The 278,960-nt window shown below is 56.9% G+C and overlaps 4 protein-coding genes and 1 long non-coding RNA gene across 17 annotated transcripts; 3 read left to right on the forward strand and 2 right to left on the reverse strand.

The window, feature by feature from the left end:
• Positions 1-350: 350 nt before the first annotated feature.
• LOC137227284 (uncharacterized) lies at positions 351-41,795 on the reverse strand. Of its 9 annotated transcripts, none has more exons than XR_010944770.1 (4): positions 20,255-30,477; positions 19,481-19,615; positions 5,181-18,665; positions 351-3,398 (listed from the first exon to the last, which is right to left on the reverse strand). It is a non-coding gene; the product is annotated as an uncharacterized lncRNA (long non-coding RNA). The 9 variants fall into 9 exon arrangements; XR_010944773.1 differs by lacking the exon at positions 351-3,398 and adding an exon at positions 40,432-41,795 and having other exon boundaries at positions 3,556-18,665; positions 20,255-23,094; XR_010944772.1 differs by lacking the exon at positions 351-3,398 and having other exon boundaries at positions 3,556-18,665; positions 20,255-23,094; positions 24,016-30,477.
• A 38,665-nt stretch (positions 41,796-80,460) lies between these two features.
• COL5A1 (collagen type V alpha 1 chain) lies at positions 80,461-235,532 on the forward strand. Of its 3 annotated transcripts, none has more exons than XM_067742804.1 (66): positions 80,461-80,972; positions 120,302-120,469; positions 126,466-126,679; positions 127,629-127,791; positions 147,486-147,617; positions 148,809-148,946; positions 149,619-149,870; positions 150,866-151,033; positions 151,166-151,219; positions 156,048-156,089; positions 156,282-156,344; positions 160,903-160,977; positions 161,826-161,918; positions 163,421-163,477; positions 164,326-164,379; positions 164,716-164,769; positions 167,160-167,213; positions 168,607-168,660; positions 169,865-169,918; positions 171,591-171,635; positions 173,009-173,062; positions 173,629-173,673; positions 174,262-174,315; positions 174,548-174,592; positions 175,438-175,491; positions 179,614-179,658; positions 179,996-180,049; positions 183,300-183,344; positions 184,044-184,097; positions 186,267-186,374; positions 187,045-187,098; positions 189,205-189,258; positions 193,509-193,553; positions 193,688-193,741; positions 195,038-195,082; positions 195,600-195,653; positions 196,685-196,738; positions 199,343-199,396; positions 200,165-200,272; positions 201,557-201,646; positions 201,743-201,796; positions 203,068-203,175; positions 205,339-205,446; positions 206,637-206,690; positions 207,750-207,803; positions 207,885-207,992; positions 208,830-208,883; positions 208,984-209,091; positions 210,307-210,360; positions 211,330-211,437; positions 212,044-212,097; positions 212,340-212,393; positions 213,259-213,312; positions 213,857-213,910; positions 214,685-214,792; positions 214,910-214,963; positions 215,055-215,108; positions 215,240-215,347; positions 216,498-216,551; positions 217,367-217,402; positions 217,777-217,830; positions 218,229-218,484; positions 219,393-219,505; positions 222,538-222,606; positions 226,028-226,261; positions 233,178-235,532. In XM_067742804.1, the coding sequence occupies exons 1-66, from the start codon at positions 80,855-80,857 to the stop codon at positions 233,322-233,324; spliced, it is 5,535 nt and encodes a 1,844-aa protein (XP_067598905.1). In that variant the 5' UTR covers positions 80,461-80,854; the 3' UTR covers positions 233,325-235,532. The 3 variants fall into 3 exon arrangements, with proteins under 3 accessions (XP_067598905.1, XP_067598906.1, XP_067598904.1); XM_067742805.1 differs by lacking the exon at positions 222,538-222,606 and adding an exon at positions 222,408-222,476 and having other exon boundaries at positions 148,809-148,937; XM_067742803.1 differs by lacking the exon at positions 222,538-222,606 and adding an exon at positions 222,408-222,476 and having other exon boundaries at positions 80,462-80,972.
• Positions 226,288-231,482, forward strand: LOC137227289 (uncharacterized). The gene is made up of 2 exons (XM_067742809.1): positions 226,288-227,774; positions 227,911-231,482. The coding sequence occupies exon 1, from the start codon at positions 226,563-226,565 to the stop codon at positions 227,508-227,510; it is 948 nt and encodes a 315-aa protein (XP_067598910.1). The 5' UTR covers positions 226,288-226,562; the 3' UTR covers positions 227,511-227,774; positions 227,911-231,482.
• An 11,442-nt stretch (positions 235,533-246,974) lies between the features above and the next one.
• Positions 246,975-257,625, forward strand: LOC137227288 (ficolin-1-like). Of its 2 annotated transcripts, none has more exons than XM_067742808.1 (9): positions 246,975-249,266; positions 249,750-249,863; positions 251,341-251,394; positions 251,871-251,906; positions 252,673-252,705; positions 253,138-253,265; positions 253,748-253,877; positions 254,744-254,878; positions 255,439-257,625. In XM_067742808.1, exons 1-9 carry the CDS (start codon positions 249,173-249,175, stop codon positions 255,684-255,686), a joined length of 972 nt encoding a protein of 323 aa, XP_067598909.1. In that variant the 5' UTR covers positions 246,975-249,172; the 3' UTR covers positions 255,687-257,625. The 2 variants fall into 2 exon arrangements, with proteins under 2 accessions (XP_067598909.1, XP_067598907.1); XM_067742806.1 differs by having other exon boundaries at positions 248,528-249,266; positions 251,341-251,403.
• Positions 257,626-269,748: 12,123 nt separating this feature from the next.
• On the reverse strand, positions 269,749-277,896 carry LOC137227285 (ficolin-1). 2 transcript variants are annotated; one of them, XM_067742800.1, is made up of 9 exons: positions 277,782-277,896; positions 276,326-276,439; positions 274,802-274,855; positions 274,291-274,326; positions 273,492-273,524; positions 272,932-273,059; positions 272,297-272,426; positions 271,286-271,420; positions 269,749-270,191 (listed from the first exon to the last, which is right to left on the reverse strand). In XM_067742800.1, exons 1-9 carry the CDS (start codon positions 277,882-277,884, stop codon positions 269,944-269,946), a joined length of 981 nt encoding a protein of 326 aa, XP_067598901.1. In that variant the 5' UTR covers positions 277,885-277,896; the 3' UTR covers positions 269,749-269,943. The 2 variants fall into 2 exon arrangements, with proteins under 2 accessions (XP_067598901.1, XP_067598900.1); XM_067742799.1 differs by having other exon boundaries at positions 274,793-274,855.
• Between the last annotated feature and the right edge of the window lie 1,064 nt (positions 277,897-278,960).

Genomic DNA, 278,960 nt, shown 5'->3' on the forward strand with positions numbered 1-278,960 from the left:
GTGGCAGCTCCTGGGACATGGTCCATCCTCTGTGCTGGGGACATGAGCTTTTCAACCAGAGGGAGGACAGGACTGGGTGAGTGTTGGGGGGCAGAGGGGTGGAATGTGTCTCATGTTTTTTTTTTTTTTTTTTTGCGGTACGCGGGCCTCTCACCGTTGTGGCCTCTCCCGTTGTGGAGCACAGGCTCCGGACGCGCAGGCCCAGTGGCCACGGCTCATGGGCCCAGCCGCTCCGCGGCATGTGGGATCTTCCTGGACCGGGACACGAACCCGCGTCCCCCGCATCGGCAGGCGGACTCTCAACCACTGCGCCACCAGGGAAGCCCTGATGTTTTTTTTTTTTTAAAAAAAACAGCTTTATTGGGATGTAACTCACATACCAAAAAGTTCACCCATTTTAATGTACGATTTTGTGGTATTAATTACATTGACAATGTTGTACAACCATCCCCACTATTTATTTTCAAAACACTTTCATCACCCCAACAGAAACTCTGTCACTGCTAAGTAACAGCCTCCCATCTCCCCCAGCCCCTGGTAACCTCCGATCTACTTTCTGTCTCTGTGAATTTGCCTCTTCTCAATATTTCATGGACAGTATTTGTCCTTTTGTGTCTGGTTTCTTTCGTCAGCGTCATGCTTTCAAGGTTCGTCCGTGTGGTAGCACGAATCAGTGCCATTCCTTTTTAGGGCTAAATACTATTCCACTGTAGGGAGGGCCATGCATTGTTTATCCTGCGTCTGCTGGTGGGTGCACGTGTCTGCGCCTTTAGCTATCGTGGGAGGTGCTGCTGTGAGCCTATGTGTACCTGGACTTGGGTTCCCGTTTCCAGTTCCTTTGGGTCTGTACCCAGGAGTGGACTCACTGGGTCATCTGGAAACGCCACGTTTGGCTTTCTGTTTTCCAAGGTGGCTGCACCATTTTACATTTGTTGGTGTTTTGCTTGCCCCTCCGTACCCATGGTCCGCCTTTCTCCCCTCTGCTCTCTGTCCTGAGGGTGGTCCTGGGTAGACCATATCAAAGGCACCTTGCTCCTCTGGCTTCCAGGTGGACTCAGCCACTGGGTGGGGGTGGGAAGAAAGGAGGGAGGGGAGTAGGCAGGCTGTGTGACCCGCCCCCCCAGGTCATCTCTGCTGGCCGTGTATCTCCTCCCAGGCTGATTTCTCCACCTGGGGTCTGGAAACTACCTCCCCTCCTCCCTGGGGGCTGGGATGACAGCCCCCAGTCACCATGCTGTCCCTAGGGCACCCGTTCTCCTGCACCACTGCAATCGTCCCTTTGGGAATAAACCCTCCTTGAATGATCTTGTCCTGAGAGAGCACTTGCCTCCTGTTGGGGCCCTGACTCAGGCGAGTTGGAAATCAGACCCTCTGCAGGTTCCGATTGGCGTGGCCCTCTCTGTCTCATCCACGGATCCAGCCCCACGCCAAGCCCAGCGCCCAGCACACAGCAAAGCTCAGTAGATTTTTTTTTTTTTTTTTTGATAAATAAAGGAATGATTTCAGGATTCAGATCAGGTCCCTGTATTCTAAGCACAACAGAGACTCAGAGCCCCTGGCCTGGGTCCTGAGTACAGAAAGACTGGCTTTCCCTTTAGGGACCTCCCATCTACAGGACGAACCAAACAGGGCATTCCCAGAAGAGGTGGAATTTCCTCCGGCAGAAGACCTCGAAAGCCCTGCAGTCGATGTTCTGCCCACTTGGGCTTACCTGGGCAGGGGACCAATCCTCTCGAAGTTCAGCGTCTTCATCCGTGAGGTGGGGAAATTGCTAGCCTCACTGTGATGACTGCAGAGAAGGCTTGCAGAGGGGGGCTCGCCTTGCCTGGCGCATACAGGGAGGCCTGGGGCAGCCTCTGTGATGACCTCATACCTCACACCTGATGACACGTCCTTAGGGCACTGAGTGCTCCTCCTGAAATGCTCGTGGTCTGACGGTGTTGACGTGTCTTCTCAGCATGGCCCGCCACATGTCTTGTAACCAGGGCGGAGGCACAGATGCCGAGACCAGCGGGCTCCAAACCGCCAGTCACTTCTCACCCTGCCTGCCCCAGGGCACACAGAAGGAGGCTTAGCTTCCACTGAGAGAGGCGGGCAGGAAGGGTTTCTTGGGGGGTTGTGGGGTTGCTGGGGGGGATGGAGATGAGGGTACTTCCTTCTCACAGGGTGCCTGGGGAAGGGGCGCCAGGGAGCCCCCGGCAGCCTGACTTGTGTTCTGTGGCTTGTGGCTGGTGGACCAGCTGTGTTTGGAGCCCAGCCCTGCCCGGCTGTGTTCTTAGTAAGTAGCATCGAGTACAGATGCTCGGGAAGCATTTGCTGAATAAATAAACACCGGACATACGAGTCCAGAGAAACCTACAAAACAGGAAAGAGCGCAAAGAAGTTTATAAGCGCCCGTTAAGATGCCCACGCCGGGGTCTTCCCTGGTGGCGCAGCGGTTGAGAGTCCGCCTGCTGATGCAGGGGACCCGGGTTCGTGCCCCGGTCCGGGAGGATCCCATGTGCCGCGGAGCGGCTGGGCCCGTGAGCCATGGCTGCTGAGCCTGCGTGTCCGGAGCCTGTGCTCCGCAACGGGAGAGGCCACAGCAGTGAGAGGCCCGCGTACCAGAAAAAAAAGACAAAACAGAACGCCAACGCATGGAAACAGCTCCAAACCCATAGACAGGGATTGGGACGAATGAATTGTGGTGGATCCGCGTGGCAGAATGTTACTCAGCAGTACAAGGATGGGTAACGGTTCCGTGAATCAGCAGGGATGAATATAGAACAGAAGTGAGGGAGCAAGGCAAGTGGGAGACAGGTGATAATCGATGCTCGTGCCGTAAATGCCACACCTGCCGCTGCCGCAAGATGACCACAGACTTGACAGCTTAACGCAGTGCACACGTGCGATCTTACAGTCTCGGGGGTCAGAAGTGCAAAAGCCGCCTCACTGGACTGCAGTCTGGGTGTCAGCAGGGCGGGGTCCTTCCGGAGGCTCCGGGGGGGCATCGGCCGCCCAGCCTGTCCCAGCTCTGGAGGCGCCTGCGTTCCTTGGCCCTTCCTGGGCTCCCGGAAGCGTCTTCCCTCCTAGACCTCAGCCTCCGTCCTCGCATCTTCTCTCCGCTCTGACCTCCTGCCTCCCTCCCGTAGGCACCCTCGTGACACCACAGGACCCAGCCGCATCACGCAAGGTAACCTCCACCTCCAGATCCTTCCCTTAATCATCTGCAGAGTCCTCTCCGATAACCGAGTCACGGGTTCAGGGAATTAGAGCACCTTTGGGGGCACCGTTCTCCCCGTCACACGGGGATTCAAGAGAAAGGTGGTCTCAGGGACTCCTTGGCGGTCCAGTGGTTAGGACTCCACGCTTTCACTGCCGAGGGCCTGGGTTCAGTCCCTGCTCGAGGAACTAAGATCCTGCAAGGTGCACAGCGTGGCCAAAAAAAAAAGAAGAGAGAGATGATCTCTGGGGGCGGGTGGGATGGGATGCAGGTGGTGCACAGAGGGGCTGTTTCATTATTATTATTATAAAGAACGGGAGAAGCAGCATCTGGGCCCCCCCATGTTCCCCCAACCCTCTCCCTCAGCGTCCTCCAGACAGCTCAGTCCCCAGGGCTGCACCTCTGTGCCCAGGGATGCTTGGCCATCATGACGGGCGGGGGGTGGTGGTGGTGTATAAATACCCCAGCTCCCTACCCTTGGGGATGTTACTTCTGGAACCTTTTCCCAGCATGCCCCTGCAGCACCGCACCCCCAGTCCCCTGCTGTGAGAACTGACTTCACACATTCTTGTGTGTTTTTTTGCGGAGAGGTTAACAGTCCAGTGGACTTTGGTACGTTCAAATGTTGTCCGACGGTTACCTCTATCTACTTGGAATACATTTCCCTCAGCTGAATAGCAACCTGTACCCGTCACTCCCGCTCATCCCCTGCATGTCTCGCTTCTCCCCTCAGCACCATGTCTTCGGGGTTCAAGTACAGCTTGTGTCAGCGCTTCACCTCTTTGCACGGCTGAATGACACTCCGTTCTGTGGGTGCCCACGCGTGATTCATCCATCCAGCACGGTACCACTGCCGTAACAGCGCTGTGTGCCCGGGCCAGTCCTCATGTGTCTACCTGGAGGGGATGCTCTTAACTGGTGCCTCCCCTTTCCTGTGGCCCACTCCCCGCCCCCAGCGTTCTCTCCATCCTCCAAATGAACAGCCTGCCCTCCAATCCCTGTCTCTGTTTCTGGAGAAACTAAAATGGCACAGAAACTTCATGAACGTTGACGTTCATGGTGTCTGAGCCATCTCCTCTAAGCCCGTGCTGTCCCGCGTGGCAGCCCAGTCACGGCCGTGAATTGAGATCGAATCAGATTCCACCTGAAGGTTTCCAGGCAGGCAGGTCACGTTTCCAGTGCCCCAGGCCCCACGTGTCCGTCCAGCGCTGCTGAATCGCACGGGCAGAGGTAGGACACCCCCCATCACAGAAAGGACTACTGGGCAGTGCTGCTATGCACTTTCCGATGTGTTTGAAATATTTTACACTTAAAAGTGTACATTTTTGACACTTAAAAGTCCCCAAACAAACAACGAAAGCAAGCTGAGTTTGGGGCCCGAGGGGAGCAGGTGAGGAGGGGGGCAGAGCCGGCTGGAAGGTGCTGGTGGCAGTGGCCTGGGTGAGCTGCCTCGGGGAAGCGGGGACTCAGCCTCTCAGCCTGGAACAGGGTCCCCGGCGAGCTGGCCGGGTCTGGGGACATGGATGGGGCGCCCTGGGATTGGGGGCGCTGCGTTAGCACCCTGATCATTGGAGCACGGACCCCATCTGAGGGCCAAAGACAGGAGCTGCAGGCCAGGACCTTACTGGGCTGTTGGTGAAACTCCACAGATGTCTGTGCAGTGATGTGACCCCGCAGGGCTACCCGGGGCAGGCAGAGTGGGCACTTCCACGCTGGGAGGGGTCCCATGCCCCCACCCTCCACCCTGGAGGTCACTGCTGCTGGGGGGCAGGGCCGCCTTACTGCTGCTTCCTGGAATGTCTGGTTCAAGGCCACTCCTGCCCACCAGCTGGGCCCCCGGCTCTCTGACTCCTCGGTTCCGTGTCTGGGAGGTGAGGCCCCCTGGCCTCCCACTGTGCTGGGGCACCCACCTCCTCCTATATCTGGCCTCCTTTCTTATGCATCTTCTTAATTTAACCAGCACTTCTGGAGAACTCACCGTGTGCCCTGACGGCTTTTAAACATTCGGCAAATTTTAGCTCCTTGAGGATGTCGTGCTCCCGTGAGACAGGTACCCTTACGAATTTCACTTTCCAGACGAGGAACCTGAGGCGGGCAGGATGCACGAACTGTCCCCCGTCACACAGTCAGGGTGGCCGCGCCTGGCGCAGCGTCCCCGCGCGAGGGCAGCAGGAGCTGTCCTCCTATAACACATTAAGCTGCTGGGGAGTGAGAGGCAGGGCCCTTGCTCAGCCTTCCCTGGCCCCCCTGTGCTTTGGCTGGATGGAAGCAACATCTCGAAGCAGAGCAAGGAGCTGGCAGCCCTCAACCTGTCGGCAGGGAGGCCGCAGGGACCGGCAGCCCTGCCTGGGGCGATGCCCGGCCGCGCTCTCCGCTCACGCTCACACTGAAGACTTGGAACTGGGCAGCCCGTGTGTCCGTGTGTCCATCCCGACGCGGCGTTTCTGCTGCAAGTTTTGTCCTCCTTCCCGGGCTTCCTGGACCACAGTGGTCCCCTCCCTGGAATGGACGTTCTGGGACTGCTCAAAGAACATTCTAGAGGAGTGACGTGATGTCCACCCATTGGAGGGGCCTCGCTGTCCTTTGTGGGGTCTCAACACCGCCCCCCTTTGAGCTGCTGCAAGTTCAAGTTTCTTGGGGGGATCCTCCCCCCAGGAAAGTACATGGGGCGCTTTCTCATGGACTTGGCCCCTTCCCTTCGGAGCCAGAACACTGGGCACGGGCTGGAGACAATTAAACAAATAATGTGGGAATAAATATAAACAAGGGTGCCAGGGACCACGGAGGCCAGCTCTGCACTGGGTCCTCCTTCCCCAGGTCTCCCAAGACCCATCATGTGGAAATTAAAACTCCATCTTCCAGGAAATTAATGAAAACCGCATTTACGAGCAGCTGTTCTCGGGTGTGAACTCTGTTGAGAGGCCAGTGGGTCCAGGGGTGAACTGCAGAGGCCCCGTCCATCCTCCGTCTGTAAAGGGCCCCTGGGAACGCAGTGCTGGGGGCAGACCGGTGAGGCTCCACGCTCAGGGCAGCCGCAGTCAGGAGGTGACTGGATTTGCCCTCAGGGGGAGAGAGACGCCCAACGGGTTGATCTTCCTTAAATACATCCTTTGAACCCTGTGCTGGTACAAGCACAGGGTTTGCTCTGGGCCTCAGCACGCGTCCCTGACGTGCCAGCAGCCCCTGGCGTACCCAGCAGCTGTTACTTTAATTAGCAATCCAAGCATGTTTTTGTAAGCTGAAGGGGTGCACTAAATGTCTAAGATTCCATATTTCTGGCCACTTCTATTGCAAGAGCTTGAACAGTGGGCTAAACACTATAAGCATCACTTAATGCCACGCTTGCAGCAAACTCTGAAGAAGGTTCCGTTCTCACCTCCAGTTTACAGAGGGGAACGCAAGGATCAAAGAGGGGGAGTAACTTTCCCCAGGTCACTCAGCTAGGAAGCGGCTCCCCAAGTCTACGCTGGGAACCCCTGTGCTCCACCCAGTGGAGGGGTCTTGGAGGGCTGTGTGCCAACACTGGGCCAGGCGGGGTTGAAACAACAACTCAGAAGTGGACTCTCTGCTCCCTTACCCTGGAGATGTCATCTGCCAGGGGCCCGGGGGGTAATTCCCTTGCTTTATCGTGGTCCAGAGGAAGGCGGAGTGTTTTGCTAAAAGCTTGCCCACTGGCATCACAAAGAACTCACCTTCTGGACTACAGACTCCTGTGCTGGATTGAGTAGCAAAAGGTATTTTCCACATGAAAGTCATCTGCATGGGAGCCTCACAGATGGAAATAAAATATTTACCATTTGGAACGAAATTGCAACTGGAGCAAGAAGCGAAGGAGGTGGGGGCAGTGGGGGAGGCCTCAAATACAGACAGCTGCTGCCTAGCTGTGGCTGTAAGTGGGGGCAGTGGAGGAGGCCTCAGACACGGACAGCTGCTGCCTAGCTGTGGCTGTGGGAGAAGGGACTGGGCCTTGAGGCTGGGCCCGGGGCTGCTCTGTCCCCCTCCGGCCGTATTGGGCTTTCCAGGCCTTCGTCTAGGGGCACGTCTGCCTGCTGCCCAGGCCCAGGTCCCCTCCCCAGCGCCGCGAGCCTTGGGCCGGCTGAGGCTCTGTCCTCACGGTGGGCCCACGGTGGTCCCTCCCCCACCCCTGCCCATGTGCTCCCCTTTAACCTGCCTCCTCTCTGTCCCCCCGCCCATGGCCTCACTGTGACCAGCTGTGCTCTCTCCCCCGCGGACCCCGCCACCCCATGGAGATGTCCAGAGAGGCCCTGGGGACCCAGAAGGTCCAGGTGAAAGGATCTCTGCAGCCGTCATCCAGGCCACCCTTCATTCCGGGAAGCTGAGGGCCGAGTGGGAAGGGAGCTTGCCCAGACGGCTCCTGGACTGAATGGCTACGTCCAGGCCCCTCCAGCTCTCACTGTCCGTGACTCTGGTTTTCCTGAAGGAACGTCAGTTGTAACACACAAGGTGATCGCGGCTGAACCGGAGACAATGATGGAGAATTATTTCCTTATCAGCGGAGTGGAGATTCCACTGCTCGTCCTTCCCAGCTGGGCAGTCCAGTCCCCCTTCCCCGCTGGCCCCTCTCCCGGGACGGGCGAGTCACGCGCGGTGTGAAGGGTGACCAGGTGTCTGGAGAACGAGCCCTGTGCTGCCCGCTATTGGGCCACGCCACTCCCTCTAGGGCCCCGAAAGCAGCCCCTAGGGGCCTCCCCTTACAGCTGGTGAGGACCCTGGGATGGTCTCACCATGGGAGACATTTGTTAATACCTTGTTCTTAGTTTCCCGGGGACTGAGGCCCGCTGCCACCCCCCCCCCCCCCCACCGTCCCTAGGCCCTGCCCTCAGAGTGACCTCCACACTGGCCTGCAGTGCCCCAGGGAGCCACGCCTCATCTGCAGGACAAGCCCCCCCTGTAGATTCTCTGGTTCAACTAGAGGGAAGAATCCCCCTGGACCTCTGCCAAGGGTGTGGGGAGCGCGTCTGGAGCGGCTCCAGAGCCGGAACCCAGAGGAGGGGGATCCTCCCAGCCTTTACGACTGGCTTCAGATGACTTCCTGGAAGTGGCCGAGCGTGGCTCGCAGCCCCGGGGCCTCGTCGGGGAGCAATGCTCCGTGCAGGGGAGAAGCACTGCCTGGCCAGCCTGGTTGGGCTCCAGCAGGCAGGAGGGGCTGCAGCTTCGCTTGTCCAGCATCTGTGGAGCCCGCGGGTGCTCTGGACTCCTTTCCAGCACCCTGGCACCTTCCTGTGGCCTCCAGGATGGTGATGGTCTGCTCAGGACACAGCGGAGTCACCAAATCTTCCTGTTTTCCAGGACTGCTCACCCAGTCAGGTCCGCCCTACAATTTGCTGTTAGAGCGCTTAGGTGGAGAGAATCAGCCTCACATGTTTTGCAAGGATGATACAAACCACTTCAAGAAATAACCCGTTAGCCCGAGCCCCTCACGCCCACCATGATAAGAATAGCACTGGCTGCCGGGGAGCGGCTTCCGCCATGTGCCAGGTTCCGTGCCAGGCCTCACCTGCTGTGTGACCTTGGGCAGGGACCCAACCTCTCTGTGCCTCGGTTTCCTTGTCGGCATCACGAGGAGGATGAGGGTGTCTACGTCACAGGGAAGCGTCCAGAGCAGCTCCCGCGGCTAGTGCCTCGGTGCTGGGGCAACACCTCCGTTGTTTGCAGTGTTCTTGCCTTGACAAGCAATGGGGCTGTAAACACTCTCTTGTGTGTATCTTGGCGTACTTCCTTAAGAGTAAGTGAAGTCGTGGAGCGGAATTCCCAACTGAGAGGCTGAAGGTGCATGTTAAGTGTCGACTGGGGTGAGCAGAGTGTCCTGCCAACGAGAACACGATTGGCCTCGCGCCGTGGCCTCGGGCCGGCCTCTTCTGCCGGACCCTCGCCAAACCGGGTACTGAAAACGTTCACATTTCTGCCAATATAATAGCTCAGAAATCACTTGAGTTGGGTTTCACATCTTTTCATCTAATTGGAGGCTTTTTGATTTGTATAAGCTCTTAGTTTATGAAGGAATGGAGCCTCGGTCTATCCTGTAGCAGGATTTTGGTTTTGTTTTTTGGCTGCTAGATTATCTTTGAATTTGGATATGTATGTGAGATACTTACATATATATGTGTATGTGTAATATACACATGCATAGGTAATGGCATCTATAGCATCTGTATGTTATAAGGACGTACATATGCACACATATGTGTACATGTGTACGCTTTGCAGAACCTTCAAATTTTCTGTATTCAAATCAGTCAATATCCTCTGATATGACTTCTTTTGGGTACAGTCTAGAATGTTTTTTCCCACTCCAAGACTGTATTATAAATCCATGTGTGACTTTGCCCCTACTTTTTATGGTCTTATTTTTCATGTTTAAAACTCCATCCTTCTGGAATTTGTTTTGGTGCAAGGAGAGAGTAGGACTTCAGTTCTTCCTTAAGCTTTTTGCCTCCAAATGACTAGTCATTTGCGGGACCATAATTTACAGGACATTCCATCTTCTCCCTCCAATTTATCATCTTCTAAGAGCCCACATGTCTTTCTGGGGTTATTTCTGGATTTGCTCCGTTCCGCCGATGGGCTGACATCTCCAGTACCAAGCTGTTTTAAATGTGGTGGCTTTAATGTCAGAGAGGGCTGCTTTGGTGACTTCGGTACTGAAGCAGAAATTCCTAGTCTGTCCTCATGAGTTCATTATTTTATTTGAACTGAAAAATTATCTCTTAAATTCCCTGCAACACCACCGCGGAGAATACTACTGATATTTTACTGAGGATTCAGTTCCATGAATAGATAATTCTAGGAAGAAATGGCAGTCTTATATTTAATATGCCTCCTATCCACGAAGAGTTTCCTCTTCCATTTTTGTCTGATTTCTAGAACTTAGGTTCAATGCTTTCCTCGTATAGATATCTTTGTCAAACAGGCTTAGTCATTTTGGAATGCTTTAGTGTTTTGTAAATAGGTTCTGTTCTTCCTTTACGTGCTCTTGCTGGCTTTGTTTCTTTATAGGAAAGCGGTCGATATTGTCCACTGATTTTGTGACCAGGCCCTGGGCAGGGTGGATGCCAAGCCCGTGTATCTCTTGGGTACCATCTCTGCAGAGGACGGGGCTTGGGTGGGGCGTCTAGGCTCCAGATGCAGGGAGGTTGTTTGAAGTTGGGAGAACAGCTTATCTTTTGCATCCTAGACCAGCTCTCTGCCTCCTCTCATTAAAAAATGTAGAAACTGGGGACAGGGAAAGGAAAGGATTACCCCGCACTGGACCGTCTGCGGGAGGCGCTTGTAATCAGCACAGCCTTTAATAACTGAGATTGCTTCTCCAGCTCACTGGAGGCAGCCTGAAGACACCAGCGGTGAGTCACACGTGGGTGCCGTTGATGGACGGTGGCCCGGGAGAGCCAAACTTCCTCCCACCCGGAGCTCCCGCCGGGGTAGGTTTCCCCTTCAAATAACAAACTAATTTTCTTTTCTTTTTAAGAAAGGCCTCGATGCGGTTACACAGCAATGGGAAAAAAGAGCGTACCTGGCGACACAGATGAATCTCACTTAAGGCGTCATTCGAGGCAGTGGGGGCCACTCTGGGCGCAGGTGAAGGGACAGAGGCGGGAGGGGCTCACGGGCTCTCAGCGGCCGCCACCTGGCTGTCGACACCTGGGCGCGTACTCCGTGATCGTTCACTGAGCCACACTTGGTTGATTTCTGCGCTTTCCCGTCACGCGCATCCCATGAAAAAATAGTTTCAAAAAAGTTCCAGGGTGCATTTTAGTAAAGTTCATTGTTCTGAGCGGTAAAGTCTAAGCCGGGGAACATCTGGATTTCCAGGTCGCAGGAAATTACAGGCCTCGTTTGGAATACCAACGACACGGCCCCCACATCCATCAAAGGCGGGATGGGGAGTGAAAGCATTTCTCCCGAGGCGGGCCCAGCAGCGGGGCGGATTGCCCTCCTCGAAAAGAACCCATGGATTATTTTTAGCGCCTGAGACTCATCTTGCCCTCCTAAGTTTGAACTTCATGTCGCAAGGAAGAGAGCGTGTGTGCCTCTTCCCCAGAGAACGGAGGCTCAGCTGAAGTTACAGAGCAGCGTTTGTGGCCTCAGTCAGCGAGAAGCCAAACTCCCTTGTGCTTCAACGGGGCTGAATTTTCATTCTGACCAACCAGTGCCGTGGTGGTTTGGCCCGATTACAGACTCCAGACCCGCGGCTGGCACAGTCCACGGCCCCTTATGTCTTCAGGAGGTTTTCAGGTGGGAGGCATCCGTGGTCTGACACATGGGGACCCTCCTCTGGACAGTGGATCCGAGGCCGGGCAGCCTACATCTTCTCGGGTTGCAGGGAGAGCGGTGGAACCCCATCCATCATATTCCCCAAGGACCAGGAAGAGGTTTGGTTGACTGGGAAAAGTGCAACGTGAGCTCCTTCTGGTGGGTTCTGCATTCTTTCCTAGTGAAGTATTGTGCATGGAAAACCAGAATATATGGTCAGCATTCTTCCTATAAACAGAGCAATTGTACATTGTGGAGGAATTACTTAGCGATGGCTGGGGGGAGGTTGCCATGGTTACCCTTCCCCCACCACGTGGTCCCAGCTGCTGCCTACGTGGAACTGGGCAGTTCAGTGCCCAACTGGCATGTGGCTGCAGAGGCACCGCTGTCTTGCTTCTCCGTTTCCGACAGGACCTTGCGAGAGCGGGGCTGTCATTACCAGCGTGTTTTTAAGTTTCCCCGGCGTCTGTCACAGGAAGTCCCTGTGGAAGTCCAGGAGGTGAAATGGACTGAGGTGGGATGCTCTCGGCATCGTCTGGGGGAGCAGTACCCCCAGCCCCGCGGGCAGCCTCTGAGGCCCAGTGGACCCCTTGGGGCTCCAGAAAACACTGTTTGAAAACTACCAGACTCTTCAACATCTGCCCAGAGGATCTGTTTCTCACCCGCTAAATGCCGCACCTTAGAAAGTTCATCTCCAGTCTGTATAGATCCAGGCAGGCCTGAGCTCTTTCTAGCAGGAGGCTGCCTACTGTGTGCGTGGAGCTCTCTTCTCACTGGTTTTCAGTAGAATCTCAGATGTTCCCTAGAGGAATCTACGCCTGGCTCCCGCCCATTTGCCTCCAGAGTTGTGCGGGTGGTTTATGGGAGAAAGCCAGACTTCCCAGCCCCACGCTGGGCTGAAATCACATGCAATTCATAGTACACACACTTAGCAAGACAGAGACACTGAGACATTCTTAAAATATTTCGTAAAAAGCATTAAGGCTGTCATTTGGGAGAAAATAAATGTTTTTTTTTTTTTTTGCGTTACGTGGGCCTCTCACTGTTGTGGCCTCTCCCGTTGGGGAGCACAGGCTCCGGACATGCAGGCTCAGCGGCCATGGATCACGGGCCCAGCCGCTCCGCGGCATGTGGGATCTTCCCGGACCGGGGCACGAACCTGTGTCCCCCGCATCAGCAGGCGGACTCTCAACCACTGCGCCACCAGGGAAGCCCAATAAATGTTTTATTAGGCTTCTTTTCCCTTATTCCAGTGTACACGATTTGTTTTTTGTTTAGCCCTGCATCCTGGGGGGCGGAGGTAGGTGGGCGCTGCCCTTGGCGGCGTGTGGGCCTCTGAAGGCCTTCCCTGGCCGGGGGTGCTCTGCCGTCAGAGCTGGGGGGCTTGCTCCGACGCTCCGCAGGGACCTTGCGGGGGCCTCCCTGAGCCGACCTCGAGACAGGAGGTTCTCGGGCCTCCGGCTGCCTCTACTCCTCTGCCTCTTGCTGCCTGTGGGACGTTTGGAATATCCATTCCAAGTGCTTGGGCCAAGTTCATGCTCTTTTCCCGCCATCAGAAAAGGAGCTTTTCTGTCTGATGGCAATAACTTTCACTGTAAGCCGCTGACCCCCATCTCTGGTTTGTCACGGGCACCTGCTCTGGGGCAAAAGGGGGGCCTGGTGGCTCGAGACGGTGACCTCACTGCTTCTCAGCTTCTGAGCCCCGTCCCCTTCCCGCATCTGGTCAGCCCTCAGGACTGCGTCCTCGGCATCATGCATTCAGCAAGCCTTGCTGAGCTGCACAAGGTCAGCCTGGCGCAGGCACGGGGCCCACCGGGAGGGCTCAGCTATGGCCCCTGCTCAGCATTGGGGAACCAGGGTAGACATGTGAGCAGACCTGAAGGAAACACAGGCTGTAGCTGCTGCCTGTGGGAGACCCTCACCCCCAGGCCCCTGGGGAGCCATCTGTGTCCCTCCCCCAGACCTGGGACCCACGGCCCACTTGCTGCAGTTCCCATGTAATTGAAGGGGGACAAGGGGACACGCCCCATGACCAGCACTCACAGGTCCGTGAGTGGCAGTGCCAGCCCCTGGCCTGGATCTCACCAGCCCTCGGACCCCCAGGCCCAGCCCTCTCTGCACTCACCCAGCCCTCCTCCCAGGACTGGGTGCATCTATGGGCTGTGCCCAGACAGCATGAGTGGTGAGGGGGAAAGGGCAGGGACAGGGCAACCCCCTGGGGATGGGCTAGGATCCCCAGCAGGGAGCATCCTTGATCTCCGTGGTGGTCACGCTACCCAGCTGGGTCCTGCTCACTCAGGTGCTGCCAACCCTGCTGCTTCTTCCACCCCCAGAGCCCTGCCTTCCCTGTCCTCTCCTCCCCGATGTTCTGGACAACTGTAGCTTGGTGTCCCCTCTACTGCCAGCTCTGAGAGCTCAGGCAGGCCCCTGCTCGCCTTTGGGCTTCCCTTTCTTCTCTACGTAGAGAGATGTTTTTCACTGACAGTTCTGATCAGTTACAAGTGGTGGCCCACGGCGGTGTTGAGAGGGATTCTGAGGCAGACTCGAATCTGTAGGAAGGAGAGCGGTGGTTGATTAGCAATGTCTGTCTTGGGAACGAGAAGGAAGAGGGGCCAGGTCAGATGGGTGCCTGTCCTTGGCTGTCCTGCAGTAGACACCTCCACCCCTTTTACACCCTCTGTGAGGGAGACACGGTGCCCACCCTCGTTTTGGAGCTGAGGGAGCGAGGCCTGGAGAAGCTACACAGCCGGGGGCAGAGCCCGCTGTCAGGCTGGGTGCGAGGTGGGCTTGAGGCGCCGTCGTCCCAGAAAATGGAAAGGTTGGGTCACCAAGGTCTCGTGTCCTGGCTCCCCGTCCCCCAACCCAAGCAGAAACCCCAGAGGTGCCGGGAGCCGCCCTGCAGGAGCCCCCGAGGTGAGAGGACATCCTGCTCGAGCCAGGGAGTGAGGCTTCTGCGGGGATGGGGCGGGGAGGGCTGGAGCTCCCGGCGGCCTGGCTCTGTTGCATCAGCCTCCCCGGCCCCGCCTGCCGCTGCCGAGCGGTGATCGCAGCTGTTCTGAAGCTCAGGCAGTCCGGTCTGACGGCCCCTCTCCCCTCCGGCCCCTGCTCTGTAGGCGCAGAGGGACACGTCCATTCACCCTTGCTTAGATCTGGAAAGCTCTTTTTCACACGTGTTGACTGTTCTGCATAAGAGGTTTGTCTTATTCATCCCTCAATCCCCAAAGCCTTGGCACAGGCTGGGGACAGAGAAAAGCCGTTTCTGTGACTGATTCGTGCTCCCTTGTCATGAGGCATTAGAGTCACAGTGACACCAGCGGGTGTCAGAGCCGATGGAGGCCCCATTGAGCCCTAGGTGATAGGACCGTTCATCTCGGGAGCCTCCTCACGGAGATGGGACAGGAGGTCGGTACGCCCTTCTCTGACCCGCTCCGCTGCCAGCCAGTGGTTGGTCTGGGGCCCGCTGCCCTCTCCCTCCACCCAAGCCTCTTTCAAACCCCCTCCCTGACGGTGCAGCCCCAGTGGAGAAGAGCTATAAATCAGCCTTCTCTCTGGGATGATTAAAAAAAATCTCTCTATTAACAGCTGACTCACAGTCTAAAAATGTGCTCATGGCATAGCTGTGGCCGCTGCCCCTGGTTTGGTGGGACCAGCCCGAGCTCACTCAGCCAGCCGTTCTGCAGAGGACGGCCCTTTCCAAGCAGGCGCCGCCGCCAGCGACTTCCTGTCCGCCAGCCACCCTCCGCTGTTCCTTCCCCGCCTTCAGCCCTGGGGTTTGGCCCGAGACCCTGGTAGAGGGGGATGGGGGGAAGAAGCCATCTGGAGGGGAATCAGTGTGCAGATGAGAAAGGAAATTGCCCTGAGATGATTGAAATGACAAACAGAAGGGAAGCTAGGATGGCCAAGTCGAATAGAAGGGGGCGAGGGGAGGGGCTGGGGTCCGTGCCCAGCAGGACTCTGGGTCCCCTGCCTGGCCAAGCAGTGCTCTGCTCTGCTGACCTGGGGGCTGGCGGACAGGGCCCGGGTGGGCATCCCTGGGAGCGGTGGGCTGGGCAGGCACGGCCGGGACCCCTGGAGATGGAGAGGGTCTTTCAAGAGCTGAGGGGGGAGGTTCTCCCGGGGAACCTGCTGTCGGTGACCTAAGACGATCCACGTGGTCGCAGAGGGACCACCAGCTGCAGGCTGGGCCCTGGTGCTGTTTGTCCCTTTAGCAGTGAGAAAACGGAGGGTTTGCTCCCGCCGGTGCCTGCATCCCGGCAGCCACCCTTCCTGGACCATGCTTTCCTCGCGGGCAGGGCCGTGCGCGGCCTTTCGCCGGGGGCTGGCCTCAGGCGCTTGGTAAACATCCCGAAGGATAAACTCTGAGCTTAAGCGGCTCCACGGTTTAGGTTCTGGTTTTGCCGAGGCCCCTCACAAAACACATCCTCCCTCGGCCGAGCCAGCCTGCCGTGCTTTCTCTCCAAGCAACTGGAAGTGACTGGTTAGGGGCTGGGAGTGACGGAACGCCGCCACCAAGCCGGACGGGTCCAGCCGGCGGGGACAGTGGCCACACTGACTGCCGTCGGTGAGCAGGCCTTCGGGGGCTTCCCGACCCCGCAGCTTCCTCGGGCCTCAGAGGCATCTGGAGGCTGGATGGCGATGGGCTAGGGGCGCGGCTTCCCACGCCGCTCCTCTTGGGTCCTGGGTGGCTCTGCTGCCGTTCAGAAGCCCAGGCAGCTGCCAGCCATCTGGGGCAGAAGGAACAGAGGGCACTGCCCCGAGGACGCCCCCAGTGGCCTGTGAACGTTGCCACAGCCATGGCTCTTGTCACTGGACCTGCACACAGCAGACGCTTCTAGAATGCCCACTGCGTGCCAGCCACAGTGCCGGTCCGGCGGACCCAGCCCGTATGAGCCCGGCCTCCGTGTTGGGTCGGGAGAGCGGAGGCGGGGGCTGTGGTCTCCTTCGGCACTTTCCGCCCCATTCTCCTGGACTCCCGGCTTCCCCGGGGGCCGGGGCAGGGGACAGAGGCAGCCACCCCCCTACCCCCGCACTGTGCCTTGTGTCCAGACCTTCAGTGAGTCCCCCTGGGAGCCGGCTGTGATGACACAGGTGGCCACTTCCAGCCCCCAGGACTCGACAGACACACACAGGGTTCACATCTGTGTGAGCTTCTCCACTCATACTCTGGGACCCTTCAACTCCCCCGTAGTCCCTAGAATCCCAGCTCCCCCAGGTGCACTGCCAGAGCCTTCAGGGAACTTCCCAGGCGACTCTGGAAGGTTCTAGGTCCCTCCATCTTCACAGAAAAACGTGCAGATGCACCTGGTGATGACGGTGATGTTTTGCTGTTTCCGACACCTCTGATGAGATCCCAGGCTGAGAACATCTCTATCTATCTCCTTACATTTTCTTGCTGAGAGCCATTCCAGGCAGAGGAGACGGAGGAAGGTCGGGGAGGGGGCGTTTAATTTTCCCATGAATATACGGAGTGCTCTGGCCACAGAGCGACACCCACCCACTCGGGGCTCGGACAGTGCTGGGTCTTGAGGGAGCCGTAGAGCGAGCTGGGTCCTGCAGGCCTGGGGGAGAGAGCCAGGTGCGGGGAGGTGGGGCGGGCGCTCCAGGCGACACAGGTGAGCTGATGCGGGAATGCAGGGAAGTAGGCGGCTCAGATAAGCACATATAGAGAGATGGGCAAGGGTGAGGACTAGAGGGGGTGGCCCAGCCCCAGCCCAGAGGAGGCAGGTGGAGTGGAGGCTGGCGCAGGCTGGGGGCTTAGCCGGGTTCCCTCCTCCTTGGTCTGAGAGCGACTGGGGTTGGAGCCTGCCTTGACTGTTACCTGGCCCCTGGGATTCGGTTCTCATCTGAGACGCGGGCTGACTCCTGCTGTGCCTCTGGGAGGACTGGGTGACGACACTTCAGCTGTTACAGTGTCCTGTCCATGTAGGCCCCAGGGGTCCACCCTGGCGAGCCGTCTGCGAGTCTGCAAGTGAGGAGTGCCACCCAGGCCGAGCCCTGGACTGAGCACAAATTAGTAACCAGCAGTAAACTCTGGAGGCGGGCTTAGGTGGTCACCTGGTAAGTTACAGATGAGCCCCTTGTCCGTTCGCAGCAGGACAGACATCACCAATCCATCCCGCCTCATTCCTGCCCGGTCGGAGGCTGACCTCGCCCTGCTGTCCTGTCAGCCCCGGGGAGACACCTCAGTGGCACACAAGGTGACATCCAGTGGCCGTCCTGGCCAGGGGTCCACCACGGTCCCAGGGAGGAGTTGGGCTGAGAGCAAGCACACATGATGTGTGACCTTTGTCTTTTGAGGACAAACCGTGGAATGTGTGCTTGGGGCAGGGATCAGAGGAGGTCTGGGACTGGGGCATCTGGAGAGCAGACACGAAGGCTGAGCTCATTCTCATGCTGGGCCAGCAGCTCCCATGAGTCCACACGAGCTGGCTAGGGCTGGGGGTGGGGATCAGGGTGGGGATCCAATTATCCAGGGAAGCCCAGAAGGTAAGCGGTCCCCAGGTGATGAGCCCTCATGGGGGGAATGTCCAGTGGCTGCAGGGCTCTCGGATGCTCTGGGTACAAGAAAACTGGGGCTTTGGGAGGGCGCCTGAGGTGTGTCGGGTGGAGAGGAGGACTCGGGCCTGGTGTCCATCCCACTCACCATGACTGTGCTGTGTGGCCTGGGGCAGGTCGCTTGCCCTCTCTGGGCCACTGTTTCCCTATGATGAATCTGCCACGTCCCTTGGTGGCCATCACCACGTGGATGCTGCTTTCTAGGCCAACAGTTGTTGAAGCGGCACAGATGAAGGGACAGCTGGGGGCGTGTGGGACCCTGGTGTGGAAACGCCTTGGAACATATTAAAGAGGCTGAAGGTCATGGGAATTCTCTCTCTCAACCACAGAGCTTGTCAGGGTGGGGAGGACACTTTGAAGCCTTTGATACATTACTTACCACGTTTTGGAAGCAAGGCACTGAGGGCCAGCTTGGACGGCAGATGAAACAGACCCCTTTGTTTTCAGACAGCAAAGTGAGGCCCAGAGCAGGCGGGGCCTTCTCCGGGGTCCCCGGAGGCAGCCTAATCCGGAGGCTCTGATTCTAAAGCAGTAGAGAGTGGAGGTCTCCCCCAGCCCCGCTGCCGTCTTGTTGGGTGTTTCCGGGACGTGCTCCTTCCTCAGAGGGCTTCCGGTCTCACGAGGCAAAACCTGAGGTCTGTGTGAGCAGAACGGGGTCAATGGGAGCGTTTCGTGAGCACCTGCTGTGTGCCAGCCTGCGTCAGGAGAGTCCACGCTCTCTGGGGGGCCTGTCCGTCCACCTGAAGACGTCGCACTGCGGGTGCCAGGGGCAGGGTCCAGGGAACCAGCAAACGTGGCGAGCGGCAGTGGTCGCTGCGTCCTCCCAGCACGTTGGGCAGTTTTGAGCGCCCCACTTTACAGATGGGGAAACAGAGACCCGCGGGGTCAGCCGCTTCCTCCGGGGCTGCATGAGAGTCAGGGCAGAGCAGCTTTGCGTCCAGCTTTGCCTGAGGCTACAGCCCCCGCACTTCACCGCTGGGCTCCGTGCCCACGGCAGAGGCGGATTCCTGCCAAACTTTCCTGGCTGCCTTGGGGCGGGAACTGGGGAGCCGTCTCTCACTGATGGTGGCTGGACCGTGCATTAGAGAGAAAGCACCAGCATGGTCGGGGGTGGGGCCACTTGGACCACGTCAGCCCTGCGCCTGCAGAGCCTCTGGCCCAGATGGCCGGGCTCTTCCTATACATTATGTGTCTGCCTGAGATGTGAAGTCTGCAAGGAAACAGATTGACGCCAGAACACTGGGGGCTCAGGAATCCCCCGGGGGGGAAATGTTCTAATCGGCAGGAAGTGAGCTGGAGCCGGGCTGTGCGCCTCACGCACCGTGATTCAGAGTCCCCGGCCCAGCCAATCAGCTTCCTGGAGCAGCCACTTGGCCTGCAGATGTACGCGGAGGACAGACAGGGGCCCACATGAGGGAACGAGGAGTCTGTCAGAGGGCAGAGTCTCCTTACCTTTCGAGTCTCCCCGCAGTCACAGGGCGAGTCTCCACCTGCCATATGCAATCGGGTCCCCTCACGTTTCTGTCTGTGCTACTCTCCTGGGTCAGGATGATGGTTTCAAGGCTTGTGGCCGATGAGAAGAACACGCTGGAAAAGATGAAAGGTTAGAAAGTTTTGCAACGCTCCCGGTAAAATGTGGTTCCTAGGCTCCCCAACCAAGGCCCTCTCCCGAAGAGCTGGCCCCTACGTGTTGGAGAGAATAAAGCCCGGGTTGGGAGGCAGCCCAGCCCAGTGGGTAAGGACCCAGCGATGGCATCAGACCCCCTGGGTGCAAATCCTCACTCACCACTCAGAGCTTTGCGACCCTGGGCAGCCACGGGGCCTTTGAACTTTGACTCCCTGGTCAAGAGGTGGGGTAATGCTGCCTGCAGGGGGAGTCCCTGTTCACGGGATGTGTCCCTCCTCTGCCCGGACCCTGACGTGGCCTCAGTAGGACCCAGGCACTGGGCTGCAGCTTTGGGTCAAGTACTACAGGGGCCCTCACGGCGGAGGCAGATCACTGAGATCCAGGGATGGACCCACCCGGAACCACGGAAGGACCCTTGGCGATCCTAGGGTGGGACCTTCTGCAGGGAGGGGAGGGGCTGTGGGATGCAGGAGCAGCAAAGGTCGATGAGGTTGTTGTGACCTCGACAACATAGCAAAGGATACACAGCTTCTGTGTGTAGCAGACGTTGTTCTAACGCATTTTGTGTGTTAGCTCATGGACTCCTCGGGACAACATACCAGGCAGCTGTATTATTCTCCTTATTTTCCCATTGGAGAAACTGGGACACAGAGGTGCTGAAGCCACTCACCCCAGTCTCACGGCTGGGAAATGGAGGAGCTGGGACTCAAACCCTGGCCGCTTCTCCTGTGGGTTCACCCAATGCCCTGGGCCCGCTGGGTCCTTGGCAGTGGAGGCCAAGGGGAGAGCTGGTTTATGTGGAATTTCAGATCCCCTTCACTTCGTTTTGTTTGCTGAGAGGTACGTGTTGAAGTTATTAATTATTTTCGCATATGGATGACCAATGGTTACAGCCTCGATTGTTCAAAAGATTATTCTTTCTCCGTCGCATCGTCTTCACATCATTGTCAAAAATCAGTTGAACAGCGCCAAAGAGCAATGAATTACTTAAGCGTAAACTTAATAAAATATGTGTAGGATCTATAGATGGAAAAGCACAAAACACTGGTGAAAAAAATCAAACTCTTAACTGTGTGGAGGGAAAAGACAAACCAGAGATGGGGATAAAGATTTGCAAATCTTGTATCAGTAAAGGACATGTATTTAGAACATATTAAGAACACCCCAAGCTCCATGATAAGAAAACAACCCAATTAAAAACGAGTAAAGATCTGAACAAACTCTTCACCCAAAACGGTGCATGGCAAATAGGCACGTGAAAGCACGTGGAGCAACAGGAAAGCTCGTTCGGGGCTGGTGGGGGCAAAATGGCGCAGCCTCTCTGGAAGCCAGTTTAGCAGTTTCTTCTAAAGTTAAATGTAGACCTACCGTGGGATCCAGAATCACACTCCTGTGTATTGTTACCTATGTGAGCTGAAAACTCACGCTCACAGAAGAGCTCACGTGGGAACTTTTAAGCAGCACGATTCATAATCACCCTAAGCTGGAAGCAACCGTGATGCCCTTCCACAGGCGGACAAACCAACGGTGGTGCTTCTGGACACTGGCACAGAATCGATCAAGAAAAAGAAAAGCGCTGCTCGTTCATGCAGCACCATGGATGAGGCTTAAACGCATTCTGCTAAGTGAAAGAAGCCAGACCAGAAAGGCTACATATGGTAGGATTCCATGGATATGACGTTTTGGAAAAGGCAGACTATAAGGATAGGGAAAAGATGAGTGGTTGCCAGGGGCTGGGTGTGGGAGAAGTGGTGGAGAGGCACAGAGGGATTTTTAAGCGGTGGGATCACTCCGCGTGGCACTGACTGGTGGATACGTGACACCATGCGTTTGTCAAAACCCATACAGCTTGTCAGCACATGGAGTGAACTTTGATATATAAAATGTAAAAAATCAACCAGAATGTGAGGGGATCCCGAGATGGAAGGCAGATGGTGACAAAGACTAACTGTATTAGATACGTGTAATATAACATCTCTGAAGGGAATGGGGGAAAAGAAGCTGACCTAAGTGACTATGGAAAAGGGTATTTTGATTAGAAACTGTAGGAGTAAAGATGAAAGGCATTGTGCATAAATGCTGTGCTGGTTGGGAATGTTCTTTCTCGTGGGGGTCCGGGTTAACAGTTCTGAAGGTGCTGTGCAGGCACACTGGCAGGGAACAAATAAGTGAATATAAGGTGAGTAGTGGAGTCTAGGTTTCTCAGTGTTGAAGGTGGAGGTTACACACAAGCAAAGGGGAAAGTTAGAAAGGACCATACGGTACTGGATTAAAGTTGGATTCATAAGAATGGACTCAGGGCTTCCCTGGTGGCGCGGTGGTTGAGAGTCCGCCTGCCGATGCAGGGGACGCGGGTTCGTGCCCCGGTCCGGGAGGATCCCACATGTCACGGAGCAGCTGGGCCCGTGAGCCGTGGCCTCTGAGCCTGCGCGTCAGGAGCCTGTGCTCCGCAACGGGAGAGGCCACAGCAGTGAGAGGCCCACGAACCACAAAAAAGAAAAAAAAAAAAAGTGTGGACTCATATTAGCTTAATGTGGATAGAGATGGACAGATACAGAAATAATTACAGATATGTTTGTATACGCAGATTACTGTACACACATGTATTTCCCAGCTCTGTCAGCTGAGAAGAGTGAGAAGCAATGATGTCCCAGCAGCAATGAGCACACCCAGTGCCCAGATCTTGGTTTCTAACACCATCCTCCAATGAAAGGAAGCAGGGCTCCTTATAGAAACAGCTGATTCTAGGGCTGGGGTGGGAGATACACACGATGAGCCTGGAGCATCCTGTAGGCACAGAAGGTAAGGGTGGGTTCAGAAAACAAACGGGGCACAGGAGCCAACCTGAAAGAGTTACCAGCGGCCAAAGCTGCAATAGTTGGGGCAGCAAAACCAAAATGTAGAATTGGGAGTGTAACCCAAATTATAAAATAAATACCCACAATTCCATACTGATATAAATAAATGATTGAATAAATAATAAACAGGGAGAAGAGACAAATTTCCCACACAGAATTCCAAATAATTCACGTAGACCCTCCTGTCTACCCCCACCAGCCCTGAGAGTGGGCTACACTCAGTGACTTCCTTGCAAAGAGGAGAGTGTGGAAGGGAAAAGAGAACCTTCACGGGGCAGAAGGCTGGCAAACACGACCTCAGCCAGGGCTCAAGGTCAAGTTCAACAGTGATAAGTCAGGTGGACGTCCTGTACCTCTGGGAGGGTGGCACCTCGCCTCTGTGGTCTCCACTCCTCGAACTCAGCACCGTCATGAGAAAAACCCGAGACACATCTCAGCGGAGGAGCATTTTCCCCCAAACACCTGCGCAGTCCTCCAAACTGCCAAGTTCACCCAAAACAAGGAAAGTCTGAGGAACTGTCACAGCTCAGAGGAAGTTAAGGAGACATGACTAAATGTAGTACGGTGTCCTGGATGGGATCCTGGAACAAAAAAAGGACATTAGGGAAAAACTGATGAGCTCAGAATGAAGTGGAGTTTTGTTATAGTTTCCAAACCAGTGCAGTTACAAACGTTCCGATGCTGTTTCTTACTTTTGACAACTATACCGTAGTAATGTAGTAACGTAAGATGCTAACAATGGGGGAACTGGGTGCTGGGTGTGCAGGTGTACTGGAACCCTGTACTATCTTTGCAACTTTTCTGTAAACTCAGAGCTATTCTAAAATTTAAAGTGCGTTTGCACAAAACGGTTGGGGATGTTCGTGGCTCTTTCTGGGCTCTCTATCTTACTCCATTGATCCCCGTGTCTATCCTTTTTCTATCACGTGGTCTGTGGCTCTGTAGTGTGTCTTGAAATTGGGCAACACGAGCCCTTTAGGAGGAGGGGGACAGGCGTCCTTTCCAGGTGCCCTGAGCCCAGGACGCTTCTATGTGTGGGCCTTGGAGACAGAGTGCCTGGGTTTGAGCCCCAGTTCAGTTCCACCATTTGCTTGCTGTGTGACCTAGGGTAATTCACTTAACCTCTCTGTGCTGGTGTTTTTGTCTGTCCAAAGGGAAGGTTACTGTACCTCCTTCACGGTGTTGCCTAAGGGTTGAGTGAGCTGACACGGCATGAATGCTGAGGACAGTGGCTTTGTAAGGCAGGTGCCTGACCCACTTCAAAGACATCCCTCCTCAATAAACACCTTCCCACTGCACAACTAGATAAAGAGCTCGGCCGCCCCTCTCGTGACGTTCTTTTAGGAAATCCTGGGGGACCAAGATAACTGGCCTTCAAATGGCCCCGCCTTTCCCTTCCTGAACCTTAATTCTCTCTCTCGGGTTTCAGATTTGCCAATAAAGAGTGACTCCACCCTGGATCCCTCAGAAAAGGCAGAACTTCCAGTCGATGCTCTCTCTACCTGTGACGTCGCTATGTGGGGTCAGACCTATGTGAGGCGTAGACCCTCCAGGACCCATGAGTGGCAAGCTTTGCTTTTCCATCGTTCCCTGAAGGGTGTTGCTGAGATGCGACTTGCAGTCAGGAGAACCACAAGGGTGGGTGCAACCCCACATTGGCTCCGGGGGAGAAATGTCTGCAGGAGCTGCCACAAGAAGCAGGCGACCACGTGAGTGTTCTCTGGCCAGTATCCCCTTCCCAGCCCATAGCATCGCTATGGATAGACTGAGACCGGCACGAAACAGCCTGGTGCACAGTGGTGTCCGCCATTCTTATCTGGGAGTTGGCACGTGATGAAGGTGGATTGAAGGGACGAATGAATGTAGGGTAGCCACTCACCAAAGGCCCTGGTCGTCGACTAGAGACCTCAGGGTGAGGGGCTTGCTAGCCAGGCGCACAGGACGCAGGACGTGGCTCTTGTCCTTGTCCGTAATTGTGGATGGCGTGGCGAGCTCACCCTGCTTAGCTCTCGGAACTGTGGAAGGCCCTGAGCAGGGGGCCAAACCTCAGGGCTGTGACTGGACACCTGTGGGGGGGACTCACAACCATCCCCTGGCTTTGCAACCTCATCACCAAAGAAAGACAGGTGCTGCGATCACTGAAATAAAAATCATAGGAATAAAACCAGAACAAGCTGGGGAAGGAGCCCTGGAGCCCCACTGTGCTTCTAGATGCGAGAGGGCGTCATTCTTCAGCACTGTTTACTCATCGATCGTGCCGTGGAAATGGGCTTTAAAATGCTGTGGAACATAAAATCACAGCGAGGTATCATAATGTCTAGCCAGATGGAGGAAAATGAAAATATCTGTCAATATCACGTGTTGGCAAGAATGTAAAGCTTTGGGATGCCTAACCTCTGCCAGTCGGAGTGGACGTGGGGAAATGGGTGGGTACGACCTGGCAGAGCTGGAAGTGTGCCTGCCCTTGAGCTAGCGGTCCCACCCCTGGAAAAGCATCCTGATGGAGCCTGGGCTCGTGCGTGCAAGTGCCCGTCGAGAGAGAAATGGTAAAGCGTGGTGTATTCATGCAAAGAAGGTGCACACGGCACGAGGAGCCAGTGACAACAAAAACCGGGACCCACAAACCCCACACACGTCCACACGCGCGTAAACTGAGCTCCACAAAACAACACGGATAAACCTAAAAACATAATTTTGAGGGGGAGAAAAAGCCCAGACATGAAAGAACGCTTACGGTATGATTCCATTTATATAACGTTAAAACACAGACAAAACTAAACTGTATTGTTAGGGCTGCATAATTAGATAGTAAAGCTAAAAAGAAAAAAGAAGGGAGCAGTTACCATAGAAGTCAGGGTGGTAGTTACCTCTGGAGGGCTGAGGGGGCCGTGTTCGGGAAGGTCAGGGCGGAGGCATCTGGCTGTTGACAGCTGTCTGTCTCGACCTTGGTGGTGGATCCGTGGCTGTTTGCTTTATAATAATGTATATATTCTTATATATCTTCAAAATTAGAATAATTTAAAACATTAAACTATATGGGAGAGCTGAAGCAATTTGAGTGTCCTTGGAAAGATATCCTAGAAAACAATTAAAGGAGGCCCCTGGTGGCTCTTGTCACAAAGCCTCCTGATGTAGTAGAAAGAGTAAGATCTTGAGAACAAGACGGAAGAGGGTTTGAACACTGGTGCTGCTACTTGTTAGATATAAGGCCCCCAGGAACCTCAGTTCACCAATCCATGAAATGGGAACAAAAGGATGTACCGAGGGTAGGTACCCAATGCCGGGCCCAGAACCGACCCTGGCAGATGACCTCCGTTATGGGTGATGCTGACATTATGACCAGGGCCCAGGTGGCCACCATCACTTTCTTGGGCACATTGTTGCCACTTCCCTGTTGAGAGGCGGAGTTCGTTTTCCCTCCCCTACATCGGGGCTGGCCTTGTGTGCACACTGACTGAGGAAACATGGCGGAGACTGTGCCCGAGAGCTTCTGCATCTGGCTGAAGGTCAGGCTCAGGGGCAGCTTCCTGGGAGGGCAGGTTAGCCCTGCGGTCGCAAAGCCAGCTCCCAGGAGACGTGGCTCCCTGGGTCATGGGGCGCCAGGTGTCTTCAGGTGCCTCTGGGAGTCTGGAGAAGGTACACATAGGACCCGATCAGGGTGTGTCTTGTTAACAGGAACAGGGACGTTTCTGCCAAGTGTGCAGCCTGAGACTCCGGTCACAGCTGGGACAGTCCTTAATCTAATTAGTTTCCAAGTATATCCTGAGGACGGGCTCTGTGCCTGGGTGCTGCCACAGCCCTGGGGATGCAGTGTGAAGGACTGGCTTCCACTCCTTCCCTTGCAGAGGTTACACCCATAGAAGAGCTCAAATGAGCTCCACAGACCATGGCTGGGCTGGGACCTCATTCCAGGTCTGGGGGAGAAGCTGAAGGAGGAGACACACCTCCAGCCACTTTCCCCCGAGCCTGGTCAGTGAGACCAGCAGAGGGACCACAGTGGTGGGGTGGGTATGGGGGGTGGTCACGTCTTGCTGCGATTATGCACTCACGGCAGGACACCTCCACCTTTGCCAGCCTGTGAGTGGGATCAGAACGAAGCGAATCCCACTGCCTTGAGCCCACTGCTCACCCGTGAGGTCTGGCCCCTCGCCACGTAAACTGGTATAATCTTTCCAGAAGGAAACGTGGCACACCTTCCCGCACTCTGAGCATTCATGCTCTACGGCCCAGCGAGCCCACGTCTAGGGATGCATCCTAACGCCACCCTCTCACACGGATTCCAAAACCCATGCAAGGAGACATTCACTGCGACAGTGTTTACAGTAGAAAACCCTCAACCCTAGCTGAGCGCTCACCAGGGAAGAATTGCTTACATAACTTTTGGTGCAGCCCCAGATGAAATCCTGGGAAAACAGCTGGGAAAAAAGAATGAGGCAGTGGCCCCAGGCTCATGGGTGGGATCCTCAGCGTCCTACAGATGTCATCCGTCCTCACTTCATGCTTTCATCCGTTGGAATGCCAGGGCAATCTCAAGGAGGCCTGTGTTTGTTTTAACGACACTTGAAAAACTGATTCTACCATAAGCATTGCTGAGCAAGGACCAGGGCAAGTTTTAAGAAGGAGGTGGTGTTATCTGCATTTTCAACTATTAAGTCTTATAAAGTGATGGCAGAAAAAAGGGAGATTGGTGTAGCGGGGAGAGAAAAGGGGCCCAGTGGGTCAGAGCCGGGAGCCCGGGGACAGGTCCGCTCCCACAGGGAAACTCACCAAGTGGCAGAGGAACAAGTGATCCTCAGGGGAGCCCAGACAACAAACGATGTGGAGATCATTGTTATCAGGGTGGAAAAGAGAGAAAATCAGGTTGTGACATCACATCACTCACAAATTATATATTCCAGATGGTTTAAGGACCTGGTGTGATGAGCATGTCAGCATTACTAAAAGAGAAAGAAGGAAGCTATCTTGAATCATCTCAAGGTGGGGAAAGATTTCTTAAAGGAGGCAGCAAAGAGGATGCACAGACCCCAAAATGGTTTATAAGTTCATCTGTTTTAAGATGAAAAACCTCTTATCGTGAAACAACACCATGGGCAGAGTGAAAAGGCAAGCCTCAGAGCAGTAGAAGATATTTTCATCATACGTGCAATAATGGCTTAATATCCTGAATGCATAAATAATATCCCTGTATCCATATATCAAAAGGAAAAAGACCCCTTTCCTTAAAAAAGCAGGGAAATCGGCAAAATATATGAATACGAAACTCACAGCAGAGGAAATCAATGTGGACGAAGTAAATAAAGAAATAAATGATTCATTCATTCCTTAAAGGAAGCTCGATCATACTACGAGGTTGAGCCCTGTGAAATAATATTCTCAGTAGGTCAGCACGACAGAATATTGGTGCTTTCCCATGGTTCTGTCCTGGTAATCAGGGAAGTCTAAGCTCCAACTTGGTGAGTGACCACTGCATACCCACGTGGTCATCAGACGTTCACGTCTGGTGATGCCACTTCCTGGTGAGAATGTGACACTTTCATACTCTGCCCTGTCAGCGGGGCTCAACTTGGGTTGCCACAGGGACCTTGGGAACAATTTGGTGGTATCTTGTGGAGTTAAAGATGCGTATATACAATTCACCTGTACTTCTGAGAGGAGGTGAAATGGGGCAGCTGCTGTGGGAAACAGTCTGGCAGCTCCTCAAACGATTAAATGCAGAGCTACCATGTGACCCAGTGATTCCAATTCCTGAAATGAAGACACACGAGTGTTCTGAATTATCTGTAACAGACAGACTGGAGGAACAACCCAAATACCCATCAATTGATGAATGTGTGAATAAAATGTGCTGTTGCCATACGATGGAATATTATGTGGCCATAAAAAGGAATGAAGAAACTGACACACACTATGACCTGGATGATCCTGGAAGACATGCTGAGGGAAAGCAGCTGACCACAAAAGTCATATATTATATGATTCCATTTATGAGAACGTCCAGAAAGGGGAAATCCATAGAGACAGAAAGTAGGTTAGTAGTTGCTTAGGGCAGGGGGGCTGTGGTACTGCGGATGATAGCTAAAGGGTAGAGGGCTTCTTTTTGAGGTGATGAAAACAGTATGATATGGACTGTGGTGATGGTTGCAGACATCTATTACTACACTAAAAACCATTGAACTGAACATTTTAAATGAGTGATTTGTATGGTATGTGAATTATACCTCAATGAAGATTTTTATCTTTTATTATTATTATATTTTGGCCATGCAGTGAGGCATGTAGGGTCTTAGTTCCCTGACCAGGGATAGAACCCAAGCCCCCTGCAGTGGAAGGTTGAAGTCTCAACCACTGGACCGCAAGAGAAGTCCCAGGTGTTTGTTCTTTTTTTAAAGAAAACAGGCTGCAGGCACATCACCAGGAAAGTGGATAAATAAACAAATGTGGAATCCACTCAATGGGGAAGTCTTAGGTGGTGAAACTCAGTGAGTAAAAAGTTTCAAGCATTGAAGAAAAAGCTTTTGAAAAAATTTAACATGGATTCATGGTAAAAGCTTTCAACAGAGTGGGTAATGAGGGAATATATCTGAACATAATAAAAGCCACATAGGGTAAGACCACACTAACATTATAGTCAATGATGAAAAGATGAAAGCATTTCTCTATGATCAGGAATAAGACTAGGATGTCCACTTTCACCAATTTTATTCAAATTAGCATTGATGTCATAGCCACAGCAATCAGACAAGAAAAGAAAATGAAAGGCCTCCAAACTGGAAAGGAAGAATTAAAACTGTAGCTGTTTGCAGACATCATGATACTATATACAGAGTCCTAAAGATGCCTTGGAACTAGATTGTAACTAACAACTGAATTCAGTAGAGTTGCAGGATACAAACTGTTGCATTTCTATACGCTAATACACTAATAATGATTTGGGATGCAGTTCAGCTCATAACTCTCAGACCTCTGAACCCCAAGTTGTTTCTTTTTCACATGCAAAATGGATTGGCCCAAGAACCAAACTAAAACTCTTCCTTAAATTCCATTTCTCTAGAATCACTCTTTGGTAACAGTAGACTGATTAAATTAATTGATATTCATGAAGTGAAATCCAGTACAGCAATGCCAATGAACGATATACAAATTTATGCAACTTTAAATTCACAAACAACGTGAGAAATGAAAAAAATCTAATACAAAAAAGTAAACACACTATTGTTTTCTTTACTTTCACTACTTTTGTGTTTTATATCATCTAAGTTTATATCATCACAGCAGTGGTTATCCTAGGTGTAGTAACAGGGAAGGAACCAATGGGGGTGTCTCTGGGGTCTGACAATATCTCTTTGTTGACACAGGTGCCGCAAACAGAACTGTGTTCAGTTTGAGTAATTTCATCGATCCGTGCACTTAGGACTTGTGAGTGTATTTAAAACATTTTAAAATACATATCATTAAAAAAAAAAGTTTAAGGTAATACCCAGGTTTGCACACAGAGTTTAAAAGTCATGGGCAATGGCTGTAGATCCTGGTCTGAGGGGTACCCCTCCCCATCCACATAGACCTCCTAACCTCCATGGAGCAGGTCCCATGCCCTGGGCTTCCTCAGAACACAGCCACATCAGGGTGGTCGGATGTCTCACCTGGGAGCTCAGGGCTCCAGTAGTCAGTGCCTCAGCAGAAGAGCAGAAGGTGCAGGGCCCTGTGACCCAGCCTTCTGTGTCACTTGCCTCACTCACCATACTCTGTTGCTCAAAGCAGTGACAAGTCCATGGGGAAGGAATGTAGACCACATCTCTTGATAGACAGTAGTAAGGTTGTAAAAGAGTGTGTGGGAAAGAAGGTGTGGCTGTCTCCACCTTTGGAAAAGATAATCTGTCACTTCCAGCTAGATGCACGTGGCCTCCTGGTTATTGGCCAGTGAGATGGAGATGGAGTAATAGTCTTTATTTATCTCCCCTCCCTCCCTCCCTCCCTCCCTCCCTCCCTTCCTTCCTTCCTTCCTTCCTTCCTTCCTTCCTTCCTTCCTTCCCTCTTTCCTCCCTCTCCCCATCCCCTCTACCAAAAGATTTAAAACAACAGATTTTCAGGAACCTCCTGTTGGGTTCTACTAAAAAACATCAAAGGAAACACTAGCACAACTTACAAGGTCAAGTATTTTGTAGTCATCACGAATGAAGCTGTCTGACCTGTAGCATCTTTGTGAGTCTCAACCCATGGCAGATCTGGACTGACCTGGGTTGGGTCCCAGCTGGGGGAGTTGGTAAGTTCAGGTGCCCCTCACACTTCCTTTTTGTCTCCATTAGCAAGTTTTGCACTGACTTCCCTCCTTCCACACCTGTCCTCCTTACCACCAATACGTCCCTGTGGGTCTTCTTGCCTGGAATGTGGCTTCAGAAGTGGTTTCCACCTCCTGTCCAGGCAGGGCAGCTCTGAGTGCCCCCGCCCCAGTTGGGTCAGGCCCTTAACTGATTACACTGCGTCCCACACACCCTAAGCAGCCCCTTGAGTCAAACATCTATGGTGCGGAGGAAACAGCTCTGGGCAGGGGTCAGAGCTGTGGCCCAGGCAGTGTGACCTCAACATCACCATGTAACCTCAACCAGAGCCCTCTTCTGGGCCTTGGTGTCCTGAGGCTCATGAAGGATCTGGACGGAGGATTGAGGGGTCAGCCCTGACAGCTCCCACAGGCCATAGCTGTGGTCTTGGGAGCTACGTGGTGCCTGAGCTAGCTTTCCTGGCCCTCAGAGATACCCTTCTTCTCTGTTTACCTCCAGATATCTGGGGGGCTGGGTTGCAGAACACTTGTGTTGGGATTGATGTGGGGTAGGCACTAATCCACCTCTACTTCATGTCAAGGAATTGAGTGAGGATGGGACAAGTACCAAGGTCTTGGTGGCCCTGGACAGACTGTTTCCAGAATCAGGTATTTCCTTAAATTTTGTGACATTATTCGCTCCCTAGAGCACGGGGTCAGCCCAGCCAACCCTAAGCCCAAGGAGTGGGTTTAGTCTGCTTGTTTGATATTTAAATAAATAAATGTGAACACACACACACACACACACACACACACACACACTCCAAAAGTCTTGTTTGTAGCTACTGAGTCCAAATATTCAATCTATGGCTATTTTCTTTGGTGGAACCCTAACTAAAGGTCACATTTAGAAACCAAAGCTGACTCTGATCAGTGGAGGTTGATATTTTAAACAGCTGCCCTAAAATAACAGAGTCAATCGTCACCACGCTAATGTGCTGTAATACGTCTGTTGATTCCGTGCCGGATTCTGACACAGACACGGAGGTTGTCGGTTGCTTGAAGGCTTAAGAAAGGATTGCACGCTTTTCAAGAAAGAAGCTTACTTTTGAAATGTTAGGATGTAGGAAATTCATAAAGCATTTTGGCAAAAGACAAAACAAAGTGAACCAACAACAGTCTGGAGGACATTATTCATTCAAAGAAAATACAGGAGGAGGAAAGGCAAAGATGATTGAGGGACAGAGGCATCACTCGGGTGACTGTCACAGTGTCACTGTCTAGGTGCACATCAAGGTGACCGAGATACCCGTGTTTTTAGAAGGAAAGGTGAGTGACAAACAGGGAAGACGCTCACCGAAAGTGAAATGGGAGTCTGTAAATAAAGACCTCCCTGAAAGTGACAAATCACATTTTTCAAAAGACGAAAAGAAAAATAGAAGCAGACAATTAATGAAAGAGGCAAGAGGGATGAAGGAGCTCTTCAGTCAGGACGACGGCCGGTGCCGGCGGCACTCGGCATCCTGCCCAGAGCCTGTGCATGTGCGTGTTTAGGCAACAAATCGCCTTTAGCAGTGAGAAGGGATGTTCAGAATGACAGGATACCATAGCGTGGTCCTCCAAGAGCTTCTGCAGGTCGAGAAGATGGACAAGGACACCTGTCGGTGAAATCAGCCTGACCTGGATTTCCGGCAACTTAAGAGTGTCAGGAGCTGTCAGGAGCTTAGAGCCTCCCAGCCCGTGTGTCCCAAATGTGGGTGACATCTCCACAGGTCCATGGTGAGGAAACTAAACAAGGAGAGCTTTTTTGCATAAAACTCTGTTCACTCCACGTACAGCAATGTCCTTTATTCTACTGTCATGAGATAGAGGTGACATTAAATCGTGCTTAAAAGTTGGCTACTGCTAGGTTCTGATTTTTAAAAAAACTTTACCTGTTGATAACATTCCCAAACCTGGCAGTCGCTAAGCTGAACGTGAGCGCCATGAGGCTGCGGAAGGGGCAGGGATGCTCCAGGGACAAGAGGACGCAGAGCAGGGAGCTAGGGCGCCGGGTGTGTCCCGGGGCGACCCTGGGTCCTCCCTGACACCTCATTCTGACCTGGTGAGCGGGGCCCAGGAGCCCTGGAAGGTATTAGTGTTCAGGCTGTGGTGCCTATCCCTTCGGGGCAGTCACCACACTTAGCAGGTGGGGGCCACCCCTGGGCCATGCCTGCCTCATGGACCGGTTTCCTCCTGGCCGCTTTCTGTGCAGTGGACGAGCTCTGTGGCCTCGGCCTCCACAACACTTAGGATGGAGGCCAGCACTGAGAGGCTGGCTGGGGGGGTGGAGGCCGGTGGGTACCGGTGGTTGGATGAGCACCACTCCCCTGAATTAATTAGATGGGCCAGTCTGGCTTTGGGAGGCGTCTGCATAAATGGGCTAGTGTAAATGCACTCTCCTGGCTTGGAGCGCACGTTGCGGGCTTTGGAAAGGTATGTGTCGGTTATTGGAAATCGTCTCCTGGAAATCCTTAAAGGACCAGGTGGCAGAACAGCAAAGGACTGTTTGCTTCTGTGCAAAGAGTCAAGAGAGGCTGTGAGAGAGCGTCCAGGTTTTCTCAGACTTTCCAAAGGCTGGTTGGCGGTGGTGCCGAGGACATGAATCGCCCATGAGGAAATGGTTTGTTAAGAAAAGGCCCAAGGTTTGCAAAAGCAGCATTAGTGTCGCCCAAATTAGTGTTTGTGGTTTTGTTTTACTTAAAAGCATAGAGGCTCTGGGGCAGTAGAACGACCGTAAGGCATCAGAGTTAAAGGCAATGGTTTTGGAATGGGAAATACATCCTCAGGAAGGAAGGCTTGGGAGTTTGGGATCAACAGATGAAAAAGCTAGTATATATAGGATGGATAAACGACAAGGTCCTACTGCAGAGCACAGGGAACTATATTCAATATCCTGTGATAAACCATCATGGAAAAGAATATGAAAAAGTATATATATATACGTATAACTGAGTCACTTTGTGGTACAGCAGAAATTAACACAACATTGTAAATCAGTTATACTCTAATAAAATTAAAAAAAAAAGAAATACATCCTCTAAGCGACGTTGGGGCTCACCTGTGAGACGGGGCAGCAAGGCCTGTGAGAGGGGTTGCCAGGAGCCCACACGCTGCTCGTAACTGGACCCGGTGCCCAGGGAGCGGGAGGTGTTGTTTCGGGTGCTGCTGGTGGGATTATCCTTTTCTGCACGAGCGGGTGGCAGTTCATGAGGTGCTGGGGTTCTTGAGCCTCTGTTCACCTAGATTCCAAGCCCTGTGATGTGGCTGGCAGGGGGATGATTTTAGACCTCATGCTACTTGGGATCACGGTCAAGGAATCCCCGAGAGTCTAGGCGAGAGCGTCGTTTCTGCTATCTGCCCCAGCGTCTAGCTGGGCTCTCTCGCATGTGGTCTGGGGAGCCCATTAAGATGCCCCTCCTACATCCGGGTGTCTAAACCCGGACGCTCTCCTGAGCATCTTCCCCACAGCCCCTGAACTCCAGTCCCGTCTCATTTCCCCCCCGCGGCTGCTGTAACAGATGACAACCCGAGGAGCTTAAAATAACACACGTTGACCTGCTCACGGCCCTGGGGGCCGGAGGTAGAAAATCAGTGTCACTGAGCTACGATCAAGATGCTCCAGAGGGCTGGTTCCTTCTGGAGGCTCCGGGGACAAATGTTCCCTTGCCTTTTCCGCCTCGTTTGGCTCACGGCCCCTCCTACATCTTTAAACACAGCCCTCCCACCTCTGCTTCTGGCCTGCGTCTTCTCCTCTGGCCTCCTGCCTCCCTCTCACAATGACTCTTGTGATGACACTGGGACCAGCCGGACAATCTGAGTACTCTCCCATCTCAACATCCTTAATCAGATCTGCAGCATTCCTTCGGCAGTATCAGGTGACTTTCACAGGTTCTAGCCGCTAGGACGTGGGATATTTGGGGCCATTATCAGCCGACCGCATCCACCCACGCACTTCCCGTCCTCCCGGAGGTTCCCAGGATGGGTGGTGTGGACGCAGCATCTCCCTCTGCCCTTCCACACCCCTGCGTGAGCTGCTGGCCAAAGGCAAGGCCCTGGGGGCCCCAAGTCCTTCCCTGTGTGCTGGCTCTCTCTTTCACAGGTGCGTCCACTGGGATGCTCCCAGCTAATGCTGGGGGGTGGGGGGAGAGGGGGACGGCCCAGAACACCCTGAGCCTGGCTGTGTGCCCCCCTCTCCATGCTTCAGCAGCATCTCATCCCAGTGCAGCTCACCAGCAGGTCGTGAGCCATTTGTGCAGACTTGGGGTTGACTTTCATCCTTGACACAGAGCAGGTGCGGATAAAAGATTTGTTCGATGGCATTGAATTGCTGGGGTCCCCTGGGCTCTCCCCCTGGCAGTGGGCTTGGGGTTTGGGGGTGTCTGTGGTCAGGCAGCTGCAGGAAGTCAAGGAGATGAGCTCTAGAGAAGCGTCTCTGGGACGCCCCTCCAGACGACCAGGGGGGCAGGGAAGCCGGGGTTAAGCCTCTTCTCTGAGACTCTCCATAGAATCCGGGGCAGGGGTGTGGTCATGACTGATCTGACAGCCCATAGCCAGCTCTGAGCCTGAACACCACAATCATGGACTTGAAGCAGAAAGAATGGGTGAGGAACAGGTGAATGAATTAAATGCAAACCTCAAAGCGCAAGAAGATATTTACAGCACGGAAAATTGATACAGGACTTGAATTCAGAATATAGAAAAGCAAATCTGTAAGAAAAAGACCCAAATCCCAACTGAAAAGTGGGCAAGAGACTTCAACAGGAACTTCAGAAAAGAGGTTCTTCAGAGAGCTGATAAACCTCTGAAAAGGTGCTTCACCTCACGAGTAATCAGGAAGATGCCGGTTAAAATCACAGTGAAAATCATTGTGGTCCATCCATCCGATGCAATATTATTCAGCCATAAGAAAGGAATGAAGTACCAATACAGGCGACCACAGGGGTGAATCTGAAAAACATTATGCTAATTGAAAGGAGCCAGACACCACAGGTCACACGTTGTGCGATTCTGTTTCTACGAACTCTCTAGAATAGATCATATCTAGGGACAGAATGCAGATGGGTGGGTGCCAGTGGGGAGGGAGGATGGGAAGAAATGGCTTAAGCGTTGAGGGGTTTTACTTTGGAGTGATGGAGATGTTTGGGAACTAGACAGAGGTGGTGGTAGCACGACCTTGTAGATGTACTACGTGCCATGGAACCGTTCACTGTAAAGTGGTTAATTTTATGGTGTGTGCATTTCACTCAATAAATTATTTTTTTAAAAACCACAATCACATACCTGCCTAAACGGCTCCAGTTAAAGACAACCGACAAACCACGTGTCAGTGAGAACGTGGAGCAACTGGAGCGCGCACGCGTGAACACATGCAACCCGGGCGACTTAGCAATTCTGCTCCTTGGTCCATGCCCACCGGAAATGTGTACGCAGGCGCAAGCAAACACGTGTGCCAGGATGTCCAGCCTAGCTGTCTTGTAATACCTCCAAGCTAGAAAAACCCACGTCCATCAAAATAGGATAGGTCAGTGGATGGCCATGTTCCATAAGAGAATACTGTGCAGCGACGTGGGTGAACAACTATTGCCACGTGGACCCATTCGGTCGAAACTCTGAAGTAGAACGCAGAGGGAAAGAACTTTAGGCAGAAATAAAAACAAACACTTGTTGTGCGATTCCGTTTACCCGTAGTTCAAAACGAGCACATTTTATCCCACTGCCTTTGAAGGTAGGGCAGCGGTCACCCTTGGTGGGGGCCGGGGAACAGTGTTGGGGGATGGGGGAGGACTGCTGAGACCCACATGACGTCTTATGTAGTAGGACCAGCGGGAGCCAGGAAACCATTACGGGACAGCCGTTAGGGAGAGGAGAAGTGAGACAGAAATTGAGTGCTCGGCGCAGAACTGGTTCCCTTCCATTTGACTCATTCGTTTGTTCAGTGAATACCGTCAGAGTGACTAGGACGCACTCAGACCTCATCAGGCACTGGGGAAATACATATGAAACTGTGCGACCCTATTCTCTGAAGCTGAATGTCTGGTGGGGGGACAGCTGGGCAAACAATGACAACAGGTGTGATAACTGTTTTCAAGCAGACAGTACAAGGGAGCACAGAAGCTGTAGAAAGCTCTAGATCTCTTCCAAACACCAACTAAAGGCTCCCACTTGTTGGAAGATTCCACAGGCCTTGTCTTTTAACCCCACAATTACCCTCTGAGGTGATGTCCTCAGCTTCCCATGACCAGGAGAGGACAGGGCACTGGGAGAGGGCATGCTGCTGGGACCAGAGCTCTGGAGCGGTGGGGCGGGGCCTGCCTGGCCGGTGGGTCTCAGTGGTATCCTCCCCACTTCGAGCCCGAGACCACCCTGAGTCTCCTGCCTGTGGACCCCTGTTGCCACTTGGGGCCTCTCCTGTTGCTGGGGGCGCACGGCTGGCCTTGTCCCGGGCAGCAAAGGCAGACAGGTTCCACATGCAGCAGGAACCCTGGCCGGTGCTGCCCTGAGGACTCCAAAACCTGTTTCTGGACCATGGCCACGCTTGGCCCTAGAGGTGCCATCCACCTCCGACCTGTCTTCCTGGCCTCTGGGAAGAGGGTGATGGGGCTGGAGCGGATAGACAGTGAGCCGAGCGGGGCCTGGGGGCAGGGGCGTGCCACCTGGCCTGGCCCTGGGTGAACGCGACCATCCAAGCACCAGGTCACCGCTAGGGAGAAGCGGCTGTGAGGGGCCTGCCGTGGAGGGACTGACCTGGGCTAGAGCTAGATGTGGGAGCCTCACTTCACTGAGAACCCGAGAGGCTGCATGGGGTGACGTCTGAGCGGCCGTGGCCCTGCTTCCCATGTGGGCCCCCTGGAATGTGCAGCTCCTCTGGGAACTGAGGGGCCAGGGGGTCAGGACGCCAGGCCACACGCCACCTGTTGGGCCCTGAAGCTGATGCGTTGGCCAGGAGCGGCACGTGGGGTCACAGGGTGCAGGGTGGGCTTCAAGCGGGCCTGAGAGCCGCGTGGTGTGGGCACATGGATGCCCATGGCATTTCTCTGGGGGTTGGTCCCAAACGCTTACCATCAGGTCAGGACCCCCGGTTTTGGTGCCCCCCCTCTTTTACGGGTACACTGAGCTGCAGGTCCTCCCCACCAAGCTAATGCAATCGAGAATGGGGTCCCTGGAGCCAGTGAGGCGGGCGGGAGGTGGGGTTCACTTGGATGGCGTAGCCCAGGGGATGGGGAGCCACGAAGACCCTGCCCCCCACCTCGCTGGCCTATTCTCCCCCAAACAAGACTCTAGTGTTTTCCATTCCCTGCTTAAAAACCACCCAGGGGTCCCACCAGGCTCCGGCCTCTGTCCCTCTTTCTGCACACCCCTCACCTGTGCATGCTGGGCCTGGGGCAGAGCCCACCTCCTTCTGGCCCCTCGGCTGGGACCCCCTGTCCTGCTCCCACTTCCTGGTGAAAGCCCCCTCTCCCGAGACGGCCCCGGGCTGCTCCCCGGGCTGAGCTGAGACGGCCCCGCCCTTGGCTCTTCTCTGCTGTTGCCGCCTTGAAATCGTTCCCACTTGTGGAACACGGGCCCCCATTTTGCGCTTGCGCTGAGCCCTGCAGATTCCGCAGCTGGCCCTGTAGGGTGGGCACGTTTCCTCCCAACCTCGGATGCCCTTTGGCATCGCAAAGCAGAGAACGCCTCTTGACGGCGTCACCCCACACAGAGACCCGGGACAGTGCCCGCGCCCAGGGTGGGCGGGCCCAGGCATCAGCCCCCAAGAGGGTGCTGTGTCCCTCCTGGCCTACTATTGCCACCCAGAGCCAGGCCTGATGGCCACCCGTCCCCGAGCGGTCCTGCACTGTGCAGACATTCAGGGGCACTGTCCCCAGGACTCCAGTGGTGCTGTGGGACCCCTGAGCCCACTTCCTCATCCCTGCCCCGAGGCTGTACTCTGCTTCGGTGGGAGCAAACGAGTACGCATAGCGGGTGCCCGAGAAACTTCCCTCTTCTTGGTCACCACCCTTTCCTGAGAAGGAAACCCCGGCGAGGGTACTGGCTGTGACCCTGCCCCGACCTCTGACCCTATACCCGGCCTGCAGGCTGCTCTGGCCACACTGGCCTTGCTGCTATGCCTGGGGCCTCGCTGGGCCCAGCAGTGAGTCGAGAAAACACCACAGCAGGACGCTTAGGGCTGAGTCCCAGGCCTGGTCCCTCCGCCCATTAACCAGCTCTTCCCAAACGGCCTCCTCTTTTTGGACCTCGGTTTTCCGCTCTGTAAAATGGGGGCTCAGACAATCTGCTCTCTCTGAGTGCTGTGGTTCCAAGGGGGAGGGAGAGAGCTGAGCTGCCAGGGTGGGCCTTCCTGGGGAAGACATACCAACCCGGGACAGGCCCCAAGGGCCTTGGAGTTGCCCCTGTCTTGTCTACCAGCTGGTTTTTGCCCACTTTGGGGGTACCAGGCACTCCCTAAGTTTCTGGGTGTTAGGGGTGGGAGACGGATTAGCAGACACAATGAACAGCACAGTGAGGAGCCTGGACTTTGGCCTGGGTGACGAAGACAGAGTGTCCGTTCACGGAGGTAGAGCCCGCAGGAGAACACAACGTGGGAGAAAAGATTTGGGGCCTGGCCAAGGTCAGTGAAAGGTGGGGCAGGTGGATCTGCAGGTGCGGAGCTCAGGAGAGGGGCTCGAAGCAGGTGGAGATGGGGACCCAGCACCTGTGCGTGCCCCCTGGAGGTCACGGGGTGGTGGTAAAGGCAGAAGACCACCCAAGACCGGGCCCTGAGGGTGTCCAAGGAGACTCCAGGAGCAGAAGGAGTCCTGGAGCTCCAGGGGAGGCCGTCCCGAGGCCCGGGAGTGGCCAGCTGCGTTGAGTGCTCTGGAAAAGAGTGCAAAGCCCAGGACGGAGGAGCGTCCATCTGCTTGTATCAGTCACGTTTAAACATTTCTGGATCTTATGATGCTTTGACGTTTTGGGGGCTTTTCGGTGAGACTGTCCCTCACCAGAGGGGAGCAAATTCCTGGAGACAGCAAGCCATTCCCTGCAAACAGGTCTTTCACATGCAGACCAACAGTCCAGAGCCCACCGCGACCACCTGCCTCTCTAACTCCTACACAAGCCAGGATCCCCAGCCTTGAATCTCCAGCCAGGTAGTTGAGAGCCAGAGGTGCCCAATGGCCCAGGGCCCACTGGAGTGACTCAAGCCCACCAGTGCTGAGCCTGCCTCGCCAGGCCCTAACCTCAGAAACCACAGTGGAGCTTCTGGGCCAAGCTCCCCCTCCCTCCTAGGCTACGGCCCACCCTGGTGCTTCCCCGTGTGGCCCTGCGTGGCCCGGCATGGCTCCTCCCCTTGAAAACTCTAAGTGGTAAACTCTTCTTCGATGCCATTGTTCACCCGTGTCCTCCCTTGGTTACCTCTATAAATTAAGTCCCGGGTACCGTGGTGAAACGCCGCCCACTGTACCCCTCCCGGGTGGTTAAGCTGTGCCTCTTCCCGCCTTGGTTCTCACAGATGCACAGCCCAGAGCCTCTAGGCGAGTGAGCGCTTTCATAAAGGGCACAGATTACATCCTCGGCGAGAACATGCTGTCTTTCCAACCTCCCTCTGCCCCCTTCCTCCACCCCTGCCGGGGGCCCAGACACTTACTGAGTCTTTCCTGGTTTTTTCCTTAGTCTTTTGGCCAAAAGATGCCCCAGGATAATGAAGAAATGTATTTACAGTAGCGATATTCGGTCTGGTGGTTTCTGGAATGAGTTAGCCACAGGAGAATTTCTGAGAGGGTTTTTTTCCAATGTGGAGGCAAGCGGCGGGCGGGTCACTGGTGAGGTTCCTGATGCTCTAGATTCTTCATCCTGAGCCTCAGCAGAGCCCGCTCCGTGGCACGTGTGCCCACGGGATAACGCGCCCTGGGCTTGCAGCCACCGCAGAGCCGCTGGGGACCCTGAGCGGCAGGGAGCTGACCCAAAGGGGGCTGCGTTCGGGTCCCTGTAATTGTGTCCCTTCACCCCCTGAATGATCCAGGATCTGAAAGCGAGGTATTTATATCTGTTCCTCAATCAGGCCCCGTAAGACGCCGGGCTGGCGGTGTTCCCCGGCCGCTAATCTGGGGCCGACTGTTCCAACACACTTGGGTTCTTAGAAAAAAACAAAACTTCCTTCGTTTCAGATGTTCACTAATTTAAACTGGCCCTTGGCCACGGGCTGTGCGTCCCCGCCTTTGTCTGTGGCCGCCTCCCTGCCCCCATCCAGGGCCCCTCCAGCGGGAGGTAGCAGAGGCGTCGGCCGTCGTGAGGCCTCGACTCCAGCCTCCGTGGACCCGTGTGCAATGAGAGCCCCAAATCTTCTCTGACTCACTGTGCAAACATCCTCTGCCCTCTGGCCTTGCCGTCCCCCTCCCGCCCGACCACCAGGCCCCTTGGGTTCCCAGGCCCGGGCCTCAGGGTTCTCTGATGGGGGACACTGCCCCCCCCCCAGGTGGACAGTGCTGGGTGAGGCACCGGGCCAGCGGGCCGCCTGGCTCTGGAAGCCTCTCCCGACAGTCTGAAGTTCACCTGGGGCCACCTCTGCCGGGGGCTGGCCTTCTCAGGAAAGAAACGGGTCACTTTCTGTCTGCTCTCAGGGCCGGGAAAGGCCTGGCTGTGGGTGAACGTCCATGTCGAAGTCAAGCCGCCTTGTCTTCATGCTCCGAACAGCCCCCTGGACCTGTGCCCCCTCCCCCCTTCACCTGGCGGCCCCTTCTCACTGGGCATCACCCTCCGAGACCCTCACCCTGCAGTCCTGCTCTTCCTCTGTGCTAATCCGCGTCAGCATTGGATCACTGCTTGCCTTCTGCCCGTCCACTGCCAAGCTCAGGCCCCACACTCCAGGCGCGCCGGGAGCACAGCTGGCCGCGGGTCACTGTTGGATGAATAACTCGGGCAGACCCCACTGTGATAGCCTGCAGGCATCTCCCACACCCTCTTGTCCTCCAGTCTCAACTCTCGGGTGAGCGGGCATCTTGGGCAGGGACTCTCCCTCCTCCCTCCCTCCCTCCCTCCTCCTCCCTCCTCCCTCCTCCCTCCTCCCTCCCTCCTCCCTCCCTCCTCCCTCCTCCCTCCCTCCCTGCCTCTTTCCTTCCTTCCTTCCTTCCGTCCTTCCTTCCTTCCTTCCTTCCTTCCTTCGTTCCTTCCTTCCTCTGTCCATCCATCTCTCTCTTTTTAGGCTGGTTTCCCTAGGGCTCAGCATAATTTAACACATAAAATGTGCTCCATCAACACGTGTAGAACGACTGGCTCAGTGAAGAGGCCTGGCAGGAGCCCCTGTGAGGACTCAGTCTTGCCTTCAGCAAATATATAAGAAGCGTCTCCGGAGCGCCAGGCTCACGTGTGCTGTGCTCGGGGTCCAGCCGGCTGGGCCCCTCTCCAGTCCCTCAGGGCGCCCCCAGGTCTCCCCCTGGAGGGCGGGTAAGGGTGGGGAGCCCACATGGGCCCACGCAGCAGGGTCTGCCGTGCGTCCTGCTCTCTGGGGCCATCCTCCAGGCCAAATGCCCATGTTGGGATAATTCCGTGGTCGGGGCAGGTGTTAGGTGTGAGGACCCTTGATCCAGGGCATCCTCTGCTGCTGGAGCCTGGGTAGGTGCCTACACGTGTGTGGGACTGTGCTGTGAGGCTGTACCATGCCCCATCCCTGGGCAGCACTTAAAAAGGACACTCCCCATGCAGGACTGGACACAGAGCAACATTTCCTCCTCCACAGGAGGCTTGAAGGTGTCACCCGCCTAGTCCAGCCAGGTGGTGGCCACAGAGACCTCATCTGCTAGATCACGGGGGTCCCCTGCAAGGTCTGGAGGGATGGCAGGGCATGGAGGAAGCCGGAGGAGCTCCAGACCTGGTTTTCATCCTCCGGTAGCCCAGCATGGCCCCAGGGAGTCACGAGGAGCGCCTGCCGTGGACATGGCGTGGGCAGTCAGGGGGAACACGGGCAAGGCCCATCTCAGCGGGTGCTCCGTGCAGGACCCCAGGAGCCATCACCCCCCTGTCTCCCTGCAAGGGTTCCCCCCTCCCCCCAGCCAACGCGCCCAGGAAGGACGGGTCCGATGGATCGATTCATCGATGCTCTGCCCTCGGCCACTGAATGCTGCCCAGGACTCATGTCTGAAGACCCACTGTCCCCCAGTCTAGTAACATACACTCATACATGGGAGGCCGTGCTCCTGCCGGAACACTGCAGGCTCCGTGGTGAGAGCAGGCACTGGTAGCCTGTCTCACTGTTTCTTGTCATCCTGAAATCAGCTTAAATGTCACTTTCTGAGAAGCCTTTCCTCAGCGCCGCCAGTCGGGTCCCTGTTGTCATGCATCCCGGGGCACCTCACCTCCTGCCAGTGAATGAATGATCTGTCCAGAGCCCGCCGGGTGCCCAGCACAGAGCTTCCTGAGGACTGGCATGTATCTGTCTCAGCTGCCTCTGTGCGGAGGACCTGGTGAGCGGTCTGTCCCCCCTGGAGGGCACAGTGTGGGGACTCCTGGGGACCTGGACCTCAGTGAGGCCTCCCGAGAGCTGCAGGGGAGGTGGCGCCCAGCCTCCCATTCCCCTGTGGCCACGGGCTGGCCACGTGACCTTGGCCGGGCTGCACGTCCTCTCTGGGTCTCCGTGCCACCATCCGTCAACTGCAGGTAACATCGGGACCACGATTCCTGAGTCCCCTTGAGGAGGCGCTGGAGCCCAGTGAGTCAGTCACACGGCAGCCTAGGTGTTTGGTGGGTGTGTTGACTTGGATGAGGGCGACCCTCCTCAATAATCCAGGAAGGGAGGGCAGGACTCAACCGGAGCAGAGTGGAGGCTTCCCTGAGGGGCCAGGACCCTGTCCCAGAGCATCCAGCCCGCCCCCCAGCAGCCTGCCCTGTGGGTCTCCCACTTGCCCTGCCAGCGCCCCAGGCCCACGAGCCGACACGTGGTCAATCCGTCCGCATCTCCTGCTTGTCTGGTTCTCTGCCTGAGGCTGGCCGATACGAGGCTTAACGAGCTGATGGGCATAAAATGTCCAGCTCTGTCCCCGCCCATGGAAGACACGAGCTGAGAGCCAGCCCCTGTGACTTACCAGGTTTGCGTCGCATGAGGCAGATGGTATGGCGCTCAGGGGCCTCACGGGGTGACATTGGCGCATGTGTGGTCACCCGACGGCCCATCGCTTGACTGTGAAGTGCTTTTGCTTCCTGGGCCCCTCTCAGCTGCCAAAGGCTGCAGGACCCAGGGCCGCTTTCTGGCTTTGGAGCCAGCTACGGCTGGAGTTTGGGATTCAAGGGTCTAACCACGGTCTGGCCTCACAGCCCCAGTGCTACCCACCTGTAACTTGAGGACAGCAATGCCTACCTGATGGCCTTGAGGAGAGGACAAAATCGGATAATGGACCCAAGGCGGGGTGAAGTCGTCCCAGGCCCATGTTCCTGGGACAGGTTTGTCTTCTCCAGGGCTCCTGGGCTCCTGCACCTGGGTTGTAGCCTCTTCACTGCTTTAACATTCTAATGCATCACCTGTTTGTTAAGGAGGCCCCACTAGCAGGGAGAGGACCCCAAATGCAGGCTAGCTCAAAGTGACTGGTGGATGCCAGGCTCAGGTTCACTGTGGATGGGTGTACAAGTTGTGCACTGCACAACCTCGGGGATCTGTCCACAGACCAGGATGTGACCTGTGCCCCCTAGAGTTGTGCAGTGGCCATATCTATCCAGGTGCACCAGGCTTATGGACTGAATGTTTGTGTCCCTCCAATTTCACAGGTTGAAGCCCTAACCCCCAAGGTGATAGTATTTGGGGGTGGGGTCTTTGGAAGGTGATGAGATTTAGCTGAGGTCATGGGAGTGGGGCCCCCAGACTGAGATTGGCTTCCTTATAGGAAGAGGAAGAGAGACCAGAGTTCACCCTCTCTGCCATTTGAGTGAGAAGTGACACGGGGAGAAGGTGGCCATCCACAAGCCAGGAGGAGAGTCCTCACAGGAGACAAAGCTTCAGGCATCTTGATGCCAGACGTCCAGCCTCCTGACTCAGGAGAAACAAATGTCTGTTTTTGAAGCCACCCAGGCCATGGTTTTTGTTACAGCAGCCGAGCTGACTAATAAGATGGTTATGAATGACCATCGTGCTGCCCACTCCTTGCCTCAACCTCAGTGGCTGAAAGAAACTGCACACTTGTTCCACAGCCTTTTTCCTTTCCCCAGATGGCTGAGATTTAAAGGGAAAGTTGTAGACAAAGAATGAGGAAATGGGACAGAACCAGAGCCAGGTACCAGTCACTCCCCATGAGTGCCTCGGTTTCCCCATCTGTAAAGGAAGCCTAGATTCTCATCCATGGCCTCTACTGGTGCTAAACTCCATCTGTAATCTTGGAGGAGTTGGGAGACAGCCTCTAACTTGCACACAGCACAGCATGGGTCCTGATGTTCTGCATCTTCCAGGACATCCCTGCCCCTCAGCCACGCACGCTGGTCTCTCTCGGGGGTAGGGGTGGGGGCAGCCCCAGAACACGCTCCTTCCTGCCCACGCCCTGCGAGGACCCAGGCTGTCTTCGGAGCACTGAGTCTTCTCCTTTCTCCCCCTTTCCTTATCTCGCCTGCAATTTATTTGTGCCTCTGTAAAGGTAAATATCTGGAACGATTTTCCCTCTTTTCTCCCCTCCATCTTCAGACTTTTCTGCATTGAAAACCTATTCAAACAAAACTGAGATCAAACAGTATAGATGCTTTTCTAGCCTTTAATCCCATTTGATCTCAGCCTCCATGTGCCCTCCCTTTCTTAACGAGGGAACACGCCACACACACCCAAGTGCTGGTGGTTCCTGACAGCCCCAGTGGGGCTCTGACGCATCGCTGGTTAGAAAAAGTCGCATTCAGGGCCAGAAACTTGCATTCACACTGCATAAGGACACGTAGGCTTTTCTTTTCTCCTGTGCCAAAGGCGCTCCTGGTGGACAGGGATGGCCACTGCGTGCTCACGGGTCCAGGCACCACCGCTCGGAGTCATGGCCCATGCGGGGGGTGAGTGGCCCGCGTGTCCCCACCAGGCCCACCTGGAGTGCAGTGCTCGAATATGATGACCTGGAAGGGGGAGGTTGTTCTGTCCGTCTGCGCCAGGCTGGCCGCTCTGGCCGAGTCTGCGATTGTCATTAAGGTGCTGTTGCCAGCGGCCATGACCTGCTTGTTAGCAGGGCTGTTGGACGGAAAGAGACTTGTTTTCCAGGAGCAAGGAGGTCTCTGGGCTCCAGGGGGTGCAGATCCTGGGGCACCTGGCTGGTCGTGTCAGGGTCTGGGTGCTCTGTTCCAGGGGGAGGGGGAGCCCCCAGATGTGTTCCCATGAGAAAGAGGGTGTAATTCTGAAACACCTAAAACACGTGGATTCTTCAGATACAACTAGCTGGCTGCCTGGGATCCAAGTTACATCATCTGTTGTTGTCTGGCTTGAGAGGGGGTGGGGAGGCAGAGGGAGAGATGCAGAGTGAGAGACGGGGGAGGGAAGGAGACACAGAGACAGAGAGGGAGACCCAGAGATACAGAGAGAGACACAGAGATACAGAGAGGGAGACAGATGCAGAGAGACACACAGAGACAGAGATAGATACAGAGACAGACTGAGAGACGCAGAGACAGAGAGATACACAGTCAGAGACAGAGACACAGAATGAGAGACAGAGACAGAGAGACAAGCAGAGAGAGACAGAGAGAGGGAACAGGAGCCTGAAGGGTCGGCAGCCTCAGCCATGTTGGCTGAGATGCACATTCCATTCTGGAGTTTTCACTGGAAACCAAAGTCTCCAACCTGAGTTCTGTCACATCCTGAGCTTCAGATTAAAAAAAGCTGATTTTTAAAGATCAAGAGGAACGAGGGATTTAGAAAATTAGATGATCGCGTTTTTGCCAGGTTGGCACATTCTTCCTTTGTAGAGCTGTGCCTGCTTGTGACCCCTGCGCAGAGCAGGGTCCCTGACCACGTGGGCTGAAGGGAGACGTGTGGATGGAGTTCACTCCGGCAGTCAGGTAGTCACCAGAAGACCCGCTGCTGGGCTGGTCCAGCCTCGCTGCCTGCGTTCTGCCCTCCCAAGGTGTACCTCTGGAAATGCGCCTGCTCCTGGATGCCCTCAGGCACCACCACCCGTCCTCTGGGCTTTTCCAGCTTCCCACCAACCTCTACCAGGGAATCATGGCTGCCATCTGGTAACCTGGGTGCCGAGGGCCTGCTTGCACACCATGTCTGGACAGGTGTGGCAGTCATTCCCACTACTCACCAGTGTCCAGCCCCCTCCATGCCTGGGCAGAGAGAAGGCTGGTCATTTCTCCTGCCATGGAACAGGTGATGGGCCAGTGTCTGGTCACTGTGTGCAAGTGTCAGGAGGTACATGTAGCCTGAGGGAGAAACACTCCCTTGTTGTTTTAAACTATGAAGAAATTGGGGGATGTTTGTTACTCAGAATAACCTAGCCTGTGCTAACAGATACAGGAAGGAAATATTCCCTCCTTACTAAAAAGGAGTGAAGTGTCCTTAGAAAGGTAACATGACTTCTCAAGTTCATGGACCCAACTAGCGGCAGAACAAAGTCAAGGCTATCTGATTCAAGGCTGGCCTTTGACCCAAAGCAGGACCCTGGGAGACTGGGGTGGGGGGGAATCTGGGCTGATTTGCTCCTTTTTTCTCCTGGGAATGACCTGAGGCCCCTTCTTATGATTCCATCCTTGCAGGTTGGGGAAAAATGTTTCTGTACAAAGGAGCAGAAGCCAAGTTGGTTTCAAGATTTCTCTGCAGCACAAAACGCCGACTGGACCAACATCCTAGTGAACTTGAAAGATGAAGGTCCTGACCCTAAATTCCATGCCCGTCCATGCCCGTTAACCTTGCGAGGTGGCAACAGGAAGTCATCCTCCTATAGGCAACATGTCCTTCTCCAAAGATATTCCTGAAGGGTGCACTCCAGCTCTTCAAGAGAGCCAGATGGGGACACTCGCTGGGGAGGTCACGAGGTGGGGGGTGGCAGTGACACATTCGCTCCATGTGAATCCTTGTGCATTTTGGTTATAAAGTTGGAAAATGCATACATGTGTTTGGAAGGTCTTTAGGGAGTAAATGGAAGAGTGAACATTTCTGGACTAGATGCATGTGAGTGGTTTGTGTTGTATGATACTCTGAGACCTGGGTGTGGGGGGGTTCCTAGCCCCTGTTTGGGCCTCAGTTTTTCTGTTTCTAAAAGGAAAACGTGACCTTTCACCTTGCAAGGGCTACTTCACTCCTTAGCTAGATTACTGGGACACCGTTGACTGTTGGGAAGGGAGACTCTCCCATCCCCCATCCTGGTCTCTCACCAACATTCCAGAAGTTTTCAGTGACAATTCACTACGGGGTTTCTGTGTGCTTGCTTAAGGAATGGTTTTATTCATGGAATTCCGGGACGCCCCAAGAAATCATTTGAGGCTCCTCAGAGAATTGTAGAACCAGGACTCAACGGCCATGTTTGTGGTTTGAGGGAGTTAACGGGATGAATCCAGTTTTGGGAAAAGCTGACCTGTGACTAAATGCTGTCTATAGCTTGACAGCCCCCACCGCCACCCCCAGATGGAACAGATAGGGACTCAGCCCAACCAGGCTCCAGAACCGCCCCCGCCCACCCCCATGGCCTGCCACCGCGGTGGGGTGGCCCTGAACCTCCGTCGGCTTTGGTTCTGCAACTTTTTCCAAACCTGAAGCATGATTCACGTCCCAGATCGACTTGTGGAATTTCTGAAAGCTGAGGAGTCTGTGCTTCCCAGAGGCTGCCCTACTCCCACCTTTGGTGGCAGCCCGAGAAGGAAGCTGGGAAAACACGCACCGCATTCTTCCTGCATGAAGCACCGTCCGCATCGGGGAGGAGGACATGGCTAAGAGCCTGGATGACTCCCGGCGTCTCAGACGGCTCTTGGTAAATCCGTTTAGACTGATTTTATTTGACAAGCCCAGTAGTTATCTGACCCCGCAGGACAGCTGACGGTCCATAATATTGCCGTTTGCTGACAAAGACCGTGGATTAGCTCTTCTTCCCATTGCTGTCGCTTTTCTTCTTAGAGAAAGAAAATACTGGCCAGAGTGGAGGTGGGTGGTCCATCCCTTGTTCTAGCCGAGGACACATTGCCATCCCCCAGCGAGGCGGTCCCCCGGGAGGACTCCACGTGCTAGCAGTGCTGGTAAAGAGATGAATAACCCCTGTCTGGTTAATTGCTGTTTGATTTCCTCATGCCAGTGAAAACCGGCCGTTTTCTACTGAGCTTTTATCTGGAGTGGGTATCACCCCTGCTCCACAGCAGAGTGATGGGAGATAAAGGCCACAGAGAAGCGGCGGTCTCTGTGGGTCTCTGAGCCATCGGGGGAGCAAAAATGCAGCCACTGTGCGGCCCACAAAGGATCACAGGAGAGGGACCCACCAGAGGAGGTGACGGGGAGCAGCTTCCCCGTGGGAACTCTTGCAAAACTGGGACCTACTGTGTGGTATGTGCTAAGGGGCGTCATGGGCAGTTTCCCTGCGGCTAGATAGACCCTGATTCTTCCCCTTTATTTTTAAATTTTTTTAGTTAATAAGCTTTATTTTTCAAAGCAGTTTTAGGTGCACTGCAAAACTGAGTAGGAAGTACAGAGATCAGCCGTATCCCTCCTCCCCCCCAACTCTACTTACAACCCTCCTCCACTCTCACCAGCTCCCACCAGAGTGGTAATTGGTTACAACGGATGGACCTATGTTGACATGTCATTATCACCGAAAGCCCATAGTTTACACTGAGGTCACTCTTGGTGGTGGCCATTCATGGATTTGGGCAGATATACGACGACACCTGTCCATCATTATTGTTTCGTATGGAGTAATTTCACTGTCCTGAAACTCCTGCATCTATTCATCCCCCTCCACCCCCTGGCAACCACTGATGTTTTTACTGTCTCCATAGTTTTGTCTTTTCCAGAATGTCATATAGCTGGAGCCTTTTCAGATCGACTTCTTTCACTTACTAACGTGCATTTAAGCCTCCTGCATGTCTTTTTATGACTTGATAGCTAGTTTCTTTTTAGTGCTGAATATTATTCCATGGTCTGGGTGGACCACCGTTGATTTATCCATTCACCTTCTGAAGGACATCTTGGTTGCTTCCAAGTTTTGGCAATTATGAATAAATGTGCTATAAACATCTGCGTGCCAGTTTCTGTGTGGATATGTTTCCAGTTCATTTGGATAACTATCAAGGAGCGTGATTGCTGGATGATACGGTCAGAGTGTGTTTAGTTCTGAAAGAAAACTCCAAATCGTCTTCCAAAGCGGCTGTATCGTTTTGCCTTGCACCCATCAGCCGTGGGTGAGAGTTCCTGCCGCTCCACAGCCTCCCCAGCATTTGGTGTTGTCAGTGTTTTTGATTTTGGCCATTCTCACAGGTACGTGGAGGTATCTCATCGCATAATTGTTTTGATTTGCGTTTCCCTCGTGACGTATGGGGCGGGGCATCTTCTACGCTTATCTGTCATCCGTTTACCTTCTTTGGTGAGGTTTCTGTTCATGTCTTTTCCCCATTTTCAATCAGGTTGTTCCTTTTCTGATTGCTGAGTTTTAAGAGTCCTTTGTATATTTTGGGTAACAGTCCTTTATCAGATGTGTCTTTGCAAATATTTTCTCCCTGTCTGTGACCTGTCTTCTCGTTCTCGTCACTTTCTTTTTTGCAGAGCAGGTTTTTAATTTTAATAAAGTCCAGCTCATCAATTCTTTCTCGCATGGATTATGATTTGGTGTTTTATATAAAAGGTCATCACTGTACCCCAGGTCATCTAGATTTTCTCCTGTGTTATCTTCTAGGGGTTTTATAATTTTACATTTAAGTCTGTAATGCATTTTGACATAGTTTCCATGAAGGTCTGTGTTTAAATTCTTTTTTTTTTTTTTCTTTTTTGCACGTGGCTGTTCAGTTGTTCCAGCACCATTTGTTGAAAGACTATCTTTGTCCATTGTGTTGCCTTTATCCAAAGCCTTATTTATTTATTTATTTAGTGGTACGCGGGCCTCTCACTGCTGCGGCCTCTCCAGCTGCAGAGGACAGGCTCTGGACGCACAGGCTCAGTGGCCATGGCTCACAGGCCCAGCGGCTCCACGGCACGTGGGATCCTCCCGGACCGGGGCACGAACCCGTGTCCCCTGCATCGTCAGGCGGACTCCCAACCACTGCGCCACCAGGGAAGCCCAAAGCCTTATTTTTCATACCTGGCTCATCACGTGTCATATCCTTTGGACAGACCATAATATATGTATCCAGTTTCTATTTTGGGTATTGATTGTCTGTTTTGTATCATTTTGCTAGTAACTGTCGTACTGTCATGGATTTACCTAGGGGCTTGCTGAGTCAAAAGTGTTGGAATCCTTTTGGAGCCCTGGACACGTTGTCCTCAGAAATGGCAATGCAGTTTGCCGTCAGGATAGGCAACGTTCATCCACCCGAAAGCTCACCAATGCTGAGGACTATCAGTGACAAAATCTTGATGAGTCTGGAAGCTATGCTCTTTCCATGTACCCTCCTTTGATTACTAGTGAACTTGAACGTTTATTTCAAAAGTTTCTTGAGCACTTTCGGTGTTAATTTTCTGTTCATGTCATTTGACACCTTTGCTTTATGAATTGGTAATAGTTCCGTAAAGGCCAGGAACATGAACATTTCTCTCGTGTCGTTTCCAGAGGTTTCTCCAGCTTGCCTTGGCCTTTCACTGTGATTCATCATGTTCTTTTTTTGTTGTTGTTACTGATGGAGGTTTAAATATATTTTTAATGCTTTTTCCCTTTGCTTTTTATGCTTACAAATGTCTTTCCTACCTGGAGCTTGTGTAACTATTGTCCTCTACTTTTAATGTTGTTTCATGTCTTCACTTTTTACATTCCGCTCTGATTCATCTGGACTCTGTTTTGGCGTAAGATGGAACTCTAGTTGGCCGTTTTCCTAAATGACTAACTGGTTATCCAGCTCTTGGCTCTTTGGTGAAGAATCTTTTCTAGCTCCACTTATTTGAAAACCTCCTCTTACACAGTCTGTTCCTAGACCTTTTGTGCATTCTTACCGATTCTTACTAGCTGTGACATGAGCTGGTGTCATACATTTAAAATTACCGAGGATATATGTGTGTGTATACACACGACTTTATCACACACACAACTTTATTATAGTAATTGGTTCACACTATATAGAGGTTGAGAAGTTCCAGGATCTGCCTTCAAGCTGGAGAACCAGGAAAGCTGATGGTGTAATTCAGTCTGAGTTCAAAGGCCTGAGAACTGGGGTAGGGGAGGGGAGAATGGTGTAAAACCCAGTCTGAGTCTCAAGGCCCAAGACCCAGGAATGCTAATGTCTGAGGACAGGAGAAGATGGATGTCCCAAGTCAAGCAGAGGGCAAATTCTCCCTTCCTCCACCTTTTTGTTCCTTTCAGGCCCCTGTGATGGATTGGATGATGTCTCCATGCATTGGGGAGGGCCATCTTCTTTACTCAGTCTACAAATGTAAATGTTAATGTCTTCCAGAAACACCAGACACTCCCATAAATAATATTTTAATAACTATCTGGGCATCCCTTAGACACATACAATTATCAAGTTGACACATACAATTAACTATCAAAATGCGGGACAGTGTGTATCATGACTCGCTATGATTTTTCCCCAAAGGCCTTGGCTACTATTCTCACTCATTTATTTGAGGTTACTTTTAGAATCACTTTGTCAAAATGCCCTCCTGGCAGGAATGAAGGGATTCTCTGTGGCAAAATAACTCAGTACAAGTGGGCACCTATGCACCAAAATGGGCCTTCACCATGATGACCTTAGGTGAACACCAGCTTCTGGGTTCATGGCCTTCCAAGAGGCAGTGGACACTGAAAGGTCACAGCCTGTCTATTGAGGCGATTCTAATGGAGTCTATTGCTAAAACTCCAAGGGACTCACATCTGCATTATTAAACATACCCCCAAGGTCCCCCCGGTGAAGCCAGGAAAACTGTCTATAACGAATTTGGCATTGAGTGGAGAAAAAATTCTCCCTGAGAATTTATAACCATAAGCCAGTCCACACATGGTTTTCAGCCCAAGTGCACACTATCTGGATGATCCAAAGAGTCTCAACCTGAAAATTTAGTTTAGAGTGGTCATGGGATGAGTGGTCGTGGGTGGGCAGCACTGTGATGTACTTGAAGGAAGGGAATATAAACGCTGTCTGGGGAAACTCACCTTTAAATCAGGCCTCAAAAAAATCCCCCAAATAAACCCACTACAAGGGGCTTGAGTTCACAATCAGAATCACATTACACACAAGGAAACAGGGCCCCATGAATAAGACCCAAATGAAAAACAAAAAGCAAAATGCAGCAACTGTAAGAATCAGACACACTGGACCTCACATATTGGAAGTATTGAAAAGAATATAAGTATGCTTAACATGTTTAAAGAAATAAAGAGGAGACTGAAATATGGGTAAGGAGCAGGAGAGTATTTAAAGAAATGACCAAGCAAATTTGGAAAAGAAGCCAAATATAATCACTGTAAATGGAAATAATTTCAACTGAAATTAAAAACTCAATGGATGGGTTTAACTACAGATTAGACACAGTTAAAGAGAGAATCAATAAACTGGGAGATAGAGTTGTAGAAATTACCCTGAAAGTAGCACTGAGAGAAAAGGAGCAGAAGCTATAAATGAGAGATAAGAATTATGGGAATAGAGTGAGAAGGTTTAACTCAATTCTAATCATACAGAGTAGACGCAATATTTGGTGAAATAATGGCCAAGAATTCCAAGAACTGATAAAAAGATACCAATCTTCATGTTCATCAAGCCCATCAAATCCAAACAGGACATATAAAAACCTCTCAATATTCAAAGACATGGGAGTGAAAGTGCAGAGCCCTAAAGTATAAGAGAATATATTAAAAGGACCAAAGAGGGGCTTCCCTGGTGGCACCATGGTTGAGAATCCATCTGCCACTGCAGGGGACAAGGGTTCGATCCCTGGTCCAGGAAGATCCACATGCCGCAGAGCAACTAAGCCCGTGTGCCACAACTACTGAGCCTGTGCTCTAGAGCCTGCGAGCCACAACTACTGAGCCCATGTGCCACAACCACTGAAGCCTGTGCGCCTAGAAGCCCATGCACCACAATGAAGAGTAGCCCCTGCTCGTCGCAACTAGAGAAAGCCCGCGAGCAGCAATGAAGACCTAATGCAGCCAAAAATAAATTAATTAATTAATTAAAAAAATAAAAGTATCAAAGAGAAAAGACAAATATTCCACCAAGGAATGGCAATTGGACTGACATCTACTTCATCAATATCAACAGTGGTCACCAGAAGAAAATGGAATCATTATTCCATGGCAAAAATGTGATTATTTACCTTGAAGATGTATACCCAAAGGAAATATCTTTCAAGAATGCAGGAAAAATAAAAGTGTCTCTATTAATAAATCTCCCTTCGAAGAAATTCTAGAGGATGCATGTCAGGCAAAATGAAATCAATCTCAGGTGGGAGATTAGATGCAAGGAGAATTGGTGACCAAAGTACATATGCAGCAAAGGTAATTAGACATTGACTGTGAAGAGCAATAAAAATACTTTATTGGGTTAAAAAAATTGCCATAATAGAATAGAAAAGTCAGGAAGGAACAGTCTGAGTCAAAGAGTTTTAAACCTTTACTGTTTGGGAGTAGGGTAAATATATGGATTGACCTTGAATTTTGATAAGTTCAACATATATGTTAAAAGGTCTAAGGTAGCCAATTATAATATAAAGAGTGTGTATAACTATAAAGGGAAAATTAGAATTAAATATTCAATCAAATAGAAGAGAGAAGAAAAAGAAACAAAAAAGGCAAGATAAAAAATACAAAATAAATGATGAAAATAAAACCATATATCACTAATTAAAATGAATGTAAATAGTCTAAAATCTCCATTAAAGATAAAAATGGTCAAAGTGTATTTTTTAAAAAATCCAATTATAAGCTGTTTAAAAGAAACATACCTGTAACATGAGGATACAGAGAGGTTGAAAGAGTGAAAGTTAGGAGACCAAGTACCCAGTAACAGAAAAGAAAGAGTTATATTAATATCTGATAAATTGACTTTAAGGCAAAAAAACTTCACTAGGATAACTCCCTTCCTCACTGCAAATGCAAGAGCTTTCCATCAGTTTAACTCCACTTACACCTCCATGCCTTTTGTGCTACTGTTGCCATATATTTTGCTTTTCCCAGCATTATAATACCAAGAAGACATTACTATTAGTCTTGTCTTAAATAAATATTTGCTGCTAATTATCCACATGTTACCTTTTGGGGCTGTCTTCATTCCTTCCTGTAGTTCTGTGATTCCACCTGGAACTATAGTCCATCTGGAATACTAGCTTTCTTTTTCATTGTATGGAAACATCTTTATCTCATCTCAAATTGTGAAAGATATTTTCACTGGCTATAGAATTCTTTATTGGCACTTTTTTCTTTAAGTGCTTAAAAGACGTCATTCCATTGTCTTTTGGTTTCCATAGTTTTGTGGAAAAGTCAGCCATCATGCTTGCTGTTGCTCCTTGGAAGATAAAATGCCTCCTACCTTTTCCCCACCACCACCCACAGGCTATTTTTAAGATTTTGTTTTGATTTTTTAGCATTTAGACTGTGATATGTTTCAATGGCTATAATAAATCAAGAATACACATTGTAGTTTCTAAAGTAAACATTTAACTGAAAAGCTCATACAGGATGAGCATGGGCTAACAAAAAGGTTTCATCTTTTTTAAACATGTAAGTGGAAATGAAAAGGGCCTAGAATAAATGACCAAAATAATTGTTGAGAAGAAGAAAATTTTGAAGAATTTACACTCTCAAATTTCAAGACTCTTTATAAAGTTAACAGTCCTCAGGACACTGTGATTTTGGCACAAGAATATAACATAGAGACTCTTGGGCTTCCCTGGTGGTGCAGTGGTTAAGAATCTGCCTGTCAATGCAGGGAACACGGGTTTGAGCCCTGGTCCGGGAAGATCCCACATGCCGCAGAGAAACTAAGCCCGTGCACCACAACTACTGAGTCTGCACTCTAGAGCCCGTGAGCCACAACTACTGAGCTCGTGTGCCTAGAGCCCATGCTCCGCAACAAGAGAAGCCACTGCAATGAGAAGCCCGTGCACTGCAACAGAGAGTAGCCCCCGCTCGCCACAACTAGAGAAAGCCCACACGCAGCAAAAAAGACCCAACACAGCCATAAATAAATAAATGTATATTAAAAAAAAAAGAATAGGGCTTCCCTGGTGGCGCAGTGGTTGAGAGTCCGCCTGCCGATGCAGGGGACACGGGTTCGTGCCCCGGTCCGGGAAGATCCCACATGCCGTGGAGCGGCTGGGTCCGTGAGCCATGGCCACTGAGCCTGCGCGTCTGAAGCCTGTGCTCCGCAATGGGAGAGGCCACAGCAGTGAGAGGCCTGCGTAATGCAAAAAAAAAAAAAAAAAAAAAAAAAAAAAAGAATAGAACATAGAGACTCTAGAAATAGACTCACAGAGACACCAAATGAATTGAGTTGGGACCATGAGATTTTTCTCAGTAAATGGTGCTGAGGTAAATGGCTACAGATACAATAAAAAACAACCTTGACTCTTAGGGCACCACGTGAACAAAATTATTTTGAGGTGAATCACAAAGCTAATGTGAAAGCTAGAACTATAAAGTCTCTGAAAGGTAACATCAGGGAACATCTTTACGACCTGGGTGTAAGTAAAGATCCCTTAAACAAGATACGAAAGTCATTAAGCATCAAACTAATAATTGATCTATCGGATTTAATCAAAAATTTAAACCTCCCATGTTCAAAAAATACTGCTAAGAAATTAAAAAGGCAGTGGACAGATAGAGAGAAAATGTCTGTGTTATACACATCTGCAAAGAGTTTGGACCAGGATATATAAAGAACAGTACAGCACATTAATAAACAGGTAAGTATCCCAAGTTTAAACATTGACAAAATAATTAACAAAACTTCCTAATAAAAGTTATTGCATAGCTAATAACATGAAAAGATATTCACCATCATCAGTCACCAGAGAAGTGCACGTATAAAGCCATAATGAGATGCAAACACACACACACCATTCTGATCTAAACTGAAGAGAACCCAGCCATCACTCGTAGAGAACTACTTCAAACAAGATAATAATAACATGGCACAAAAATTTTATAGGAGCTGTTTCCCTAGTAGCCCCAAACTGGAAACAACTCAAATACCCACCAAAGGGGAGGGATGAACACACTGGGGTATGTGGACAAGTGGAATACTTTTCAGGAGTAAAAAGAGAAAAACCAAACTACTGATACACACAGCAACAAGGATGGGTTTCAAAATTATCCCGAGACACAAAAGGACAAATACTGCATAATCTCATTTATTTGAAATTCACGAAGAGGCAAGGCTAATCTTCAGTGACCAAACTGATAATAGTAGTTACGTCTGGGGGTGGGTGTTGACTGAAAAGTCAGGACAGAACCTTCCGCAGTGATGGAAAAGTCACATATTTGATCTCGGTAGTGGTCATGTGGGTGCAAACATGTACAATTTATTGAGATGTACACTAAAGATTTTTGTATTTTACCCTATTTAACTATACTTTAATAAAATACTGGTAAAATGTACCATTAATAATAACACTTAAGATAGAAAATACTTGGAAATGAATCTAATAAACTGTGTGCAATACTTTTATTGTGGAGAAAATTACAAACTGTAGTAAGAGACTTGGAAGAAAATCTAAATAAATGGAGAGCTGTTATGTTTGGGAATGATAGAGTATCACATCAATTCTTCCCAAATTCATCTATTGATAATGCAATTCTAATAAAACTCTTAACGTATGCATGTGTGTGTGTGTCTGTACATGAGTATGTGAGTGCAACTTAAAAAATTTCATATTTGAATATTTATACAGAAGATTAAGGAAACATAGGTAATAGAGATGTTCCTGAAAGAAAACATTGTGGGAGAATTTAGCCTTCTAGATCTCAAGGATTATTACAAAACTAAAGTAATTAGGCCTTAAAACACTGCAGGAACAAACAAAAAGACCAATGGCACAGAACAGAGATCTCATAAACAGACTTATCTGGAACCTGGATTTGTGGAGAAGACAGCACTGCAGATCAAGAGAGGAAAAAATGGACTTTTAAATGAATTGTTAAAGGGTGGTTTGCTGTCCATAGACAAATAAATAAATAAAATAAACTGGACTCCGGCCATCTCACAGTATGTTGAAAAGTTAATTAAAGATCCTAATTAAAAGGCAAAATTGGGGGCTTCCCTGGTGGCGCAGTGGTTGACAGTCTGCCTGCCGATGCAGGGGACACGGGTTCGTGCCCTGGTCCGGGAAGATCCCACATGCCGCAGAGCGGCTGGGCCCGTGAGCCATGGCCGCTGAGCCTGCGCGTCCGGAGCCTACGCGTCCGGAACCTGTGCTCCGCAACGGGAGAGGCCACAACAGTGAGAGGCCCGCGTACCACAAAAAAACCCAAAAAACAAAAACGAACAGAAACAAACAAAACAAAACAAAAAAAGGAAAATTGTACAACTCTTAGAAAATGATATAGGGTGATATATTTACGACTTCAGGATAGGAAAGGGTTTCACAAACCCTACCAAAGCAGCGAATACCAAAAGGGTAAAGCTGGATTTCACTGCCTGTATTTAAATTCAGAACTTTTGTTCATTAAACAGAACACAACGTGAAGAACTATATTTGTAACCCACCTACCCAAAAACAGTATTAGTGTTCGACATTTACAAAGGCTTTTTATATATCAATAGAAGACCCTAAAATGTAGAAACATGGTCAAAAGACTTGAAATAAGTACTTTCAAAACAGGATGCTTGAAAGGTCAATAAACATAGAAAAAGATACTCAACATTATCAGTAATGGGGAAATGCAAATTAAACCCAAAATGTTATAAGCTTTCCCATATACCATATTGGTAAACATCAAAAATTATAAAAATAACATGTTTGGCAAGGATGTGAAACAGCAAGCATTCTTACCATTGTTCCTTGTAATATAAACTGCTCGTACAATTGCTTCGGAACAAAATTCAGCGTTATCAGGTCAAGTTGAATAGATGCTACGATATGGCCCAGCCGTCCGTGCCAGGTGTGCGCCCAAGGGTGGGCTGGCGGGGTTGTTTCAGGCTGTATCCTCGTGTGTATTCACGGAATGGTGTTGACCATGGCAAATTACGAAAAATCCCCCACATCTCCATCGACAGTGGGATGGGTGCAGAAATGGTATCACATTTATACAGTGGAGGGTACAAGAGCAAAGACGGATGAACCAAGTCTGCCTTCAACAAAAGAGGTGAATCTCAGAGAAAAAATGTTGGCAAAAAAACACAGGAGAGTGAGATTGCATTCATGTAAATTTCAAAGCCTGCGTACTGAGGCACATAGGGGTTGAAGAATGAAAGGTAAAACTCTACGGAAGCCATAGGAAGAGACACAGAACACTCAGGAGCGAGGTCCCCTCGGATGGGAGGCCTCAGGTGGGAGACAGCAGGTACCCAGGCTGGGTGTGAAGAGTGACAAGGCCACGCTGGCCTGGCTCAAGGCCCACAGAGAGCTGGCCCCTCGGGGGTGACTGGGCCAGCAGACAGGGGAGGACAAAAGGGGCTTCAGGGGGTGCTAGCGCCTTGTTCCATGCCGTGGCCCGATCCCCGGCCCCAGCGAGGGGACGCGTCTCTATGCTCAGCTAATCACAGTGATTCTCTGCTGTTCTTCCTTGAAACAGAGGTGGGAAGGGCCAGGAGGGGAATTCTGCCAGAGTGAGGGTGGAGGGGTAATCCTGAGAGAAGTTCTTAGCTCTTAGAACAGTTCTCAGAGAGACTGGTGTGTGAAGATGCCCGGGGTTGCCTGAGGCCGAGCGTGGCTGCACGGACAGATGGAAAGGGCCCAGGCCTTGGAGGTGCCCCTGAGCTGCCGACTTAACCAGCCCTCGGCGGCATCACCTTGGCACGTCTTTCTCTCCCGAGACCTCATCTCCCCTGGCTCCCGGGCCTCTTAGCTCGCATTCTGGGGCTGCAGACGAAGCCTCCATCTTACTAAGGCCTGTGCTGCTTCACACCGAGCTCTGGGCAGACTCAGCATCCCCTCCTACCCCTTCCTTCTGCCAGCTTCACTGCCTTCTGAATTCCAGGTCCCTGTCAACGGCCTGCACGTCCAGGCTCCTTTGCCCCAGAGAGCTCATCTCTAGTTCACGGAGCTGGATCTCGGGAGACAAAGAAGAGAACAGACCCCATTCCCTGCCCCTGCGGTCACTGGCGTCCCCAGACCGGGTGCGCTGGGAAAGGCCGTGCTGTAAGGCTGCCCGCAAAGCCCTCTCTCCAGCGCCCCCGCATCCCTCAGGCTGTTTCCTGCTCCTCTCTCCGACTCAGAACAGTGACTTTTTTATGAGCTTCCTGCAGGTCCGCACACGTGGGTTTTCTCCACCTGGAATGCCAAGCGCTGGACCCCCGTCCTGATGCTCAGACCAGCTGCTCCGCAGCCTGACGGCCGGGCCGGAACCCTCCCTGTCTCCCTTCAGCACTTCTCTTGCTTCTCCTGCCAGAGAGCAGATTTGATGTTTTCCATTTCCTCCAGTTCATCAGCATTTGTTTGTCCCAAGGCTCCTTCATTTCCCCTCCTGGGACTCACAGATGTGCCCAGCCTTCCTGGCCGCCCCCACCTCCCAACCCGGGGACCAGAGTGGACGTGGAGGCCACGTGATTCCCACGCAGGGACCAAGCCCCTTGCCCACCTTGCCCGGCATGGCAGCTTGGGCCCATCGGGCAGCTCGAGGTACCTGAGGGGCCCTGGTTCCTTTGCAGAGGGAAGAGGGGGTCCGTCATGCTGTGTGGGGGAGGGTTCTGGGTCCAGGAAGGACGGACCATCTTCCCAGAGAAGGGCCTGGGGAAGGAAAACACGCAAAAGCTGTGCTGCGGAGGAGACCCTTGGGGTGGGGAGGCCGCCGGGGTCCGCTCTGCCATCCTGCCACTGCCAGCGTCCCCACTGCGTGCTGGCCTTTCCCTGGCCCAGGGTGCGAGCATGCTCCCCGGCCAGTCTGCTATTCTCGGGTCCGACCCTGTGGAGTCGCTGCTGTCTCTACCACATTCTGAGGATGTAGAGATGGGACTTGGCCATCAGACTGCAGTCTACGGCAGAGCCGGGGTTCACCCAGGTCTCTGGGGCGCCCCGCTGGCCCCTCCCGCCTTCCCCAAGGTGTACTCTAATGATCTGTCCCCGTGTCTCTCCTCAGCCAGACAGGGCTCCTTGCGGGTGGGGCTGTACTCTGTCCCCTGGGAAGCTCCGGGGGGTGAATGGCAATGTCTGGAAATCCCAGGAGCTCAGTAACTGCCTTGGAGACCAAGCTGGGTCAGGATGGCAGAGGACGGGAGCGCCAGGCTGGGGAGCGAGGGTTTTGTCCTGCAGGGCGGGTCTGGGGTGGGGGGACACCCAGGAATGCAGAGGTGACAGTGTTTGTGGTGACTTTTCTGTTCCTCGCTGAGGCAATCGGCTTGGACAGGACACGGCAGCATCCATGTGGGGTCTGAGGACGTTCTCCTCCACGTCGCCCGGATGCGGGTCCGCTCCGGTGGGACCAGCAGCCTCCTGGCTGCGCCTCTGGTGGGTGTGGCTGGAGGGAACACGCCATATGGAAAGATACGCTATCAGCTGTGGGCTGTCCCCAGATCTTGTCAAGAATCACCCTTGACACTTGCGGGGTTAGGAAAAGCGCTGCTTCATGAAGACCAGACCCAGGGCTGAGCCTGCCTGGAGGAGGACACAGGAGCCCGGTGCCAGCTCAGCGGGTGGCTCTGGGCACTGGGGAGACCCTCATGCACAGGCTCACCAGGAGGCAGGACCTGGACCTGCGGCAATATCGTAACTGAACCACAGACACATCTAGTCCAGTCGCCCCTTTTAGAGTTGAAAGAAAGAGGGCCCAGGGCAGCTCCCCCACGTGCCCGAGGTTCCCAGCCAGCTGGCAGCTGGCACAGGACCAGGCCTGACTTCCGTTCAGGCTGAGCTGATGCCTGGTGCCCTTCTGCGCTTGGCGCCCCCCTCACGTGGGTTCCCGGGCCCCCAGGCTTCTCCGTGAGGCAAGCATCCGGTGAGTTGCAGGTGTCTTTACGACGCGTCCAGCCCTTCATCCTTATGCAGAGCCTTGGCAAGAGGCCTGGTGAGTGTCCTGTCCGTGGAGCGTCCAGGGTGGGCACCTGGACACCGTGAGCCGTAAGCAGGGCCCCGGTGGACCCTGCGGGCTGGGGTCGCTCTGGATATCTCTGTGTCCTGCTGGGGACACAGCCTGCACCTCGCCCAGCACGGCACACACAGCGGGGCTCGGTCAGGGCATCCTGGGCCCCTGCGATCCCCCCGGGGTTTGGCCGGCAGAGCTCACTCACGGCTGCCTGGGAGGCCTCTCTGAGGATGGTCGCCCACACGCCCTCCCGGGCTCCGCGCTCGCCCACAGCCGACGTGTCCTGCCCTCGGATGAAGCCTGGCCGCTGCCCACCAGGGGTCCTCCCTATCCCCAGATGGGGAGGCTGGCAGTTGTGGTTCTCGGTCCTCCCTCTGCTGACCTTCAAGTACCAGTTTGGAAGGGGAGATTTATGGATGGGCGTGAAATTGCCGTCTTGAGAAGGTCCAGGAGGGCTATAAATAGGGCAGCCTGTCCTTGGCAGGCAGACTCCTTCTGGGTGAGGGTGTTTCAGACCAGCGCTGTGCTTTACAGCAGCACAGCACAGTCGTTGAGACAGGCCCTGGTGGACGCTCTTGTCCCCGGGATGGAACTATCATTCCTCGAGCCAGACCCGCAGAGCAGCTCTGGGCTCTGGTAAGCCAAGTGCCCACGGGCTTTCCTGAGACTGCAGGTGACTTTTCTCACGGGTTAATTTCCTGTTAATGTCAATCCCTTTCCACCCACCACCAGATGCTCCCTTTCTTTCCAGGAAGAGAACGGTTTCTCCAGCTTCAAGTGTGTCCCCGGAGAGAGGCCGACTGGGCTGAGCCCCCTCCTGGGATCGGGCCTATGAGCCAAGTGCAGGCCGTGGTCATAAGATCAGGGATGCTGCTCTGGCTTCAGAACTGGACACCTGTGCTTGTACTGCCCACGGGTTAATGACAGTTTTTCCACATTTCAATGGTTGGTATAAAAAAGAAGGAAAAAGACTGTTTTCTATCATGTAAAAATTATATAAAATTCGAACTTCAGGGTCCATAAATAAAGTTTCATTGGGACACAGCTGCACCCGTCATTAATTATAATTATCTGTGGTTGCTTTCACCCTACAAGCATGAGCTGTGTAGCTGTGACATACACCCTCCAGCCTGCAAAGCCAAAAATATTCATTGTCTAACCCTTTGCAGGAAAAGTTCCTGGTGCTCTGCACAACCAAAGGCTGGGGGCCCTACGAGCATATGCTGAGAGTAATGGCTACTCTCCCCACAAGAGCAGCTGGGTGCGTGAGATAACCTGTGCATGCAGCTTGAGGGGGGTTGTGGCTTGTCCGATAGGCCAGCCAACGACCCCCAAATCCATGGATGTCAGTGGTTCTCAACCAGGGCCATTTTGCCCCCAGGGGACATACGACAAGGCCTGGAGATGCTGTTTTCACTGCAGATGGGGGGATGCTACCGGCATTTGCGAGTTGAGGCCAGGCATCATGCTAAACCTCCTACAGCGCATAGGATGGCTACAGCAGAGAATTGTCTGGCCCCAAATGTTGACAGGGCTGAAGCTGTGAACTCTGCCGTAAAGAAGCCTGATTCCAGCCGCTGCGTGCGTCATCGGGCCAGGCCTGCATCAGTGGGGAGGGGTCAGATGGGACTGGAAGAGGCAGAAACTGAGAAAACCCAGCAGAGCAGGAGTCTGACCCCGCTCGCTGAGTCAGGAGCGCTCAGGGTGGGATGTGATGGGCTGCACCCGCCGGGCCCTCTGCTGTGGTCGGGCAGCCCTGAGCCTTCCACGGTGGCTCTCCGCACCCGTGTGCCAGCCCCGTGCTCCGCCCTGAGGAATGGGGTGCAAAAGAAAGCGGGCTTGTGCTTTTGGTTCATCTCACTGAAGGTGGGGGACAGAAACCACATCACTGATGGCAGACAAGGCCCTTTGTGGTTCACAGCCCCGCACCCTCTCCATCCTCGCCTCACGGGAGTCCCTGGAAGGCCCTCTGCGTTTCGCCTGCAACTGGAACCTTCTGGAAGCCGCCCTCCCTCCGTCTTCCTTCCCACCCAGAATCACACACACTCCGCGCTTACACACCACTTTGTACAAGCTTCTAACATGGAGCTCTTGGGGTGCGCCGTAGGGAGGTGCTGACGGAGCCCCTACAGGCAGGGCCTGTGCTCGGTCTGTCCCACTTTGTAGTCAGGGCTTCAAGCCAAACCCGCCCCAGGCCGCCGAGCCTCAGCTCTCTGATGACGGAATGAGGGCCCGGAGCCATCTGACATCACATGGAATCAGCCAGCAGTCACATGAGAGAGGCTGGCTTTGGCCGAGAGGCCTCCGGGGGCTCCAGGTAACGGAGGACAGTTCCTTGGTGACGGCTGGCAGAAGGTGGAGGGGAGGAAGGGCAGGGCTGCCCCGGCTGCAGGGGCAGCAATGGACATTCAGAACCCTCCTCTGGGTCACGCTGATGAATTTCCCAGAACGCGAATGAATCCAGAACAGACTTTACAAACCCTGAAGAGACAGAAATCGGCGTCGGTTGTGGGGAGACCAAGGGCCGGGCTCAGGCCAGCACCGTATGAATCATTTTCAAGAAACTAGTTCTCGGCTTGCTGGCCTGTTCTCTCTCCTTTGGAAAGCTGTTTCCATTAAAACGTTCTGGAGGGTGGAGGATACTTTTTCAGTGGATTGGGTTCACACACGAGCTCTACGACAATTATAGGGTTTTTGAGCCACTGGTTTTAACAATGAGATGAGTAGCTCTATCACTGTGTGCCCGGAGCGCGGCAGACCGCAATCTGGAGAGGCCAGGGGAGCCGAGGGTGTGAGTCCCTTTCACCTGCAGACATGGAGGCCTTGGAGATGCAGATGGAGGATGGACTGAGGCTTTGGGGCCAACCGGACCACTCAGCTGATGAGGGACACACATGAGAGAGCCCCTGGAGCAAAAGTCCCAAGGTTGGGTAGCCCTTTCGCTAGCTATGGGGTTTTGTCAAGATGCTGAGCCTCAGCGGCCTCGTGGGTACGAAGGGATGCTACTGGTTTAGTAGGGTGCCTAGCAGAATCACCCGACAGCTTCTTATACGTGCAAATCCTGGGCTCCTCTGAGCAGCTTCTCCAGGCGTGGAGTAGATCAGAGTTTTTAACCCATGTCCTGGCTGATGGTGGGCCTGTTGAGGTTCTGGACCAGCGCTGTCCGAAGTCCAAAAGGATTCGGTGCCCTGACGGGAACGTTCTATATCTGCAATTTGGGATCGCGAGTTACCTGTGGCCGTCGGACGCTTGCGATGTGTCTAGTGCCACTGAGGAGCTGACTCTTCCATTTTATTCGATGTTAATGGATTTTAAGTTGATATTTAAATGGTCCTGTGTGGCTAGCGGCTAGGACGATGTACAGCACGGTTCTGGAACCGTCGAGCTGGTTAGGCCCACAGCCATGCAGCACCAGACAAAGGTCAGGTATGAATTGTACAGCCGAGACCTGCAGAGAGCATGCTCTGTGCTCGGTAGCAGCAGAGGAGCTTATCGTGTACATTATCCCTTTTCATCACCAGAACCCAGGAGGCAGAAGCTTAGTTCAGAGGGGCCCATAAATCGCTCAGCGGTGTGAGACTGGCCAGGATTTCCAGGCAGGAGTTTGTCAGTCTGTCTCTCAAACCGTTCGAAGATTTTCACTGTGACGTAGGAATAAAAGAGTCAGCTCTTTTACGTTTGGGCCTTCCAATTCTCTCAGAGAGAGCCTTCAGAACTTTGGGGAAAAAAAAGAACAAAAGAAAAAAGAAAAGGAAAGGAATCTCTAAACCCCATGGGAAAGAATGAAACCGAAGCATCATCGGGACATCTGGTCTACCTCGTGCAGCATCTATGCACAAAGGAACTGTGAACTTCCCAGAAGCCTCCATGGTATTCCAGAAGCCCTATTGCAACCACTACATGGGCTCAGAAAGGCCAATGCCAGGCTTGCTTTCTGGCCTTCTGCTCAACTTGACTCTGTATCCTGTATCCTACAGCACCCTGAACCAGGCTCTCCCAGCTCAGGGTCCACCTACCTTACGATCTGCATGACCCCGAGCTCGTTAGTCACCAGCTGGCCTGCCCGTGGGGCTGGGGCGTGAGACGTGTCTGTGGACGTCCCCATACTCTGCAGAGGATGGGTGCCGTCTCGGTGCCTCCAATACCACCTCCCCACCCACACATCCTCTCCCACCCCAGCACAACTGCTCATCACTGAGGGTGACTGACGCCTTCCTGCCAATGGACTCACTCGGCCTGCGTGCTGCGGTGGGTGGTTCAGTCTTTCTGGAGCCGTGAGGCTCATTCCGGAGAAGAGGATGAAGAGCAGGCCAGCTCTTTAGATCAGGCAGTGGGTCAACCCCACACACCCTCCTGCCTTTAAAGCCAACACTTTCTCAGACAGACCCAGCAGCCTCTCACACACTGCCGTGGGCATTGGCACAGAAGCCTACATCTTCCTTCTGATCAAACAGCACGGTTTCCCCTGGCCCCGGCTCAGGCCAACAAGTCATCTCAGCAGAGGAGGGAACTAGTGGGGTCCTAAGCGATGAGGGCATTGGGGTGTGAGGACGGAGCCTCGAAGCACAGCTGTGGCGCTGGAGAGACTCGGCCCAAATTCCAGCCCGGATGTTCCTTTCCCTTCTCTAAGCCTCAGGTTTCATCTACGAAGCAAAGGTACAGCATCCGTGTTCTGGGATTTGCTGCAAGGATAAAATATGGTTTTGTGTCTCAAGTACCCCCAGAGTGCCTGTCAGGCACCAGGCACTCAGTTCTTGGGACCTATTCTTTGGACAACGCTGTCATTTTTGTATCTTGGATGTAGCCATTCCACATGGGAACAAAGGCTGAACCGGTGGCCAGGGGCCCAGAGCTCTCACCTGGGCTTTGCCACACACAGTGCTATGATTTGAGGCAAGACTTGGCTTCCACAGTTTCCTTATACTTCTCGTGAGCTTCTCGTGAGCTTCTCGTGGGGGACAAAAGAAAGGATGTGTTTGAAAGCATGGCCTAAAGTGTAAACGACAAGCAAATGGAAGGAAATACTTATCATTCATTGGATAATACCCATCCTTTTCCCGTGACACTAACTTAAGATTGATGTGAGGAAAATGCAATCACTCCCTTCCCGGCCCCCCAAAGACCATTAGTCAACCCAATTTTAAATCTACTGTGGGGACTTCCCTGGTGGTCCCACGGTTAAGACTCCGCACTTCCACTGCGGGGGGCACAGGTTCGATCTCTGGTCGGGGAACGAAGATCCTGCATATGCCGCATGGCATGGCCAAAAAAAAAAAAAAAAAAGAAGGAATAAATATAAAAAAAAAACATAAAAATCTATTGTGATCAATTATATTTGTTTAAAAAGGAAACAAAACAAGACAGCATACTTTGTATCTGGGGTGTCCAGCTGATGGTCTGAAAGAAAGCCAGCCATTCAGCTGCTGGGAGATGCAGCCCCAGCCCCCACCAGGGCGGGGGACCGGGAACTCATTGTTCCAGGGCACCTGCTTCAGGGTCTATGATGGAGACATTGTCCTCCTCGGGTGTTTGCGGAGTGACAGTGTTGGCACTTAGCCCACCTCCGAGAGCCCACCCAGCTTTGACGTTCCGTGATTTGATGCAAATAAGGGGCCTCTTGGTCACCATGCAGTGAATTCTTGCTACAGGCCAGGCCTGTGCAAAGAGCTGTGTGTGTGTCACCATTTCCTGGGAAGACATCCAGGTCATACCAACGGGAGGAGTTAGGTACACCTACTAAGTGGGCATGGGAGGGATTCATTTACAATGAAAGCATCTCCTCGCTCTGGAAATGAGCTGAGTTTCGAGGGGCCCTCAGACAAGATAAACCCTGGGAAGGCTCCCTGTGACTCTAAGGTACATCTGGAGCGAAAGGAAAACCATTCTCCCAAGTATCTGCTCTGTGGTGTTTCTGCTGTCCTCAGGGCCCATATGGAATGACTCCTTTTCCACATGACAGCCCTTCAAATATCTGAGGACAGCTGTTTAGAAAAGACAGCTTCTTAGGAAAGCAGGTGGCTACCCCACAGGAAATCTGAGTTTTACAAATGGAATAGGGGAAGATCCGCCTTCCCATTCTCCCCTGAAGCCCTGAGACACCACCGAAAGGGTTCAGGGGAAGATGCTGGCCCCCACCTGGGACTCCAGGAAATAGATCAGGGTCAGAGGGCCACTTAGGGTGAAACCAGTGGAGTGCTGGTAAACGTTTAATGACCGAGTCTTTAAGGAAAAGGCCTAGCTTTGTAGCGTTTGCCTATTTCTGCGGTGTAAATACTCCCACCATGGCTGATTTTAAGAAGTACACGACTGGCTGTTGTGAGCTGGTACCAGCCAGCTCCAGGCCCACCTCTGGACCTCTGCTAACATCTGACAAGTGGACAGGCCTCAGGGGAAACAGTCAGGGTGAAGATGAGATCTTCCAGGGTCTGCAGAGGTAAAGGAGAGGGGCAGTCTGTGCGGCCTGGTCCCCGGGACGGTGGGGCAGAGGCTCCTACCATCCCGGGAATTATTCTAATGTCTACACCTTGGAGTGTCTGAAGTTTGCACGCTGGCCAGTTTAGAAACATGTGTACCACCAAGGTCTCGCCAGTTTGACTCTCCCCAATCCAGACCAAAGTCTGATTGACATTAGTAGACGTGGACCAAGCACTTCTGCCGCCTGGCCAGGAGGGCGTGTTTCATCCCGCTGAATCCTCATGAAAGCCTGTGAGGTTCCCATTGTACAGATGAGGAAACTGAAGCACAGAGAGGCTGGGTATCTTGACCAAGACGTGCGGTCCGCTCGCTCGGAGCACGTCTGTTCCTGGTGCCTCCCTGTCACGAGCCGGGGACAAAAGTCAGCATCTGTCCCTGTGGTCAGTGCAGTGAGGGGGCAGCAGCCTGGGGGTGGCATTGGGAGCCCGCCGCAGGGAGCGAGGGACAGAGTGGAGCTGAGGTCCCTTCTCTCCAGGATGCCGTCCTCCCCCTCCCCCTCTGCCCACAGAATTCGCAGCTGTCCTGCCTGGGGTGGGAAGCCAGGCCACTGCTGTTCAGACCTGCAGGAGTGGAAAATCTGCAGCTTCGGTGCTCCTGGATCCCATTAAAACAAATCTCCTTGTTGACAAAAATAAAAAGAACTCAGTCGACGCCAGTATTTGCCGTTGGCGTGCCGCGTTTGCTCTCCCACAAGAAGCTGGATCCCGAGTTCCCAACTGGCACAGGCCCACGGGCTTCAAAGGGGAAATTCCAAAGCGGGCAGGGGCCTTGGCGGGGTGCGCTGGAGAATGGAAGTGCCCCACGGGGGGGCGCGGCCCGGAGATGTCCAAGCCCAGGGTCTCATTAGTGCCTAACACATTCTGTCTCATTTTCCTTGGCACCATGTCTGCATTTTCCTGGGCTGCGAGGTGGGACGTGAGTGCGGAGCGGATGCTGCTGGCAAGCTCAGCTGCAGAGCCAGTGTTTTCCGAGCTCGGGCAGCTTGGTGAGACTGAGGTACCACCGATGGGCCGCGCACCCGGGCGGGGGGGGGGGGCCACGGCCCCCGGGTCGGGTGGGAACCAGCTGGTCTCCCACATCTTTGAGCGTTGGGTCTCTGACGAGGACATATGGGGAGCCTGGCTTGCCCAGTTTATTCGCTTCTTGCAGCTGCTGTAACAAGGCACCAGAGGCGGGGGACGTGGAGGGGAGCTTCGAAATACAGAGCTTTATCATCTCCCGGTTCTGGAGGTCAGAAGTCTGAAACCAAGGTGTGGCAGGGGCAGGAGTCTCTAGGGGAGGGGGCTTCCTGCCTCTTCCAGCTGCTGGTGGCTCCAGGCGGCCCCGGGCTGGTGGCCACATCGCCCTTGTCTCTGCGTCTGTGGTCACGTGGCCTCTCCTCTTCTCCTCGTATCTCCCCTCCTTGCATCTCTTATAAGGACGCTTGTCACTGGAGTTAGGCCCACCCCCGCCTCTTGGAACCCAGCCCGGAGCGGCAGCCCCCTCAGCCCATCTAGGGCTGCCCCAGGCCCAACGCCTTTTCCCAGACCCACCCCATTGGCCCAGCGAGGGGACAGGTGCCACTGGGCCATGTCAGCTAAGGGGCCTGGGCTCAAGACGGACCTGTCTCCTGATATGTCCCACCTCCCTCCGGGTCCCCCTCCAGGTGCCCCACCCTCTGGAGGTCTCAGAAGAACAGCGTATTAGTGTTCGGTGGCTCTTATAGCAAACGACCACAAGCCAGGCGGCTAACACAGAGAGCTTCACCCTCTCCCTGTTCTGGAGCCCAGAAGTCCAGGACCAAGGGGTCTGCAGGGCCACTCCTTCTGGAGGTTCCAGGGCAGGGACCTCCCTTGTCTCTTCCAGCTCTGGTGGGTCACTCCAGACCCAGCCTCGTCTTCCCATCTCTCCTCTTCTGTGCGTCTGTTTTTAACCTCCCTCTGTCTTCCTCTTCTAAGGACAATTTCGATGGGCTTTAGGGGTAAACCAAGATGATCTCCTTATCTCAAGGTCCTTAACTTAAGCACATCTGCACAGATTCTTTTCCCAAATAAGGTCACAGTTGCAGGTTCTGGTGATCAGAGTATGGGCGTGTCTTTGGGAGCCGTTGTCAGTATCCCACAGCCAGACCTGTCCGGGGTCCCCAGTGTCAGCTCTGCACACCCTCCTTCTCGGTGCCCTGGTCCCCGCATCGGGCCCTGAGAGTCAGTGTGGGTCTGCTTGGCACTGTTTCTGCTGGAGGGCAGCAGGGAAAGGGCGTGTGCCCTGGGGTGGATGGGTGGGATCCTGGCTTCTCCACCTGGAGACTTGACAGCGCTGGCCCCCATTTCTAAATGCTCTGAGTCTGAATCCTTACCTGCGAATCACAGATGCTCTTTGTGTCACGGCAGGAGTGAGGGTTAAAAGTCACGCAGCTGCCATGTCCCTTCCAGCCAACATTGCCACCCTCGTCCTCCTCCCCCTCTGCAGGAACCCGGAGTCACTTGCAGCTCCACAGCTGCTCAGCTCAGGGACTGAGCTCAAAGATTCGGAGGAATGAATGAACTCGGGGTCTGGGTTGAACTCCACTTTGGGACACTCATTTTAAATTCTATATTCTCTTCTATTTCCTCTTATGGAAGAAAATCTAATCTGGGAGCTATTTCCATTCAAAATATTGGTTTCATACTAAAAATGAAAACAAATAAAACTAACCCCTACTGGAAAAAACAACAACCCCAGGCGGTGTTTGGCACCCCTGGGCACCGTGCCACCGCAGGCACGGCTCCACTGAGATGCATGTCCTCTCACCAGCTGCCTTGTCCCTGGCCTTGTCCCCTGCCGTTGGGGACCTTACCCTCGGGACGCAGGGAATGTAGTGGGTTCTCTGCTCTTGCACCACTGGCCCGGCATTCCAACCCATGCTGGCTGCAGTGTCTTCTCAGTCTCCGAGCTGGGGAGTACCTGAAACTCCAGGCACGGAGGCCTCTTTTATTGTGTTCGGGACGGCGGAGGGTGGAATGGTGGCCCCTGTGAATGTGACCTTACTTGCAAAAAAAGTCTTTGCAGATGTAATGAAGTTAAGAATCTTGAGAGCAGGAGAGCATTCTGGATTACCCAGGTGGGACCTAAACGCCATCACGAGGATCCTTATAAGAGAGGGAGGCTGAGGGAGATTAAAGAACAGACACACAGGAGGAGCCACGTGAAGATGACGGCCAAAACTGGAGTGATGTGGCCACAAGCCAAGGAATGCTAGAAGCCCCGAGATGCTGGAAGAGGCCAGCAGGAGACCCTTCCCTGGAGCCTCCAGAGGGAGGGCAGCTCTGGCACCTGGCTTTCAGAGAATACACTTCTGTTGTTTTAATCACCCGGTTTGTGGTCATTTGTTACAGCAGCCCTGGGACACTAACATGAGGACCAGGGTGAAGATGATGACCACAGGACAGGAGCTTCTTAAAAATTAAGCACGGTTGGGCTTCCCTGGTGGCGCAGTGGTTGAGAGTCCGCCTGCCGATGCAGGGGACACGGGTTCATGCTCCGGTCAGGGAAAACCCCACATGCCGTGGAGCGGCTGGGCCCATGAGCCATGGCCGCTGAGCCTGCGCGTCCGGAGCCTGTGCTCCGCAATGGGAGAGGCCACAACAGTGAGAGGCCCACGTACCGCAAAAAATAAATGAATAAAAATTAAGCATGGCTGTCTCAAGGAACAGGGCCCTGCTTGGATGCTGTCCCACCCAGACCCACGCCACTGCTCTGAGAGGTGAAGAAAACAGATCTGAAGGTTTCTGCCCTAAAATAACATCTGGTTTACTTTTCAGGAATACTAATAAGCATAAAAATAGGCATCCCGCCACGAAGCCTGTGCGAATTTAGGGCCCACCTTCTCCTTCCACTGCTGTTAAGTTCTTCTCATTTATTTATTTTTTAGTCTTATTTTTTAAGAGGTTAATTCATGTATTTATTCACAAGGCTAAGACACATTCCCTATAATTAGTGACAGATTTTTGTTTTCACTTCGTGAATTCTTCTGTGACTTCCTTCTTATAAATTGAGGTATAGTTGATTTATCTTCTTGTTTATTTGTTAAGCGGCAGATTTTTGTGGTCCTCCACGTGCAGCTGTCCTCGGGGCCAGGCGGAGAGGGGTTTAGGACCACCCAGGTTCCAGTCCCCACGCACCACATCCTCCTGGTGTCGCCCTCAGTTTCTGTATGTGGCGTGGGTGAGAGGATGGGGCCCTGTGGACGTGTCCCGTGGCCAGGACTTTTGAAAGAGCAGGAGCCCTGCTTCTCGGGGGCAGAGTGTGTTCGCATCTGATCCCTTAGTGGTGGTGGGTGCCGTGCGGGGAGGACCAGTCGGGAGAGACTCTGTAGGGAGATGCAGGGGTCTGCGCCCCCCTCTCAGGGCCTTGGTGCTCTCACCTGTGAAACGGGGGCACTGGCCTTTGACTCCTCACAGGACACAGCTGATGAAATGCCAAGGGCCAGGCAAATGGGGACCGGGAGGTGGCTGTGTAGGAGGATGTGAGAAGGGGGTGCTTGTGTGGAGAACAGAATATAGACCCACCCTGGGTGGGTCGAGGATCCCCGCGGTGGGGAACCTCGCTCTCCCATCTGTGGACAGGAGGGGAGACAGCACTTCCCCCCCTGGCTGCTGGGGGCCCCGCGAGGTGCCGGGCCCCAGACTCACATCGTGCAGTGGACAGCGTCCATGACGAGGGTGCATAACGGGCGGGTCGGCTTCCTGGCTGGGCCCTGGGCTCCTGGCAAGTCCAGGCTGACCCCAGCCCCTGCCTCCCCATTCCCACCTCCATCCCCATTCTGGTCTCTTCGTTCCCCACACCTGCTCTTGCTCTCTGAGCAATTCTTCACCCTGCAGTCAGAGAACTTTCCAGAACACAACTCTGATGTAGCCTTTTCCTCTTAAAACCCTCTACGCGGCCCCGTTCTCCTTGGCAAGAGTCCACACTCCCTGCCTGGGCCAGCAGAGGCCCCCAGGCTCCCGGCCTCCTCCACTCTCTGCTCCATCACGGCCCGAGGTGCAGCCCCAAGAGTCTTCCGCTGGGCCTGGGTGCGTGTGTTCCCTCTGCTGGTGGGGACCATCCAGGGAGGACATCCCTGAGAGGTGGCACCAGGCCCTGAGCGACTCCTCTGCGACTTTGGGGTCTGAGTTTCAGGGTCACCTCCTTGGGGAGCCCCCAGCCCCCCAGAGGTCGGAGCCCTCGGATGCTAGCACACAGCCGTCTCTGCTTTCCCCACCAGGGCACCTGCCCTGCCCTGAGCCCCCAGCCCCAGGCTCTGAGCTCCTGCTGCCAGCGGGGAGAACTGCCTCGGAGATGGTGTCTGACCAGGCTCCTGGCTCTGAGCCCGGGGCCCACACACAGGGCCTTACAGGGAGGGCGAGGGCGGCAGGCCCAGGCAGGGGTCCACGCAGCTATGGCAAAGGCCCTTCTGAGCTGCTTTGAATCCACGCAAGGCAAAAGGGCCGGGAGCCCACCCACCAACCAGGTGCAGGAGTGAGCTTACCCCGCAGGGAGGGGCTCGGGGGACTCAGCTAGGGCCTCGGCAGGCGTCACTCCCTGCAGGGCCACAGGAGGGCGGATCTCTGAGGGCACTTCGGCCCCTGCGGCAGCTGAAAGCGGGAACCTCTCACGGTGTGCAAAGCACCTCTGCCTGAGCCCACAGACCCGAGAGGCAAACAGAGCACTGCGGCCAGGGAGTGGCCAGAGCTCGGACGTGGGGCTGGGCCCCCCTTGCCTCCACTCACCGGTCAGTGCCTTAACCCCTCTGAGGTTCTGTTCCCTGATCGTGAGCACGTGCTCTGTGCCTGGAACAGTCCCTGCCTCATCCCCCCAAAGCAATCACACAGCCTGCAAAGGGGTCTCTCCTGGCCCATTTTCCAGACCAGGAAGCTGGGGTCCGAGTCAGCTCCGTGCACACAGAGGGCCATTTGCTCCAGGCTCTGCGGACACCTGTGCCTTCCCCTCCCAAGATGGGGTCCCGTGTGGGCCGGCGGGGAAGATGGGATGAGATCCCCATGTTCAGCAGACGCTGTCCTGGGCAGTCTAGAAACGCCCTTTACGTCTGGGGAACGGAGCCCTTTACCTCTGGGCAGCTCTCACTTACACAGACTGCTCTTACCGAGAGTCCACAGGGATTTTTCCAACTGACGTTTTTCTGGGCTGCAAACTCAACATTTGTCTAGGAAACATCTCCAGGAGGGTAACCTGCCCAGTGAGTCTGAGGCCGGGAGAGGTAGGTCCACATCCTGTTGTCTGAACAATCGTAAACTCGCTCTATGCGTCCAAAGTCCGACTGGTGCCCATCACGGGCCGTTTTGTCTGGAAATGCCATTATTTTGTGAAGTTTACTTGGCCCCCGATAGAAACATCGAGGGCATGACATGGAAAGAGCCGTGCCGCATGGAGCAGGGAGAGGGCCGTGCAGTGAGGGGCTGACAGGCCTGATTCACCCATCACGTCTCAGCCGGTCCTGGGCGCACCTGTTGCGGGCGGCTCCAGCAGTTATGCTGTCCTGCCCCTGCCCTCGATGGGGGGCGGCTCCCTGGCCATTGAGAACCATGCTGCCTGGCCTTGGGCCGGCGCTGTGCAGCCACGAAGAACTCCAGCCTCAGGTGGACCTGAGTGTCGGGTCTGCGTGATGCCAGCTGAGCGTTGAGTGGTTTGCTTGTACAGGGCTGCTGGTCCTGGACGTGAGCTCTGGGAGGGAAATAGCTCCTTTGCTGGACTCTGGGTTGGCTGGGTGAAGAGGCCTTCACTTCTTGGAGCTGTGTGGAAATTTTGACACAGTGGAGGGGGGCTTCATGGGTAAACCATTAGAGAAAACCCATAGAATTTTAGGTGCAATCACGGGGCCTTGGAGTGCAGTGTGACAGCCAGGACCAGAGCACAGGCTCCTGATTCCCTGTGCCAACTCTTTCCAGCTCAGCCCCACTCACTCTCTGGTTCACCCAGCAAATGCAGCACAGGCTGGGGGCCGGCCCGGGATGCTGACCGAGATCAGGTCCCTGGAGGGAGGGACCACGTGGCATGACCACGTGGCCTTCTGAGGCCCGGCTCCACCCACGGTACTGGGCTGCATCTGCCCACACTTGTCACGGGGACTGTGGTGCATTTCCCTGCAGCCCTGGGTCTCTCCCCGGGAAGGGCAAGGTGCTGTGGTTAGGGATGGACAGAGGAGACCCCGGCACGGAGCCTCTGCAGGAGGTGGCTCTGTCTTAGCCGCATTCTGCCTCCTCACGCCGCCCGCCGCCGCACTCCCTTGCCCGGTGTGGACAGCATCACAGATAAGACACTTAGCTCCACGTGCAGAAGGGGCGAGATTGTCGGCAGGTCAGGGTGAGCCGCCATCCAGGTCCCTCCCGCTGGGCAAGGTCCTGCCCCCACCCTCACGGGCATCAGAATGTCCCTGTTGTTCTGGAGAACAGAGAGCCCCATCCCTGGGGGTCTCCAAAAGGCCCACAGACTAGGATTGCCAAGGTGTCGTGGGCTGAATTATGTGCCCCCCTTCCAGATTCACCTATTGAACCCCGACCCCCAGCACCTCAGGATGCGACTGTCTTTGGTGAAAGGGCCTTTAAAGAAGAGACAGAGGTAATATGAAGCCACCTTCATTTTAAGGTGAGCTCGTCCAATGTGACTGGTTGTCCTTATAGAAGAGATGAGGACAAGTCTGCAGAGGGAAGGTGCGGGGAGAAGAGGGTCGTCTTCAAGCCCAGGGGCTGCCTCAGGAGAACCAGCCCTGTCCACACCCTGAGCTCCACCTCCAGCCTCCGGGATGACACGGTACATTTCTGTTGTTCAAGCCACAACACAATAGTGGCCCTAGGAAACTGATCCCCTGAGAAGCCTGGCATCTTGGGAGCTGCCCTTGGCCGTTGGCCGGCCTGGCTAGGCTCTCTCCCCGGCTCCTCCACTGTGTCAAAGTGGAGGCCTTAAAGCGGTGGATTTCCCCTAGTAGCTGTGGAGAGTCCCCTGGGATTAACAGCCACCCCACCCCAGCATGGAGGGAGAGCCCTGCTGACTGGGTGGGCGGGGCAGCAGCCCCTGGTGTGCTGAAGCCCCAGCACTGCAGGGCGCAGTGGGCAGGGCCCAGGGCTGGTAGGTGAGTCAGGGGCAGCGCAGGCAGAGGAGGGGGACCCTGGAGCCAGCCCGGCGGCCCTCTGACCGACAGCCCCCCTCGTCCTGGAGAGCAGGCTCACACAGGGTTGGGGGCCCCGGCAGGAGCTCTGGGCTCAGGCTTGGCCACCGCCCCCCCCACTTTTGCATCTGGAGCAGGTCTCCGCGTCCTCCTGCGCCCAAGGGAGCGATTTTACTCTATTGAGCCAGTGGTGCAGGTGAATGGGGCGAAGTCCTGAAGGCTCCAGCAGGAGGCTCAGAGGGGTCGCAGGAAGACCACCCAGCTGCAGGATGCAGGGGGAAGGAGGCGGCACCGGGGCCTCCCAATGCCCAGCAGGGCTTTTTAGGCCTTCCTGCCTGGCTTCTCCTCCAAGCTCCACGGGGATCCCCGGAGGCCGGCTTCTCACTCCACTTCCCAGGAAGCAGCACTGGGGAGCAGAGGTGAGGACTCACTGGCCCAAGGTCCCCCGGCCGGCGGTTCCTGATGCTGGAGTTGCAGCTGAGTCGGGAACTCTGGAGTTGGCCTGGCCCCAGACACCCCCCTGCAGGATGCAGCTGCGGCCACGGGTGCGGGGTACAGGTTTGGAGCATCCTCCTCGGGCAGCCTGGGGGAACCTCGAGGCCACTTCCACTGCTGTGAGTAACTGGGGGCAGCTCTAGCCCCTCAGTCCACCAGGCAGCAGCTCCCCAGTCCATCCTGGGCCCAGCGGGCCATGACCTCTTGTAGGGCAAGCAGGTCACCGGGTTCCTCCACCTGCTCTGTGGGTCTGTGAGCACCCGCCTGTGAGAGGGGGAAGGAGAGAAGGAGCCCAGTTGTCCCGGAGGGCTTCCCCAGGCTTTCCCCAGCCAGGCGATGACCCTGGGAGGCTGGGTGGCCCCTTAAGGTGGGAGGGTGGGAAATGAAACAACCCGCAAGAGGGTAACACTTGGGGCTTGTCATGGACGCTGAGAGCCACGACTCTGCCGCTTGAGAAAAATCAATGAGGGGGGACTTCTCTGGCGGTCCAGTGGTTAAGAATCTCCTTCCGGTGCAGGGGACTCGGGTTCGATCCCTGGTCTGGGAACTAAGATCCCAAACGCCGCAGGGCAACTAAGCCTGCGCGCCACAGCTACAGAGCCCATGTGCTCTGGAGCCCATGAGCCACAACTAGAGAGAAGCCCATGCGCCCCAACAAAGAGCCCCCACGCCGCAATGAAAAGATCCCGCGTGCCACAACTAAGACCCGACACAGCCAAGAAAAAAAGAAAAGAAAAGAAAAAAAATCATTGAGAAGAACTTACAGCAGGGGAAGGAGAAGGTGGGCAGCAGGTCCCAGGTGCCAAGCTGGGGGCACACCCGGCCTGCCAGGCACTGTGGGAGATACACAGCCATGGGCGACCAGGGGTGTGCAGAGCCCTGGATGGCGGTGCGTCCCTCCCATGCTGGAGTACCATGAGTAGAAGTCCACGCACAGGGAGGGACCGGGTGGGAACGTGGCAGTAGTTTCAGGAGGGGAGGGAGGCACACAGGCAAGCGGGTTCTGCTCACCGTACAGGAGTTGAGGGGAAGAGACTGGGTTGGCGGCTGGCCGGGGGCTGGGTGCCTTTGCTCACTGCAGACATCCTAGAGCCCAGAGTGAAAGAAACAGTTTTCAAAGGACTCCCCAATTTAATCAGTTATGGGAGGGCCAAGGGATGCTCCTTGGGTTCAACCACCACCGGGCATTGTTGCAAGGATTTGGGCGAGGCGATCTGCATCTTTCCCGCCCGAAGGTAAATCTGGTTTCAAATTCAGGCTCGGCCACGGATGGATGGGCTGGTACTTTGGGTAAGTCCTTTACCTTCTCTGATCCCCAATTCCCTTGTCTGTAGAGGGGAGAAATGACAGTATTCCCTACTGCTGTGTGTGACCTGATGCAAGAGCAGCTTTAAAGTGGGAAACACATGTGGCTGGCTGGTACTTCTGCTGTTCCCACTGGAATAACAATTGTGACCAGGCGTCACGGTTACTCTCTTACAGTCCTGGGCAGACAGGCCAGGCTGCTCAGTTTGGGGATTTTTTTTGAGTTTTCCAGTGGGATAGAAACTTACTTCCTCACCCAAGTCTAGGTGTGGATGAGCCCACCTTTGTCTCAAGCTTTCTCTTTACTGTGAGCTCAGCTCTCTGGGGGACCCTGGGTGTCCCTTGACTATCAGCTCTTGAGGGACCAGATGACCGCCCTGAGTTCCAGGTGTTGGGAGGGCTGGCTGGCCAACACAGAGGCACCCGTAACTGTCACAGAAGGAGCACCCTGTGTCCTTGGGGGAAACTGGAGCCCTGAGTCTGCACTATCTTCTGATAACTAGACCACTGACCTATGGTAGCATCCCAAGTCTTTGGGAGAAGCTGGCCTTCCCCTGGTGGGGGGGTCGTTCCAGGGGCCAGGTGGAGCTGGGGGCTCAGGGAGTGTCTGATGGAATTTCTCTCTCATTAAGGCACACAAAGGACCAGCTCCAACGGAACCAACACACACAACTTACACACACAGACACACACGCACACACACGTTTCCCCGATCATATATGTGATTTATACAGGTTGTAAAACAACAACAAAGGACTGTAAAAAGCCAGAAAGACCGTTTAGCTTTACTTTGTGAGTCTCATCCTTTTCCCGAGCAACATTTAGTGCCGCCGCGAAGGGTACGTGGGGCAGATGTGGACCATCAGGGTAGCACCAGTGAACCACCACCTGGCTCAAGAGGCAGTATGTGGCCATCCCAGCAAACCTAACCTCTACCCACCTCCCCTCCCTTCCTGTTTCCAGAATGATGGGAATGAAAATGCATCTGGGGAGTTTCACGCCCAGTCTGGAGATGTAACTGGAGCATCACTGCTGAACTGTTTGTTCAAAGGGGATGCGGATGGCTTAGGGTTTGAAAAGCCCCGACTCACCTTCCCTCCTCTTTAAAAACCAGCTCTGTTGCTCTTCGCGGAAGGGGTGTGAGCGGGGTTTCAGCAGGTTATGTGGGGAGCCAGGTGGGAGGGGCTGCTACCGGCCACCGGAGCCTGGCAGGCGTCCTGCTCCAGGGAGACCTCACCAAGGCTTAAAGAAGCGGAGGGAGAGAGGCAGTGCCCAGTGTCAGTGCCAGGGCAGCAGCGCCCCAACCCCTCACCCCTCTGCCGGCTGTCACCTCCCCAAGGGGTGTCTTCTTTGCTTTCCTTTTTGTGGCAGAGGGGTCTCCACGCAGTAGGAGGGAGTGAGTGGGGAGCGGGTGCTGGCCAAGTTCGCCTGATTAATATCCAGGATGTGTGGCATCCGAGCTCCCTCGGAGAACTCTTGGGAGCCTCGATCCCAGCCTGGGCACGGATGCCCAATCTGCAGTGGGGGAAGGTGGAGGGCGGGTCGTCTCTCTCGGGGTGGACATGTCTGCCACAGTCTTGGGCGCCCCGATCTGGCTGGATTGGAAGTTCAGTCTCCACCCAGAAGAGGAGCTCTGAACTCCAAGTAAACGAAAAAGGCGGGGTGAGCTGCAACGTCCTTTTTAAACCCCAAATGATCGAACTCGGGGCCCCTCCACACTGGTTCTGGGGCTCGGCCAGGTGCGGGCACCTGCGGGGGGGGAAAGCGGGGTGCAGCGTGGGCCGCCGGGCCCCGTCCGACCGCGCTCGCCGGCAGAGCTGGGGGCGCCGGGCCCTCGCCGAGTCCGCGCCCGCCCCGGGCCAGCCCCTTCCTCGCTGCCGCTCGCCCGCTGGCCCCACCCCCTCGCCCGCTGCGCCCAGTGGGAGGCGGGGGCCGGCCCGGCCGAGCCGAGCGCCGGCTCTGATTTGCTGCGGGCGCGGGGGAGCCACGGCCTCCTCGGGTGCCGTCCCCGAGAGAGGGAGGGAGGGAAAGGGGGAAAAGTGCTCGGCGGCCGAGGCGAGGTCCGCACTCCTCGTTCGTCCCCGCGGCCGGCGCAGGACCTCATTCGAGCGCAGCGCCCACGGGGAGCGAGTCGTGGGGCGGCGGCGGCGGCGGCGGCGGCGGCGAGGAGGAGGCCAGAAGGAGTCGGAGGAGGCGGGGGAGGTCAGGGCGAGCGAGCCGAGCGGGGGTCCCGGCCGCCCCGCGGGCCAAGGTCGAGCCCTCCCGCCCGTGGGCGAGCGCGCCAGCCGACCCTCCAGAGAGCCACCGCCACAAAGAGAACGGGTCGGCGGCTGCTCCCATGATTCCCTAAAGTTGTGCCGGCCCCGCTGAGTTGTGCCCCGCGCCCCGTGCGTCCCCGCGCGCCCAACCCGCGCCCGCGCCCCGCCGGCATGGACGTCCACACCCGCTGGAAAGCGCGCAGCCCGCTCCTCCCGGGCGCCCCGCTGCTGTCCCCGCCGTTGCTGCTGCTGCTGCTGCTGCTGTGGGCGCCGCCTCCGAGCCGCGCAGGTAAGGGCTGGGCGCTCGGGCGCGGGGGGCCGGGGGCCAGGAGGCCGGGGCCGGCGCGGCTGTCATCCCCGGACGCCCGGCCTCTTCCGCGCGTGCACGACCTTCCCCCACTGGGCTGTGGAATGCACGGGCCGGGACTCCGAATGCCATTCGTCGGGGGCCCCGGAGAGGGAAACGCGCCGGCACAATACTCCCCACGTCAAACGGGCCGGCGGGTGGGGCTGTCGGGGAGCCGAGGAAGGGCTCTGCGTTGGATCAGCCGGAGGGCTTGTCCACCAGGCAGGCAAACTTTTGTCCCGAAACTTTGCGTTCTCTGTCCCACATCACAAGCGCGCAGCTCTGGCCCACACAGCCCCGCTGCAGAACTTCCTTTCCTGAAACCCGGGAAGGGTCGCCCCCTAGAGTCGCAGCGGGCCAGTTCCGGCCGGGCCTCCTGGGATGGGGGGCTGCTGGGGAGAATCCCAGCAGCTGAGCCCCCCAGCCCAGGACTTCTCCAAGCACCCTCTTCCTCTGCCTCCGGACCCGGCTGCCTCTCCCTTTCCCAGGGAACAGAGCTTCCTGTGGTCCCCACCATCTAAGTACTCAGTGAGTGCTACTGGGGAGCCCCGGGGAGGGGTGGGGGAGAAGCCCTGCTCTAATCCCACCTCTCGACCTCCTGGAAGGCAGTTTTTCTTGGGTTAGCTGCCCAGAGACGGGATTCTTGGAGCAAAGGCGGGAGATGCTCTCGGAGTCTTGGCTGTGAGGGGTTCAGATGACACACAGATGTGGGACTCCTTCTGCCAGAGGTCTGCCCTTAGAAGGAGCTGTCTCCAGTGGATGGCGTCCGCCAGGCCAGCACTGACGATGTGCCTGCCTAGATGCCTGCAGCTCCAGCTCTCTCCCACACAGCTTCCTGACAGGACAGTGGTTTTTCTAAGCATCACCTTTTGTGGTTACCTGTGGGATGGGACCTCACAAGCCTCGGTCGTCGGAGCCCGAGGCCCCGAAAGTCCTCTGGGGCCCCATTAACAAACGCGGAGACGAGGTTCAGAGGCGCTATTGCAGGGTCAAGGGAAGTGCGGGCAGAGGGATGGGACGGTGGCTCAGTGGACAGCAGGACCAGCCGGGGTCCCCTGTGAGAAGACACCGCTTTACTGCCTTCGCTCTTCTCTCCGCTTTGTCATTTGAAGACATGTGGGAAGAATCACTTCCGTGTTCCACTTGCCAGTTAAGACATTCTGTCCCTCTTTCCTGGTACAGTGAGTGCTTGGTGGGCCAGAGGGGGTGAGCAGGAATCAGGGTGTCCAGCCAGTCAGGGGCTGGGGGAGCGGAGGGGAGCCTGGCCTGGCTCTGGGGACCTGGGGTCTTAGCCCTGGGCTACCACCTACGTGCCCTGGATCCCAGGCTAACTGGCTTTGTGTTTCCCCCGGGGTCACTGGAGATGGGAGACAGTGGCGGCCTCCAGAAAAGTGGCACGGAGCAGGGTGGGGATGTGGTCATGGGACCCCTGTAGGCCCAGGGCCATAGCCCTGTCCCAGCTCCTCTGCCGGGCTTTCCTCTAGGAAGTCAGGTGGGAATCCTTCAGGGGAGTCGCCACCCCCAAAAGCCGGGGCTGGGCACTGGCTGGGGAGCACACAGAGCATGCGTTCGCCTGGGTTTGGGGTCGGCTGTCTGTACCACTCCCCATCTCTGCCCCCCGCCCGTCTCCGGTTTCCCTTCCTAACTGAGTGTGGCGTGAGGTGGATGCCTGGACCGTGGCCGTAGAGCTGGACATTTTGCTCTTGTCGAAAAGACGCTGAGAGCCTGTGAAGAAGCCACCTCTCTGGGTGGGTTTCACAGACCTCCCCTCACCGCCACGAGGGTGGGACCCTTTTGGAAGTCATCGTCAGTGCGTGGCCAGCGGGAACGGCTGTCCACTGACATGCGGGGGCGGGCGGGGGGGCAGGAGAGGCCGTCTGCAGGCAGCTCTTCTCTTCTCCATTTTGAGATCCACCAGATGTTTTTTGAGTTCCCTCTGAACATGGCTCTTTTTCCTACCTTCTTCTTGGCCAAGCGTGTGAAGGAATGAAAAGTCAGATTGCATTTGGGGCCGTTTAACATTGTAACGGGCAAAGGAGAGTAAGTGAAATGAAACATGACCCCAATATTTGGAAATTGAGGTCATCTCCTCGGCACATCATTGGTTGACGCCAGTCACGTGATCGCTGTTGGCAATAATTTGGTGGGAAGAGTTGTCCAAATTTTGTGGGACTTGACAGACATCGAATGGTTAAATTTCCTCTGACTCAATCAAGTTGGCTGAAAAGACAGCCTTTTCCATCTTCCCCTCCCCTTCCCCCTCCTCCCCATAAAAGAGCAGTCAGTGGGAGGAGTTCAGAAGCCAAGCTGATTCCCCGAAGCCCTCTATCTCCTCTGGTCCAGATTTTAGTGGCTGCAGGGCTTGGAGCTCGGGTCGCTGCCCAGCGCTGTGACCACCCGGCAGTGGCCACGGGCAGGAGTTTCTTCCTTGGGAGGAAGCACAAAGTTCCCTTGTCCCGTGATGTCGCTCCCTGGCTGTTCCTGGGGTGCTGGCCAGAGCCTGCCCCGTTACCCCACCCTTCAGATATCTCTGGACTCTCCCGCAGCCACGCCCTTAGCCGAGCACAGCTGATGCCTGCCTGCCCCGCCCCTGCCCTCTGGCTGTCTGGCCCCCGTCTCCCACTCCTGCCTGTTCCCTGGGCCACGGACATTGTTGGGTGGAGCAGAGGGGTGTGGGGAACCGACACCCACTGCCCCCTGCCCCGCACTGAATAACGGTGACAGTGAGCGCAGACTCGCTCTGAGCCCCCGAGGGTCGAGGATGAGTCACGCGCACCCCGAGGCCGCGTTGCTGTGCCCACGGTGGAGCCTGGGATTTGCAGAGCGGAGCCGGGCAGGGTCGCTGGCCCCTGGGACGCCCGCGCCCGTGGTACCGATTGGAATGAATTTGCTGGCATTTGCCTGGTCTGCTCTTAGCCCTGTGCCCACATCATCTCCTTGGACCCTCATCCCGGCCTGCAAGGTGAGGGGGGGTGCTGGCACTCTGAGAGGCCCAGGGAACAGGGGGCTGGGACTGCACGCTCTGGGTCAGTCTGGTCTCTGCACCTGGGCGCTGAGTGAGCTTCTCCACGGGGGAGGCCCAGTGCCTGGAGCTGCTGTCAGCCTGGGGCTCAGCCCAGACACGGCCCTGGGACCAGGGAGGGGTTCCATTGGGCCCCAGCAGACTGTTTCGGTTCCTTCCTGCCCCCTACACCCCTGCTTTTTATCCGAATGCTATCAAGGGGCACCTGGGGCCTGCAGTCTCCACTCCGCTTTCACCAGGCCCTTCACTCACTGGCGTGACCCGATGACCCCTGGAGGCTTTGCCTGCGCCGGGCCTGCTTGTGGGAAGGCTGAGGTGACAGAGCGCCCAGCTGCAGGGCCCACAGGCTGCCGCGAGGCACGCATGTGGACACCGTTGGTTGTACTGTTCATTCTCCTGCCGAGCGTGTCTGCAGGGTTGGCCCCTTGGGGAGATCTGGGGCAGCTTCCTGGAGGAGGTGATGCTAAACTTGGCCTTTCCTTTCTTCCCCTTCCTTTTGTTCCGAAGGGCCTCCTTTGCAGGTGCCCTCCTCCACCTCTGGCTTTTGTCTCCTCCGTGCCTCTTCCCCGCAGACATCCCACCCCGCCGCTTCACTGTTCTCCCGGAGCTGCTTCCCTTGGCTGGAAAGCCCCTCATTAACTTGGTTGGCAGGGCGCCTCCAGCACCGCCTGCCCCGGCAGTGCTGTGCCAGCAGAAGTGGCCGCTGTGAGATAGAGGGGGCCTCTGAGGGGACAGGAGGGAGGCCGGGGCCTTCCTTAACCCTCTCTGGGTTAAGAGATGATCTGAGGGATGCCGCCTGCCCTGGCCTGGGCGGGTCCTGCGCACTTTGGGTCCCCTGTTTGGGGAGGCAGGGGCATGGGGGGACAGTCCTTGGCAGTCAGATTGTTGAACCCAGGGCAGCGTGGACGGTTCCTCTGCCTCTAAGGGGTTGGCTGGGCGGGGGCCAGCCACCGTGCCTCAGCTTTCCTGTCTGGGAAACGGGGAGAAACGGCTTTCTCGCTTTGAGGGTGGTTACGGAGACTGAGGCGATCTACAGAGACCGCGTGTGGAATGTCGAGGCACAGGAAGCCCCTGATGAGCGGAGGGTCTTATTATAGCTACTGTTTTGGGTGGTGTTTCTGCAGAAGGAAAAAGCGCAGGGTTGCCACGATCCTCTCTAAATGCGAGTATTCCAGCGGGAGCCCAGCTGAGGGAGGCGTGTCTGTCCAAGGAGGCTCTGGGGGCTGGTGAGACCCCCAGTCCTCTGCCATCCACAAGTGACTCAGCCCGGGCCCCCCCACTCTCATCAGCACCCCCATATGCTCCGTGGGTCCATTTCCCACGACACCTTGTGGGGTCGCGGTAAAGGTCACCCCAGGCAGCATATGTGAAAATGCTTTACTAGCCCATTGGAGGGTTGTACGCCCGTGTGTGCGTTTGTGTGTATGTGTCCAAGCGTGTGTGTGCATGTGATGTGAGCGTTCCTTTGGATGCATGTGTGTGACGTGTCCGTGTGTGTCTGTCCACGTGTCCACGAGTATGCACGCCCACATCCACGCACAGGTCCATGTGTTTTCAGGGTCTGCTCAGGCAGGGCCTGGTGTGCTTGAGGTGCTCACGGCAAGGCCGCGTCTCTCTCCTTATCGTGCCCCAGCCCTGCGGGATTGGAGATGAGGAGATGACCCGTGGCCACGGAGCCCCCTGGGCAGCCACGAGGCGTTGGGTCCAGCCCCGGCACAGACTCAGTCCAGCTGGGTCTGATAATCTGAGTCTCCTTTTGCTCACAGGAGGGCGATGTTATATTATAGCTTCTGCTTCTCCCTCTGTTTATTTCTCCCTTGTAATCGACTCATCTGGTGTCAGCCCTTGGCCAAATGTTAGTTTTAAGCTTTCTGGCCTGGCTCGTGGAGACATTGAAGTCCTGAAGGTGGAGCCTGTGTTGGCCCTTCTCCCAGGCAGAGCCGCCCCTGCCACAGGACACGGCATGGAGACCCGGTGTGGGGGACGGCTCGGGGCCGGCGGCCTGGGCCCACGTCCCGCCCCACCCCCGCCAGCAGTGCACTTTGCCTCAGTTTCCCTATCTGCAGGAAGCGGTGATGGCTGTGACTCCTGCAGGATTTTCGAGAGGGTTCAGCGCATCGCGTGTGCAAAGCGCAGAGCAAGCCCCTGTCACCGTTGTCACTATTACGTCCTCCCTGGGCCCCCAGGCAGCAGCAGGTCTGGGGTCCAGGGTGAGTTCTTGGCTCTGCTCACTGGCTGGCTGTATGAGTCACCCCCTCTGTCCTGGGAACCGTCACCCTGGTGCCCCCTCGCGAGTGAGCATGAAAAGGGGTTACACAGCCCCCGGTGAGCTTACTGGAGCCCTCGCTGCCACTTTTGCGGTCTGTGCCCCAGCATGGAGGCGCCTGCATCCCGGAGCAGTCGTGGGGCGGGTCACGTGCAGCACGCCCCTCCCCTTCTTCCTCAGGCCACCCCCACTGTACAAGGAGGAATGGGGGCCTCAGGGATGGGAATGGACCTGCCCATGTCCCGCCTCAAAGACTCTGGTCTTCTGCCCCAGAGACATGACGGTGGGTGATGGCTGGTGATCTGGAAGGACATCTGGGGCGGGTGCGTTGGGGGTTTTGCTAACTCAGACGTTGTTCCTGCACCCGCGCGGCCCCAGCGTCTGGGGCAAAGCCCGTAGAATGAATGAGTGAATGCTCCGTTGGATGCGTGGGGATTCGTGGTGGGGTGATGGGGGGGTCGCTCTGTGTTACATGTCATGCTGTCTGAGCCGTCATCCCATCAGCTTAGACTCACCCGCTAGTTTTTCTGGCAGGTTCCCAACCTATGTCATAACCCACAGTAGGAGTAAATGTCGCCACTCTTTGGTGACTCAGACCTAAGAAATGGTACCACAGTCTGACCCACTTTTCTCCACGTCTCATTACACAGAGCTCCAGGGGCCCGTTTCCTGCGATGTCTCTGTGCATGAAATGGGGGATTCCTTTATTTCCTGTCTCCTAGACCTGTGTTCTTTTGGGGGAAATTCACTCTTCTGTCCTGTTCTTTTCTGCCAGCACCTTGGCAATAGGGATTTTATTGGTCTCTTTATTAATTTTTTAATAAATGCTATAAAATGACATCAAAATGTGCGTGTGTGACGGGAGTGATTTAACTAAAAACTCTGACTCTTGCATTGGAAGACTAGTGACCTAACAATGAAAAAGAGTGAGCATTTTAATCTGAATGGAAGGTGGGAAGCCATTGTCTTCCACTCTGCTGGCAGGGTAACCCAGAGCGCCGTGGGTGAGGCTTTAGTGGAATCCTTTCCTGTGTGGGTGCAGAGGAAATGCAGGAGAGGCTGGTCCTTTGTGGAGAAACTCCGGAGTGACAGTGGCTGTGCTTGAAGCATTTGCAGACCTCTAATGGGAGGCAGACCTGTGCCGGGCACCAGGCAGCAGGTGCACAGGTGAGCGGTAGGTAGGTGAGCATCCCAGCCCTGCAGGAGTTTCCGGTGCAGTGAAGGAATCAGACCTGTGAAGAGGCGATTGTATCCAGTGAAGTGCAAAGTGGGAGGTAGTGAAACATTCATCAGCTAGTAGAGTGGTACCACCGGACAATCGGGGGAGGCACCCGCCAGCCCTTAGGCCACTGGCCAATCAGAGGGAGGTACCTGCCAGTCCCAGTGGGGCTCTGGCCAATCAAAGGGAGGCACTTGCCAGCCCCTGGGCCACTGGCCAGTCAAAGGGAGGCACCCGCCAGCCCCTGGGCCACTGGCCAATCAGAGGGAGGTACCTGCCATCCCCAGTGGGGCGCTGGCCAATCAGAGACCAGCCCGTTTTGCCAGGGCCTGCGGCTTTTGGTGTCCCACCCGATGAGTTTGAAGGGAGGAGTCCCTCGGTGGAGGCAAGTGGCACTTTCCCATGTGTGTCTGTCCTCTGACTCCGGTTCATATTTAACCAAACCCTGCTCTGGGGTGTTACCTGGACCAGGTGGGGTTGGCCCCATCCTGCAGATGTGCAAGGGGAGGCCCTGTGGGCCCAGCTGGCACAAAGGAGTGATGGTTGCCCTCTGTATCCCAGTGAAAATCACACCCCGCCTTGGTGTAGGTCATTACCGGCATATAAACTGATACTAGGTGCCAGGTGAGGGGGGCTCCAGCAGCTTCCAGCTCTTCTTTGCCGTGGGACAGTCCCTTGGTGGCCGGGTCCTTGTGCTTCCGGAAGAGGTCCACGGCCTCCACCAACTGTGAGTAGCCTCTGCACCTCGGCCTCAATTCCTCCTTCATTTCTGATGCATAAAACTGGGTGTGCGTACAGTCCTGTCTTGCTAAATGTCAAGGTCTTCTTCTTTGGGGGGATAGTGGGCAGCTGTGCACCAGTGGGACCTGGGGCCCTGGCTCACGGGGGTCCGTTAGGGGACCCTGTTGGGTGGCAGGTGAGGGGAGAGCTGGCCGGGGCCCAGAGCCCTGCACAGGGGAGGGTGCAGCTGAGAAGGAAAGATGGGCCGTTTCTGGCCCTGGGCCCCCAGGTTTAGTTTGCAAGGGCCCTGCCTGGGGAGATAGTGTCCTCATGTCCGCTGGGGTGAAGTCTCTGGGACCCGCCTTACCGTTACTTCTCTTCTTTTGTGCTTTTTTCCTTTGGGGAGAATCTGAAATGCTGACGGGCAGCTCTGGCTTCCTCCTTCGAGGCAGTTCTGTGTTCCCCTGGGATGCAGGTGGGGTAGACAGCCTCTGGCGTCAGTGTCCTGTGTAGACCTTGCTCTTCTAGGGAGAGGCGGTCCCGGCTGGTTTTGAGCAGTGGGGGAGGAAGGGGCGCTGTGCCTTCCATGCATTTTAGACCAGAAAATGCTCACATCGAGAAGGCAGGGCAAATAGCTCATTCTTGGATAGAAGTGCAGCGAACAGGGCTTCTGAATGTAATTCTTTTCCAGGGAATTATTACTAATGTTATTTAGGTTCATAGTTTCAATTGTGGCCGTTTAGCTCAGAAAGCACTGCTTGGGCGATGGCTACATGTCACTTAACTCTGGTATCCCGGGGAGCACCCTGGGGTCCTCGGTGTGATGACTCTGGCGCTCGGGAGGGCCTGGGGTGGGGATGCAGGGCTCACACCCGGGCAGGGCGGTGGGGCGGCTCTGCCCAGCGATGCCAGGATCTCCGGGGGAGGAGTTGGAGCCGACCGAGAGGAGGGGGCATGGGTGGGCGGCCAGTGGTCTCTCAGGACCTCCTCCCTCACCTGAAACAGGGGGACTGCAGGTGTCAGCATACATGATGGGGGTGGGCACCTCCGAGGGAGGCGTGCCAGGAAGGAAGAGAGGAGGAGGCAGATGCTCCCCACCCCCGTGTCCTCCCCGCTTTCTTCACGGTGGCCCCACTTTCTGGAAGGAGCAGTGATGCTTTGCTCTCCTTCCCTGCCTGGGGGCAAGCTTGCTCTTCTCCTAAGGAAAGACTCTTATTCTGCAAGAGCGCAGTACGGAGCCTCAAGTGGGAAGGTTTACTCGGGCTCAGCTCTGAGAGTGTTGTCATTATTATTGCCGTCGTTGTTGTTCGGGGAGGTTTCAAACACAGCACAGCAGATCGAGATCCTCCTGGGCTCGATGATCAGCCCCAGGACACTCTCGTGGTCCAGCCGCCACGCACTCCCGTCTACCCAGTTACTTTGAAGCCAATCCCTGACGTCAGGTCTCGCGCAACTATTCCTCTGTGTTCACCGCACATCAAGAGTGAGTACTTCCGTCTCAGTGGGTGAGGGACGGTGGGCATCCCCACCCGAGGGACACAGAGAAGGAGCTCAGCCAGGTGCAGTGCCCTAAGTGGGAGGGTGGGCGCCGCCGACCCCCGGGCTCTCAGCTCCCTGGTGAGCTGAGCGGGCAGGCCCCTTGCTTCCTGCCTGTCCCGGTGTGCCTGGGCTCAGCACAGGAGCTGCGGCACCTGGGAAAGCCTCTCTGAGCCTCAGTACCCCATCTGTGAAATGGGCATAAACTAGTACCTGTCTCAGAGGCCTGCTGGGAGGACTAAAGGCTCTTGTCATTATGTTGCCACATGTTAAAGCCACGACGTCAGCATTCGGAACCCCCAGGAATGTTCCAGCCGGAGGCCTGGGCCCCAGACAGCAGCTTCGCTGGTATTTTGCAGAGGGTGGAGTCCTCTGGGCGTGGGGCGCCGGCTTGGGGTTGCCTGGGAGCACAGGAGGCTGGTGAGGAGGTCCAGTTTCCTGCGAGGTGGGCTTTGACGGGCTTCAGCAAGGGGTCCGGTGAGACCAGAGCTTCCGCAGCCATGGGGCCCCGCCTCACAGCTCCGGGCTCCAAGGGTCTGGGGTGGAGCCTGGGGCCTGCCGCTCGAGTTCTGATGCCAGTGACCAGTCGAGGGCACTTTGGGAAATGTGGGGTGTACCAGATGGGAAGGTCTGAACCTCCTCCTGGCCCTCTCTCTCCCTGTGTGGGTCCAGCCTCTGTGGCCAGCTGACAGTCAGCCTCTCCTCTGACTTTCGAAAGGAAAGTTCAGGAGATGAGGCTGGGAAGCAGTGATGCATCAGTGCACGGAGAATAGGACCCCCGGCTGTGTGACCTCGAATGCTTAACCTCTCTGATCCAAGTTAGCTCATCTCCAAACCAGAGGTACTGGCACCACCTGGAAGGAGGTGACCTGCGTGTGGACATAGGGCCCTTCCTGGGGTGTCCTGCATCCCGTTTTCAATGCAGGACAGCAAATGCTAGATCATACTGATAACAGTAACTGCCTTTGTTAATTATTCTATATCGTTGTTATTTTGTATTGTTGTTATGACTAGTGGAGCTCACAGAGGCAGTAATTGTATAAAGTTTCTATAAAGTGCTTCAAAGTAGGAATAAAGCTGCCACTCACAGGTTTGGGGCTACAGCTGGGCCTCAGAGGAGGCTGAACTGTCAGTGCAAAGGGCCCAGTTAGGGCCCCGGGCGGGGAGTGAGTCCAGGTGGGGCAGGGGGTGCAGTTTGCAGTTAGTACTTGGGGTGGGGGCTCTGTGGAACCTTCCGCTGCGTTTATTTACTTATTTTTATAAATTTATTTACTTATTTATTTATTTATTTTTGGCTGCGTTGGGTCTTCGTTGCTGCGCGCGGGCTTTCTTTAGTTGCGGTGAGCAGGGGCTACTCTTGGTTGTGATGCGTGGGCTTCTCATTGCGGTGGCTTCTCTTGTTGCAGAGCACGGGCTGTAGACGCCCAGGCTTCAGTAGTTGTGGCACGTGCGCTCCGTAGTTGTGGCTCGCAGGCTCAGTTGCTCCGTGGCATATGGGATCTTCCCGGACCAGGGCTCGAACCCGTGTCCCCTGCATTGGCAGGGGGATTCTTAACCACTACACCACCAGGGAAGTCCCTTCCACTGCATTTAATGTGGGAGCTACCTCCGGCTCGTTTCCTTTGCCAGGAGTGTGGGGCTCTGATGGTGCACAGGCCCAGCCCCCTGGGAAGGAGTTGGCTGTTTTACCGGGAGGGCTCACAGAGTCAGTGATCCGGCCTCTGGCCTTGGGGTCGTTTTGCAGACGAATAAACTCAGACCTAGAGGACTTGGGGGTCTCCAGGGTCACAGGCTGCTGAAAGCAGGGCGGCAGGGGGAGCAGGCCCCAGCGTCTGGCTCCGTCACCCACTGGGGGGCTGTGCTCAGCTCCCGAGGCTGGGGGAACCCGGTGGTCTCGGAGCTCTGCCATCAGGGAACGGTGTCTGAGCCTCGAAGACTTGTTCTGAGATTCCGAGGCTGCAAGGGAACTCAGGCGTCCAGTCCCAGGGTCCCTTCTGTCTAGGGCAGACCTGATGACGGTTGTTTGCCAGGCATCCCCGTCGGGGAGCTCACCCCGTGCAGGCAGATGGTACCCAGACGGAATGTGCCTGAGCCTGGCCTCCAGAGCCCATGGTTTCAACCTTTATGTCACCAGACCTGGGGCTTGTGAGCCTCTTGAAGCTTCCTTGCTCGCAGAACTAAAACAAAAGCTGCTCCCAAGTGCAGACGCTCACTCTTCTTTCATTTCACGCCTTCCCCGCTGTGGTATTCCCGCCAGGAGGCAGCCTGTCCTCACACACCCTGCAGCGCCTTGGGCCCCTCGGTGTGGACAGGCTCCCACCTCCCCTTCCTGGCCAGGGCCTGTCCGATTACAAACAGCTGCCTGGCCCGCAAGCAGGACTTACGAACCCGGGGCAGGGCTGTTGTCGAGGGCTGGGAGGCATGGGAGGGGGTCCGCTCCTTAGAGAGCTGCCTCCCACCCCTCTGTGAGCCAGTGGGGATCAGCTGAGGGCTGGTCAGCCTCTGGGCCTGGAGGATGAGGGACAGCTGGTCCCATCTGGCCCTGGGGTCACTGCCCCTTCAGGGCCTTTCCTTAACCCAGCAACTGAAATGTGAATTATGTTCAAAGAGCATATGATACAAGAAAGAGGAGTGTCTGCTTGAGAATTTTCTCGGAAGGTGAAGAGTCAGAGAGATCTCTCCTTCCCTCCCTCCTTCTCTCTCCCTCCCTCCTTCTCTCTCCCTCCCTCCTTCTCTCTCCCTCCGTCCCTCCCTTCCTTTCTTATCCTAAGTGCTTTCACACGTTGTTTCCTGTCATCAGGAAAGATGTCCTGGTGACATCTTTCCTAGGTAAGAGGTATCCCCATTTTACAGGCAAGAAAACTGAGGCTCACAGGAGCTCCACAGCCAGTAAGTGGCAGATTTGGAGCCTTTTTTTTTTTTTTTTTGGAACCTTTAAAATAGCCTTTGAGTTGTGGAAATTGGGTTTCGTCCAGCCTCCTGGGAACAGGGCCTTCCGAGAGCAGATATCACTGTGAGGTGGGGTTTCAGCCCCATCTTTTTCTCTGGGGTCTTCATCCCGGCAGAGAGGGGGAGGTGGGTGAAACCTGGTGGCTGCCCTCCCCCTGTCTCCGGGGCCCAAGCTGGGGGTGGGCGCCTGCCTGGTGTCAGGAGGAAGCAGTGCTGTATGCAGCACCCACTTTCCAAAGCCCCCTTGAGTCCTGGGCTGCTCTGGGTCCTCCTCATGCTTCTTGGATCAGATCTGCAGGATTAGATCTTGAGCCCAGCGTTCAGCTGTGTTTGTATACAGGGGTGAGCTGCCCTGGATGAGTCATTTTTTCCATTTTAGTGGGGAGGAAGGAGTGATAGGAGAGGATTATAGCCAGGGAGGTCCTGCCTGTTTAATATCGGTTCACACACGCTGAGAGAGACACGTGGGGCTCGGTGCCCACAAGCCACATGTTGCACAGGATGAGGGTAGGGCACGCTTCAAGCCGCTGCCCCTCTGAAGGCGAGGTGGGGACTGAGCCACCCATGAGATGTTCCAGGAGTGAAGCTGGTGCAGCTAAGCCGTCACCTCTGCTGGGTCAGGGCAGACTCTACATCTTTAAACCATCAGCATTTCAGAAAAGAAAAGTAAAAAACCCTGAGAGAAGCAATGCCCAGAGGTCTGATTTCTGAGCCCGCCCTTTATCTCAGGAGAGTCAACAGGCTTGCCAAGGACTGGGCTGAAGAATTCTGCTCTTGGGGCTTCCCTGGTGGCGCAGTGGTTGAGAGTCCGCCTGCCAATGCAGGGGACGCGGGTTCGTGCCCCGGTCCGGGAAGATCCCACAGGCTGCGGAGTGGCTGGGCCCGTGAGCCATGGCCGCTGAGCCTGTGCTCTGCAACGGGAAAGGCCACAACAGTGAGAGGCCCGCGTACCACAAAAAAAAAAAAAAAAAAGAAATCTGCTCTTGGTTTTCCCTGAGGATGGATCATGAGTCCTAGAGAATTGTCAGAGCCCTCCGAAATTTTGCTCCTTGGGTGGCCCACCTACCCCACTGACTGGGCCGGGCAGGTTCTACTGGGAAAAGTTAGGGAGTTGCAGCTTATTTGAAACCACGGGAATACACTTATCCTGCACTTGTGGCCCCAGGCGTTTCTAGATGAAGGTCATGTCATTGGGCAGAAGTCACGGTAGACAGTGGGGGAAGCGAGTCCCCAGTTCACCGTCATGACATCCAAGCCTCAAGACCAGGTGTGGGCGTGGTCACCTAGAGGCCAAGGGAGGTACTGCAGCCCAGCTCTACCTGCCGTGGAAACCCCGGGCGAGGCTGGGGGGCTGGGGCTGCCTCGCTCTTGAGCTGTGACCTCAGAAACGTCATGTCTCCTCCATGTCTCTTGTTCCTTCACGTGCAAAATAGAGCTGGGGATGTCTTCCTCGTAGAGAGTTTAAGGAGGCGCAGTTTGGATCTCCACACACACAGGGTCTCTGGGTGTGTCACATCCCACCGTGTCTGCAGGAGCTGTGGGGTGGAGCTGAAGATGCTTGGGGAGCCTGGAGGGTGTCGGCCGACGTGCTTTGAGCAGGCTCTCCAAAGCGGGGTGGGCGGACGTGAGGGGGCCTGGGCTGTTCCGGGCGGAGGGTGGAGGCCCCTCACCGTCTGGCAGAGGTGGGTACTCTGGGCCTGATGCCCCTGGAGAGGCCAGAGGAGAGAGGAAGCAGGAGGTCTGCCAGGGTCCCTCTGGAGTTCAGTCAGGCGACTGTGGGAGAACAGCCCAGGGAGTGTGCAGGATGGAATCTGTGGGCTCAGGGCTGTGCTGGATTGTCACACACTGACAGTGCCCAGCACGCTTCACAGAGCCATCTGAGCCACCCCAGGTCTTTCACGGGATCCCCAAGCAAATGGCCCGTTTGCAGCAGGGTGTGTGTGTGTGAGCGTGTGTGATGTGTGCGTGTGCCTGCGCTCGTGCACGTCATGCGCCACCTAAGCAGGCGTGAGCACCGTCCTCCCGGTGTCCCCTGCCCCGTGAGCACGGATGCGCTGTGTCCTGGTGCCTTACTAAACTCACGATTTCTTACTCCACCCAGCAAACCCGTGAGGTCAGTCGTGTGAGGATTTGTCCGGGCGGGTCAGCCAACAGGGAAGAGACCGGGGATTAGAACGCGGTTCCTGCGGGACCCCAGGCTGCCTCCTCTGCGAAGACCCACTCCTCCGTCTTCTGGCTCATTTCCCCAGCTGTCACCCTGCTTCTTGTCTTTAATCCGTCCAGGCCCTTCCGCCTCAGGCCCCTTTCGTTCCAGAATCAATGATCTTACCCTATAAATAATGTCCAGAAACCCTTTCGGCTGTGATTTGGAATTCTTTAAATACGGTCAGCTTCTGCCTGCCCTTCTTCGCTTCCGAGCCCTGACCCTGACCTGCTTCTGTCCTCCAGGACTTCTGGGCAGGTGGCGGGGTCGCTCACGTTGTCCCAGGACGCCGCCTCCTGCGCCCCGCCCCCCCAGCATGGATTCCGAGCATGACGTGCTCAAAGCTGCCCTCCCCGGGACGGCTGCTCTTGCCAAGCCTGGGCTGCCTCTGGGTTTCCATGATCTGCCCTCCTGTGCTGAATTTAAGCCCCAATAAAAGCGCTGGGCTCCAGGCATGTGCCTTTCCCCATAAACTTTGATGCCTGGTCAATATCTTGGCCAAAAAAAAAAAAAAAAACCTCCTCTGAAGAGGGGTAGTCTGGTCTCTTTCTAGTCACTTATTAAAGTGTTTTCTGGTCTGATGTCTGTCGTAGTGGAAGCAGCCATGAAAATCTGCCCCCAGGAGAAGCCCTGACATCTGTGCTGTTCTGAGCACCCACCCATCTCTGGGGTTCGTCAGCTGCACGCTTGGCGCATTTTTCTCTGACGACTCACTGCTTTCTCTCCTCTCGCAGCCCAGATTCTTCCTTCCACTTTGACTTCCCAGTGCCCTGGGAAGCTCCGTGCTGGTGTTGTCACCCAGCCGGTGCCAAGGGGCCAGATCCGGCCTGATGCTGGCCAGGTGTGCAGCGCTTTCTGTCGCGGCTGTCCCAGCCTCCCTGACGGAGCGTGGGGCAGGGCGGCCTGGCTGGGGCGCTCTCTTGGCCTGGGAAACGGTGCCCTGGGTCTGGTGTTCATCGTGTCTGGGCCCAAGCCTGTAACCCGAAACTCCGGAGCTGTTGGCCATGGGAGGAATCGTTGCCTGGGGAACCTGTGTCTGCGCATCTCCGTGTGCCCTGCTGCCAGTTAGGCGCATGGTGGGAAGCTCTCTAGAAACACTGCTTCTGGATTAAACCTGCCCAGTGTCTTTGTGGGCGCCCACAGCGTGGGAGGCGTGCGTGGCTGTGCCAAGGGGCTGGTTGAAGAGACCGCTTTCCTGAAATGCAGTTCAGCATTTAAGGGGCACCTACGGTCTGCACACTGCTGTGCCAGGGCAGCCGGATGCAGCCCTGTGTGAGGGGCTCACAGCCGGGCCCTGGGGGGTGCAGGGGGAAGCCCCTGCCCGACATGGGCTGACCCTGAGGCCTTGGAAACTGGGGCTCCCCGTCCTGGAATCAGGGCCCCTGGCTTTTCCCGGTCCAAGCAAGTGTCACTTTCCTTGTGCTGCCCCGTTCTTACAACAGTACCCCGAAGGAGGAAGAGCATTTCTGGACCCTGGGGGTCAGAGGTCAGTTGAAGACACGTGCTGATGGCGTGGGTGGAGCCAGGGCAAGGCCGGCCCCTGACTGTCCAGCTGTGTCCCTCTCCTGGAGTGTTTTCCCCCTACTTCTCTTCCCTCTTTAGTTATATATGTTTTTTTAAAATTAAAAACGATACATGTTCATTATAGGCATTTTGGAAAATAAGAAAAAGCATAAAGAAGAAAATAAAAATCACCCATAACCCCCAGGCTCAAACTCCACTGGGTCTGAGTACAAACAATAAGGAACGGAAGGATATACCTCATGGTGGCTGATCTGGAAATTCTTGGCGCGGGTGGGGGGCGGTCCTACTCAGGGGCCTTGTCCCCCACGGGGCACTCCCCCCCTGAAGGGGAAGGCCTCCGACCCCAGCACAGTTGGCTTGGACGTTCTCATTTCACTTGGAAAGGAAGGCGTTCTGTTCACATCCATGACGGCCTGTAAAAAGCCTAATTTACTTGAAGAGTCTCCTTGTGTTGGGTGTTGGGCTGTTTCCCACTTTTTGGACATTGTCAGTATCTGTGTGTCAGTGAAGCATGCTGACTTGGATTTGCCCTGAGCCGCATCCGCTGTGGAGGCTCACGCTTACCCTCTTGGGCTGCACTTGGGGGAGGAGAGCATCCTGGGGGGGGGGGGTCTGGCTGAGGAGCAGAACCTCCCCTCCATGTGGGGCATGAAGGGGGTGCGTAGGCATCGCTCTGTGGCTTTTAAGGCCTGGCACCCGCAGGAATTTAGGGTTTGATAAAGGCAGCCTTTCAAGTTGGCTGGGAAAGGAAGGATTGATTAGTCATTGAAATGGGCTGGGTTAGGGAAGAAGCCATCTGGGAAAAAGAACTTGGATCCTGCCTCAGTCCTGCCCCAAAATGCATTCCAGATGGACCAGTGATGTGAACTTGAAAAACGAAACCATAAAACTACTAGAAGAAAATACGGGAGACTGGGTTTTATGATCTTGGGATGAGAAGGCCTTTCTCTGTATGACAGAGAAATCCTAGAAGTTATGAAAGAAAAAAAATTGACCCCATAAAAGTCAAGATTTTCTCGCTGGCCAAAACAAACCCCCCAGACAGCCCATCACTATAAAAAAAGAATATGAAAATACGTGTATCACAGAAAAGGGATTGACCTTTATAATGTGTTGTTGGATTCGGTTTGCTAGTATTTTGTTGAGGATTTTTGTGTCTATGTTCATCAGTGATATTGGCCTGTAATTTTCTTCTTTTGTGATATCTTTGCCTGGTTTTGGTATCAGGGTGACGGTGGCCTCGTAGAATGAGTTTGGGAGTGTTCCTCCCTCTGCAATTTTTTGGGAAGAGTTTGAGAAGGATGGGTGTTAGCTCTTCTCTAAATGTTTGATAGAATTTGCCTGTGAAGCCATCTGGTCCTGGACTTTTGTTTGTTGGAAGATTTTTTTTTTTTTTTCTTCTGGACTGGGGCACGAACCCGTGTCCCCTGCATCGGCAGGAGGACTCTCAACCACTGCGCCGCCAGGGAAGCCCTGTTGGAAGATTTTTAATCACAGTTTCGATTTCATCACTTGTGATTGGTCTGTTCATATTTTCTGTTTCTTCCTGGTTCAGTCTTGGAAGGTTGTACTTTTCTAAGAATTTGTCCATTTCTTCCAGGTTGTCCATTTTATTGGCATAGAGTTGTTTGTAGTAGTCTCTTATGATCCTTTGTGTTTCTGTGGTGTCAGTTGTAACTTCTTTTTCATTTCTAATTTTATTGATTTGAGTCCTCTTCCTTTAATAAAAACAAAAATAAACAAATGGGACCTAATTAAACTTAAAAGCATTTGCACAGCTTAGGAAACCATAAACAAGATGAAAAGACAACCCTCAGAGTGGGAGAAAATATTTGCAAATGAAGCAACTGACAAAGGATTGATCTCCAAAATACACAAACAGCTCATGCAGCTCGATATCAAAAAAACAAACAACCCAGTCAAAAAACGGGTGGAAGACCTAAGTAGACATTTCTCCAAAGAAAACATACAGATTCCCAACAAACACATGAAAAGACGCTCAGCATCACTAATCATTAGAGAAATGCAAGTCAAAACTACAGTGAGGTGTCACCTCACACGGGTCAGAATGGCCATCATCAACAATATCTACAAACAGTAAATGCTGGAGGGGGTGTGGAGAAAAGGGAACCCTCCTGCACTGTTGGTGGGGATGTAAATTGATACAGCCACTGTGGAAAACAGTATGGAGGTTCCTTAAAAACTAAAAATAGAACTACCATAGGACCCAGCAATCCCACTACTGGGCATATACGCAGAGAAAACCATCATTCAAAAAGACACATGCAGCCCAATATTCACTGCAGCACTATTTACAGTAGCCAGGACGTGGAAGCAACCTAAATGTCCATCAACAGAGGAATGGATAAAGAAGATGTGGTACATACATACAGTGGAATATTAGCCATAAAAAGGAACAAAATTGGGTCATTTGTAGAGACATGGATGGACCTAGAGACTGTCACACAGAGTGAAGTAAGTCAGAAAGAGAAAAACAAATATCGCATATTAACGCATATATGTGGAATCTGAAGAAACTGGTCCAGACGATCTTATTTACAAAGCAGAAATAGAGACACAGACGTAGAGAACAAATGTATGGATACCAAGGGGGGAAGGGGGGTGGGATGAATGGGGAGATTGGGACTGACATATATACACTATTGTACATAAAATAGGTAACTAATAGATGTTGTGTATAAAATAGATAACTAATGAGAACCTGCTGTGTAGCACAGGGAACTCTACTCAGTGTTCTGTGGTGACCTAAATGGGAAGGAAATCCAAAAAAGAGGGGATACGTGTCTACGTATTGCTGATTCATTTTGCTGTACAGCAGAAACTAACACAATATTGTAAAGCAACTATAGTCTAATAAAAAGGGATTGATATGCTGTAATATTCAAAGAACTCCTACTAATCAATAAGAAAGGGCCAAGAATCAAACCAAAAAAATGGACAAAAGACATGAATAATTCTTAGAAAAGAAAACACCGGTAGCTTTTACACGGGTGGGAAGATGTTTGACCTTACAAGAAGGGAATGCAGGTGAACCCCAGGGAGACACAGCTTCTCACCTGGCCAGGTAGACAAAGAACCCTGAGAACAGGCACTGTTGGCTCCGGCGAGGGAAGTGGGTGTGCTCACAGATCGTTCTCCCAGGAAAGGCTTTTGTGACATCTGTCGAAGTATTAAAATGCACATACTCTTGGGGCTGATGACTCTGCTTCTTGGAATGTCTCCTGTGGATACGTGCGCACGTGTGTATAGACGCCTGTGATGACAACAGGCATGTAGCGCTATCTGCAAGAGCAGAGGGTCGAAACAACCAGTTCAGATAAGTCACTGAGCAGTTGTGGGGGAGTCAGTGAAGCAGCTGCGGGAGTGGGGTCTACATGCTTCTACATTTCCTGAAGTGGATCAGTCTCCAAGGTATGTAAGTAAAGAAAAGCGAGGTAAAGAATGCTCCTCTTGGTATGAATCCGTCTCTAGTAAAAATCCCCACAGATATCTAGGCTTGCATATGCGTAGATGTCAAGGAAGGACACACAAAAATTGGGACCCATGGTTTTCTCTAGAGGGGACATCTGGGTGCATAGGGGTGCAGTTCTCTCGGCGTCTTTGTTTTTTTAACATCTTTATTGGCGTATAATCGCTTTACAATGGTGTGTTAGTTTCTGCTTTATAACAAAGTGAATCAGCTATACGTATGTTCCCATATCTCTTCCCTCTTGCGTCTCCCTCCCTCCCACCCTCCCTATCCCACCCCTCCAGGCGGTCACAAAGTCTCGGTGTCTTTTGAATTGGGTGAATGTGTTGTTAAAAACGGGTGGGCTGGTTGGAAGGTGGGCAGGTGTGTAGGTAACAGAGACACGAGACAGGGGAGTGTGGGCTGGCTGCCTTGGGAGCTGCGTGCCTTTCCTGCTGACAGGCAGATGCGCTTGGCTGGAATGACTTGGTCAGTTAAAAAAGTTTATGGTCAAAAAACAAGTAAAGAAAAGAAATAAGACCAATAGACCAATTCAGGAAGGGACGGACTGGACTGATTGAGCACGCGTCATGCTGTGATCCTTTGAAAATAGGAACGTGCACCTGTCAATTTGCAGAACTGAATTGGTCCTTGTCACCCCCCGTCCACGCCTTCTATAGGTGGGAGACTGAGGCTGGTACGCACATCACCTGGTGTCGCGTAGCAGACAGGGGGCAGAGGCCTGCAGACTTCGTCTGTTTTAACCCTCAGAAGTAGGTTCTGATAATGTGTGCACTTTATAAAAAGGGACATGAAGGATGTCGCCCAGAACCGCAGGGCAGGGAGTGGGTCTCAGGTTCAGCCCAGGCTGCATGATTTCCCCAGCACTGCACACTCTGAGGGCGGCACCCTGCCCGGTACCTGGCGTCCACCTGTGGACTGAACACTCACGCACTGTACCTTCTGCTCAGGTAACAGCCTCTCAGGTACCAGGCACTCCCAGGACCAGGGGCCACAGAAACGTTTGCAGCCGGGGCCCTCGGGGTGTCAGTGGCAAAGCCTGAGAGGGTCGTAGACATGACAGCTTTTCGTGGGACAGGTTCTGTGCCGGGAGGCTGGGGCTCAGCTCAGCATGTGGTAGCGGGTGGTGGGTGTGGCCCTGTGACCTCTGACCCTGTGAGCACCACCCTGGCTCTGTGGTCACTCATGACCCTGCATCATGGCCCTGCACTCCCTCACCAGCTGTCATGAGGCTTGTCCCTTTCCACGGTTGCGAGGCACAGGATCCTTCCAGCCTCTCTTGCCAGCTGAGAGGTGCCCTGCCTCCTGGAAAGCCAGCCCAGACGAGAGGCCTTGGGGGTCCCGCACCTGGAGGACCTTAGGTGTTGACCGTCAGGGGAGGGGGCTTTGTGGGGTCATGGGACGATGGAGACTGAAGTCCCCACTTGTTTCCCAGGGCCCTCCATGTCGTCTTTCCCTGAGCTCTCCCCCAGTTTCAGTCACTATTATTCCCACCAGGGTGCTGCTCTGTCCTGTTGGAACACAGAGCTGTGGGGGTGGGGGAGGGGCTGAGAGCCCTTGGTTCACCCGTTCATCTGATGGGGCCATGGGTGTGCCAGGTGCGTTGGGTTGATCATGACACCCGTGCTGGTAACTAAAGGATGGACAGGCTCCCTGCCCTCGACTCTCACGTTCTGGTGGGATGGACAGCCTTAGCCTGGTGATGGGTGTGTCTGGTTGAATCACGTGGAGTTGCCATTTTAAGGGCTGAAATAGTCAAGTGGTCACCTTACATGGTTCAGTCTCATTCCATGAGGGCGGGCACTGAGGACGACCACTGATCCTGCAGGGGGGCTCGGGGAAGTCCTTCCCGGAGGCAGTAATGCCTGAGCTGAGGCCTTCAAGGTGAAAGGATTCACCAGGCGTAGAGGGCAGGGGAACAGGATTCCAAGTGCTGGGAATGAAATGTGCAAGGGCCTTGACACTCTGTGATCCTGGTCTTTGAATGCAGGCTTTCGCTTGACTAGAGCATAGCGTGAGTAGGATGGTGGCGGAGGGTGGGGCTTTATAAGAGATGAGGCTTTGGGTCCCTAAATTCAGTTTAAACTGGTGAAGGTGTATTGCTGTCTTCGTACATCCATCCATCCATCCATCCTTCCATCCGTCCATCCACCCACCCACCCATCCATCCAACCATCCATCCATCCATCTGTCCATCCATCCATCCATCCATCCATCCGTCCATCCATCCATCCACCCACCCATCCATCCATCCACCCATCCATCCATCTACCCACCCATCCATCCACCCATCCATCCATCCACCCATCCATCCACCCATCCATCTATCCATCCACCCATCCATCCACCCATCCATCCATCCATCCATCCAACCAAGCATCCGTTCACTGATCCATCCATCCATTCACCCACCCACCCATGACCCAGACCTTAAACCCACCCACTGATCCAGATCAAATCTGCCCACCCACTGATCCGTCCATTCTTCCATCACACTTCTGGGTTGCCCCCTCCACCAAACCACTTTTCCTTTTTGCATCAGGGTGTATATGCCCACCCCAGACTCCCACCCTCCACCTAGGGCTCCTTGAGGGCCAGGAATGGCTGACTCCCTTCAGCTTCTGCAGTGCCGAGCGTAGTACCAGGCACCACGAGATTCTCCTCACGTTTGTTGGCCTGAACTCAGAGACAGGATAAGTACAGTTGCAGCAGCAGAGGGCAGTGCAGTCAGGCTAGCAGTGAGGTGCTGGCAGCTTTTTAGGAGTTTAGGAGAGAAGGGAAGCCTGTGGCTCTGGAGCAGCTGGGGATGTGGGAGGTGACCTGGAGCTCTCAGCAGAGGTGGGGCGTGGACAGGTGGAGAGCAGCACGGGAAGCCTTCCAGTTGGCAGTAACGTAAGATAAACTCCGTCCTGGGAACCCGGAGGTGGAGTGTTCACGTTTCAGGATATTTGGTTGTCCATTCAGAGATTCCACTAATTCTCCAAAACACCTCTGTTAACTTTTCTTGACTATAAAAATAAAGCACACTTATTAGCAAATTTGGGAAATAGGAAACTATAAAAATGCCTTTTTCTTTCCTTTCTTAGTCTGTTTGGGCTGCTATAATAAAGTACCGCCACCTGGGTGGCTTATGAACAACAGAAATTGATTTCTCATAGTTCTGGAGGGTGGGAAGTCCAAGATCAAGATGCCAGCATGGTCGGGGGGAGGACCCTCTTCCTGGTTCATAGCTGGTGCCTCCTCGCTGTGTCCTCCCATGGTGGAAGGGGCAAGGGAGTTCTCTGGAGCCGTCGTCTTTGGGGGTCAGGATTTCACTCTCTGGATTTTGGGGGGGACACAGACTTTCCTCACATTTTCCCCTTTTCATGGCTGAGCTCATGTACGGAAACAGTGTTGCGTGTGCCTTCCTCGTGGACGCTTCCCGTGTCATTCATTACAGACTCTTTGTAAGTATCTTCGTGGCTTCTGACATTCCATCAGAGGCTTGCCTTGGAGTTCACTTAACTGTGCCTCTCATGTTGGATTTGGGTCGTTTGTTGTTTGTGTTATAAATAACACTTGGATGAACATCTTCTGGTGAATCCTCTCTGATTATTTCCTTAGGGGGGATTCCTAGACATTGACTCACTGCATCTGAGCACAAGAATGTTGTAAAGCCCTTTTATTGCAGAATTACATTCCAGCCAAGGGTGGGCAGTTACTGCCCCAGCTACTGTGCCCTGAGCACTGTCAATCCTCAGGTGCTGAACCCAGGTGGACCCCATGTGATAGAACTGGGGTTACCCACCCCCACGTAAGCCAGTCAGTCCCCCGTTTCTCCTCCTGGGAAGCAGCAGGAAGCTGTCGTTTAATGCCTGGGGCCTGGTGTGACCGTTGCTGGGCCTGTGGCTCATCCAGGTCGCTTGGGCCTCCAGGCACTACGGTTTCCTCGTCTGGAGAATGGAGTAGCACTTCCTACTCTACGGGGTCGTTGGTAGAAGTTGGATGATTAATAACAGTTATAATTCATGTACGTGCCTAGCTTTAGGCACCTCCTCTCATGTAGTCAGAAAACCTAAGGGCATCTTCTAGAACCTACTAGATAGTCAATAGATGCTAATTGTCTCCCCTCCCCTTCTCTCCCTCTCTTCGGCCCTCTGTGCATCTGCTGAGTGCCTGCTGTGGCTGGTTGAGTGAACAGTGATATCGGGGTCCAGCTTGGGAGGATCTTCTCCCCACCAAGGAGGTCACATCGAATGAGTGTGCTTGGCGTCTACACTGGAGGACGAGGGAAGAGTGGGCTAGGGTGGGGCTCGCATCTGGGGGTGCTACAGAGATGGGTGCAAGATTGGGCTGGCCTGGGCTGGGGTGGGGCAGGTGTGGAGGAAAGGGCAGCGTCTCCTCACCTGGTCTGGGGCAGAGGATGTGTTCCTGTCCGTGGATCTTCCAGGAGTGGAAATGGGCTCCGTGTAGCTCAGCACTCGTGCCCTTCACCCACTTCCGGAAGGTGGATGGAGCTCTCTGAGACGGTGACCGTGACTCCTGGAGAGCCTGCAGCTGTCCACCCGGTGAAGGGGAGGGGGGGACCCTGAAATCTGGCTTCGTCACCCCACTGAGTGTGGGGCCCAGGAAATTCAGCCGGGACTGGTGGTACGGACTCGTGGGTAGTGACTGTGGAAGTCAGGGCTCGGTCCCGCTCCCTGTATGTGGTGCCTCCCAGGGGAGTTGATGGAGTCCATGCGCAGTTCGTTTTGTGTCCACGTGGCTGGTTTTGAGGCCTAGTTAGAGTGTTTTGAAGGCTTTCGTAGCTCTAGTGATTGAAAGATGCCTTCTGGTCCCGGGGGAAGCACTGTGACATATTTCTCTAAAGGTCAGAGTGACCCAGTGCAATGTTCTTTTCCTTGAATCGCGTAATTGAATAAAGTCATTTCAGCGCTGAATGCATAGAACCGCCTAGACACCAGGATGGTTCTGCAGCGTGTGCTCTGAAAGCAGCTCTGTCTGGGGCTGTGTGAGGAACCGTACATTTGGATGAGTGTGTGAAGGCATTGATGGTCCAGACAGTGCCTTCAATCTGGAGCAGGAAATATTGCTACATTTAATAGGTGTTAGACCATCTTCTATTTCCAAAGCTGGCTTTTCCAATGAGAATTTCAAGGCAAAGCCCAGCTGATGCCAGTGAAGGAGAGTGAAGGAGCCCAACAGACGCGCTTGCCTCTTGTCCACACGTTAGTGCAAAAGGGCAGGGGCGAGCTGGCCAGGCCTGACGAAGGGGGTCCTGTGAGGACTCCTGGTGTGGGGTGGCCCACTTCAAATGTCAGACTCTGGGAAGCATAGACAGTCCAGAGAAGTGCAAACGCGGTTCTGTCTTATAAAGACCAGACGTTGTCCATTATCAAGGCAAAGAACAAGAGATCTGTGACTATCTTGCATTTTTAGGTAGACATGGAGAGAGGACAGTTATTTAATCATCTAATGCCATTTCCTGCTGGACGTCGATTGGCATTTAGGATGCCATTAATTTGTTATACCAATACACGTCCATCATAGAATTAAGATAAAAATCCATCCTCATCATCCCTTACTTGTTTAAACCGTGGTGCTCATGATGCTGACGCCATGGTGGTTTCTGTTAAGTGCAGCCAAATAAATTACTAATTGAACATTTTGATGTATTTATTTTCCAGTATTTTTTCTACACCCGCTTTTACAAAACTGGGAGTACATACTCCTTTGTAATAGTTTTAAATGAAAAATATGATGAGTAGGTCTGTGTAAATGGGGAGTAAAAGGGAGCTTCTTCCATCTGATAAAGGATATTCATGTAAAATCCACATACTGAATGCTTTCCCCACTAAGATCAGGAAAGAAGCAAGGATGTCTGCTCTCAGCACACCTATTCAATATTATATGGCAATCCTAGCCAGTGCAATAAGGCAAGAAAAGGAAATAAAAGGCATGTAGATTGTAAAGGAAGAACTAAAACTGTCTTTATTTGAAGACCACATGATTGTCTGTGTTAAAAATTCTAAGGAATTTACTCAAAAGCCTCTACGGTTAATGAGTAAGTTTAGCATGGTCACAGGAATCAAAATCAGTATACCCAAAGCAGTCCTGTGTCTAGATAGTAGAAACGAACACTTAGAAATAGAAACTTAAACAGTGGCATCAAAAATATGAAATACTTAGAGATATATAAGATAAAATACCTGAAAATTATAAAACATCACTTAGAGATACTAAACGAGATCTGAAGCATTGGGTAGATATACCATTCTTATGGACAAAAACACTTAATATTGTCAAGGTATCATTTTCCCCTGAAATTGATCCACAGAGTCAGTGTAATGCCAATTAAAATCCCAGCAAGCATTTTTAAAATGGATATTGACAAGATGATTCTGAAATTTATATGGAAATGCAAAGGACCTAAAATAACCAAAACAGTTTTGAAAAAGACGAATACTGGGGACTCATGCTATGTGATTTTAGAAACTTTCATACATTATTGGTGGGAATACAAACTGGTACAGCCCCTTTGGGAAACAGTCTGGCAGGTTTTTTTTTTTTTTTTTTTGCAGTATGCGGGCCTCTCACTGTTGTGGCCTCTCCCGTTGTGGAGCACAGGCTCCGGACACGCAGGCTCAGTGGCCGTGGCTCACGGGCCCAGCTGCTCCGCAGCATGTGGGATCTACCCGGCCCTGGGCACAAACCCGTGTCCCCTGCATCGGCAGGCAGACTCTCAACCACTGCACCACCAGGGAAGCCCTCTAGCAGGTTTTTATAAAGTTAGTGGTACACCTGCCAGAGGGACCCAGCAATTCCACTCCTAGGTATTTACCCAAGAGAAGTGAAAACATATGTCCATACAAAGACATGTATGTGAATGTTCATATGCCATTTATCACCCCAAACTGGGGATTACCCATGTGTCCGTCCACTGGTAGATGGATAAACAAATTGTGACACATCCATACAATGGAATACTACTGGGCTGTAAGAAAAATGAATGCATGAAACAATACGGATACAGAAGCATTATGTCAAGTCAAAGAAGCAGGCACAGAAGACTGTATAGGACATGATACTATTTATATGACACTGGAGAAAGGCAAAACTATAGAAACAGAAAAAAATTGGTGATTGCCAGTGGCCAGCGGGTGAAAAGAAGGACGTAAGTTTTGACAAATGTATAGTCCGGTAGCCACCACCGTAGTTGGGACGCAGAACATTTCCCTTACCTCGAAAAGTCTCCCATGTTCCGCTCCCCACCCCCTGGCTAGTTGGATGGGAGACAGAGGAGTCTTGATTGATTTAGATTTATTTAACTTCTAGTGACATTGAATATTATTTATTTGTTTGCCCCGTCTTTCTTTTAGCCACAGGAGTTTCATACATACATAAATTGTATTTCTGTTACAAGTATCTCCTCTTCTTTGTTGCTTGCCGTTGTTGTGGTTGCCTGTTCCTGCATAACAGCCACCCCAAAATGTAGTGTCTAAAGTCGACAGCAATCTTAGTTTGCTTGTGAGTCTGCACCTGGGGCAGAACCTGGCAGAGACGGTTTGTCTGCTCCCATGACGTCAGGTAGAGGGGCTGGGCTGGGGCCGGATGGTCCATTTCTAAGATGATTTTCCCACACGGCTGGCGAGTCGGCCCTGGTTGTTGGCTGGGAGCTTGGCTGGGGCTGTTGGCTGGGGGCCTGGGTTTCTCTTCCTATGGGAGCCTCCAAGGGGCTGCTTGGGCTTCCTCACAGCATGGTGTCTGGTTCTAAAGAAGAGTATTCCAGACACAGGAAGTAGAGAGTGTCAGTTTCTTAAAGCCTCGGTCCATACGCTAGCAAGCACGCATCACTTCCACCACATCCTGTGGGTCCCATAGTCACGGAGCCCACCTTCGTTAAAGGGGGGCGGCACAGATACCACCTCTTCACGGGCACTTGTGCTAAAGACTTTGTGGCCATTTTTAAACTGCCACACTTAAAACATATGCTTTAGCGGTTTTTTGTTGTTGTTGTTAATAGAATGGTGCACATTTTAGGTGGATGTAGACTTACAACATTTTTCGGGAGGAGAGGCACACAGAGAGGACCCTCCCATTCCCCGTTCTACCCGTTCTCAGCCCCTTCCCAGGTGTACGCCCTTCACTGTTTGGCTGGTACCGTTCTGGGCATTTTCGTGTGTGCATTTACCTGGTGTGTTTTCAGGTTACAACAGACGCCTCTTATTTTAACATCTGAGGGATGTGGTGCTCTGGGAGTGTCCGGTGACGCGCTCTTTTCCCGTAATGACACGTCTCGGCTGTCTCTCTGTGTCGGGCCATCTAGATCACCCCCCTCCTGCAGCCTCGGCAGAGTATTTCACAGATGAACCTCCTGACTGATGGGCAGTTACCTTGTTTCCAGTTCTATGACAGACGACACCGCCTTGGATGTCCTTGCATGTATACAGGCCTTTGTGCAGGATTTCCCCTCAAAGCGGGGGATACCAGGTCCATCTATGTGTACAGCCTAATTGGAATGCTGCATAATTGCCACCCCGCCCAAAAGGTTTCTCTCCCACTGGCGTTTATCTTGGGTCCCCAGAAGGCACCTTTGGACGTTGGTTGGTTTCATAATGGCGGGTTGGTTGGGCGTTCCTTCATTCAGTATGCTGAGTGTCTGCCCCAGGCTAAGTTCTCTCCTCCGCTGTGATGAAGGATACCACTGTCGCTTCTCTCAGGGAGCTCACAGGTGGGGAAGTGGCAGGGCTGCAGGAACACCTACTGCCGTCCAGGGCAGACTGTGGTGGGGAGCTGGGGTGACACGGAGGAGGCAGAGGCCCGCCCCGGTGTACGGTGGCCTCTGGTTCTCCTGGGTCTTCATGAAGCAAAGGGGTCTCCTGTGGCCACCACTTTGACTTGTCATTGTAACTCTCGAGGGAGGGAAGGAGTCTGGAGGTCCAGCGTTTCCGGTGCTGTTAATTCCAGCGGCCTTTCACGGCTTCCCAAGAGAGGCAGGAGGCCCGGGGGGGTGATGGAGCCGCTGTTGGTTGGGGTGTGCTAGCACTTGTTCCATCGTGGGTGTCACTGCCTCTAGTCCCGGGTCCTGAGGACTCCACTAACACGTGCAGGAAGCCCAGTCTCCTCCTGGGGACCCACTGGCAGCAAATGCACAGGTCAGCACAGCCCGGCCTGGCCTCTGCAGTGATGGGAGGGTGAGCCCAGAAACGGCCCGGACCTTCCCTACATGCCAAAGCGCAGATGCTCATAGAGCATCACTGAGTGAACGAAGCCCGCGTGGCAGCTCAGGCCAGCCTCAGGGACAGGTCCTGCTGGTCCCTTTCAAGATGCTGTCTGGGGTGGGGTGGTCTGGTCCACAGCTGGTGCGGTTCTGTAATTGGCCCGTACCCGTGTCCCTCCTTAGCACGGCTCCCCGGGTGCCCCGCCTGGGCGAGGCCCTGGATGCAGAGGGGCCTCTGCCAGTGTGACCCCAGCTGGCCCGATGGCAGCCAGCCCTCCCTCTGGGCCTCCTGGAAGCAGGTGGGGCTGTGCAGAGCCTGCCCGAACAAACCCGGCCAACCCCAGCGTGTGGAATCTGGCGCTGGGCGCCATCTGCACCCCTTTCCTCCAGAACAAGGAGATAAATTACCTCTGAGGAAACGGAGATTAATCGTCTGCTTCTGCATCACGCCTGTGGGCTCCGCTCCTGGACCAGCCCCTGCTGGCAGCGCCGGCCCTCGCTGCCTTGCACCATCGTTGGCAATCAGATGCAGGATTGATGTCCGTGGTCGTGTCTGTTCTGTTCATAGCCTTTGAGGATTGACAGGGGAGAGGGACGTATATGCTCACACGTTTTTATAAAGGCAGGTGAAAAGCAGGGATGACCGATGAGAGGAAGAGGTGCGGAGTAAACGCAGGGAGAAGCTGCACATGCCCGTACTTCTCAGGGCTCCTGCCCCTCGGCTGTGACGTTTCCTCCCAGTTCGCAGTGGGGTCTAAGTCTGGTTGCAGCACCCGCAGCCGTCAGGATGGTGGGAACGAGCCTGCTCTGTGTGGCCCGGCTCCATCCTGCCTGGATGTCCCCATGCTGCCCTGCTGGGTGAGGGAGCATCTGAGCCTGGAACATTCCTCGCGTGGCCCCAGACTAGCCGAGAGGCCCCTGCCGGCTCCCGGCAGCCCGGTCTTCCTCTCTCCTCCTGCTGCAGGACTCCTTCCCGAGGGCTCTGCAGGTCACCTGGCGCTCGAGTGAGTCCTCGTGGGCAACATGACTGACTTCTGAGTAGCCGCGTGTATGCTGAGGGGTGGCCAGGCTGGACTGTGGGTGCCCTCAAGCTGGGTGGTGGCACCTGCATCCTTTAGAAACCTGCAGAGGCACCGCCAGCATCTGGGCTTAGTGTGGGATGATGTGGAGGTGCCAGGTGTCCAGACACTCGGGTCAGCCTCCACGAGAAGTGGAAGGCGGCCATCACACCCCGGGGGAAGCAAGTTTCAGACGCGTCCCATCTCTGAACGCGGGGATGGGGGAGTTGCCTCCCCACTGTGGCCGCCCCCTGGTAACATTGTGTTTATAAGCAGGGCGATGCCCTCGCCAGCTGACATTTCACCATAAAGTCTCCCAACCACCTGTCAAAAGCTTCTCAGAGCTCTTGAGTTTCTGGCCAGGAGAGGAGAGCCGTGGAGCTGGGAGAGGGCCAGGAGCTGGGTGATCAACAACGTGCTCCAATTGCCAGGTCTGGCACCTTACGCCAGGCCCTGCTGGTGATGGGGGCTGGGCGGCAAGTCCCCTCTGTGGTCCGTTCTGCACTGCCTCACTCCCTGGAGGACCTAGAGCCCTGAGCACATACCACACGTTACCCCCAGGCAGGCCCTTCTCAAGGGTGCTGAGCCAGGGTGCAGCCTTTGCCTCTGCTCGGGGAGGAGGTTGCCACGGAATAAGATACCCACATAACACGGGACTTCACCTCCGGCCCAGAGGGAGAGTGAGGCCACTAGGGCAGGGAGTGGCCAGGTGAATGGCTGGTAGCTAAAATCTTTGAGAAGTGAAAGTTTATCAGCTGAATCTTCAAGATGACGGCATTCCTTCCTTCATTCACTCACTCATCCATCCATTTATCCATGCATCCATCCGTCTGCTCAGTCATCTGTGAAGTCATGCTTCATCCATCCTTCCTTTTTGTCATCTTTCCATTAATCATCTGTCCTTCTATCCTTTCTTCCATCTGTCCGTCCATCCATCCATCATCCATCCATCCATCCTTCCATCCTTCCATCCATCCTTCCTTCCATCCATCATCCATCCATCCTTCCATCCATCATCCATCCTCCATCCTTCCATCCATTCTTCCATCCATCCTTCCATCCATCCATCCTTCCATCCATCCATCCTTCCATCCATCCATCATCCATCCTTCCATCCATCCTTCCATCCATCATCCATCCTTCCATCCTTCCATCCATCCATCATCCTTCCATCCATCCTTCCATCCTTCCATCCATCCATCCTCCATCCTTCCATTCACTTCATCCCTGTGCCCATGTGTCCATCCTTCAGTGAGGGTTTACTGAGCATCCCATGTGGCACTTTGAAGAGACAAAGGAGAGGACCGTGTCTCTGAGATGCTTTCTCAGTTGATGTTCCGACCAGTATTTTGATGAGGTAGAAAGTAAAACAGGAGAGGCATCCTCTGACCTGTCATTCTTCTCTTAGCCCGGGGTTTTGAGCTTCTCCGCCATCCCTTGATGGGGGAGGTTGAGGATCTTCTCTCCATCCCAGGCTTTCCCAGGGTCCTGAACCTCTAGAAGGAGCAGGTTCTCGCTGCCTTGGAGCGACCTTGCTCCACCCCGTCACTGCTGCCGTGCTGTCTGCTGTTCCCTCCCTGGAAGGAGAGTGAGCTCGGCAGTGGTTTCTCTGGAGGTGTCACGGGAGCACCTGCCCTCTCTCCTCCCCGAAGTGTCGGGGGAGACGGGAGACTTTGCCGCCAGACAGCTGTTTGCATCCCAGTAGGACCTGGGATGACTCACCTGACGTCTCCTAGCCTGAGATTCCTCATCTGCAGAGGCAGGTGCCTACTTGGTGAGCTGTCTTGATGACTAAGGGAGCGGAGAGCTCAGGGCCCAGCTGCCCCTCCCCCAGGCTGGGTGCCACCGCCCATCAGCCCTGCCCCAGACCCCTGCAGCCATTGTCCTGGTGCTGCCTCCTTGCCAAGTGACCCCTCCCTGTCACCAGGGCCACGTGGCCCACAAGGGGGTTGGGTCAGCGTCACGTCCACTGCACCCTAACCCGGGTGTTCTGTGTCACCCCGTCAGGCGGGTCTGCAGGGATGATGACACACAATGGCGCTGTCTCCTTCGGTAAAAATCCTCCCAGAAGCCCTGCTGGTGGGTCCTCAAAATGGACCAGAGGCAAGGGGCAAGCGCACTGTCACCGGCCCCCGTGGGCCCGAGCTGGGCTCATTGGCGGCCGTTCCTTGTCCCCAGGAAGTGACAGAGATGGACAGGAGGTCAGAGCTGGTGTGAGGCAGGCGGGGTTTAAGCAGGGGATGGAGGGGCTCCCCTGCCCGGCGGGCAGGCCCCTGACGTCCATTCCCGCTGGGCACCCTGGCACAGGGCGGGCAGAGCTGGGCTCGAGCCTGGCCCTTCCGTCCTCCAATCCGCCACTCTCTGCTCTGCCGAGCCTCAGAGGCCCTCAGGCGGCCCCCCCGCCTGAGCAGGGCGGGCGCTGGGCACTGCACCCCCCGGGATGCCGCTCATGGGCACCGTGTAACGTGTGGCCTGGGTGAGGAGTGTGGGCCCCTGGGAAGGGCTGGGGTCAGAGGGCTGAGTGCCCTCGAGGCCGGGTGGAGAAGAGGGAGGTTCTAGGGGACCCGCCGAGGAGAGCTGAGGGCAGTGGTCTTTGTCAGCGCAGGAGCCTGTCAACCTGTGGCCACGGCCCGAGTTCCCCTGCGCTGGGCTCAGGTCTCTGCCCCTGTGACATCCCTGGGTGAGTGGCAGCCGGGGAAGGTCCAGCAGGGGATGGCCACCCAGTGTCCTACCTCACCTGCCCCCGGCCCTCCCCTTCGCTTCGTTCCCGCAGTGGGGTCATTGAAGAAGAATTTCGTTCGGAGCCTCCAAGGCAGCCTGTTTGTTTTCCAACCTGCCGGGCTGACCTTCCCGACAGGGCCACGTGCTTTATGCCGGGGCCCGCGGGGAGGGCTGGTGGGGAGGGGCCCTGGCCCGGGGTGAGGGGGCCCTCGGCTCTCCCCACCCCACTCACTGGCCGTCCCTCGGTCCTGTAAGAGCCATGACTCTTTTTTGCTTCCGGGAAGCGTAAGATGGGATCTAGCAGGGACAGCGGGAAGGGCAGGTGTGTTTCGCGGGTGAGCCTGCTGGGCGCCCCGCAAATGCAGAACAGATGCTGCCTTCGGTGGCAGGTACCGTGAGAGCCGGCCGGGTGACAGGGCTTCAGCAGGGACACGCCAGGCCGGGCCCCCGCCCTCCTGAGGCTCGCAGCCCAGGAAGGCAGACCCACCTCACGCAGGGAGTTAGGTGTATTTATACTTAGGGAACGAGAGACACACCAGGGCGGCGAGGGCAGTGAGGGCAGTGGGGCTGCGGTTTCGGGGCCCGTCACCAGCTCCGTCTTTCATCTGCTGGTGCCGTGTGGAAGGGAGTTCAGGACTGGGGTGGATCAGAAGCTGCGGGCGGCTCTGTACCTGCCTGCTGTGTGAACTCGAGATGGCCACACCCCTTCTCCACATAGCTCCTCTTTCAGAAGAAAGGTCATCAGCCTGGGTGTTATTTATGACCCCTTCTAGCTCTGAAATTAGACAGTTCAGAGAATTTTGAAGACGGGATGGCGTTGACCTTGGAGTGAGCAAAAGCCCCTTCACCCCCACCCCTCTGCCGGCACCCCCGTCATGCACGTCCGGCTTGCTCTTCTCCAGCGGCCCCCAGACGCTGGCAGGACCGGGCCTCAGGCTCGGGGTCGAGGGCTCGGCGTGGCAGGTGTCGGGCTGTGTGCTTGGGAGGACAGGCCACGGAGCTCCAGGGCCGGAGAGGCCGGAACAGCATCACGCCCCCTGGGGTGCCGGGGACTCAAGCTGGCTTCACTTTACCCAGCAGCCCTGCCTGGGAGCAGGGTCTGGAGTGTCCTGTGCATGCGTCACCAGGGCCGTGGCCTTCCCAGACCAGCGAAGGCAGGTATGGGATGGGGGCTGTGCAGACGGTGAGCGGGACACGGGGGGCTGAGGACGAGGTTGCCTCCGCGTGGGACTCGGTCATGGGTTACCTGGTGGAATCTCAAGGCGCACCGCAAGCAGTTCTGATGCGTCACAGGCTCCTGCCTGAGCCTCTAGGAGGGAGGGGGATGGTGACCGAACACACTGTCTGGCATGGGCTTCAAAGGCAGTCTTTACCGACAGCATGTGCTGAAGAATATTCATAGCTTATTGGGGGAAAAGCAGAAACAGGAGTGGAGTTCGAGCCAGTGCAGACCCTGGCAAGCCTCGTTCAGGAGGCCTGACTCTCAGGACCTCGGCCCAGCTCCTTCCCAGCACGTGGAACGGTAGTGTGTCCCCTGCTTGCAGCTCAGTGTCACTCCGAGAGTTAAGTCCAACGTGATACGGTGACAGCGCGGCACGGTGAGGTAGCGGCAGTGTTCAAGTTGTCACGTCCCCCCTCTCTGCCTGTCATATGTAAGAGCTGTGGGTTTGCTCACTTAGTCATTCAACAAACGTGGCTGAGTGCCCGGTGTGTGCAGCAGCTTCTGCATGGCTGGTGACTAAGCTCCATCCGCACTGGTGTCCCCGCTGACACCTGGGGACATTAAATTGGGTGAATCATTAAACCGTGGAAATGGCTCCCTCTCCCTGGGCCTCTGGGCTCAGGTGGGTCTTTCTGGCTGAGTCACTTTTGTTCTGAACCCCACCTCCCACATCAAGCTCTGAGGGCTGAGGAAGGCTTGGGGGGATGAGGTGCTGATGTCAGCACTTGGTGAGGAGCCCCCAACCCCGGTGTTCTTGTGCCCTGGGGCTGGCAGAAGACAGGTGGCACTGGTCGGCAGCGCCCGGCTGGAACATTCTGATACCACTCTGAGGGCGCGTCCTTTGTAGCTCAGGGTGGTGACCCTAAGTCCTCTCCCTGCTTTCCCTCCTCCGCCCGTTCCTGAAAGCGGGCTGTGACTTGGCATTGTTGGCAGAGAAACATTCTTCCATGAGGGGCTCCCCTCGCAAAAGAGGAGCTGCTGAGCCTGAGATGGACCCTCAAGCCTGGGCAGGCTGGCGCCCTGGCCTCAGTGGCCCCTTCCTTGCTCTGAGCACAGTGGAGGGGTGTCCAGAAGCCAGCTGACTGCCAGAAACCAATTTAAATTCCTGCTAAAAGCAGTCACCTGATTCCGTCTGCTCTCCTAGGTGCTGGATGCCCTCGCCAGCCCCCCGGCAGCTCCGCTAGTTCTGGGCAGGGGAGCGGAGCGTTGGGCAGGCGCAGTGATGCGTCCCCGGCTGTGTCACCAGCCAGCTGGCCACTGGAGCTTGACTCTTCTTGGCGGGGGTGTGTGCCGTGTCCTCCAGCCTCACCAGTGTGGTTTTGGTCCTGCCATCGCTGGTTCCACGTGCCCGGCCGGAGTGACCCACTGGTGGTCCAGGTCGTGGGTGTCCTGGGCGTGCAGCGTGCTGCAGTCATTCTGCACGGCTGCTTTGGCATCTTGTGTCCTGCAGCTGTGAACTGAGGGCCGGCAGGACCCTGGGTGACATGGAGCTCCCTTATTCCGTTATGCTGTGTCCAGAGGAGCACAGGGCAGCTGACTTGTAGGGATGATTGTGGGAGTGCCTTTTGGGGGAGGCAGAGAGGTCATCTTTGTGTGGTTGGTGGAGACGCTGCCATTGGCAGTTGAAATGTTTGACTGCTTAGCAGGCCAGTTGTAAAATTTGTCTCTGGGACATCTACCTCCTGATCTGCACCATTCATATGTGTATTGCTTGTTCATCCGTCCTTCCATCCATCTGCCCATCCATCCATCCATCCATCCATCCATCTATCCATCCGTCCATCCATCTGTCCATCCGTCCGTCTTTCCATCTGTCTGTCCATCTGTCCATCCATCTTTCCATCCATCCATCTATCCATCCATCCACCTGTCCATCTGTCCGTCTTTCCATCTATCTGTCCATCTATCCATCCATCTTTCCATCCATCCATCTATCCATCCTTCCTTCCATCCGTCCATCTGTCTATCCATCTGTCTGTCCATCCATCCGTCCATCTTTCCTTTCATCCATCCATCCGTCTATCCATCTGTCCATTCACCCTTCCATCCATCCATCGATCCACCCGTCCATTCACCCGTCCATCCATCCATCCATCTGTCCATCCATTTTTCCATCCATCCATCCATCCGTCCGTCTATCCATCCATCTGTCCATCCATCCATCAATCCTGCACTTCTATATATATCTATCTTTATTGAAGCCTAGTTGTTTTACAATGCTGTGTTAGTCTCAGGTGTACAGCGTACCCTTCTATATTTGAGCCCCTCCTTTGTGCCATTGCTTTTCAGGGCCTTCATGCTGCCCTTCTGGCACAGGGCAGCTGGAACTCAACTCTACATTTCCAAATCCTTTCTCAGCTGCCCCCTTTCTGCCTCTGGCCTCTCCGGCGTCCCTTCCTCTATGGGTCTGGGGGTGTAATACCCGGTTACATCTACGCGGTCTCAGGCAGGCTCAGTGCACAAGCAGAAAGGGAGCAGCAGGCTACTGTAGGGGAAGGAGACAGTGCAGGGATCGGGGGCTTACACAGCCACTGGCAGAGCAGGAGTGGTGGGGTCACCAGACCCCCCCCCACTCATGGTCACACCACCAGAGTGGGAGGGCACCCAGACTTCAAGAAGTCTGCAAATGTCAATGGACCCCGTGACCTGGTCCCAGACCCTGCAAGGAGAGGGTTTCTTTCTCTCCCGTTCCAGCTCCCCTCTGAGTGTGGAACATAATTTTCATCCCGAGCCCTCCCCGCAGAGGAGTCTGGGAAATGTAGTTTTCATCCGCCCAGGCTCCGCGGAACAGGAAGACACTGGAAGAGCCTGAGTGAGCCCAGGCCTGGCGCCCGCCGCTCCTGGGGGCTCCCAGCGCGGGGGCGATCCCCGTCACGACCAGGGTTACGTGGAAGCCACCAGGCTGTTTCCACGAAGCCCTTGGAGCTGCCTTGCTCACGTCACCTGTGGTTCTCAGGTGGGGAGGGGCCCCGGTAGGGTGCACGGGCTGCACGGTCAGTTCCTTTTCTGTCTTCCCTGAACCAGTGGACCACGGTGATTCCCAGGGAGCCCCGGGACATTCTCTGCTCGGAGGGAGGAGCCAGGAGAAGGCTCTGGTGTCCCAGGAACTGTGCTGGGCTGTTTCCCAGAGGAAGTGGCCCTGAGATGTTCTCCCTGGGGGGTGATGCTGGGCTCAAGCCCCCGCCCACTTGTCCCCAAAGCTGGTGCTGTCTCCCAGCGGAATTCTTGCGCTGATAGAGGAACCAAGGCTCCTCTGGCGTCCCCAGGGAGGAGAGACCATGGAAGCCGTTACCACACTTTTTATAAAATAAAAAAAATACTGTTTTAGCTCCGGCACAAGCAGGAGGGGTGGCATTGGGCCTGGAAATGTCGGCGGCCTTTTCAGCTTGTTGCAACAGAGGTCCATAAACATAGCCTGGAGAGCTTCTGGGAAACAGCTCTCTCTGCTGGCCATGGAAGAAGCAGGTCCGCAAGCCTGCGCATCTGGGAAGAGCATCACGTCTGTTGGGATGTGAGTCCCAGACGCCCAGCCCGGATCTTTGATGCCTCTCCTGGCCACAGCCGACCTTGGAGCCGACCATCTCAGAGATGAGCCAGAGCTTGGCTGTGTCACGGGGCAGGTGAGCCAGCGGCTGGCATGGCCATCTCTCCCCATAGGCCAAGTCGAGGCCCTGGGCTGTGCCAGGCACCTGCGTCTGGCTCTGCTTCTGATGTCAAGTGGACAAGCTTCTGGTGGGGGGGTGGGGGCGCGGGGTGGGAGGGGTCACTGGTGCCAAGCGCTTCGGAGGTGCCACCCACGCGCAAGGGGCTGACCCCCCTGTGTGGGGGGAGGGCTCTGGGCAGGAGCTTGAAGCCCCCCAGGAGAATCAGAGAGGCTCTGAGAAGCAGCAACTCTATTCATGGTGGACGCCAGCCTGGACCAAGGGTGTCCTGGGTCCCTACCGTGCCCCTCCCTCTGCAGAGGTGGGAAATCCTCATCCCCCAAGTTTCTGGTCCCTTGATTAAAGTGACAGAGGTGTGCAGCAAAGCCGAGTTGTAGAAATGACACCGCTGGAACAGGGGACCTCAGAACCCTGGAATCTGGGCATTACGGTGCCTTGCAGGGAACTGTGGGCGGGGCCGGGGGGTTGGTGTGTGTTTAGTGATGGAGAGCAGCTTCAATTCGCTTCCACCCTGGTCCCCCTCAGAGCCTGACCCAACCTGCCGTCCTCCCCTCATGCCCAGCTCCTCATGGTGGGAATGGCCTACAGGGCACCGTCCCCCCCTTCCTCTGGCACCGTCCACCATGCCTACCCTAAATGCCCCGCCCGGCACCTGCTCCCCTTCCAGGCTTCCATCTGGGTGATTCTCTTGCTAAGGACTTACCTGGACACGCAGCGGGGCTGCATGGCCACCCACCCCCGACGGCTGTGCTGGGTTCCACGTGCAGCAGCTTGGCTGCAGGATTGCTCAGAACCCGGCCAAGGGGAAAGCGGCCCTGGTGGTCCTTTCTCACCTCCAAAGCTATCACCCTTGTTAAGAAGGTGGAACTTTCCTCTTGAGCGAGTCCCAGGCATGTAACGACACTCTGGGGAGGAAGGCCAGTGGGCCGGGGAACTGAATGGTTACGGAGCCCGGAGACCCCAGGGGCGAGCTTGTGTCAGCCCGCTGTTGCACCCAGCAGTGCATGTGGACTTTTAGTAGCAAGTATCAGCGTCTAACCCGAATTGGCAGAAGCATGATGACAACCTGTTGGTTTGTGTAGATGAGTTTTCTTCAGGCATGGCTTGATCCAGGAGCCCAAGCTGTGTGGCGGGAGTCTGTCTGTCCACATCCTCAGACAGGCGCTCCCCCAACCCCCAGAAGACAGCCACCTGCAGCTGCAGGGTCATCATCCGTGAGTGAAGGCAGCAGAGCAGAGAGGAAAGAGCCCCAGGATGGAGCTTCCTGGGCCTGGTCCAGTCACATGCCCAGCCCTGGACCAAGCCCCAGGGACAGGGTGGTGCTGTGCTCTGGTTGGCCAGAGAGGCCCACATGCTCCAGTGGAGGGGGTGTGGCAGCCCCACCCACACCCACATGGATAGGCGGGTGCTGGCCACTGGGTTCCCCAAAAGCCCAGCTGCACAGATGTCCTGTCACGCTGACTCCAAGTTCAAGTTTACTTTCTCTGCCTGGACTCCCAGGACTCCTGTTTGTAGTAGCGTGAGCTGAACTTTGCATACGAAACTGGCTTTGTTTAGGGCAGGGGGGCGTGTGGATCGCAAGCTTGCGGTCCTCACAGCCTGGAGGTCTGGGGTCTTTCTGACGTGGTTGGGGCATGTGCAGGCACATGGAGGCTATGTTTTGCATTTGTGGGGGACGGTTGAGCTCACCAGAATGCCAGCTTCTCCCTTGCCATCAGGGGCTGCTCCGTTCTCTGCGGGGCCCTGGAGGGAGGTCAGGAACTTTCCAGAAGCGATGCAGGGACCCGCCCCTCTCTTGCTCTTGGTTCTGCACTGTCTTGCCCTGTATGCGCCCGTCTTCTGGGGGCAGATAGAGTCTGACTATTTGTGTAAACTGTTATGGGGAAATTACGTTTTAATTGGATGAGGATGGGGGATAAAATGTGCCGGGGGCATGCCCGCTGTTCTCAGTGGCACCCAGGAGGGACACGCGCTCCAGCAGTTACATAACAGATTTCGTGAGCTGTCAGTCACTCCCGTTGCGTGGGACCAGCCTTTATAGAGCTGCTTCCATCAGCTGTGGGATCTAACACCGCCTTTCAGCTTGTGTTTGGGGTGGGTCTTCTGTGGCATGAATGAGGAGAGGTGTCCGGGAGCCCGGGGCTTGTTCGGCACTTGGGGAAACAGAGCAACGTGAGTGCAAAATCAGGGAGGCGTTGCTCCTGGGGGGTGGCTGCTTGCAGGGACCAGGTCGGGAAAATTTCTGGCCGTGGGCATTTCTACAAAGTGGGGTGTCCTGCCCCCAGGAGCACCCGGTTTCTGAGCTGATCCCTTGGTATCCATCTCCTGAGCGTCAGAGATTGAGGTGTGGGTGACGGGAGGTGGTGAAGGTTGGTTTCCAGCTCATCTAAACCCTCCGGGGGCTCACCCGAGGGTGGGCCTGCCCCGTAGGCACTCCCTGCCTGCCCGTGGCTAACCTACACCTCCTCTTTGTCCTTTCAGCTCAGCCAGCAGATCTCCTGAAGGTTCTAGATTTTCACAACCTGCCTGACGGAATAACCAAGACCACAGGCTTTTGTGCAGCGCGGCGATCTTCCAAAGGCCCGGATGTCGCTTACAGGGTCACAAAAGATGCCCAACTCAGCGCGCCCACCAAGCAGCTGTACCCTGGTAAGAGGCGGCGTGTGTGCCTGGTGGGGTGCGGCTCCATCTCCCGCCCCCAGCCAGGGAGCAGAGCCGGGAGCCGGTGGGGTGGAGAAACGTGCTTGGTTTTCCGCAGATGAGCCTGGTTTGATGTCAGGATAGTGAAAACACAGCCCGGCACCCCTCACCGTCCACCACCAAAGGGACAGCGGGGCCACATCTGTTGACACTGCTTCTCCAAGCAGGTGTCTCTCCAGCTGTGGACAGGCTGTCAGGACTCCAAAGGCAAAAAGGAGATGGATGGTTCCCGGGTGACGGGGTTAAGAGAAACCCTGGGGTCACGGGGAAGGAAACGCTTCCAGACAGAAGCTTAACTGGGGGCGAGGACGTTAAGAGACACGTGAATCAGACGTCACGGCTCCCAGCAAGAGAGTGCAGGCTCTTAATGAGAATCCATTGCCCCGTGTCACGTCGCTGCTCTTAGTTACGTACCCAGAGCGGGAAGTGACGTTTGCTGGTCGGATGCAGCATCCAGGTGGTCCCTGACTGCCCCCCTCACACCCTCGGGGCCTGGACCGGCTGACTAGGCCCAGGTTTGATTACCTCTCCCTCCACCTCAAAGGACTTCTTCTTCCTGACTCACATCAGAAAGGGCCCAGGGGACCTTGGGCAGATGGACTCACCTCAGGAGGTGTCTTGCAGTCATTAGAAGACATACGACATCGTTTTGGTGACTGCGTTATGCACCCTGGACGTTGAGCCCTGTATCGGGCAACCTTTTGACAAGTAATGGCGTCTCTGTTTCGTCACGTCCCCCCCGGGGCCCGGAAGGACACACTCCCTCAGGGGCTGCATTGGGCTCCCTCTAACCCTTTCACTCATAACCCTGCTTCACCCCAGCTGTTTTCTCAGCTTTCCTTTAAATCCAGCGGCGACTTTTAAGGGTTTGTCTCTGCGAGAGGGGCTGGGTCTGCTCTTTCCAGGAATGTCATTTGGGGTCGGTGAGATCTGTCCGGGGCCCTGCGCCCCATCACTATCTTAAAGAGCCCCCCCGCTTTACCGCCTTCGGGAGCCAGACACCCCCCTTCCAGAGCATTCGACCATCCTTGAAGACAGGGGTCACTGCCAGGGCTCCTGGGTCACTCGCCACGAAGAACCGTGGGGATTTCACTTTCCCTCACGGCCAGGGGAGTGTTTCTTATCCTTGCTTGGGGCCAGCGTATCTTTTGGAATCACCCAGAAGTTGTCTGCTCGCCTGCCCCGAGTCCCCAGTTTAGAATTCCTGTCCTAGGGGGACCGAGGGGCAGGGGAGGCTTGTGAGAGCTGACGGCCCCAGACAGTGGTGACTGCACTTTGGGACAGACACCCACTGCCTGACGTGTGTGTGACGTGGTCACCTTCCAAGGCCGTCCTGTGGAATTAGGTGTCCTGCCTCGAGGTCATCTGTAGTTGCTTTGCTGAAAATTAGTTAAATCTGATCCCTGCCACCCAGTTCAGGGTCACAACCAATTCATCGGAGTTAGTATCCCTGCCCACCCCCCGGACCCCGGTTATCTTGGGGCGAGAAATGTCAGAGGGTCTCAGAATACAGGCCAGTTTTTGGAGATCTGGTATGAATTCCTCAACAGCAGACAGGGATCTATTTTTTTTTTTTTTTTTTTGCGGTACGCAGGCCTCTCACCGTTGTGGCCTCTCCCGCTGCGGAGCACAGGCTCCGGACGCGCAGGCTCAGCGGCCATGGCTCATGGGCCCAGCTGCTCCGTGGCATGTGGGATCCTCCCAGACCGGGGCACGAACCTGCGTCCCCTGCATCGGCAGGCGTACTCTCAACCACTGCGCCACCAGGGAAGCCCAGGGATCTTTTTTTTTAAGCCCACATTTTTCCTAACCTGTCAAATTAGGATATTGATTAGATCCTCAAAAGAGTTTAAAAGGCTGTTACAGGGCCTTCTAGCCATCATTAGCTTATGGGGTACAATGGGTCCATATATAATGATTGTCTCATTAATGCCAAATAGAACTGGAGGTCTTTGGGGATGATTTAAGTGGGAACTTCTGGGGGGTCTTTTCTGCAGGCCCCAGGGTTGATGAAACCACACAGCCTCTCTGGCCTTTCCTCTCTTGGAAACCTCGGAAGGGGCACCCACCTGTCTTGCTTTTTGCTTGGCCTCCTGGGAGCCGTGGCGTTTGGCTGCGTTTTAGATGCTGTGTCTGCTGGACAGCTGCAGAGGGAAGGGGTGGTGTGGTCAGGTGGCCCCAGCCGGGCCGAGGCCGTGGTGGCCTGAGTTGAGCATAGACGTTTTAAACGTCTCAGTGCAAAGGAGGTCCGGGTCCGCGTGACCTCTCCGTAACGAGAAAACCCCCATCGTTCTCCCGAGAGGCCACCTGGATTCTCTGGGGATGCAGGCGCCCCTGTGCAGGCCGGGTGGGTCTGGGTCGTGGATGCGGGCTTGGGGGCCAAAACTGAGCAGGGATCTGGGAGCCTTTGCAGGACCTGTCCCCCTTCCCCAGCCCAGACGCCGGCCTCACCCAGTCATTGATTCTCCCACTTTGTACAGATCGCCTGCGATCCAGGCCGTTTCTTTCGGGGAAATCAAGGTTCCTTGGGCTGGGGTTCTTCAGAGGACTCGCCCCCTTCCCAGCAGGTGAAGAGAAGCAGTCTGGTGTTCTCTGCACTTGCCGGCAAGACGGGGCCTACTGTTCCTGCCCGATCCTAAGGGGATTTTCTAGTCTTGCTTAGAGGCTGTAATCCGGGTTCTGAATCACCAGGGCCAGGAGTGCAACTCCAGGTTACAGACCTTGACGGTTGGCGCTGGGTGGTCTTGACACTGGGTAGACCAGGCCGTAAGGGCTAAAGCGGAACCCGGGACGGTGACAAACAAACCAGAGAGGGTTGCACAGCTTGCCTGGAGCGGGGCGTTTCCTGGGCCTCTGCCTGCGGGCGTGGGGGGCAGCACGTCAGCGTAAGGCTGGCCTGAGACCCTAGAAGAAGCCGTCCTGGGCCCTCCCTGAATGCAGGAGGCAGGCGTGTCCCATGAGGCTGCCCTGGCACCACGGGCCTGCGGCCATCACCGAGGTCCAGCCATCCCCTCCGAAGACATCCAGGCAAGCCAGCCTCCCCGTGGTCACGCGGCCCCCTCCTCTGCTCCCGTGCCTAGGATTGGGGTCCTCTCCCCATTTCGCACTCCCTCTGGTCACTTCGGGGCCGCTGAGACTCCCTTCCTGCTCAGGATCTGAGACGGGGCCTGGGCATAGCTATGCCCCCCGCTCACTCTTCCGCCTTCGCTCCAGGCCTGCCCTGCACCGTGGGGCGGGACCTCCGGAATCAGCCTCCGTCCAGCAGAACCTGTAACTGTTGGCTTAGTAGGGTTCAGTTTAGTAGCAGATGCACTTATTAAACGCCCACTGTACACCTAAACTGCTCCGTGTCTTTGGGCTTCAGCCGGGTGGAAAGGAAACGGTCTAAGGAAGTAACTGGGCCTCTTGCTCAGCTTACCCCTCAGTTTTGACGTCTCTCTGAGAAACAAAACACGAAGCGTTGGATAGCAGACGAGTTTCTCCCAGACAGTGTAGATTATAAAGCATGTCAGCGTCCGGCTCACGTCCAGACGAGAATGAACGGTCTCTACAGTGACAGCAAATCCTTTGTTATTTTGCCAGGAGGGAGATGAATATTACACGTAATTTCTCCTTTCAGCTTCTCTGAGCTGAGAGCGTGTGTTACTGTAGCGATTTAAAAATTGGGAGGCAGCGTCTGAATGAGTCGGGAGCAGGGGCGTTCGTGGGCCTGGGTGGCGCGTCACGCTGCAGGGAGGGGGAGGGGCACTCCCATGTCCGCTCTTCTTGTTATCTGAGGCAGGGGGGTGACTGTAAGAGGCGTGGAGTCATCACGGGGTGGGGACGGGAGGCAGGCGACCCTTTGAGATGAGAGTGAGGGGCTCACGGACTCACATGGTGATTGAAGTCTATCCTGGACGGGAGCAGGGACCTCTGAGATGCTTGGGGTCAGACACCACCCTGGGCCCCTTAGTGCCCGCTCACCCCCAGGGACCAAAGGGCCACCACCGAGGTCCTGCCACTGGCCTGGCTGGGGTCTCCCCCTGGGGCCTGCACGCAAACCCCCTCCCCTACCACGGCCGTTCACTCGGGCCGGGATCTCTGATTCCCTCTCACATCCCACGTTCAGAGGGCGGCGTGGAGGGACAGCTGTGACGGTAGTGGCCTCCACGGGCCTCTTTCCAAATGGCTTCCTGTCCGTGGAAGGGCAGCCTGAGTTGGTCCCTCAATGAAGCCAGCCTTTCCTCAGACAGATGACCACACTGACCTCCTCACCCTCCACCTAGACCTGGCAAACTTTGCTGGATATGGTGGCGCTCAGACATTTGCTGCACATCTGCCCCTTGATCAGACTGTTCCTGCAGCCTTTCCCTAACAGCACATGGCCAAACCTACCCCCTCCCCGGGAGCGGAGGCACCCAGCTGGTTCCTGCCCCGGGGGATGGGCTCGGCCACGGTGCTGAGCACAGCAAACAGACCCCAACTTCTAGCTCCTTAACATGGGACCAGATTCTGCCCGGGCTGTGAGCCTTGGGCCTTTCCAGATCCGCACCTTAGCTAGAGCTTTGGGGGCCGTGGGATGGATTTCTCCACCTGCTCTCCCTCATGGCCTTGAAAACTCACACAACTCTGTTGGCTTTTGGGGTTTGGGTTCTCTGCCTGAAGCTGCCGTGGCCCCTCTTGTCCTCACGCTAGAGAGACCGTGTGTCTACCCTGGGTCCTCCAGGGGCTGCAGGGGCAGTTCTTTCCGTGGCATCCCCCCTCCCCTCAGCAGGGCATCAGCAGCGCTCACAGGGACCAGAAGCAGAGCCCAGCTGCCCCGCCGTGCAGCAGTTCCGCCAGCAGAGGGCGCCCAAGGACAGCATCCTCACTGAAAGCTGCCCTGAGCCCCGCTCTGCCACGCGGGCCATCTGGTTGACCTTGTTACAGTTCTAAAGAAGGGGTGGGTCTGACGATGGGCTCTGTCCTTGCCAAGGACCGTGGACTGGGCTTCAGCGCTCTGCAGCGAGGTAGCTTCCGCCGCAGGGCCTTGTCCTTCCTCTGTCGGGTGTCCCCGTTGACACCCCTCGGGCTCGCTTCTTCGGCCTGGTTCTGAGAAGCACACTGACTTGGGTTGAGCCTTCCTGGCTGTGCCTCGATAGCCCAGCTCCCTTGTCAGCCCCGGGCCCTCGCTCTCGGGGGAATTGCAAATTGCACACAGAGAGAACCAGGATGGACGGAAGGAGGGGGCTGCGATTTCCTCTCCCGTCCGTGAGGCAGGGCGTGGAGGGCGTGCGTGTGGAGGATTCTGGGGCAGCCTTGTGCCCTCGGCAGGGCCAGCGCGGGTCTGGCTTTTAATGGCCTCAAATTGTTTCCGGCCTGTGTCGTAAGGAACCCTCCCTCCCGCCAACATACCAGGGTTTGGGTTTCCCTTTTAAATTTGAAGTCTTCTGATTTATTTTACTTTTTCTCTGATTTGCATGTCAACCAGGAAATGTCAAGAAGTGCAATTCTCGTCATGATTCCCTGCCTCTTGCCTTCCTTCCCCTCTTCTCTCTCTCCTCCCTCCCTCCAGAGGGCGCAAAATGAGACACACTCTGCCAGGCACAGCTCTAGGCACTGCGGAGGGTAAAAGACGCGTCTGAAACAGCGCCTGCCCAGAGGAAGCTCACATTCTAGAAAGTTCTAAGAAGGATTTATACATAGATATATTGAGGTGTGGGAACTGAAAAAGATAGCAGTGAAGGCTCACAGTTGGAAGGACCAATGAGGTTTGCATTTGGACTGAGCCTCGGAGGGGCTAGGTTTGACCATGTGGTGTTAGGGGAAGGCTGCAGGAACAGTTTGATCAAGGGGCAGATGTGCAGCAAATGCACCACCATATCCAGCAAATGTTGCCAGGTCCCTGAGCTGGTCTGTTTGCAGAGAGCTGTGGCTGGGCACGGTTGGGGGCTTCCCGACTGCCTTGTCTCTGTCCTCTGTTCCAGCATCTGCATTTCCCGAGGACTTCTCCATTCTAACCACTGTGAAAGCCAAGAAGGGCAGCCAGGCCTTCCTGGTCTCCATCTACAATGAGCAGGGCATCCAGCAGATCGGCCTGGAGATGGGCCGCTCTCCGGTCTTCCTCTATGAGGACCACACAGGGAAACCGGGGCCGGAGGACTACCCCCTCTTCAGAGGCATCAACCTGTCAGATGGCAAGTAAGTGGCACCACTCAGCAACCCACTCCTTCTCCTGCTGGAGGGTCGGGGCCCCCGGCCGAACCGGGGACCTTATAGCAGAATGTGCTTTATATAGCAGGATGGTGCCGGCACGCCCGCAGGTCGGAGGGAGCACCGGGCTTGGAGTCCTGGGAGCTGGGTCTTGGTCTGGGCGCATCCTCTGTGGCTCTGGGGAGGCCTTCTTCTCCCTGGGCCTCCACGTCCCCTTTGTAAAATGCACTGAGCTGTATCAAATGCTAGCCTCTTAGTGTCCGAAGGGACACGGGAGACTGTGTAGTTATACCCAACTTCTTCCAGAAAGGATTTAAGGCATCCTCAAGGATACAGACACAGACGTGAGAGTGAATGATTTAAAAAAAAAAAAGAAAAAGGAGTCAGGTCTTTCCAGAATTCTCTGTTGGATGCATCCCTAAACCCCGGTCGTTTGAAATTAATTGACTGACACGTCTGAGGCCACGCGCTGTGATCCTTGAAGACCTCAGGCCATGATTTCTGCATTTCTAATTGAGAGTTTCACATAGATCCATCAGTCCCACCATTTCCTGTCAGACTCGGTTTCTCCAGCAGCCTGCATGTGCTGTTGGGGGTTGAGATGGTACACAGGGAAGTACTGTCAGGTCTCCCTGCCCTTGACCCACTGACCAGCCCACTCCAGGGTTCAGGGCTGTGCTCCGGGCTGCACAGCTGCTCTCATCCCAGAGATGAGACACCTGATCTTTGAGTCCAGTGGGTCTCACGTGGCACGCAGTGTGGACCTGTGCCCACGCCTGTCTGCCCACAGAGGCTCGGCTCTGAACTGCTCAGCCCCGTGACACTGCAGGAAAGAGATGCTCTCCTGGGTCCCCAGGGACTTGCGGTTGAGGCACTCGTATTGGTACTTCGTGACACTGGCCCCCCTTCACCTGCCTGGCTGTCTGTTTCTTTGCAGGTGGCACAGAATTGCTCTTAGCATCCACAGGAAGAATGTCACCTTGATCCTGGACTGTAAGAAGAAGGTGACGACATCCCTGGACCGCAGCAATCACCCCGTGATAGACGTTAACGGCATCATCGTGTTTGGCACCCGAATTCTGGATGAGGAGGTGTTTGAGGTAAGCAGGGGGCCGGGGGCCTGGGGCCAGCCAAGCCGACGCCGTGTTGCCTGGATCCTGGCGCTCTGCTGGGGGCGTGGGTGGGGGGGAGGGAACACCTACTGATTGTCCTGCTTCTGTTAACGGCAGGAGTGATGTCTGCCGGTGGAGACGAGCGGGCGTTCGAACGGGCCCTTGGGCTTTGCGCCGGTGGGGAGGATGAGGTTTGGGTCTCACCTCTCTCGGGGGTCCTACTGGGGCCACGTGCGTAACTATGAGAGATTCGGGGGCGGGGGAGCTGGCCTCGGTGCAGGCCCGCGGGGCCGGACTCTCCACTGTCTCGTTTGCTGATTCCGGGCCTTGGGCAGGTTGCGCTGACGTTTCTGAGCCTCAGTCTCTCCATCTGTAAAATGGGATCACGCATGCAGCTCCTTCACAGAACGTGGCAAGAATTACGTGGGGCTGAATGCGTAAAGCACCACGGCCTCCTCATAGCAAGCGCTTGACGTGTGTCAGCCTTGATAGCAACCCCGCGTCGGGGCAGGTGGAAAGGTGGACAGAGCCCAGTTGGTCAGATGTGGCTGAGCAAGGAAACATCGGAACAGCCACGTCTCCGTGGAGGCGGGGGTTGGGGGGTGGGCGAACCAGCGTGTGAAGGTGGGTCCGTGGATCCTGCCGAAGTCGGCAGCCCCTCAGCCCAGCAGGAGTCCAGGACGGCCGCAGCCTGTGGGCAGCAGGGTGGGCTGGGCGCCTGGATTCTGCAGGCACTGCCGAATTTTGCGAGTTATGGCGACACCCCCTCCGAGCACGACTCCGGCCACAGTTGCCCAGAGACCCGGGATGAGCTGCAGGCGGCCTGAGCGGCTTCGGGGTCCTCCCGGGGAGCTACTGTCAAAGGCTTGGGGGTCGCCCCGACTGGGATTAAGTTTTTGCCGGCGTAGACCTCTTGCTGGTGGGAGGGTCCAGGTGAAGCAGGTGGCTTTGGTGAGCTTCAGGACTTACTTGTAAAACGTGGGTACTGGTAGCGTTGCCTCGAGAGGTGCCGGGGGCTCACCTGGGCTCATCCGAGAAGCGCCCGGGAGCCTGGGTCGCCGCCGCCACCCTTGCTCGAGGTCTGAATGCGGAGGTGGGTCCGTGTGCCGAGGCTGGGGTTTGAATTCATGTACCGCGTGGTAGCTTTTCCGCACTGTTGCCACATCTTCCCGATTTCTAGTGCCTTTTGTGCGCCGATGGTGTGTCTTTTATCGTAACGACTCAGGAAGAAGCTTTATCTGTCTTTTAAAAAGATAAGGATCCTAAACTGAATCCTGCTTCCTTGATTTTCTGAACCAGTTTTCCCATGAGCACACGTCTGCTAAGACTCCGGTGCTGTAGGGAAAGCACTAGGGACGTCAGGGCTGGGTTCAAGCCCCAGCTGCACTGTCTACATGCTGTGAGATCCTGGGTGACTGCCTCGCCTCTCTGAAATGCTTGTGTGGGTGAGGTGTGTTTAAGGACCACCGAGCCATACGCGTGGCCCACGGCCAGCGTTCTGTAGCTGTTACCCACGTTTATGATTAGAGAAGGAAAACAATTTATAATTCTCGAAAAGAAATGGAAGAGAAGAACAAATATCGTATATTAACCATATACTTGGAATCTAGAAAAACGGTACAGATGAACCGGTTTGCAGGGCAGAAACAGAGACACAGATGTAGAGAACAGACGTATGGACACCGGGGGGGGAACGTGGGGTGGGGGGTGGCGGGATGAATTGGGAGATTGGGATTGACGTGTATACGCTAATGTGTATAAAATAGATAAGTAATAAGAACCTGCTGTATAAAAATAATAAATAAAATAAAATCCAAATCAAAAATTAAAAAGAAGAAACGGATCTCAAATCGGATAACTGGTTTCCGCCTCTGTTTAGCCTCCCAGCAAGCTGGGTAGGTCTTGCTGTGCGGCTGAGAGCATGCAGGCTCTCATTCCATTTTGATGGAATCCATAGCTCAAAAATATGTACAGCGTTCTGGGGAGCCCTTCTTCCTGGTCGTGGCTTTCGATTTGAGGGAGCGTGTCCGCCAGGCACCAGAGATTCTTGTTGACCACAAGCCGTTCGCGTTCTGAAGGCGGTGATTCCGTAGCCTTGGACTTCCCCGGCTGTTGGATGTGTCCACGTCGGAAAATACGACCTGTCTTTCCTAATGAAGAGCAGCGAGCTAGAGGTGGTGATGCCCTCGGGCGCCCCAGAGCATCACTTTTTGCTGTTTTATTCAGAGAGCAAGGATAAAGCTGGGTGGGTTGGCCCCGTATCCCCAGCCCCGCTTCGTCTCGCGGCGAGTGAAACAGAATTTTTATAAATAAAAGTGATTTAACTCGTGGCTTTCCAGAAGACTCCAGATAACGACACTTGGCATTTGTCACCGCTTTGGTTTCTGGAGAAGTGTCTTTAAAAGGAGGGGCCAGCACCATTGAAACCGATTCCCCGGCAGCCGCGTTCTTCCCCGGGAAGGATGACTTCCCCTCATTAAAAGCCAATTTGCGCCGAAGCTCTTGGAGGCTCTGGGGGAGCCGGAAGGATTCTGGGTACTTTGGTGGAGGGCCAAGTCGCTGCTGGCACACGCTGGGTTTTGTGATGTGTGCTGTTTCCAAACAGGGGTTTGCTGAACTCTAGAGAGTCTGTTGGGACCACTGGGGTTTTTCCTGGGGTGTGCGCGGGCCAGGGAGGAAGTGGGGTGTGTAGCAAGGGCCCCCAGGCTTTCATGCTCTTCCTCTCCGGCTGATGGCCTGGAGCCCACACTGAACCTGTCCGAACCCAACGTCCTCATCTGTAAAATGGGCGCGACGGGGCCAGTGCTAGGGGTCGTGGGGTGGCCCGAGGGAATCTCTGTAAGATGCCTGCACCTGTGAGGACCATCGCGAACCACACCGACCAGACCCCTGGCAGTCAGAGCGGGCGGCCCACCGTCAGCATCCCCCTGCATTTACCTGTCAACCGTGGTGGCGGCTGTGACCAAGGTCCGCTCCCTCTGTGGTGGCACAGGGTCACGAGCTGTCCCTTATCTCACCATGCGAGTTAGGTGCTGGACCTCCGCCTTAGAGATGAGGGCCCTGAGCCGTGCAGGGGGTGGAGCCGCCTGGGCTCACGGGGGCCCCCCATTCCTGTGCCCAGAAACCCAAAGGGGAAGGGACTGGCTGTGGGTCGTGCTGCCCTGGCCAGGGTGCATGCTCCCGGCCAGGGCCCCCAGGCGGGGACTGTCCCTCAGGGCGCCGTGGTGTGCTGTGGAAGGGGCTCGAGCTGGCTCCCTGGTCACGGCTTTGCCGCCCACCTCGCTGACCGGGCCAAGCCCCCGTCCTTGCCCGCCTGCTTCCAGGTGGAGCGTGTGCACTACAGGGCTGCCTGAGGACCTGCCTGCGGGGGGCGTCCGCAGTGATGTTCCTGGGGAGCTGTGTGTCCTGTGTCCTGTCCCTTCTCCTGGGGTGTACCCGTGCCCTGGGACCAGTGAGCAGCTGGGGGTCCCGGGGCTTCGTCCCACCCCCCAAGGGCCCGCCGTCGGGGGAAGTGGAGGGTATTCTTCGGACCCCTGTGAAGTGGGGTCCTGCGGGCCTCCCTGTGCAGGAGAAAGTGTTGTTTTCACCCCGGGCTTAGGACAAGCTTTGTGTTTTCGGAAACAGACAAGACTGCCAGGAGAGCGAGTGTGTCTGGCAGGAGGGGGAAGTGGCTATATTTCTTCAGTGGCAAACCTGGGTGGGAAGCCAGGCAGGGCCACCAACAGGGCCCTGTGACAACACGCCGCCTGTGTGCTCTGCCCTCCCCGCACCAGAGACGTTGAGTAACCTACCGAAGGTCACCCAGCAAAACTGCAGCGCAGCGGGGTTGGTCTGTTGTTGCTGAGAGCCGATGGCCTGTCCTGATGTCGTGGCGGGTGTGACAGTCACGGCAGCCCCTGCATCTCTCTATCCACCTGACCAAGGAAACCAGGCGCATCCCTGGTGGTCCCGATGTACCGGTGGGTGCCTGGCCTTGCTCCAGGCTGCTCGGTTCCCATCGTCCTGCACAGGCCCCGGGGACACCGGAGTCCCCTGGCCTGTGGGGTCTGAAGCCCTGGACCCTTCCAGGAAGAGCCAGCACGAGCTGCTAGCAGGGGCGGTGGCTGCCAGAGCTATATCCTCCCCTGCGTGACTGGTGCACGGCACCCTCCCCCGGGCCAGGCTCTCAAACGTGGGACTGAACTGGTGGGCCCCGCACCCGCCCTGGGCTCACCTGCGGTCCTGGAGCCGGCCGGTGTTCCAGATGGAGGGGTCCGGAGGGTGGGACTGGGGAGCAAGCCAGAGCATCTGCTCTGGGTTCTGCAGGGGAAGGGCCCTCCTCTTGGGTCCTCGAATGGAGGGGATCATGGAAGAGGAGACCTGCCCTGGGGGACGGGGAGCCGGCGAGTTCTGGGCCAGGAGCCAAGTCTGCTTTTAAGCTGTTGAATGTTTCAAGGGGCAGCAAGACCAAGCAAACTGCAAACTGCAGCTTTTCTCCGCGGGATCCCCGGGTGCTGGCAGGGAGAGAACGGCATTGCGTTCAAGTCACGGTCCTGCCGTCTGTCTGCTCTCCTCGGCCGTTTGGAGAGACCCAGTGGTTTACTTAATCCCTGATTCCCTTTTTCCAGGGGCCTGTCTTTTCCACTGACATGGTCTTCCTTGGAATTTAGCTTTCCCGGGGCGGGAACGGGGCCACGGCGGGGGAGGCGCTTTCCCAGCGATCCACGGAGCCGGCCCAGGATGCCTGTCGAGCACAGACTCACCCTCCTTGATGTGAGGGGTGCTGGCGTCAGGGTCTCGAAGGAGAGGGAGCAGTGAGTTGGTGTCAGAGGCCAAGGCTGTGACCTGTGACCCTTGACTCTGGGAACATCCCGTCACTGATCACTTGCCCAGAGCCCCCTGGGGTGCAGGACACTGGTTGGTCTAGAGGCCACAGAGCAGACAGGCGTGCACCTGGGCGACGGGGGTGGTGACGGGCGAGCTGCAGGGCTGGGTAGCACGAGGCGTCCTGTGTCCTGTCCCACCCGGGGACGCGGCTGGAGGAAGCGCTCGTCCTGCCGGTGGCGATGAGCCTGGAGCTGGCTGTGTCGCAGCGTGACCCTCATTTGCACTTTGCTCCCTTTCTGTCTGCCTTCCCGCGGCTTTGTCAGTTTGACCCCAACGTCTCTCTGGAGAGGGGCTGCAGACACTTCCAGAGTGCGCTTTTCCCTTCCTTGGAAGGTGGTGCATTTGCAGGGCCAGTGGGGCCACTCTGGGTTCACATTCGTGTCCATTCAGACACAGGTGGGTACGATGGGGATATGGCCAGAGGGCATCTGCGGGCAGTGAGCAGCTCTGCGGGCTTGTCTGGGGGTGTCTCTGCGCTTCCATCCCCACTGGTTGACAGTTCACAGGCCAGGTGCCCCTCCCTGGGTCCACGGGTGTTTTTCCAGTTGGCGTTGCTGGGTAGACCGGTGCTGGGCATAGGAGGAGCTGGGCTCTGGAGCCAGACCGGGTGGGAAGCGCGGCTCCATCTGGAAAACGGGCCAGTGCGTTCGAGATTGATGCTGAGGTCGGCCTGCTGCGCACACAGCCCCCCATGTTCTCAGAGATCAAGACTCAGAGCGAACCATCAAAGACCCCTAATGAATGCTCTGCCCTGGCATGCAGAGCCGCCGTGGAGGGCCCAGTGTCTGCACGGCAGCTCTCACAGTCGAGGCCGTGCACTCGGACCTTAGTCGGTGGTGTGGAAGCTCCCAGGGCTAAGTCTTGGGTCCAAGTCCCTGAGGGGGCAGCTCAGACCCAGCCTTTCCTACCGCAGACCGCACGTCCTGGGCAGGGCCTGGCTGAGGACCGTGTCCACCCCGGTCCTGGCCCTCTCCTTCGCGTCCATCTGTGCATCGCCCGGGATCACTGTCCTGGTGCGTCAGGCCACGTGAGGCGGCAGCCCTGCGCCCAGCGAAGCAGACCCCAGGGAAGCAGAGGGGCGTGAGTGAGTCAAGGTCAGAGGCCCCTCTGCTTCAGCTCTGCCCACTTCACAGGGACCTTCCCCGACTCCTGGCGAGAACAGAGGTGTTGCGGTCTCCGTGTGTTTCCTGGGACCCCAGAAACACACGTCTCCACTTCGGTCTCTTGAAAAGACAGGAGTTTATTACTTCCTGGTTCTGGAAGCTGGAACTCTGCAGCCTGAAATGGGTGGGGCAGAGCTCCCAGCAGGGGCTCCAGGGGAGGGTCCTTCCCCCCTCTTCCGGCTTGGAGGGCAGTGGGCGTGGCCAGGCCCAGCAGCAGGCGGAGTAATCTGGAGCGGTGCTGCCTCGGGTGGCCTGGCAGGGCAGGGAGGTGCTCCTGGGGAAGCACAAGCCCAGGTGTCCCTGGCTGTGGCCGCATCACTCCCGTCCCTGCTCTGTGCTCACCTGGCCTCTCCTCTCTTCCCCGTGTCTCTGTTCTGTCTGCTTCTTGTAAGGACACAAGTCATTGGGTTCGGGGTCTGTCTCAATCCAGGCTGATTCTCTTCTTGAGACCCGTCACTTCCCTACACCTGTGAAGACCCTGTTTCCTAGTAAGGCCACATTCCCAGGTTCCAGGGGTGAGGATTTGGCCCTGGGGTGGGGGTCCGTACCCAGCCCACTGCCCAGGCCAGCGTGGGGAGGGACTGCTCCCCAGTAATGCCTGCGGGGCACGTGTGGGGAATTAAAAGCGGGCCTCTGGGCATGCATATTTGCTTGTTTTCAAATCGAGGTTTGTCTCGGGCTGCTGAGTTGTGTCTGCGCAAGGAGGCTGGGGGGTAAGCTCTTGCCGGCTGGAGGGGCTAGGGGGCCAGCCCTGTGCACGGCTCCCGGCTTGAATGGGCAGCTGACTGACCAGTGAAGGCAGTGGGCAGGGAGTTTGAAGTGCGTTTTTGTCTCCAGTTCGGGTGCAGGAGAGGCTGGGCTGTGGGCAAGCCGGGGCGAGGACTCCTCCTGGGGCAGGTGGCTGGCAGCCTGTGGGCTGGGGAGGGTGTGACCCCTTAGCAGAGGCTGGTGGGAGCAGGGTGACAGTGAAGGAATCGCATGATCTCACGTTCAGGTCTCCGCCAAGGGCTTTCGCCTGGAATTGCTCCTCGGGTGGGCAGTGATTTTCAGGGGCTGGGGTGCTCTCCTGGGTCGTGCCGGGTGTTCGTGATCTGCGTTGAGCCCAGCAGTGGATGGGGGACCTCTCTACCTGGGCCCGGCAAGGAGGGTTCCAGAGAGACCCCAGAGCATCAGGCAGGCCCTGCTTGGCCCACGTGCTTCGGGACCTGGCTCCTTCTGCTGCCTGGCCCGAGAGGGCTGCAGGTTTGTTCCATGGAAACTGTGAGCAACAGGCCCACGTCCCAACCCGACAGGCTGACGCGGTGCTGGAGGCCGGCCCTGTGGCGTCACGCAGCTTACAGTGGACTCTCTGATCTGTGGGTCCCCAGGGAGGGTGGTGCCCGGTGACCCGCAGGCCGCAGCGGCTCTAGAGGAGGACGCTGGGGACGGACCGGGTCATGCCGGACGAGGGTCAGGCGTTGCTGCCGAAGCTTGTGGGTGCTGAGTCCCGCGGTCTCGCCGGCAGTGGCAGTGGGTGGGATGGGGAGGTGAGGGGAGTGGCCGAGGGGAGCCCACCCACTCGAGCCAGGGAGCTGCCGTTGTGGACGGCTGCAGGGTGAGGGGGTCCTGCCGGTGCGTGGCCTCCTTCTTTACCGCAGCCAGCCGCTGAGGGCAGCCCCGGCCTCACTTACCGTCTGCAGGGCCTTGGGCAATCCCGGGACTCAGCCCGCTCACCCTGAAGGTGGGACTGCCGTGCTTGCGGTGACGATGGACGGCCACAGTGCCTGACCAAGTCCTCAGCCCGCCAGCCAGCACTGGGCGTCCCGCTGCTGTCGGTGATGCTGGTGGAGGGCCCCTGGCGGGCGGGGGGGACACAGGCGTCGCGTGAATTCTCGGGGAGGGAGTTTTCTTCTCAAGATGGTTCTCGTGATAACATGGGTTGTCGTTGCTGTTGTTAGCGCGCTGTGCTATAGGCGGGCGGATTCCGAGACGGGAGGGGGGCCTGACGGTCTGCAGGCTCAGCTGCTGGGAGAGCAGGGGGGATTCGATCCTCACCTGCAAACCTTGGGCGTGGGCCATAGCTGGGCGGCTCTGGGGGTGCAGTGAGACCCTCCTGAGGGGCAGAGGGGAAGGCGCGGAGGGGCTGGCCCCCAGCGCCGTGCCTCCAGGCCTGGAACCCTTGTGACCCCTTCCACCGCCTCCAGGAAAAGAGCCTCCGAGATGGGGGTCAGCGCACGAGGTTGCTGGGTGCCCCCTTCTCGAGGGTGCTCTGGGGTTGGAGGCGGCCGGTGGCGGGGGGACCCGATAACAGTTGTGCAGAGCATTCGTCAGAGGTCTTTGATGGTCTCGATCTCCGAGGACACGGAAAATCCATCTCAGCTCGTTTCTGACTCTGCCGCCGTGGATTTTCCCGGAAGCTCTCAGCTCCGGGAAGCTCAGGTGTGTGTGCGGGCTGTGCTCTTTGGTCTCCTTCACCTGATGAGTCTTCTCAGAGCCCAGGGGTTGTGCATTGTGTTGGCTCCGTAGCACCCGTGGGGAACCTGGAGCCCAGAGACGTAAAGCCACCTGCTCCAGGTCACACAGCAGGGAAGTGCAGGGCTGGATTTGGGGCCCAGGTCTGGAGCATTCCCTGGGTCAGATGGGGGCTGCTGGGTCCCCAGTGTCAGACTTCTGTCCCTGTCCCTTTGGGGGTCTCACCCTCGAGCCTGATGGAGCCCCTGTTTGCTCACTCCCCTCTCGGGGGTGACCCTCCAGCCGGCCCCTGGTTCTCAGTCCTTCCTGAGCTCCAAGGACTATGCGTGTCTCCACTCAAAGTGAGCCCCCTCCCCCCCAGGCCTGGCCCTGCTCACTTTCAACCCGGAATCGCCGTTTTCTCTAGTCTGAGCTGCATTTTCCAGGCCCCTCCAGGCGATGTCTATCCAGCTGCGGCCGGTCCAGAGTCTGTCCACAAGCAGGTCTTTCCAAAAGGTCCAGGGAGTGACCAGGTGGCAGCCGGTACTTGAGGGCACTGCAGTGACTCTTGACCCTCGTGGAGGCCTGGAATTCTACAGATCGATTAATATAAATAATTCTACAAGTTAATTTCCCTGAGCACACACCACCTTCTCCAGAGCCCAGCCCCACTGCTTGCAGTTAATGCTCCCGGGAGGCTGTGTTTGAGGCTACTTCTCAGGGGTTGGGTCGTGAGATTGTCCCCATGAGTCAGCCACACTGTGTCACCCCATCCTTCCCACGTCCAGCAGTGTGTGTTTGCAGTCGAGGTTGCCGGGTCTGGGGCAGAGCCTGGGACCTTGGCCGGCGTTGTGCCGCATGGCCTCAGTGCTTGAAGTGAGGCTGGATTACGGCACAGAGTCTGCTCAGAGCGGGGGTGCTGGCCTGGAGCGTGTGGGGCAGCCTGGGCCTCTAAAATCAACTCCTCCCCACCACTCCCCTGCCTGGCCCCCTGCAGGGAAGTGCGTGTTCTGCATGCAGTGTGAGTCCTTCTCACGGCTGTGGACCTGCAGAAACACCTGCGTGGGGTCTGTCACAAACAATGCCAAGTTTCTCTCGTTGGTTGACAGAATAAGATGCCGCAGAAAGGTCTTTCAGGTTGGGACCGTGTTCTAGAACCAAGGAAGTGAAATTCAGTGAAGGTGACTGTGAATTTCTGCACTTGGGTTCAAAACAAGCAGCTGGCAGGTGCGGGATGGGGAGATGCGGGTGTAGGACACTCCCGTGGAGGAGGTGCAGGGGTCTGTGCGTGGCAAGCCCATTAGCGACCATGGGTGTGATGCGTTCGGAACAGAGGGTGGGATGATCGAGGGGCTGGACGTGCGCAGCGGAGGCTGAATAAGACCTGAGGTCTGCGCCTAGAGTGGGGCGGCAGGATGGAGACGGCGCTGGTGCCTGAGGTAGAGCGTCTCGTCCAGGGGTGTGGGGTGAGGCAGTGGCCAAGTGAGGACCACGGAACAGGGCGTTCACACGTATGAACCTGCAGCATCCACCTCCTCCACCAGGGCCCAGCTCTGAGGCCACTGCCTCAGGATGCCTTCCTTGACCTTGCCAGGCAGAGGAGGTCACCTGGGCGCCTCCTGAGGAACCAGTGAGAGCTTGAGACTTGCAGTCAAGGGCACTGATTTATTTGTCTTGGTGTCAGTAAGCTTATCATAGGGGTGCTAAAAATGCTGGTTGAAAGGGTGAAAGAATGAATAATCAGAGCTGACTGCCTTCAGAGGGAGAGGGTAGTGAGCCTTTGTCAGAGATCCAGGGCTGATGGTGATGGTGGTGATGGCGGTCATGGTGGTCGTGGTGGAGGTGGTGGTGTTGGTGGTGATGGTAATGATGATGGTGATGTTGTTGGTGATGATGACAGCAATGGTAGTGGTGCTGGGATGGGAGTGGGAATGGTAATGGTGGTTATGGTGGTGGTGATGGTGGTGATGATAATGTTGGTGATGTTAGTGTTGGTGATGGTGGTCAGTGGTGGTCCTCGTGGTGATGGTGATGATAATAGTAATGATGGTGATGATGGTGGTGGTGATGGTAGTGATGTTGATGATGGGGATGGGGTGATGGTGGTAATAGTGGTGATGGTGGTGATGATGATGGTGGTGATGATGATGGTGGTGATGGTGGTGGTGGTGGTGGTGGTGGTGGTGATAGGATGGTAATGATGATGAAGATGGTGGTGATGATGGTGGTGGTGATGGTGATGGTGGTGATGGTGGTGGTAATGGTGTGGTGATGGTGGTGATTATGATGTTGATGGTGATGGTGGTGATGATGGTGATGGTGGTGGTGATGGTGATGATAATAGTGATGGTGATGCTGGTGGTGATGGTGGTGGTCATGATGATGACAATGATAGTGATGGTGATGGTAGTGATGTTAATGATGGGGATGGGAGTGATGGTGGTAATAGTGGTGATGGTGGTGATGATGATGATGGTGGTGGTGGTGATGTTTGTGATGGTGATGACGGTGGTGATGGTGGTGGCGATAATGGTGGTGATGGTGGTGGTGGTGATGATGGTGGTGATGGTGATGGTGGTGATGATGGTGGTGATGGTTGTGATGGTGATGTGGTGATGATGGTGATGGTGAGGGTGATGATATTTGTGATGAGGGTGATGGTGATGATGATGGTGATGGTGGTGGTGATGGTGAGGGTGATATTTGTGATGAGGGTGATGGTGGTGATGGTAATGATGGTGTTGGTGATAGTAATGATGGTGGTGATGGTCGTGGTGGTGATGATGGTAATGATGATGATGGTGGTGATGGTGATGGTGGTGATTATGATGATGTTGATGGTGAAGGTGGTGATGATGGTGGTGGTGATGGTGATGATGGTGTTGGTGATGGTAATGAAGGTGGTGATGGTGGTGGTGGTTGTGGTGGTGATGATGGTGATGATGATGGTGATGGTGGTGATAGGATGGTAATGATGATGGTGGTGATGGTCGTGGTGGTAGTGGTGGTGGTGATAGGATGGTAATGATGATGAAGATGGTGGTGATGGTGGTGGTGATGGTGGTGGTGATGGTGGTGATGGTGGTGATTATGATGATGTTGATGGTGAAGGTGGTGATGGTGGTAATTATGATGATGGTGATGGTGGTGGTGATGGTGGTGGTGATGGCAGGGATGGCAGTTGCCACTTTGTCTGGGCCTCACCGGGTGCCAGGCCCGCCGAGCACGCTGTGTGTACCGTCATGCTTAGTCCTTAGTGAGGTAGATCTCGTTCTCCTTTGCAAATGCACACTCAGAGGCCTGGGAAGCTTCAGTGATGTGCTTAAGGCCCCACAGCCTGCAAGGGGCGGAATCCTGCACCCAGGCCACCTGTGTCACTGCCTCACCCCTTCCTGTGGTGGTGCCCAGAGTCGTGCTCCTTCCTCTGTGGAGCTTATCACGACAGATGTGTCCCTGTGCTGCGTGGTCAGTCCAGTGCCTACAGGCTTGCTGCTCTGAAAGTCTGGGGTGGGGGAAGGACGGGACAGCTTCCCTCACGTGCTGCCTAGGCTGGGCTGCTCACCTAAATGTCTGGAGTGAAATATCTAGGGCCGCGTAGCCAGTGGGGAAAGGATGTGAGACCCATGCCCTTTATAGAGTCCGGTGGGCCCGTGAGCCAGCCTGGTCCCTGCCGCTGGCTCTGCTGCCCTGTCCCTTGGTCTGGGGATGAGGTGTCCACTTTCTGAGTTCACTAAGGTGACCCTTTAGTCACTGTGGCTAGTTTCAGGTCTGATGAGGCTGGGACTTGACCATCCCCCCACCATCCCTGCCCCCGGCCCCTTGGTGGAGACTCAGGTGTGGTGCACACCGCCTGCACCAGTGCAGGTGTGAGGAGACACCAGGGGTGGGTGGCGCAGGTGAGAATTGGGCTGGGACCAGTGGTGGCCACATAGTGGGGGGAAGGCCACAGACATGGACCATGGAGGCGGGACCCGGGGGGCAGCAGGAAGTGGCTTCCACCCGCGTGGAGATCTTTCTTTAACGCTCGCTCGCTCACTCACTCACTCACTCACCTGAATGGTGCTTGACTCTTTCTCACGCTGTGGGTGCTGCGAAAATCATAGAAAAAGTGACTTAGACCCCCCTGGCTTGGGTCCTTCCCTTTCCATTGTGTGACTTTTTTTTTTTTTTTTTTTTTGCGGTACGCAGGCCTCTCACTGTTGTGGCCTCTCCCGCTGCGGAGCACAAGCTCCGGATGCGCAGGCTCAGCGGCCATGGCTCACGGGCCCAGCCGCTCCGCGGCATGTGGGATCCTCCCGGACCGGGGCACGAACCCGTGTTCCCTGCATCGACAGGCAGACTCTCAACCCCTGCGCCACCAGGGAAGCCCCATTGTGTGACTTTTGATGAAAAATGTCACAACAAGATGTGAAGTGTGACCTGTTTGGGCCGTGAGAGCTTGAACAGGAAGGGGGACTCGGGAGGGCTTTCATGTGCGAACTCTCCTGGGACATCAGGAAGGTGCCTCATAGAAGCCCCCTGCCCTGTGTCCGCCAGGCTGGTCCCAGTTTCAGACCCACCAGGCTCCCCCGGGGAAGGGAAGCTTTGCAGGGTGAACAAGTGACCATGTGTGCCTGCGTGTCCCTGGTGCTCTGTGCACACGTGTGCCTGCTCTGTGTCACTTGCTGGCAAGTGGACTCAGACGGGGCTGTCCTCACCGGGGGCAGATTTGTGACCAGACCCCTGGCAGCCGAAGGTCGATGCTTCCTTCTTGTTTTTGCTCCGTAGACTGCGCGCTCCTACCCCAACCTGGGACAAGAAGTATCCGTCCGTCCGTCCTCTCAAAAGACCGTGTGTCTCCATTTACGAGGGTGAAGCGCTCTGGCTAAAACCACGGGAAGAGCCAAGTGCGCAGTGGGAGCCCCTCGGGGCCGGTTCGGGTTGGACAGGGAGGGGCCCGTGGTGCGGGGCAGTCCCTGCAGGGCTGGCTTCCCCGGGGGACCCATGGCTGTTTGTTGGAAGGAGGGATGCAAGATTAAATAGCACTGGAGAGAGGAAATGAAAAGCCGGGCGCGTCACTGGAGAGAGCAGCGGCACAGACGCTCCAGGCCGGGAAGCAGGGGCGAGGGCCTCCCTCATCTGGGCAAAGGTGTTTTCTGAGTCCACAGCCCTTAGGGTTGCAAAGCTCTCCAACGAACACTTTGCAGTTTCCTCAGCAGGAGCGCAGCTTGGGTAAAATCTCATTATGGGAAAAGGCAGGACTGGTTCCCTCAGCAGAAGGCCCGGCTCAGCCAGGGACACCTGTGTCCTGTGTGTCCCGATGGCTGGCGCCTCGCGGGCCGCCCGGCCTGTCCTCTGCAGGAAGAGGGACAGCCGCTGGCCACCGGGCGTCAGGGCCGTGTGGGGAGTGGGATGGCCGTGGTGACCGCCGGGCTGGTGCAGAAGCTTCTAGGGGGTCTGTAGAGCTTTACTGACCTGGTGGAGGCAGAGATAAGGCACGTCAATCGAGAACGCCCTGGGCATCGTCGGAGCGAGGGATGCAGTGAAAGCAGTGCGCCTGCTTCTCTGGGCAGGTGACGTGGGCCACCGCAGGGCAGGCTGCTCGGGGCGCCGAGTCTGGGGCTCGGCTTTTAGAGGTAACCTGAGCGATTGCAGGGCGTGGCCTGCGTTGGAGATGTGGAGTCTGGTGTCAGGAGCACCCACGGGGCGGGTGGGGCGGGTGGGGCGGGGACGTGCCCCACAGAGGGCTGCCTGGACGAGGTGACGGTGTCGTTTATGGGAGCTGGAAGCTCTGGTAGATGTGTGTGCGGGACATAGAAGTCGGCTCCAGGGAGCCCCCATTCCGTGCCCTCGTGAGAGTGACCCCCCCCGCCGAGCCTAGTGGGTGCATCTGTGACATGGGGATGAGAGGGAGGAAACGAGGTCCAGCTTCCTCTTGGAGGGGCTGGGGGGTGGTGGGCTGGAATGGGGAAAGGCAGAGGCTTGCGGCGGGCAGTGGGTGCCCGGAAAGCCATCCCGTCGGGTGGCAGGTGGGGCGGGGTGGGCACGTGCAGCCCCGGGCCCTGGGCTGCTGCTGAAGGAGGAGACGGAGCCCCAGCCGCCTGGTGCCCCCCCCGGCACCCTCCGTAGTTCTGCTGCCCGCTCTGGGCTGGGCCGTATGTGACTCGTGGGTCCTGTCGCCCGTGGGAGCCAGGAGGCCCGCCGTCAGGGGCTGGAGCGGGGTACGTGCCCCTGCAGGTCGCAGTGAGAAATGCTGCTGTCGGGGGGCTTGTAGGCTGTGGGAGGGGCAGGGTGGGTGGCAGTCAGTCAGCAGCTCCCCATGCAGGGTGCACACCCACTGCTCCAGGCTCTGCGGGGCTCAGAGGGCAAGGCTCCGGGCAGGGTGGGGCGAAAGCGGTGGGGAGAAGTGCGCCTGGGCTGGCAACCGTGCAGGGGGGTCACGGCCTCATCCGTATCACGGTGGGGATTTCGGGGAGCAGAGATAGCACAGTGGGGACCCTCGGTGAGCGCTCGCTGCATCATGGATGAGGGGACCAAGGCCCTGGTCAAGTGTAAGACAGCACGGATGCTGTGGGGTAAGGAGATACACAGTGGGACCTTCCTGGTTCTGGAAAGTTCTTCCACCCCACGGCCTCCGTTTCCCCATCTGTAAAGTGGCGGTTGCAGTGAGGCTCAGGAGGGATTTGTGGGGGGCACCCAGCAGTGGCCAGGCAGACTTTGGACCCCCGTCACGGCGTCACAGTTCCCCGGACTCGGAGCCCTTGGGGCTGAGCTGCTGTTGAGGCTGGCAGGACCCACCCCTGCTGACCTCAGGTTCCATCTGTAAAATGAGACGGTTTTACTATATGAAGGATTTTGACTTTCTGAGGAAGCCCGTAAACCCTTTCCTAACTAACATCCCTCTGGGGCGGCCTGATGTGTACAACCTGCTAGGACCCAGGCCCCTCTACGGAACCCTTTTTGAGAAGCCCTGGCCAGGCCAAGCTCCAGGTCCCCACGTCCCAAGGGACCTGCGAGGGGCCGGAGGCGGGAGGCAGGACGTCCCGGGAGGTCAGCGAGGGCGGGGCGGCTCGGCGAGTGGGGACCTTCCCGCTGGTGCTCCCTGGGCTCCGAGGGGCTGCAGCTGGGCTCCGGCATCTCCCACCAGCAGCCGCTGTGAAGGCCGCACCAGGGCAGGGGCTCCGTGACGGGCCTCCGGGTCTGGAGTTTGGAGCTTGGTTTCCCATCCCCCGAGGCATCGTGAAAATGGTCTCAAGACGCAGTCATAAAGCTGTGATCACTCATTGCACGTCTGAAGGGCAACATGCACCCCTTAGGGCAGCCGGGGGGCACGACGTCTCCAAGTCGCCGGGTGGTGCTGCCGGAAGCCCTGTGTTGAGAAGGATTCTGAGTTGCCTCTGGTCTCAATGAGACAAAGCACAGCGGGAGACGGGGTCTCTGGGAGGGGCACGCGAGGTGTTCCATGTCCCCAGCCTGAAGCGCAGACTCGAATAATTCCAGTTCTGGCTCCCAGCCTCCCTCGACGGCAGAGGCTCTATTTTGATTTTCCAAACTTCTGGCAGAGCCCTTCTCCTGGACCACCCGAGGGTGGAGGAGGGCAGGGGAGCCCCAGGTTTCCTTTGGCTAAATGGGGAGCCCAGGGGCTGCGTCCTGTCTGGGGTCGCCGGCCACCAGGACAGTCGCCCACATGCCCCCTTGCTGCAGAGAGAAATTGGTTGGCTCTGATCGGATGCCGCAGAAGGGGCAGAGGAGTTCCTGAGGCCTCACGGGGGATGGAAGGAGGGGTACTCTCGGGGTGCAGAGCAGCGGCTGCCTTTGACCCAAATGTAAGATCAGAGCTTGTCTGAAGACGTAAGGGGCCGCTCTAGGACCTGGCTGCCCCCACCATGACCAGAGCCTTAGGGATCCCCGATCCCAGGCCCTGCCCCCGAGCCCTTTAGGGCAGTGTCTGAGGGGCCCGGGTTCCTCGGGAGCCCCCGCTGGTGTGGGGCGGGGGGAGACAGGACTTCCCTCTGCCCTGGAGGCCTCAGGGTATTCATGAGGTGTCAAGGTCATGGCTTTCAGGGCCCCAGGACACCTCATCCAGGGCCGCCCAGCGTCCCCCTGTGCCCCCAGTACCCCATCAGTGCTTTGGGGTCCAGGAACCATCCTGCCTCTGGTCAGAACTCCCGAGGGAGGCCGAGGTCCTCCCTCGCTTCACGCAGCCCTGGTGTTTCCCGTGAGGCCGGGGAGGTGTCTCCTTGGCTCGTGCAAGGTGGGTTTGACCGCTGTTCCCTGACCCGCAGCTTTGCCTCCCAGCCCTCAGTGGGGTCTGCTGCTGGGGGCTGGGGGCAGCGTCCTGAAGCCCCCTCCCCACCCTGCCCTGCCCTCGGGAGGTGACGCCCCTGGGTGGTTTGGGAGCAGGGGAGCCACCTGCTCCGTCTGGGAGCCTAGAGGCAGAGCCAGTGCCACATCTGTCACCCCAGGGTCCTGCCCCAAAGCTCCTGGCCCCGATGGGGTGCCCGGGGATGTGAGCCCCTCCCTGTGTGCGGGAAGAGGTCGGGGGAGGGCTGGAGGGAGCTCTGGGTGAGGATCCGGGTGCAGAGCTTCTGGGGGGCTTCGCAGCCATGCCTCAGTTTCCCCTTCTCCATAGTGGGTGGGGGACAGTAGACCCCTGCCCTCTGAGGGACACGCCCACAGAACAAACAGGCATGTTGTTTTGGTGTGAAAACCCACTTGAGGATTTGGCGGGAAGAATGATTTTCAACACGTGTGGGCACTTGCAGGGGAGGGTGGGTGCTGGAGACGAAGGGGGCCTTCTGCCGGCAGGGCCCTCGACGAACCACGTGGTCACTGCTGCAGCCTGGGGCACGGGTGGGCAGGCGGGGAAGCAGGCCTGCCCGAGGGCCGGGTCGGCAGGCACATTCCGGAGCCTGGGCTGAGTGCTGGGAAGCACCTCCGCTCCGGCTGGGCCTGTTTGTGGGAGTGGATGCCGCGCCCTTGGCTTTGCTCGTCGCCCCGTGCGGGGCCTGCGAGGCCTGGCACTGGGCCGGACACCTTGTGATACAGGGACACAGAGATGCACCGGCCGCGGCCGCCACCCGGGGACCTGGGCCTTCCGGGGAGGCAGGCCCTCCGCCGGGCCACTGTGATGAGTGTGCTGGCGGCTCCTTCGAGGGCCGCACCCCCTGCCCGGGGTCACAGCTGCCCCCCAAATGCCCCGAGCCTGTTCTTTTTTCCAGTAACCGCATTTGGAGAGCGTATATTCAGATGTCAAGCTGCCAGTCCGTAGGGAGAAATACTTTATTTGAATTGGATGAAATTTGAACTAGAAGTCATGTTGTTCAATAAAAACGTGTGGTTTTGATTCACTGGGCCTGTTGTATGGTTCCTGTGTGCTGGAGAGTTTAAAACGTGGGCCGGGAGCCTCTGACATCCAAAGGGAGAGAGAAGGGGTGGCTGAGCGAGGGGGTGGGTGCCGGGTGGGGGGCGCCCCTCTCCTGCTCTGCCCCCGTGACAGCCCCACAGGCTGCTCACCCTGCATGCCCACTCCTCCCACTGGCAGGAAGGCAGAGGGGCTGCAGACTGAGCCCCGGCGGCCTGCGGCCAGGCTGTGGTCGGTGACACTGACGGTGAGGGTCCGTCTGTGTTCCGGAGACAGTGCTGGACGTCGGGGTGGGGGGGCCACGCTCCACCCCTCCGAGCCCCCTGCGTGGAGACGGGCTGCTGGGGGTAGTTCTGAGTCCTCGCTCGTCAGGGGGCGGTTTCAAACCCGGGTTGGGGGGCCGCGTATTTGGAACTGTGCCTCAGGGATCGGGTAGGAATGGGCCTTTGCTGGACTCCAGGACTGTCACCCCGTCTCTAGGTCGGGTTACCCATAGAGCCTTTGGGAAGCCACGGAGAGCGAGGGTCCTGTCCCCAGAGCTGTGCGCACGGCCGGCACCTTGCTTCACAGATCCCAGAGGCCATCCGTGGACCCACGCTTAGTGACTTTGGGTGACACATCACCCCCGCCCTGCCATGGTCCAGCGATGAGAGGCCACATCTGGCCCCTGCCTGGGGGCCCGCCTCTCTCTCCTCCTGGGGTCTGGCACAGAGAAGGGCCTCGCGCACCTTCACCAAATGACCAGCAGGGAGGGTGCGGCTTCCTTGCCTGGGCCTGTGGTTCTGACATGTGCAGATGGGCGCCGCGTTCTTGCTCCGCCCGTGGCCCCGCCCTTCAGGAGTGCTGCGAGCCTTTGGCTGGATCCTGGCAGAGCAGAGGCTCAGCAGCAGGGGCAGCCTCAGGCTTCTGGTCAGAAGGGGGCAGTGGGACTGGCACAGGAATCGATGGAAATCTGATGAATACGCGGTCCGGGTGTGATGGGGTCTTACCCGTTGGGCACAGGGCAAGCCCAAGGTGTTAGGCAGGGTGTGGGCACCCCTAGGCAGTGGTTCTGGGCCGTGCGTGCATCCGCCACGTGTGGTGCAGTAGCTCGCACTTAGTAGGTGCTCAGTAATGACTATTGAATGAGTGGATGGATGGACGGAGAGGATGGATGGTCCGTGCACGGATGGGTGGGTGGGTAGATGGGCGGGTGGATGGATGAGTGGTGGATGGTGGATGGATGGATGTGTGGATGGATGGATGGATGGGTGGGGGATGGGTGGATGGATGTGTGGGTCGGTGGATAGGTGCATGGATAGGTGCATGGATAGGTGGATGGATGGATGGATGGATGGGTGGGTGGGCGGGTGGGTAGATGGGTGCATGGATGGGTAGATGGATGGGTGGGTGGATGGATGGATGGGTGGATGGATGGGTGGATGGATGGGTGGGTGGGTAGGTGGATGGATGGGTGGGTAGATGACTGGATGGATGGGTGGCTGGGTGGATGGATGGGTGGGTGGATGGATGGATGGGTGGGTGGATGGATGGATTCATGGGCAGATGGATGGGTAGATAGGTGTATGGATGGGTGGATAGGTGGATGGGTGGGTGGGTGGATGGATGGGTGGATGGATGGGTGGCTGGCTGGATGGGTGGGTAGGTGGATGGATGGGTGGGTAGATGACTGGATGGATGGGTGCCTGGGTGGATGGGTGGGTGGGTGGATGGATCAGTAATGCCTGGATGGCCGGGTCGGTTGGATGGCTCTTGGAGGTAGCAGCTCCCCCAGAGGAGGCCTGGCCCCGAGGACAAGCTCTCAGGCATCAGGCAGTTCTCCTGGGTCCCCACGTGGGTGCCCTCTGTGCTGCCTGTTCAGGCTTTTCGTCCTCTTCCAGGGAGACATCCAGCAGCTGCTCTTCGTCTCGGACCACCGGGCAGCTTACGACTACTGTGAGCACTACAGCCCTGACTGTGACACTGCGGTCCCCGACAAGCCCCAGTCTCAGGACCCCAATCCCGATGAATATGTGAGTCCTGGTGGGAGCCGTGGGCAGACCGTCTCGGGGTGCTGGGCGTGGAGGGACACAGAAGCTGTGGGACTCCCGTTTGAAGCAAACGCACTGGGTGAGACTATAATTGATCCCCGGGGCAAGGTGGACTCCTGACTCACTTTACGAAGGGTTCTGTGCTCCCAAAGCAATGGAGTCAAAAAGGACGTTGGTAAAGAATCTTTCACCCAAGTTTCTGGGGGAAGAGAGCCATGCGCCCCCTGGACCAACACCTGGGTGGGGTGCCGTGAGCGGAAACGCCACAGGTGCCCCCGGCGGGCCGTCTGGAGCTGGCCAGGCAGGAGGGGCTCAGGGCTGTCGGAGCGGATGATGGTCCCCTCTGACCCCTAGGGCGGCAGCTACTCTGAGGGGCAGCCTCGGCCCGAGAGTTTCAGGAGCGTGTCCAACACCACTGTCCTCTGGCCGTGACCCGCGTGTCAGTGGGTCAGCCTTTCCCATCCACCCGCCCTCACGCCCCAGCAGCACCTCCGTTAGTTGGATTTGCAGTTCTTTGTACCGTTTCCAAATGAGAATCCTCTCCCATCCCCTGCGCAGGGTGGACTCCTGTTTCTTTTAAGTAAAATTCAGTCCTGCTCTCTATTTTTTCTGTGAGCTTCCCTTCTTTCACGAGCAGTCGGAAGAGAAGGAGGGGGGGACCCCATGAAGCTGTGGAGTCCTGGGCTAGGCATGTCTTTCCCACCCCGAGAACGGGGTTGGCAGTGCCCCCAGCTGGCTTGCTGCAGCCGAGGCCTCCTGGCCACGCCTCACCCTCCCCATGCCCGACACAGAAATGGGTCTGAGGGTGAGACCGTCTCTGTCGCTGTGAAGTCCCTCCCGTGAGGCCTGGGCCTTCGGTGAAGGTCGGGGGGGCCCTCGGTTTGGGTGGGTGCCAAAGGGTCAGAACGTTTGGACCTTTTAGGGCTCATCTCTCTTTGAAGGCCACCGGGGGTCCCCGTTTCCTTCCCTGGACTCCTCGTGGGGCTGGCTCTGCTCCCCCAGGGGATGGAGGGGGAAGACTCCTTTCAGGGCCCACGGGGTTGGTGCCTGGAGCTGGGCACGACTTTTGGGGGTCCGATCTTCCCAGTTGAGCCCACGAGGGAGGGAGATGGCGGGCTGGTATCTCGGGGTGGGGAGCCCGCACCCTCCTCACGTGGCCCTATTTGCTCTCAGTACCCGGAAGGAGAGGGTGAAGGAGACACCTATTACTACGAGTACCCCTACTATGAGGACACGGACGACCTGGGCAAGGAGCCCACCCCCACCAAGACACCAGTGGAAGCAGCTCGAGAGACCACAGAGGTGGCCGAGGTCTGGCCGGGCGGCTGCTGGTCCCTGGAGGCCGTGGTTGGCGGGGGGGCCGGGGGCGCCGTGGCGAACATGGGGGCCGTTTGGAGATGCGTGGAGAGCAGGGGCGGTGGGCGGGGCTTGGCAGGAAAACGGGGGACCAGGGACTGTATGTGCTTTCTCCTCACGGGGAGTGTGGGGCAGAGGGCCTTCCGTGGTGCGGGGGACACCAGGGGACATGGATGTGATGGAATCCAGTCCCCTCCCCAACGGGTGTCCGGGACACTGGCCCATAAGGCTCTAAGAGTCTGGAATGTTCTCTTACTTTTTTTTCTTTGGTCACCACGTGGCTTGTGGGATCTTAGTTCCCCGACCAGGGATTGAACAGGTGCCCTCGGCAGTGAGAGCGCAGAGTCCTAACCACTGGACCCCCAGGGAATTCTCTGTTCTCTTACTTCTTAAAAAAAATTTGAGATATAGTTCACCCTGTCCAAGTGCATGACCGCGGGGTTTAGCCGTGCACAGCACTTCCGCGGGCTGGTCTCCCCCGGCCTGAGGGAACCTCTGCGCCCCGATCCATAGGGGCCGGTTGGTTGATGGGCCAGCCTCCCTCTCAAGCCGCAGAGGAAAGCTCCGACCCGGTCCTCGCTGCGCCGGCCGCACCCCTAACGCTGCGTGTCTCTGCCCGGCTCCCAGGAGCTGACCCAGCCCCCCACGGAAGCCCCTCCGGTGCCCGACACCAGCGAGGGGGCCGGGAAGGAGGAGGACCCCGGCATCGGGGACTACGAGTACGTGCCCAGCGAGGACTACTACACCCCACCCCCTTACGAGGACTTCAGCTATGGTGAAGGCATCGAGAGCCCCGACGAGAGCCCCGACCGGTCCCCCGACCAGGGCGCCCGGGCCGAAGTTCCCACCAGCACGGTCCTCACCTCCAATGCCTCTAACGTAATTGCCTTCCCAGCGAGTGGGCTTGGTCCAGGGGAGGGGGCTGGACCCCGGGCTCTTCCTTCTCTACTCCTCACTTCGCTGTCCTGGGGCAGCTGCCCTCCCCCTGCCCACCACAACTGGCCCTGCAGCCCTTTGCAGCCAGGCCGTTCTAAGTGATGGCCGAGGATGCCCGGTGAGTTTGCCGTCACTGCCTTGCTGGTGCATCTCAGTGTTGTCAGTTTTTCATCAGCAAAATGGGTGGAATGAGCCCCGCCCTCCGGGTCTCTTGGGGTTCGGCGGTGACGGATGAGGACATGCGTGTTCACAGACAGTGTTCCTGTCTGGGGCCCGGGTGAGGGCAGGCCAGACAGGTACATGAGCTGGGGGTCTGGACAAGCAGACCAGACATGAGGCCCGGTAGGACCATGGGCTTTCCCATCAGGCCGACCTGACTTGAAGTCTCTGCCAGTGGCCTTGGAAAGTGATATCCCCTCTCTCAAAATCAGTGATCTCATTTACAACCTGGCACCAGTGTTCCCTGCCTCTTGGGGCTGTTGCCACGTCTTCAGACTGGAGAGGAGTTGAGCTCAGCCCATGGTCCATAGGGAGTGCTTAAACACAACCATCATGTGATGCTGAATTCTTGATGGCCACAGAGCAGACACACGGGGTTCTGATGGGTCCAGACCCCTCTGGCAGCGGGCATGGGATTAGGAGCTTGTTACCCCGAGACCCTGGGCCTTGGGTGGAGCCCCTGGCGGCCCCAGGTTCCCCAAGTACACGGTGCAGCCTGGGGCCACGTGCCCGTCCTTCTGCAGCCCTGATTTGCCACGGGGTCTCGGGGGCTTTGGGGTGAGTCTCCCCGTCGTGAGAGGGAGACGATGACTCCCAACAAGTGAAACCCCAGGCTACCTGTGTTCTGTGACCTCGGAATGCCACGGTGCTTGGAGTCCGGGGGCTGGGGGCCTGTGCGTGTCCGTTCCTCTGGGTGACCCTGCCGCCTTCCCTCTCAGCCGGATCCGCCTCCGGAGGAGGGGATGGACGACTTGGAGGGAGAGTTCACAGAAGAAACCATCAGGAACCTGGACGAGAACTACTACGACCCTTACTACGACCCCACCATCTCCCCGTCGGAGATCGGGCCGGGCATGCCCGCCAACCAGGACACCATCTACGAAGGGGTGAGTGGCTAGGGAGGGTGCCTCCCCGGGCCCTTGCGGGGGACCCCCTGCTTCACCAGCCGTATGGATTTGGTGTAATCTGTACCTTCTTTCTGTTCTCCCTCTCCTCTCTCTGCATCTTACAAACCTCAGATCGGACCACGGGGCGAGAAAGGTCAAAAGGGAGAACCTGCCATCGTCGAGCCAGTAAGACACTTTCTTATTGTCGCCCCGAAACGGCGGGGTGGTGGGTCGAAGCTGGGGGCACGTGGTGGGTTAAGTAGGATGTGGCTGGACCTGTGGGACCCCTGCGCCTCTATGCCTGGGGCTACCACGAGGAGCTGCGTGACCTCGTGGATGCCACACGCTGCTTGGAAAAGCGCCTGGGCGGGGGTAAGGTTCTGGACCTCGAATGAGGTGGCGGCCGCCTGGGATTCGAATGGGTCAGGACCCTTTGTGCCGCACGCTTAGGATCCGGGCACACCACTGTGTGTCGATTTCTCCTTGTTAAAAGACTCGGCTTCTGGGAAGGAGGGAGCTCCCCTGGAGGGCAGAGGGGGTTAGCAGGCTGAGTGTGGCCGCCGGTCTGGAGCAGGGAGAGTTAGCCACGGACCCAGCTCTCCACGCAGGCTGTGCAGGCATGTGGCTGCAGCTGGTGGAACAGGGAAGCCTGGCTGTCAGCCACGCCGAGGGGATTTAATAAAACAGCTCTGCCCTGAAACTCCCACTGAGTGAAACTTCACTGTGCTGGGCTGGGGGCGAGTTAAACAAAATGACTGTTGAGAACGTCTTAACCTTGGGATCAGAGGGAAGAGGGTCCCACGTGCACCTCGTGGGGCGGTGGGTGTCGGCAGGGGCCCCACTCTGCGTTGGCATGTCCTCTGCCCTCAGGGAGCCGTGCCTGGCCGGGGAGCACCAGGGTCCACCCTGTGGCCTTTGGGCTGCCGAGGTCCAGGCGCTGAGTCGGGGCGGGCAAGGTGCCAGGTGATCAGCCGGGTGGGGGAGGGGTGCCCTGCAGCTGCACGTGGTGGGTGTGGCATCATGGGCTGGGAAGCAGCTCTAAGAGTGGGGAGGGGCTGGCTGCCAAGGTCCACCCCTGCCACGTCCTCCAAGAGCCAGAGGGAGGAGGCCAGTGTCCTGCACTCGACGGCTCACGAGGCTGGGGCCAGGCTCCAGCTTCCTCTACTGCCAGGACTCGGTTGCCCCACGTGGAGGCTCCAGGACGCTTCCGATCTTGAGACTTCCGGGACGGAGGACTGAGGGACCCCCATCCTCCCGTGGGACTTCCGGGACGGAGGACTGAGGGACCCCCATCCTCCCGTGGGACTTCCGGGACGGAGGACTGAGGGACCCCTATCCTCCCGTGGGACTTCCAGGACGGAGGACTGAGGTGACCCCCATCCTCCTGTGGGGACGGAGGACTGAGGGACCCCCATCCTCCCGTGGGACTTCCGGGACGGAGGACTGAGGTGACCCCCATCCTCCCGTGGGACTGGGAAGGTTCTTTTGGAACCTCATCCCCCTTAGAGGCACCTGAAGCCCGTGGCTGGGGCATCAGGACGGGGGGACTAGATGACTGTCCTGCTCTGTGCCTCCTGCCCCGCCCCCCAGGGCATGTCCCAGGGATGGGCGCCTCCGCTCCCACTGGGCTGTGGCCGCTGGGCACACACACCTGTTCTCGGGCTGAGAACATTCCTTTCCCGGTGCTCCCCAAGGGTCCAAGGGAGTCAGGGCTTGTCTGGGGCCGGAAGATGGGGATGCAGAGGAAGTGGGCAGAGGGGCCGAAGGGGGACACCAGCACCAGGCGGCTCCTTGCTCGGCGACATGTAAACCCCTCACACCAAGTCCAGACTCGGAGGAAGGCGACCCTCAGGGAAGAGCAGTGCGGCCAGTGGTGCCGCCTCAAGACACAGGCTGCCGGGGACCCGCGCCAGCCCTTGAGGGGCTGTGCCAGAAGGTGGACCACACCCAGTGTGACTTCCCTGTGGTCCAGCTGTGTGCAGACCACGGTCCAGATGGCTTTGGTCCCCGGTGGACTTGCCGCCGACTCGGGTGCCTTCCGTGGTGTCCCCATCGCTTTGGTGAAAGGGGCATCTTGCCTGGGAAGAGGAGAACCCTCGGGCAGGCGGGGGCCAGGCTCTGTGGAGTCCTGGGTTTGGTCCTGGCTCTGGGAAGGCCTGGCCGGCACCTCAGTCAGGACAAGCTTCCTTTTCACATATCCCTCAGACCGGGCTGCCCCTGTGTGAGAGCCATAGCGTCCCAGGTCCAGGTGGAGGCGGGTGAGAGTGGATGAGGCGTCCAGTGGCCAGGCTCTACCAGGCTCCACCAGCGAGGGTGGGCCGGGGCGTCCAGTGGCCAGGATCCACCAGGCTCCACCGGCGAGGGTGGGCCGGGGGAACAGGCTGAGCAAATAGAAGCGGCCCAACACAGATAGCATGTCTCCAGCAAATGCATTTCATCTTTGTTCGGGGAGAAATGAGTCATCTGGATAAAGTTAGGGAAGGATGCCCTCCCCTCTGGCTCCAGCGTTTGCTCCCGCCCAGCCCCCAGCCTGTTCGGAGTGTCCGAGGGACCGAGGCCGGTCTCCCTGGAGACATCATGGAAACTGTTGGAATTTCTCAACCCGGAGCATCACCAGATGTCCTCAAAGTCTTAGCTCCCTATAAACAGATGGCCGAGTCCTGGACCACGGCCGACGTGGTCTTGCCTCGGCCGCGCAGGCGTCACGGCCCGTGAAGGTTGGGTGGCCGTTTCCTCTCCCCAGCCTGCCCCAGCGACCTCCTTCTGGGGAGCGTGGCTGACTGTCCATGGGGCTCTGGGAACCAGCTCCTTCTCTTTGCATCCATCCATCCCGGGTACACAGGGGCAGACCTGGTACCCTGTGTCGTGGGTCAGCGACACCAGCGGCTCCTCGACAGGACAGGAGTCCCTCAGCCGAGCGGATTCAGGCCAGTCAGATCTGGTGCTCCTGGCTGCCCTGGGACCTCAGGGAGCCAGGCATCTCCAGATTCAACGTCCTGTATCATCTGGCGAAGGCCCGTAACAGGCATGTCTGCCTTCCACTGGGGCTTAAGGGAGGTTTCCTCGGTCTGTGCTGTGTAGCAGATGAATGGACCCCCGCTAAGGATGGTTTCGAGTTCTCAGCTGAGGCTGAGACCTTCCACCCCGGTGGGGTGTGGAGCGGGGCCATTGAAGGAAGGCCATGGCCTCCCGTGTCTTGGGAGCACTTCTCTTCGGGCCGGTGGTCAGGGGTCCATCCCTTCACTGTACCTGGGAGAGCGCCGGCACCCCTCTTCTGGGCTCGTCCATCCAGCGGCCTCCGGCCCTTGCCGGGCCGACCTGCGGTGATCCTCCCGTGAGAGCCCACCCACGTGGCCCGCACTCCCTGAGAACAGCGGGTGTGTGTCCGGGAGGACAGCTGCGGTCCTGCAGGGTCCGTGGCAGCCAAGGATTTCTCTCTTAAGCCTAGCTCAGTTCTGAGCTTCCTCAGCTGCCTTTGTCAGAGGAGGAGACAGGAGAGTGGGACTGATGAGGCCGTTTGGATGAACTCTCTGTGTACATCTCGTGTACAAACGTTTCTCTGAGTGCACATCTGTGTAAACACCGGGTGCATCCTCCCAGCGACTGGGGAGCCCTAGTCGGGAGGATGAGGGGCTTGGAGGGGACCTGCAGCCCCTGGCCTGGGTGCCCCCCGCTGGGGGGTGTCTGACACCTTTGCTGACCTGGTGCCTGTCCTGGGCACACCCTCTTACTCCTAGGAGGCAATTCTAGGTGTCACAAGAGAACTGTTCACTTTCAAAGAAAAGCCCAGGGCACAATAGCATTGATCAGCCCCAGAGAGAAGCGACCCGAGCCTGCTTTGTTCCTGGGAAACAGGAGGCAGGTCTGCCACGGGGGGCCAAGTATGTCCAGCCCTCTCACCGCTGTCTCAGCCGTCACAGGAATTCATTGGGAGGAGGGGTCCACGGCAGCCAGGCGCCCCGCGTGAGTCTGAAGCCTGCCCAGCCGGGCCGGACGGAACCCACCGGGCCCCAGGACCCCCAGAAACGATCCACCACGGTGTTCTCAGCATGCAGACCCTCGCAGGGGCCAGAGGTCCTTCCCTCCCTGGAAGGCCATGCGTTGCCTCTGACTCCTGAAGTGGGCATGGAACACAGAGGACGCTGGGGCGGTGGGCATGGAACACAGAGGACGCTCACCTTGGTGTTGACCGGACAGGGGTAGAGAGGAGGCCCGCGCTGGGAAGGTAGCTGAAGCCGAGGCCCGGGAGCAGGAGACCCCGGGCCGGGAGCTGTGTCCGCAGAGACCTGAAGCCTGCTCTCCCCTCCGTTGCCCGTGCCGACTCTAGGGCCCAGGCTGACAGGGGGCAGGAGGCCTTGTCCCTATTTGGGGGGAAAGTCAGTGAGGCCCAGGGGCCTGAGGCAGCATGAACCTCGGCTCAGCCGGGTGAGGGGCTAGAGGAGGAGGGCAGCTGAGTGCCCAGGTGGAGGGAGGAGGGGGCTGGAGACCCCAGCATGGCCGCTCTAGCGGTTGGGCCTAACGGTTCTCTAGGCGGGGACCTCAGCTGTGGTGCCCTATCCTCCTGTCCTCCCGGAAGCCACCGGCTGGTCGTCTCTCCACCCTCCCTGGGCCCTGGCCCTGGGGTCCACTGCTCCCTCAGGCCGCCGTCACCGGGGCCTGCCTGGGCGCTGCCCCCTGGGCACAGGAAGGCAGAGGTGTGGCCGGGGCGTCCGGGTTCCTCCTCTCTCCTCTGGAAGCGGTTCTTGAGGGAAACCTGTTGGTTGCTGTCTGGCTTGTGGCTGCCTTGGAAACGCTCAAAGGACGGTCGCCGTGGCCCCCCTTCCAGAGGCTGCTGCTTGGGACCCCTCCCAGGACGGAGGGTGCAGACCCAGAGGCCCGAGACGGTGGCCCTCTGGCCCACCCAGCGTGGAGGGCTTCCTCAGGACCGGGGTCTGCTAGGGGCCGGGCGCACTCGGGGTCTGGGGATGGAGGGAAGGGGTCCTGGGGTCTCAGACGCTCCCCCTGTCTCTTCCAGGGCATGCTCCTGGAGGGGCCACCCGGCCCCGAAGGCCCCGCGGTGAGTGTCCCACTTTATTTCCCGTGACTTGTGGGAGGCACTCAGGGGTGGAGGGAGACCCCTTAAAGCTCCCAGATGGAAAAGAGGGGTAAACGCCGTGGGACCGGCACTTTCTCGAACCCTCTCCTGGCAAGGCGGGAACCGCCCTGTGGCTGCATCTTTAACTCTGCCTGATTTTACTTTTAATTCTAGGGTCTCCCAGGACCTCCAGGAACGATGGGTCCCACTGGCCAAGTGGGTGACCCTGGAGAAAGGGTAAGGGCGGCTCAGTCCCCTCGGATCACGGGCTCTGTGGCCTCGTCCAGGCGTCCTCCCTGCTCGGGGAGCAGCCTTGCCCTCACCTGTGTGGGTGACTGCCGTACACTGACGTCCTTCCCCAGATTGCCCTGTCCCCTCGCATCTCACGCCACCCCTTAGCGCGCCCACTCTCTTCAGATGTTTAGGGGGCCGACTGTTGCCTGGCCCTGAGCTGGAGGCAGGAGACCCCTGCAAGAGTGAGCCTCAGCTGGGCTGTGGGTCCCCCGGCGGGTTCCAGGGGCCGCTCACAGTGGCGGCCCTGCATTAGGGTAGCAGTAACAACAGCTGCAGTGGCCAAAGAGCTCTGGTGCTGCCTGGGTATCCCACAGGGTCCGAATCATCCTCTCTCAATACGCGGACTTCATTGGCCTTAAGACCCCCTCGCTCCAGCTTCCTTGTTGGAAATCTAGCAACAGACACAGAAAACTTGCTCTGGGTCAGAGAGACCATCTTGGGGTCACCCTAGCCAAAGGGACCATCCTGGGGTCACCCTGACCAAAGGGACACATCCTGTGGTCTCCCTGGTCAAAGGTACCATCCCCGGGTCGCCCTGGGTGGCTGCCGGAGAGATGCAGGCTGAGCCCAGTTCGCGGCAATTTCGTTCCGCCCCCTAGTGGGCATTTGGGGGTACTGCTGCCCTGTGGGTTCTCGACCAGCTTGATGTTTTTTTCTTTTTGTTTTTCCTGCTGGTCTAATGAATATCGATGTGAGCACAGTCAGACTGAGAGCTATAATTGGGTGTAGTTGTAGATGAGAGACACTGGGGGCGTGTGTGCATCCTAACAGACCTTTATCCCCAGCGCCTGGCACACTGCCCAGAGCAAAGACCTCACGGTTTTGGGGTGGACGGTGCCTGGGTCTGGTCCTGAGGAAAGGCGGCTGGGGTCTGCTTCCGAGGGGGCGTTTGGCTGTCAGGTGCTGGGGGCTCTGGGGTGATGCTCGGTGACGTGAGGAAATGCCCACAGGCAAAGCAGGTGGCTGCGTGACCTCTGAGGGCAGCCGGGCCAGACTGGGCACCAAACAGGATTCTCCGCCATGTTGCCTCCCTGTGGCCAGTGGCTTTGGGGGCGGAGTAGGTGGGCCTTGCTCCGTGGCTGGCCTGTGACCTGCTTGGCCTTCCCATACTTCCCATGCCGCTCCTGCCTCTGCCACAGTTGAAATTCCAGACAAGCAGGTGAGGGGCCTGTCCTCTCCCCACCCCTGAACCCACGCCAGTCAAGTTCTGCCCCAGGGGCTGCAGTCTCTAACCCAGCTCACTCCAAAGGTCTGGGAGTGGATGGAGGGGTGACAGCCGTGTCCCCCCACAGAGCCATCCTCAGATGGACCCAGGGGTGCGACTGAGTCCAGACGTCAGTGAGAGAGGCGGCCTGCCGTAACAGACGTCTTCTCTCTTAGACGTAGGGAAGGTCGCCGTCCACAGGGGCCACAGATACTGACTGACATCTCCCGTCAGCCTCAGTGTTGCTCCAACTGTCTGTCCGTCTGTCCGTCCAGCACAGATATTCACTGAGTGTCCACAGTGCTGGGCACTGGTCTAGCACTGAGGGTCTAAATGCTCACGAACCAGAGGGACACTCCTCCCCGCTTGGTCCCTGCCTCTGGACTGAACCTGGGTCAGGGCCAGAGGCAGCGACCCTGCCGGTGCTTTGTGTGCTGAGACCTGAGAGTTGGAAGAGCCACGGCACCTGACGGTGGAATCCCGGTGCTTTTGGAGCTGGTCTCTCTTAAGTTCAAGTTAGGGTCCAGGAGAAGGGGGCTGGGGTTAGGGAGGCAGAGGAATCACCTGCTCTAGAGCCCGCTGTCCCTGGAATTGGAGGGAAACCTGCGGCCCATTGACCTTACCAGGGCTCTTCCCAGGGAGAGGGGCTGATGCCAGGAGCTGAGCACTGCTCGCCCGCCGGGCCCCGCCTAACCAGCTTGTCCAGGAACTGTCCCTGCTCACGGCTCAGCGTCCTCGCAATGCCCAGATCTCCTGCTTGTCTGCTGATTAGCTGTGAAAGAACATTGGATGCAGAGTCAGGATCCTGCAGTGCCACTTGCTGGCAGCATGACCTCGGAATTCCCGTGTAGGAGAGGAAAGAACTTTACCCTCTTAGGTTTTGTCAGTGGAACCTGCAAATTAAGCTGACCAAAGACATTAACAGGAGAAGAGGCAAATGAGTTTATTCATATTTTTAATTTTACATGAGGCTTCATGAAAAAGAAGAAGAAACCCAGAGAAGTGGTTAGACTTGGGAACTTATGTACCATTTTAACAGAAAGCAATAAACTACGGAGAAGTGACTGCGAAATACATAGGGGAAACTAATGGAAGATAAGGCTTGTTTCAGTAAGGTCTGTTTATGCAGACTCGTCTGAGTGGCCCTTTTCTGCGGGGGGTGCCTCCCTCCCTGCAGAATCGGGATGCACTTGATAGCCTCGGGGCCAGGGAGCAGCAGGGTCAATGACTCTATATCATGTCCACACAGCCCAGTAATGACGCTGCCATGGGCACGGCTTCTCCAGCCCCTTCTCCCGGTTGTTGAGACCTCAACCCCTCCCTCCCACCTCTTTAGGTTTCAAGGGTTGGACATCCTTTCGGGATTTTGCTTGAGGGTCTTTTCTGTCCTTTAAAAGGCTTGTAAGAACCCCCGTTATTACACCCACGGAAAGCGTGATTCACAGGTGCCTGCATTAATCCCCAGGGCCCGCTGGGACAATGCCCAGCTGTGTCACCGCCTCCCCCTGCGGCTGGCTGGATGTACACTCAGGGCCAGGGGGATGGTCACAGGCTGGGTCCCTGCAACTTAGCTGAGAGGCAGAGTCCACTGAGGCCCATAGGAAGCTTTTAGCTTCGCAAAGGCCGTGGTGAGTGACCGCTGATGCCCACAAGGCAAGGTTGTCCGACCATCTCCTGCCTTCTGGGGGCAGGACAGGCGGCTCCGCCTTCCAGTGCCCCTGTGTGCCCAGGACATCTTTTGTGGCGCCATCCAACCTGGGACACCTGGTTACTCACCTGTTCCACACAGCCAGGTATCTCTGTGATGTCCTGGCCGCAAGCCACAGTAACACGGGCCTCCCCTGGGTGTGTTGGGGCCACGTCCTCTCTGTGGCCTGGTCGTCCCCCCTGCGGTGCTGTCAATGAGGCATCACTAGGATTGAGCCAGGGCCGCCTGAGTCGTCTTGTTAACCTCTTGAACCCCCTAGAAGCCAGAAAGACCCTTTTTCGTATTAGGGAGCACGTTGGGTGGGGGTACCTTTTGAGCTGGGACAAGGCTGAAAGTATCGATAGGAACACCTCAGCGCCTCCCTCCAGGCCTGTCGGGCTTCCCGGGCTCAGAAGACCTCAGTGAGCTCCGCTGGGACTTCCCGGCCCCCTCCTGCTGCAGGGCCAGCTGAGGCTCCTGGTGGGGTGGGAGCGTGCATGGTGCCCCCTTCCCCCAGGGCTCTGGCCCCGGCCGCAGGTGTAGCTGGGTTTCAGATCCAGAGCAGGCGCTGACCCCCGAGAACTTCTCTGGCCTCTCCCAAGCTGTAATTGCACAGGAGCCGACCTGAAAAAAAAGCAAACCACTGATACTGAGGACCTGAGGATTGGTGCGTGTTCCTCTCCTTTTCTGGGTCTTTCTAAGAGCAAAAGCAAAAATATCTCAGCATAAAGACTCCCCTGGTCTTTGCAGCTCCTCCCCGACCCTGCTGCTTTTATTATGGGAAGCAGCTCGGCTTTGCAGCTGGTCCTGAGCCCCGGGCTCCTGGGTTCAGCCTGGGGCCTGGGCCTACAGCCACTTGCAGAGGGTCTGAGCTCTCTGTCCCCTCCTCTCCGTGCCAGAGTGACGCCAGGACGGCCTCAGGAAAACCCTCTGTTAACCGTGGAAGGGGAGCCTGTTGCTTTACCTGGTCTGCGTGTGGCCAGCCCTGCGGTGCCAGTGCTTTGAAACATTTCCGTTTGACCAGCTTAGGCCACCGATCAGAGGACACACAAAGGCCAGGAGACTTTTCTTACTTCGCCTTGGGCCTGGTGGCTGGAGCATGTCCCGTGTCTCACAGGCCGTGGACAGAGTGGGCCCCGTCATTGCCTGCGTTCAGTGTCCTGAAGGGTGGGAAGGCGGCTGTGATGCAGCCCCATCTTTTGGCTCAGGGGACAAAGTCTGAGTTACAGACCTCAGTGCTTGGCAAAGCTCGGCTGACGATTGTTTCAAGCTGCCCTCTGAGCAGCCAGCGCAGGTGTCCTTGGGCTGCCCCCCCAGGTGGGACACCTGGCAGGGACGTTCCTGGCGTTACTCCTGTGGTCGTGGAAGGCCCAGCACCTCCCGCGGTGTGGCCTCTGCCCTCCACGCCCCGCCCCCATGGCAGGCTCCAGCCTTTGTGTCTCTCATTCCTCTGGATCCTGTCCTCAGTCCACAGCGAAGCCCCCTCCTCTGGGCTTGGGGTGTGCACATCCCTTTCCCGGGGTCCTGCGTTTCTGACTCTGCCCGTCACCTCGTCCCAGCCCAGCTCCACCCTGTGTGCTGACCCACTCTCCTGGCCCTTCTGTCCACAGGGTCCCCCTGGACGCCCAGGCCTTCCTGGGGCTGACGGGCTGCCCGGCCCTCCTGGAACCATGCTCATGCTGCCTGTGAGTGTCCTTGTGAGGGCTGGGGGGTGGCGGCCGTGTGGGTGGGCTCGGGGCCCCAGGTGCGGCGGGGGTGTGGGGCCCTGGGCTGTTTCCGAGGGGGGTCGGTCACCGGGCCGAAGACTAGCTCCAACCTGGGCCGACTGTCTTGTAGATACAGACCCCTTGGGGCTGTTCTGCTGACACGGCACGGTGGACACCAGGGTCAAGGGCTCCACCTCTGCCGGCGTCCAGGGCTGGCCCCTCCTAAGGGAACGGAGTCCAGCTCTGCGGGAAGCTGTGTGGTGTCTGCTTCTGTCACCACACACCTGCCCTCTCCACTCGGACCCCCGTGCCAGCCGGCCCCTCCTTGAACTTGGCCTGCTCGTGACTTTGCGGGTCCTCACGGGGAGCCCAGGCTGGGAGGGCGAGCATGATGGAGCCCATGTCAGTTTCTCCGTGAGCCCGTGTGCCCGGGAGACTGGGTGCAGCTCGAGAGACCCTGCGTGGACCTGTCGCCTCCCTGCTGGGCCCCAGTGCGGGGTTTGCACTGGGCCCTGGGCTCTTCCTTTAAATAAATCGGGGCCGTGGGGTCTCAGGTGAGATGCCGCAGGTGCCAGAAGGGGCTTCCCGCTGCAGGGAGGCTCTCCGGGCGGCCCCAGGGCTGAAATTGGCCGGCGGGGCTGGAGCAGCTCTGTGCCGGCAGAGTCGGGTGGCGTGACCGAGATGGGGACTGGGGCTGGAAGCTGCCCATCCGGACTCTCCAAGGCTCTGCTGTTGCCAGGGAGGCCGACGGGCACCGCCTCAGCCCTGGGGTCCAGAGTGGGCACCACGTCGGTGTGCCCTTGGTGACCCCAGTCTTACACTTACAGTTCCGGTTCGGAGGGGGCGGCGATGCGGGCTCCAAAGGACCCATGGTGTCGGCCCAGGAGTCCCAAGCTCAAGCCATCCTCCAGCAGGCCCGGGTGAGTGGGGCCTGGGGCCGGGGGGCTGGGGGGCAGAGCCCGGCCCCATGGGGCTCGGGGCCCAGCTTGGAGGGGAAGCGCCTCTGGCCAGCTTGGGTGTGCGTGTCCGAGTCAGGAGCCTGCGGGGGTCGTCATCCCTGTGCATTTGGGGGACCCGGGTGAGCACCAGGAAAGGTGGGGGAGGTTTCTTAGGGTTCCTTGCCCACACCGGGGGTCCAGGTTCCTGGATGAGGACGGCTGCTGAGCCCCTCTGGCACCTCCTGACCCCGTGCGCCCAGCTTCAGCCGTCCGCTGCCCTCCCCTGGGCTCTGGGGGTGGAGGGACCCCCGCCATGTACTCCTGGCAGGGGCTCCCTGTGATGGGCTGGGCCGAGCCCGACGCCCCGGGGAGAGATCCCGTGGGCCCCGGAGCCCCTGGCCCAGCCTGGGGGTCCCGAGGAGCACTTGCCCCATTACTGCTCTGCTCTTGGTAGGTGAGCTGATTAGCGAATCGTGTTTTTCACTGACGAGGCTCCAGGTCGCTGACTGCCTGTGATAAGAGCAGATGCCCCCGGCGGGGTGGGTGACAGTGGGGTGCCCGTAATGGGGCATTGCAGCAAGCTGCTAAGTAGTCCCTTGTTTGGTAACATTTACGGAGCTCTGGCGCAGCAGATAGATGCTAACGATCAGAACGTGTGGATAATGAATTACAGGGCGGCGGGTGCTGAGTCATTGCTACGGAACACATTGTCGTGTGATACAATCAGCGGGTAGCAAACCCCATCACCTGCCACCGGATTTACTGACGGGCCGGCCTGGCTGGCCTTCGAATATGTGTGTGTTTTGACTGAAGTCAAGTGGGCGATGGGCTCCCAAGAAGATTTTATAACACAAAATCTTCCAAAATTAAAATGGCATCGTGCAGGGGAAACAGTCTCAGAGTGGCATGGAGGAAGCCCTCTAAGAAAGCAGGCTGAGCTGTGTGGTGCAGCTGGGAGGCGTGGAGCCACCTGGGCAGGTGTCTAGGTGGGGCCCTGGGTGGCTGAGGCTCCCTGGCTGCCTCTCCTGGGCATGACTTAGTTCACCCTACGAGGGCTCCCCGATACCTCCCCGGTCGCTGGAAGTGCCTCTCGTGGAACCCTAATCCAGCCCGGAAGCGGGGCTCCTTCTCACGCTTCCTCTGCGGGGTGCAGGGCTGAGGGCAGGCCCTGCCCGTGCGAGGCCAGCTGGGGAGACGGAGGCAGTCAGCAAGAGGCTCTGAGCAGCCAGGTGGGTGGAGCGCCCATCCCCAAAGCGGGGAGTGGGCACCCACCTGGCTCCCACCCCACCTCTGCCGCTCCGTTTGTGGTTGTTGCCGGGAGCCCAGAGGGTCGGAGAAAGTGGGTCTGGGGGTCCATGTGACCTCCGCCCCCAGAGGCTCCTGTCCTTGGCCTCTGATACCGGCCCCCCTTCCCACCTGGCACGTCTCACCTGTCGGTACAGGTAAACCAGCCATTTCTCAGCGTGTCCCGTTTTCCCTTTCAGCTGGCGTTGAGGGGGCCGGCTGGCCCGATGGGTCTTACTGGGAGACCCGGCCCCATGGTAAGTAGTCATGGGGGAGCCTGGGGGAGCCTGGGGGATGGGGTGCCTTCCCTTCCCGCTGCACCCCCAGCCCATCAGGCTCCCAGCTTATCCAGGTCAGAGCACACTTTACGTCACTGGGACCTTGGGGCAGGAGGGGCCTGGGCGGCCGGGGCCTGTGGTGCCCTGGGGGCTGGGAAGCCCTCACACTTGCACTGGCTACGACTTTACCTCGTGACCCCGGGGGCTCCAAGCCTCTTTCTTTTGAGGCTGCCATCCCTCTTTATAGTCGAGACCACCTCAGTGTGGGGCAGACCCCGATTCTAGCCCCCTGCCCGGCCCCTGCTGCACGAGCCTCGGGCAGCCAGACACACTCGGGGCAGTGAAGGGGGCCCCTGGGGGTGTGCATGGCCCTTGAAGCTTGCAAGGAGCCGGAGGATTGAAGCGCACGGTGCCCCCATCCCCATTCCCCGTGTGGGGTGGGCTTGGCCCCTGGCCCCAGGTCTGTGTCGGTGCCCTCCCAGCATCTGGGGGTCTTGCCCTGCAGTGGGCGAGGATGTCCACACACGGCCCTGGGCTACGGGCTGTGACAGACCGTGGTCAGATCCATCCTGGAGAGAAGCGAGCGTGTTCTGAGCTCGTGGCCCTCGTGCGCGCCACTGTCCAGGATTTCCCTCAAACCTGGGAAGAGATGCACACGAGGAAAAGCGACTGCTTGTCCCTCGGGTTCTGTCCAAGGCAGCCGGCCGGGCTCTGTGGGAGCCCTGCCCACAGGCCAGTCCTGTGTCCCTTCTGCTTCCCGACCCTTCCCCAGTCACCCCTACAGCCTGTACCTGTCGGGCATCCCCTAACCAGACGTGTCTCCCCAGGGCCCTCCCGGGAGCGGAGGTCTGAAGGGCGAGCCGGGAGACATGGGGCCTCAGGTACGTACCCCCCTCACCTTCCTCTGTCTGAAGCGGCGCCCCCCGGAAGGCGGTGCCCCCGATGCCGCATTTCGTCAAGGAAGTAGCGGGAGTTGCCATCACCTGATGCAAAGCTGGATGCAGGACAGCAGTGGTGTCAGCAGCAGGGGACCGAGCTGGCTGTTTTCGGTCCCCGCCCTCAGGGCAGTGGGTCCCGCACCCTGTCCTGCTGTTGCCCACGTGCTGGCAGCTGGGACAGTAGCCACGGGCCAGGTGGACGAGCACGGGGACCAGGCTTTGCTTTTTCCCTCTGAGAAACAGACACGCTACTGACCTTTGTCCTCTGATTCGCGACAGGGTCCCCGGGGTTTGCAGGGCCCACCTGGCCCGTCGGGAAAGCCTGGAAGAAGGGTGAGTAGTTCTCAGTGACAGCGGCTGGGCCATGGATGGGGCGGGAGCCTGCGGTGCGTTTGCCCCGGTCACGCTGCATCTTGCCGGCTAGGCTTGGCCCAGCTGCTCCCCTCCCTTCAGAGGGCGTGTCTGTGTCCAAGGCTGGGTGGGTCCCGTTCCACGGGGGCAGCGAGCTGCCCCGCCCCTGCCCCCAGCCTCTGTCCCGAGCATGTGAACGTAGTTTAACAAACATGTTTAATTAAAGCAATTTCCCAGGCTCTTGGGGAGCAAGTATGGAAAAGACAAAATGATCAGTGGTCCTTTCTTCAGGGGCAGCCTCATTTCTCCAGAAATGGCTTTGGTTTGGGGGAAATGGCCGGCCGGCTGCTCGGGCCCCCGCACCTTACCTGTGCTCCTAGACTCCTGGATTCTCTGTTTGGGTTGTAATTTTAGTGGACGAAACTGCTTTGCTTCCATGAGACCGTGGCTACTGACAGAGAGCGCGCGTTTATAACCTAATATAAATTGATGAACACCATCCAGTTGAGCTCGGGAAATCCTCATTTACCCACGTCAGGCTCTAACTAGTGGATCTTTTCATCAAGTGAACTTTTCTACCGAATGAAAAAATTACACGTTCTTGTGTTGTATTTATACCTAGATGAACCCCTGCAAGGAATGGTGGGTCGCCACTGAGCTGCCAGCTCTTGCTTTAGCTGCAGAGTATACAAGGCAAAAATGCATAATTCCTTAGCGGTTACAGGGCCTCTGTCCTGGGAGTTAATTGTAGTTACAAGGCAGGGGATGGAGTGAGCAGCATTCAGGCATGGCTGTCTCATGCCGGCCCCTCAAGGCTGCAGCTTCACGGATCGTGGAGGGGACCCAGGCACGAGGCAGAGGGGTGCACGGATGATTCTAGAAGGACCGCTGATGCCGGAATTCAGGGGTTCTTGGTAGACAGTGAGGTGGCTTATCTTGGACCTGGTTCTGAAAGGCATTTTATTTCTTTGAGGGTCTTTTGTATCTCTGTAAACACTTATTGTCAAGTTTCAGTGGAAACGGTTTCTCGGTCAGGGAGAGGTGAAAACTGAAGAGGGGAGGATGCCAGCGATGGTCTGTAGGGTGACTCGTGGCAGAGACCACCGGCATCAGGGCCGTGGTTACGCATGTGCTGGAAGAATGAGGCTGGAGAGGAGGGGACGGCGGGAGGGGCTCAAGGCCGCACGGCGGGCTGTCCCTTTAGTTCTTTGTGCAGTGCGGAGCCCGTCAGCGTGAGAGAAGCGTCCGGCCGTTTGCCCGCAATGTCCTGCAGTGAAATCCTGTCAGCTCTTCTGACAGATTTCTCTTGATTTCTGAAAGCGTTTGGAAATTTGAGGAGAGGCTCCCGGTCGGGCCCTCTGTTCACGGGGTCATGTCCGCGTTCCGCCTGGAGCTGCGTTGCTCGGGTGCACGTTCCGAGATGACTTTTCATCCCTGGCGGTTCCTTGTAACCTTTCACCTGGGGTGCACAGGCCGCCTCCTGGTGGTCCCCCCAGACCCTCGCCGCTTTCGTGCTGCCCTCCCCGTCCTGGTCGTGCCGTGAGGCCTTTCTGCCCGTCAGCGCAGCCCCGGTGGCCCTGGCGAGGCCTCCTGGGTCAGGCACGTGTGGCCTGGAGAGGACGTGGTGTTGATCGAGGCCAGGGATGTACGCTCAGCTGCCTGACGTTCCTTATCGGCGAGTGGACGTCTGCCGTGGTCCCCGCCCCCATCTAGGTGGCCTCACGCCTGGCAGGCTCTCCTGGGGGACTGCGGCCTTTATCGGGGACCTGGTAGGTCGGGGCCCTGTCCTCCAGCCCCAGGTGGGCACCGTGGGCCTGCTGCCCCGGCTGGAAGGAATGGCCATGGGAGTGGCCCCCGGGTACGGAGGGTCGAGCTCACCGTCCAGACCCTGCCTGGGGGCGGCTGCATGGCCTTCGAGAGCCAGCCCACCCCTCTGGGCCTCACTTTCCTCGCCCTCCATCGCACTAACCAGGTGCTTTCTCTCGCCCTGTGGCTCTCTGGGCTTTCCCTTGATGTCAGCTGGTGGACAGGACATGTGCCGATGTCAGGGGCGGGCTCTCTCCTGGGTTGTGAAGCGGGTCCCACGGACCCACACGGCCCCTGGGTCGCCCCCCGTCATACCGTCTCATGCATACCACGTCCTCACCAACACGGGGGCAAGCACGTTAGCCCCGCTCCAAGGTTCAGGATGGCGAGGCTCGGGAAGGCCAGAACCTGCGTACGGCAGCCGGGACTCCGGACGGGGTCCCCTGGGCCAGCCGGCCCCCCGGGGCTGTGGAAACCTCCGCTTGGTGTCACGGGGAGCCTCCGCCCAGAGGTCTCGGTAAGCCGGCCACTCCTGCGTACTGACAGTTTGCCCCGCTCCGTTCCAGGGCCGAGCTGGCAGCGACGGAGCAAGAGGCATGCCTGGACAGACTGGCCCCAAGGTAGGTGCCGCCCGCCGCCTCCTGGTGCCCGTTCCTCGGTCAGCGTCACCACGGCGTCAGCACGTGCTATGTGACGGATATGGTTGTGATGACACGTGATGACTCGGACATTTGCTCTCATCCGGGGGTAGGACCTCGGGGGTTGGAAGGTTCAGTTTGGGTCAGCTCCTCTGGCACGTTGGCACGAAGACAGGGGCTGGTGGGGAGAATTTCATGGGTCTCTCACAAGTCCACGGGGCAGGACGTCCTCTTGCCGAGATTTGGGGTGTCTGCAGTAGACGGCGCGTGGGTGACCGTGGAGCTGAGGCGTGTGCGTGTGCCCCGGGGGCAGCCGCGGGAACCCAGGGAAGCCCCACCCCTCCCGGCTGCAGGGAGTGAGCAGACTGCGCGTGGGTGACCGTGGAGTTGAGGCGTGTGCGTGTGCCCCGGGGGCAGCTGCGGGAGCCCGGGGAAGCCCCACCCCTCCCGGGTTCGGAGGTTCGGTGTGCCCATCCCTCTGTCCCCGAATCTGGGATGAAACTCCCGCTGTTCCTGGTCGACCCTTCCTTCTCGGCCCTGGAAGCGTTCGTCTAAAGCCCGTACAAGGTGCTGGAGGAAGTGCTGACTTTCTCCAGCGAGGAGCCCGCAGTGGGGACAGCAGCTGTTCTCAGGGGTCCCCAAACCCCCCACGGGGCACTGCACCTGCTCCCACGGTAACTGGCGTGGATTGGCCCTCGGGTGCTCCTGTGAGCGCCGAGCGAACGAGCGGCCCTGGTTTTCAGGGACGTGCGGTGACGGAGGAGGAGAAGGTTCCTGAATCTGTCCCAGTAGCTTACGGCCTTCTTTCACCAACAAAAGTATTCAAGCCTGAACTAGTCTTCTCCTGACTTCAATCCCACATGGCTTGCAACACCCATGAGGCGGGGAGCTGGACTCCAGGAGGCCACCTGGGTGGCAGAAGGAGGGCTGGCCGGGGAGCTGGGGTGCCCGAGGGTGGGCGGAGCTGGGCCATCCGCCAGATGGGTAGGCGCACCTGCTGTGTGCGGGCGGCACTCTGAGCCCCGAGGGTGTCGAGATAAGAGGCACAGGCAGACAGCAGGTGCGCGTGCGCACACACACACACACCCCGACTTCGCAGCCATCACCCCAAACGCTGAGGTCTCAGGACCCTCTGGGCCGCTGTCTGTGGCTCTGGGACAGAGGTCATCTCTCTGTTTGCAGCCTTTGTTGGTGTTTTGGGGAAAAGCATTGGGATGATGGACCCAAGGCTGTGGAATGTGTGATGGGGCGGCAGCCAGGGGCCCCTCCGCGGGGTCCTGGGGCCCCGGGTGCACAGGTGCTGCATAGACTGTGGCCCGAGGCAGGTGGAGCGGCCGTGTGGCACGGGCTGAGCTGCCCTCTGTCCTCCTCGCAGGGTGACCGCGGCTTCGATGGCCTGGCTGGGCTGCCGGGAGAGAAGGGCCACCGGGTGAGTGTTTCCTCTCTGGGAGCTGCTGGGGGAGGTGCTGTCGGGAGGCTCTTCTGGGCAGCCTTAGGCTTCCTGGGGGGTTGGGCACTCGATTCCAAAGTGGTCGTTGGTGAGCCTCATGAGGCTGGGGCAGTGGACTTAGACGCGGGCATGACATCCTTGGGGATGGAAGGTCAGCCCAAGGAGAGCCGATTTCGCACCCGCAGCTGATGGCGAAAGAGCCAGTGGCCCCCTCGAGTGGGTGAGGCAGGGAATGTGGAGCTCCCGTGGGAAACCCACTCTGTTAAGGGGCCCTCCACACCTTCAGGAAACCCAGGGGCTGCCCTTTTGGGACCCGAGGACCCTTCTCACCGTTAAGGGGCGGCTCCAGGAGGTGGGCTGGTCCCACGTGACCGCCCCGTGGATGGGGGTCGGGGCGCACGCTGCAGCCGGGGGCCCGCCTGTTATCTTGCCCGGTCCCACGTGTCCCCATGAGATGCTCTTTGCAGCCCTTAACCTGTTTTCTTTGATGTAGATGATGCCTCTTTCATGTTTTGGCATGTCCTGGGCATGCAGGCACACGCACGTGTGCACGTGAACACACACGCACACACACACACACACACGCACGCACGCTGTTGATTCTGTCATAAGGGTCACCCGTCACGTCTGCCGCCCTGAGAAGTGGCTCGTGTGCCTTAGCCAGAGCTGCTTCGCCCACGTTCTCCGACACTCATGGGGAGACCGGGGGGAAGGGCCAGTCCGTGGGACTGACAGAGGAGCACGTACTGAGCACCGATGGTGTGCAAGGCGTGAAGCTGCAGGGGTGTCAGGTGGACCAGCGCTGACCTTCACAGTGCAGAGTGGTGGCCCTTTCAGGGGGCGTGCGGGGCTGGGGTGTGCCCCTGCTTCACACGGAGAGGTCAGTAGGGTGCAGCTCAGACCCAGGTGTCCTGGGGTGCCCGCCGGTCCCTGGGTGCCGGTCCAGCCGACCCTCCTCCAGGACACCGAGTCCCGGGTTGAGAGTCCTGCCAGCCAGCTTTGCAGCCCGTCACGCCAGGAGGCCCTGTCTCCAAAGGGGTCCTCTGTGACTCTGGGAAAGTCTTGGGAGGCGGTGCCTTCTGAGACTTTCAGTCTCAGAAGCAGAGAAAGACAACATGGGGGGCTTGAGACAGCCGTGCGTGTCTGCCCGCGGGCCTAACGCTGACCCTGCTTGGCTTCCCAGGGCGACCCTGGTCCTTCTGGCCCTCCGGGACCTCCAGGGGAAGACGGAGAAAGGGTACGTATCCTGCTGTGTGGGGGCCACACCTGCTGCCCGTCTCCTCGGTGAAAACTGCACAAGATGCTGGCAGCAGTGATCGGCACCTGCATCGGGGGGAGGGGAGTTGATGGGAGTGGACAGACGGCCACACAGGACTTCCTTCCTGTAGAAGCAGATCTCAGACCTTGATGTTGGGGGAGCCGATAAGCTCCGTGTCTGAGTGAGGGGCGGACAGAGGCAGCGAGTGGCAGAGCTTGGGATTTGGGGTGAGGAGTGACGTGCAGAGAGTCCAGAAAATGACCTTCCTTGGCCCTGGAGGTGGGGGCAAGGTGAGGGAAGCGTGTGGACAGAGCGAGGGGTGGTGATGCCATCCAAGGTCAGGGCCTGGGCTAGGTCGGGCACTCAGGTGGGCTCTGCCCTGAGTCCTGGTTCTGTCAGGTGCGTCTTGGTGGGGCTGCAGACCAAGCGATGTCCTTAGACGGAAGCACAGCCCTCCTGTGGCAGAGAAGCCTGCGGCCCCTCTCCCTCCATGCGCCCCAGTCACTTAGACAGTTTCTTCGGGCGTTAGGGGTATTTGGGGGACAGGTTTAGAAGCCCCAGTACCTGGGAAAGAGGGGCATGCGTGTCCTGACAGCTCCTGGGCTGTGGCATCATCAGGGCACTGTCTCCTGTTGGGGCCTCAGCCTGCACGGTCCACTGTAAGATGAGAGAGGGGAGAGGGGTCCCCAGATGTCTGTGCTTCTGGAATGAGGAGGTGCATGCAGGTGCACGCGCGTGCACGCGTGTGTGTGTGTGCATGCGTGTGCAGGGCTGTGTGTGTGCATGTGCACTGTGAGTGGGTATGTGTGCGTGCATTTGCAGTGTGTCTGTGTGCATGTGGGTGTGTGTGTGCGTGCACGTGCCTGCACAGGGTGTGTGCATGTGTGCGCTGAAGGAAGGAGGAGGGGGCAGTGCCTTGATGGAGAGAAGCGGGGTGTGAACAAGCATCTCCTGGTCGTGAACCAGGCAAGCTAAGGCAGCTTTCCTTGTAGAGCCAGAAGGAAAGACTCATCCTGGTTTGCTCCCCGTCTGTGTTTAAGACGTTAGGGCCCCTTGGGGTTGGCCCAGGGCATCTGGTGATTCTCTCAGGATCCTGCCCTACACCAGTTTCTATCATTCATGTCTCTACCTTTCACCTGTCTATCTATCATCTATCTGTATCTGTTTATCTCCATCATCTATCTATCATCTATCTATATCTATTTATCTCTATCATCTATCTACCTGTGATCTATCTATTATCTGTTCATCAAGCTACCGACCTACTATTTATCGATCCTCTACCTATTTATCTATTATCTATACATCATCTCTCTCTATCTTGCTGTCTTTCTACCTGTCTGCCATCTATCTCTGCCTAGTTTCTGCCATTCTAGTTTTCATCCGTGTCTTTACCTGTCAGGTAACCATTGATTTTTCCTGCCCAGCTTTCCCCTCACTGGGGCTGTGAGCCCCAAACCCCGCCTTTTACCTGCAGCCTTTGGGAGTGGGGACACTCGGCGCTTTGCCTGCTGGCGCAGGGACTAGTAACTGGCGTATGCTGAAGCAGCCCCAGGCCAAAGAATCCTGCACGGATGAAGGAAAAATTGTCTCTCTCGTGTCCAGGTTTTATGGCTTATCCCTAAAATCCTGCCTCTTTTCTCCCCCATAGGGTGACGATGGAGAAGTCGGGCCCAGAGGGCTGCCCGGGGAGCCTGTAAGTCCACTGACTGGGTGGGCTTCTGTGTCTCCTCCTTGATGCTCTGGCCAGAATCAGGGATCGACTCAGAGCATAGATTCGAGAGGGGCTCAGCCTTGAGACACACAAATCTGGGGATCTCCCGGGAAAGGAACGGGTGAGGTGGGCGGACAGTGTTAAGGAGTCAGCCTGAGCCTTTGCCAGGGAGGAAGCCCCGGCCCCCGAGGGTCGTGGTTGGGACTCCAGGTACAGACGTGGTGGGTATCCTGGGTCCATGATCGTGGGTGTCCAGGACCCATGATGGTGGGTGTCCAGTGTCTATGATGGTGGGTGCCCAGGGTCCACCATGTTGGGTGTCCAGGGTCCATGATGGTGGGTGTCCAGTGTCTATGATGGTGGGTGCCCAGGGTCCACCATGTTGGGTGTCCAGGGTCCATCAGGGTAGGTGTCCAGGGGCAGTCGCTTGACCTGCCACACTTTCTGATGGCTACATTTTCCAAATAAAGAGTCCTCCAGGAGGGCGCCCCTACCCGGGCCTCCAGAAGCTCTTTACCTAAGCTGACTTCTGTTTAAGACCAGAGCGATTTCCTCAGTGACAAAAGGACATTAATTCCTTTTCACTTACTGTTACTTTTCAAACATCTCATTTTTGTTACCCACGTCAACGTGGCCATACACATCCGGGGACGTTAACTGAGGAGAAATATTGCAGGCGCTGCGTGGAGAGCTCGCCCGGGGTCGGCGTTTGCACCTCCGCTTGGGACTAAATTACACCCTAGGTGTCTGGTTAGCCACAATGGGCGTTCATCAACACAGCTCCCCCCTTAACACGGGTCTAGGCGATGCCTTCTGGGTTATCAACTTCTGAAAAACATTTACGTGACTAGGTATTAAAAGAAGGAAGGGAACATTTAAGTGGCAATGAACGTGGGAAGCGTTTCTCTTCTAGTGCATCTGAGAAAGTCCTATCAAAATTAAAGGCACTCGAAATCGCGGTGCCTTGAAAGGCTCTAGCTCTCCAGCTGACAGGGAGGGAGGGAGCCGTCCGGATGTGGGTCCTTCCCTGGCAGGTAGTGGCCGCTCTGTGGCCCCTGCCCCTGTGCGTGGGGCGGTTCCCACACACATGCCCCTCCCGGCCAGGGAGCGGGTACTGAGCCCCTATCAGTTCTAGCCAGCCCTGCCTCTGGTTCCGAGAGCCCAGGTGGAGAGCTGGGGTGCGGTGAGGAGTTGAAGCAGAGGAGAAGGGGGAGTTGAGTTGGCCACACTCCCTGGGAGACCCACCTCCGCAGCAGAGGCTCTGGGAAGAGGGGTCGCTGAGGGAGGCTGGGGACGGGGCAGGGGGCTGGGATTCCTGGCCGAGTCTGAACCTTCCTTACTCTTTCCTCTCGCAGGGGCCTCGTGGTCTGCTGGGGCCGAAGGGGCCCCCAGGCCCTCCTGGACCTCCTGTAAGTCCTTCGCGTGTCTGTCCCATCCCTGCCCTCGAGATCCTGCCCCCAGCTTGTGGTCCACTCGGGCCTGCCGGCAGCTGCCCGCACTGACGGCTGTGCACGCTGCCCAGTGTTCGCGTTGGGTGTCCGTGGGGCCCTGATGCTCACCCGTGGGGGGCAGCCCCGGCAGGTGTGGGCTTGCAGGTGGAGGTGCAGGGTTCGCTCTGTCACCGGGACGCCCATTTCCCGCCCTTGAAAACACTTCCAGTAGCATCTTGGCAGCTCCTGGAGGGAGACAGAAGCCCGTGGTTCTGGCGGGGCTCATCCAGGGGGTGGCTTCCCCAGGGCTGTCCCCCCTGCCCAGCTGTCCGAGAACTCAGGGCTGCCCCACGTGATGCTGGGGCCTGGCAGCCCCGCTAAACCCTAGCCAATCTCGGGGTTTATTCGGGATCAAGCCTTTCCCCTCCCTCAGAGGGTGTGGCGTCCTCTGACATTGCGGGCGGGGACCAAGCTGTGTTGAGTGGACTTTTCCTGGGGAGCCTTGTTAATTTTCAGTCTCTTTTGTTTCAATGTCATTCATCCAGGGTGTGACGGGAATGGATGGCCAACCGGGCCCGAAAGGCAATGTGGTAAGTCTGGGGGTCCCGTGCCCCGGTCTCATGGAGGTGACCCCTGGGCTCACTCCCAACTGCTCGGGGCAGGGGAGGGGGATCCGTGCCACCAAAACCAGATGAGGATGTGACGGGGAGGGCGCAGACTCTGAGCCCCGGCCCCGTGAGGTGCAGGCCTCCAGCAGGAGAGCACGTTGTGAGATCCCGGAGTCGGTGCTTTGCTCCATCCAGAGCCCGACCACGTCAGCACAGGTGTGGAGGGAAGCCTCTTTCTCGCTGTGCATGGCAAGCTGGTGGTGGCCAGGTGCTGTGACAGCGCCCACTGAGAGAGAGAGGGGTCTCATGCGTCTCTTTTAAGGGCCCGGGAGAATTTAGCTGGCGTGAGGATTTGGGAATTTTCAGCCGGGTGGGATATTTTCTGGTAGGTCCTGTCTCTTGCCCCTCCTGGCCAGCCGTCTGCCGTGCCTGCACAGACACAGGCATGTGCTTCCGGCCCGGGGGGGCCTGGATCTGGCCCCCTGCCTTCCCGTCTGGGCACGACAGCAGATTGCACCCCCTGCTCGCCCTCCAGAGCCCCCTTCAGCGCCTCACTTGTGTTTCCTGTAGGGTCCCCAGGGAGAGCCCGGCCCCCCGGGACAGCAGGGTAATCCAGGCGCCCAGGTGAGTGAGCCGGGTGGGCTTGTGGGCAGCGGGAGGTGCAGGTCTGCAGTGCCCGGGGCGTGAGCGGCCGCTGAGTGCAGCCCCAAGGGCCCCGCAGCCTGGAGGTGACCCAGGATGGGGTCGGCACCCAGATGAGGGAGCGCGTCGGGGGAAGATGGACAGATGGCAGGGAGGGGTTCTGAGTCAGTCGAAAAGTTCCCTGACCTTTCCTGCTCACCCTTTCCCCTCCCAGGGTCTTCCAGGCCCCCAGGGTGCAATTGGACCTCCAGGAGAAAAGGTAGGTGGGCTGAGCTGGGCATAGGGGTGCTTGCCTGTGGGGTGCATTAGGAGCACTGGTCACCAGCTTGTGGTGTGGACCTTTGTCCTTCCGTCCTTCCTTCCCTCCCTCCCTCTCTCCCCCCTCCCCCTCCCTTCTTTCCTTCCTTCCTTCCTTCCTCCCTCCCTTCCCTCCTTCCTCCCTCCCTTCCCTCCTTCCTCCCTCCCTTCCCTCCTTCCTTCCCTCCCTCCCTCCCTCCCTCCTTTCTCTAGCTATGTATAAGGTTGCTAGATTTGAGAAGAAAAACAGATACGGGACACTCAGTTAAATTTGAACTGTGTTGTCTGAAATTCCAGATTTAACTGGGCATCTCGTTTTGTTGTTTGTTTTGTTTTGTTTCTTCTTGCTAAATTTGGCAACCCTAAATATATCCTCGGCACCCCGAGTCCACATGCTGGGGACAGAACCAGAGCCGGAGTCCTTGCACATCTTGTGGCTCAGCCCCAGGTGCCCAGTGAACTCAGCACCTGGGGCGGCACCGGCAGAGTGACCTCCAAGGGGCGGTTCTCAGTGCCTCATAGCCCCCGGCCGCCCCTGTTGGGGAACTCCTGACTTCACTTGGCGGGTGATTTTTTTCCGGTAGCAAAACTGAAGGCTCTGGAAACAGCAAAGGGTCCACTACTTTTGGGTGCTGCCCGCGGCTGGAAGCTTTGTAGCCAGTGGGAGCGGGTGCCTGTGAGCAACCTTTTTAAACAAATGCTCTTTGAACAGAAATGTTGAAAAGTAACTTTGGGGGCTTGTAGAGAGGCTGGGCAGCTGAGGGGATCCCTGGGGCATCTGCTCATGGAGTCTGTGGTTTGTTCCAGGGCCCCCTGGGTAAACCAGGCCTCCCAGGAATGCCCGGCGCTGATGGACCCCCGGTGAGTACCACTGCCCACCTCACCCTTTACGCCCCACCTGCCCATGTCCACCCAGGGGTGGGCACTGGGAATCTGGGCAAACGGCCCCTCCCCTCGCTCTCGAGACGGCCATGCACACGTGGCCCCCGTCTCCTCTTCCAGCTCCTTCGATGAAGACCTCTCCGCTGGCGAGCTTGACTGCTCAGGAATTACTTACTGGGTTTTGGACACACTTTCCATAATGTGGTTCCATCAGAGGGTGGTGATTGCATGAGTAGGAACGTCCGTTATTGATTGGGGTTTGACGCTTGTGATCAGAGCCCAGCCTCGTACTTTTAAATCTACGGAGGGCTGGGCTGGGCTCCGAGCAGTCGCGTGTGTCGCCAGGGCCGGGTGTATTTTTAGCCATCACGCACGGAGAAGAGGGGTGTGAACACGCAGCTGTGGAGCTAAGTAGATGCTGCCTAGAAATAGGGAGCGAGGGACAAACCCATCTGTGGCCAAGCTGTGAGGGGGAGGGGCGGGGAAGTGACAAACGCTGGCTGTGGGCCCATCTGCGTGAGCTTATCTGCACCCACCCCCCTTGTGTGAGTTGCCGGTGGGTTTTTTGTTTTTCAGTTATTTTTAGCATATCCAGTTGACGCTGAATAGAGAGGCTATTTCAGAAAATGAGATGAGCGCAATTATTTATTTCGGACACGGTTATTTTGTTGTGTTAATAATAACGCCGTTAAAAGCGAAGCAAGGAAGTTCAGTCTGTCAGCCGTTCATTGGTGATGGGTGACTGGCATAGGACGACGGTGTCTTTCCATTTTCACGGCTGAGAATCCTTTGGTCCCGTGAATCACACGTCACCCATTGTCCCGCCTTTGAACCAGCAGGTTACAATCCCGTTCCTGCTGGGACTGCTCTGGGGGACTCAGTCTCCTGGACTGAGTTTGGATATGAAGAGATGAATATTTTGCAATATGTCTTTTATGTGTTTTCACTTACATTGACACCTAATTGCATTTTCTAATGATAAGGTATTTTCTTCTGGAAAATTAGGAAAATAAATAAAATCACAAAATGGAAACTACCTCTGGTTCCATTCCTATGGGCTAAACCCTGATAGCAGGTGAATGTACATCCTTCCAGTCATTTTTTCTATTCATCTTCTGCAGTATTGGGTGTCAATGGGGCATTTCCCTCAGTGCATCATGTCAGGAAGGGGGCGGTGCCTACACGGCCCCTGCCTCCCTGACCTTCCTGGTCACACCCTGGAATCCTTCTCTCTGAATTGAAACTCCAGTCACTAGGGTCCCTAAAGGGTCACCCGTTTCCTTTCAGATTCTGTGGGGAAAGAGGGACCTTTAAGAGGGTTAGGGAGCCAGGAGGCTGCGTCTCCATCTCTCTTCCCCAAACAACCATCACACTTTAAAATATGAGTGTGTGAAGGACCCGAGGGAGTGTGGTTGTGCTGGGTCAACGCTGAAGATGCTCAAAGCAAAAGATAAAAAGGGAAAACGTCAGCACTGCAGGCTGAGGGGAGCGGAGTCCTTGTCTTGGGTGAATTGGGAGGCAGGAAAAGATTTGAAAATACTCTCCTTAACAGAGGCATCTCATGGTTGATCAAGCTGAAAGAGAGGGTTCGTTCCTTTTCCCCTTTGTGTTGCTTTGCTGTGGCTTGGGCTGAAGAAAGAAAGGAAGAGAGATTTCAGAGCCTTTGAGAAGCGTGAGGGCTTTCGGGGCAGACCCGATGCTCTGGAATACATCGTGAGGTTGTTCTGGGCAGCACACAGAAAGGATGTGGGCTCATGGGAATATTACGGAGCCAGGAAAAAATTGAATTCCAATGACTATTCAGTGACATGAGGAAATGCTCATGATATAACAGTAAATGAAAAATACGTCTTCTGATGCCGATTTTGCATGCGAATGTGCAGAGAAAATAGATTAGCTGTGCCATATCACACCCTTGGCCAGCGTTGCTATGCGTGATGAGGTTATGAAGGGTTTTAATTTTCTTTTCCACTTGCCTAATTGTCCACAATGAACGTATATTACTTCAGTCATCAGAAATATATCAAATACAAATAATTTAAGTTTTATTATTTTTCCATTTGTCTACAATGAACATATATTGCTTTTTTAATCAGAAAAATACCAAATACACATAATTTAAGTTTTATTACTTTTCCATTACAGAGTCTTGCTGGCTATAGAATACTGGGGCAAGGCCAGCAAAGGAGGCCAGAAAGGAGGGTGGAAACGGCCTGGCCTTTCACGGCGGGAAAGCGGCTGCTCTGACTTTGATGTATTTCCTCTCCATCTTTTTCTGTTCAAACATTTAAAATAAATGAGCCTTGTGCTTCCCCCAAGAAAGTTACTCTCATGCCCAGAAAGTTACAACTTAGAATGCATTTAAGAAGCTTGGCCTTGATTCAAACAACAGTATTCATGGCAGGGACTCCCCTGGCGGTCCAGTGGTTAAGACTCCGCGCTTCCACTGCAGGGGGCACAGGTTCAATCCCTGGTCAGGGAACTAAGATCCCGCAGGCCGCCTGGCACGGCCGAAAACAAACAAACAAACAGTAATCGTGGTGACGATCAGTCCCTCTCTTTGATCTCTCCCAAAACGCTGTGATCAGGTCTGTTCTTACCGCCACCATGTAAGTGAGGTCATTGCCACGTGAAGGGGTCAGCCCTCTTCCCCACGTGAGTGAGATGTGGGGTCTGCCCCCGTGTGTGTCTCGGGCCTGGCTTTCACCACAGCTGTCCATCACCTCAGCTCCTTCACAGAAAAATTCTGGGTTTGATGGAACCTGTAAAAAAGGCCCATGAAGAGCCCACGTGGCAAAGGGAGCAGGAACCTCCTCCCTCCCAGCCCTCCCAGGGCAGGATCTTCTCCTGGGCACCGTTTGGGTGCAGCCCTGCCAGCCTGGGTTGCTGGTGCCGTGAGCCTCGTCTTGGGAAGGGGGATGGCGGGCAGCGTGTCCCTTCCAGGCCCGGGCAGCTGGCGTGGTCCGACCGGTGCCTAACTGTCCTCAAGGGCTCCCTGGGGTACCCCACCCTGCAAAGGAACTTCTGCATCCTTCCCGTCGCGTTGCCACCATGATAGGCTATTCGCTATGGCATCAGATCCAGTTCATGACTAATACAAATTGAAAAGAACACACACATATCATTTGCTTGAGTTGACGAGCTCTGGGTCTCCGCAGTGCTGCTGTGTTCTACAAGTAGCGTCCTAGAACTTGAGAACAATCAAGCTGGATGAGCAGCCAACCCACCCTCTCATTTTACACACACGAAAGTGGAGGCCCAGAGAGGGCAAGTGACCTACCTAAGGTCACACAGCGGGTTGGGTGTTACCAGGAGTAGAACCAGACCGCCCTACCCTGCCCTGCCAGCATTCTCACCACACCACATGGCCTCTCTTTACTGGAATCCTTGGGGGTGGAACTGTATTTCCAGATAATGAATACTTCTGTTTCTGTTTTTATCATCTGTGTTTGGCTCGTGGACTCAGAGGCATTGAACCTCGTCACCAGCTTGGGTCAGAAAGTCAGAGAAGGTCAAGTTCCTGAGAATAGAATTGATGGGCGCCAGGGTGGAGGGGGCAGTGACCCAGGAGCCATGAGCAGTTCCGCGGGGCCTCAGCTCCGCATCTGTGGGGTAGGATGTATATTCTTCCCTGCGCTCAGCTTCTGTGTCACCTGGGGGGTGGCTTTGAAGACCTAGGGTGCGTTGGGACCCGGGAGGTCTGGTCCCACTTCACTGTCCTTGTTTGGCCACCGATTAGGTTTTGCTGGGTGGCCTTGAACAAACGCCCTTGTGTCACTGTCCCCTCCCACTGCACTTGGGGGCAGGCCGGGCTCTGGCTCAGTCAGGGGACACTGGTGCACAGTGGAGCCTGGAGCCCACCTGTGGGTTTTGAAGCACATTCCCCTCTGCTGTTGCCGGGGCCCCGCATTATTCCCATTTCACAGATGAAGCAGCCGAGGTTGGGGCTAAAGGACTGGGGGTGACCAAGCCGCTGTGGGGAGGGGCGGGGAGGAAATGGGAGGGACCTGGGCTCTGACCCTCAGTTTGAGAAGCTGGAGCATGGCCAGGCCTGCTTTCCCAGAGGCCACTGACTAACGCCAGCCTTCTCTTTCCTGACAGGGGCACCCTGGCAAAGAAGGCCCTCCGGGAGAGAAGGGAGGCCAGGTGGGTACCGGCTGTGCCCTCGGCCCCTCCAGCATCTCCTGTGGGATGGGCAGGGCTGCCCCCCCGCCCAGTCCAGAAGGGGCTTCCAGCGCTGTCCTCACCCATCCTGACACACCCCTGCGGACGCGCCTTCCCCGTGGGGCTGGGCAGTGCCCGCATGCCTACCCCCGCGGGTCCGACCTGGCACGTCCATCCGTTCTGCCCGGAGTGAGAGGGCAGTGTGCTAGGAGCAGGCAAGCTCTCTGGCTTGTTCTGGAAGGATGCAGGGGGTGGCCCAGAGTGAGCCCTGCGCGCTCCACCTGAGATAGGCCTAACGCGCTTTCCCCTCTGGTTCCAGGGTCCGCCTGGCCCCCAGGGCCCCATCGGCTACCCAGGCCCTCGTGGAGTCAAGGTGAGGGTCTCACAGCCTCAGGTCTTCCTGGAGGTCAAGGTCGGGACTGCGGGGCACGGCTGGGCCGGTTTTAGAGATTCCCCTGTGCTTTAACCTCCCTCCTGCCCCAAAACTGGGGTGGCCCTGGTCTGGGAGGTTGGGTCCCAGAATGTGGGCCGGAGCAGGTGAGGGAGGGGCCCGCGGGGCCAGGAGGGGCTGCAGGGGAACAGGGCACGCTCCCCGGGGCATCTGGGACAGCACGAGCAACGCGGTGGTGGCCGTCTGCCGGGACGGGGAGGCACCCTTCTGCCCCATGATCCTTTTACTATCACCACCTGCCAAGTGACCTGCTGCTCTGGAGCCCCTCAGAGGCAGTGGATCTCAGCCCAGGTGACGAGCTGGGCGCCCTTTCCTGGGATGCTTGGAGCTGTTTCTTCCAGGCCGATCACATCTGGGCAGACCTTGTTGTTGGGAGACGCGTTCGTGGGAGACGTCCATTTATTCACAGCGTGTTGAAAGGCTCCTGGCACCGTGTCAAATGGGCACAGAGGTCCAGAGCAGTACTCCAAACACAGGGCCCTGTCTGTTTGCCCTGAGCTAACTGGGTTTGCTTTGAGCTGTGCAATTCAGTCTCAGTGATGCTGCTTCTGGATGTATACACGCAGGGGGATGTGCCCCCAGGGGTGTGTGTGGGGAGAACCCTTCTTTCTCGGGGTGGAGATGCTGCCGTGTCTTCAATCTCAGGCTTCCCACCCACAGGAAAGCTAAGGGTGGGTCTTTCTTTCATAATGACCGTAATTTGATGCAAAGTATCATACATACGAACGTGTATAAAACAGCTAGTTTATCTTGGGGGATCTGCAGGAACACACCCGTAAGCTCCGGAGTCCCCTCCCCGTGTCGTTCACGGTCCTTTATACTTTCAAGCATTCTTCCACATCAGGGTTCTGTGTGGAGGACACAGGACCCGAGACTTCAGTTTTTAGTTAACTTACCCCAAATTACCCGTAAATCCATGCAGAAGCCAGAACTCAACCCTGGACTTGCTTATTCCTAACCAGGTACCCCATCCTGACCCCAAGGGGCTCCAACTTCCATTTCCCAGAATTGGGATGTTCCAAGGCCAAGGGCAGAGAGATGCCCCAGGTCAGGACCCTTAGATGGGCAGCTTCTCTCTGAAGCAGGCTTTCGCCCCACATGCTGCCTAGTGAGTTTATAAGGGCGGTGACTTAGCAACTGTGCTGGTTGTGTGAGCTCTGTGCGCGTTTGTTTTACAAATTCCCATTGCACAAGGAGCCTGTGCCACATGCTGATTCCGTGAGCCGGGAAGGTGTCTACCCTGAGATGTTTGTGGAGAATGCTCTTATCTTGTCGGTCTGATTAAATTCATCCGTGATATGAGCAATCCCACTAGACGGGCAAGCGGAGGGTGGAAGGAGAAGCAGGACTGAACGCTCTTCTCATCGGAGAAATAGATTGCAGAGCCCGTGGCGTGATGAGCCCCGGAGGGCGCTGATAGCGGAGGTGGGGTGGGAAGTCCGGGTGTCACCGTCAGAGACCAAGGTCCTTAGGTTTCCTCCACTGCAGCCCTGCCCTCCTCCTGGGAAAGGGGCCCCTCCAAGCTCTTTGATCTCACTGACCTTTAAGCATCCCCCGGGCCGCCCTCTGACTTGCCCCTTCCTCAGGGCTCTGTTTGGGCTTGACTGTCGGCAAATCAAATCAGTTGCCCCCTGAGCCTGCGGGAGCTGGGTGGGCTGGCGGAAGTCCCCCCGCACGCACTCACTGGAGGCCTTGGGAAGGCCCTGTCCCCCGCTGTGCCCTCACAGCCGCTGGCCCAGCAACTCCTTCCACTGGGCTGTTCTGTGACCTCTGACCTCGCTCCCTGAGCGCTGGACCACCAGGGCCATGATGGGTGCTCTAGCCCCAGGGCAGAGTCTTCCCCCAGGGACGCCTGGAGACATTTCTGACCGTCTCAGCTTGGAGGGGCAGGGCAGAGGTCAGGGAGGCCATCCAACCCCCTCCACTGCCCGGGGCAGCCTCGCGACAACAAACTATCCAGACCCTGAAGGCGATGGCGCGAGGCTGGGAAACCCTGGTCTGCTCGTCTCCTTGGCCCCGTTGCCCTGGCCTCGGGCGGGTCACGAGACAGTAGAACTTTAGGTCTGGGAGGGATCTGAGCAGTGCCGTCTTACCCTCTTCTTTCTGGAAGTGCGTGGGCAGGGGAAGCCCAGCTGGCCTGCCCGGCAAGGGGGAGGGGACCTGGTGCCAGAGCCCACCTCCCCCCGCCCCCGACATCAGGGTTTCGGGGTGACCGGCCTCCCCTCTGTCCTGAAGCCGATGTAGCCATGGGCACAGGCCAAGCCCAGGTCTCTGCGTCTGTCCGGCCCCGTCCCTCTGTCCCTCCACAGCTTCTCTCAGCTCTCCTGGGCCTCAGAGAAAAGATTCTGTGCAAGGTTCTTGCTACAAGAGCGCAGCTGGCAGCCCGAGGGACCCGGCTGCAGCCTCAGCTGGACCCGAACGGGAGGCCCGGCGTCTCTGGGGCCCCGCGGGCTGGTGGCCTGAGGAAGCTTCTGGCAGTCGGTCGGGGGCAGGCTCTGCACCCTGCTGGCAGGTGGGGGGCACGGCTGTCAAGTCCATTCCGGGGATGGAGTGGTTTTACCTGGGAGACAGGGAGGGGGCTGGTCCTGCCCCGACAGTGGTATTCGTCACGGGGATGAGAACGTCCTGAGCCGATGTGATGAGGGCAGTGGGAGTGGCTGGTGTCGTTAAGTGGTAATTGTCATTGCTACCGTCGTAACCACGATTCTACGTTAATAATCACGGAGAACGAAAATCGCCGGGTGGCACACAGCTCTCCTCACTGAGCACCTGCCGTTTGCCGGGCCCCGTCCCAGGGCTTCCTGCGCCCTCCCCTCCCCCCAGCAGCGATGGGGCGAGGGTTGTCATCACCCCCTCTTCCCAAGCGAGCAGAAGTCTGGGGCCTCGTCAGAGGCCACACGTGGGGGGCCTGACCCCGTCTGCCTGATTCCAGAGCCCGAGCTCAGGCCTCACGCCCCCTCTGCTCCCCAAGCAGAGACCGAGAGAGAGACCGAGATGTTTCTAGAAGACGTCCCGCACACCCACAGAGCTCTCTCTCCCTAGACTGTGGGCAGTGGGAGGGGACTGGTCTATCGGGACGCTCAGCTCCCCTGGTGTTGGGGGTCAGGCCCGTTTTTGGGGTCCGTAGAGGCTCGGGCTTGTGGCTGCTGACTTTTCTTCTCTGTTTGCGCAGGGGGCAGACGGCATCCGAGGTCTGAAGGGCACCAAGGGCGAGAAGGTGAGTGTCCCCTCCTTTCCTCAGGGGCTTGGCCAAGAGCCAGGAAGGTCCACCCTAGGAACTCGAGTGACCGTAGGCCACTGGCATTTTGAATCCCCCAGTTCACGAATAGCACGGATGTGTACAGCTCCCCCGTGGAATGCGGGACTAGGTAACTGAGAGACGCCGGCCACCTGCTCGTCCTTGGCCCAGCCTGCAGGCAGGACAGCGCACGCCCCCAGACCCTTCCAGGCGCTGCCTGTCCCTTCCAGAGAGCTCTTCCCGCCCCCACCCATAAGGCCATCAACAGTAGTCCCATTCCCTTTGGGGGCTCTTCCGGCTGGCTCCCCGTACTCAAACGTCTGCCCGTCCGCCGCTACTGGGCCTATAGTGATGCTTGGACGAGACAAAGGTGCTCCGAGAAACGGGTGCTGACAGATTGGGTGCTGGGCTGCCCACCACCCGGCCGTGCAGAGCTTTTAAACTCAAACAGGGTGACCAGGGCTGCAGCGCTCCCACTGCAGGCTGCAAAGCCAGCCAGAACCGCAGAATGCAAAGCGTTGACAGGAACGCATCTCGCGAGGGACAGGAGGCCGGGCACTGACAGTCCTCTGCCCAGCATGTCTGGCGCTGGTGTTGGGGCCCAGAGGGTCTGGGTGGGGGGACCTGGGCGGTGGGGTTTCTCATACAGACCGAGGCTCTCTCCGGTCCCCCGTGCAGGGTGAAGACGGCTTTCCGGGCTTCAAAGGAGACATGGGCATCAAGGGAGATCGGGTGAGTGTTCGGGGGCGGGGAAAGGTGGGCTGGGCGGGAGGCCCCGCTGGGGCCACAGGGCAGCTTCTCAGGACAGAGGTGATGCCTCCGTGGAGGCTCCTGGGCCGCCGGCAGTTCCAGCTCCTCCCCAGCTTCCAGATCGGAGCCATGGCAGTTGGCACCTGGTCCTAAACCCCTGCTTACAGGGTCACCTGGCCCCTCTGCCCTGTGTCCTTGCCCTGCATTAGTGGGTCAGGGGGAACTTGTTTTTTTTCTGGCTGATACCCTGGTTTGCAGAGCAATTCTTTTGGGTCAAGAAGGGTGACAGGCGTCTGGGAGAGAAGAAGGGGTCGCAGAAACGACCCAGCTCACCAGGGAGGGTAGCAGCCTGACCAAGGCCACCGGCCGGTCACTGGCAGGGCCACACCCTGACCAGCGCTCTGAGTGACTTGGCCCCCAAACACCTCTTCAGCTGCTCTTCGGATCCCCAGACGACCCCTGTGTTCCGGGACCTCCTGCTGGGCTGTCAGACGTTGCAACAACCTAGTTGGTTCTTAATGATTAGCCTCGGCTCCAGGAAAGCTGGTGGGTGCTGGGGCGGGATGGCGCGTGCCACGCGGCTGGCGCCCCAGAGGAAGCCACTGGCGGTGTTTTCGTGCAGATGAGCAGGTGATGCAGGTGGTGCTTCAGGAAGTGGGGTTAGGAGGCCAGCTGCCTGCTTCCGTGGGGACACTTGGAAGTTTCCCCGACAAGTTCGGAATGTGCGGAGGCCAGGCAGAAGGGAGGGGATGCCCACACCCCCCGGTGGGCCCGCTGTGGCAGCAGCGGCACACGTGCCTGGACGGACGCTGTCGTGGAAACAGGGCTGTCATACAGGCCGCCCTCCTTGTGCTCCACAAAACACATGCCTTACCAGCACCTGCCAGGACCAGAGAGCCCACACACTGGGCGCTTTGTCCCACGCTGAAAAGGCAGACGTGATCCGGGGCTCTGTCAGAAGGGAGGGGAATAAAAGAGAGGGGTTCATTTCATAGTCCTGTCCCAGTTATATTGCTGCTGAAGACAGCTTTTCTAGAACTTTCTCTGCGGTGACGACTCCCCACTTCTGATGGCCTCTCTCTGTCTGGCTGGTGAAAGTCCCTTTTATCTTCCTTCCCAATGACTTGATGCACACATTTGGGTCCATACGAGGAGAGTGCATTTTCAAAAGACGTTCCGCAGTTGCACGCCGTACCCTGAGTGGACCTCTGGCTGGAATTGGATGAGGATGGACGGGGGTGGGGTGGGCGGGGACACTTCCTCAGCTGGGCAGTGAGGCTCCTCAGTCTTGATTTCTCCCAGAGAGGAATTTCTGCCCAGTGCTTGGCATTTGCTAATATTCTGAGTGCTCAGAAAACGTGGCAAGGATTCTTTCGTTGAACGAGAAAAGCATCTCTTAGGGACAGAGAGTCCTCGACCTGTAGACACACTGGGGCTGGGGAATAAGGGAGTCATTAGCTTTCTTTATGCGTGCAGCGCACATTTCTGTTGGGGGTTTGCACAGCTGTCCTGCAGCTGCTCCCGGAAACCAGTGATCGGAGGGGAACACATCGATAGAGAGGGCCCGGGTGGGCACTCCGAGGCCGGGCCACGCCCCTGCTGCTGCACTTGGCCACGCCCCAAAGCCCTCTTCCTTGTGTGGGCTCAGGCCTCCCCACCTGTTACTTGGGGAAGTTGGATGAGGTGACGTTTCGTTTTTTCCATCTCTGGATACACCCTGTGGGTCTCCCGTGTGCCGTGACGCCCAGGCGTGGCCCAGCCAGGCCTGTGGTCCATTTTGATACCTCCTGGGGCTTCAGGAGAAGAAGGCGGCTGCCCCAGTGCAAGGCACTTCTGCTCTTTGGGGAAGTAGCAGTTCAGGGCTGCCGTGGCCACCGAAGTGATTTTAGCCGAGAGGTGCTTGATTTGGAGAAGGTCATTGGGAACAGGGGAGCGAGGGCTTAAGTGCGGGTCCCGAGGGGCGTCGGTCGCTCAGTAGAGCCCCGGTCTCCTCGGTGCGAGGACGAGGGTCCATCTGCTTGAGGGGGCCCAGCGGCTCTTACCGCCCTGGCCTGGGATCCGGCCCCTCACTCCCAGACGGTGGGCGGGGGGGGGACTTTGGGGGGCTAGAGACTCTGGGGGTCTCCTTCACCTTCTCTTTCTGAATTGCAGGGGGAGATCGGCCCACCTGGTCCCAGAGGGGAGGACGGTCCCGAAGGTCCCAAGGGTCGTGGAGGTCCGAATGGCGACCCGGGTCCTCTGGGACCCCCTGGGGAGAAGGTACGTGACACAGGAGGTTGACCGCTTCCCAGGGACAGTCTCTTCCCGATGGCCTTGGGCGTCCAGGCAGTGGCTTGGTCGGGCTGAGCCCCAGGTGGGAGCTGGCGCGAGTCCTGACGTGGTTCCTGTCCCCTTGACTCCACCCAGCACCCTTGTCCCCAAATCCACTCCTGGAAGAGTTCCTTCCTCCCGCTGGTCACAAAGCTTGGGGTCTGAGCTTGGCACCCACGTGCACCATCTTCTGTGGCGGGGTTAGGGCTCCCGACAGCTGCTCCTACACCTGCAGGAGGCCGCCCACCCCTGTCCTGCTCCCCTACCCCCTACCTTCACCCCCGAACAGGAACCGGCTCTGCTTGGCCCAGTCATCCCGCCCTGTCCTGCCCCAAGGCTGGAACTCTTTTACAAAAAGATTGACCAAAATATCATAGATAAAGACCTTTTTCCCTTTATTTGGAGCGACTGCCTCCACCCACTGTTGCTTCAGCGGTGGCGTCCATCCCTGCTTGAGGGCCCTTTGCTTTAAACCAGGCAGGGCGCGTTCCGTGATGACCGTGTCCTCGGCCTTTGGAGACTCCAGCCTGCTCCAGTCCCCTGCCAAGCCACGCTGGCTTTCTCTCTGCTCAGAGAAGTACAGAGCTGGCCGTGGAATTCACCTCCTTTATTTCCCCAGGGAAAACTCGGAGTCCCAGGATTGCCCGGCTACCCAGGAAGACAAGGGCCAAAGGTAACGTGCTAACTCCCTTGTTAGATTTGACAATTGGCGTCTCCCTGCCCCGCACACTATCACCCATTCGCCCTCCCTGGCGTAGCTGCTGCGACAAAGCAGAAGGTCACGGTAGCTGCGTCTCGGTTCTGCCCCGTTCACCACCGTCTGTGGTAATGCGGCTAAGTCAGAAGGCAGGGGCCTGGACAGTTAGGTGAGCCTTTTCACAGAAGGGGACCCCCCAGCTGAGCGTGGGCTGCACCTCGGGACCCTCAGTGCCCCTGGCCTCGTGGGGACCGCCGTGCACTGGTTTCTCCACACCCAGAACTCGTGTTCCTCTCTCAGGTTTAACTCACCCTGGAGATCCAAAAGTTATTTGCTCATAACTGAGTATAAAAGAAAGATGAAACCTTTCTTATAGGAAATCATGCTTTATTTTACGTGTAACAGCTCCTTGAGGCTTTGCAAATCATTTAAAACATTATTTTGTTTTAATCTCACCTTTTATTATTCATGGTTCTTCCTTAAAAAATAACCAGCTGCCTTCACTAGAGACATAATTAACAGCAAAAGAGAACTCGTGGGTCTCTGGGGTTTGCGTCCGTGCATCCTGCCCTCCTTGGGCTTCAGACCTCTGGACACCCCGCTTGCTAGCAGAGGAAGGGCCCCGTGGGCTGGGCTGCAGCTCTAGGTATTTCCTTGTTGCTGATGGCAATGCTTACGTCAGTCCTTCCCGTGGAACGTGAAGGCCCCCACTCAGCAGCCGACAGCCACCACGCAGGGGAGATCGTTTGCTGTGAACCAGGAGTTTTGTGTGGTGTCTGCTGCGACGTCGTTGCTGACTGCAGTGCTGTCCACTGTATTTGGAGGAAGAGAGGCTGATGGACCCATTTGCTCTCCTGAAACGCGTGTCCTTTTGGGAGAGGAGAGGAGAGAGAGGAGGAGTTTGGGAGAGACGGGAGTCGGGGGAGAATATAGATCAAGTTCAGGCAGCTTTTTGGGAAGATGAGGGCAGGACCTTGAAGCTGCTCAGGCGGTTTGGACAGTCCTTGGGCGGTGACCCAGCTCCTGCGCCGAGCTCTGTGAAGCCTGCGTCCCAGGTGTTCCCGCCCTGAAGCTCGGTACAGTCTCCTGTTCGGAGCAGGGAGGCGGGCACATGGGTGGCTTGGCAAAGCTCAGCGCCCTGGGAGAAGTTCAGGGTTTGAACGTCGGTCAGCTTTTCCTGGTCTAAGCACACGTTCGGGTCAGGATTTTAAGTCACGCAGAGAGTAGAGACGTGCTGAAGAAATGCTTTCGACAGTGTCACTGGGAGCTCACGTGGGAAGTGTTTGGATATTCGGCCAATCAAAGCCCTTAAGTGCATCCCTGCCCGTGTGCACCTTGTGAAGTTCTAGAATTAAAGAGCTGTGCGAGGCCACATCGGCGCGTACATTTGCATTCTCTTCTGACTTTATAAGCTGCCGTACTTTATTTAGAGGTGTTCTGGGAAGATAACGAAACATGGCAACAAGGTGCAGAAAACAAATGTCATAAATGTGACATTCACACATCGTCTCCAGTTAATCTGAGTGGCACGTGTTCCATTTTCTCCCAAAACACCAGTGTTTTGCAGAGATGGGTGTGTGAGAGGAGAGTGTGGAGAGAGGGGGAAAGGGGAAGCCTGGTTAGGATTCAGTCCTGGATTTTAAATTTGGAGTCTGTGAGATGCTCAGGAAATACTGAGTAGGCGGGTGGGTGGATGAGTGGTTTGGTGGATGGATAGACGGATGGTGGGTGGATGTTGGGTGGTGGGTGGGTAGATGGGTGGATGGTGGGTGGATGGGTAGACGGATGGTGGATGGATGGATGGATGGATGGATGGGTGGGTGGGTATATAGTTGGATAGTGGGTGGGTGGGTGGGTATATAGTTGGATAGTGGGTGGGGAGACAGGTGGATGGATGGTGGGTAGATAGGTGGGTGGTGGGTGGGTAGACAGGTGGATGGATGGTGGGTGGATGGGTGGTGGGTAGTGGGTGAGTTTGGTCCGAGACCATGAACTCTAACGGACTCTTCCTGCTGCACAGGCAGCATCGCTCGTCCTCCTGACCAGGCTCTCAAGCCTCTTCCCTGATTAACTCTCTTTCAGGGTTCTATCGGATTTCCCGGATTTCCTGGTGCCAACGGAGAGAAGGGTGGCCGGGTAAGGACGGTCTGGCCTCTGCTCAGGTGGCTTCTTCTGCTGCCTTGGTATTTCGCGGGTATATTCTCCAATACATCCTGTTGATTCTCGGGTATATTCTCGGGTATATATATATTTATATATATATATATATATTATTATATACATGTATTATATATATGTTATAATATATATTATATATATATATAAAACATATATATTTTATATATACATATTATTCTCGGGTATATATATATTTCGCGGGTATATTCTCCAATACATCTCACCCACTTTGCTGCCAAAACTGCTTTCTGGAACAGCTGACCTTAAGCCTGTCCACTGAGCGCTGGTGACTCTTGGCCCCCCCGGGCGGGGCAGTGCCGCAGTAGAAAGGGCAGCAGGCCTGAGGGGAAGGCACGCTGAGAAAACAGTGCTTTCTCATGCACAGCCGCCATCCTGCCATCTCTTTTGGGTCACTGGCGAAACCCAGATTCTCCTCTTTCAGCCCAAGTGACTTTCCCTCCAGGCTAAGTTTAAAAGGAAGGAAAGGAGTTCTGCCTTGTATCTCACGGACTCTGCTCTCCCAGGGTCAAGTCGCCTCCTTCCTCTTCTTCCCACGCTGCCGCTGTCACGGGACCCCGCCAGGTGCCACGCGCTTTGCTTCCCTCTGTTGTCCCCCTGAGGGAAGGTGATCCGAGGGCTCAGGCTGGGGGAGCCGCCCTCCCGGCCCCCTGCCGGCCCAGGCCATCCTGCAGGAGCTGCCCTGAACACTGCTTAGGGAAATCATGGGAGGCTGCCTGAGTGCTGCCACTCAACCGAACAGGACAGGAAGGGTCCGCCTGGGCCTTTGGACTCGGAGCGGCCTTGTCCACAGGCGTGTGGGGTGTGTGCAGAGCAGGCCTGGAGAAGACGCTGGGCCCAGCCCGGTCCCCTCCACCCCGGGCTGGTCCTCCCCACGCAGACGGATGGGCTGCTTCTCCTCAGCGTGCTCGCTACAAACTAATGTTACTGTGTTTGAGCGGAGACAGTGAGATCTCTTGAAAGCAGGGAGGAAGACTTCAGCCATCCAAAATCCGCGTGCACGAACGTGTCTGCCAGGCTCACAAAAGAGAAAGACGGGGACTTTTCTGAGTGCAAGTCAACGGCATAACCACAGGGAGACCTTTATCTGTTTGTCTGTATCGGTGTCTAGATGTATCTGTACCTGTGTCTGTATCTGCAATGTTTAGATGTATGTCATGTCTACATCATGTCTGTGTCTGTGTCTGTAACTGTGTGTCCATCATCTACCTGCCTACCCGTCTGTCTAGTTCTTCCTGGTAGGGACAGTCTGACTAGTGTCTTCAGGGAAAGACTGTCATTTGAGAAAAGTGGTCCAGGGTCTGGTAAAAGCGTGGGAAGCGCGGGGTGACGGGGTGGGCAGCCCCTGAGCTTGTGGAGGGCACAGGGCTTTCCGCGCCACGTTGCCGTGAGAGTCCCCAAGAGGGGTCATGACGGTTAACGGGGTCATGTGATGTGACACAGGCCCTTCCGTGGAGGAGCTGCACTGCAGGTCCAGGCCCCGTGGGGTCACGTCGAGCAGCAGAGGCCTGGCCGTGGCTCTGGGGGCCGTGGCGCTCTGGTCCAAGCTCTGCTGCCCTCTTCTGCCCCTCGTGCTTCTCGGCCTCCCCAGTCCCGAGCCGAGAAGTTTGGGCAGATGCCTGGATGCCCCCCGGCCCTCACGGGCCATTGTTCCAGTGCGTCAGCACGTGATCACCAGGGTCACCGCTGAAAACGGGTTGTTGGAAAGCAGGGGGTCTGGGACCGGGACACTTCCTCCTGTTCTGAGGTTCGGACGTGGTTCCTGGGGTCTGAAACCTGGACACCCCGAGGAAACGATCTACTTCGGGATTGACAGGGATTGTCGGGTTGCATGTGGCTGTATCGTGGCCACATGGGTGGGTGTGGCCGCCAGCATTTAGAGAGAGCTGGGATGGCAAAGATGCCAGCTTTTCCCGAAGGGAGAGGTTGGGCCGTGGTCAGGCATGACTGGAGCACACATCTGTTCATTGTGGGAGAGATGTGTCCAGGCACATTTTCCAGGGGAAAATGGCCACGTCTGTCCCCAGGAACCGTCTGAGATCAGCCGGCTCGCGGTGAACAAGTTAGCGCCGCCGTTTTAGTGCACGTCCTGGCAGACGGACAAGCCCCCGGGTCTGAGACCCCGAGCGTTCATTGTTTAGCCGTGGGCTCCGCGTGTCCCTGCACCCGGGAGAGGACCCTGGAGTCGCGAGACTCAGCACTTACGGCACGTCTGCCCGTCCTCCCCTCCGGAGAGACAGACGCCTTTATTCTGGAACCTTCCCACGGAAGGAAGGAGGAATCCACCCAGGCTTTCATCGGGGGAGCAACGTGGGAGGTTTTTAGCGTAGCTCTGGTCCACGCTCTGGTGTGGAGAGCGGATGGGAAGGGAGCCGGCGGGCTGTGCTTCTGTGGAGACGTCGTTTTACTCTCCTTTTGGACATTCTGGTCCGGTGGTTGCTTCTAAGTGCTAGGATGCTCAGCGTGACGGGTGGCGTGTGTGCTGATACGCGTGTGCCTCCCGTCTGACAGCTGCTTGTGAGCCGGCAGGTGCCCTTCTGTCCGCCTCATCCTGGCCTCTGCGGAGGGGCTGGCTGGGTTGGGGGACTGCTGGCTGTGGATTCCACGTACAGCCGGCTGTCATGTGAGCAGTCGACAGTCTGTCCCTGTCACTGGCCCGCACCCCGGGCCGAGGCGGGGTCCCAGCCGGCCCTGCCTGGGAAGAGCCAACCCCTTAGGAACACCACCAGCGACCAGAGGCTTCTGCCGCCTGCGTCGGGCATCTTGGCTCGAGCAAGGCTAGTTCTGGGAAGGCCCGTGCCTCCCCCGCAAGGGCACAAGGACAGGCGCTCACGGGAGATTCTGTTAAGGAAGCCGTGGACGGGGCACCTTCTGTTCAGTGACGTAAGTCACCGGGATGCAAAGCCCTGGGTTCGTTTACAAGGAAACCTGGAGAGCGTTGGCACCACCTGGGAGGCCTGACAGAATCCGTGGCTGAGACTCTGTTTTGCTCCCAGTGCCCGGGGCACAGTTAGTTTAGGTCGGAACCCAGAGCCTTTCAGGTGACGAGATCAGAACTGCGACCTGGGTCGTGGTGTTGGGTGGAGGCTGGGCGTGAGATGACGTGCCAGCTGGACTCACCCGCAAATGCCAGGGAGGCACCCGGGTGGGTCACGGTGTCTCTGCTGGTGGAAGTCCATCATTTGAAGAAAGCAGATGTTTCATTCGTTTTCGTAGGCAAATGTTTATTTGAAGCCGAAAGATCTCGTCATCTAACGGAAGCAGCGAGAGCAGAGTGCATCGTTAAAAAGCATCATAATCACCTCATTATCATAAAAGGTTTTATTAAACTCACTTCAAAACGGGAGGCTCTAGAAAGCAGTTTTGATGCTGGCAGTGAATGAAAGATGGTGAGAGGAAATGTATCAGGTGGCTTTTCGCAATACAGATCCATCTTGGGCTTTAGAAACCAGAAAAAAAAAAAAAAATTCCCGGAAAATGCATGGAGAAGTGGTGGAGATATAGGAGCCGTGATCCATCCATTACTTCCACGTGCTGTAGGTAAACTGCACTTACCGGCTGTTATATATTTGCTTTAGAAAAAAACAAACGCAGTGCATTTGTTTTCCTTGGTTTGGAAAATGCAAAACCACAGAGAGAGAAGGAGTCTCAGTTCTATTAGATGAGAAGCAAATGACTCTTGGATACATGATTTATGTATTAAATTGCAAGTTTGTTCGTTTGCAGCGCCCGTTGAAAATTTAATGGCTAATATCCTTAACTGTAGCAAAAGTAAATTATGTAGGAAAGGGGTTGGCTTCCTTCTCTTTTCTTGTAATAATGATTCCCCCCACCCCTGCTGAGAGAGAGAGAGAGAGTGGGGAGAGAGATGAAGGGGGAGGAGGGGGGAGGAGGGAGGGCTAGATGCTTTGAGGGAAGGAAACCAGATAAGCGTGGTTAACATCCATCAGGCAGCAGGGAGAAACTCGGATTTCAGCAGGCCTCGTACAGAAATATAAAGCTGTGTGTATTGGATGTGCAGTGGATCCTGTCACCCTGAAAAGTCTTCCTTTAAAACAAAGAGAAGGAGGAGGGTCTTTTCTAGCTTCTGACTTCGCGGGGTCTCTCCATCACCCAGGAGGGGGGCCCACCGCCCAGACAGTGACAGGTGTGTCAAGTGACTGACCGACGCCCTTTTTCTCTGATTCCAGGGCACACCTGGGAAGCCGGGACCACGGGGGCAGCGAGGCCCAACGGTAACCCTGGGCGTGAGGGCCATCTTCCAGATTGGGAGCGGGTTGTGGGAGCATGCCCGGTGGGGGGTGGGGGGAAGGAGGCATCAAGGGTGCCGAGGATTGGCGCTGACCTGTCTTGTGTCCTGTTTGTCCAGGGTCCACGGGGTGAAAGAGGCCCCCGAGGCATCACTGGGAAGCCTGGCCCCAAGGTATGTGTTCAGCATCCTCTGTGGCCCCGGGATGGACCAAAGTTTCGTTTTGTTTTGTTGAGGTACACGGGCCTCTCACTGCTGTGGCCTCTCCCGTTGCGGAGCACAGGCTCCGGACGCGCAGGCACAGCGGCCATGGCTCACGGGCCCAGCCGCTCCGCGGCACGTGGGATCTTCCCGGACCGGGGCACGAACCCGTGGCCCCTGCATCGGCAGGCGGACTCCCAACCACTGCGCCACCAGGGCAGCCCTGGACCAAAGTGTTTGATGCACCAAAATGTCAAGCACCTGAGGGTGCCCCATGGCCTTTCTCACTTGAGAAAATGAAAGAAAGAAAGACGTTTTCTTGGGGGTATTTCAGACGGAGCTGGTCTCCTCCACCAGCCCTTGGTTGAGTTAGGTCAGGTTGAGTCACGTGGCAGAGGCTGCCTGGGGCCATCCCCCCGTGGAACTTTCCAGCCAGAAGCCCCGCAGCTCCAGGAGGTGAGGCCCAGCCAGGCTTTGGACAGATTCCCCCTCTCCCCGCCGCCCTAGTTCTGATGGGGAGGTCTCATTTCTTTTCTTGAGAAGGGGCTTGGAAGCTGCAGAGACATCTTTGCTGGGATTCTAAAGCAAGTTCTTCCTGCCCTGGTGAAAGATCCTCCGGATCCCCTCCTCCTGCCCTGGGGCCTTGAAGCCAATTTCGCCCCGTCCCCCACCCCCCCACCCGCCACCGTCAGTGTGGAAACAAACCTCGGCCAGGCGGGCTGGTCCTGTCCTGTCCTGTCCAGGATGTGATTTGCAAAGTGCATTCCTGCGAAGGAGATGGGCCCGCTGCTGGCCGAGGTGCAGAGCCGGGCAGATGTGACGGCCTGGGGGCTACACACATCCTTCCCTGACGAGCTCTGAGCCACGATCACGCTCCCCGGAGGCTGACTTAACGCTCAGCTGTTGCCCGGTGCCGGGTGGGCCCTGGGACGGGGCCTGTGTCCCGTCTTCTCATGAGTTTGGGCTGCACCCCCTGGTGGAAGCGTCGTGGCCTTTGTCCCACAGCGGGAGAGTGTTCTCCTGGAATGTCACAGCCGCGGGGATGCCGGCTCAGTGTCAGGTGTGCCTGTAGAGGCAAGGGGACAGACGGCCTTTGGGAGCCACGGCCTGGCTCTTTACTGAGAATCCGGTGGGGTGAGCCTCCAGGAGGGCACGCGTGCAGTATGTGACCCTGAACTTTTGATGATGTTACAGGCCAGAGTCTTTGCTCAAAAATAGTAAGGGTAGAAATAATAATAAGCTTTTCTTGACCTTTTCCTCCCTTCCCAGGGCAACTCTGGAGGTGATGGCCCGGCCGGCCCTCCGGGTGAACGGGTGAGCATCTGGACACATCCCGGAAACATCTCTAGGAACATGTGCAGGAAAGCAGCCTGCCTTAAATAGCCCCCCTGCATTTCTTCCCCAGTGGGCACGGGAGAGGGAGGCTAGCCTTTGACTCTGCCGAAGGAGAGGGTTTTCCTAAAATGGAAAGGGGGTCAGAGTAGCCTTCCCTGGGAGTAAAGTCTTCTGTCGGTTGGAGATGGAGAGCCCATCCACTTGGCCCTTGCCTTGGGGTTTGGGGGGACAGTGGCTGAGATGTCAGGAAACTGGGTCCTGGGCCCGTGCTGCCCCGAGGGACCTTGCTCTGTGACCTGGCCTCCTCGGCCCCTGACTGGACTTCTTTTCACATCGGTGAGGGCAAGGGCCGGAAAAAATAGAGAAAAGGTCATGGGGAGCAGTGATAAATCGATCCTGGGGCCTGTGCTCAGAGCGCCGGCGGTGAGGGCTGCTGGGCCCCCCAGGTGCTGGGGAGAAGATGTCTGTCCTCATACTGGCCATTCTCTGTCCTCAGGGACCCAACGGACCCCAAGGACCCACGGGGTTCCCTGGACCAAAGGGTCCCCCGGTGAGTACTGCGTTTTCCCTGTGGGGCTGGCCCAGGATTTCCCAGAGATGTTGGATCTTCCCCGAGGCTCCAGTGGCCTCCTGGCAGCTGGCGGGTGGGGAGGGAGACCTGCCCGGAAGCTCTGGCTGGAGAGAGCTGCTTTTGGGGAGCACGGACCCCTCTTTCATTTAGACCATCACGATTCTCTAGTTGGTACTGTCTTAGGGCGCTAGGGCTGCCATAACAAACGACCACACAGCCGGTCACTTAAAACCACAGAAATGTGTTCTCTCACAGTCTGGAGGCCAAAGTCCAAGATTCAGGTGTGGGCAGGCCTGGCTCCTCCTCTGAGGGCTCTCGGGGAGAATCCGTCCCAGGCCTCTCCCAGCTTCCGGCGCCTGCCGGCCGCCCTTGGGTTGCAAGTGCTCACCCGGATCTCTGCCTGTGTCTTCGCCTGGCCTCTCTGTTGCTCTGTGTCTTCAAATTCTCTATCTCTATCCACTGGTCGCTGGATCAGGCCCCACCCTAACCCATTCAGACCTCACTTTGACCTAATCCCATCTGCAAAGACCCTATTTCCAAATGAGGCCACGGTCACAGCTTCCAGGGGTTAGGACCTCAGCCTATTTTGGGGGAGACACAGTTCAACTCACAACAGACACAGTATGTTTCCTCTGAGAAAGAAAAACCCCTCGTGGTTGGAGTTCGTGCCTAACGGCGCTTGCTTGGGGGCAGGGGTTAGGGAGGAGTTTGGCCTCTGAACCAGACACACTGATCCTCCTTCACCTCCCACTGGCTGGACCTCAGGGAGCTGCTGACCTCTCGCTGCCTTGGTTTCTCCCCGTGGGAGACGACGGTGACCCTCAGGGTGGTTGTGAGCGTTCAAGGGGACGGTGCCCAGACCCTGGGTCCCACGTGGTACTTGTCACCGTAACTTTGCCGTCGTTGCGTTGGAAATGAAGTAGCAGCTTTTGTTGCCTGGTGTAGCACGAAACCCCGAAGGTGTGCGCGTCTCAGAACAAAATGCAACTTCCTTCCTTTGCTTTCTTCAGGGGCCCCCGGGCAAGGATGGGCTCCCGGGACACCCTGGACAGAGAGGAGAGACGGTGAGTATGGGCAGGGCTGGGGGACCTGGCCTTCGCTGCCCATCAGCTTATGGGAGGCGGTCAGCCTCGGGAAAGCCCCTGAGGGCCGGGCCATCTTCTGTGGCCTCGGGGAGAGCCCAGCGCAGGCAGCAACCCTGTGACACTCTGTGTGCAAAGGCAGGCGCTGGCTGCAAAGTCATCCTGGCCAGTTTGGTCCAAGGTCACACGTGAAACCATCATGACACAAACAAAAACCTAGCGCAGCCGCCTTTCCTTCCTCCCGCAGCAGTCTGAGTGTGGCCGGTTTGTTCTGTGTGCATCTGACCTGGAAAAGTAGTTGGGAAGATTCTCCGTTTGTCGTTTGGTTATTTTATGCCGCCCCCATCCCTGTCTGTCCAGGCCCTTCCGGCCTCGGGGTTGACGGCAGGGGGCCTGGAGGGCTCCTTCCGAGTCCCCTTTTATAGGAAGGAGGACAGGTGACTGGTCAGGGTGGAGTTTGGGCCCTTGGCTGTGCTCAGGGCCAGCATCTCTGCCGTCACAGGCTCTCCTTGACCTGGCCCTGACTTGTAGCAATGCCCGTTCCAGCCTTTGTCAGCTGGACTTAAAGGACACCCGCATTTCTTAGTTCTAGGAAAAGCATTTATTGGAAATGTGATGACGTTCTGGTCCCGGGAGCCACTGGGGATTCGTCCCAGCTTCACGTTGTGTCCCCTCCAGGCCTGTGCCCCAGAAGGGCGTAGGCAAACCTGTGACCTTGGGGCTCCAGGCTTTGGACAGTTGGGGACTCACAGCGCCTGGTGACGTCCTTGTCACCAGATTGGTGGAGAGTGGCCGAGAGGCCCCCTTGTCTCTGCACCCGGTGTCCTTGTGGCCAGAGGTCTCTGGCGGGCGCTCCCAGGAAGAGCAGTCCCCGCGTGAAAGGGCGTTTTGCGGGCACGTTTAATATGTTTAATATGTTCTTGGTGACTCTGCTTAAAAAAATCCCTTTGTCCCTCTTCGGCTCGTTCCGATGGAACATCTTCTAATTGTACCATCCCGGGTTCCGCACGGCGCTCCGTGGCTGATAAACGGAGGTTACTTTGCTCTTTTGTTGATAGAGAAAAATGAAAACGTTCCTAGCTTTGCATCTTTTTCTCTAATGCTTCTCTGAGGAGACAAGATGGAAGGTTTCACGTCGTGTGTGCTTTTCCCCGTCTGCCTTGTTCTGGGAAGAGGCTGGCAGAGTGATGAAGTTGCTTATTTTTGCTGGGAAAGTAGGACAGGTTCTTCCCGGCTCCACCTGCCACGCCCAGCTGCCCCCGTAGACTCAGGGGCACCCCCATCCAGACCCTCCTGGGGTGGCATGTCCTCCACGGGCCAGTCCAGACGCCTCCAGAAAGGTCTTCCCTGGGGTGTTGCCTTGTACTTTCTGTAGAGGCTGGAAACACGAGAGGTCATGGCATCTCCTAAGTGCAACCGCAAAGCCCGTTTCTCGGGAGGGGCTAGAGACGGATCCCGGCCTCAGCAGCCGTGGACGGTCCCCGCAGTGGACCATGCGCGGGGCCTTGCTTGCCTTACACCCAGGCTCCTGCCTCCACTTGGGCACTGCTGCCCGGCCCGCCGAGCGGGAGGTGCTCTCGACCTGTCCACCGTTCCTTGTTTCTGACCCTGTAAAGGCTGCCTACGGGGAACGCTGCATCGACCATGGCCATATTAGTCCATTGCGTGCAGCTCAGCTGGGCCTAAAGAAGGGAGCCCTCCTGGGATCTGCCGAGGGGCCGAGTCCGCTGTGGGTTTGTGTGGTCCAGCGGCTGAGTGTGAAGCCTCCGTCGCCGGCACGCTGGCCGTCGTGCAGTGAATTAGAGGCGCTCGCTCGTCAGCCCCCCGGCAGCTCACCCTGCAGCTCTCGCTGTGGCTTTCAACGAGGCACCTCCCTCTGCAGACTCTAAAGAGTTTCCGCTAAGATCCTCCCGGGCGTAGCATCTGCCGTCTTCCCCAGCATCGCGTGACACCTGCAGATGGCATCTTGTCGGCACGCGCCATGCTCTGTAGACGTGCCGGAAATTAAAGTCGCGTTGCTTGGCCGTCAGCCCTCTCCTCTGGAGGAGAGAGTGTGCAGTGCAGCCAGATGGGTGTCTCCGTGCCGCTGTGAAGAGCAGAAGCAAGAGATTCCTGTGCAACCGAGCTAAGGATATCTCCCAGCCGCTGCGCTGCAAGTCCCCACCGCGTCCCGGTTTCAGCCGGTGCAGAGGGACGCGGCAGTGAAACCACCTGCCCTGCCCCGGGAGCCTTGGTGACAGCAGCAGGGCAGTCTCCACAAAGTCACTGACGAGATACAGCCCAGAGGTGGCTCCTGACAGGGGACCCCAAGTCTGCTCAGAAAATGAACGCTTAGTGACATCAGAAAGATGAACGGTTTTAAAACATATTTCTCGGCACGAACCAGGGCAACGGGAAGCAGCTGGTGAAACTGATCTGTCTGGCTTCACGACCTTCCTGAAATGCACGCAAAGTGAAACAAGAGAAATGGCCCTTTGAAATGAGGGCTGGGACGTCCACTGTTTGGGGGTGGGGTGAGGGCTGGCGGGGGCGAGCCTTCTGTTGGGTCGCTCTGGACATCTCAGTGTGCCGACTCTCTCTTCGCAGGGTTTCCAAGGCAAGACCGGCCCTCCAGGCCCCCCGGGTGTGGTGGGCCCTCAGGTGAGATACAGCATCCCCTGGTGTCACTGGTCGCCCTGGGTCCCCACCCACACAGGAAAGAGAGTCACGCTCGGGACGGAAGTTCCCCACCGTTCTCAAGGTCTGGGTGCCGCCAAGAGGGCATCACAAGGCCCGTAGTGCTTGTTTAGGGACGTGCTCCGTGCAGGGGACCAGGTGTGGAGAGCAGGGCAGTGATCTGTTGACATGGATGTAAACGGAGCAGGCAGAACCATGGGGGCTGCCAGGCCCGTGGGCAGCCACCCCTTGGTGTCCACGCAGCCTGATTCCCCGCCCTGGATCCAGTACCCAGGGCTGCTGTTCTAACCGCCCGTGGATAAGTGTGAGGACGGGCTTGCAGGCTCAGAGCCACACAACAGGGTGCAGTCACCTTGCTTCTCAGAAAGTTCCCACCTAACGTGGCAGTGGATAAGGTACTGCCCCAGGAAATGCGGGTGCGCTCCCCGCTCCCTCTCTCTGCTGGTTTCCCTGTGACACCATGGGAAACGCAGGCCCTGCCCCGCTTCACTGGGGAGGAGACACAGAACCACAGGGCCAGGCAGTGGCTGTTGAAAACCACCCACCTGGTTCGCTTTGACCTTTCTGGATCTTTACCGGAGGGAGATGACTTTCAAAGGAATGTGGAGGTCGAGTGGGCTTGCAATGGCCCTTTGCCTCTGTGGCCAGGCTGTCCTTAGATGTAGAAAGAGAAGGTTACTCCCTTGCGTGTCCCTCGAACACGGTTTATGGCTGACACACTTTTCCAAACAGGGTCCCACGGGAGAAACTGGTCCCATGGGTGAGCGTGGCCACCCTGGGCCCCCAGGCCCCCCTGGTGAACAAGGGCTCCCGGGCCTGGCCGGAAAAGAAGGGACGAAGGTGAGTGTCCGGGACGTCCGTGCCAGGTAGACTTTCCCAAGGAACCATTTCGGCCTTTGGTCTGCTTTTTTCTAAAGAGTGGGTAATTCTCAAGCAGATGCTCCTCGTGCCAATCGATCCCCCAAACCAGGCACTTAGTTCAGCTTCTGCTCGCTTTGAAGGGGAGCTGAGCACACCTGCCGCCCGGATGCATGTGACGGGGGCTGGGGACCACCTTTTCCCCGGGCTGCCCACGCCCATTCCCAGAAATGGATACAACCCTGACAATTCATGTGTCTAAGAGGGATTTAGCAGAAAGCGACCCTTTAAAACACTGCCCACTGTAAGAGGTGAAAGAATAAATATTAAAAATACCTATCCCCACCCTGGGTACCCCAAGCTGGTGGTTATAACTTTCTGTGTTTTAGCATAAAAATGAACAGCCTTCCCGTTTTCAGCTTTTCAGTGAGGGACACAGGAAGGATAAGCTCTCCAGCCCCTCGTGTGAACACATACAAGAAATTAAACTTGAGAAGTAATCAGATAGTGAAAAAATTACACACACGTATGTAGGCACGCATGCATATATGCTTGAGTACATGTGTACGTGCTTGAAAAACGACACGCGTATGTGTGTGTATAAAACAGAGCCGGGTGTCTGGCCACAGAGGGAGCTCTCTGAGTTTGGAAAGGGAGCCAAGGGCATGCTGGTTTGAAGACCGATATGCTGCCATGTTGGACCCCAGAGAAAATTCTGGAAGATGTCAAAGCTTTAGTGAACTTCAGGGAAGGTACATGCCCAGGTGGAGAATCTTCAGAATATGTGGTTTCAGGCTCGAGACAAGTGTCTCGAGCGGCAAGTCCTCTTCAAGGCAACGCTTCCCGTGCTTCGGCCACGGACTCCTTCCCCTGAGCCCAGTCTTCGAGGATCCCCAGATACATGAGAAGGGCAGACGTAGGGCCCTCAGCCCCGGCTCAGCCGTCGTGGCCCCGAAGGACAGGGTGGGGGCCTGGGCCTCCGTGGAGACGACTGGAGTCCCGGTCGGAATCCGTCCCCAAGCCACACGCAGAGCCAGCCCGCCGCACAGGCCCCCGGCTGTGAGCTTGGGCTGCGCTCCAGCGCGTGGACCTGCCAACCGATGAGTCAAGTCAAGACGCGGAGGTTCCTTTTAAAGCCAAGTGCCCGGGGAAGCCCCACCTCCAACCCAGGTCCCGAGCGGATCTGGAAGACCAGGCCCCGCCCAGCTCCCTGTCCACCCTGGTCTGGGGCATCGCTCGGAAACTCACCTATGGCTCTGATTTCAGGGTGACCCAGGCCCCACCGGCCTTCCTGGAAAAGATGGGCCCCCAGGGCTACGTGGCTTCCCCGGGGACCGAGGGCTTCCTGGTCCAGTGGTGAGTGAGGGGCCAGCCGGGGGGATGGAGCTGGAGGCTGCCCAGCCCGGGGGGCGTCTCCCCTCGGTGCCCTGCCCACATGTTGTTGCTTTGCAGGGGGCGCTTGGACTGAAAGGCAGTGAAGGCCCCCCAGGCCCGCCAGGCCCCGCGGTGAGTGTGCTGGCTCAGCACAGAGCCTCTTTCCCACCCTCTGCTCTGCAGGCAAGACGGGCGTCCCGAGGCCCGGGGAGCACGCACACCTGCCCTGGCCCCGCGTGGGTCCTGGGAAAGCTGTGGTGGTGGAGCTGGGCTTGGGAGGGACGTGGACGGTGTGCCCGAGCTGGCAGCCGGTGACGAAGGGCCAGGGGCGGGGGCGTGTTGTATGAGGACAGCTGGAGAGCCAGGAGGGCTGCATGGGCCCCCCAGCCTGTGGAGGAGGCTTCGCGTGGGTCTGGTCCCGGAGCAGCCGGGACGGGCACGGACACACAGCTCCACGGCCTCGAGAGCGGGGCTGTCCGCACGCCTGGGGCTGCCCAAGGCAGAGGTGACCCAGCACAGGCGGGAGGCCTGTCCCCCAGAGCTGTGCTGTCTGTTAACCTAGGTGGTCCCCCCCAACTTTGAGTCTAGCTACAAGAGGCTTGGAGATCCAGAGTTTCCAGACCCTGGGCTGTGGTCTGGGGGAATTGGGGGCCGCGAGAGGCTGTGCCCACACTCCAGAGACACGCCCACGGGCCCCCTGCTCTTGCCTTTTTATGGAAATGTGACATCTGCGTTACTTCCCCCTGCCCTTCAAATGAGCCCATCTGACAGCCCCCTCACTCACCTACAGAGTGGGGCTTCAGGAGCTGCCCCTGGCCCCTGGCTGGGTTTGCGGGTGGACCATGAAATGACCCCCCCCCCTTCCCCTGAGTTATGGGCCATTTGAGAGAGACAGTGACGGGGAAGTCAAATACTGCCTTTCCTTGTGATAGCGGCCAGGAACAGGATGACACCCCAGGCAACAGTGGTCTCGCGATGCTGAACCCCTAGAATTAGTCCAGGTGTCCACCTGTCAGCCCCGCTCCTGGGCCAGAGCCTCGCCTTAAAACGTACAGCGTGGAGGAGCAGGGCAGCAGGGGGACGCTCTGTGGCAGGCAGACCCCAAAGGGCAGAGTGGCTGCCAGCGTCCCAGAGGAGGTCATTCAAAGCCAGGACTCACGGAGGGAGGATGTGTTCTCAGACACTGCAGAGCGACTTGGAATTATGGGTTGGGGAGCGAAGAGGGCGTCAGAAACGCAGCCCCCAGTGCTAGACCAGATAGTTTGTGTTTGCAAAGGGCCCTGGGGAGCTACTGTGGGCTCTAGAGTGAGAGAGTGAGTGGTATGACCAGGCGGTGCTCTAGGAAGTTGTACCCATGCATTTGGAGAGCCTTTGAAATAAACCACTTTCTTGCCTCGCCGCAGGGATCTCCGGGGGAGAGAGGTCCGGCCGGTGCTGCTGGGCCCATCGGAATTCCAGGGAGACCTGGGCCCCAGGGACCTCCCGGGCCGGCTGGGGAGAAAGGAGCTCCTGTAAGTACTGCCTCGAAGGAGCTCTGTCCCTGCCCCCGTGTTGTCCCCTCCCCAGGCATCTCCCCGGGGGTTCGCGGGATCGGGGACATGGGGGCAGTGTGTGGTGTGTGCCCAGCTGTCTTGATTGAGGTCCAAGGGCCGATCACGGTGGCGGCCAGGTTCTTTCCCGGAGTTGCCTGAGCCGGAGGGGTGTTCGGGGAGCGTCCGGGCCAGGCTCGGCCGGCCACACCCACGCATCTGGGCCCCAGCACGTGCAGGCACGGGGAGGGGTGGAGACAGTGTGTCCAAACGTGGCGTTGGCCCCGGTCCGGGCTCTGGGTGCCCTGTGTGCACAGCCCCCTGCCCCCTGGCCCGGGCCCACAGCTGGTCAGTGTATGGGAAAGGTGGGTATTTGGGGTGGTGCTTGCGTTGTTGGTCTGGGGGTAGGCGTGGAGAAAGGAAGGGACGGGAGACGTGACCGGCAGATAAGCAGCTTCCTCCCAGACCCCTGACAGCCGACCTCCCAGTGAACCCCAAGTGTGATCGCCCCAACCTGGAGGCTTTGTGAAAGCTCAGGGGCAGGGGGTCTGGAGTCTTGCTTTCCATGAAGGGGGTTAGAGAGACCCTTCCTGTCTAGACACCTCCTGGGAAGCCAACCGCCAGCCCCTTCCCCAAACGACTCCCCAGAGCGCCCCCTTCCTGCCTGGACGTACCCTCACCCCGGCCACGTTTCACGTCTGCCACGTGATTTTGGAAACGCTCGCCTGCCCCTGCATTCAATCAGCCGTGGAGACAAATTCCAGCTCAAACCTCCCTTTTGAATTCTGAATGTCATAGGAGCCCGAGTTCCGGGGTGACGGGCTACGAGGATGGTGTCCCGTTGAGTTAAGACACCTGCGTGGATTGATTTCTGTTAGAAGGGGTGGTTTTCCTTATGTGTTTCCCTGTCCATGGCGCATGGGTAGAAAGAGGGCCCTGGTTGCCTTCCCGGCCGAGGACTCCCCATGGGAACCACGCTGGACACGTGGGCACCAGGAGGATCCGATCAGTGTGTCATCGGCGGTTCTGATGGCATCTGCTCCTTCCTGTGAGGCTCCCAGGACACGGAGCCCGCTGAATTCTGCCCCAGAACCCTGACTCTCGTCGGGCGCTGGATGCATGTAGAGCACACACACATGCGGTTGGAAACGGTTGAGTTCATTGTTTCAAGAGAGTAAATACCTGAGCAGAAACCTCTCAGGGTTGTATCATCCTGTGAAAAGCTTGTCATGCTTCCAGAGTAGCTGCAGGAGAAGAAAAGGTCAAACAAAGGTCAGGTGTCATGTCGGGCAGGAAGGTTCCCTATGAGCCACAGTCAGCCTGGGCATTTTCTGGCTTCACTGGGGAAGAACTTTTATCAGGACGAACTAAATCGAGGAGCAGGAAGCGAACTGTGCAGCAGGAGAGGGGAAGAGGGGGCAGGAGAGGATGCCGGCCCAAGTCGGTGACTGTGTGACTGTGCACTTCCCCACCCGTGTCCCCTCCCCGACGTCCACGCCTCGTTCTGTGCCTCTGCTGGGAGAAGGGAATCCCGGCTTGGGTGAGAAAGTTCCAGCCACTCACAGCGTGGAACGTGGCTGGTAAAGTTAAGCAAGAACTCAGTGAGGATCATTTGAGATGACCAAGGGGGCAAATAGGAAAATGAACCAAAACCACGAGGAAGGGAAGATAGGAGCGTGTGTGTGTGTGTGTGCGCGCGCATGTGTGCGCACGTATGTGCAGGTCCGTGTGCTCTTGCAGGGAGGGTGTTTGCAGGGAATCGGGAGAGTAATAAGCAAGTTGGCCGAGGCCGGAGCTCAGGCCCTCCTGGCCACTGGCTTGGACGGACCCAGGAATCTGGTTGGCGAGGTTTGAATCCCGGCTCTACTGCTTATGAACGAGCCTCAGTTTCCCCATCTGTAAAAGAGTAGCCCTTCCTAGGATGGGCGAGGATTAAGTGCAGAGATGCAGGGGAAGGGGTGATACAAGGCCGGACTCGGAGCCACCCTCGGTGTATCCGAGGGAAATCCATTAGGACCGTGGTGATGGTCCCTGCCCAGGACCTGCCCACTTCCTGCCTGTGGGCCTCTCTGTGGGGGATGAGCTGGTGGCAGGATGTTCCCACGATGGAGCTGCCTTTGAACAAGGATCTCCTCTCCTCTTTAGGGCGAGAAAGGTCCACAAGGCCCAGCTGGCCGAGACGGTCTACAGGGTCCCGTGGGGCTCCCTGGTCCAGCTGGCCCTGTGGGTCCCCCTGGAGAAGATGGAGATAAGGTAAGAAGAATTCGGTGAGGTTCCCCAACCTGGACCACGCACAGCCAAGCTTGGCCAGTGCCGGCAGATCAGAGCTGGCGGGGGGGTTCCTCCTTTTTTTCTTTTTTTTTTTGCGGTACGCGGGCCTCTCACTGCTGTGGCCTCTCCCGCCACGGAGCACAGGCTCCGGACGCGCAGGCTCAGCGGCCATGGCTCACGGGCCCAGCCGCTCCACAGCATGTGGGATCCTCCCGGACCGGGGCACGAACCCATGTCCCCTGCATCGGCAGGTGGACCCTCAACCACTGCGCCACCAGGGAAGCCCGGGGGGGGGGGTTCCTTTTCAACCAAGGGATGCAGGCGACGTAGGGGCTCTGGCGACAGAGGGACCCCATACTGCCATCCGACATTCTTGGCGTTAGTGGATGATTTCGGAATAGCTCACAAATAATGGTAATAAATGAGATCTCTGACATGCTTGAGGGGACTTAGACGCTGCTTTTCTCTTGGGTAGTTTTGGTGTTGCCGGAGACGTTTGCTGAAGCAGCCAGAGCACGGGAGAACGCTCTCAGTCATTTCAAATTCTAAATCTGTGGAGCCTGATTTAATGAGGTTTTACTCAACGTCTATTTTCAAATGTCTCCACTTCAGTGATCAAGGCCCCCTTCCATTAAGAACGTGCTTTATAATCCTGACGCTGTTACTGCCATAGCTTGTATTTTATCCTCCGTCTGATGAAGACAGTGACATTTATCTCTTCGGTTTAACTTTCTGTTTATGAGAACTTTCCGGTGACATTTCCGACTTTGTCACCTCTGCAGCGATGATGCCTTGCCTCTCAGGGTGGGAGACAGCCCTGCACGGCAGAAACACGGGAGAGATTTTAATAACTTTGGAAGCGTAGTAATTGAGTTGTCTTTATCATACTGTCATGTCATCCAACTTGACAAAGTAAACATTTCCATTGTGATTTTTTATCACACTTTCAAATCTGGTGCAGTCCTGCAAAGCGTAAGATCAAGGCCTCATCCCTTTTAGTTCTCTTATTAAAAAAGAAATCAAATTAATATATGGAAACGTTTCTTCTTAGGAAAGTTGTAGGGCTCCCTGGAGAGATTATTCTCGCTCTCCAAGAAACATTAATTAAGGGGAGCAGATAACGTGCAAATGATCATTGGACCGTCTGATGGGCCGTTCACATGTTCCCACAGGGGGAGATCGGGGAACCGGGACAGAAGGGGAGCAAGGGAGACAAAGGCGAACAGGTAAGGGGCCACACGAGCCACGTGCAGGGCCACCAGTGGAGCCACGGCACAGGGCTGTGTGCTCGGTGTGGCCCACACGCATCACTGACGTGAACAACCATTACAATATAACAACATTCACACCGGTAACTGATGGGACAGAGCTGGGCTTTGGGCTGTCCTTCCCTGTTGAAATCTTGTATGTGTGCGTGTGCCTGCATGCGTGTGTGCACGCACAGGTGTGTGCTAGGTGCACACGTATGCGTGTAACACGTATCTGTAAGAGAATCCCTTGTTGACAGATGGGCAGAAAGCACTCACAGGTGTTGAAGTGAAGCAGATTCAGCGTCTTTGTCCTTGAGGTTTTCGGTCCCACAGACGTAATCACCGCCCTCCGATGCTGAGGGCTGCAGGGTGCTCCAGCAGAGGCAGCGCCCTGGCCAAATGCCTCTTAATTTCCCCTTAAAAAAAAATCCTGCTTTAGAAATACTGGTGCGTTCTTGCAAACGGCCTGTCACTTGGCTGGTAGCTCCGCCCGGTGGCCGTGGAAGGAGGCCTGCACGGCGGACCTTCTCGCCAGGCGTGTCTGTTCCCAGGCAGACAGTGGCCGCGTCCCTGTTGGCCTGGGGCCAGTCCGGCTTCGCAGGGCAGCGACAGCATGCCGGCCTCTCTCGTGCTCTCCCTGAGCCAACAGTGAAATGTGCTTGGGGGTAGGCATTGTGCTGCCAGGTGTGGACTGTGGAATCAGTCCCTCGCGCGGCCACGGATGAGCCGCGTGATCCCGGTCCTCGTTTTAAAATGGGGCCTCCGGGGCCTGTGTCATGGGTGTGGTGGGGGCCGAGAGGATGCACGGTGGCCTCCAGCGGGACGTCGGTGTGGCCGTCCCCCCGCCCCTGACAGCACATGCTCAGGGTTGAACAGAGAGCATCACGCGTTCCAGAGCCGGCAGCCGGGCCCAGGACGGCCAAGCGTGGGTGCAGCCCCGATGACCTTGGCTACAGAGCCGCTGCGCGCGCTGGCCTTTCTCCCTCGGCCTGAGCTGTGACTCAGGAAACAACTCTCTCTGTCTCTTCCCCACAGGGTCCACCTGGGCCCACAGGACCTCAAGGCCCCATTGGACAGCCAGGCCCCTCTGTGAGTATCAGAGAGTCCCCATCCCTCGAGTTGATGTGGCCCCGTACCTGGCCCTCACCATGCTCAACGATCTCCCTGTAGGGAGCTGACGGCGAGCCAGGTCCTCGTGGCCAGCAGGGCCTTTTTGGGCAGAAAGGTGATGAAGGTCCAAGAGGTTTTCCCGGTCCCCCGGGACCCGTGGGGCTGCAGGTAACAACAGAGTTTGCACTTCAGCTGATTCCTGCATCTTTGTGACGCCTTCCCCTCCCCTGCCCTGCCCGGCCCTCCTGTCCCCTCCCTCCTGTCTTCTGAAAGCTAAGGCAAGGCTTCAGGGGCGTCTCCATACATGACGTGCTGTGAATTCTCAGAATTCCAGACACACCCACATTCACTTCTCTTAACCGGTGACATTTGTGAATTTGCTCATTGTAGAAATGTTGGGAACTACAGATAAACTGTTAGAGACGGAAACAAAAATGCTTCTCAGCACATGGTGGTGCCTTTCCACACCTCCTAAACGCCTGTGCTCACACACGCACGCGCGCGCGCACATGCATAATTCTGTTTGGTTTTTGCAAACTGCGACTCGTGCTGCATGTATAGGGAGTTTGGATCCAGCTTTTCCCACTTCCTTTTATATGACACGTCGCGTCAAATGTCATTAAACATTCTTGGAACACATCACTTTTTATTTATGTTTGAAAACGTGACTCTCAGTCGCTGCCTTGTGTCCCAGCATATGGTGGTGACGTAACTGATTCAAACATTTCCCTGCTGGCGGCTCATTAGGGTTCATTGTTTTATGGGACGCCTTCAATAAGCACCTTATCAGGAAATCGTTGCATACTTCTCTAATTCTTTCCTTGCGCTAATTCTGAACTTTGGGATTTGGGGGACATGCTCATATGTGGCTGTACGTTGAAAAGCACATTCCTGGGGCTTTTGAATGCCTGGCTTGGGGCCTTGCTGGGGAGGTAGCGCACGTTGTGTGTTGGGGGGATAGAGCCACGCCCACGTGCCGAGTTTCTGATGAATTCCTGTTCTCAGGGTCTGCCGGGACCTCCAGGAGAGAAGGGCGAGACGGGAGATGTGGGTCAGATGGTGAGTGGCACTGGCTCGTGGAGACCCGGCCATGGTGGCTGGTTGCTGTTTTGGTAGATGTTTGTGTTCTCTCTGGGCTCAATGGCTCTTCTTCTCCCAGGGTCCCCCAGGTCCCCCCGGCCCCCGAGGACCCTCCGGAGCTCCGGGTGCTGACGGGCCGCAAGGCCCCCCAGGTGGAATAGGCAATCCTGGTGCAGTGGGAGAGAAGGTGATTCACGCCCCGTCACTGTCCCGGTGTATGACGTGCGAGCATGTGTGTGTGTGTGTGTGCGCGCGTGTGTGTACACGTGCATGTACCCATGTGTATGTGTCCACCGCGTACACGGAGATGTCCAGGTGCACCTGCTGGGCCATTCCTGTCAGATGCATTTTGAAACTTAGAAGATGTGTGCAATGGACCTGGGAGCCCTGCCCTTACCCAGGAGATCTTCCAAACGATAACAGCCACCAGTAAAGGCCCCGCCACCTCCTCCTCTGAGATTTGGCTCTGATAGACATAGTTATCTATTCCTTGAAGTGTGTCGTTGCTACCTTTTCAGCTCCCGTTTCTGTCAAATCCTGTTTTCTCATAGCCCCGGGTCCTCTTCCTCTGATCTGGTTAGTGTTAGGGCTTGGGCCCTGGAGATGACGCGAGCACATTGGACACATGCACGTGCACACGTGTGTACGTGCCTTACTCGCGTGCACGTGTGCAGCGGGCGAGACGGTGCCAGAGTCTGACTCCACCTGGGCCCAGGAGTTTGCACTACTTTTAAAGCACTTACCCCAGTTCCTTGGGGGTGAAAGGAAGGCGATGGGTGTGCTCCCCTGTGTTTGCACTCCTTTCACGCCGTTCCAGAGCTTGTTTTCTGACATCAGGCCATTCAGCTGAAAGTCTCCCATCGCTGCTCATTTTTTACGATAGGAAAGTCACAGAGAAACATACCTGCTGAGACCACCAGTGAATGGCGTGCGACCTCTGCTCAGAGCAGCACGCTCTCCCCGTGCCCTCCCCACCCGCCACAGGGCACGTCCCAGCTTCGGCCGCCACCACTCTCGCCCTTCCTGCTCTGTCTCACCTGCCGGCAAACGGATCTGCCTAGCTGCCCCCCTCCTCCTTTCACCTGGCTTCTCTCACTCGTCCTCCAAAACTCACCCGCAGCATCGCTTCCTGGGGAAAGCCATCTTTAATGCCCCCACGTACCCTCCGTGCCCGCTCTGTGTGTGTCACATGCCTGTGTATGTCACTGTCACCGCTTTATCCCTGGGTCCCTCACCTGTCTCTCCTCCAGTCCTGAGAACCGTCAGAGGACAGTGACCGCGTCTCACCCCCGGCCCCCTAACCTCCCCCACCCAGCCCAATGTCAGGGACGACTCGCTAAATGCTGGACGCTGGAACCGCTGTTCTCATCGCTGCTGTAATCACATCACGTTTCCTCCTTAGGGTGAGCCCGGCGAAGCTGGAGAGCCTGGCCTTCCCGGCGAAGGGGGCCCCCCGGTGAGTGGGTGGGCTTTGGGGGAGGAGGGGATGCGGTGTGGTTGGGTCCTGGGTGGGAGGCTCCTGCTCTGCCTCAGTTTCTCCATCCTGAAATGGGAGTCACGTCTCCTCTTGTGCCTACCTCGCCGTCTTGCTGGAAAAGAGCGGGAGTGCCGTGGCGAGTGAGCGTGTGTGCGTGCACGTGTGTGTCCGCGTGCGTGCGTAGACGGTAGTGATGGACGCCCAGGACAGCCGTCCGGAGCGTGTGTGCGTGCATGTGTGTGTCCGCGTGTGTGCATAGACGTTAGCGATGGACGCCCAGGACAGCCGTCCGGAGCGTGTGTGCGTAGACGGTAGTGATGGACGCCCAGGACAGCCGTCTGGAGCATGTGTGCGTGCACATATGTGTCTGTGTGTGTGCGTAGACGTTAGTGATGGACGCCCAGGACAGCCGTCCGTGCTCCAGGACCCTCTCACTGGCTTCCGTAAACGTGGGGCCCATCGCTGTCACCTGGTCAGCCCAGACCCGGAACATGCAGACCTTCGCAGGTCGGATGAGCCGTGTCTTGAGGCCCCCCTGAAGGCAGCCCTCCGGCCCAGGAGACGGCTGTTGGACAGAGGTCTCCTGGGCTCCCTCCACCTGAGGACCACTGAGTGGGTGGGCGGCCTGGGTCCCTGCAGCCCCTCGGGGTCCACGCTGCCTGCTGTCTCGTCAGGAGTCAACCCTGCCCACCTAGAAGTCGGGTGTCGGCCTCAGAGGCCCCGGGAAGCCAGTGGGCTACTCGGACACCCTCACGGCCCCAGGGGAGCCAGACTCCCGCAGGGAGCTGCTGAGGGTTGGCGGAGCTCGGGAAGCCGCTGGCACCCCCAGGGGCCAAGGCCCGGCCACAGGCATGTGCTCCCTTCCCACCCGGTGCCCGTGAGGAGCTTCTTGCTCGAGGCAACCGCAAGGCTGGCTCTGGGAACACGGTGCCTGCCTTTCCCCCGCAGGGACCCAAAGGCGAAAGGGGAGAGAAGGGTGAGTCGGGCCCTTCTGGTGCTGCTGGACCCCCTGGACCCAAGGGCCCTCCTGGAGACGACGGTCCCAAAGGCAGCCCCGTGAGTACCTGGGAGATGCCAAGGGGCCCCTAGATCATCCTCGCTCAACGGGCAGTGCGCTGAGGCTGCCTGACCATCGCTGGTCTTGGGGTGATTTCCTGAGGTGTAGAGGCTTCCACACCAGCTACTGAGCCAAAACAGTGGAGGTGGGCGAGGGGAGACGTGGGGCGAGGGGGACACCTCGGAGGCCACGTCTGTGGCCCAGGCAGCTTTCTGGACGGAGCAGGCTCTGTGTGGCCCTCTCCCCTCCCGTAGCCTGCCCCAGCTTTGCATCAGGAGGGTCTGCAGAGCAGCGCCTTCTAGGGGTTAAAGGTCCAGCTTCCAGTGTCAGCCGGGGGCTCCAGGAACAAGTGTGGGCAAGAGCCTGCCCTTTGAGGGCCTCCAGAGGTCGAGGGGGCTGGCCCGTGCCGCTCGCTTTCAGGCGTGCGTGGCTCACGTGAGAGGATGTTCTGGAAAGGCCTTGCTGTGAAGGGCACCGAGGTGTCGGAGCTAGTGGGATGCTCGGGGCTGGACGGCACAGGGCGGCAGTCTGGACGCAGCCACGCGGGGCAGCGCGCTCCCGGCCGGCTTGCTGAGGGCCCCAATGCCGCTCTTCCTCTGTTTCAGGGCCCGGTCGGTTTTCCCGGAGATCCCGGTCCCCCCGGAGAGCCTGGCCCCGCGGTAGGTGCTCGAGGTGGCAGAGCCCCTGGGTCCCCACAGCCCATGACCCGCCTCGCTGGCCCGTTTTCTCCTTTCCGGTTCTGTCTGTTAGGACTCTCCTTTCCCACCTCTGAGCGCCCTAGGCGCCGGCACCTCTGGGATGGAATTTGACTTTGGGGTGAGGACCGGGGACGCGTTGTATGTTGGTGCCTGAACTCGGGTGCCGCCCAGGAGGCAGAATGAACTTGCTTTTGGCCCCACAGGGTCAAGACGGTCCCCCTGGTGACAAAGGAGATGACGGTGAATCTGGACAAACGGTGAGTCCGCCCAGGACCTCTAAGGACCCTGACGCAGCTCCTCGGGGAGGTGTCAGGGCTTGGAGTTTACAACTTGCTTTGTTCATTTCTGAGAAAAACCTACACCCAGTTACCTTAGACTAGTGATTCAACCACCACAGGGGGCTGAGAGCTCCCTCTGAGGAACCTTGAAAGCTGGGGACCCTCCTGCCAGAAGGGGAAACGCACACACAGTCCCGACAGTGGTTCTGCACACAGAGCCCAGCGTCCTCGACCGCCCCCCCCAGAAGCCCCCCCCCCCCCCCCGCCCCCGGAACGTCAGGATGACCTGTTTCTGCCCGATGGGAGTCAGATGCTCTCCTCAGAAGGCTCTTTCCACATCAGCCCCTGGAGCTGAGCTCACATTAGACGTTGCCTCTCACCTGATGTCAAGTGTTCTGAAACGTTGCTTCAAGTTTTGAAGGCTTCGGGACACCGGCTCTGGGGCCAGTTCCCCCGGAGAGATGTCTGCTGTTCTGCCACTCCCTAGCCGCTGACCCAGGACAACACCTGCCCTCCCTGTGCCTCGGGGTCCACTTCTGCAGAAGGGGTGCTGGCAGGCGTGGTGGGAACGTTCCCCAAATGTAGCAGAACTGCAGGTGGCAGGCGGGTCCCCTACGCCGCTGCAGCCCACGGGCTGAGTGTAGAGGTCAGAGCAGAGGATTCCAGGACCACCTCCACGTAGGGCTAATTCTGCAAAAGAAGAGACAGGCAGTTTCAGGGCTGGCCGAGGACAAATCAGACTGAAAACTCTGCGTTTTTCTTAGCCTCAGACCCACCCAGCCCTGCCACGTCTTAGCTTAACTGTCCCTGATTCCTAAATGCTCTGTTCTCTCTCTGACACCAGGGATCCCCGGGCCCTACTGGTGAACCAGGTCCGTCTGGGCCTCCGGGAAAAAGGGTAAGTGATGCTGCAAGGTGCCCTTGCCCGTCAACCTCCTGAATGAAGTGTGCCCTTCCCCCGCCCCGGCTTGGACCCTGGGGCCCTAGGCGGCTCGAGGAGGAAAGCGCTTCTGTTTGAAGTGCATTCCCTGCTCAGCTTCCTGCCTCATCATCAAATCTCAGACCCACTAGGTCGATGCTCCGCTCCGTTTCGGATGAGCCCACTGCTGACGCCATCAGTAACGGCCTTCGTGGGAGAAAAACACCCATGGAGCTGAAAAAACCCCTTTTCCCCCTGGGTCAGACCTTTGGAAAAATCAGAACAAGCTACTTGAATGATTCAGTCTCTCTCTGGGGCTGCAGTAAACTTGGCCCCTGGTGTGCAGCCAGGAAGGGAGGCTGCTGGAGTGCCCTCTCCGCAGCCCGACCGGGGGCCTTTTCTGGACGTGGAGGCCCTGGGCCTCGTGCTAAGGGCCTGGGAGTGACCTCCACGGCCCCTCCTCAGCTCCTCACTGAGCTTCTGCGGACCCACTTGTCACGTGTCGCTCTCTTGCTCCTTCCAGGGTCCCCCCGGCCCCATAGGTCCCGAAGGCAGGCAGGGAGAGAAAGGAGCTAAGGTAAGTGCTTTTCAGCCCGGCCGTGGTCACGACCGCGACCACGCATAGACCTTACGGAGCGCGCCTCGGCACGGTGGCCGCAGGGGTGGGGACTGGACACATACGTGAACGTGCGGAGAGGGGCAGGTCGGGCTCAGAGGGAGGGGGGCTGGCTGCGCCTCTGGGTCCGGGGTCCCCGACTCTGCTGTCACATTCTGTCTGCCCCGCCAGCCTGAGCGGGGGAGGCCAGTGCTGGGTGCCCTCGGGCCTGGCGTTGACCCGGCCAGGCCTCAGCTGCCTTGCCTGTGAAGCAGAGATGGTGACGGTGCCCACGTCAGGGCTGAGGAGACGGTGGGGTGCCCGTGCGGTGAGGTTAGGGTGCAGCCCTGTGCCCAGAGCCCTCGAGGCCGCCCCCCCCGCCGGGAGGTGCTGGGCGGGATCTCTTCTTGGAGGTGCTCCGGCATTGCCTGAGACAGTGATGGAACTCGTCCAGCCCCACGTCTGCCCAGGACGTGGCGGCCGTGCCCACCAGGGCTTCCGCGCCAGCCATAACTGCCGCTTTGGCCATGACAGCTGGGAGGCTGGAGCACAGTTGACTGTGGACACTGGTGGGTGGAGGATTGGGCAGGGCGGCCTCGATAAGGAATGTGGAGAATCGGGGGCAGCCCCTGGATATCTGGGGGCATCTGGGGTTCTCTCCAAGGCTCCTGGGGGTTTCTGAGCAGCAATTCTGGGCTGGGGTGACCAGAGCCTCAAGCATTGGGGTCCCACCGTGTCCTCCTTGGTGCCCTGCAGGGAGAAGCCGGCTTGGAAGGCCCTCCTGGGAAGACTGGCCCCATCGGCCCCCAGGGGGCCCCTGGGAAGCCCGGGCCCGATGGCCTGCGAGGAATCCCTGGCCCTGTGGTGAGTGGCCCCCGGGGAGGCCTGGGGGGCGTGGCTACAGAGGGAGGGGAGCAGGGGTGAGGACGGGAACGGGGATGGCCAGGGCGGGACTCACACGGAGGGTCAACTGTCTTTCAGGGTGAGCAAGGTCTCCCAGGAGCCCCAGGCCCCGACGGCCCCCCCGGCCCCATGGTGAGTCCCGGATATGCTCCCGAGGAGCCCCCGGTGGTGGCGGAGGGCGGGATTGGGAACGAGAATTCTGATCCCGCTGCCTCCCCCACAGGGTCCCCCAGGACTCCCTGGCCTCAAAGGAGACTCTGGACCCAAAGGGGAAAAGGTGAGATGGGGCTCCAGGTGACTCTGTGGTTGAAACTCAGGTTGAAACTCAGCTGTGCTGCCACGTCTAGCTGGCCCGCGTGGCTGGACGGGAGGTGTCGCCACCGCCAACGCCCCTTCATTTTCCCACAGGGACATCCGGGCTTGATCGGGCTCATCGGACCTCCGGGCGAACAGGGAGAAAAGGGGGACCGCGGCCTCCCCGGCCCGCAGGGCTCCTCTGGCCCTAAGGGAGAACAGGTGCGTGGGCTGCTGGCTCTGTGTTCGTTAGAGCCGGAAGGACGTCCCCACGTCCATCAAATCAAGATGGGAACAGCTGAGGGCACGGGCTCGCCCAGGTGACAGCAACCTGGGGCAGAACTGGAGCCCAGCCCGGGCCCTCATTAGCCCTCGTGGTCCTGGTGACCTCAGAAGTGAAGGTCATTTTCCCCCACTCTGTGCAAGACCCTCCGACCCAGCTAATTGTCCAGGAGGTCACTGGCGACGCTCAGCCACATCCTTGCTCTCACCTTGACCCCGTGTATGCACACCTGACCCTAGACTTGCCTGGGAACCCCTGTCGCTAATTGGAGTTTGAAGCCCCCAGGAAACCACAGCCAGGGAACCCTTAGCCTGCAGGTTTCGCCCGTCCTGCGCCTGGGAGCTGCTTGCAGTGGATTCCATGGCCAGGAGAGGCGGGGAGCGAATGGAGGCAGGGGGCGGGGGGACCTGGCAGGCCGGTCTTTCCCGTCCCCATGTCAGGGCCACAGGGCCGCACTCCAGCCTGTGAATGACCGCTTCCCAAGCCAGGTGTGACAGGCTCACATGTGCCCCTGTGCTTTGCCCACCTTGGCCTGCACCTGACCTGGAAGAGGACAGGACGCCCGAGACAGAGCTGGAGGCGGCAGAGCCGTGAGGCGGGGAGGAAGCTTGTGGGGTGACGGTCCCCCAGCCCGGCCTCGTCCATGGTGTCTCCCTGTGGCACTGAGACCTGGAGAGAGGGTCGCCTCAGAGGCTGCAAACTCCGAGCGTGGGAGAAGCCACTGGGAGGCTGGATGGACAGACAGAGCAGACAGGACCCCAGGACACTTGCCGCCCCCGGCCCGCGGCCCCTGCTTCGGGAGCGGAAAGCGGCCAGAGGGGACCAGGCAGGGACGGTTCACATTAGAACATTAGAAGGCAGCGTTCACACTCAGCCGCCCCCCCCCCACCGCCCTGCGGGCAGCAGCGCCGGGTGCCCCGCCTCACAGCAGGTGTTAAGGCCCTGCCGGGCCTAGCAGGGAGCGAGGGCTCCCCTCGCACGTGGCCAGCCCGTGTTGGGGGAAGAGGCCAACGAGAACCGAGGGGCGTGGCTGCAGGACAGGCTCCCTCCTGATCCGAACACTGATGACTGCGTTTCTGCTCCTTTCAGGGTATCACTGGTCCTTCGGGCCCCATCGGCCCCCCGGGCCCCCCTGGCTTGCCGGTGCGTATCTGGGAGGGGCGCGCGGCTCCCCGGGTTGTCCTGGGAGAGTGGGGGGATGGGCCTCAGAGTTACAGGGAAGTCATGGGACCCCCTGGGGTTGGGCCACCGCCCAGGTGGACCTGGTGCCCCGCACCACGGGTTGATCTGCTCGTTAATTCACATGCGCGTTCCAAGCAGTGGAAGCAAGGAAGTGCGGTCACTGGGCTCTGGTTTCAGGCTGGGGAGGAGAAGTGGGGAGCCTCTGTCTCCGGGCATTGTAGGGCATGTGGACAGCCCACGGTAGGCACCTTGGGGGCTGGCCCCCCACCCTCCCCGTCAGCATGAGCAGAGCCAGCCCGGCCCGGATGTGAGGAGTTGGTGTCCGTCTTCTAGTCACCAGCCTGGGGCCCCCCCATGCAGCTGGGAGACCCAGGACTGCAAAGACATCCTCCGGCCTTGAGTCTCTTCTCACCCGAAACTAGTCAGCCTCTGAGCCCCACCTGGGCCCGGGTGCACGTGGCCCAAGGTAGCCCCGGCTGGTCTGATGCTGGCCCCTGCTGTGGGCTGCTGCGAGGGCTGGAGCGGCTCCGTGTCAGGGCCTCTGGCTGCCTGAGCTGTGATTTCCCTGCCGGGGCGGGTGGGAGGCTGACCCGGGGCACTCGGGACCCTCCTGGCCTCCGTGTGGGTGAGTGCCTGCCCCCGCCCACCTCCCCTGTCAAGCAAGTGCCAGCATAGACTCTTGGGGGGCGCAGGTGCGAGGAGGGCGCGAAGAGCAGGCTGGTGCCGGGAGGGGAAGGGGCCGCCCACCAGCTGACGCTCTGCCCCTCTCTCCGCAGGGCCCTCCTGGTCCAAAAGGTGCTAAGGGATCCTCAGTAAGTGGTGTTGCCCCTGAGCGGCCCATGCCCCCCGGGGGGGGACGTGCATCACCCTTGGATGAGAACCGCCCTGGGGTCCCCTTTCCCCCTTGACTCCTGGGGCCGGTCGTTCACACCCCTCCTCTGTGGCTGGGCTGCCCTGAGTCATCTCAGACTGAGGCTCCCTGCCTTGCAGAAAGGGCTCTGTCCCCCTAAGTCCCCTCCTTGAGGTGTCCAGTTCTCACACCTGGGACTGGGAAGGGGCCCCAGCATGTTAGGTTTGTCCCTCCACCTTCTCCACGTGTTTCCGGGGATCATTCTAGACCTCAAGGGGGACTCAAGTCACATCAGGCCTCAGTGACCAAGGTTGGTTCTCTTTCCTTTTTCCCCAGGGTCCAACTGGCCCGAAGGGTGAAGCAGGCCAGCCAGGACCCCCTGGCCTGCCGGTGAGTAGCCCTTGAGGACTTGGGAGCCAGATGGGGGTTCTCCTAACACCGAGGGAATCGTGGAAGCAACTGCGTGGTTCAATCCCAAAACGTGTGTGTGTGCGTGCGCGTGTATGCCCAGGTGCCTCTGTGTGTGCACATGTGCGTGCATGCGTGTGTGTGCGTGTGTGTGCATGCATGCGTGTGTGTGGCAGGAGCAGGCAGCCCTAGACAGGGCCCCGAGGGATGGGTGTGGAATGTTCCAGAGACAGAGAAGAGGGAAAAGGACTGTACTACCAGGAGGGGCCGGCGTCTGCGGCCCAGGACCCTGCAGGTGCGGCCCTGGCGGTCCCGGCCCGGCCACCACCCGGGGCTGCCTCGTCCTCTCCCATCCTTCACTGTCCCTCTTCCACACCCAGGGCCCCCCAGGCGAAGTCATCCAGCCCCTGCCGATCCAGGCGTCCAGGACCCGGCGGAACATCGACGCCAGCCAGCTGATGGACGAAGGGGAGGGTGAGAACTACATGGACTACGCGGACGGCATGGAGGAGATCTTCGGCTCCCTCAACTCGCTGAAGCTGGAGATCGAGCAGATGAAGCGACCCCTGGGCACGCAGCAGAACCCCGCGCGCACCTGCAAAGACCTTCAGCTCTGCCACCCTGACTTCCCCGACGGTAAGGCGACCGTGGACCCGGGGACAAACGGAGGGGTCGGGGCTGAGCAGCCGGTGTGGCGGGAGGGACCCAGGCCTGGACGGGCACGCACCTCGCTCGGCCTCAGGTCCCCGTTGGTGCAGTGGGGATGCAGGTCCCCCTTGTCACCTGACGAGGCATCATAGTAGGAGGGGAAGCCGTCCTGGGAGGCCGGGGAAAGAGGTCAAGTCTGTGAGGTCACGCAGAGCCGGGGTCTAGTCTAATCTTAGCCACTGTCTGGCAGGTAACCTGCTCTACCCGGAGTCCCATGATCCCTACCTACAAAATGGGAATTAAAACACGTGCCTATCAGAGGACGCGTATACAGTGTATGAAATGCTTTGGGCCTGACGTGGTGTTGGCCGCAGCTGCTGTCAGTGTTAGCAGGAGTCCTCGTGCTGGTATTTGAAGTTGTACTTGGGAGAGTACTATTTAGACTCCAGAACTTCAGTCCCATTCTCACCATTAATAGCCAAGCACTACCTACCTGCTAGAAAATAAGATCCCACTGGCTTGCTCTGGGAAGGATGAACTCTTCTGCAAGATTTAAGGGGTGCCTGTGGTTCCAGTTGACTCTGATCCTAAGTACGTGAACTTCTAGTTTCCCTGGAGCACCTCTGGGTTCCCATCCACCCGCCAGCAGGCAGAGCTTGGGCCCCGTGGGCCTCACGCTCCAGCTGTGCTCTTGGTGATGCGTCTGTCCCTGTCACTCCATGGGCCCAGCAGGATGCCATTGGGCAAAGCCCAGAAAGGGCTGTGCTGCGGCACATGCCCGGGCTGTGTGCTGGCCCTGCTGGACTGAGATGTGGCAGCTGCTTCTGGAACTGTCCAAGGAGCAGCTCTCCCGACCCGCCTCCCTCCCTAACCCCACCCCTAACCCTGCGATCCAGGTGAATACTGGGTGGATCCGAACCAAGGCTGCTCCAGGGACTCCTTCAAAGTCTACTGCAACTTCACAGCCGGGGGCTCGACGTGCGTCTTCCCCGACAAGAAGTCCGAGGGGGTGAGTGCCCGCCTCCGTGGCCTCCTCTCCCGGTGGGGCCGGGCCAGGGCTCCAGACATTTCACGTGCGGGCAGCTTTAAGAATGAAAGCCAGAAACGGGCCAGATCTAAACTCACGGCTGTCCCTCCGCAAGTACACTTGAATCTGCCTTAGGAAGAAATTTCCAGCAATGGGACGGGCTTAGTGCAGCCTCATTTGTGGAAGTTGAAGGGGTGGTTGGCTCGTGGCTGTCTTCCCCCTACCACGCCTGGGGCTGGGATTTCCGCCACTGGTTGGTCAAATCCTTTCTAAAATGACCCTACAGTTCTGACCTCAGAGCAACCTGAAACCCATGGAAGGACTTTTGGGAGCGAAAGGGACCCAAATACGTCTTTTAGAAGCTGGCGTTTGCTGAAATTCTTAGCGTCAGCTTCCTGGGTAGTCGCTCCTGAGCGCCATGCGTCCCTCACAGTCTGTTCAGCGAGGTTCTGATCCGTGGAGATTTTGTGGGGTGTCGATCTGAGTCTCCTCTGTGGTCTTTCAGCGTCCTCGCCTCTGTGGTGGGGTCTCTGTGTGTGCGGAAGGGTGTGAACCAGTGTGTGTGGATGGGTGTGCAGGTGGTGTGCGGTGGCATGTGGGTGGCTGGTGGATGGCATGCAGATGGCATGTGGATGGCGTGCAGATGGTGTGTGGATGGCGGGTGGATGGTGTGTGGATGGTGTGTGGGTTGCGTGTGGGTGGCACGTGGATGGTTGGTGGATGGCGTGTGGGTGGCCTGTGGATGGTGTGTGGGTGGCACGTGGACGGCTGGTGGATGGCACGTGGATGGCGTGCGGGTGGCGTGTGGATGGTTTGTGGGTGGCACGTGGATGGCACGTGGCTGGTGTGTGGGTGGCACGTGGATGGCGTGTGGATGGCTTGTGGATGGTGTGTGGGTGGCGTGTGGATGGCACGTGGATGGCTGGTGGATGGCGTGTGGATGGCTGGTGGATGGCACGTGGGTGGCGTGTGGATGGCACGTGGATGGCGGGTGGGTGGCGTGTGGATGGCACGTGGGTGGCGGGTGGGTGGCGTGTGGATGGCGTGCAGGGACAGGCGTGTGTGGCAGGCGTGTGCTGCTTTCTCTCAAGCACGCGTTGGAGGCCAGGCCCACTGTGGCCCAGGACAGGTGAGGAAGGGGGGCGAGGTCTCTACCTGGGAAGATGGTGGAGACTTTGGCCGCAGTGCCCTTTGCATCTGCCTGGACAGACCCTCCTCCGTAATGTCCCTCCCAGAGGGCTCCCCATCCCGTGCCGCACGCCGAGGGCAGTGGGTTCCTGGAGCCGCAGCCATGGTACCTGTGCAGGTTCAGGGTGGGGCACGGCAGGAGCCGGGCAACCTGTGGTCCTCGGCTTCCCGGCTGCCTCAGCGCCCAGAGCCACTTCCTCTGGAGGGAGAGGTGCCCTCTCCCTAAATCTCACTGTCACCGAGGGGAGCTCCGGCACTCCTGTGGGCCGGCAGGAACAGGGGCTCTGCACTGACGTGGATGTCTTGGGGACCCCTGTTTCATGTTCACGCTCTCCCTACCTGGAATTTTAAATCCTTGGGAACCCACACTCCTGGCAACAAGACCCCTGTGGTTCACAAGGAAATTCAAACCTCAGGACCGTTGCATCTGGCAGAGGCCCAGGAGGAAAATCAAGTGGAAAAATGCTGGCTCATTCTTTTGTTGCTGTCTGTCCTCTGCAAACGGCCTCGCTGCTGGAGAGCCAGTAGGACGCCCCCCAGGAGCCCTTGCTGGTGGTGGAGCCAGGCGGATGGTGGGCTTGGGGCGCTGAGTGACGCCCGCTGCTCCTTGCCTGTCCTCTGCACCAGTGCTGACCGCCAGGGCCCCACGGGCTGGGAGCCTTGGGCGGGTTGAGGCATTCTGCCCAGTCTCCCGGGTTGCAGGGCCCCCTTGGTGGCGGAAGGGCTGGGGACGGAGGGCAGAAGTCTGGACGAGGCGCCAACCTGCCCACGCCTCTGGTCCTGCTCTGGGAGGAGGCGGCCTTCGTGCTTTTCGGGCGCAGTGCTGACAGCAGCAGGTTTGGAACCAGAGGGGAGAGTCCCGAGGGGCGGGGGGCAGGCTGGGCTTGCTCTTCCTCCAGTGGGGCCGCTTCTCAGATCCCCTGCACGAGGCCAGCTCAGAGGAGAAGCCAGGGAATGGGGAGTGGGACCTGGCGCCCAGGCAGGGCACCGGAGGGGCAGCTGGGAGCAGGCTGGACCTGTGGTCACTCTCCCCAGAGGGAAAACCCCACCACACACCCGGCACACACGCTGCACACACACCGTGTACGCCCACATCCTGTGCAGAAACACACACGCACGCCTCACACCCAGCCGGACCTCGGTAGGGTCTCCTGCCCACTCTGTCCGCAGGTAGAGGCCTTGGAGATGGAGCCACGCCCCCAGATCAGGGGATCGAATCGGGGAACGCCCACCTGTCTGCTCTCAGCCTATCAGTAGTGGATGATAGTCTCTGGGCGAGACGAGTGAGGATCCGCCCGTTCACCCCTTCCTTAGTTCACTCCACGAGCAGTTTTCTGCAGTCACGAGGTGCCAGGCTCTGTCCTAGGTGCTGGATACCCAGATCGGGTCAGATGCAGGCTCTCGTGACCCTGCACGTGAAGCAGGTGCTCGCGCCTGGAAGGCACCAGGGCTCCCCCGTCCCCATCGCGGTCAGGGGTCCATGCTGGAGCGAGTGCCCAGCTCTGGGGGAGTTAGGTGCACCTAAGGGATCTTCTCCCAGGAGGCCATCTTGCATCTCCGTGAGGGCAGGACGCAGGCCCGCTTGGGCGGGGAGAAGGCATGTGTGCAGGACGTGGGAGCATTTCTCGTGAAGGCAGAAGTAACACTGTCGTTCTCTCTGTTTCTCTCCCTCCCCACCTCCCGCCTCGATGTTTAGGCCAGAATCACTTCTTGGCCCAAAGAAAACCCGGGTTCCTGGTTCAGTGAATTCAAGCGTGGCAAACTGGTAAGACGGCCTTCGACTCGTGTGCAGTGTCCGTTAAACCCACCCGTTTCGTATCTTGCAGAGTAAAATGGCCCGCTGGCCCAAAGAGCAGCCCTCCACCTGGTACAGTCAGTACAAGCGAGGGTCCCTGGTAAGTGGCCACGGGGCTGTCTGCTTGCGGCACGGCCTGGCTCGGCTCTGCATGGGACTAATCGCCCCCAGCGCCGCACCTGCTCTCGCCCTCTGGCCAAACTGCTCCACGGCCACGACCGCCAGACGCGGGCCGGCCCCTCCTGCCACGCTGACGAGGGTTCACTGTAGCCGGGAGCAGCTGAATGGTTGTCTCTTCGGGTGGAGGACACGAAGCTGGCATTCAGAGCCCCCGCTGGGTGCCGCCAGGAATTGAGACCAGAGACACCAGGAGTGGAGGGTCTATTTTGCTAAGTCCTAGCGGGCAGCTTGGAGGAAGTGGGTCCTGGACCATTAAACCATCCAGTTCTTTCCAGGATCTGTCCTACTTGTGCCCTGCCCCTGCTGTGGCTGGGGGCCGAGGGGCCATTCCGGTTGCCGACGGGACCCTGGGCTTCTCCGCTGCATCGCCCGCGACCGTGCTGGTCCCTGTGTTAACTTCTGGGGAGCCAGTCTTGAATAGGCCATCCCGGAGGTGAAAGGCAACGGGCATCCCTCTAAAGTTCTGGATGTGATGCTTTTCTAGCCGGTATAGAGGCCGAGGCCATTTGGACCCGATCCTATGGGGCCGGCGACGGCTGCCACGCGGCAGGGTGTTTTCCCCGAGCATCTCGGGAGTTTTGATTTGGGCCCGTTTCCGGAATCAAGTGCAGAGTTCTATGCTCCCTTCCCGGCAAGTTCAAGGACTAGGTTCCAGATGTGGCCGCGTTGCAGGTGCCACGAGAGCCCCCTTTGCTTCCTGCGTTCACTCTTCGGCTAGTGTCCCACCTGGGCCATCCTTGAAGGACGTCCTTCTCACTCAGAAGCCAGCTCTCAGGTCCACGACTTGCGGGCCCGACCCTCTGCCCTCAGTTGGCTCCCCGGGGGGTCCCAGGGCCACGTTCCCCCAGGACTCAGAGTAGGGCCTTCCAGCGGCCTCTGCCCGCTGCACTTGGGGACCCCCCGTTCCTAGGCCCGGGGGTACTCGTGCTCAATTAATATCTCACGGCCCGTAGCCCTGATTCCCAGCCACTGCGGCTCTTTCCAGATACTGAAGGTTTGCGCTCACCTTGCCACGTCTGGGGACTTCCTCTCGTCTCTGTGTGGGGACCTCCGGCACCCTCACCCCCTTTTTCTCCTGCTGTTTCTTCTCTCCTTCACCTCCTCGGTGCTATCCTCGGGAAGGAGCCACTGGCAGGCAGAAGGACCTGAAGTGGACGCCCACTCGGGGAGGCAGTGCCCGGGGCCCTTGAGCCGGGTGGATAGAGGTTGGGGGGTGGGGGGCGCGGGAGTCAGGAGGAGCCGGGGCCGTGGTCCTTTCTGCAGCCGTGCTGGTGGCCTTCTCCAGACAGGGCCTCACACACCCACCCCGTTGCTCTGTGGAAGCAGGTAGAGAACACCCACTTTCAGCCACCAGCCCAGAGCCTGTCTGCTGCTTGGGTCCTGTTTCGCAGACAGTTGACCAAGGATGGAGGTGAAGGGACAGTCTAGGGGAAACATCACCGCATCTTTGGCATTTTCCTGCTGCATCATTTCTAGCAGCCTGTGACCATCAGAGTGGACAGGGCATGAATACAGGTCCCTCCCTGAAGAAAGAGGTGCTTTTCTGGGCCGGCTGCCCTGGGCGCCCCACGTGAAGGTGATACTGCAGAGCTGCTTCCCGCCGGGAGGGCGGGGCCTCATGACGGGGCTCTGGGACTCCATCGTGGGGCGGGGCTTGGCCGTGCCTGTCGTCCTCCACCTGCCCGGCACTGGGGGCTTCAGGTCCTTCTGCGTCCAGCACTGCCCGCCTCTCTCTGCGCATGCGTCCTTCCTACAGTCAGTCGCCTTCCGTCCAGGAGGAACAGCCAATGGCCCAGACTGCGGTTGGTATTCACTCTCCCTCCTCAAGGTCCGGCTGGAAGTCGGTGTCTGGTGGCTGTGTGGGGAGCTGGCCAGCAGCTCTGCGCTCCCCCCGCTCCGGCGGCAAGGGCAGGATCCCAGGCCTGGCTCACCGCCTTCAGCTCTAACTGTATAGACATCTCTATACATACGTGCACCATATCGGCTTAAATTCTCGCTCGTGTGTTCAGGACGGCTCTCTTAGGGTAGGCTGGGGGCTAGGGTCCGAGACAGAGCAGGGAGGAGAAACGCGGGTCTCAGATGCTGACGTCCGTCTGTGCGTCGTCTGACGGGGAGACGTGATGGGCCACCCTGCTCTGCTGGGTGTGTGAGGAGAGCCTGGCCTCTCACGCTGAGGGCCTTCAGGGAGAGGAGAGAGCCGCCTCGTCCCAGGGGCTAAGGACCGCCCCCGCCCCTGCTGTGTCCAGCAGCTCAGAAAGCTGCAGTTTAGAAGACGCGGAAACCGATCCGTCTCTCGGGACGCCTGGCACTGGCCCGCGCCCGGCTGAGCTCTCAGCCCCGCGAGCATCCGACCTGCGATGCTGCGAAGGCACTGGAGGACCAACACTGTCTCCCGGTGCTGCCCTGGGTTTGCTGGCAGAGAGCGGGGCTTTCAGCGAGGCTCCTGCCGCCAGAGCGCCCCGGGCTGCCCGCTCAGTGTGGGCTGACCACCCCAGGCCACGGCACGGCCCACTCTGCTTTCCACTGGATTCCATGCCCGGGCAGGGGCAAGAAGGGCCTCTCCCCTGTGCCTCCACGATGCTGCCTGGTCCCTCCAGGCTTCTGGGTCTTGGCTGTATGTCCTGTGACCCTCTCACAGGCCAGCCTTCCTGTCTGCTGGCCAAGACCCCACGCCTCAGGCCCCTTCCTCCCCGAAGCCACCTGCCCTTCCTGTCTCCAATTCTCATGGCCCCAGCCAGGTCCTTGTACGTCACAGAGATTAGCCAGTGGTTTTCATGTATTAGCATAATCTAACAAGCACCGTTTTTTCTCCGGCATCGGGGCACAGTGACAGGGATGTACATGCCAAGCTCATGCCCTCAGGGTACTCATGGTCCAGGGAGGGCTGCAGACCAGGCCCCAGGTGCCTCTGACACAGGAGTCCAGTGCTGGTGTGGAGGGCCTGACAGCCAGTAGGAAAGATGGACACTGAACCGGGCCAAGGTGGGTGAGGGCACCTAACCTTGGCAGGCTTCCTGGAGGCAGAGGCACATGAGCTGAACCCTGGAGGCTGAGTAGGGACCAACCAGGTAAAGTAGAGTGGGCGGGTTATCTAGGTCCCTGAAAGGAATGAGGCGTGGTTCACAGTGTTCCAGGGAACCCCCCAGAGAGCCCAGTGCATGCTGGCCTGGGGCCTGGGGCCCGGGCGTGCAGCAGGTTTCCAGGTGGGGCTCTTGGCGTGGCCCACGCTCCAGAGGAGACAGCGAGTGGCTGAAGCTCTGGAAGCCCCGGCCGTGTGGACGAGGGGCTCTGCGCAGCCTGTGTGCCCTCCCTGCTGAGCGCCCCTTCTTGTGCCCCTGCAGCTCTCCTACGTGGACACGGAAGGCAACCCCGTGGGCGTGGTCCAGATGACCTTCCTACGGCTGCTCAGCGCCTCCGCCCACCAGAACATCACCTACAACTGCTACCAGTCGGTCGCCTGGCAGGACGCCGCCACGGGCAGCTACGACAAGGCCATGCGCTTCCTGGGCTCCAACGATGAGGAGATGTCCTACGATAACAGCCCCTACATTCGCGCCCTGGTGGACGGCTGCGCTGTGAGTGTCGCCCGCAGCCCTGCCTGGGGGGCGGGATGGGCGACGGCGTCCGTCGGTGCCTCACGCAGTTCATTCGCTCACCACGAACTTCCCGGGCACCTACCGTGTGCCGGGCCCTGTGCGCAGCGAGGGCCCAGGCACGGTGCCGCTGACCGTGGCTGGCGGACGTGGAATCCCCAGGCCAGCGGTGGGGACCTTCCCGCGGAGCTGGGGTCGGGAAGGCCACGCTGAGACCTGAAGGCAAAGGCCGACCGGGGTCCCTGATCCCGTGCCTGCTGTGACGTGGAGCGTTCTTGGTCCGATGCGGAAGTTGAGACGCCTCCACTTTTGGGGAATGTCCGGAGCTGAGTCTGAGTTTGCTCCTGGGAGTGTGGCCGTGCTGGGAGGTGTCCTGCAGACTCAGAGGGCGTTGACAGTGTCAGCCCTTGTGACACCCCCGGCCCTCACTGGGTCACCTCCCTGGACCCTGTGCCGCCCTCTGGGAAGGACGTTCTGCTCAGGCCCGAGAAGCCAGTCAGGCCTGGGGTTGCTTCGCTCTTTGGCCCCCGGCCCCTGCGCTTGCCAGGGTCAGCCCCTCGACTGTGCCTCCCAGGGCTGCGTCTGCCCTGGGCAGCCCGGGTCCGAGCTGCATCCTCCTGTCCTGGGCCGTGCACGGGGCCCAGTCCTGGTGAAACCTTCGGTCGTGTCCCTCCTGTGGCCTTTCCAGGACTGGAGATGGGGGTGTCAGCAGGAAGCACCGCCTCTGCGGGTCTTAGTGTCACATCTGACATCAGACCCCCGGCCTCTCACCACCTGCTCCCCAGAGACCCTGCCCGAGGCCCCCCACCCAGCCTGGCTCCCTTGGGGGACACTTAGTGTCCAGGGCCAGTTTCGCGGTGCCGGCGCCTGTGGACACCCTCCTCTGGAAGGCACTGTGCCTCTGGTCTCGAGGTCGGGAAAGCTCTTCGCTAATTCCCAGGCCCCAGTTCCGGTCAGGGCCCTTCCCGTGGATTTCCACATTGAGGGAACCACGTGCAGTCCCTTCTGGTTCTTCCTGGTTCCAGAAGGTTTCACCACTTGGCTCCAACACCCTTGTTGTACAGAGTGGCCAGGACACGTATCAGAGCTGGTCACAGGTGTCCCGGGCACTGAGCTGCCTCTGCGTGCTGGTGAGCAGCCAGTGCTCCTGCCTGTGCGTCCATCTTCCCCGCTGGGCGTTCCTGTCCTGTGCTTTCGGGGCGTGTGTGTGGGATCTGAGGGTTCTCCCTAACGCCTGCTGAGGTGGTCTGGCTACTTGGCCAAGACAGAGTGTCTGGATGGCCCTGCAAGGCAGGAAAGTGGGAGGGCAGCGCTGACCCACTGGGTTGCTAGTAGCCGCTGAGGGCAGGACTCGGGTGGATCCAAGTTCACGTCCCGCCTGCTCCCTGGCTGCCCCGCTGCGACTGGGATGGACCCTTCAGCTGTGGGAAGCTCCAGTCCTTCTCTCTACAAAAGGATCCAGTTATAACCCCCAAGGGATTCCTTGGGGCTAGAGGTGAGTGCAGGGCAGGCATGGGGCCAGGGTGCCCGGAAGGGCGGCCTCCCCTCCACGCTGCCCTGGCCCCTGGGACTGGTGACGGTCAGTCCTTCAGACCTGCCCATGGAGTGCGCAGAACTGGTCCCTGTTTAAGGTCAGATAGGGATGCAGTTCCCTGTGGAAAGAGATCCAGAAGCATCCGGAAGCCTCAGCCGTCCAGCATGTGTTCACGTTCCTGACGCAGACGCCAAGCTGCTCCCAGAAGGCCGTGAGGCACCGGGTAAAGTCATCCCTCACGTCTGTCTTCTACAAACAGAAGTTATAACAGCACCGCGTCACAGGGCTGTTCCAGGGGGAACGTGCCTAAAACGACCTCAGAGCCGTGCTCAGCTGCCGTGAGCCCCAGAAGAATCCCTGTTCCTGTGATTGTTTTAGGCAACACGGGCTCACAGGCACAAGGCAGTCACGGTGGAGGTGTGAGGAGAAACAGGGACTCTCGTAGAGCAGAGGCAGAGCCTGGGACGGGGCTTGGAGCTCCTTGGCTTCCACGGCAGAAAGGGAAACACTCTGGGTGGCCCCATACGTGTCATCTGGTAAAGCGTGCAGACTGGTTTTCTGGAAGAGAGACCGTTCCCTGGAAGGGATGCTGGGAGAATGTATCTTGTGAAGAACCGACTGGGGTGAAAAGGCAGAGGCCCCTGGCCCCCTAATGCAGCTCAGAAGCCTCCTGCACTCTTGAGAGCTTCCTGGGAAGATTCCAGTGCCCCATGCCTCTTCCTCTCGAAGCTCCCTGCCCAGAAGTTTCCAGTACTGCTGTCGAACTCAGAACCTGACCTCCCGGCTCTGCAGGCTCCCAGTACAGGGCAGGCTCGGACCTTCCTTAATCCTACAATCCAAAGTCCTCTCCCTCTGGCCCAACGTCTCCTGATGACGTGGGTGTGCTGTCAGCATCTGGGGCAGCTGCCCATTGCTTGGGCCTTTCAGGACATCACCAGCATCCATGCACCCAGGGCACGAGGAGCACTCCCCACTCCTGGGTGAGAACCACTCATCAGGGTCTTCGCTTTATTTTGTGAGTGACCTGCCAAGACCCTCAGGGTGTGGCAGAGCTGAGTCTCCTAATTCCCACCCCAGCATTCTTCCCACCACAGTCCCTTCCTGGCATAGCTGCACCTTGAATGCCTCCATCAACGGGGAGCTCACTACCTCCTGAGTCAGCCCAGGCCACGGTTCTGAAGTCTCAGTGTTAGGAAGCTCTTCTGAGAAATGAGCTGGAACCCGTTTGCCCATTATTTCCACCTGTCATTCCTGTTCTGTTCCCTTAAGGCATGCAGAGAAAAGCTGGTTCTAGACCAGAGTTTCTCAGCCTTTGGGGCCGGATGATTCTTTGCTGTGTGTGGGTGTGGCAGGGGAGTAGAAGGGTCCTGTGCACTGTAGGATATTGAGCAGAATTCCTGGACTTGACCAGCTAGATCCTCTACCCACTCAGCTGTGACAACCAGAAGTTCCTCCAGACAAGGCCACATGCGCCCCGGGGAACAAAACTGCCATTCTACAGGAAGGACAGTCAAAGATGTGGGGATCGCTCAGAAGGCTGGAAGGACCAGGCTCCTTCGCCTCTACCCAAAGAAGTCAGCCCTGCTGCCCAGGAGCTCCGCAGCTGAGATCCACGGGACTCCCGACCGTGAGCTTCTCCTTGAGAAAATCAACAGCACCGATGCAATTTTCTGCCCCGACGCCAGGAATCCTGGCGGTCATTTCTGAGCTCTGTAGTGGTCCTCTGGGCATCGCCAATGCAGAGGCAAGACTTAGCAGCATGGGAATATCTGGATTTGGCGCTTGACATTTTTACTTCTGGAAAAGATGTTGCCTTTGAGGAGGTGGAGAGATCATGACTCTAGACAGAATAATCCTGTTGATGGAGGACATGGGCCCACGTTCCTTCAGGCAGGGGAGGGGATTCCGGGGAGGGTTGGGCCCAGCAGAGCATGGAGGTGGGGCATAGGGGCACTTCTGAAGAACGGCCTGGAACGGTCAGCGCTCTGCTCACCCCACCCAACTCCACTGCCCACCGGAAGTTCAGCCACAGTTTGAAAAGTCACATCCCTCCCAGGTAATCCTGCAGGAGGCCTGAAGGAATGCGTGCTAGCTGCCTCCCCCGGGGCGGGGGTTGGGGGGGCCTGCTTGATTCACATGGTGATAAGGGCCAGGGCTTCCCTGGTGGCGCAGTGGTTAAGAATCCGGCTGCCAATACAGAGGACACGGGTTTGAGCCCTGGTCCGGGAAGATCCCACATGCCGCAGAGCAACTAAGCCTGCATGCCGCAACTACTGAGCCCACGTGCAACTACTGAAGCCTGTGCACCTAGAGCCCGTGCTCCACAAGAGAAGTCACCGCAATTAGAAGTCTGCGCACCGCAACAAAGAGTAGCCCCTGCTCTCTGCAACTAGAGAAAAGCCCGTGCGCAGCAACAAAGACCCAACGCAGCCAAAAATAAATAAATAAAATAAATCTATTTAAAAAAAATAAAAATTAAGGGCCAAGGACACTGGGATTCGGACGCTGGCACGGTGCGGCCCTGTAGCCTGATGGGTGGGCCACTGAGCAGGGCCGGCCCTGTGGAGGAGCACAGATGACCGGGCAGGAGGCCCAAGGAGCCATGCCACATAAATCCCCTTGCTTGTGCAGCTCTGCGCACCCCCGGGGGCCATTTCCAGCCCATAATGGTTATTAATGCCTCAGGAACGACGGGGTAATGGGGCGGTGTGCGCACGGCGGCTTACAGCTTACAGATGCCCCCGCTAAGCGCTCTGATCGTCGGAGCTCTGGGGCCCATCAATCCGAGAGAAGTCACCCTGCCAGCTGAGCACGCGCCACCGTCCCTTGTGGGCGGAAGAGACGGGCGCCGGCCCTGCCAAGGGCTGTTTGCCCCACTCCCCGTGGGGAAGGAGAAGGCTGGGCTGCCCAGCTCACGGGTGCACGAGGCTCAGGCCGCCTGTGGCCGAGGCCGCACAGCTCCCCGTGACAGCAGCGGCTCACGGGAGGCCAGCCCAGACGTCTCACTTGAGTCCCTGCTGGGTGGTTGTCGGACCAGTGAGGGGGTAGAGCTGGGGCAGGCAGGGTGGACTCTGGCCCCTCCTCGCTGGACTGGCCGAGAGAGGGCGAGGGCTCAGCTTCCTCCCAGGGCTCCATCCTGCAGGGGCGTGGCTGGGCATCCTCTCTGGGGACCCCGTGTTGGAAGCTCGCAGCATCTGTGCCCTTGAGCTCCTGGCCGCCGGAGCAGGTCCTTCAGACAGTGTCGCTCAGGGGATGGCCGTGACCCACGTGTGTCCGAATTGCCCGAGCTGCGTCTAAACCAGGCAGACGCTGCATCCACCCTAGGCCTCCTGAATCCCATCTCTGGGAGGGACCAGAGCCGGTAGTGCTAACGAGCTCCCGAGGGGACGCACGTCGGCTCGTAAGTGCGAGTCCTGGCTTTAAAGCATTTCCAGCCTGGCCTGCTGCGGGTAGGAGTGAGCGCTCTCCTTAAGGCAGGGCTGTGGGGAGGACAGGTTCGCGGGGTCAGGGAGGCCCTTCAGGAGGCGACGTCTAGAAGCTCACAGAGCAGGTCTCTCCCAGGCTCGGCGCCTTCGTGGAGGCCTGGCCGGGAGCCCTGCCCCCATGAGGCTTCCTTCCATCCTCGTCACCTCCTGGAGTTCCAGTGGAGAAAAATGAGCCGCAGAGAGCGTATTACTTATCCATGGCTTGTAACAAATTACCTCCCAAAGGTAGCACCTAGAAAAACAAATATCTGTCATTTGACTCAGTTTCCGAGGGCCAGGACTCTGGGGGCAGCGTAGCTGCATGGCTGTGGTCCAGCATCTCTCCCGTCTGCTTGAGCTGCCGTCACAAATCACTGCAGAGCAGGGACTTGTTGAGAACAAGCAGTTGTTTCTCACGGTTCTGGAGGCTGTATGTCTGAGCTGGGCGCCGGCTGACGGGCTCTGGTGAGGGCCCTCCCCCGGGTTACAGACAGCCGCCTTCACGCGGGGTTAAGAGCTAGCTTTCTGGCTGTTTCTTAAAGGGGCACGAGTCCCATTCATGAGGCTCCACTCTGACCTAATTGGCTCCCAACGGCTCTGCCTCCCAACTCCGTCACAGTAAGGCTCGCCCACCTGGATCTGGGGGCCACACACAGTCTGTCCCTAATGGTGCCGTGAGGTTGCTGAGCTGCTGTCACATGAAGGTGCCCTCGTGAGGGGCTGTTCCTCACCAAGTGGGCTCCCCCGGGGAGGGATCCGTGGGGGATATGGGGCTGGGGCCGTCGTGGAAGCTGCCGCCCGGAGAGTGAAGGCCGCCTCATAGCAGCTGGACTTACTGAGCGCCTCCCCAGGGTCATGCAGGGCTCCAGGGGCTTTATGTGGTCACACAGGTGATGGTCACGGCCTCCCCCAGAGGGAGGGACCCACGCTGTCCCACGGGAGGGGAACAAGGCCCCGGGAGGCACTGCCTTCTCCCTCAGCTGGACATGCCTCGCTGGGGAAAAGACGGGAGGGAGGGCCTCCCCGGGGCCAGATCCAGCTGAGGATGTGCCTGGTCCAGTGCGAGGTGGAGAAGGCTGCTGGTCCCAGACAGGTGGGCAGACCGTGTCTACGAGGATCCGGGACCCTCGTCTTGGGGGAATTGATGGGGGACGGGGTCAGTGCCTCCCTGACAAGTGTCCTAATGCTCAGGGTTGGCTGTAGGTGCTGTCTGACCAGGGTGGACCTGCACCTTCACCTCCTGTATTCTGGGAGATGTGGAGGGCGGCAGAGGGGTGACACCACTCCTGGAGCAGTTCTGTCCCTTTCCTGGGGCTCACTCTCCTAATCGGAAACGTGGGGCTCACGTCCCCCAGGGTGGTGCTGAGCGTGAACTCAGATGCTCACAGGGATGGAACAGGTGGTCGGAGCAAGGGAGGGCCTGATTCATCCCAGTAGATGCTCCTCCCCCAAGCTCGCCCGGTCCCTCCATACCTCAGTTTACCCAGTACTCCTCTGAGGGCGGGTAAGGCCCCTGTCCTCGAACTTGTGAACGCGGATCCCTCTCACTTCCGAGCGCGGTCCAGCCCGCTGATGGCCCCAGGGAGGGCCTGCGATCCGCTGTCGCGGTCTTGGGATTCTCAGACTTCCTTATCTTCGAACAAGGAGTCCCTGGTGTGGATGTGCCACCTGGCGGGGAGGGGACACGGGTCCAAATGGGCTGCGGACCCTTGCACGGCCTCCTTACGCGCGCTCCTGTGCCCCTCCCGGACGGGGGGTGAGGCGGACGTCTTGGGGTGCGCCGCCTGCTCCCCACGGCTCGCCCTGCTGAGGGTGGGTTTTCGGAGCCGTGGCGGGCGTGGATGGCTGGTTCATCTCGGAGCCCCCGCTGACCCGCATCCCCCTCCCTCCCCTTCCCCAGACAAAGAAAGGGTATCAGAAGACCGTTCTGGAAATCAACACCCCCAAGGTGGAGCAAGTGCCCATCGTGGACATCATGTTCAACGACTTTGGTGACGCGTCACAGAAATTCGGCTTTGAAGTGGGGCCGGCTTGCTTCGTGGGCTAGGAGCCGCGCGAGCCTGGCCCCAAGAGCAACCTCGTGACCTCAGCGCACCGCCCGCGGGTGTCCTGGACGGTGAAGGCCCCTCGTCCCTCCCCACCGCGCCGGGCCCACTCCACACCCAGAGAGAGCAAAGGGAAAGAGCCGGAGTCCCGGCCCCGGAGACGAATCACATGACCTAGATGCCCCGCAGCCGCTGCTTTGCTCCAGTTCCGTTCCGTCTACACCACACTCCCCAGGGAAGGGAACGGGGCCCACGCGTCTCGCCCCTGAGCCCGTGGATCTCGTTCACTGAGAGTCCACAGGGGCCCGGGTGTGGCTGCAGTATTTGGAGATCATGTTTTGTTTTTTTGGAAAAAATTCAACTTGAAGATGTGTACTTCCCCCGACCTTCAAAAATTGTTCCGAGGCAAGCCTTGTAAAGGTCGCCTCACCCTCCGGAGCCTCTGTTTTTAACAAGATCCATTCACAGGCCCAGTGTCATCCTGCATGTGCCTTTCCGATGGATTAAAGGTGCTTTTGTTTTTGTGAGTTTTAAGTAAATATTTGTATTGTATGGTCACAAATGTACAGTGTCCCTGACTTCCAATCGTGCCTGTAAACCCCGCTTTGGTCCCACCGGGAGAATTGAGAAAAGAGGTGGGGTGTCCATCGTGGGATGCGGTCCACACCCCCGCCCGCTCAAGGACGCGTGAGAAATTAGAAGTTTGCCAAGGGCAGCAAGAATTCACCCCACCATTTACAAAGCAGGCGCCGGTGCCCCTTTCAGACAAGTCTTTGATTAGCTCTGGGTTTTACTTTTTAACAGGGAGAAAAAGAAAAAAAGGATTTTATACTTTGCCTTCTCCACATGCACTTAGATGGAAACGCAGGCTTAAGTTAATTTTAATTGCTTCCTTTTTCCGTGTTTCTTCCTGCAGAGCCTGATGGGAGGATGTCCAGGGCAGGGAAACCACATTTTCTGTAGATGATAATTAAATGAAAATTGGTGCTTATTTTTACACTTCTCTTTCGTGGTGCTATCTGTTAAGATCTCCTTGAAGGTGACACTGGGGGTAGCTGCCATGCCTCGTTCTCCCATCTTTCTCCATCCTGGCTATTGCCTCCACCATCCGGGTTTTTGCCAAGCACATTAAGGTAAATGCGGGTCACCTTCCCTCCCATGGCCCCGTTCTCCTCCCAGACTGCAGTGAAGCCGCCCCAGGCCAGGTACCAAACTTAGGCCGTGCATCTGTGATCTGAAAACACACACACACACACACACACACACACACACCACATGGTCGCTTACCGCGTGGTCCACGGTGTAACGATGGCGGATTGTATTCTGTTGCCGAACGTTTGTGGTGCTAATTTCTGCGTTTGTTGCAAGAACTGAATTGAAGCGGCAGCATGTGGCCTCAGCTGGGCCGCCTTTGCTGCAGCCTCAGCAGACAGACACATGTGCAATGAACTCTGGGAGTCCCTCCGGGGTTGCCAGCGGTGCCTTTTCCCCACGAAAGCGATGTGGATTTTTCCATCCGCAAACGCGCTGGATGCGGGTCTCAGCCGCGCGGGCGCTCGGGGCCAGCCGGGCTTCATCTGATACTGGTCCTCCCTGAGCGAGGGTGAGGGCTGGCAGGGCCAGCGAGGAAGGGCGATCCCTTTACTGTGAAAAGCTGCCCGTGTGCAATGCCCTTTCCTTCCACAATGGGAGAAGCAAGACAGGCCCCAGGGCCCCTTGCAGCCTCCTCGGGAGGAGCTGTGACAGGTCCCAGCTCTGGTGCTGTTCTCCGCCCACCCCGCCTCATTGGACCGTGGTTCCGGCTGAGGAAACCACTGCGGAGCAACCCAAGAATAACAACACACCGCCCACGAGGACTTCCTGGATCCCTCTGGAAACTGAGTCTTGCTGTTGCCAAAGAAAAGCCTGGCTTCGAGATTCTTCCGAACCCAGGATGCCAGCGTCTGCCAGCGACCCTCTCCTTCATCTCGTCAAAAGAAAAGCCATGTCGGAGCATCGCCCTAGGGCGCCCTGTGGGTTTTGTCTAGGTCATGTGATTCCACTTTGATTTCTCATCCTGCCCGAGTTCTCCTTTTATTCTGTCGATCTTTTCCTCCATTGGACCCTTCAGAGCTGTTGTAATTTGTACTGAAGTCAAGATGTGTCCCGTTTTCCCCAGACCACTTAGCTATGGTATATTGCAATAAAATTACTTCTTATATTTGCAGAAATTCTTCTGGCGTAATTTTATTTTTTCCCCCTCATCTACATAATTGGACACATGTTGGCGAACAGCAGAAGAAAACGGTTCAAAGGAAACCTGTGGTAAAGATTCTAGGACATTAGGCCCTTTAAAACTAGAATGTTGAGTGACACATTGTACATTTCCTAAAAATCCAGTAGACGTGTTCATACGTTTTAACTGTAATGCCCAGGAAAGGGTGTTTTAAAGTATTTTAAACCTGTGTAACAGAGGAATAATTGTAATCCTTTTTCAATAAATCAAGATTAATGTTTCCACCGTAAACAGATGTGATCGGCTGTCTTCTTAAGTGTGACCAGGGCCTTCCCCTGCATTAAACCAGTGTTTGACCCCAGTCTCAGGACAGGAGAAACTCTCAAAATCCTGGCCAAGGTCACAGAAAGTGGAAGGAAGCCACTGCCCAAGCCACGCGCCAAGGGAGCTCTTCCTCGGAGGAAGTGGCAGCGGGCGTCCGGAGACAGAGCTGTGCCTTGGGGTGCCCTTGGGTTGTGGTCAGGCACCAGCCCTCCAGGCTTCCTGGGGGAGTTTCCACAATCCTGGGGCATCCCGACCTCGACAGTGTGCGGGCCTCACTCTCGCCCTGCGGAGGTGGCAAGTCCCCAGGCTCCCCCTCTGCTGTCCAGCTACAGAGCGGGATGATAGTACCCGGCCCCCTGGCTCGTCCTGGCCAATGACCCTGAGCAGAAGTGGCAAGTGGCTCTTCCAGTCTGACATACTGGTTCCCTCTTGCGTGTCACCAGCCACGTTCCCAGAGTGGCTGCGTCCCCAGTGAGTGGGTCCCGGAGGGAGTCCCTGACCAACCCTCCGTGAGCTTACAGCATGAGCGAGAAACACGTTGCTTTCAGCCAACGCTGATGTCAGGGATTGTTGTTACTGCAGCAAAACCTAGACCCAGTGGCTCTCAGAGTGTGGTCCACGGACCATCGGCACGGGCATCAGCAACTCGTTAGGAATGCAGATTCCTGGGCCCTGCGGCAGACCTGCTGACTCAGACACGTTGGGGGCGGCCCCGTCACCTGTGTTTTGACAAGGCCCGCAGGTGATTCTAGGGTTGGCTCGGGTTTGAGATCCACCAGCCTGGACAAAACGGAGCCGATGGGAAAGTGAGACCAGGAGTGGGCAATTGCTTTGACAAACACCAATGCGAATCGGCAGGTCCCCCTGCCAGACAGTGGAGGCGGAGCTATTGTCAGAAGATGGAAGGCTCCCTGTCTCCAGGGGCAGAAAGTGAGGTCAGATCGCTCTTTGCTACCTGGGCGAGCTCACAGGCCGATCACGAGCAGTAGCGCGTGACCTGGGAAGAGGTCGGAACGAGGATGGTGACGCAGGCCACTTGCTCTCGACTGCACTTGGCACGAGAGGAAACAGAGTCCGCAGACTCGAGGGTTTTCGGGGCTGGAAGAGGCAACCGTTTCTCAGCATCGACGGTTGAAGATGAAACTGAGAAACACTCTGTGGGACAAACGCCAGTGAAAGCTCGTTCCTCACAGGTCTGAGCAACACACTTGTTTGAAACCTCGGCCTGGCCTAATGAGTGACTCAGGAAACGGTGTGGCGCTCCCGTCAGAGCCGGGCAGGTCGGAAGCTGCTGCACCGACGTCAACACAGGGAGTGGGGCAGGCGGGGGTTGTGGGAGCTGTGGGCCTGGGTGCTGGTCCTTGGAGGCCAGTGAAATCCAACGGGCCGGAAGCTGATGACCTGGTTGAGAGGTGTCCTGCAGGGAGAGCCGCCAGCCTGGCCTGAGGAGTCCATGACCGAGACTTAGAGTGACCCGCAGGCCTCCAGGGGTCGCGCTGGCCCACAGGTGCCCCGCGGGGCTGGGTGACGGGGCCTGGGAAGACCAGGGGCGGCCTCCCCTCACTGGAGGCGGGTGCTCACAGGTGAGCAGGCTGAGCCTCGGGGAGGTGGGGGAGGAGGCTTAGTGTTTAAGATCGTAGCGTCCTGAGTGAGACCCATCTGGGGCAAGGCCCTGCAGAGCCCCCATTTCTCTGCACCTCCTTCCTCATCCTGGAGACTTTGCAGGTGAAGGCACCTGCCCGTAGGCTGGGCCAGAGGAGGAGAGCCTGCAGGTGCTGGGATGGCTGGAGCCTAGAAACCAGCGAGCAATCCCACCTTGCGCATCCCCGGGGATGGGAGCAGTGAAGCTAGACTCACTTGGGTACCGCTCTCCCAGCCCCAGGGCCCGCCCCCCGCCCCTGCACCGTCCATCACGCCCCAGCAACTGGTCCGCAGGAGCTCATCAAGCCCCTGCAGCCACCCGCAGCTGGGCTGGGTCTTCTGGAGACGTGAATGGAGCCCTCACACCGGGACTCTGCTCCCCGTCTTGGGAGAGGTGAGATCGGTGGAAACGAGGCTGCCAACCTGGGTCTTGGCTTCAGAGCGGCTGAGTATCTGCAGCTCACAGCATCTGTCTCAGGCGCCCTGGAGAGAGAGTGCCTCGAACCCCCGCAGGAGCTAGGTAACGGCTGGCCATTGGCCTTTAGCGTTCCCACGGGGCTGCGTTAGTTCTTGCTGGATGAGGGGAAACACCTGTCCCCACGAAGGAGCAAGCAGGCCATCGTTCACTGTTTGGAGCTGGAATTAATCCAAGCTTCCCATGTTGGAAAAGATGCCCTCAGTGCCCCTTATCTTAGCACTGCTGCCCCATGCCCTAGGGTGCCCTTGGAGTGGCAGGAAGGGATGGAGGGAGGGAAGAGAGTGTGTGCACCCCCATCTGGCGTGGGGGCGGGGGCTTTGCTAAGAGGCTTCTGCTGCTGCAGAGCTGGGGCTCCTGGGTTCTAGATCTTGGGGCACAAGTCCTTTCGTATCTGCCCAGGCTCTTGGCCTCCGAGAGCTGAGCCTGCCTCGGGCAGCGCCTCCATTTGGATGGTAGCTGGGTGTGGAGATGTCTGTCTCAGCCAACCTGCCTGGCTGGGGCCTAGGAGGGCTGGGATCCTGCTGACTTCTGGGTCCTGGATAGGCTGATGGCTGATCAGTCTGGGAGAGCCGGCTCCTTACCCCTTGCCTAGAGTGCCTACATCTTCTTAGAGGAAAGGAGGGAGGGAGGAGGGGCAGCCTCAGCTCTCGGTGCTTTCCCTCGGGGAAGGACTCCTGCAGAAAGCGTGCAGCCCACCTGCCTTCCTTGCCCCGACCTACCCCTCCCACCCCCAAAATTTCTGCTACCAGACATTCATTCATTCATTCATTCATTCATTCACTCAATGCCGCTTTATTGAGTGCCTGCTCTGTGCCAGGTACTGGTACCCAAAAGAGGGGTGACAAGGACCTCAGATGGATACAGTGTGGACATACTGACTTGAAAACACAGTAACCTGGAAACACAGAACAAGGGGAAACAGAGCCTGACGATGCTGTGTCAGGACTCAGGGTGCAAGGCCTACCCAGCACCTGGGGACGATGCAGGAGGAAGGCGTGCCCACGTGGAAGTGGTGCACGTCCGCCTGGATTTCCTCTGAGAAGTGGTCCAGGGAGAAGGGAAGGCAGGACTCAGCTTGTGCCTCCGCCAGGAAGATAACCACTTCCCAGTAATCCCCCAGGAGTCAAGACGTCAACAAAAGCTACATGCACAAAACATCCTGCTTGCTTTTTTTATTTTTATTTTTCCAAATTGACAAATGGAGATCACGTAGATTTGGGAGAAGTCCAATTCCCAGGCTTCTGTTGGGAGCTGACGTGTTTGATGGTGCAAGAATTTTGCTTCACTTGGGACTTTCTCCAGTTCATTTTAAAACTAGAAACCTCAATGGTTAGGACGATCTAAGAGACTCTAATTGTGGGAGACGGACTAGGGACACCACTTTCAGCATTTGTATCGTTTATTGCCACATGACAAATTACCCCCAAACGTAGCTGAAAATAAAACACAGGCATCGTCTGACATTTCTGTGGGCCAGGGACCTGGACATAGCTGTCTGGTCCTCACGTCAGGGTTTCTAACAAATCTACAAGCAAGGTACCCTATGACTAAGGTCTCATCTGGAGACCCAACCGGGGAAAGATCCCATGAGATGTGTGTGCACGTCCTGGGCGTGCTCCTCACCGACGTTGAGGCCTCAGGCATCTTTCAAACCGTGATGCATGGGGACAGGTCAGAAGTGAGGTGTCCAGCTGCCTGGTTCCCTCACCTGTGAAATGCTGCGCCAGGCTGTGGAGTCAAATGTGATCGTGCATGAGAAGCGCTTTGTCCCGAGGCCTCAGCATCCCTGCCGTGTGATAGCTCTGTATCCCCAGCACCCACCCCACCTGTGCGCTCACTGTGCGTAAGCCCAGTGATCTCAGGTTACAGGGTATCACGCCTCTGACGTTTACCACTGACCAATCTCTAAGTGTCCAGCACCTGCGGGGCCTGCAGCCCTGGGCTGGCAAGGGAGCAGATAGAGGGAAGAGAAGAACATCCTGCTTCCCATGAGCCTAAGTGCATCTGAAGACACCAGACTCCCGGCCGCCACTCCGGAGAAACATCCAGCGGTGATCAGATCCACAGGCTGAGGGGTGGGTCTGCTGAGAGCGGGCTGGCGTGAGCAGGAGGTGTGACCGAGCCTCGGACAGTGGGTAGAATTTGGAGATGTGCGGAAGATTCCTTTGGGATTCCTTGTGCATACCTCTGGGATGTCTGTCTGTCTGTCTGTCTGCCAAAAGACGGTTGGAATGCTTGTCGATAGAGAGGGCCCTTTGCACTGGAAGGCTGGATGCTGGAGCTGATCCTCTGCAACTGACATTCCGGAAGATGAGGGAGAAAAGTGAAGAGAGGCAGGGTCCATGGCTTGGCAGAAGGAACCCCATTTCCACCACTGGAGCCAAAGCAGCCTGTGTGGGGGGCTTGGGGCGCATACCGCCAGTCCACCTTGATCCAGCCGCCACCTTGGCCCACAGCAAAGGCCACAGGGCTGTGACTGCGGAGGAGATGCAGGCCCTGACTTCAGGTGCCCCCATGCAGGCGGAGGTCCACGTGCACATGGAAACGGGGCTCTCAGGTGCTCACTGCTCGTCTCGTGAGCTGCGCTGCCTGAAAGGCACCAGCAAGCTGAGGAAAGAGGGCCAGGCCTGGAGAAGGGTGGGGTCCCCACGAACACCCATCCTCAGGAGACTTCATGGGGAAGAGGATTCGGGCCAGGTCGGGACGATGGGTTGGATCTGACTCCCGTGATCCTGCCTGTCCCAGCTCAGTTCAGGGGAAGCCCCCGCCTGGGCTGGGACCCTCCCTCCGAGGGGCTTCCTGGGCCTGGAGGAGTGTATACGGAGCCAGCTGGGGCGGCTGGCAAACATCCCAGCTCACCCCCACCACATCCACTCCACCCCTGGAGCCCTGGGGCTCAGGCTTCTCTGAATCCTGCCGCTTCGTCTCTGCATGGGCAACACGTGAATCCCACCACGTGCTCCCCCAGGCGGGTCTCCCCCCACCCAGCCTGGGGCTCTGGGTCAGGTCCTGCAGTCTTACTCACCGGCCCCCACGATGGGCTTGGAATCGCTCAGTGTGGGGGCTGGCGCGTCACAAAGGCTGTACAGTGAGTGAGCTGGGATCACCCCGGGCTGCACACTCTTTAGAGGCAGAGGCTGGTAATATTATCAGCGAGAGTTCAGCTTGGCCCAGGCTTTGCTTCTGGTGACAGTTGGCTGGGAGTGGAGTGGACTGTCCGTCCGGGCTCCATAGCCAGGCTCCCGGTGGCACAGACCGTGTCAATCTAGGGCTCCATGCCTGGGGCTTCTGGGACCAGGCAATACGAGAGCTTCAGAATGAAGGAAGAGAGGTTTGTCATGGGAGGGAGGTGGTGCTTCCTCGTCACGCGCACAGAAAGCCTGTGTACTCAGAGCTCAGGGCCTGGAAGGTGCTGGAAAGTGCTGGCAGAAGCCCGCATCTAGGTCACCTGGAAGGTTTGTTAAAACCTAGGTTCCTGGGCCGTCCCTCCCCTGGTGATTCAGCAGCTCTGGTTGGTGCTTAGAACTTGTAGTTCCCAAAATTTCCCAGGTATCCTCCTGCTGCTTGGAAACACACAAGCACTAGTATCATCGGCAGCTCTTCCGGTCTTGACCCCAAGCCAGTCTGGCCACAGAAAAGGCAGGTACCTCCTGCATACTGGATTTTGCAAAGGCTCGAGCACATACCCAGATCCCCTCCAGCCCCGGCTCCCCTGATTCTAAAATTCCACTGTAGGGCTGCCCTGGTGGCGCAGAGGTTGAGAGTCCGCCTGCCGATGCAGGGGACGCGGGTTCGTGCCCCGGTCCGGGAAGATCCCACATGCCGCGGAGCGGCTGGGCCCGTGAGCCATGGCCACTGAGCCTGCGCGTCCGGAGCCTGTGCTCCGCCACGGGAGGGGCCACAACGGTGAGAGGCCCGCGTACCCCCAAAAAAAAAAAAAAAAAAAAACCACTGTAAAGAAATTTGTTCGTTTTGTATAAAGTGCATCTCTTTAAAATGCAAGTCTCTCAAAGACTTGAGCGGTGTTTCTTCTTATCAGTGATCCTTCGATAGAAATCAGTTTGACAGCCTGATTCAGAGTGGAATTTGGTGCAGAAAGACAGAGTTTAAGGAGGAAAGGAAAGGATGCAGGACGCTTCTGACGGGCGGAGGTGATAAGTGTGGGGTCGATTTCACCTCTTTAACCGCTTGTCAGAGGACGAGGGTGTATTTCTCTCCTGCCTGAGACCCCAGTGGACATGACCACGGATGGGGAGCATCAGGGCCACACATGGTGTTTGTTCCACCCTGGTTGACCTCACGTTCCCTCTGGGATGACATGAATGGGGCTCAGGCGGAAGAGAATGAAATGACCCAGTGAGAAGAGGTTTACAGGTGAGGGAGGGAGGAAGGGGCACTGCAGCTGAGCGGTCACCGTGAGAAGAGTCATGGGACAGGGACACATGTGCCATGTGTCGTGAAGAGAGCATCCCCAGGCTGGCCAGGGGACAAAAGGATAATGAAGATGACAAGGATACGGGCCTGGCCCAGATGTGATGGGGGCTCTGAACCCTTTCTGGGGCAGACAGTCTGTCCTGGAGTCAAGGACGGACGTCCAGGGAAAGGTTTGGGGAGCAGGAAATGGACGTGATCAGGGCTGAGTGGAAGAGATGTGGACCTGATATTTCAGTGTGGAGGGAGGCCTGATTGAAGGTCCTTCAGCAGTGCAGTGGGGAGGAAAGAACGTGACTGAAGGAGGGGATGCCCGTGCCCTGCACCAATGTCCTGCTTGCGGCAGGGGTGATGTCGGTCTTACTGCGCCATCTCCTACCAGTCATCTCGTCTTTACTGTCTCGGACACCCCAGCCTTCTTGCTTTTTCTCAAATCCACCAAGATCTCTTCCTCTTGCTGTAAGACTCTCACCTGAAACATTGCATATCCGACCCATGCGTCTCAGTTCCCTGCTCAAATGCCACCTCTTCCGAGAGGCTTTGTGGAACTCAGAGCTTAAAACAACTTACCCTCCAGACTTCTAGGGTCCAATCACTGGAAGATGGCATACATTGAATTAACCCTCCTGCCGATTAAACAATAAAGTCTAGAGTATCTATGAAAATACAACTAGTAGAGGGCAATGGAGAGGGACTAAAAGCAGACAGAAACTGGATGTGGGGTAAGATCGACAGTTACTCTGACCTTCTGCTGAGGGCCCTCCCGGTCCATGGGATGCAGGGGTAGCATCATTCAAGCAGAGGAGGCTGTCTCACTGGGCGGGGGACTTGGGTAAGAGATCCAGGCTACCGGGTGAGGAGTGGGGTGGAAATCCTAAGAAAGAGGAAGCCACGTCAGGAAAGCCCCAAATCTGCTACAGACCCTCTCCTGTCCTTGGCTGATGGCTGATCTGAACACGTGTGAGGTGAGATGCCCATGGTGCACTGGGGGAACTGGCCGGGAGGCCAGCACAGCTGAGTGGAGATTTCAGCACTGCCCAGTGTCGGGGGATAGTTTGAGCTCAAGTCCCATCATTTTGGATGGATTTGATAAACACCTCAGGCTTTCCCCCAGGGAGCCCAACCCTTAAGTAGAAGGACAGTATCCCAGGGCTGAAGTTTCTGCCCTGGGATTAAGGACAAAGTAGAGCCATTATAACAAGCCTAGAGCCAAGACCCCCAGGCTCAAAGTGATCCCACCCACCTGCCTGCCAGCACCAAGTTCATCTCTCTTCTGAGAGAGGAGCTCAGAATTCAGAGTCTCTGTAACACAGTATCCACAATGTCTGGCACAGAATCAAGATTCACTAGACACACAAAAGAAGGAAAACATGACCCATAATCAAGAGGGGAAAAGTCAATAGAAACAAATGAATGGGTGCCTCAAATGTTGGAATTTACAGAAAAGGACTTCAAAATAAGTAGGATAAATATATTCAATAATATATGAGAAAAGATGGATATAATGAGTAAAGAAATGGGGGTTTCAAGAGAGAGAAGAAAGCTAAAAAATGAACCAATTGTAAATATTAGAACTAAAAATTGCAATATATGAAATAAAAAATTCACTGGATCAAGAAGACATACAGATGGCCAATAGGCACATGAAAGGATGCTCAACATCACTAATCATTAGAGAAATGCAAATCAAAACTACAATGAGGTATCACCTCACACTGGTCAGAATGGCCATCATCAAAAACTCTACAAACAATAAATGCTGGAGAGGGTGTGGAGAGAAGGGAACCCTCCTGCACTGTTGGTGGGGATGTAAATTAGTGCAGCCACTATGGAAAACACTATGGAGTTTCCTCAAAAAACTAAAAATAGAATTACCATATGATCCAACAATCCCACTCTTGGGCATATATCTATAGAAAACTCTAATTTGAAAAGATACATGCACCCCAATGTTCATAGCAGCACTATTTACAATAGCCAAGACATGGAAGCAACCTAACTGCCCATCGATAGATGAATGGATAAAGAAGATGTGGTACATATATACAACGGAATACTACTCAGCCATAAAAAAGAATGAAATAATGCCATTTGCAGCAATGTGGAGGGACCTAGAGATTATCATACTAAGTGAAGTAAGTCAGACAGAGAAAAACAAATACCATGATATCACTTATATGTGGAAGCTAAAAAAATGATACAAATGAACTTATTTACAAAAGAGAAACAGACTCACAGACACAGAAAACAAACTTATGGTTACCAAAGGGGAAGCGGGGAGAGGGATAAATTAGGAGTTTGGGATTAGCAGATACAAACTATTATATATAAAATAGATGAACAACAGGGTCCCACTGTATAGCACAGGGAACTATATTCAATGTCTTATAATAACCTATAATGGAAAAGAATAAGAAAAAAAATATTTACGCATAACTGAATCACTTTGCTGTACACCAGAAACTAATACAACATTGTAAGTCAACTATACTTCAAAAAAATATTTTTTAAAAAATAAAGGTTATTTGTTGCGAGCAGATTTACGTAACCAGGAACGAGGAAGCAAGTTCTTCAGGCTGATGGGAGAGGATCCCAGTTGAAAAAGCAAATTCTTAGGAAGAGGCAAAGGGTGACAGAAAGTCAGTACGAGGATAGGTGCAAAGTACTCTCTTTTTCAGTTAAAAATGTTGTTAAAAGACTATTGAATTTTTAAGACCAAAATAATGAAAACGCACTGTGTGGTTAAACTATAGGTAGAAACAAATTCTACAACAACAGTAGTAAAAAGGATTGTGGAAGCGTTGGTACGTGATGGGTGAAGCCCCTTGAGGGGGACGGCATTCGTTTATAATGTATTTCCTGGGCAACCGCTCAGTGTAACACAGAGGAAGAACCCCGAATTCAAGGCAGATATGGAATGAAATACTAAAAATGCTCGACCAACACAAAGGAAGCAAAGCACAAGGGAAAAACGACGGGATGTAAATGGAAGAGGACATGGGTACACCCAACACAGGGACGTCAGCGATCACGCTAAGTGTCAATCACGTGAGCGCAGATGAGAATCCAATCCGCGATGCACTGCTGGCGGGAAACGCACCGCACAGGGACGGCAGGGCGGAAGCTGATGAATGAAAAACACACACTAAGCAAACAGTGACCTTGAAAAATGCACCCTCCGGAGTCTCAGTCCATTGTCCTGTGTGCTTGGCAGCACCCGCCGGAAGAGACCCCCTGGTCACACGACCAGCCTGCTTCCCCAGGACGCTGGTGGCCAGATGGGGCCGTGGTCCAGAGCCAGCGGAAGGAAGGAAGGTGGGAGGGAGGTGCCCCCCCAGGCCCGATGTTGCCCCCATGGGGCGCTCCATGTTCTTTCCCACCCTGCTGGCTGGGATGAAGATGGCCCTCAGGACAGCAGCCGTCTTTGGAAGGTGGCAGACATGTGCCGGAGGAACGTGGGTCTTGAAGTCACCCCCGACTCGTTGGGCTGTTAGGACCACTGTATGCGAGGTCACAGAGATTTCAGGTTTTATGCTTCAGTCTGATTAACCCCTAACGAGATGCCCTGCATGTATTTCCTTGGAGCGCACGTTGCTTTCAAATTACATCACAGTTCATACTGTATTCGTATGATGTAATTGTTTGTCTCTTTGATTCTTTTCTGTCTCCCCTCAGTAGCACACAGTCCCCTCCAAGCGTGCAGGGGCCGTCTGCTCTGTTTCCCCCTGTGTCACGGGGCCCAGAGGAGCACGGGGCACATAGCAGGTGTTCACTAAACATCCCTTTCTCTCTTGCTGGTGAGGCCAGTTGAACGGGAAACCGAATCCCTGTGCGCTGGCCCAGGGGATGCTCATGGGGCACCAGCGGCATCCGAGTTCGGAAATTCTGGAGCAGGAATAGCCCAAGTGCAAGGCAGCCAATGACCAGACTTTCATTTCGGATCGTCCTGGATTAATCCTTCACTTGCCGTGTGAGCAGCCTTTCAGCTCCAGCAGGGAGCCTTGCACGGATGCTGGGAATGTCTAATTCCTGTGCGGGGGCCATTAAAGATGAGGGTTGAGCAGGAAAAGGTGCCCTGGACCAGTAACCTGAGCACAGGTTCCTAAACCCTTCACTGTGGGGGGCGGAGACGTGCACCGGCAGGCAGGTGCTGGGGAGTCAGGATGGGGAAGGAGGATGGGAGGGGGTGGGGGCAGGACATAGCATCCCAGGACCTCTGGGGAGAGAGTTCTAATCCTGTCTCACCACTGGCAGGCTGTGTTGTCCCCAGACAGCATCCTTCCTTCTCTGCGTCTCAGTGTCCCGTCTCTAACAGGAGATGCCCTCAGAGGCACCGCAGCTGAGCAGTGCCTGAGCTTGCCGTGTGGGGCTCTCTCTCCTCCGTGGGGCTTCATCGCTAACTTTTGTTTCCTTTCTGGCACAGAGAAGATTACTCGGTGTGCTTCTGTCTTTTTAAATTAAATCAAATGCAATTTGTTCAATTAACATTAACGTATTAACATTATGTTATGTTAACATTATAATATGTTAACATTAATTAACATATTAACATTATCAATTCAAAAGTCCCGTGATACCTGAAGCTTTTAAGTTGGACTTATAAACTTTATTCTCTATATAACAGGCCCATCTGAATCACTTCCTTTAAGGGGCCTATGATTAATGCACTAAGTTAACAGCTTTCAACGTTTTAATTGCATTTTCAAAATGAATGTATTCACGTTTGTGCTTTCAGGTTTCAGTTGTCTGCCTTTAACAAAACCTTCTGAGTAGAAGTTCATTTTTAGAAATCTGCTAACGTAAACATATGAACGTGATGAATTTAGGGGTCTCGACTATCAACTATAAGCACAGCAAGATTTCCGCATAAAATCACTAACTCGTTCCATCATTCAAGGTCGCACTTGCAACTGGATTATCAGGCTGTTACTGTAACAGGCCAAGTTCTCTTAAATGAAGCCAACACCCCAAATGCCAAATGGACATCAGTTTACTGACGCTACAGTATGAACACTGTGAATGTCAGCCTCTCGCCCCGTCTACACTCAGTGAGAAGCGCAGCCCCGGCCAGGAGGGCAACCCTCACCCACATAGCACAGGTGCTAAGGGGCTTTGTTCCAGCCCCAGCTCGGGGGGGTCTCTCTCGCATTCTGTCTGCACATCCCCAGGGAGCCCACCTCTGCCGGCCGAGTCTGTCCCCACGATGGATGGGGTCTGGCAACCCCTGCTCTTGCGAAGTTTACATCCCAGCAGCAGCACACACCCCCGTCAATCCGCTGCATGACACACTTCACTGTATTGATTATTTTGAGCTGTGGGTGCTTGAAAACCAGCAAATACAGGGGGAGCTTTCTGTGCACTCCCTCTTTCTGTCTAAAGACAGAGCCTCTACAAGAAACTCCGCTGTCAGCCCCTCCCGGGGGCGTCATCAACCAGGAAGATGGACCCTTGATTCGTTACAGGAGAGGACACCAGAGGTGGACACCACACTCAAACTGTCACAAACTAGCCGACCTCCGCCTGCCCTGCAAGGCCCAGGCCCCTTTCCTAAAACCATTTCCTCTTGTCTAAGATGCCTTCCCCATCCCCCCTTCCCCTACTGAGACAGTACTGTGTCCTGAATTCTAAGCCACCTCGGGGAATTACTCATTCCCCGGGGTGTCTCCCATATGGACAGAGTACCTGTGCTAAGAACCTTCTCTGTGCTTTTCTCTTGTTACTCTGTCTTGCATTACAGGGGTCTCAGCTGAGAACACAGAGGGTGGGGAGAACGTTACTTTTTCTCCCCTGCAGAGTGGAGGTCTTTGAGCAGCGGTCATAGACTCAGGCCACACACCCCATGGACGTTGAAATTGTCTCCGATGGACCCTTGATACTCACATGAGTCTGTCTGACTTGGGGTCAGGATCCCAACACCCCACCTGGGCAGGGGCTGTTGGGACGGGGTTGGGGGAACAGACTTGCCACCTCCATCTCTAACGGGAGTCCCGGTGACAGCTAGCCTCAGCGTGTGGCCCTTCCCTGGGAGGTGTGGGAAAAGCACGCAGCCTGGTCCCTCCTGGGGTGGGTGCTGAATGCCCCCCCAAGCAATTTCATGCCCTCCCCCACCCCACCCCACCCCTGGCCCCGCTTCCACGCCCCCCAGGCTGGAACTGCTGCAGTCGGGTTCACGTCCAGCCTCTGTCATGGTCCCAGGGCCACGCTTTGCGATGCTCCTGGCCTGGCCGCCCCTGCTTCTCTCCTGCTGCATGTCCACTGCGGTCGGAAGCCCACGGCACACCGGCCTGGGGAAACCCCTGCCGCACACACCCTGCTCCCCTCGCCCCTCCCCTCTGATCACCCGAGACCCCAGGAGAACTTTCTAAATTTCTGTAGACTTGAAGCCCATAAAATGCAAATGAATTCCTCAAACCCTGCCCCCCGAGAAGGCCTCAGGTGTGGCCTGGGCTGAGCTGGGTGATGGGGGGGCGGGGCTGGCCCTTCCCTATGCAGGGCCTAGGGCGCCTGGTGGCTGGAGGGAAATGTCCCTGCCGAGGGGAAGTGGGGCTGGTCCGCAGGGAGCACGGAAGTCAGATGCTCAGAAAGGAGGATCTGGGCCCTGGAAGAGAACCAGCTGAGGCTGCTTCCACCTCCAGCTGGCGCCACAAGCCGGGGGAGGAACTGGCTGTCCCCACCGGGAGGAGAAACAGGGCCAGAGGTGACAGTGTGTGGCCACAGCCCTATAAGAGCACGGGGCTCCTCGGGCGGCCAACAGCAGAGCGATGGAGCAGCGTGGAGTGGCCATGGCCATAGGGCCCGCAGTGCTGGCCACCACCTTCCTGTGCACCATGACCTCCGCCCCTGACACCTGTCCAGGTGAGTCAGACACCAGGTGAGTAGGACCTGACAGCGGTCGGGTCTGAAAGCCGCAGGCCTCGTGCGCTAACAGCCAACTGGGCTGGGCCCCGAGCTAAGCCCTTCTGGACAATATCCTTATTCCTCGTGACAGTGAGTTGCAATCATCACTTCTCAAAAGCGGAGACTAAACGTTTTTGAACACCTCACTGCCAGGCACCATTCAGCACTGAGGCTGTGGGGAGGGTGGCTCAGGCAGGGTGGACCACAAGGCCAGGGCTCTGCCCTGCATCACCTCCACACCTGACCAGTGCCCACCAGAGGCGGGAAACTCACTGCCAGGCTGACCCTTCATCTGAGACGGGTGACTCGGGCCACAGCCAAGGGCCCAGGCCGAGGTCGCCACGGGGCAGATCCCCGTGGCTCGGGTGGCCTGTCGCCGGCTCTGCAGGGCTCTCAGGCCCAGGACGAGCTCCCTGACTGGTGCTCTGTGTCTCTCTGCAGAGGTGAAGCTGGTGGGTCTGGAGGGCTCCGACAAGCTCTCCATCCTCCGAGGCTGCCCGGGGCTGCCTGGACCCGCAGGGCCCAAAGGAGAGGCAGGCGCCAATGGACAGAAGGGTACGTGCTTGCGCTCGGGCATGGGGGTGCCTGAGCACCAGCTCTTCTCAAATTAGAGCCCGGGTGGGCACTGCCCCCTGCGGGTCTCAGGTCAGGAGCTTGGGTCATGACCCTGCTCAGAGCTGGCGTCAGGAGCGACCCCTGAGGCCCACCGGGATCTGTCATTCCCTGAGGAGGGGGCTGGTCGCAGCTAGTCTATGAGCTCACATCGGGGTCCACTTCCATAGAACACCCGCTTCCCGGTCCTCGATCCTGGCTTTACGTGGCCGTGGGCCAGATTCCAAGCTACGCGTACCCCGGTATTCTCACCTGAAAACTGCGGCCCCAGCGTTTTCTGTCTGTACCGCAGATGAGAAAACTGGGGCTCAGAGCAGTCAGCCATCAGCAGGGAGGGTGGGGCTGGACCTCAACGCAGTAGGAAGGCCCCCGAGCGCTCCACAGCCCTCCCGTCGACGTGGCGGCCCCCTTGTGGGGTTTCGGGCCCCGAGCCTGGTATGAAGGGCAGGTGTGCACGCAGCTGAGGGGTGAGTGCCCCGGACCTGTGTGTGAGTGGGTGCTCCAAGGGCTGCGGACACAGGGCCAGCTCGGAGGTCCCCAGCCTCTCACGTCCTGGGAGGCATCCAGCTCAGCGGCCGTGGGCACCCAGGGCAGCTCCTGGGGATGGGAGGGCTGTGTGTGCCCACCACGATGGGCTCCAGGCTGGGGGTCCTCCCCGGGGGACACTGGGAGGAGGGGCCGGGCTGGGGCAGCTGCCCACCAGTGGGTGTGGTTGGCCCGCCCCAAGCCGAGCCGCCGCCCCCTCGGCCCCACCCCACACACCCACACTCCCCGGGGAGGGCAGGCTGCCGGCAGACGCTCCTGCTGCCTTGACTGAGCCTGGGGCCGCCTCTCCTGACCCTCCCCTGACCCTCCCCTCAGGGCTCAGGAGGAGGGGCAGGGCCCTGGGTGGTCCTACCCCCTGCTCACATCAGTAACGCAGACCTGGGAGGCCTCGTGGCTCCCGACCCCTCCTCTCTGGAGGTGGAGAGAGAACCACCCCAGAGGGAGGCATAATTGCGCCCGGCCGCCCCTGCGTCCAGGGCTGAGCACAGGGCAGGGTCCCGCCTCCCTCCCAGAGCCAAGGGGCCGGAGGGGCCTGTGTGACAGGGTCTCTGAGGACGTGCTCTTGGCCCCAGGCCCCCGGGGGGGCTCTGTGACGGTGGCCTGGACCTGGGCTGCTACACGGAGCTGGTCGGGAGCCAGATCGCTGCTGGCTCCCTGGAGCCCGAGCTGGGCGCGCCGGCTGGTCGGCACCGGGTGGCTGTGAGCGCTTTGTCCCCGCCGCCTGCTGTCACCCTCGGGCTGCGTCCCAGGGCAGTGATCCTGAGGATACCGCAGCTGGGACGGGAGGGGCGGAACTGTATCCTTAGGGCAGAGACGCTCAAGTAGAATTCTTCAGGTTGCCTTTTCCTCAATGATGTATCTTTGGAATTTACAGGAGAGCGAGGTTCTCCCGGAGTCCCTGGGAAGGCAGGGCCGGCCGGGCCCAAAGGTACCAAAGGTGATGAAGAGCTAGGACCCCTGAGCAGGACCCCGGGGCCTGTCTACAGAGACATGAGAGATGGAGACAGACAGAGAGCGAGAGGGAGGAGGTGGAGAGAGAGATGGGAGAGAGACAGAGAGAGGGAGGGGGGTCAAGTGACAGAGGCACCTGTCCTATTTCCTGTTTCCAAAGAGCTTCAAGACAGCATGTGAACTGGGTCCCGGGTCCGGGGCCCCAGGTCCAGAGCAGCCTCTCATAACCCAGGGAAGAATCCAGGCCTCTGAGCCCCGCCCCCCACAACTCCCCCGGCTGAGACCCAGGCATTGGAAAAGTGTGGGCCGCGGAGCATGCATGTGTGGTGCCCAGAGCCTCAGCCCCGCCCCCCAGGCCCCAGCTCCTGAGGAAGTGAGCACTTGGGTGGTTTCCAGAGCGGAGGGTCGACGTCCACTGACCAGACGTGCTGTGCATCTCCTGTCTCTCCCCAGGAGACCGAGGGGAAAAGGGCGCAGGCGGAGAGAAAGGTGAGCCCCTCCGCCTCCCTGGGGTCACTGGGCAGGCTCTGCAGGGGACTGGGGCATCCAGAGAGCTCGGTCACGGCTACCACCATCTGGGGGAGGAACTCAGACCACACCCCTGGCCCTGTCCCTGCAGCAGATGGGTGCGGGAGGAGGGGCCTCTGAGCCTGGCCTGCTTTGTCAGCGGCCGGTGAGCGCTCAAAGCCCAGAGGCTCCGGAGTTGGACCCAGGTGACTGGCGATACCGCTTTGCTACATGATTTTGGATATTTTGCTCTGATTTATGCTCATTTATTTAAAAATTTGTAAAAGCAAGAAAAGGCAAAACGCCAAGACACAGTCACATGCTCTGGCTACAAATACAAAGTGCGAGGTTGGGGCCCAGACCCACATCCCAAATGCTCCCCAGTACTTTCCACAAGCAGAGGCTGTGCTGGAGACATAGGCTGTGGAAAGCGATAGGCCTGGGGGCGCTGCACCTCCACCGCCGTGAGCCGTGAAGCCCAGGCGAGGTGGCCGGCATGGCGGTCCAGCCAGTGCCCTGCAGGACGGTGCTGGCCGCCAGCCCCCAGGCAGGCCGGATGCAGTGGGGGCCGAGCAAGCCCAGGGATGCTGAGTCTAGGAGCTGATCCGCAGGGCTGGAGGCTGAGGGTCCTGCAAAGAGCTGGATGATGGTTTCCTTTCTCCACGCTGTGTTCACGGAGCAACGGGCCTGAGGGGTGGGGGCGCTGTTTCCAGACGTGTGACGTGCATGTCCTCGCTCCCCACAACAGGAGAGCCGGGGCAGCTTCATTCCTGTGCCACAGGTGACTGCGCACACGCCGACCCCCGCACCTCCGCCTGGACCTGCTCCTGCTGGGGGTGGGGGAGGGGTGGGTCGACCAGAAGGCCAGCTGCACAGACTCAGGTTCCACCTTCCAAGGACAAAACCCTCTCTGCGCATATCTTACTCCCCACTTACCCGAGTGATAGGCAGCCATTGCCTGGATAACTCGAGTATATTCCTGGAGGAGGCCAGGTGCCCAGGAGACTAGGCGGGGGCAGCCCTGGAAGGTGGGGATGGCCAGGTCGTCGGGGCCTGGCCGTCACAGCCGGGTGGCCTTGGGGGCCGCGTCTCTGTCCCAGGACTCAGAGCCCACCTCCCCCAGGCAGGTGTCCCTGCCTCTCCCTCCTCCCCCTCCCCCCTGCCCCGCCCAGAGCTCCTGTCCTGGCGTCCATTCCCCGGCTTCCCTTCCCAGGACCTCGGACCTGTAAGGAGCTGCTCACCAGGGGACACTTTCTGAGCGGCTGGCACACCATCTACCTGCCCGACTGCCGGCCCCTGACCGTGCTGTGTGACATGGACGTGGACGGCGGGGGGTGGACCGTGAGTGGGGGGGACCCAGCGATGACCGTGGGGTTCCTGGGCAGGGGTGGGCGTGCCTGGGAGCCTCACCTGGTGGCAGAGCACTGTTTAGTGGCCTTTGTGACCGTCCACTCCTTCCAGGCAGAGGCTGACCCCGTCCTTTCACTGAGGTCGGGAGAATCAGAAATGTCGGGGGAGGGGGCTGTGGACCCACATGGGAAGGAGTCCCGTGGCTCCGGGCTGTGGGCTCAGGCCCGGAGGTGCCCACCCCTCTGCAGCCGTGTGGCGTTGGGCTTGTCGCCTGCCCTCTCTGAGCCTCCGTTTCCTCCTTGGTCCCATGTGGGTGTCCCTGACTGCCCCTGGGCTCTTGGATGAGACCCACGTTCTGGTCCTCAGCCTGTGATGCTGGTGAACTACCAGCGCTGCTCCCGCGTGTGGCCGGGGTGCTCTGTGGGGGGACGGCAGTGGGGCCCCGTCTCCCCAGCCCTCCCCATCGTGTGCAGGTTTTCCAGCGAAGGAGCGACGGCTCTGTGGACTTCTACCGGGACTGGGCCGCGTACAAGCAGGGCTTCGGCAGTCAGCTGGGGGAGTTCTGGCTGGGGAATGAAAACATCCACGCCCTGACCGCCCAGGGTAGGGCCGCGGCCGGGGGCTCTGTGGTGGGGTGCCTGAAATGCACATGCCCCTGACCTCAGCCCTGGGCCATGTGCGCCAGAGGACCCCGCTCCCCCTGGCCCCCGGGGTGGTCACGTGTGACAGCAGGAGGGGTTATTACTCTGAGAACCTAGGACGTGTATCCTCTTACACTCTCTGAGTGTTCAAATCGGAGGAGGTGGATTATTGGAGTGAAGACGACTTCTGGTCTCGGGACCGATCGTGTCTAGAACCCGAGAGTCGGAAGGGAGGGGGAGGCCATCTGGATCGGGGTGGCCCTTCTCCCACTTCCAACGGTTGGTCCTTCCTTGAAACTGGGATCTTAGGCCCACGGAGCCCCTCCCGCTCAGTGCATGTGGCGGTCCCCACGCAGGCCCCTTCACCCCACTTCTCCGTTCCACAGAATCAGCTTCACAGCTGGTCCTGAGTTCAACGGCAAACCTGTAAATCCTTTCTTAATCCTTCCACTCCCTCATAGCAACCTTGACGGTATCCACTCATGTGCCCTGAGATTCTTGCAGAAGAAACTACACGTACAAAGGTTTCCTGCCATGGCATTCACAGCTATTTGCAGGAGAATTTAGGGTTTCCCACTAGAGCGAGGCTTCATTCCGTCCAGGTCCACTGATGGTGGAATTTCAGGCATGGCTGATGGAGCAGCAGGGGAGCTATTTGAAAACAGGGAGGCATCCCTGAGGTCCTCCCACCAGCCCAACCTCTCACATCTTCCCGGTGAATTGTCCCCGATGCCAACTTCAGACGTCCCCTAAAGCCCACATTCCCACCCCCCGTGCCTGTAGGCAGAGGGTCCCTTCTGCTGGGCCCTGAGCACCCACCTCCAACAGGAAGCAGCGAGCTGCGGGTAGACCTCGTGGACTTTGAGGGCAACCACCAATTTGCCAAGTACCAGTCATTCAAGATGGCGGGTGAGGCAGAGAAGTACAAGCTGGTCCTGGGAGCCTTTGTCGGGGGCAGTGCAGGTGAGAGTCCGCGCGGGGCACAGCAGTGGCCTGGGCTTCAGCGCGGGGTTTGGGGAAGCAGAGAGGACCTGCTTAGCGTCCTGGCTCTGCCTCTTCTGTGTGTGATGTTCTTGGGGACTTAACCTCACCAGTTTCTTATCCACACGGTAAGGTAATACTACGCACACCTAAGTGTACCCACAAGGCTGATATGACCCATGACAAAGTCCAAAAAGCTGTGGCATTATTATTAACTACCATTTCTGATGAAAAACGGGGAAGGATGATAATTGAGCCCATTTCCCTGAAGGCTCCATTCCCACTCTTGTGACTGGAATTCTCCCCTGAGGAGTGAAAGAGTTCTCCCCCTAAGTGAGAGGATGCCTGTTAGCTGGCAGGAGCAGACCAGATGAGGGGATACCGAGGCCTCTCCATCAGCAGAGGGATGCTCCCTGGGGTCATGTGAGGGGCACCCCTTGGAGTTGCACAGTGCACAATCGGACACAGCAGCTTTGACCTGGACCAGTGTCGGGGACCTCTTAGCCCTGTGTGCCAATTAGGCGACCTTTCCTTCTGAGCAGGTGATTCCCTGACGTCCCACAACGACAACGCCTTCTCCACCAAAGATCAAGACAGCGACAAAAATACTGCCAATTGTGCCGTGCAGTACCAGGGGGCCTGGTGGTACAAGGATTGTCATGTGTCAAACCTGAATGGTCGCTACCTTGGGGGGCCCCACGAGAGCTTTGCAAACGGCATCAACTGGAGGTCAGGGAAGGGGTACAACTACAGCTACAAGGTGTCGGAGATGAAGGTGCGGGCCACCTAGGGCAGGGCTGGCCGGCTAGAGCCTCTGGGAGCAGCTCCCTCTGCACACTGCCCGGCGGGGCAGCCGGTCCAGAGCCCTCCCCAGGAAGGTGACGCGGACCTCCGTGTCACTGTCGTCACGGGAGCAGCAGAGCCACATCCTGTCCCCTGGGCAGGAGGCCCTCTCTCTGTGCCTCCACTGACTTGCAACCCTTCTGTCCCACTCACGAGGATAAGAGAAAATGCTAATCCAGAGCTTGCCAGACGTACATGTTCTCAATAAAGACACTTGCTTACCCGGCAGCAGGCGCGGGACTCCTTCGTCACTTCCACGCTCTGACCTGTGCCCCTGTCTGTCCGTCTGTCCCCGTGACCTGGCTCTGCAGGTGCCCTTTGGCCTGAAGGTGTTTCCGACGGTCTGAGGCCAGAGTCACAGAGCAGGGCCCGCACGTGGGGCTGCGTACCAGTCAAGTGTCACTCTCCCTGCCGGGCCGGGCCGCTGTCTGCCTCCAGGCAGTTTTCGAGCTCAGGCTGAGTAGAGGGCCAGAGGCCGAGCCACGTGACCACACATCCTAAAGTCTTTACTCTCAGCCCTTCAAGAAAGTGTCCTCTGACCCCAGGCTCAGAGGTGAAGTGGCCTGCGCAGTCCCAGCCTCCCGGCCCCAGCTAGTCCACACCGCCCAGGCTCCTGGGTCCCCACTATCCACAAAGGGTGATGGCGGCCTGGGAATCCTTCGCCACCAACAAAGAAGGAAGTGGAAGAGGAGTGGCTGGGGCTGCTCGGAGCGCTGCAGGAGAGGGGAGGGTGATCTCAGTGCACAGCGCCCTGCAGCTGCGCCAGCACAGACCTGCAGGCGGGGAGACTCCAGCTCTCCAGGCAGCCGTCTCTGAGAGACACGCCAGTGCCCTCCGCACCTGTACTTGTGTCTGCTGAGGAGGGTCCCGCTCTCTCCTCCCACTGTCTCCACCGCCAGACGCCAAGAAGCCCCCCATCCTCAGGTGGCCAGGCTGTCCCGGCACTGGCCTCTCCCTAACCCTTGCCTGACTATTTGGGTCCTCATAAGCCCGCTTGTGTCTGTTCTAGCAGCATCATCGACTCGGAGAGAATCTAGGAAGGTGCAAGGTGGTTACTACCATCCTTGCCCCCAAGGGTCTAAGAACCGTGCAAAGCCACATAGAACGTGGCATGTCCGGGATTTTTCTGGGAGAGGGCCCATGGTGGTCTCGCCTTGCCGGAAGGTGCCGTGTCCTGAGGGTCAGGGGCCACTGCTCCTGGAATGCACCCCCACTCTTGCTTCTCACGCTGGCCCAGAGGCCTGAGACGAGCCAGTGCAGGACAGCCTGGGGAGTGGGCTCAGGAGAGGGGGGCGGCCCTTCCTTCCCCCGAGCCCGAGGACGGGGCCACAGCCGCTCAGCCAGGGGCCCCGATCGGTCCCCAGGACAGAAGCTGTCAAACCGTAAAACACAATGGTTAGTGTTAGATGCAGGATTCCGCTGCTATAAAATGATACCCAATCATCTCTTTCTTTTCTTGAAGACCTGGTTCCTTGAGGTCTTGGCGGGATGACAGTTCCTGGAGGGGTGCGGTCTCTTTGCCAGGGAGCACATAATGCAACTCTTCATACGTCAGCCCCAGGCTTTGCTGCCCAATCTTCGAGAGCAGCAAAGACCTCACCTGCATGCCCCAGGAGCCACGGTCAGGATTGTGAGCTGGTGCTGGGGTCTCTCCTAGGCACCCTCCACCTTGACCTGCCCCTACTAACTGCGTTTCACAGGGACTAAGCCTTCAACAGTGGAGAGGTGCCCACTGCCTCCGCTGGAAAAGGCAGGACAGGAATTTGATCTTGTGTCTCAGCCTTTCGGTCCTAGAACCAAGATTTTCCTGGAAAGGACCCTCCCTTCCAGAAGTCCTAACTTTGAAGTTATAATTCATGTTGTGAAATTAAATCTTGAGAAATGCCTCTTGAGAAAAAGCTTAATTTCTTAAGTGCCCCGTCATTATTGCGGAAGGTAAAAATAAAACTATTAAATACAGAAACAGGCTTCGCTTGGCAAACCAGAAATTTTTTTAAAGTGTTATGTATAAAATCTGCTTAATTGAGAGATGGGCTAAGAGTTAAAAAAGACAATTTTTAGAAACATTTAATGGGACTGTTGCTGTAATTTATTTGCAAACACTCTTGCTTTGGGGACTTGCTAAGACTTTTTTTTTAAGTACTTATGAAAATGAGGTCCGAGGGATCTGGGGAGCGAGGGGCTTAGGGAACTGACCTCATGTAATAATTCACTTGCATTTTATGTGCATCCACCTGTATACAGTGCGTGCTTGGACATGTGGGGCCATGGGAAGGTGTAACCGGCTGGTGGGCACCTGAGGAACTAGGCTGCGTAGGTCACCGTAGGACAGCCGGCTCTGGGTGGCCCTGGGGAGAGAAGCTTCTGGTCCTGCTTCCTCTGGCCCCCTGTGAGAGCTGGCTCCTGCAGGCCAACCAGAGCTGTCTCAGGGCCGCAGGCTGCCCCCCGGAAGCAGGGGTTTGGGGCAAGATTGGAGCCTGGGCTTGGGCCAGGCGTGTCCCCTGGTCTGGGCTCTCCCCATCCGTCTACTGGCCCTGCCCTGCCCTCCTGCTTCTCCAAGGGTTTGGTGTCTGTGCTGGCAGAAAGGGAGGCGTAGGACTGGGGGGGTCCTGAGCAAAGGCCTCAGATTCTTCACTGTGGCCACGACCTCTGTGGTCTGGGAGGGCACAGGCCCAGCCTGGGGGGGCCTTGCTCTGGTGGCAGGGACCCCTGATGATTGGTAGAGAAATGCGCTTCACCGAGACACCATTTATCTGGAAGGTCCTGACAGCCCACCCAGAAATCCCGGCTGCAGCGGGGAGGCGGTCATCCAGATGCAGGTGAGCAAGGCTGGCCTCCATCTCCAAGAGACGCCCCCCTCCTTTGAAGTGATAACGCCTCCGGGACAGGGCGCACCCCCTTCCCTGGATTTCCATTCCCCAGAGCATCACACACCCCTGTCTCCTCCCCTTTCTACTCTGTCCCTTGACAATTCCTCCCAGACTCCAGTCTGATTTCCGGTTCTGTCTACCTTACACTCTCCCCATGGGAAGAAGGCCCCTTCTCCCGTCCAGCGGGGGTGGCCCTATGGATGGAACCCTTAGGAACCCCCATCCCCGCACCCAGTGGCTTTGGGGCTCTTGACACAATTGTTGCTCTTGTCTGCCCCCCACCCAGTTTCCCCTCCAGTCCAGGCCAGGCTGGGGGGCCGAGCCCGGGGCTCTGCGGGCTCCCTGGCCTTGGCACTGGTGACCACCCAGCACCTTGGGCTCCCTGCCCTGGCCAGCTGTCAACACAGGTTTATAGGGCCTGTGTTGGCCACCCAGTACTGTCTGTGGGCTCTGGGGCTCGGGACTCCCAAGGTGAGGGGTCCCAGAATGGACCTGGCCAATCTCAAGAACTGGTAAGTTTCTGTTTCAGCTGGTGAAGGGCAAGGCCTTTGTGTCCACACAGACCTGGACTCCCTGGGCTCTGCCAGGTCCAGGCGGCGTGACCTTGGGCCAGTCACTTGACCTCTCTGAGTCTTCTTTGTCACGTGACTCGGGATAGCAGGGTGGGTTTGAGGACCTCGTGGAGTGAGGATAATAAGTGAGCAGCGTGGGGTCTGGGACGGACCGAGGGGTCAGTGACCGGGGCGTGGGCATCACCTGCATTTCCCCACGCAGCTGGCCGTGACTCCCTCCCAGCCGCGTCTCTGCCTGCTCCAGGGCTGCCCTCCAGGGCCTCCCCCCGCCCCCCACTGCCTGTGCCAGGCCTCAGTTTGCGGTGGGTGTTTCACAACCTGGGAGGTGGAGCCCGCTGGCTGGTGGCTGTTGGAACCTCCAACCCCCCACCCACAGTTTCCCTCCCTGCCCCTCTGGCAGCTGGGCTGGCAGCTGCTCCGTCGAGGGTGTCGGGAGCTGTGTCCCCGGGGCCCCCGCTCTGCTATGCGCACAGACCCAGGACAGGAGGGCGGCGCCCGTCGGTGGGCGGGGTTCTGGCAAAGGCTCTGTCCTTCTATCGCCTCTGCGCACACCCGCGCGGGGTGTGCTCTGCGGGGTCAGAGCTGAAGGCTTGCTGTCTACCTTCTTTGCCCTCAGAATCCTCCCCCTCTCTGCTGGAATGTCACCCCTCGCTCCAGCAGAGCTGAACTTTGGGAGCTGGGACTGGCCCCAAACCCCGAAACCAGCCTGACACTCTTGCCCTGGCCACCGGAATCCACTGGTCTCGGGCCCCTTCGCCTTTCCTTCACCCTGAGGTTACAAGCTTTCCCAACAATCCCACACCTTAAGAGCTATTTACCAGAAAAGGACCTGGGAGGGGCCATCGGGTCAGTTTCAGGCTCCGCTGGGTCCAGATGGAGCACGATACTGCTCACAACAGATGGGATGTTGTTTGGGGCTGCATTAATGAAGGCATAGAGCCTAGAACCAGGGAGGAGAGAGCCGTGCTCCTCTCTGCACAGGTTGGTCCACACCTGTGCCCTGGGGTCTGAGTTTTGCACTTTAAAGCAACCAAGGAGGGGGTATCACCTAGGATGGGATCAAAGAGCTGGAAACGACATTCTTAGAAACGGTTGAAAGTGGCAGAGAAGAGGACAGCCTGCCACCAAGCGAGAGCTGTCCATTGTGGGAGCGTGACCCCATCCCCAGAGGAATATCACTGCCCTGGACCCCTGGGGCTCACAGGCCCCTCTCCCATCCCTTCCTCCCCCTGCACCCAAAGTGCCCTTTGCCCTATGGCTTCTGTCCTCTCCCTGTAGCCTCCGATCAGGAAGAGTGAGGTGACCACCTTGTCCTGGTCACCCTGGGTCTTCCCGGTGACCGAACTTCCCACATCCTGGGAAACCCCTCAGAGCTGGACAAACCAGGAGGGTTGGTCACCCTGAGAGGAGGCTCAGTGGCCATTAAAACTGCAGTCCAGCCACTAGCAACAGAGCAAAACCCCCAAACCTGGACCCCCTTCCCTCAAGGCCAGGGAAGGCCTTCTCTCTGCTCCACTAGAGCAGTTCTAATTGCTTAATGAGGAAAGACAGAATCCAGCCACCACCTCGCCATCCCTCAGGAGGCGTCTGCGACCGCAAAGCCCTCTTTGGCGGGCAGGTGAGGCCATCCGCCCGCTGAAGGAGCTCCTGGTCTAGAGGGGGCGTCCTACAAACGTCATAAATTAAAGACTCAGGCAGTGGGTGACACGCGAGGGACGTCTGTGTTTCTTTCTTCCAGGCCCAGCCTGAAGCTGTGAGTCCTTACAGGAGTCAGACTTCCGTCACCTCCTCACTGCCTGCCCAGCCCGGCTGGACGTCCACATTCATAACAGCTACAGATGGAATGCTGACAGACGTCATGCAGCCTCTTGCTGGACCAGCCCTAGAGACCCCTGGGCCGCCTCCCAGTCGAGAAGCCCGAGGCCCTCAGCCCACACGCATGTGCCCTGCACTGCAGTGTGAGGGCTGCTTGTTGCAGCAGCTGTCATCCCGGAAGTCTTGAACAGAAATTGCATCCGGAGAGCAGTGCGACTGCAACCAAGTCTCAGTGGGCGGCATTAGCCTGGCAGGCAGCGCATGGCGTCGAGGGCGAAAAATTTTGTTGGATTCAAGTGCTGCTTCTGAAAACTTGGAAAGCAGTCCCATGGCGTGTCCTCTGGGGCTCCGAGGACAGATCCTGCAAATCCAGGATTTCAGCGGCGTGTGTTTCTGTGTTGGCTGTCTGAGGAGGCGTTACAAGAAAAAGAAGAGCTTAGGGAAGACCCGAGCCATTTGCAAGCAGCAAAAAATAAAGTGTCCAGGAATTTGGGGTATTACTGAGCTGGAAAATCCCCGAACAGCTCTAGACCCCAAACAATAAGAGATGGACTTTTTGCAAGTCCTTGAGTTCCAACGAGCAGTGAAGTATATATAGATATATTTTTTGGAATAGAGCTACTCAGCCTCGGGAGTGAGAGCCTTTCTGCCCAAGCCTGGAAGCTCTGAGCAAGCGTCCCTAAGACGAGAGATACAGGGAGGCGTGGAGGTGAAGTAGCACGAAATGCAACCTGAGACGTGCCTCAGGAAGGAGCAGCTGGAGTCCAGGGCTGGGGGTGGGTGTCTGGATCGCTGCAGGGCTGGCCCGCCCCCCCCACGCCCTGTGCGACCAAGGCAAGTTTGTATTGCATTACAGCCCTGAGATATGACGCTGTGTATTAAATAGTCAGCTGTCACTTACCTTTGCGAAGAGGTGGCCTAGGTGAGGGATGGGGTGCAGGGAGGGGAGGGGGCCCGCAGTCTCATCCTCGTCCTGAATCCCGCTCTGGACTTTGAGCCGACTTTGCCTCCCGTCAATTTCCTGTCCGTTTCTTCCGTCACCCTTGAGCTACTCAACTTGGTTGTCATTGTCACAGTGACTCATGAGCCATATGGGTGGGGGGCGGCCAGTTATCTGACTCCTGGAGCTTCCCAGGAGGCTGCAAGTTCCACCCGCCCACCCCACTCTGTGGCACAAGTCCCAGGCAGGAAGCTGGGAGAACCAGGCACCATCTGGGAACGTCCATCTGTCCCAAGGGAGCGAACACGGCCCTCCCAGAGTCCTGCGCCTGCAAGAGGGGTGTCCTAAATTCGAATTGGGGTGGGAATAGAAATCACCAAATCTTGGCACTGGAAGCGAGGCGCAGCTGCTCCGGTCCACGCTTTCACATGGAGCGAGAACCAGCTCCTCTGCAGCCCTGATGGGTGCCCGTTCCATCTTGCCCTAAAGACCTGCGGGTGTGGGAAGCTTGCCGTCGCCTTGGACGACTCGTGCAGCGAGGCCAGGGGCAGCTGTCGCGACGTCGGGAGCACCTCCTCCTGTGGATTTGGCCCTGCTTTTCCGTAGAGCCCTTCCTTGGAGGGGGCTGGGTGCCCTGGACAGCAGGACGTCCAAGTTGTTTCCCCACCACCTCAGAATGGCCTTATCAGCTGGTGGCCGAGGCGTGGGAACCAAGGGCAGAGCGCATCTTCAGAAAACAAAACAAAAACCACGACTGTCCGGCAGGCTGGGAGGCTCTCGGTGCAGCGGCCGAGTAACTAAGCAGGATTTTCTGGGTCTGACAAGCTTGAGCGCTGCGAGCGGCCTGGGCGTCTCCCGGTCGCTCAGCTGATAACCTGTCTGGCTCCACCACTCCTGTGTCCCTGGGATTCTAACCCAAATGTCTTCCTGTTAACTAGCTCAGCTCCGATGCCCTGTAGCACCACTGTCTCCTTTCACACAAGCTCTGCTCTGATGGGCCAGACGGCCCAGGGCTTTCATTTGCTTGCCCTGAAATCATCCAACAGGACACTTAGCCCTGAAACTAGCATATCAGTGGGTCCTAAGCCCAGCTGTCCCTCAGAGCTACCTGGGGAGGCACTTAAAATACAGATTCACACGTGGAAACAACCTAAATGCCCATCAACAGGTGAACAGATAAAGAACGTGTGGTATATTTATACAATGGAATATTACTCAGCCATCAGAAAATGAAATAGTGCCATTTGCAGCAACATGGATGGACCTAGAGATTGTCATACCAAGTGAAGTTAAGTCAGACAAAGGCAAATATATCGCTTATATGTGGAATCTAAAATATGACACAGGGCTTCCCTAGTGGCGCAGTGGTTGAGAGTCTGCCTGCCGATGCAGGGGACGCGGGTTCGTGCCCCGGTCCGGGAAGATCCCATGTGCCGCGGAGCGGCTGGGCCCGTGAGCCATGGCCGCTGAGCCTGCGCGCCCGGAGCCTGTGCTCCGCAACGGGAGAGGCCACAACGGTGAGTAGGCCTGTGTACCGCAAAAAAAAATAATAATAAAAAAATAAAATAAAATAAAATATGACACAAATGAACTGATCTACGAAACAGAAACAGACTCAGAACATAGAGAATAGACTTGTGGTTGCCAAGGGCTGGGGGAGGGATGGAGTGGGAGTTTGGGGTTAGCAGATGTAAACTATTATATACAGAATGGATAAACAACAGGGTCCCACTGTGCAGCATAAGGAACTATATTCAATATCCTGTGATAAACCATATTGGAAAAGACCATAAAAAGAATGTATGTGTGTGTGTGTGTGTGTGTGTGTGTGTGAATCACTTTGCTGTACAGCAGAAATTAATACAACATCGTAAATCAACTATACTTCAATAAAATAAATTTTAAAAAATACAGATTCAGGAGGCCCATCTCTGGCCTGCAAAACCAAAATCTCAGTGGTGATGCCTGGAGCCTGTATTTTTTGAAGTTTCCTGTTGATTCTGAAGATAAGCCATGGTAGGAATTGCGTGGCGGCATGTCAAGTGGACAGAGGTGACGACCAAGCGTGTCCCCAAACCATGTCCAGGCTCCCTGGAGCCACATGTCCCCAGTTTCTCAGTCAATCCTCAGAGCACGGGCAGGAGTGACCCAGATGAAAAGGGAAGTCAAGTGTCCAAAAAAAATGCTGAATTAAGATCGAGTTATTACAGTGACTTTTTACACGGCATAAACAGATAATTTTATGGTGAAGTGGTTGATGATTTTAGTCTTTCACATACAGTGTCACGTCCTAAGGAAAAGTGCACACACTTTGAATCCGTATGCTCACCAGGAACTTACTTCTAGAAAACCCCACAGATGAGAGAAAACTGTGTACATAGATGTGTTCATTCGACATTGTGGCCACGAAACACCAGCTGGAATAGAAGTATTCAACCATAGGACTGATGACCATTTCCTCAAATGAATGTTCAGTGACGATTTAAAAAATGCTAAACAAGCAAACTCTAGGGCCAGGAGAAAATAACTCACATCAGGAGATAAAACTGTACATTCAGCTCTCACTTCCAGTAATGATGGATTAGATAATGAGCACCACGCTTCCTCTGAAAATAAATTAAAAGCTGGACAAAGTTCAGAGGTACTCTTCCTAAGCGTTAAAGATGGCTAATTGCGAGGGATTCCCAGAATAAAGTCTAGCGGAAATAGAAATCGGGTGGCTGTATTTGCGGGTATCTTCGCCTGGGGTCATTTGCCAATCCTGGGAGGCTGGGCAGGTGTTTTGACAGCTTAGCAGAGGAAAGGGTTTTATTATTGAACTGGAATAGAGGTCAACAGAAAACATCCGGACTGAATGTGGAGGGGAAAAAAAGAATAAAAATACAGAAAATAGCATGAGAGACATGGAACACGGGGGAAAAAAAGGCTCATGTGTGTAACTGAAGTCTTTGAAAGAGTGGAGAGAATGGACACATTCAAAGAAAATCCCACGCAGGCACATCGTGGCAAAAAAGGGAAAACCTTGTAAAGGGCCAGAGGGAAAAAGTCACGTTCCCTTCAGAGGAGCAACAGACTTTCAGCAGAAAGAATGGAATCTGGAAATACATGTTTAAAGCGCTGGAAGAAAATATCTGCCAACTTAGGGTTTTACACCCAGTGAAAATACTTTTTGAATGTGAGGCAAAGTAAAGATGTTTTCAGAAAACAAAAAAGGACAGAATTCATCACCAGCAGACCTATGTCAAAAAATATATATATATATGAAATGAAAGGGGGTTTGTTGGACAGCAAGAAAGACTGAAAATGAGTTGGAAGATGGGGTAAGAGCTACATAATGGGTGACTATGGAGAAGAGCATGGAGGTTCCTTAAAAAACTAAAAATAGAGCTACCATATGATCCAGCAATCCCATTCCTGAGCATATATCCAGACAAAACTCTAATTCGAAAAGATCCATGCGCCCCAATGTTTATAGCAGCACTATTTACAATAGCCTAGACGTGGAAACCACCCAAATGTACATCAACAGATGAATGGATAAAGAAGATGTGGTACATATATCAATGGAATATTACTCGGCCATAAAAAGGAATGAAATAATGCCATTTGCAGCAACATGGACGGACCTAGAGATTATCATACTAAGTGAAGTAAGTCAGACAGAGAAAAACAAATATCATATGAAATTGCTTATATGAGGCACCTAAAAAAATGATACAAACGAACTTATTTACAAAACAGAAACAGACTCACAGACATAGAAAACAAACTTATGGCTACCAAAGGGGAAAGGGGGCGGGGGAGGGATAATTTAGGAGTTTGGGATTAACAGATACACACTATTATATATAGACTAGATAACCAACAGGGCCCACTGTATAGCACAGGGAACTCTAAGCATCTTGTAATAACCTATAAGGGAAAAGAATCTGAAAAAGAATATATATATATATGAATCACGTTGCTGTACACCTGAAACTAGCACAACATTGTAAATCAACTATACTTCAGTTAAAAAATAAATATTAAAAATTTATATATAATCAAAAAAAAAAAGCGAGAATGCAGATAGATCAAGAGGAATGTGGGCTGTGCAACCCTGTAAGAGCAACGTCTGGTGGGGTGTTAAATAAAGAGATAAAGTGTGTGCCAGACACGGTGACACAGGAGGCAGGAGGGGCAATGAGCTGACCGGGGCTGAAAGGCCCTCCAGGTCAGTGGTAGAGGGACTCGTTTGTCTTGGTCCGTAAGAGGGCAGGGGTGGACAGGGCGCCTCAAACACGGACTCCACGAGAGTAAGGGAAGAGCCTCCACAGCGTAAGCTGGGAGAGGGGAAGTCTGGGTAATAAAAATACTCACTAATAAGAGAAAAGGTGATGAGAACAAGGCTGGGGGAATGACCCCACATGCGCTGAAACCTTGCGGGTGGGGCCCCACCTCCCCTCCTGCTCAGGAGAGGGTGCTGGAACCAGACTTGGGGGATTTCGCTTATTTGATCCTCCCCCAGGTACCAGCATGGAGCTGTTTGAAACATCACTGAGTTTTGATGATTTGAGTTTGAGAGGCATTTGTGTTTAGGAAAGACTCTGCTTTTTAAAATTAAGGTTTGGTTTCCGAAAGTTACAGATTCAAAAACTTAGCCTAATAGTTTACAGATCTTGTTTTTCTATTCATAAGGCCTGTAAATCTTTTTTTTTTTTTTTTTTTTTTTTTTTTTGTGGTACGCGGGCCTCTCACTGTTGTGGCCTCTCCCGTTGCGGAGCGAAGGCTCTGGACGCGCAGGCTCAGTGGCCATGGCTCACGGGCCCAGCCGCTCCGCGGCATGTGGGATCTTCCCGGACCGGGGCACGAACCCACGTCCCCTGCATCGGCAGGCGGACTCTCAACCACTGCGCCACCAGGGAAGCCCAAGACCTGCAAATCTTAACCATCGCTTTTAAGGGTCTTTGAATACGACAAATCTAATTCATTAAACCTTCAAAACTTTGAATGGTGATAATAAGTGTAATATATTCAATTCCTTCTTGGGCATTTCAAAAGCCTAGTGGACAACACCTTCTTAGTACTAATTAATTTTTAGAAATCTAATGATTTCACTTAGAAATGCAACGAGCCCGGAGTTTCTTACATACTCCAGTACTGTGAATAAACGCACCAGGCGTTCCAGATAACATTACAAGACTAAGTCAATGAGTTAATGACATATTTAACTTTGGGTTTATGAGACTTTCTTTACAACAGGCCAACTTCTTTAAACATCATGAGACTATGAGATACCAAACCTATCCAGATTTCTTAGTATGAAAGTCATAATTCTATGGCTTTTAGTATAGGAATCATTTCTAGACTTACAATCTTCCTGGGTTTATAAGATGCTTACCTACTGAGGAAGAAAAGTGCAGTTTCAACCAGCAGACTTTACTTCTGTTGAGAGACTGTGGCCAGGACCTGGTGGGGTCTGGTCAATCCCAGGTGGGCTGCAGGGACCTCTCCTCAGTTACTGAGTCAATGACCGTGGACGTCAGGAAAAGATGTGCATGTTGCCCGCATCCCTGGATCACGGGCGTGCCCTCTCTTTAAAAGTAGTTATAAAATTGTGAACGGAACATGTACACAAAAGTCTATAAAATGAAAAGTGTAGTCTAGGTATTTTTATTATCGTGTGGCCCACATGCTTGTCATCACCACCCAGAACCCCAAAGGCCATCTGTGTCCCTTCCCAGTGACCACCCCATTCCACTCCAAGGGCAACCACTTTCTTGTTTTCCTGGTATACGTTTACCACCTAAGTAGGCATCCGAAACACGGCAGGTCATTTTTGCTTAGAAAACAGTTTTGTACAAGGTGGAGCCAACAGTACGTACTCTCGTGAATCCAGCTTTCTCCGCCAGCTGCTGCGTCGTGCTCTGTCCGTCCTGGTGTGGCCGTAGCTGTCCAGTTAGCACTGCTGCGTGGCTTTCTAGTGCGTGACTATCTTTGCATTGCTATCTGCCTTCTTCCTGACGGGCCTTGGGGTGGATGACAGGTTTTGGCCGCTGTGAAGAGCTCGGCTATAGGCATTCTTGGCACGGCCCCTGGGGCACACAACAGTTATTTCCACGTCAGGCAGTAGAATTGCCGGGTTATGGGAATGCGCGTCTTCTACTCTAACAGTTGATGTCAAACACTTTTCCAAGTTAGTGGCATCAATTCGCATTGCTACCAGCAGCATGTGAAACCCCCCTTACCCTGCAGCATCCCTGACATTTAGTGTTGTCAGTTTTTCACATTTTAGCCGTCCCGATGGGTGTGTCATAGCATCTCGTTTTTGTTATAATTTGCATTTTGCTGAGAACCAACAAAATACAGAAGCTTTTTATAAATGTATTGGTCCTATGGATATCATTTTTTGTGGAGTGTCTGTTCAAATCTCTTAACCACTTCTTACTGAGCTATTAAAATTTTTTACTGATTGGTAGGAGTTCTTTAAATATTCTCGGTATGAGACCATGGTATTTTTTAATAGGCTGTGGTAGGCAGAATAATGTTTCCCCTGCTGAAGATTTCCTGCCCTAATCCCCAGAACTGGTGAGCATGTCACCTTACGTGGCAAAAGGGACTTGGCGGGTGTGGTTAAATGAAGGATCTTGTGATGGGGAGATGGTCCTGGCATACCCAGGTGGGCCCAGTCGCATCACGTGAGTCCTTCAGAGAACCTGTTCTGGCTATACCCAGAGGGAGATGGGACCATGAAAGCAGGGTTGGAGTGATGTGCTGTCGCTACTTTGAAGATGGAGAAGGGGCCGTGAACCAAGGAATGTGCCAGGGACCTCCAGAAGCTGGAAAAGGTCAGAAAACAGACCCTCCCCTGGAGCCTCCAGGAGGAACCAGCACTGCTGACAGCTTGCTTCCAGCCCAGTCATACCCACGTCGGACTTCTAACCGGCAGAACTTCGTGATAACACGTTTCCTTTGTTCTTAAGCCACTAAATTGTTGTTAATGAGTAGAGACAGCAGTAGAAAACTAATAACCTACGTGTGACCAAGGCATTCTATCCCTCTGTGACTCTCCTTTTATTTCCTACAGTGTCCTTTGATAAACAGAAGCTTTTGATTTAATGGGGTTGAATCCATCAGTCTTTTCCTTTATGCCTGGTGTTTCTGAAGTCCCAGTTAGGAAACCTCTCCCCGGCCCGAGAGCCTGAGAAAACTCTCCTTTACCATCTCCCGTCAGGCTGTTCGCTTTGCACACTGAGGTCTACAATCGCCCCGAAGCCGAGGGTTGTGCGGCGTGAGGCCTGGCCCCTCGGGGTTTTTTACGGTATGTGGACAGCCAGCTGCCCTTGCTCCGCTGGGTGGATGCAGCCCACCCTGTGGATCTGTGTTTGGTGTTTCAGCTGCTTTCCAGGGAAGCTGGCCCAGAGCACTGATCGAAAGCGGAAAGGTCCCTATTTAACTCCTCCCCCCGCTTTTTAATGAGAGTTTTCTAGTCTCAGAGTGACCTGTTTAAAGATGAATGAAGATGCTGGGACCAATATCAGGAAGAAGCAGGTGACTTTGGGTGAGGGAGGGGACATCCCCCCCAACCCGTCGATGAAATGAAGTGGGAGCTTAAGGCTGGGGGCTGACGCCCTGTGGAATAGCCACTTGCCCTCTAGGGACATCAGTGGTTGCATCTGCTAAATGGGCTCCCTAACTCTCCCTGACTCGACCACAGCCCCTGCTGTGGATGGGCTCTGGGAAAAATACTCAAAACAGCTGATGTTCGAAGACGCAAATGAAAACTGGGAAGATATCTGCCAGAAAGCAAACAGTTTTAAAACATGATCCTTCTTCTGGTGAGGCTGTGGGGCACGAGGGTTCGGACCCTTTGATGAGAGAGAAGGGTCTGGGCAAGCAGGTCTTGTTCAGCAAAGGGGCGGCGGGGGAGCATGTGTGCTGGCCTTCGCTGGGGACTGAGTGGGGTTTTGGGAGGCCGCAGGCAGGGGGCCCGGGGAGGCGTGGGGTCGGGCTGCGGGCCCCGCCCACCTAGGTGAGCCGCACCTTCATCGTGGTTGCCTTGTAGCTGTAGTTGTACCCTCTCCACGACCTCCAGTTGACACCATTGGCATAGCTCGTGTGCGGCCCCCCGAGGTAGCGGCCGTTCAGGTTGGACGAGTGACAACCGATGTACCACCAGGCCCCCTGGAACTGCACTGCACAGTTAGAGGAACTCTTGTCGTTGTCTTGGTCTTTGGTGGAGAAGAACTGGTCCTTGTGGGGCGTCAGGGAATCACCTGCTCAGGAGGGAGTGTGGGTACTGCTCGGGCTAGAGGGAGCCTGCCCTGCCGCCTGCCCAGCGCCACCTCCCTCTAGAGACGTGTGAGCTGACGCCCAGGGCGTCAAGATCCTGCCTCACCCTGGGGCAGATGGAGCCACCTGGCCCAGGAGCTCGGCCCCAGGGCGCATGCCTCCCTCCTCCAGCCTCACCTGTTTCCTCCCGGCTCCCCCAAGACCACCAGGACCCGCGCCGTCCTCTCCCCTGAGGTGCCCTCCCTTCCCCGAGCTTGCATCGCTTTTCTGGGCTTCATACTCACTCCCTGGGTTGCGTGGTCATCCCAGAGGGACAGCACGGCCTCATCCCGGGGCCCCCTTCTCCATTTTCAGCCCGGGGTGTGCAACTCACCCCAGTTCCTGTAGCACCCCACTGCCCTTCTCACCCCTGCCAGACCCTCAGCTGTACCACCTGCAGCATGGAGAGGAGGGTCCCTGCCCTTCTCCTTCCCTGGTGGCTCAGAGGAGGCACGTGTGGCAAAGGGGTACTTGAAGGCTCCCATTAGCAATACTCCCCCCCCACGCCCCGGGAGGACCTTGCTCTCTGCAGCTCTGGTTCAACACAAGCAGACAGGCTCCTAGCACCTTTCCTGAAAGAGTGCACACTGGGAATTCTCAAGAGGGTGCCCCATAAAAGATGCCTCCCCACATCCTGTGACCGGGGTGTCTTTTTGGCAAAGAACATCCCACAGGGTTTGTGTTCCGTGGAGCCCAGTTTGGGAATATGGCTCTAAGGGCTGACATGAAATGACCGTCCTCTTCCAGGTGTTAGCAGGGAAAGGGGTCAGTGACCTCAAGCCCCACTCAGAACAGCTCACTGCTCTGCAGACACAGCCTTGGGAGCGGTGACTGATGGCGTCACTGGTCCCCATGCTACAAAGAGACTCAGGTACCTTCGTGTCTGCATCCAAAGACGGAGAACCTGGACCCAGGGAGTGGAGCCCCAGCCCAGCGTCACTCACGGGAGACAGAGCCAGGATGCTAAGCAGGTCCTCTCTGCTTCCCCAAACCCCGCGCTGAAGCCCAGGCCACTGCTGTGCCCCTCGCGGACTCTCACCTGCACTGCCCCCGACAAAGGCTCCCAGGACCAGCTTGTACTTCTCTGCCTCACCCGCCATCTTGAATGACTGGTACTTGGCAAATTGGTGGTTGCCCTCAAAGTCCACGAGGTCTACCCGCAGCTCGCTGCTTCCTGTTGGAGGTGGGTGCTCAGGGCCCAGCAGAAGAGACCCTCTGCCTACAGGCACGGGGGGTGGGAATGTGGGCTTTAGGGGACGTCTGAAGTTGGCATCAGGGACAATTCACCGGGAAGGTGTGAGAGGCTGGGCTGGTGGGAGGACCTCAGGGATGCCTCCCTGTTTTCAAATAGCTCCCCTGCTGCTCCACCAGCCATGCCTGAAATTCCACAGTCAGTGGACCTGGATGGAATGAAGCCTCGCTCTAGTGGGAAACCCTAAATTCTCCTGCAAATAGCTGTGAATGCCACGGCAGGAAACCTTTGTATGTGCAGTTTCTTCTGCAAGGATTTCAGGCACATGAGTGGATACCGTCAAGGTTGCCATGAGGGAGCGGAAGGATTAAGAAAGGATTTACAGGTTTGCCGTTGAACTCAGGACCAGCTGTGAAGCTGATTCTGTGGAACGGAGAAGTGGGGTGAGGGGGCCTGCGTGGGGACCGCCACATGTACTGAGCGGGAGAGGCAAGGGAGGGGCTCCGTGGGCCTAAGATCCCAGTTTCAAGGAAGGACCAACCGTTGGAAGTGGGAGAAGGGCCACCCCGATCCAGATGGCCTCCCCCTCACTTCCGACTCTCGGGTTCTAGACACGATCGGTCCCGAGACCAGAAGTCGTCTTCACTCCAATAATCCACCTCCTCCGATTTGAACACTCAGAGAGTGTAAGAGGATACACGTCCTAGGTTCTCAGAGTAATAACCCCTCCTGCTGTCACACGTGACCACCCCGGGGGCCAGGGGGAGCGGGGTCCTCTGGCGCACATGGCCCAGGGCTGAGGTCAGGGGCATGTGCATTTCAGGCACCCCACCACAGAGCCCCCGGCCGCGGCCCTACCCTGGGCGGTCAGGGCGTGGATGTTTTCATTCCCCAGCCAGAACTCCCCCAGCTGACTGCCGAAGCCCTGCTTGTACGCGGCCCAGTCCCGGTAGAAGTCCACAGAGCCGTCGCTCCTTCGCTGGAAAACCTGCACACGATGGGGAGGGCTGGGGAGACGGGGCCCCACTGCCGTCCCCCCACAGAGCACCCCGGCCACACGCGGGAGCAGCGCTGGTAGTTCACCAGCATCACAGGCTGAGGACCAGAACGTGGGTCTCATCCAAGAGCCCAGGGGCAGTCAGGGACACCCACATGGGACCAAGGAGGAAACGGAGGCTCAGAGAGGGCAGGCGACAAGCCCAACGCCACACGGCTGCAGAGGGGTGGGCACCTCCGGGCCTGAGCCCACAGCCCGGAGCCACGGGACTCCTTCCCATGTGGGTCCACAGCCCCCTCCCCCGACATTTCTGATTCTCCCGACCTCAGTGAAAGGACGGGGTCAGCCTCTGCCTGGAAGGAGTGGACGGTCACAAAGGCCACTAAACAGTGCTCTGCCACCAGGTGAGGCTCCCAGGCACGCCCACCCCTGCCCAGGAACCCCACGGCCATCGCTGGGTGAACCCCACGGTCATCGCTGGGTCCCCCCCACTCACGGTCCACCCCCCGCCGTCCACGTCCATGTCACACAGCACGGTCAGGGGCCGGCAGTCGGGCAGGTAGATGGTGTACCAGCCGCTCAGAAAGTGTCCCCTGGTGAGCAGCTCCTTACAGGTCCGAGGTCCTGGGAAGGGAAGCCGGGGAATGGACGCCAGGACAGGAGCTCTGGGCGGGGCAGGGGGGAGGGGGCAGGAGGGAGAGGCAGGGACACCTGCCTGGGGGAGGTGGGCTCTGAGTCCTGGGACAGAGACGCGGCCCCCAAGGCCACCCAACTGTGACGGCCAGGCCCCGTCGACCTGGCCATCCCCACCTTCCAGGGCTGCCCCCGCCTAGTCTCCTGGGCACCTGGCCTCCTCCAGGAATATACTCGAGTTATCCAGGCAATGGCTGCCTATCACTCGGGTAAGTGGGGAGTAAGATATGCGCAGAGAGGGTTTTGTCCTTGGAAGGTGGAACCTGAGTCTGTGCAGCTGGCCTTCTGGTCGACCCCCCCTCCCCCACCCCCAGCAGGAGCAGGTCCAGGCGGAGGTCCGGGGGTTGGGGTGTGTGCAGTCACCTGTGGCACAGGAATGAAGCTCCCCCGGCTCTCCTGTTGTGGGGAGCGAGGACATGCACGTCACACGTCTGGAAACAGCGCCCCCACCCCTCAGCCCCGTTGCTCCGTGAACACAGCGTGGAGAAAGGAAACCATCATCCAGCTCTTTGCAGGACCCTCAGCCTCCAGCCCTGCGGATCAGCTCCTAGACTCAGCATCCCTGGGCTTGCTCGGCGCCCCCTGCATCCGGCCTGCCTGGGGGCTGGCGGCCAGCACCGTCCCGCGGGGCAGTGGCTGGACCGCCGTGCCGGCCACCTCGCCTGGGCTTCACGGCTCACGGCGGTGGAGGTGCAGCGCCCCCAGGCCTATCGCTTTCCACAGCCCATGTCTCCAGCACAGCCTCTGCTTGTGGAAAGTACTGGGGAGCATTTGGGATGTGGGTCTGGGCCCCAACCTCGCACTTTGTATTTGTAGCCAGAGCATGTGACTGTGTCTTGGCGTTTTGCCTTTTCTTGCTTTTACAAATTTTTAAATAAATGAGCATAAATCAGAGCAAAATATCCAAAATCATGTAGCAAAGCGGTATCGCCAGTCACCTGGGTCCAACTCCGGAGCCTCTGGGCTTTGAGCGCTCACCGGCCGCTGACAAAGCAGGCCAGGCTCAGAGGCCCCTCCTCCCGCACCCATCTGCTGCAGGGACAGGGCCAGGGGTGTGGTCTGAGTTCCTCCCCCAGATGGTGGTAGCCGTGACCGAGCTCTCTGGATGCCCCAGTCCCCTGCAGAGCCTGCCCAGTGACCCCAGGGAGGCGGAGGGGCTCACCTTTCTCTCCGCCTGCGCCCTTTTCCCCTCGGTCTCCTGGGGAGAGACAGGAGATGCACAAGACGTCTGGTCAGTGGACATCGACCCTCCGCTCTGGAAACCACCCAAGTGCTCACTTCCTCGGGAGCTGGGGCATGGGGGGCGGGGCTGAGGCTCTGAGCACCACACATGCATGCTCCGCGGCCCACACTTTTCCAATGCCTGGGTCTCAGCTGGGCGAGTTGCGGGGGGCGGGCTCAGAGGCCTGGATTCTTCCCTGGGTTATGAGAGGCTGCTCTGGACCTGGGGCCCCGGACCCGGGACCCAGTTCACATGCTGTCTTGAAGCTCTTTGGAAACAGGAAATAGGACAGGTGCCTCTGTCACTTGACCCCCCTCCCTCTCTCTGTCTCTCTCCCATCTCTCTCTCCACCTCCTCCCTCTCGCTCTCTGTCTGTCTCCATCTCTCATGTCTCTGTAGACAGGCCCCGGGGTCCTGCTCAGGGGTCCTAGCTCTTCATCACCTTTGGTACCTTTGGGCCCGGCCGGCCCTGCCTTCCCAGGGACTCCGGGAGAACCTCGCTCTCCTGTAAATTCCAAAGATACATCATTGAGGAAAAGGCAACCTGAAGAATTCTACTTGAGCGTCTCTGCCCTAAGGATACAGTTCCGACCCTCCCATCCCAGCTGCGGTATCCTCAGGATCACTGCCCTGGGACTCAGCCCGAGGGTGACAGCAGGCGGCGGGGACAAAGCGCTCACAGCCACCCGGTGCCGACCAGCCGGCGCGCCCAGCTCGGGCTCCAGGGAGCCAGCAGCGATCTGGCTCCTGACCAGCTCAGTGTAGCAGCCCAGGTCCAGGCCACCGTCACGGAGCCCCCCGGGGGCCTGGGACCAAGAGCACATCCTCAGAGACCCTGTCACACAGGACCCTGCGGCCCCTTGGCTCTGGGAGGGAGGCGGGGCCCTGCCCTGTGCTCAGTCCTGGACGCAGGGGCGGCCGGGAGCAATTATGCCTCCCTCTGGGGTGGTTCTCTCTCCACCTCCAGAGAGGAGGGGTCGGGCGCCACGAGGCCTCCCAGGTCTGCGTTACTGATGTGAGCAGGGGGCTAGGACCACCCAGGGCCCTGCCCCTCCTCCTGAGCGCTGAGGGGAGGGTCAGGAGAGGCGGCCCCAGGCTCAGTCAAGGCAGCAGGAGCGTCTGCCGGCAGCCTGCCCTCCCCGGGGAGTGTGGGTGTGTGGAGTGGGGCCGAGGGGGCGGCGGCTCGGCTTGGGGCGGGCCAACCACACCCACTGGTGGGCAGCTGCCCCAGCCCGGCCCCTCCTCCCAGTGTCCCCCCGGCAGAACCCCCAGCCTGGAGCCCATCGTGGTGAGCACACGCAGCCCTCCCATCCCAGGACCTGCCCGGGGTGCCCACGGCCCCTGAGCTGGTTGCCTCCCAGGACGTGAGAGGCTGGGGACCTCCGAGCTGGCCCTGTGTCCGCAGCCCTTGGAGTACCCACTCACACACAGGTCCGGGGCACTCACCCCTCAGCTGCGTGCACACCTGCCCTTCATACCAGGCTCGGGGCCCGAAACCCCACAAGGGGGCCACCACGTCGACGGGAGGGCTGTGGAGCGCTCGGGGGCCTTCCTACTGCGTTGAGGTCCAGCCCCACCCTCCCTGCTGATGGCTGACTGCTCTGAGCCCCAGTTTTCTCATCTGCGATACAGACAGAAAACGCTGGGGCCGCAGTTTTCAGGTGAGAATACCGAGGTACGCGTAGCTTGGAATCTGGCCCACGGCCACGTAAAGCCAGGGCTGGATCGAGGACCGGGAAGCGGGTGTTCTATGGAAGTGGACCCCGATGTGAGCTCATAGACTAGCTGCGACAAGCCCCCTCCTCAGGGAATGACAGATCCCGCTGGGCCTCGGGGGTCGCTCCTGACGCCAGCTCTGAGCAGGGTCGTGACCCAAGCTCCCGACCTGAGACCCACAGGGGGCAGTGCCCACCCGGGCTCTAATTTGAGAAGAGCTGGTGCTCAGTGACCCCCATGCCCGAGTGCAAGCACGTACCCTTCTGTCCATTGGCGCCTGCCTCTCCTTTGGGCCCTGCGGGTCCAGGCAGCCCCGGGCAGCCTCGGAGGATGGAGAGCTTGTCGGAGCCCTCCAGACCCACCAGCTTCACCTCTGCAGAGAGACACAGAGCGCCAGTCAGGGAGCTCGTCCTGGGCCTGAGAGCCCTGCAGAGCCGGCGACAGGCCACCCGAGCCACGGGGATCTGCCCCGCGGCGACCTCGACCTGGGCCCTTGGTTGTGGCCCGAGTCACCCTTCTCAGATGAAGGGTCAGCCTGGCGGTGAGTTTCCCGCCTCTGGTGGGCACCGGTCAGGTGTGGAGGTGATGCAGGGCAGAGCCCTGGCCTTGTGGCCCACCCTGCCTGAGCCAGCCTCCCCAGAGCCTCAGTGCTGTGTGTCCTTGGCCAAGTCACTCAACCCCTCTGAGCTCTGTCCCTTCGGTGCCCAAGTGAAGACAGGAATAGGGCTGTGGGGAGGATTAGATTAGATAATGCAGAATTTAAACTTCTTAGTATAATTCATAGCATTTTAAAAGAACCTCATAAACAGTGAGTGCTTTCACTAAATAACAACAATAAATATTTAAATGACTTGGGGAATCTGGGTCAAAGTAACATTTTCACCCCCAGACCTTGGACTTTTGACCATAGAATTCCTGAACTGGAAGGGGTCTGTGTAGGTCCCCTGGAGAGGGGACACATTTGATCCAAGGACACAGAGCAAACTCCAGTAGAACTGGAACTTTCCTTCTCAGAAAAAGATAGTTAATTTTGTTGATTTCAGAACTGAAATATCGTCACGAGAGACAACTTAGAGGATGTGGGAATCAGCTGTGCTCTCACCGGAGACACAGGCAACTGTCGTTTCGGGGTCTGTCTCCAGCTGCGACTCTCTCACAGGGGCAACCTTATGCTTCCCCCATAAATACATCCTCCACTCAGGGGGAGGCTGGTCTGTCCTCAGGGGCATCCTCTTGCCAGGTGTGGGCCCCATCCACCTGCGTGGGATCGGGAGGGAGACCACAACCCCCTCTTAGACCCAAATCTGCCGAATTGCACTCTCTGGGGTAAAAGCCAGAAATCTGCACTAGCAAACCCCAAGTAAACGTGGGAGCCCTTGGATTAGAACATCTTCCAACATCTTTCTGAAAAGTCCAGGAGAAGACGGAGAAAGTGATGGGCATGGTCCTCCTAGGTGGCAGCGTCGAGACCTGGCCGGGAAGCTCGTGGGGAGAATCACGGCCTTGAGAGTTGGACAGACCTGGGATTAAATTCCTGCTCTCCCCCCTCTGACCTGCGTGACCTTGGGCCTGTGGTGTCCTATTCTGCAGATGAAGTTGAGCTGTTGAGTCTTCAGAAGAAGATGCCTACGGAGGGTTTAACCCTAGATACTATTTGTGGTCAATGAGTGGGTAGTTACCAGCTCTGAGGGACTGGAAATTCAGGTCCATCTCACCTGGACAGGTGTCTGCAGTCTGGGCGGCCGGGGTCCTGAAGCACAGGAGTAAAAGGAGCTGGCCGGCGGGCCCCAGGGCCACGGCCACTCCACTCAGCTCCATGTCCTCTGGTCTCTGACCTTGCTCTTGTGAGCAGGGGAAGCCAGCCCTTGCCTGAGCCTGTGGGGGACACCCACTTCCTGCAGCCTCTTTGGTTACACCAACAGGAGGTACCAGTGATGGCAAAGGGTGTTTCCTTCCTGCTGGGCCCCACCATGCTGCCCGCTGAATCAGGCTCACTTCCCCTGGCAGGATACTCTGTTCCCAGTCGAGAGAGCTCCCAGGACCCCTCTGTTGGAAAGGGTCTGCCTTCTTTGTGGCTTAAGGAAAGCCCAGTCCCCCAGACTCCCTCCTCATTACCCAACTACACCCAAACAACACTCTGAGACCTTGACTGGGGTATAAGGAGGCGTTGGCTAGAGATGCTCCTTCCCTCGCCTGACTTCCAGAATATTCTAATGACTGAGGCAGTCCTTGAGCACTTAACACAGTGGAAGAGAAAAAATTCCGAGCACTTCTTGTGTGCCAAATACTACTTATGTCAGCCCCATTCGGAAGACACTATTATCTAAATGTCACAGGTGGAGAAACTGAAGTCACACAGTAAGAGCCTGACGTTACCTCGAGTCTGTCTAGTGCTCCAAGGGCCACTCGGTCTGGTCATTACACCAGAAGGCGAGGCTATGTCTTATCTCCCCCCAGATCCCAGAGGCCATCCTCCACATCTTGTACTATGATCGCCCTTGACCGGGACATGTGGTGGGCATTCCGTAAAGGGCTTCTGCAGATGTGTAGAATGTCCCTAAGGAGAGTAGGAAGAGGACAAGAGGGGAGGAGCTGAGCGTGAAACTCTTCTGTGGTTTGATATTTTTCCGGGCCAGTGTTCGTGGGCTGGTGTCCCAACCACACCCACTGTCCAACTAGGAAAGAAGCCGGGGATGGCCTGACCAGAGGTTTAGCAACCACCTCTATGGGCACTGGAATGACACTAGACTTTGCAAAGTTTTGTGAGGTGGCCCCAGCCCACGGAGACTGAGGGAACCAAGAGGTCGTGTTGCCTCAGGAGTTGCATTGCCTCAGGCACCGCTCAGCCTCCCTGAGCTCCTGGACAGGGCAGCCTGTCCCCAGCATGGGCCTGG

This window comes from Pseudorca crassidens, chromosome 7, assembly GCF_039906515.1.
Source record: "Pseudorca crassidens isolate mPseCra1 chromosome 7, mPseCra1.hap1, whole genome shotgun sequence".
NCBI lineage: Eukaryota > Metazoa > Chordata > Mammalia > Artiodactyla > Delphinidae > Pseudorca > Pseudorca crassidens.

Coding starts and splice junctions, on each gene's coding strand:
- COL5A1 (XM_067742804.1), top strand. CDS start 80,855: ATGGACGTCCACACCCGCTGGAAAGCGCGCAGCCCGCTCCTCCCGGGC. Junction 120,470..126,465: donor CACCAAGCAGCTGTACCCTG/GTAAGAGGCGGC, acceptor CCTCTGTTCCAG/CATCTGCATTTCCCGAGGAC. Junction 207,804..207,884: donor TTGGACAGCCAGGCCCCTCT/GTGAGTATCAGA, acceptor ATCTCCCTGTAG/GGAGCTGACGGCGAGCCAGG.
- LOC137227289 (XM_067742809.1), top strand. CDS start 226,563: ATGCGGAAGTTGAGACGCCTCCACTTTTGGGGAATGTCCGGAGCTGAG.
- LOC137227288 (XM_067742806.1), top strand. CDS start 249,173: ATGGAGCAGCGTGGAGTGGCCATGGCCATAGGGCCCGCAGTGCTGGCC. Junction 249,864..251,340: donor AGGCGCCAATGGACAGAAGG/GTACGTGCTTGC, acceptor TGGAATTTACAG/GAGAGCGAGGTTCTCCCGGA. Junction 251,907..252,672: donor GGGCGCAGGCGGAGAGAAAG/GTGAGCCCCTCC, acceptor TCCCCACAACAG/GAGAGCCGGGGCAGCTTCAT.
- LOC137227285 (XM_067742799.1), bottom strand. CDS start 277,884: ATGGAGCTGAGTGGAGTGGCCGTGGCCCTGGGGCCCGCCGGCCAGCTC. Junction 272,427..272,931: donor TGGACGGCGGGGGGTGGACC/GTGAGTGGGGGG, acceptor CATCGTGTGCAG/GTTTTCCAGCGAAGGAGCGA. Junction 271,421..272,296: donor CCACGCCCTGACCGCCCAGG/GTAGGGCCGCGG, acceptor CACCTCCAACAG/GAAGCAGCGAGCTGCGGGTA.